Source organism: Schistocerca gregaria, chromosome X (assembly GCF_023897955.1).
Source record: "Schistocerca gregaria isolate iqSchGreg1 chromosome X, iqSchGreg1.2, whole genome shotgun sequence".
Lineage (NCBI taxonomy): Eukaryota > Metazoa > Arthropoda > Insecta > Orthoptera > Acrididae > Schistocerca > Schistocerca gregaria.
This window is the reverse complement of record NC_064931.1, coordinates 52,126,093-52,414,450: the sequence shown is the minus strand read 5'-3', so window position 1 is coordinate 52,414,450 and position 288,358 is coordinate 52,126,093. Positions and strand designations below refer to the sequence as shown.

Sequence of the window (288,358 nt, the reverse complement as noted above, 5' to 3'; positions counted from 1 at the left end):
GCAGACGGCAAGACTAAGTTTTAAATTTCGCTTTTAAGAAGTAGTTCATGCAGTAGAATCGAACAAACATACCGTAGTATGAAACTTCCTGGCAGATTAAAACTGTGTGCCGGGCCGAGACTCGAACTCGGGACCTTTGCCTTTCGCGGGCAAGTGCTCTACCAACTGAGCTACCCAAGCACGACTCACGCCCCCTCCTCACAGCTTTACTTCCGCCAGTACCTCGCCTGCTACCTTCCAAACTTAACACAAGCTCTCCTGCGAACCTTTAATAGGAGAATTTTAGGAACGTGCTGTTCATTTCTAAAGAGACCACTAGTGCCACAAATTCTTGAGTAGTGCTCGAGTGTTTTGGACGAACACCAGTTCGAATTAAAAGAAGACATCGAAGCAATGCAGAGGTGGGCTGCGAGATTTGTTTCTGGTAGCTTCGATAAACACACAAGTATTACGGAAACGCTTCGGGAACTCAAATGGAATCCCTGAATGCAAGACAACGGTCTTTTATAGAAAGACTACTGAGAAAATTTAAGAACCGGCCTGTAGAACGATTATACTGCGGCCAAAGTACATTTCGCGCAGGCCGGCCGCGGTGGTCTAGCGGTTCTAGGCGCTCAGTCCGGAACCGCGCGACTGCTACGGCCGCAGGTTCGAATCCTGCCTCGGGCATGGATGTGTGTGATGTCCTTAGGTTAGTTAGGTTTAAGTAGTTCTAAGTTCTAGGGGACTCATGACCACAGATGTTAAGTCCCATGGTGCTCAGAGCCATTTGAGAGCCATTTCGCGCAAGGACCACGAAAATGAAACAAGGGAAACTAGAGCTCGTACAGAGGTATATAGACAGTCGTTTTTCCTCGCTCTGTTTGCGACAGGAACAGGAAAAGAAATGATTAATAGTGTTACAAGGCACACTACGCCACGCACAATTAGGTGGCTTGCGGAGTATATTCGAGGGCGATTCAATAAGTAATCCAACATATTTTTTTCTCGGCCTATTTCGGTTGAAAAAAATGTGGAATTTGTTGTGGGGCACGGTGGAATATTCCCGTTTCAGCCCCTATAGTTTCACGAAGTTACGATAGGTACCGGCGCTATACCTATCCTTCAAAATGGTGTCTGTATTGGAAATGCGTTATAAGCGGAGAGCTGTCATTGAGTTCCTTTTGGCGGAAAACCAGGGCATCGCTGATGTCCATAGGTGCTTGCTGATTGTCTACGGAGACCTGGTAGTAAAAAAAGCGAGGTGAGTCGTTGGGTGAGGCGTCTGTCCTCATCGCAATAAGGTCGGAAAAACCTGTCCGATCTCCCTCGCACTAGCCGGCCACAAACAAACTTAGGGGACTGAAGAAACGACTTGAGCGTGCTTGTCGCCAAAAAATTAAAACGAACTTTTCCTTCATCATGACAACACAAGGCTTGCGCACGCAGAAGAGCTCGCTAAACTTGATTGGACAGTTCTTCTCATCTAGCCTACATCCCCGATCTTGAACCTTCCGACTTCCATCTGTTAAGCCCAACGAAGGGGAGCAGCATGTGCATATTGATGTACCAACACGTTGGCTACGACTAATATCACGTGGGTGCTCGAAAACTTCAAACTTAAACTGCTTAAGTAATTCCTTCGGGCGAACGTTTTGGTGAAGAAGCGTTACACCGCTGGTCAACAATCCACGCCATTTGTTTTGAACGGTGCATCGCGGCCTGTGAGGATACTGACAGTAGGTCTTCTCTTTTATGCTCTCTTCTCAAGGCTTGAAGTTAATGAGTAGGACGCTCTTGGATCTCAAACCAACTGTGGCCATAACCTTTATGATGCTCGTAATTTGTTTTGCTTTTTATTTGGTTTTGTCGAGGATAATGAATTATGCGATTCCATTGGCTGTGTAACTCCCATTCGTCGTTTCTTGTGATCATCTGCCAAAAGGCGAGGTCCGCAGCTCGTGGTCGTGCGGTAGCGTTCTCGCTCCCCACGCCCGGGTTCCCGGGTTCGATTCGCGGTGGGGTCAGGGATTTCCTCTGCCTCGTGATGACTGGGTGTTGTGTGCTGTCCTTAGGTTAGTTAGGTTTAAGTAGTTCTAAGTTCTAGGGGACTGATGACCATAGATGTTAAGTCCCATAGTGCTCACAGCCATTTGAACCAAAAGGCGAGAAACTAACCTGGAACACACTTTTCTATATTTGTTGAATAAATTTAGTGAAAAAGTCAATCGATCAAAACAGAAACGTCTACGCTGTGGAATCTTTACCGCAATCCTTGATTTCACTTCGCCAGTGACAACTGCATGTCGCTCTCATAGTTATTCATCTTGAATATTCCTTCGTCTGCCATGAAACATTATGCACCATTTTCGAACTAAAGCTTCAGACATGGCATTTCCATAAACTGCGGTTATCTGTCTGTCAATTTAGACACAGCGAAGTTCCTGACGTTCAGCAACCATATTACAGCAGGAACCTCACACTTGGGAGAGGGGAGATCGTTTATTTTGCCACACATTTTAAAATCGCGCAGATAAACAATAAACGATCATTCCTGCTCGCTGTTAACGTTATATTGGGGCCAACGATTCAGAGGGTCTATGACACGGTGATGGGGGTGACATGGTGGGGGGACAATAGCGTCACATCAAAACTTTCCTTTTTTTGGAATGACTCTCGTATTATCATGAGCTGTACGTGAAATATAAGTTTTGGCAGCAGAATGGTGGCACGTTCTTCCTCTAATACTGGTTCTTTAAATGCCCCCCCCCCCCCCCCCCACAAGGGTTCGCGAGGATTACGTCGTACTTCTTCCAAGGATTCCCATGAACGTTCTCCGAGCATTTGTGCTGAACTTTTATCTGTGCTATATCGACCTGTTACGACCCAAACAACTCGTCTGTGAATTTGTTAGCGCCGGCCGTCGTGGCCGAGCGCTCTAGGCGCTTCAGTCCGGAACCGCGCTGCTGCTATGGTCGCAGGTTCGAATCCTGCCTCGGGCATGGATGTGTGTGAGGTCCTTATGTTAGTTACGTTTAAGTAGCTGTACGTTCTAGGGGACTGATGACCTCAGATGTTAAGTCCCATAGTGCTCAGAGCCATTTCATTTCACTTCTTTAGATGTCTATTTTCGTGCCTGCTTGACAAAGACAACAAAAACTGGGAAAGTGCTCAAGAACTTGTCGCACTATCTTCTTCACAGATGCACTATACTCTCCTAGAACCCTTCCAAAAGAGTTACGCTTTCTTTTCATCTTTCCCACTACTGATGAGAGTTGGCAATACTCTCTAAGGATTTAAAGGTTGGCTACAGCGCGCTACACAAGCTCTGGAATCTAAGATAATGTTCTCGCGCTTCGCAGCGCACGGATTAATTAGTGGCAGTTTGGAAGCCAGTGTAGCAGCCCGCCTGCTGCGGTGCGCACGTGTGTTGGGCGACGGGTCGTCGCCGAGCTGCCGTACTGCTGTGCCTGCCAGCAGCGACACAGGATTTGATATTGAGTTGACATTTTTTATAATCTGCAATGTGCTTATTAATTTAAAGGAAAGGGTTTGTGTATGTGCGTACTAGCAGACGGTAATTTTGATAATGATAGGAGTTGAATTCTTAAGGGAAACCATTGTTAGGCGAATAGATTAAGTATTGACTTTTGTCATTGATTTATTTTGTAATTGCCAGGGAGTTGTTTCACTATGTATTTAATTGAGAAGCATTTCAGTCTGTCTCAAGAGTTTGATTAATATTGCTTTAATGCCACTGGAGGCAGATTTACATACGAAGCGATTGTTCAAAGAGCTTCTAGTGTTTTGTTAATTGAATGAGAAACAATCGCTTTCAGAATATAGTTTTTGGAAAAAAGGAATTACTTCTTTGGGTTATCATTTATCGAGTTTAGATTTGACCAAACCCTTTCTCTTGAATTATATGTAGTTGTAGTAAGCAGCAGCAGCCGCAGCAACAGCAGGAGCCGCCATACAGAACATGCTTTGCACTCAGCACGACTGATAGGTTTTTTTTTGTTTTTGTTAAATAATGGAGTGCAGCAGATAAAGCAGTGGCACTAGAAAGGCCAAGTAAGTTATTTGTTGTGCACAGGACCAATAAAAATAAATAAATAAAGTTTAGGCGATCTCTGTAATAGTAAAGTTAACAAGAGTACAAGCATGAGATTTTCAGTAGAAAAGATAAGAAGATAGAGCTTTCACCTGTCAACATGCCTGCCAGGATACCTTTTTTTTTTTAATGAGTCGTAGTTAGATATGCTTCGTCTTTCTACTGCCAACAGCAAGCTTACGCAACAGCAATCATTTGTGGCTGCACAGCATTTTGATCGCTTGCACACTGCTTTGTATTAACACAAAATTTTATTTCAGCAGTTTTGTCTTTGAATTTGTTGGTGCATTGTGTAATAGTTCATTGAACAGTGGTATTTTTAGATTAGCGGTGTATTTTAGTGACATGTTTTCGTTCGTATAGCGACAATGATGACGCGAGCACAAAAGAAAATGGAAAAGATTGCAGATGCTATAGCAAACGCGAACGTAGAAACGGTTCCGAACATGAATGTAGAATCGGTTTCAAACGCAGTTTCCGAAAATTCGGAACAGAGAGTAGAAAATTCTTTTGAGAATATTGAGATCCGGGAATTTTCGAACAATACTGCGGAGAATCGGAATGTAGGCGATCATTTGCCAACAGTGCTTGGTGAACAACTGTGTGCTACACGCAATTTAGGACATGACAATACAGTGACGCAAACCGAACTCATTACGAGAAATTCCAGCGTTGCTTCTGCCTCGAAAGTGCAGAGCAATTTTGTTTCCCCACTTTCGGTGGAAATTTAGGTCTCGTTGTCACTCCGATAGAGCGGAGTAATTTTGCCTTTCCTTCTGTTAGTGGAAATGCAGGTACTGGTTCTGCTTTAACAGAGAAGAGTAACGTTGTACTCCCTGCCCCCAGTAATGATGTCTTACAATTGTTGCTGAGTAAACTCACTGGATTTAATGACAGACAGGAGAGTAAACTCACTGAATTTAATGACAGACAAGAGAGTAAACTCACTGAATTTAATCACAGGCAAGAGAGTAAACTCACTGAATTTAATGACAGACAAGAGAGTAAACTCACTGAATTTAATGACAGACAAGAGAGTAAACTCACTGAATTTAATGACAGACAAGAGAGTAAACTCACTGAATTTAACAACAATAATGCAAAGAATTTCAAATCGCTTCAGAACGAAATTAACGAGGTGAAGAGAATGACAATTAAATCGTAAATTTGAAGAAATGATCACTCAGTTGAAAAGTCGGGTACGTGAAGAATTCAAATCAGGTATTAATAATCTTGTATCCTGACTTGATCACGTACAAAATGTTGATATTGTTGAAGTGAAACGACAGACGTCACAACAAGAACTGCAAGTAGAGGAATTAGTGAAAACTGTCGAGTCATTGCAATTACAGACCACCAATGAAGTTTCAAAGATAGAAACTCAATTAATGACAGTAGCTAACAGGTAGATGAATTATCCATGAAAATGACGGAACTGAGTAGCGGGTTAGAAACGAGGTCAGATAACACTCAGCCGGTACCGATCGCGGATACCGAAGAATTTCAGTCTCTCCTACGTTTCAAACAAGGGCAGATGACAATTAATTGGCAAAACAAACGTGACGTGAAAAATATACAGGAACAGCTTGCCAGAATCGAAGAAAAGATCGATCGCAGCAATGACACTGGCAGATCCGATAATTACCAAATTGGTAACGACAATGAGCGCGTTAATTATGGAAATGCTGACCACTGTTCTCGCGAATATGACACGTTTGCGGGACTTAATGAAGGAAACGTGAATCATTCTGTAAAAGAAAACTCATCCGCTAAGAAAAATGACGAGTCTGACTATAAGCATTTTCTCACAGTTAGGAAATTTAAAATTTTTCGGAATGTTAGTAACGGAATCCACCCTCGAGAGTGGTTACAACAATTTGACTATTCTTTACCACCAACACGGCCAATTGGCCACAAACTGGAATTCATTTGCAGTTATCTTGAAGGAGAACCTGCAACAAGAATGCGCTCAATAGTACGTGAATGTCACACATATGGTGATTTTTATCACGCGTTCTTATCTGCTTACTGGTCAGAGACTACACAAGATCGTGTAAAATATTACAGCATTATGATGCAAAGCCCCCCCCCCCCCCCCCATGAACTATGGACCTTGTCGTTGGTGGGGTGGCTTGCGTGCCTCAGCGATACAGATGGCCGTACCGTACGTGCAACCGCAACGGAGGGGTATCTGTTGAGAGGCCAGACAAACGTGTGGTTCCTGAAGAGAGGCAGCAGCCTTTTCAGTAGTTGCAGGGGCAACAGTCTGGATGATTGACTGATCTGGCCTTGTAACATTAACCAAAACGGCCTTGCTGTGCTGGTACTGCGAACGTCTGAAAGCATGCAGCTTTACTGTATGATTAAATGATGATGTCGTCCTCTAGGGGAAAATATTCCGGAGGTAAAATATTCCCCCATTCGGATCTCCGGGCGGGGACTACTCAAGAGGACGTCGTTATCAGGAGAAAGAAAACTGGCGTTCTACGGATCGGAGCGTGGAATGTCAGATCCCTTTATCGGGCAGGTAGGTTAGAAAATTTAAAAAGGGAAATGGATAGGTTAAAATTACACATAGTGGGCACTAGTGAAGTTCGGTGGCAGGAGGAACAAGACTTCTGGTAAGGTGACTAAAAGGTTATAAATACAAAATCAAATAGGGGTAATGCAGGAGTAGGTTTAATAATGAATAGGAAAATAGGAATGCGGGTAAGCTACTACAAACAGCATAGTGAACGCATTATTGTGACCAAGATAGACACAAAGCCCACGCCTACTACAGTAGTACAAGTTTATATGCCAACTAGGTCTGCAGATGATGAAGAAATTGAGGAAATGTATGATGAGATAAAAGAAATTATTCAGGTAGTGAAGGGAGACGAAAATTTAATAGTCATGGGTGACTGGAATTCGTCAGTATGAAAAGGGAGAGAAGGAAACATAGTAGGTGAATATGGATTGGGGGGAAGAAATGAAAGAGGAACCCGTCTGGTAGAATTTTGCACAGAGCATAACTTAATCATAGGTAATACTTGGTTCAAGAATCATAAAAGAAGGTTGTATACATGGAAGAATCCTGGAGATACTTAAAGGTATCAGATAGATTATATAATGGTAAGACAGAGATTTAGGAATCAGCTTTTAAATAGTAAGACATTTCTTGGGGCAGATGTGGACTCTGACCACAATCTATTGGTTATTAACTGTAGATTAAAACTGAAGAAACTACAAAAAGGTGCTAATTTAAGGAGATGGGACCTGGATAAACTGAAAGAATCAGAGGTTGTAGAGAGTTTCAGGGAGAGCATAAGGGAACAATTGACAGCAATGGAGGAAAGAAATACAGTAGAAGAAGAATGGGTAGCTCTGAGGGATGAAGTAGTGAAGGCAGCAGAAGATCAAGTAGGTAAAAAGACGAGGGCTAATAGAAATCCGTGGGTAACAGAAGAAATATTGAATTTAATTGATGAAAGGAGAAAATATAAAAATTCAGTAAATGAAGCAGGCAAAACGTAATACAAACGTCTCAAAAATGAGATCGACAGGAGGTGCAAAATGGGTAAGCAGGGATGGCTAGAGGACAAGTGTAAGGATGCAGAGGCTTATCTCACTAGGGGTAAGATAGATACTGCCTACAGGAACGTTAAAGAGACCTTTGGAGAAAAGTGAGTCACTTGTATGAATATCAAGAGCTCAGATGGAAACCCAGTTCTAAGCAAAGAAGGGAAAGAAGGGAAAGGTGGAAGGAGTATATAGAGGGTTTATACAAGGGAGATGTGCTTGAGGACAATGTTATGGAAATGGAAAAGGATGAAGATGAAATGGGAGATACGATACTGCGGGAAGAGTTTGACAGAGCACTGAAAGACCTGAGTCGAAACAAGGCCCCCGGAGTAGACAACATTCCATTAGAACTACTGACGGCCTTGGGAGAGCCAGTCATGACAAAACTCTACCATCTGGTGAGCAAGATGTATGAGGCAGGCGAAATACCATCAGACTTCAAGAAGAATAAAATAATTCCAATCCCAAAGAAAGTAGGTGTTGACAGATGTGAAAATTACCGAACTATCAGTCTAATAAGTCACAGCTGCAAAATACTAACGCGAATTATTTACAGACAAATGGAAAAACTGGTAGAAGCGGACCTCGGGGAAGATCAGTTTGGATTCTGCAGAAATGTTGGAACACGTGAGGCAATACTGACCTTACGACATTTCTCAGAAGGAAGATTAAGGAAAGACAAACCTACGTTTCTAGCATTTGTAGACTTAGAGAAAGCTTTTGACAATGTTGACTGGAATACTCTCTTTCAAATTCTAAAGGTGGCAGGGGTAAAATACAGGGAGCGAAAGGCTATTTACAATTTGTACAGAAACCAGATGGCAGTTATAAGAGTCGAGGGTCATGAAAGGGAAGCAGTGGTTGGGAAGGGAGTGAGACAGGGTTGTAGCCTCTCTCCGATGTTATTTAATCTGTATATTGAGTAAGCAGTAAAGGAAGCAAAAGAAAAATTTGGAGTAGGTATTAAAATTCATGGAGAAGAAATAAAAACTTTGAGGTTCGCCGATGACATTGTAATTCTGTCAGAGACAGCAAAGGACTTGGAAGAGCAGTTGAACGGAATGGACAGGGTCTTGAAAGGAGGATATAAGATGAACATCAACTAAAGAAAACGAGGATAATGGAATGTAGTCAAATAAAATCGAGTGATGCTGAGGGAATCAGATAAGGAAATGAGACACTTAAAGTACTAAAGGAGTTTTGATATTTGGGGAGTAAAATAACTGATGATGGTCGAAGTAAGTAGGACATAAAATGTAGACTGGAAATGGCAAGGAAAGCGTTTCAGAAGAAGAGAAATTTGTTAACATCGAGTATAGATTTAAGTGTCAGGAAGTCGTTTCTGAAAGTATTTGTATGGAGTGTAGCCATGTATGGAAGTGAAACATGGATGATAAATAGCTTGGACAAGAAGAGAATAGAAGCTTTCGAAATGTGGTGCTACAGAAGAATGCTGAAGATTAGATGGGTAGATCACATTACTAATGAGGAGGTATTGAATAGAATTGGGGAGAAGAGGAGTTTGTGGCACACCTTGACAAAAAGAAGGGACCGGTTGGTAGGACATGTTTTGAGGCATCAAGGTATCACAAATTTAGCATCGGAGGGCAGCGTGGAGGGTAAAAATCGTAGAGGGAGACCAAGAGATGAATACACTAAGCAGATTCAGAAGGATGTAGGTTGCAATAAGTACTGGGAGACGAAGCAGCTTGCACAGGATAGAGTAGCATGGAGAGCTGCATCAAACCAGTCTCAGGACTGAAGACCACAACAACAACAACAATGATGCAAAGTTATGAGCAGTCGAAATTTTCAACTCCAGTGCAATATTTTTAAAACATGATGCGCATGAACAGATATTTAACGAATCCGTACAGTCAGTCGGAATTAATTCGTATCTGTTTGACCAAACTGCCGAACAGATTTACGCCACATAATTTTGGCAGGTGGGTGCAAAGATGACTTGGAGGCATTCCAAGCTCTTTTGTAAGAATTATAATTTGACAACTATCAAAACACACAAGAGTTAATAGTAATCAGTATTCGGAAAATAATAATCCGCGGCGTGACCGTAAACGCGTATGGAACTCGGACGAACCTCACGAGTACAGGGCGGTAGAAGATAGGCGCGATATACGGCATCAACCGTATAAAACAGATCATAGACGCCAGAGAAATGAATTTTATGATCATAGGAAATCTCAGTACAGTAACAGAGATCGCGGATCGCGAGAGCAAAGGCGTTATGGAAATAAAAATTATATTAGAAGGAATGGTCGCGGTAGAGACAACCGAAATTGGCGCGGACACGCAAATTACAATTCGGAACGCGGTGCTCATGTAGAATACAGAGCATGCAGCCCACGTGATAATTATGGTCATAAAAATTATGAGAACCAAATCAGTTATGATGAGGGGACAAATCGAAATTGGCAGGATCACAGAAATTCCATTTTAGAGCGTGGCGGCAATGTAGAAATCAGACCACCAAACCCAAGCAATAATTCGCGGCAACACGAGCCGGCACAACAATGACTAGCAACAAGGACTACAAACGAACCGTTTGTAGCGGCGGAGAGCCGACACACAAATTATGTTAACTTTGTTGGACTGGAGGACATTAGAGACACATTATTACAAGAAAATGACAACAGCGAAATTATGTATACTCATCCAATTATAAAAATCTCGGTAGGAAATATTCTACTTTCAGCTGTACTTGATTCTGGCAGCCCTGTGAATGTAATTAGCGAGACAATGTTTAAGAAGTGTGAACAGGCATCTGTTTGTCGAACCTTGCCATTATTAAAGACCAAATCAAAGGGAGTCATTCAAGGAAAGAATGTAGACGTACGTAATCAGACTTCTTTAGTTTTCAGGTGTCATGGACATGAGTTTTCTGCAAATTTCGTAGTAGTCCCTCTTTAATCAACAGAAATGATTTTAGATGTGGAATTCCTACGTGAATATAGAGGAACGTTATACTTTTGTAATGCTGAAGTCATTTACGAGTGAATCAAATGCTAGTCACACTTAAATTTCGAGGATGGTTAACAAAGGAGGATGAGGAAGTGAATTATCTGCATTTTCTCTTTCCACTTGAGGCACAACAGTCACTGAATTAGCCTAGTAGTTGCACAGATAACATCAGTACGTTTTACTGTGAAACAGAACAACCCATTAGTGCAGAACGATTAACTAAATGGAAAGTTTACCGAGACGAAGTAGATTCTAATCCAGGCACTGATGAGTTATTTGAAATATTACAAACAAATTGTGAAGTTTTTTCTCACAAGACAGGAACAATACATAACTTTCTTTATGAATTCAAGGTCAAGGAACATAATATATTTTTTGTACCTCCATACGTCATCCCATTAACATACAGAGACAAAGTCAAACAGGAAATACAATCCATGTTAGAGCAGAGAATCATCGACTTTGCTGTGAGTTCATATAACAGTCCATTACATGTGGTTAAGAAAAGGGATAATTCCATTAGACTGGTTCTTGATTCCAGACAAATTAACACAGTAATCCAACCTGAAACCGATAGACCACAGACACTAGATGAACTATAGCAAAAAATTCCGTGGGGTGAAGGTGATGTCATCTTTGGACTTACAAAGTAGTTTTTGGCAAATAGAATTAAATCCGAGGTGTAGGAAATACACAGCTTTCCTTTGTTTTGGAAACTGTTACCAATTTCAAAAATTGCCATTTGGTCTCAACGTTTCGTCATCTGCATTTATCTGTGGTTTGAATACAATATTACCGACACACTTAAAAGACAGGATCACCACTTATGTTGACGACATTTTGATCACAGAAAATTCATGGATAAAACACAACCAAGTATTAAGTGAATTATTACAAACATTTCGGGAACATGGCATTACAGTCAATTTTAAAAAAATCGGACTTTGGTAGAACACAAATCATATTTCTTGGCCACATTGTTACAACAAAAGGCATTCTACCCGATCCAGAAAAATTAAACGCAATCAAAGAAATGCCCTACCAACAAACAAGCGACAATTAAGAGGATTTTTGGAACTAATAAATTTTTATCGTCGTTTTATTAGCCTACAAAGCTTGTCAATACCTAGATTATGTCAACTAACAGGTAATAACACAGTTTGGGACTGGGATCATGTTGCTCAAACAGAGTACCACGATTTGAAAACTGCCCTACTGAATGCACCTATATTGTCACATCCTCATGTATCTCTTGATTTTTGCCTTTAGATGGCTCAAGATCTGGGCTTTGTGTCCATTTCTTCCAAGAAGTTGTTGAAAATGGAATTCTTACTCAGAAAAGTATAGCTTTTTCCAGTCGAGTATTAACAAAATCAGAGCGCAACTATTTAGTCACGGAGCTGGAAGCATTAGCCATAGCATGGGCGTTCGATAAATTTCGCTACTATTTGCAAGGCAAGCACACCAAACTATACACCGACCATCGGGCGTTACAATTCCTCGTCAGCCAAATTAAATCACGACCGTTTAAAACGTTGGGCTTTGTTTCTTCAGGAATTTAACTTCGCTGTTATATATATTCCAGGTTCACAAAACATCATTGCTGATGCGCTTTAACGAGCACCTCTTGGTTTAGCTCAAAGTAACGAGGAATATTGACTAGAAGGTAATTACAGCTTACTCTACATGCAGAAGGTTGCTTTTGAAAACTTCATTTCATCCTCATTAAGTGACATTGCTCGTGAACAAAAAAAGGATTCGATTTGGAAGGCTATAAAAAGGAAGTGGGAGAATAAGTCACATGCTGCTATAAGACAGTTTTATTTCATACGTGATAACATCTTATTCAGACGCAGACGTCCTGACAGTCCTTGGGTTTTATGCATACCAGACGACCTTGTAAATAAACTCATTTGGTACACAAATCTTAGTTATGTCCACTTTGTTGCGAAGAAATGTTTTAAACAATTACGAGACTCATGTTATTTTTACAATATGGGAAAGAGAATCCGTAAAGTCCTGGCAATATGCAAGTTATGTCAGAAAGCAAAATCACCAACAGTGACACACAGAACACCACTATTTCCAATCATCCCAGTCAAATTAAAAGAGATGGCTGCCGTGGATATCTTCAGGCCAGTAATCAGATCTAGACAAGGCCATTCATATGTTTTCATAGCTGTTGAGCCTACTTCGAAATTTGTCTCATTCACATCTTTACGAAAAGCTACAGCAAAATCAGTTTCTACAGCATTCGTCAAGAATCTCTTGAAGGAAGTAGGGCACGCTGACAAGGTAATTTCTGACAATGGCCCACAATTCCGTTCCAACAGTTGGTTGAAAACCTTGCGCCGCAGAAAAATTAAACCTGTATTTATATCACGTTTTATGCCATCATGTAACCCATCAGAACGTATCATGAAGGAATTAGGTAAACTTTGCAGATTGTACTGCCGTTGCCAACATAGAAACTGGGACGTACATTTATCCGATTTCCAAAACATTATTAATGAACTACCTGATGATTCCACTATCCTGCCTCCACTACTCGTGAGGAAAAATAAACAACAACCAGATAGGATAAAACAATTAGTAGCCTTCCCTGTACAGCGAGGTTTAAGACACCATGAAGTGGTAAGTATAGCATTACAGAACGTCAAGAAAGCTGCAGACAGAAGAAAGAAGCTACATAATCGACGAGGCAACGTCAAGAATTTACAGGTAGGTCAAAAATTATTGCTTGGATCACATCGACTATCTCATAAGGGAAAATATTTGAGTAGGAAGTTTTTCTTGGTGTATGAAGGACCCTTCCGTATACGACGCATTAAACACACAAACGCTGTGGAACTTGAGACAATACGAACACATAAATCGCAAGGTCTTCATCACTTATCACACATTAAAATTTTCAAGGAATAAGGCCCTAGGGGATTTACTGATCTTTATTAAATATATGTGTGGCGAGCATAGGTGCCCCAGCTGTTACAGTATATTCTTCCGATTTTAATTTTCAGTACTGTTTCATAACCTTTGACTAACCTGTTTACCTATTACTCTTTTACTATCAATCTATCCTGTATGAAAGAACAAGAATGAATGATTATGAATGATTTGTATTGTTTGAGAGAATGAGAACTTTGTAAAGGGACGTTTCTGACAAGAGGATTATACCAGTTGTTGACATCTTGCGATTGTTCACTGAAGCAATGAAATTTTCGTGACTTATTTGAAGGAAAATGCAAGAAATAACTATGTACGTTTTTTAGGGAGAAATAACAGAAACTGTTGACATTATCTTGAGGAGAAATATAGTGTATAAGTGGCTCTGAATTGAGAAGGTATATTTTATGGGCAATAGTATAATTATGAAACCTTCGAACTGACACTTGTTCTGATTTATGAGATAGTTTGAAGAGTGATGATTTATGAGGATTTTTCGTGTTTATTAGTTTGCCAGGTAAGACGTATTAAGATTTATGGACCACTCATGAATAGTGTGACACAATGAGGAAGCACTTTGCAGACATTTATACGACAAGAGAAGGTAAGAAAGATACACTTCTAAACGAAGAAACCTACACAGTAATGTTAAGGTAGAGTACACACTTACTTAAAATCTAAGTCACAGTAAAGTTAAGACATAGCTATGAGTCACAAAAGGAGTTCTGATGCAAATACACAGCAAAGTGTTGAATTACGTGAGGAATGAGTGCCAAGAATATTTTTTGCTCTGTGAAATTGTGGAATGGTAAGAATGATACTGTTGTTTCTCTTCTTATTGTTAAGGTTGACTTTATTGCATTTCTTACAGGAAACATGATCGCAACGGAAGTTTTCTCCATTGCAGAAACGAAAGCACTTAACGTGACGTAATTTTGTGTAGTAGACGATGTTTTCAGATCGGAGCGTAGCACGCTTGCCGTTAAGGGTCGCGAGAAGAAAGACGTTCCAGAAACAGTCGGCCGTGACAAAAGAAAAAAAAACCACTGAGCTATGACCTAGATAATTATGTGGTGCATTAAACGATTTCTTTTCTCTTTCCAGAGTGTAATGAGTCTCACGCCAAGAGGCTATAGTATCTGCCATATTTTATGAATGTGTAAATAGCAGTGCAAAATAAGTCAATTTAATATTTATCTTGTGTTTTTCTATTTCATGATTGTCATTTAGTGATGCAGTGCCGGTTCCAGTACGAGGTTATTTGGAAGGTAATGATTTTTCTCTTGTCATGTCATAAATTAATTTTTTGTCACCTTGATGAGTAAACCATTTCTTTCAGTTTCTACTGTACGGATGGAGGGGTTTCGTGTGTTGTATTTCGTGAATAATCTTTTTTTTAATGTAATTTGTAAGTTGTTTCTTTTTCTTGTTGTTTGTGACCATCCAAGGTATGACCACACAGATTGATACGAAGACTAAGGGAGACCTCCAAACACAGACAATGAGGACTCCATATAAAAACGATTGAGGCGCTATACCACAGACATTGACGTCTGACATCAGAAATATTGACAGTCATTGCAGACGGATAATTGTAAATTTGGTATAACTTAGTAATTAGAGTGTAAAAATTGTGACTCAGAGTCACGTAATTATTCACTAAAATTTGTAAATATTCATGAATTGATTTGGCAAGCCGTTGGCTAGACTTTTTCTAAATGATTCTGTAACTTTTATTACATAAAATAGCATCACTAGGGAATTACTTTTCTATTTGTAGGATTATTTAAATATTTTATAACCAAAATGTACATAACAATTATTGTAACAAATATTGTAACATTCTTTTTCAGTATCACTAGTAATGTAAAAATAGTAGGTAATTAGAGTTCAACGGCACAGGATTTATGCCTTGAAATTAAAATAATTTTTTTTGTGTAGTGCCACATTTGTAATGGTTCGTGGTCACAATCAAAACTTTGCAACTGTTACTGGCCAAACTAATCGTAAGAAAATTAACTTGCCACCGTGTGGTGAGCCTCATATTATGGTTCAAATGGCTCTGAGCACTATGGGACTTAACATCTGTGGTCATGAGTCCCCTAGAACTTAGAACTACTTAAACCTAACTAACCTAAGGACATCACACACATCCATGCCCGAGGCAGGATTAGAACCTGCGACCGTAGCAGTCGCGCGGTTCCGGACTGAAGCGCCTCATATTATGACTGAATTGAAAAATACATGCCACAAATATGTGATTACTGTGGCGAGAAATTTAAAGAAAATTGACTTTACCACAGTGTGGTGAGTCTCACATTATTCATGACTTAAGATATATGCCACAAATCTGTAACTGTGGCAGAGTTAAAGAAAACATTTAAATGAGCTCAGAGCTCACATGCCTGTTTATATGATATAATATTATTCCTTGCTTAATTTCTGTAATTAGGTTAGAGATATCGTATTTTAAAGGGAGAATCTACTTTCTATAAAATATGACTTTTCCAGTATACAGAAATACTCGACTGAGACTTGTACTACATAAGTTTGAGGAGGTACTTATGCAATAACGCAGTGACGGGCGGTTGTCAGTGGACACGAGGTCCCTGAGTCTGCCAACACTGTCAAACTGCGTCATATTGGGAGAATGGACGTTATGTATGGTTGTCAGTGGGCACAGGGTCCCTGAGTCTGCCTACGTTATTAAACTGTCTCACCAGGGGAAAATATGACTTAAGGTGTGGTTGTCAGTGGATACGAAGTCCCTGAGTCTGCTTACGCCGTAAATTAACTGATGTTGGAATATTAGTGTGGTTGTCAGTGGATATGCAGTCCCTGAGTCTACCGCACTTAAAACATGTAGACCTGGTTCTTTTGACCAGAGGGAACTGCGAGCATAAAAACATAAAATATCATGTACTCAGACCACGACTGATTAAAGTCATGGAAACATAAGTGCCAAAATTCACAAAATAAAATATTATTTTTTACTGGTTATTAGGTTTTGTTAGCTTATTGAAGACTATTCAATGCTCAAGTAGTTATTGTTACACATCTGTTAAAACTTGTATGAGCTTTTTTATCTACTTGTGTAAGAAACTTGTTATATTTCCTTTGATATTTTCTTATTACATACATGCTAGGCTAGCAACATTTTCATATTATTTTTGTAAAAGGAGCCATGTTTTCTCCTTTTCAATCAATTAGGCAAGCAACGTTTCTGCCATTTTTGTATAAAATTTAACATTTTTCTCTTTCCTATATGCCATGCAAGAAAATTTTAGTCGTTTTGTAAAAAATTTTTACTTAGATGCTAAGCAAGAAATACTTTTAGTCATTGGATATAAATTGTAACATTTTTCTCTTTGCCTAATTTTTTCGTCGTTTTGTAAAAAACTGCTGTGCCCGCCAGCAGCGACACAGGATTTGATATTGAGTTGATATTTTTTATAATTTGCAATGTGCTTATTAATTTAAAGGAAAGGGTTTGTGTATGTGCGTACTAGCAGACGGTAATTTTGATAATGATAGGAGTTGAATTCTTAAGGGAAACCATTGTTAGGCGAATAGATTAAGTATTGACTTTTGTCATTGATTTATTTTGTAATTGCCAGGGAGTTGTTTCACTATGTATTTAATTGAGAAGCATTTCAGTCTGTCTCAAGAGTTTGATTAATATTGCTTTAATGCCACTGGAGGCAGATTTACATACGAAGCGATTGTTCAAAGAGCTTCTAGTGTTTTGTTAATTGAATGAGAAACAATCGCTTTCAGAATATAGTTTTTGGAAAAAAGGAATTACTTCTTTGGGTTATCATTTATCGAGTTTAGATTTGACCAAACCCTTTCTCTTGAATTATATGTAGTTGTAGTAAGCAGCAGCAGCCGCAGCAACAGCAGGAGCCGCCATACAGAACATGCATTGCACTCAGCACGACTAGTAGGTTTTTTTTTTTTTTTTTTTTGTTAAATAATGGAGTGCAGCAGATAAAGCAGTGGCAGCAGAAAGGCCAAGTAAGTTATTTGTTGTGCACAGGACCAATAAAAATAAATAAATAAAGTTTAGGCGATCTCTGTAATAGTAAAGTTAACAAGAGTACAAGCAAGAGATTTTCAGTAGAAAACACGAGATAAGAAGATATAGCTCGCGACTTTTACTGATTTCATGTGATCGTCCCTTTTCATATCGCTCCTTAGTATTACCTTTAAGTATTTACACGATGTTACCACTAACCTTGTAATAGTTCTTTCTTTTTGTTATATATATTCGTGTGACTCAGTGCCACATTGTAGATCGTTCACGAAGATCCGAGCACACAGAATGGGTTCAGGTGTGTGAATGGTTCGAAAACTTTTTAAATAACGAAACCCAATACGTTGTACTGTGTGACGGGTGTTGATCAAAGACAAAGGTATGTTTAGGAGTGTTCCAGGAACGTGGCATAGGACCGCTCTTGTTCTCGATGTGCATAAACAAACTGACTGGTAGCACGAACAGCCGTCTGCAAGTATTTACGATCACGCCGTAGTTTTAGGGAAAGAATCGTCGTCGAATGACTGTAAGGGGATGCAGGATGACTTGGACAAAATTTCTATTTGGTGTGATGTATGGCACTTGCTCTAAATGTTATTGCACATGAGTAGTCATGTAATGTCCTAATACAGTACTAGCGGCGTGCTGCTTGTCGCAGTCACGACGACTATATATGCGTAACGTCGAAAAGCGACATGACATGGAAGCAGCACGTAAGGTCGATTGTAGGGAAGACAACTAGTCGACTGCGGTTTATCAGGACTATTCTAGCTAGATATAGCTCACCGATAAAGGAGATCTCGTGCAAAGCACTAGTACGGCCTCTTTCTGAGTGCTACTCGAGTGTTGTCCGATTAATATGAGGCAACGAAGGCGTGCTGCTGGAGTCACACATAGGTTCGACCAGCAAGCGAATATTACAGAAATGCTCCGTGAACTCCAGTAGGAGTACGCAGAGGAAGGAAAACTTTCTTTTCGCGAAACATTATCGAGAAAGATGGAGAATCGGTAGGTTAGGACAGCACGGGCAAAATGCGCTCTTGTGTTATCTTGTTGAGAGATACACGGAAGCCTCTAAAATAGGATAGAACCACCAGTCTAAACACGTGACACATGTGAAGTATGCTGTCTAAATTCGAACCAGAGATAAGTATGTTGCGTACCCAATGGAACCTCACAGCACCGCGCCGGGTTCTGAGCCCGTATGACAATGCTTAATGATGTCTGCCAGTGTTCGTTCTCCTAGGAGTTTCAACACACGGGTACGTCTATCAGTATGCTGTTCCTAGAACTGGTACTCGCCTGAAAAGACGACGTGGTGTCACCCTCGTGTCCAGTGTTATCGTGGGGCGTACCATTTACGCAGCGGCTCAAATTCTCATTAAGTTCTGAGGGCTAATTCTATGTGTATTGCAACAGTTATGGTTCAAACTACTTCAAATGGCTCTGAGCACTATGGAAGTCAACATCTGAGGTCATCAGTCCCCTAGAACGTGGAACTACTTAAACCCAACTAACCTAAGGACATCAAACACACGTCCATGCCCGAGGCAGGTTTCGAACCTGCGATCGTAGCGGTCGTGCGGTTCCAGACTGAAGCGCCTAGAACCGCTCGGTCAGCAAAAGTTAAGGAAAAGATCCACAAATTACATGGTGCATATTAGAACTTTTCGGTCTCGTAGACTGACAAAGGGCCGGGAGAGCGGTGTGCTGACCACATCTCTCTCCATATTCACATCCAGTGACGCCTTTGGTCTGAGGATGACACGGCGGCCGGTCGGTGCCGTCGAGCCTTCGTGGCCTGTTCAGCGGACTTTTCCATACAAGAACTTTTATTACAGTAATGTTAAGATATCATTCTGTTCCTTAAAACGCTAGTCGAATTGTCTACCTCCGTAACCACGACACACCGTATGCTGACGCAATTTGATCTGTCTCGCCGAATGGAGTTTCGTAATCCAAACTCTTCATCCAAAGAACTTCGTGTCATCGTATGTGGAGCTCGAGTTGACCACGGGAGGGATTATTACGGTCGATCCGACGTTTCCTGCCCATGAAGCTGGCACCAGAATCCGTATACATATTTCCGGCATTCAGTCACGTTGAAATCATAAAAAGCTACCAATTACCGAAGGCGCTTCCTGCAGGAAAACGTTCAAGTAATATTTTTCAGACGTCTCCGATCACTTTGTCTCTGCCAACGACAGAACTAAGTGAATAGAAGCTGCACACTAAACATTTATTAAATCAAAACACACAAAAAGTCTCTAACCAGCCTTTGCAAGTTTGTATGTAAAGTTAATTTCCACCCTGCACATAAACCTTTTACTTGAAATTTGGGGTAACAGACACTAAAATGATGGTGCAAGATGAAAATTTTGACGTTGTCACTATAATTGATGGCATTATAGTATGTTACGACACTTACTCAGCATTGTACATACGCCTATATGAATGTACCAAAATTTGTTTTGGGGAATTACGATTACTGCCCATATCCATGATAGGTAAGCACCACGAAAACAGGTAAAACAGCAATACACTGAACAGAGATACGATTAACCATGAAGATCAGTCATCCACGTTCTCTATTTCAAACACCACGTTCCTCCCTTTCACGATCGAGGTTGAAATGAAATGTTCGCGATCAGCCTCTGAAATGAGTCAGAAACGGTAACAGATTATGAGTATTAATCGGAGCAATTCGAGGTGTAAAGAGGATATACACTGAGGTGACCAGAGTCATTGGATAGCGATATGCGCATATACAGATGGCGGCAGTATCGAGCACACAAGGTACAAAAGAGCAGTGCATTGGCAGTGCTGTCATTTGTATTCAGGTGATTGATGTGGAAAGGTTTCCGACTTGATTATGGGCGCACGAAGGAAGTTAACAGACTCTGAACGCATAATGGGAGTTGGAGATAGACGCATAGAACATTCCATTCGGAAAATCGTTAGGGAATTCAATATCCACAGTATCAAGAGAATGCTGAGGATACCAAATTTTAGGCACTATCTCTCACCACAGACAACGCACTGGCCGACGGCCTTCACTTAACGACCGAGAGCAGCGGCATTTCCGTATATTTGTCAGTACTACAAGACAAGCAACACTGTGTGAATCCACCGAAGAAATCAATGTGGAACGCGCGACGAATGTATCCGTTAGGGCAGTGCGGCGAAATCTGGCGTTAATGGGCTACGGGAGTAGGCGACCAACTCGAATGCCTTTGCTAATAGCACACGACAGACCCTTTAGCACGTCTCCTAGCCTCGTGACCACATCGCTTGGACACTTTTTTTTGTGCGATCCGCCACGAATTACGATCCTGTGCCAGCCTCTTCATCTAAGAGTAGCACTTGCAAGATAAGTCCTCAATTATTTACTGGAGGTATTCCAATCTCTGTCTTCCTCTATGGTTTTTGTCCTCTACAGTTTCCCCTAGCACCATCATGTCTTTAACAGATGTCCCGTCATGCTGTCTCTTCTGCTTGTCAGTGTTTTCCATATATGCCTTTCCTCTCCGATTCTGTGCAGAACCTGCTCACTCCTTACCTTATCAGTCCATCTAATTTTCTACATTCGTCCGTAGCACCACAGCTCAAATGTTTCGATTCTCTTCTGTTCCGGTTTTCCCACAGTCCATGTTTCACTGTGCTCAAAACGTACATTCTTAGAAATTTCTTCCTCAAATGAAGACCTATGTTCAATACTAGTAGACTTCTCTTCGTCAGGAATGCCCTTTTTGCCAGTGCCACTCTGCTTTTGATGCCCTCCTTGCTCCATCTATCATTGGTTATTATGCTGCCTAGGTAGTAGAATTCCTTAACTTCATCTGCTTTGTGAGCATCAATGCTAATGTTAAGTTTCTCGCTGTTCTCATTTCTCTACCTCTCATTACTGTAGCCTTTCTTCGATTTACTTGCAGTCAGTATTCTGTACTCATTACACTGTTCATTCCATTCAGCAGATCATGTAATTCTTTTTCACTTTCACTCAGGATAGCAATGTTGTCCGTGAATCCTATCACTGATATCCTTTCAGCTTTAACTTTAATTCCATTTCTGAACCTTTCTTTTATTTCTATCATTTCTTCTTCGATGCACAGATTGAACAGTAGGGGAGAAAGACTACATCCCTGTCTTACACTCTTTTTAATCTCAGCACTTCGTTCTTGGCCGTCTAATTTTATTATTCCCTCTTGGCTCTCGTACCTGTGGTGTATTACCCGCCTCTTCCTGTAGCTTACCCCTATTTTCCTCAGAATTTCGAACATCTTGCGCCATTTTACATTGTCGAACGCTTTTTCCAGGTCGACAAATCCTATAAACGTGTCTTGGTTTTTCTTTAGTCTTGCTGCCATCATCAACCGCAACGTCAGAACAGCCTCTCTGGCGCCTTTACCTTTCCTAAAGCCAAACTGATCGTCATCTCACACATCATTTTATTTTCCATTCTTCTGTACATTATTCTTGTCAGCAACTTGAATGCCTGAGCTGTTAAAATAATTGTGCGGTAATTCTCGCACTCGTCACCTCTTGCAGTCTTCGCAATTATGTGGATGATATTTTTTCGAAAGTCAGATGGTATGTCGCCAGACTCACACATTCTACACACCAACGTGAATAGTCATTTTGTTGCCATTTTCCCCAATGATTTTAGAAATTCTGATGGAATGATACCTATCCCCTATGCCTTATTTGATCTTTAGTCCTCCAAATTCTGATTCTAATACTGGATACCCTATCTCTTCTAAATCGACTCCTGTTTCCTCTTCTATCACACCAGACATATCTTCCCCCTCATATAGGCCTTCAATGTACTCTTTCCATTTATCCGCTCTCTTCTCTGCATTTAACAGTGCAATTTACTTTGCACTCTTTAAGTTACCACCCTTGGTTTTAATTTCACTGAAGGTTGTTTTGACCTTCCTATATGCTCAGCCAGTCCATCCGACAATCATTTCTTTTTCGATTTTTTCATATTTTTCATGCAGCTATTTCGTGTAAGCTTCTCTACACTTCCCATTTATATCATTCCTCAGTGACTTGTATTTCTGTATTTCTGAATTTCCCTAAACATTTTTGTACTTTCTTCTTTCATCGATCAACTTAAGTATTTCTTCTGTTGCCCATGATTTCTTCGCAGTTACCTTCTTTGTAGCTATGTTTTTCTATGCAACTTCTGTGATTGCCCTTTTTAGAGAGTTCATTCCTCTACAACAGTTCTGCCTATTGAGCTATTCCTTATTGCTGCATCTACAGCTCTAGAGAACTACAATCGTATCTAATCATTCCTTGGTACTTTCGTATCCCGCCTCTTTGCGTATTGATTCTCCCTGACTTATCTCTTAAACTTCAGCCTATTCTTCATCACTACTACTGAGTCTATATTTGCTCCTGGGTACGCCTTGCAATCCAGTATCTCATGTCGGAATCTCTGCCTGACCACGATGTAATCTAACTGAAATCTTCTCTCGTATTACTTGGCCTTTCCCTTCTCTTCTTGTCATTCCTGAACACAGTATTCGCTATTCCTAGCTGAATCTTTCGACAATGGTGAGATCATCATGACACATTTCCAGTTATAGGCCACATGTCGTGTGGATACACGATATGTGTCTTTAATGACTGGTTTCCATTGCCTTGTGCATCCTCATGCTGTTGATAATTGCTGATTCTTCCGCCGCTAGAGGTAGTTTCCCAACCCAAGAGACTCCTCTGGACCTCTGCCCGCTACTTCGCCATCTTTGACAAGGCCGTTGACAGAATGAGCGTGACTTCTTATGCCGGAAGTCTTCGGACCCTAGGCGACTGGAAAACCGTGGCTTGGTTGGATGAGTCCCGATTTCAGCTGATAAGAGCTGATGACAGGATTTGTGGAGTAGACCTTGCAAAGTCACGGACCCAAACTGTAAACAAGGCGCTGTGCAATCTGGTATGGGCTGTGTTTACATGGGATGGACTGGGCCACAATTCGCCACGAATTGTTTGAAGAATTTTCTGTAACTCTGGCCCTTAGCTGAAGCAACATGGACTTGTGTACCATTATCTGCCATCCAAGATAAGTTCTATTCGACGCGCAGTCGACTGTATGGAATCAGCGCAGTAAGAGGGGTCGACGTAGAGACGAGACAGAATGGTTGAAAAGACGTATCGTATTTGGACGTTCCCATGACCAAACCATGAATCAAGATGTTGGTCTCATCGTGGACTGCGCAGTGTGTCTATGTGGTGTACGGTCAGTTGTCAAAATAATATTCTAACCGACAGAGACCGGAGACAAATGTCAGGTTTTATTAATGAAAATAGGTTCAAAGACCGACAGGAATTGCAGTTATCAGTGAATGCAGGTCTAGAGAGAACACTGCGAACGGAGTAGCATCCTGTGATCATTCGCCGTCGGGTTCCTCGCACGTGACCATTACTAATAGCAGAACATAAAGCTCCACGTCTTCAGTGGGTCAAACAACATAGAAATTGGGCAGTGACTGTTTGGAGACGCGTAGTGTCGTCTGACAACTCTATTTTGCCGCTTTTCAAGTGATCCGAGGTGACGAGTGCGATGAGACATTTTGCCCGTTCTGTGTGGAGCGTGTAGTTGAGACCAAAGGTGATTCTTTGATGTTTTGTGGGTATATCTCGTACCGTCGCTTGAGCCCACGTATTCAGGTACCGTGGACACGAACCAGTATGTTTAAATTAACCTTCATGTTGAGTATCCTGTGGATAGGCGCGTGTTTCAAGATAACAGCCCCGCTCACAAGGCCCCTGGTTTTCCGAACACTCAGGCACCGTAACGCACATCGACTGGCCCGAAGTCACACGATCCTAATCCCATAAAAATGTCTACAATAATTTAGAACAGCGGGTGAAACGTAGCAGTCGACATCACCACATTTTTGTAGTTCTGCGGTATCTAACCAGCTGTGGCTTCAGCTGTACATGGCACAGATGAAAAAACTTGGGGGCACACTGCCTCCCCGAATTGAGACCGTTATCAAGACCAGAGACAATGTTCCCCGGTATTAGCGTCTCCTGGGAAGTGAGTAGTTTGTTGTCCAGCGTGCTTATGAAGATCTCATCGATTTCATATCAGGAGACACAGCTAGGCACAGAATGGTCTAGCACGACCGGTATGTCGCTACTCACACTGTACATCAAGACAATCCCTAACATCGCGTTCAAAATGATCCGGTGCCCAGGATCTCTTAAAACACCTAAATCTACGAATTATCGACTGCACTTCACAGGAAGTGTGAGAGTACAGTACATGTACAACATTTTGCAGACGTCTGCAAACAAGCTTAAGCTTGACTAGACAGCAGCGAACAAGGGTTCCTTTATTATGATCACATTAAAACTAAGAGATCGTTAGAGATAGTCTTCATTATTTCCCGAGGACACCATGCTAGAGAGGTGTTACGCAGTACGGATAATCTCACTATACAGGGTAATTCCGTGATGACGTTAAAAACTTTCGGCGATGAAGGAATAGTGTAAATGTATCAAAAAGTCTAGTAAACATGGACTCTAAAAGGTATACCTTAAAAGCTATGAGGACTTCTACTGGAATACCTTTGTTTTCCATATTTTCGGAGGAGGCAGTATGGATCAAAACTTGAAAAGAAGTATTATAAACGTGGGATCTAAAAAGGGTGTCTTAAGAGCTATGAGCACTTCATCGGTAGGAGAGACGTGTATGACAGTAGTGAAGACGAACAAGCTCTCTTATGTCATGTTTACTGGACATTTTTTCTTGTTTTGGTCCATACTAAAACCTCTCAAATTATACAAGTCAAAGAGCTTGCAGTGGAAGAGATTTATTTCACAGCATCGAAGCAGTGCGTAGCTCGTAATGTATGCACTGTACAGCTCACGTTTACTAGACTTTTTGATAGATTTACTCTTACCCATTGTTCTTGAAAGTTTGTAACATCATCTTGGACTCATTCTGTATATGCGTTTTGCGAGAAAGTAGTGTTATTTATTACAAAATGTATCTTTCAGCAGGATTACGACGACAAAATTGAGGGAAATTTGTTGTGGTCTAGCGACTGCCTCTTGAATGTCTGACAGAAATACAATCGTCCTCGAACTGTGATAGTTTTACCTACAGAGGGACACCGACAATAGTTTTTCCAGAGTTAGAACCGAGAATGGTGAAATCCCACTGGCTTACCATTTACTCTCCGCTGCGCACAGTACGCTCACTTGCGAAACACAGATGTGAATTTATTTTCAGTTCTGCCCACATAAATACTCGTAAGTGATAATCCAGGTGGGAAGAAGCCCACCAACAGTAGATCCCTTGAAAACAATTACAGAGTATAAGCACATTAGACTACGCACATCTACATCATACACTCGCAAGTCACAGTGCTGTTAATGGATGAGGATCAATGGTGTAAAAACTATCATCCCTCTCCCTTTTCCTACTCGATTCGCATACCGTGTGTCGGAACAAACGATTGGAGGTAACTTTCTATACCGGTTGTCTCTCCCATGGGTCGTCAGACACATTACCTCTAGTTTTTGGAAGATATATGCAGTTGCGTTTTTGCAACGTCAGCCCAAATAAGAGCTGCTCATCACGTACTTCGTACGATGCCCGTTGTCGACGGAAAGTGTTCGTTTGTTTCTCATCACAAACAAAGTTATTTTTAAATGGGAATTTTACGTGCCCATTCGAAAGAGCGGTCCCAAGTCAATCTACAGCGTTAATTGTTTTATCGATATGTATGAAAGTGAAAAATACACTGAAGCGCCAAAGAAACTGGTATAGGCATGCGTATTCAAATACAGATATATGTAAACAGGCAGAAGACGGCTCTGCGGTCGGCAACGCCTATATAAGACATCAGGTGTCTGGCGCAGTTGTTAGATCGATTAGTGAAGCTACACTGGCAGTTTATCAAGATTTAAGTGAGTTTGAACGTGGTGTTGCAGTTGGCGCACGATCGATGGGACACACCATCTCTGAGGTAGCGATGATGTGGTAATTTTCCCGTACGACCATTTCACGAGTATACCGTGAATATCAGGAATCCGGTAAAACATCAAATCTCCGACATCACTGTGGCTGGAAAAATATCCTGCAAGAACTGGAATAACGACGACTGAAGAGAATCGTTCAACGTGACAGAAGTGCAACCCTTCCGCAAATTGCTGTAGATTTCAGTGCTGGGCCATCAACAAGTGTCAGCGTGCAAACCATTCAACGAAACATTATCGATATGGGCTTTCGGGGCCGAAGGCCCACTCGTGTGCCCTTGGTGACTGCACGACACAAAGCTTTACACTTCGTCTGGGCCCGTCAACACCCACAGGGACTGTTGATGACTGGAAACATGTTGCCTGCTCGGACGAGTCTCGCTTCAAATTGCATCGAGCGGATGGACATGTATGGGTATGGAGACAACCTCATGAATCCATAGACCCTGCATATCAGCAGATGACTGTTCAAGCTGGTGGAGGCTCTGTAATGGTTAGGAGCGTGTGCAGTTGGAGTGATATGGGACCCCTGATACGTCTCGATACGACTCTGACGGTACGTAAGTATCCTGTCTGTTCACCTGTAACTATTCATGTCCATTGTGCATTCCGACGGACTTGGGAAATTCCAGCAGGACAATGCAACACCCAACACGATCAGAATTACTACAGTGTGGCTCCAGGAACACTCTTCTTTGTTTAAACACTTCCACTGGCCATCAGACTCCACAGACATGAACATTAAGGCGGTAGCAGTGAGCGCGGGTCAGGGCTTTCCTGACGCTTCTGGAGTACTTGTTAGTCTTCGTGTTTTAATGTCTCTGTTAATACACGTCGTTAAAACGAAAATCGCGCTAGACCAGTTTGGGACTGCTCTGTCGAATGGGTACGTAAAATTCCACTCGAAACAAATTTTTGTTTGTAACGGGAAACAAACCTACTTTTTTCTATCTGCTCTGGGCGTCGCATGAAAGATGTGATGAGCAGTATTTGCTTGGGCTGCCTCAAGCTACATGTTGAGAAAATGAAATTGCAAATATCTGCTGAAACATGAGAGAAAGTGCGCCTGACTACTCTTAGAAGGGACCCTGTATACAGGGTGATGGAAAAAGTTTAAAAAGCTTGTAAGGGCATTGCAGGGTAAGTTGTGCTGAGAAAGACTGTTGAGATAAAAATTGTATACATTGCGCCGTTCTCGATTTAATTAGCATTGAGGTTAGCCAATCAGATCGTTGATTCAAGCACTTCCACGCGCTAAAATGCTGTAATGCACAAACATCTGTGGGACTCTGAATTATCACTTGTTGAAATGGTCATTATCAGTGCCTTTCCAGAACTGATAAATTTAATCTAGGTGAGCAAAAGCTACGTTTGTCCGGCTTGACGAAACGAAACGAAACGAAAAACAAGTTTGGCGATAGTGTCTCTGGCAAGCTGCTTGAATTTGCACGCGCAACGGCCAGACTAGCTCACTTCAGTGCTAATCACATCGAAACCTTCGCAATGTATCGAATTTTTTTCTTAACAATTATTTCTCAGTGCAACCTACGCTGCACCGTCGTTAAGAGTTTTTCAGACTCTTTCTGATCACCCTGTATAACGGATTTTTTTATTATTTTGTATTCGTTTCCATTACTCGTGATGTATCTTAAGGAAGCCATTTTTCTTTAAGTTATATTGTGATGTGGAAACTCAGAGTTTTGAGAGTAAGGTTCTATGCGACGTTCAGCGACGGATTTGGAATTTCACAGTTTCGCATTGAATCTCATCTGTCCCTATGCGGATATCTCAGTCCAATCCGACGGGCGACCAATAGTAATAAATATATGGAACGATGCAATCTCAAGTGAATTCCTTTACTGGTGAATAGCAGCTGCTCAGGATTCTATCAATAAATCATTCGACCTCTTCCTTCCACACGATTTGACTGACGTAGTTTCTGGCAGATTCAAAATGGTTCAAATGGCTCTGAGCACTATGGGACTCAACTGCTGTGGTCATCAGTCCCCTAGAACTTAGAACAACTTGAACCTAACTAACCTAAGGACATCACACACATCCATGCCAGAGGCAGGATTCGAACCTACGGCCGGAGCGGTCGCGCGTTTCCAGACTGTAGCGCCTAGAACTGCCCGGCCATTCCGGCCGGCTTCTGGTAGATTCATTGGACATTTCTCGAGCATCTGTCCTTATACTTGTTCTGACTTTCTTCGGGTTTTTTTGGTCGGTTCTGTTTATTTATATTACTAAACGGCTAAAACGGTCAATCAGTGTAATTTGCAGATTGACTCTGTAACGGTTGCCATGGGAAACAAACATTTGATTTTCAGTACTTCATATAATTATTTATCGAATATAAAAATTTCAGTGCTGTCATAGTGTTCTCATTAAGGGGTATAATCCTACGTGCAAGCGCATATTACCCAGGCTATATTCATGTAGTATTTGAGAATGAAAGCACTTAACGACTTCCAACACACTTTACAAGCAAATTCAAAACTTTCAGAAACTTTTCCCCACCACCCTTACCCCTCACCCACCCACAAAGTAATGAAAGTAGAAAAGTTTATCGCTTACTACATTTAAAGTTCAGCGACGGACATATCTTTTTATTTATAACATCTTTACTATTAATTCTATTTGCGCCACATTTTGTAAACAATATCCACATACACCAATGAATGTTATTGGCTATAGGTTCCTCCTGTTACGCAGAATCCCACCGTTGGAGTTTCGGGTCCTCTCTCGGGCAAGGTTGTGTATGTTGTCCATAGCGTAAGTTAGTTTATGTTAGATTAAGTAGTTTGTAAGCCGATGGACCGATGATCTCAGCATTTTGGTCCCATAAGAACTTGCCACCACCACTTTATGCAGAACATTGTTTTTCCTTGTTACCCAAATTTGTTTCGGCACCATAAAAAGTGAACATATTTTAGGTTGTAACTGATCTAACGAAGTGAGGCACAAAAAAAATTTTGTTCGCTTTTGTTCTTACCGTGATTTTACATTAGATGGTTTTGCAGGGCCATCTGCAAATGAAATTCATGTTTACATCGTTTGGTTTGCAGTGACAAGCTATCACTGCAGGACATCCTACAGATGATCCTGCAAAACCAAATAATGTAAAAACCACAGTAAGAACAAAAACCAACAAATCTTTCTTTAGGGATCACTTTGTTAGATCAGCTACAATATAAAATATGTTCACTTTTTGCAGTTTTCAATAAACAAAACCTACTGGTGATGGCTCAGAGGTGCCCAAACTTGTTTGGGAAACAAGAAAAAAAACAGCGTTTTGCATAACAGGTGGAACCGACATCCAATAATTTAACTGCAAAAACGGAAAGACAGACAAGAGCTGCAGATTCAAAAGATGAGCTGCAAAATTACATAAATTTACGATACATAGTTTAGGAGATATGACGCTATATACATAGAGATGTTTGACATACTAGCCTTTATTAAAACGTTGACATACTAGCTGCTGTTATTAATATGTAGCGCAACTTACACAGACTACAAGCATCCAGTGTTTGACACTGAGAGCACTGCTTTTTAATGTGATTTCGATTCTTTAAACAATTGGGGTGGGGTTTCTGGTATTTGGTAAGTTCTGTGTGCTTCTCGCGGTAACATCTTTCCTACCTTCAACTTTTCATGGAACACAAATGATCAATGATGCTGTTATTACCGCCGCGCCCTCAATCTATGTTCACTGCATCCAAAATTCCTGATAGTTTTTGGCTAGCAAATTCAAAGCGTTATCTGTAACGAATGGGTTGGATTGCTAGATGCTTAAGATACTTTTTGGAAAATGCGTTTAGTACAAAGTTGTAAAAATGTTTGACCCTGTTTCCTATTTTAAATGTGCGTGTCTCTCAGTCTACACCTGGCTGTTAGAAAACTATTCTTATCATTACAGCGTAATCTGGGAATTTAATACTAGGTTTCTCTTAAGATAAACATTTCGTACTTACATGACATAAAAATGTAAACTGTGCGAAAATTCTCGGGAAATCCATTGTTGTTCGTTCAAATGTTCAAATGGCTCTGAGCACTATGGGACTTAACTTCTGAGGTCATCAGTCCCCTAGAACTTAGAACTACTTAAAGCTAACTAACCTAAAGACATCACACACATCCATACCCGAGGCAGGATTCCAACCTGCGACCGTAGCGGTCGCGCGGTTCCAGACTGTAGCGCTTAGAACCGCTCGGACATCCCGGCCAGCTTCTCTTCGTTCTCAGATGTTATCCACGTAATTAACTAGAATGAAAAGTGTTCTTATCGCAGCGCAAAAAAGGCGAATATATTCTGGGCAGAGTTATGGATGTAGAAGAAGCGCACTAGCTTTTCGACTTTGGTTGCTTCAAAGACATTTAAATCAAAACATCTTGACATATTTGCGCTTTTTTACTTGTTAGTCATGTTATATAATACATAATGTCAAGTACAGTAACATGATACATGATATCATGTCGTATAACATGACACATGGCATCATGTCATCCAAAATGGCGTTTGCCATGTCGTGCAATATAACACAACGTGTCATTAAATTTTAAGATGCATGCAACCTCTCTGTTATAGATATCTATACTATATCTATATTCTTCGGATACTTGCATCCTGCGATTTAGAAGCTCATAGTTTTGATTTAAATGTCGTTGAAGCTGTCAAATAAGTCTAAAAATTAGTTCCCTTTTTTACGTAAGTAAAATCCGAACTAGGGCGACTATTCTTGCACGAAAGGCGCACGTACGATTAGCAGAGTTTTAATTTCAGCACAATCAGAATATTTTGCAGAAGGAATTAATCGATTCGCACAATTTGCCTCAGCTACAGGACGACAGATTTTCGAATGGCTATAGAAATGGTCCCTGGCCCGGGCTAAACCAAAAACTTTTTAATCCATGTCCCTAGCCCAAATAGGAAGCGACAACCAAGAAGCCCTCCCCCCCCCCTCCTAAACCGAGAAATCATGGTTCTGCTCGTGGCCGTTTCAGATAGATTTGTTACAGCACTTCCGCACTAAAACGATAAGAGCTTAGAACCACATTTTGCTACTTTTACAGCAGTTAATTTACAGGGAATTATTTCCACTAAGTTCTGATACATCGAAGGTAGGTTTTCTTTCCATTCGTGATGACCTTTGGGGAATAACTGTTACTGAGTTTTAGACGAATGGTTCAACCTCTCAAAACACTGAAAGAAAGAAAGCCCCAGGCCGCTACATAGTATCCATTGTGTTTCACTCTCGTCACAACTTTCATGTAAACATCTACATACATACTCCGCAAGCCACCCTGTGGTGCGTGGCGGAGCATACCTGGTAACACTGCTCGTCATTTCCTTTCCTGATCCACTCGAAAAGATTGCGAAGGAAAAATGACTATCCATATGCCTCCCTCGTGCGATCCCTAATTTCTCTTATCTTAACCTCGTGGTCCTTACGTGAAATGTACGTTGGCGGCAGTAGAATCATTCTGCACTTAGCTTCAAATTCCGGTTTTCTAAAATTTTGTCAGTAGCGTTCCTCGAAAAGAACTTGACCTTCTCTCCAGAGATTTCCATTTGTGTTCCCCAACCATCCCCGTAATACTTCTGTGTTGAACGAAACTATCGGCAACAAAAAATATCAGCTCGCCTCTGGATTGCTTCGATGTCTTACTTTAATCCGACCTGGTGGGGATTCCAAACATTCGAATAGTACTCAAGAATGGGTCGGACTATTGTTCTATACGAGTCTTCTTTACAAATGAACCACACTTTCCTAAAATTCCACCCAAAAAACCAGTTCCACTATTCACCTTTCCTACTCAATCCTCACGTGCTCGTTCCACTTCATATCGCTTTGCAACGTTACGCCCAGATATTCAATCGACGTGACTGTGTCATACAGCACACCACTAATGCTGTATTCGAACATTATGGGGTTACTTTTCCTACGCATCCGCATTAACTTTTCCAAGTTTAGAGCAAGCAGCCACTCATCAGATTAGCTAGAATTTTTGTCTAAGTTATCTTGCACCCTCATACAGTCACTCAACGACTACACATGTCCGTACACCACAGCATCATCAGCAAACAGCTGCAGACTACTGTTCACCCTGGTCATTTGTGTATATACGGAATAAAAGCTGTCCTATCACATTTCCCTGGGCACTGCTGACGACACCCTTGTCTCTGACGAGCACCCGCCGTCCAGGACAACGTACTAGCTTCTATTACTTAAGAAGTCTTCGAGCCACTCACATACCTGGGAAGCTATTCCGTATGATCGTACCTTCATTAACATCGTTCGTCACCCATCCTACTGGTTTCGACAGGCTCATTAGAATTTCACATGCACCATGACTAGTCACTCCGTCAAACCTCATTCTGCTGCCCTTCAGAAAAATAGTGCCACCAGCGTTTGCCAAATAAGAATGGTCGAACATGTTGTCCTTAAGCGTGAATTTGAAATGTGATTCTTTCATTTTGAAGTCAGGTATTGCATTGGGTTCTGCTCGTGATCCCACCTGATATGAAGAGAGATAACCCTTATCACTTACTATTATTGCTTCTGGAAGTAGAATTTCTTCCACATTTATCTGATGTGGTACTCCATGGCAACAAAATCTGTTCCCCGAGGAAGTATGGTACTCTACAGACCTCCACTTCACCGCAGCAGCATGCTTAAGTTCGCGTCCTCCAGTTCTTAAGACCAGAAATCTACAAAATTAGCACGTGAGTGATAAATTACAAAGCACAGCAAAATATTCTTCCTTCATCACTTACCTGGTGGATGACATCGGAAGTTCACTGAGGCTTTTTGTAGATGATGCTGTGGTGTATAGAGAGGTTGCAACAATGAAAAATTGTACTGAAATGCAGGAGGATCTGCAGCGAATTGACGCATGGAGCAGGAAATGGCAATTGAATCTCAATGTAGACATGTGTAATGTGCTGCGAATACATAGAAAGATAGATCCCTTATTATTTAGCTACAAAATAGCAGGTCAGCAACTGGAAGCAGTTAATTCCATAAATTATCTGGGAGTACGCATTAGGAGTGATTTAAAATGGAATGATCTTATAAAGTTGATCGTCGGTGAAGCAGATGCCAGACTGAGATTCCTTGGAAGAATCCTAAGGAAATGCAATCCGAAAACAAAGGAAGTAGGTTACAGTACGCTTGTTCGCCCACTGCTTGAATACTGCTCAACAGTGTGGGATCCGTACCAGATACAGTTGATAGAAGAGATAGAGAAGATCCAACGGAGAGCAGCGCGCTTCGTTACAGGATCATTTAGTAATCGCGAAAGCGTTACGCAGATGATAGATAAACTCCAGTGGAAGACTCTGTAGGAGAGATGCTCAGTAGCTCGGTACGGGCTTTTCTTAAAGTTTCGAGAACATACCTTCACCGAAGAGTCAAGCAGTATATTGCTCCCTCCTACGTATATCTCGCGAAGAGACCATGAGGACAAAATCAGAGAGATTAGAGCCCACAGAGAAGCATACCGACAATCCTTCTTTCCACGAACAATACGAGACTGGAATAGAAGGGAGAACCCATAGAGGTACTCAGGGTACCCTCCGCCACACACCGTCAGGTGGCTTGCGGAGTATGGATGTAGATGTAGATGTACGCAACGAAATTCCAGGTGCGAAAAATTAGAAAAAACTGCTGAACGTCATACCACTGACATCACAAAATGTAAGTTAAGCTTAATATTGTAAGAAATTGTGTAATGTGTATAATCGTTCGACGATGAAATGAGGCTCTAAGCACCTAGCGATATTTTTTCCCAGTATTAAAATGTACGCAGTGTAAAACAATGCTTGTTTTGCGACTGATATCATTATTGCAGAAATTTAATTTCCAGTGGACAGCCATGAGCGCTCTACCGCCCACAACAGCAGCTGATTTATTTTTTAATTTTTTGAAATCGTCACTTCTTCACTCGTTTCTCCCTACAAAGGGCTGTATAAGATAGTTTTCACTTAGGACGGAGCTAAGTACATACCATCTCTAATAGGACAATGCACTGTGGTATTCTGACCAACCTTCAGGTTTTTAATCGCCTGACTTAACAAAAAATATGGCGAGATCCGACCATGTACCTGAGTTCTATTTCACGTGTCCGCTTGACGAGTGTTCTGTACAGGTGCAGAGGGAGGCCTAGTTAGGTCGGCGAGGATGTGGGCATCTGACGGGATTAGTTAACAAATTAATAAACTCCCTATGTTCAGTAAATGGCATACAAATGGGAGTGCCCGGGTCGATCTATGAGGCCTTCAGACGCTCATGGCGATATTAAGAAGGCGTTCTAGTCCGAGAAGCAGGTATAGGAGAGGATTCACGGGGCCGAAGAGAGCGCGCAGCTTCGAACCTACGCTCCAGGCAACGGCTAGCAGTTAACGTAAGATTTCTCTCCTACGCTCCTTATTGGCTACGTTCAGAGAGTGCATAGTGGTCATGGTGTCAGCAGATCACGTTGCACAGGAACAACCATTGCTAAAGCGATGATCCTTCGCGACACGTAGGCCACAATGAATTTCATTTCAATATTACAGAAAATTGTTAAAATGTACATTTAAAAATTAAATAAAAAAATTAAATTCCGGCCAGTCTAACTAGGCAACCTGCAAGGTTATATTAGTTTTTAAGCTCTGCACAACATTTCGACCCCTGTCAAAAACAGTTGAAGGGAGTTTGTTATAGAAAGTAACCAGCCATATATACACTCCTGGAAATTGAAATAAGAACACCGTTAATTCATTGTTCCAGGAAGGGGAAACTTTATTGACACATTCCTGGGGTCAGATACATCACATGATCACACTGACAGAACCACAGGCACATAGACACAGGCAACAGGGCATGCACAATGTCGGCACTAGTACAGTGTATATCCACCTTTCGCAGCAATGCAGGCTGCTATTCTCCCATGGAGACGATCGTAGAGATGCTGGATGTAGTCCTATGGAACGGCTTGCCATGCCATTTCCACCTGGCGCCTCAGTTGGACCAGCGTTCGTGCTGGACGTGCAGACCGCGTGAGACGACGCTTTATCCACTCCCAAACATGCTCAATGGGGGACAGATCCGGAGATCTTGCTGGCCAGGGTAGTTGACTTACACCTTCTAGAGCACGGTGGGTGGCACGGGATACATGCGGACGTGCATTGTCCTGTTGGAACAGCAAGTTCCCTTGCCGGTCTAGGAATGGTAGAACGATGGGTTCGATGACGGTTTGGATGTACCGTGCACTATTCAGTGTCCCCTCGACGATCACCAGAGGTGTACGGCCAGTGTAGGAGATCGCTCCCCACACCATGATGCCGGGTGTTGGCCCTGTGTGCCTCGGTCGTATGCAGTCCTGATTGTGGCGCTCACCTGCACGGCGCCAAACACGCATACCACCATCATTGGCACCAAGGCAGAAGCGACTCTCATCGCTGAAGACGACACGTCTCCATTCGTCCCTCCTTTCACGCCTGTCGCGACACCACTGGAGGCGGGCTGCACGATGTTGGGGCGTGAGCGGAAGACGGCCTAACGGTGTGTGGGACCGTAGCCCAGCTTCATGGAGACGGTTGCGAATGGTCCTCGCCAATACCCCGGGAGCAACAGTGTCCCTAATTTGCTGGGAAGTGGCGGTGCGGTCCCCTACGGCACTGCGTAGGATCCTACGGTCTTGGCGTGCATCCGTGCATCGCTGCGGTCCGGTCCCAGGTCGACGGGCACGTGCACCTTCCGCCGACCACTGGCGACAACATCGATGTACTGTGGAGACCTCACGCCCCACGTGTTGAGCAATTCGGCGGTACGTCCACCCGGCCTCCCGCATGCCCACTATACGCCCTCGCTCTAAGTCCGTCAACTGCACATACGGTTCACGTCCACGCTGTCGCGCCATGCTACCAGTGTGAAAGACTGCGATGGAGCTCCGTATGCCACGGCAAACTGGCTGACACTGACGGCGGCGGTGCACAAATGCTGCGCAGCTAGCGCCATTCGACGGCCAACACAGCGGTTCCTGGTGCGTCCGCTGTGCCGTGCGTATGATCATTGCTTGTACAGCCCTCTCGCAGTGTCCGGAGCAAGTATGGTGGGTCTGACACACCGGTGTCAATGTGTTCTTTTTTCCATTTCCAGGAGTGTATATCCGAAAGCTATCCCAATGCTTGCTCATTTGTGTTTGTAAATGTCATCATAAGTTTGGAAAGAAGGACAGAGCTACTAAAGGAAGTAAAGCTGTGAGGCTGGGTTGTGAGTCGTGCGTGGATAGCTTAGTCGATAAGAACATTGTTTGTGAAAGGCAAGGTTTCTGGTCTGAGTCTCGGTCTAGCACACAATTTTAATTCTTCCAGAAAGTTTAAAATGTGCTTATTCCACCTCTTTAAACATTTTTTCATTGTCTTAACGGTACTTGCCTGCGATTATTTTATGCACAGACAATCCTCTGAAATCCTATATTTTTAATTACTAGAGAGAGATATATATATATATATAGAGAGAGAGAGAGAGAGAGAGAGAGAGAGAGAGAGAGAGAGCATCCCAAGCCTAGTGACGAAAAGTATGTATGTTTTTCAGCTCAAAACTGCACTTTTGCGGTGTTTTATCGATAACTGGTTTTCGTACCAGAATTGAGTTTCTGAAATGTCTAAAATGTTTATTTACGGCTGTCATAATTTCTACCCCCTTCTGTACCCCGGATTCCAACCGCGCGCCTATGCTGTGGCATTCGACTCGGAGATAAGCCAATTCGAATTCTGGTGGCGGGTAACTTTCACTTCCAATATTTGACCACCAAAGCGAAAGAAGAGATGGTGGAGTAAAGTCGCTGATCACCAATCTCTGCGCTAAAAAAAAAAAAAGGATGAAATAGGCATATGGCATTGTCGGCCGGGAGTCCCTATCCGGGGAAGTTCGGCAGCCAAGTGCAAGTCTTATTTCAGTCGACGCCACATTGGGCGACTTGCGTGCCGATGATGAGGATGGAATGATGATGAGGACAACACAACACCCAGTCCACGAGCGGGGAAAATCTCCAACTCGGCCGGGAATCGAACCCGAGCACGTTACCACCCAGCTAAGCAGGCATACTTTTGCGCCAATATCCTGGATTAAATTCCAAACCTCTCCACAATATCTCGTGAAGTCAGGGCGCGTGACGTGTTGATGGTAACCTATCCGTTAAGATCGACGGCTCTCTCGGTGCTATTCGAAAGGATTAGGCTATGTGACGTCACCAGGTTTCACCTTCTCCCTTCCCTTCATGCATAACAACACAAACACAACACTGTACTGTACACACAGCCATCACACTCATCCACATAGCAAAGATACACGTACAAACCAATTATTCTAGAACTCTGACTAGGATCTCGATGCAGGATTCCTGCACCTGGTCCCCAATTCTCATTTATGGAGTGTGGAAGTACTTTCACTTTGCCCCCTGGGGGGGCTCGCCGCTCTTTGGCGGGTTCGTGCTTGGCTAACACGGGGCCCCAGCCTTTGTAGCATCGTTTTCCTTACGTCCTGCATGTCTGTCCTCTTGCTTTGCTTTTTCCCCTCCCGTGTAGAACATGTCTAGGATGTTTTGGAAATGTGTTTTGCATATTCAGTAGACGTATCAGAACAGTCTCTCCACTGTTATTAGTTCCTTTTTCTTTCTTCGTTCCCCTTCTCCTATCCTTCCTTTTTTTCTTCCTCCTGTGAGCTCGTGAAGGCCAGACCATGCGTCTGGTGCGTAACAAGTTGACTGGCTAAGGCGTAATACCCAGCCCCGGGTTGACAGGTAGGGTTCGCACGTACCCCTGGTACAGGCCAGGCCCTGAGAGGGGTGATTGCCTGAGCTGCTACCTAGCCAAATTGCAGATTGGTCCCTCTGTCAAGTGTTCAAGAGGTGTGACCGGAGGTGTCAACAGCCACTTAAGGTGGGTGTGCCCTCTTCTCACGGTGGTCCTCAGTTGTAAGGAGCACGCCATCGGAGACACTGGCAATTGTGGGGGATTTTCTCGCAATGAGCCAATAGTCTGCTTCACAGTGAATGCCTACCAAACGTAAACGGAGAGAGGCGAAGGTTTCAAAGACCCTTCCAGCTGTACCACAATTTCTCACGATTTCACATACTGAAGGCACTCAGTCCTTTGCTATGGAATTTCCGTTTATTGTTTAGAAAGGTGTTGATGCAATTGCTGGCCCTGTGAAACCCTGCTCTCATTTACGAAACGGCACTCCTGATCATTCAGCACAACAACTGCTTGCAGCTTCGCTCTTCCACAGCTATCCTGTTTGTGTCGAGGCCCATCAAACGCTGATGGTCTCACCAACGCAGAAATCCAAACATACCTCTCTGATCAGGGTGTCACTGCAGTCCATCAGGTGATGAGAAAGGTAGATGCATCCTTAATGCCCACGCACATTCTTTTTCTCACTTTTGATAGAGTGGTGAAGTTCTCACAGTCCGACTGTACATTCCAAACCCGATGTGATGCTGCCAGTGACACCTTTACAATCGCACTCAAATGTCCTGTCCACACCTGGAAAAATGTGTAACCTATGGTAGGGATGCTCACGAGAGCCTCCTTCTCCCCGCTGTATCAACTGCAATGGCGACCATGCCGCCTCCTCCTGAGATTTTCCAAAATATCTCGATGAGAGGGCTGTCAAGGACCCAGTCGCTCGCAAGTGATTAGCTACTCAGAAACCCTACATTCTACCATCCGGCACTTACAGTACTGTTCTTGCTTCATCTCGCTATATGAAGGACATAGTCATGCAGACATGTGACGTCAAATTCAGCACTGCGGTTGTAAAATCGCCCATTGTCATGGTAGCATCCCTGTCTCCTCCTCCATCTGTGCAACAAGCCACAAAACTTTCACCTCACGGGGCGAAGTCACCTACTACACAACCGGCAGGCCGGAAAGGACATAAGGAATACTCCCGCGAAAACTTCCAATGTCCCTCCAGCCAGCAAACATCTCAGTCTTCCACTGCCAACCGGAAAGGCGCCAAGAAGTCAAACAAAGGCATTCCTTTGCTGACTCAGAGATCCTCTTCGACGGTGTTGCCATTTGATACCCTCGGCCAGCTAACCTCTGTGGAGCCAATGCCCAACACCATCTGTTGTTCTGCCCTGGACTCCACAGATTGACAGAGGGAAACAGCTGATGCCTCTGTAGATCTCACGGATCAGGATCCTCCAGCCTCTGCGCCCTGTAGCAGTGAGTCTTCGAAGGCTGCAGCTGCTGAGGTGACATCCCTTCCTTTTTTCCTTCCTCCCCTTTCGCCATTATGATTCTTCTCGAGTGGAACGTTTGTGGCCTTCGATCCCACAGAGAGGACTTATGTCTGCTTTTAGAATCGCAGAGCCCACTTGTCCTCTGCCTCCAGGAAACAAAATTGTGTCCTCACAACTTCTTTGACTCTCCCATTTCTTACTGCCCCGCCCAGGTTCCCGGGTTCGATTTCCGGCGGGGTCAGGGATTTTCTCTGCCTCATGATGAATGGGTGTTGTGTGATGTCATTAGGTTTAAGTAGTTCTAAGTTCTAGGGGACTGATGACCATAAATGTTAAGTCCCATAGTGCTCAGAGCCATTTTAACCATTTTACTGGCCCGCTTTGACCATCCCCCCCTAACATGGCATCCCATCTCGTGTGGGAGTCATGCTACTCATCGGGGATGATGTTCATAGTCAACCCATCTCCTTGTCTACCCAGCTTCGAGCTGTTGCAGTCTGCATTTTCCTTCCTAACTTTACCTTTTCCCTTTGTACCCTCCATCATTCAGTGTCACATGGTCAGACTTCCTCCAGTTTATTGGGCAACTCCCTCGCCCTTTCTGCTGCCCAGTAGATTTAATTTGCACAATCTCTTTAAGGGCACGCCTAGAACCTGTCACAGAGGTGGCTTCTTGGCTCACCATCTTAATCACCTTAACCTCACTTGCCTCAACATGGGAGCACCCATGTTCCTTTCAGACTCCACTCACACCTATTCCCATTTCGACCTCTCCTCCCACACTGCCCAGCTTGCCCAGCATCTCGAGTCGTCCGTTCTCTCTGAAATATACTAGAGCGACAATTTCCTGTGTGCTATTCAACTGCTGACTCCTACCCCACCTAAGGCCAACTGGAGGCTTTACTCCTCCCTGACAACCTTCGACGAGCAATATTTTCCCAGCTGTGATGTCCAGGTAAAATACCTTACAAACTTTATCCTTACCCTCCATTTCTTGCACTTCCCCTTTGCTGCGCTGTATCACGGTTACATGGTGGATTGAGGCATGCCTCGACGCAATTCGTGCGTGGAGACGTGCTCATCCTACGATTGCCAGCTGCATTCGTTACAACCAGTTGCATGCATAGTGTCCTCACGTTCTTCGGGATAGCACAAAAGTTAGCTGGGTTTCCTTTACAAGTTCTTTTAACGATTCCACACCATCTTCCTTAGTGACCGCCAACCTCCGACTGCTGTCTGGGCCCAAGGTCCATCCCCCAATTTGCAGCCAGACGGTAGCAGATGATGTCATTATAGGCCCTACTACTATCCCCAACACCTTGGACCACTATTTTGCGGAGATTTCAAGCTCCACCCACTATCGCCCTGCCTTCCTCCATCGGAAACGAGTGGAGGAGACTCAGACGATAGCCTTCTCTTCTCACGTGAGTGCTACAATGCCGCATTTACTATGAGGGAGCTAGGTCACGCTCTCACTCCACCTCGATCCTCCACCGCAGGGTAGGGCGATGTTCATATTCAGATGTTGCAGAACCTTTCTCTTGTGGGCAAGCCCTTTCTCCTTCACATGAACAATCGCATCTGGGCAGAGGGCACGTTTCCCAGACGCTGGCGTGAAGTCACTGTGATACCCATACCCAACCCCGGCAAGAAAAAACACCTTCCTTCTAGTTATCGTCCCATTTCTCTCGCCAGCTGTGTTTGCAAGGTTCCGGAATGTATGATTCATGCCCGGCTGGTATGGTGACTAAAGTCTCGCAATTTACTAACAGGCCGGCAAGAAAATAGAGCTTCAAGGTCATCTCGCCATCTTACAGTATTGCCAGTTTTTTATAGTGATGATTTCGTATGTTCGTAAAAATTTAGAAAACGAAATATTGGGCAACTCTGTTTTTAGTCTAGAATATGATGGAGTACTTTCCAAAAGATAATTCTCACTAGCTGCTTGGAAAAAAATTAAAACTGACGTTACAAGAAATTTTGCCATTAGTTGGAGTAATTATCTGAGAAGCTGGCGCACTGCAACCAGACCTGTTGACGCGGCGGTGTGGGCTGAAAGTGTATTTTAGCGTTATTGGAACGGCGATCGCGGGTAGGTGTCGGCGGAACGCATTCTGGTGATTGGGAAGGCGGCTAAGGTGACGGCGCCGGGAGATGCGGCCTGGCGATTACGCGGCCAGCGCACAAAGCGGGGCCCATTCACTTATTTGCATGGCCCGCTTTGTAGCCGGCGATGCTATCGCCACCTCTCTCGCTGATTAGTCAGGAAAATTCGGGGCGCGCGCGCCGCTCTTCTACACGTACTCCCCCGCTATCTGCTATCTTCACGCCTGAAATTTCATCTCACTCCTCGATGCCGCTCTTCGATGCATTTACTGCGTATCTGCGCTTTTCCCTCTTAGCTATCCTAAGGCCGTACGTGCCAACAGAAGGCAATAACCTGACGTGTTTTTTTTTTTCATTAATCTTCCCATTCATAAGTGCTAGAGTTCTGTAAACAGAGTGCTACTTTCTTGGTACATCTACGCATCTTCGGCATATCACACTGTTAACTGTATAATGTTGACCGTTATATCCAACATTTGTTTCTGGAGTGAGCAGATTCGTGTTTATAATTTTATATCTGCTGTTTCATGAAGAAGAATGATGTTTCGCTGCACGCAAACTACGCAAAATGGAGCAAATTATACTGCCGTAGAGATATTCGTTCACCTCCACTGTGCATCAAATGCGGTGCTAAACGATAAAAACATTATTTTAGAAGCAAACTGAAAAAAAACGTTTTGCATTTCCTTCCCCTTCTTGCAGGAATACTTAAACATATAATATGTGCTCGCTTCCGAGTGTGTTTAATCATGTTATCTAAACAGAAGCTGAGTATCGTGTAATAAAAAACCGAAACAGTCAGCACGCGCCCAAATATGCTCTGGAATAACGTGGTGTTTCTATGAACCAGTTGCAACGTAGTACATCGCAGGGAGGTACTGCCAACATGAGTCAAATATGGAAATAACTAACAACCAGCGTTAGAACTTCAAAGGATATCGAAGCTCCAAGAGCGGTGCTGCAGAGAAAACTACGCAACCATTCACGGAAAGCAGTTAGAGATGTCATTTCCAGACTAACTGTGTATCACATTTTTATAGCTGCCTTGCAGTAATGTGACAATTTTGCTTAATTTTAAGCTGATAACATAACACCAAAGAACAGTCTTCACTGAAAAGGCTGTGAATCAAAACGAACTGTTCTACAACGTTCCCCACATGAGGTATGTTCTCAGCAGAATATGTTGTTGAAATATTAATGTATTGTTCTTGGATTCAGAGATGTGGTAGGTTTTCAATAAAATATGTATTATGCTCCAGGAACTACAGTATTATATGGGGTCACCACAAATCATGAACTAAGACAGCAGTTTTTTCCTTGAACAAAGTCAACAGAGAACATTATCTTTACATATTTCTTAATAAATGTCTCAGGCCCTTCTTAAACGATTTAAAGTAAAACCAAGAGGTTCCCGCAGTGTGCACCAGCGAACACGCATATAATATTATAGAGAATTTATAAAAATAAATGGTTTAATGCAGCTATTTGCTCATTGTTTGGTTTTCAATGTGTTTTTAATCCGTGTGACTCTTTTCATTGGCGTTTACTACTTGATAATACTTTGTAAAATAAAAAGAGACAACTATTGTAATAGAAGCGCGTGTGCTGATCACTACAACTGGCAGTGAGATAACATTTTCCTAGTCGATTAATCAACGATACCGTTACACATATTCAAGCAGTTGTTCGATGTCATGGTTCTCAAACCAGACTTGTAATTCGGAACAGGAAAGTTACTCAAACGCCATGAATTTCTTCTGGAAATAATTTACTGTCAGTATAGACTGTCGATTTTGCGTCCACGCGTCCAAACTACAACACTGACCTGCTGCGCAAGGGAAAATATGCATTAAAGGCTTGCTCTTCCCGCATGTACTTGAGGGTACTACCCAACCTAAAAACATACAACTTTCAATAGCTATAATTATTAGTCTTCAAATGAGGTAAATACTGACTTAACGTTTTTCAGTCCACCGACCATAGTCGCCAATAGAAATATCTGCTCCTAAACCCATTACATCCTGGATATGAATGAAATGCAGCTATATCTGAGTGTCAGCAGAACATTGCTCCTGCCATCTGAGGCATGAATATTGACATTTCTTCGGTATCAAGCTGGGTAGCACATTTGAAACGCTAACAAGTCATAGGTGTTAATTACGCCACACTGACATTTGGTAAGCGATCATTTACGTGAAGCTTTTGTTTGTGCTCCTTGATAATTCTCTATTACTCCACCCAAAAATAGTAAAATATTTCGGCATGATCATACATGGACATCTAAATGGGACAGCCTAAATCCTCTGACTACCAGACGTCCTGAGCAGTCCGCAGAAAATCTCTTACTTTGTAGGGTACTGGAATGAACATCGGTTGGTAGAATGCAGCCATTGCATTAATTAGAGGGTGTAGTGTTGTAAATTGGTTATCCGCGTTTAACTAATGCCTGGTGTCGTGCACTAGGGCAAAGTAGATTATAGTTCTTTAGATTAATACCTAATTATTCCATTGCTTTCGTGCATGTTTATAATAAAAATATGTAAAAAATTTGAAGTATTCAACATATGTGTTACGAAGACTAGGACATGTTCTAATCAGTAGATTCTCCACTAGATTAGAGATTAAATGTAATGTTAGTTATGAAGTTAGGCTTGGATGTTAGCCGTCGTTTGTTGCAAATTCTTATCACTGACTTTACAAATTCTTCTAGATTCTTTGGTGTCGTTATTCCCTTGACAGTCTTACGATGAAATGATTTGAGTTACTAGGGTCATATTATTTCCATTTTCCAGCGCAGTTCAGCCCCTTAGCCACTAACAATCAAGAGACGGCATGACTAGGCAGAAAAAACTGGTTTTATATTTTCAAGTGAAAGACTACTCACAACGCATTTTTACTCCTCCTGATCTTAGAGTAAGAAACACCATTTTAAAATTTAGAGAATTAGTGATATTTCATGGCCTCATTTTCGATGATAAACTTAGTCGGTTGCTTCGTTTGATGGCCCCTCCTCATATTCGACAAACATTTAAAATTCGTTCCAGATCTCAGACAACCTGTAAACAACTTGACTTCTTAGCATTCGTGCAAAAGAACTACTTTTTAGATATAAAAAAAAGGTTCAAATGGCTCTGAGCACTATGGGACTTAACAGCTATGGTCATCAGTCCCCTAGAACTTAGAACTACTTAAACCTAACTAACCTAAGGACATCACACAACACCCAGTCATCACGAGGCAGAGAAAATCCCTGACCCCGCCGGGAATTTTATATATCGCTGTAGCAGACATTTATGTAGGCTGCTAAGGTAGGGTTAAAGCTTAAGGCGTCATTTTGGCTGCTTGCAAGGCACACAATTTAGATTTCACACCTTTTGAAAAATTTAGTTATAAACTAAACTTTTCAAAATTTTTAGACGAGTGACGTAGTGCAGAGAGACGTGCCTGAGTACGTTTCCCATTCGTTTTCACTTGTCGTGTCTTGAGAATGCGCTGCCAGGTGAACTTCCAGTTTGCAGCACGTAACTGTATGCTATCCTGAGGGTATTAGAGCAGATGAGGCAGCATCACGAGAGGTATCTCCTTATCTGCCCTGATTCATTCAACGCCGTCCATCTCATTTATGCAAATGACCCCAGAACATAAATTGATTCAAGATTCTCTTATCTTACAAAAGCAGGGAAATAAATATCGGAATTCAGGTTATTGAGAAATTTGAGAGCCAAGGAAACTTGTTGAGGAGACATTATAGTGTAATGAGCATTCCACCTGTGAGAGATCATGTCGCAGTTTTGTCTGAAAGTCATGCACCACTGGGAGGGGATGTGGCTAAGTACGACAACCAGCTACAATCGGTACAACTAACTATTCGAATGTCATATTCCTCCTCCACTCACAGAAATGATATGAAATGACAGTAGACCACCTACTTATAAGGAACTAGCTGAGTAGCAAGCGTTGCCTGGGTATGTATCTACTCCAGTCCTGTCAGCCCTTCTCCTCTTTCTCCCCCTCTCTGTCGAATTCCTCTGCGCTCCTCTTTGTCCATCTCGTCCTCCCCCTCCTCTGTACATCTTCTCCTCTTCCCTTTCTCTGTCCGTTTACCAGCCACCTCTCTCTGTCCAGCAACTCCTCCTCTTTCATACCTACGTCCACGTCCTTCTTCTCCCTCTCTGTCTGTCCATCTCTTCTACTCGCTTCGTTCTTCATGTTATCATCTCGACACCAACAAGAGGTTGTTGGTTCTTCCCCCACAGTATTTATTTCCAGATTTACGTGTACTGAGGTGATGAAAGTCATGGCATAGAGATATGCACATATAAATATGGTAATAGTATCGCATACACAAGGTATAAAAGAGCAGTGTTTGGTGGAGTTGTCATTTGTACTGAGATGATCCATGTGAAAAGGCGTCCGGCGTGATTACGACCGCACGGCTGCAGTTGGAGCTAGATGCATGGGACATTCCATTTCGGAAATCGTTACGGAATTCAATATTCCGAGATCCACAGTGTCAAGAGTGTGCCAAGAATACCAAATTTCAGGCATTACCTCTCACCACAGGCAACATAGTGATCGAAGGTCTTCACTTAACTACCGATAGCAGAGGTGTTTGCGTAGAGTTGTCAGTGCTAACACACAAGCAACGCTACGTGAAATAACCGCAGAAATCAATGCAATGTCAGACGTACGCCGAACCTGTCCGTTAGGATAGTGCGGCGAAATGAGGTGTTATTGGGTTATAACAGCAGACGACCGACGCGAGTGTCTTTGCTAACTGCACGACAGTGCCTGCAGTGCGAATGGAAAACCGTGAACTGATCAGATGAGCCTCGATTTCAGTTGGTAAGAGCTGATGGCAGGGTTGGTGTGTGACGCAGACCCCACAAAGCCACGGACCCAAGTTGCCAACGAGGTATTGTGCATGCTAGTGGTGGCTCTACAATGGCGTTGGACTGAGTCTACGTGAAGTGGACTGGGTCCTCTGGTCCAATTGAACCAATCGTTGACTGGAAATGGTTGTGTTCGGCTACATGAAGACCATTTTCAGCAGTTCACGGATTTCCTGTTCCCAAAAAACGGTGGAATTTTTGTGGGTAACAATGTGTCCTGTCACTGAGCCACAGTTGTTCGTGACTGGTCTGAAGAATATTCTGGACAATTCCAGAGAATGATCTAGCCACTCATCCAGCCCGACCGCCCGAAGAGGGACATAATCGAGAGATCAGTTAGTATACAAAATCTTGCACCAGCAACACCTTCGCAATTAGTGACAGCTATAGAGACAGCATGGCTCAGTATTTCTGAGGGGACTTGTGGAGTCCATGTCGCGTCGAGTTGCTGCACTACGCCAGGCAAATGGAGGTTCGACACGATATTAGGAGGATCCGATAACTTTGTCAGTTCAGCGTAATGTGGACACCAAATCTGTCCTGGAGTTTATCAGGAGCTTTTTACCCCGGAATTACCCGTATAAGCATAAGTCACATATATTTCACCTGTGTCTCTAGTGAAATTTCGCTCTGCAGTATTTTTTACACACAGTTCAATGTTTCTGAAGTCATATCCCCTGCACTTTGTGTCGTACGGTGATATATTTTTTGTAGGTACAGCGGAATCTGTGGATACTCTTCGGAAAATATTTTGCAAAGAGAGTATGAAGCAAAGAAATAATAAATTTGAACGTCATCCTTGTTGCGGCAGTTTTTCACGCATATCAGTGTTTATGACGTCGTATCTCCTGAACTATTTGCTGTACAATGATATAATTTTGCGGTACATCTTGTTGTTATGTTAATACTGTCTGCAAAATGTGTCGCGTATACGATTAGTAGTAAGGAAGTCATAAATTTAAATGTCATACCTGTTGCTGCAGTTTTACTGCGTGAACAGCGAAAATTTAGTAAGAACTAAACATTTTTCCTTCCACCATTTTGTGCAGGTTGTTAGGGAGAAAATGTTTCTTAAAGGTTTGAAATTATAGCTAAAGTTTGTTGCAAGGCACTAAGTGCTCTCATTCTCAACTGCTGGATGAATAAAGTGTGGGTACTGGCGCTTCGTGGGCTACACTACTTTCTCTCCGCCACCCGCACCACTTTGATAGGCAAGTGGGTTCTGAAGCCCACAGCGACTCTTTCTAGACAGTAAGTGACATTTATGCCAAGTTTGGTTGAAATCGGTACATTGGTTAAGCAGAAAATGTGGAACATACATACAAGTATCATTTTTATAATATCTATGGACCTTCCTCTTAATCGTGTCAACCCACTCTAGCGAGCGAACCTGCCTGTCTGTGACGTCTGTGGTTAACCTCTTCCAAAACGTTCCACTTTCACGGTATGCATGCGTGTACTCTAACAAGACTGCAGCAGTGGGGAACTGCTCTATATCCTGGCTGACGACAAGACAGATTTGTTACGAGTTTTAACATTTTGTGAACTGTCTGGGCGCCAGGAAACACTTTTAAGTTCGAAATTTCAGTGTGTTAAGGAGTGTTTTTTAGTTTGGTCAACAATGCATAATTAAGTGCTGTATTTGACTCTCTTCACTGCAGTCTTCTTATTTTAGTCGTATCTAAGAACTGGCGCAGTCCAAAGGTGTGTGTGTGGTTGTGATAAACTTTTAATAATCCCCGCGAAAAATTAAGTTACTTGCTGACATTTAGATTTTTGCATTTATATTTAATAATGCGCATCTTAAGTTACATGCCTGACAGAAAAGTAAGCCACCCAGAAAAGGAGAAGGACATGAAATGCGTCTCCACGGGTTGAGATGACGCTGTATCTCCTCCTGAGGCAAGCTGGTCTACAACTGTTGTAACTTCTCCTTGATATCTTGGGTACTGGCACTGGGATGGAGTTAACGTTGGAGCTAATCCCACATGTGTTCCAATTGAGTCACATCTTGGGATACTGCTGGCCTTTGGAATACCACAATTTCTCGCAGACAGTTCATAGAGTCAAGTGCCACATATGGATGGGCGTTGTCCTGTTGAAAAGTGGTGCTACGATAGTGCCGCACGAGAGGTAGCGTACGAGAACGCAGGATGTCCGTGATACAACGTTGCGCTATCAGAGTTTCCTCGATCACAACCAACGTGACCTGTGGTCGTACCTGCTGGCTCCCCACACCGTCACGCCTTCCGAAAGGTGGGTGGGACCTCTCACCGGTTCGCCGGCACACTCGCCGATGTTCATCTGGGTTACTGCAGAACTTGCAATTCATCAATGAACAGAGTGTGATGCGGGTCATCAGCACGGCTGCTGATAGTCTCTGATCAACGGTGTGAGATGACACAGAACGCTGAAGAGAGTCCATTACTTTTCCTCAGGTGGCAGGCACAGATGTGAAGGAATTATGATGTGCTCGGGCACAAGACAACTGTCCTCCTTAGTGGTAGTCAGAGATGGTCGACTGGAAGCTTCACGACGAGTATGGCTGCCCTCACGTTCTCATACAGCCCAACATCGGGCCTCTGTCACATCCCAATGTTCCACAAATCTAGATACTGCACGATTCTACTAGCCAGCCAAATGCAGCCCCATTCAGTTGATAACGCTGTCTTACACGGGTATGTGGCATCTCCGTGCCCTTCAGAGTGCTGACTCAATATCAGACGCTGTTATAACCTACCGAGCCTGGTAACAACACTATATACGAAAAAAACTAAAATACGCTGATGGACGTTCTACCGGTCACAGAGAACTGCAACTCTAGTCGTCTACATACCCGCCGATGGTTGTGCGTCTACCAAGTTAATATTGACATCCGACAAAATCTTCCATGTACCTCACTTTTTTGTCAGGAAGCATATGTCGTGCATTTTGCATGCGGAGCCGTTTGCGGCATAAAGGTACAGCTATGATCACTTTCGTCTGCAGAGGGGAGGGAGCTGGAAGGGGCACTTGCTCCCCCACTCCCCTGGAATCTTGATTTTAGAGCTTTTACTCGTTATTGATATACTTCTATAAGTGAGAGATAACTGAAAACCATCAGTTCTCCGGGATATAATAGGTTTTTTGTGTAACCTACAAAATTTAATTCTTGTGACATGATACTTTTCGAGACTGACCAACCCATTTATAGCAAATTGTCCTCTCCACCCCAACTGGAAAAATTTCTGCGCACACCGGTGGCTGCGATCTAAAATATCTTTCTGCGAAAACTGGTTTGAATCGCAGTTGTAAGGTGCTTACCCAAGGGATTCTTACATCCAACCAAAAGAATCTTTTGGTGAAAGTAAGTCATTATAAATATGGTAGAAGAACACTCCACATGAAGATAATTAAAAACCACAACATGGCTAACTGCGCAAGTACAGTATCAGCACAGGTTCAAGCAACTGCATCAGAAGTTTACTAATTCCTTATTACATTTTAAACAATGATGAATTTCACACCGACACTTACCAAAGGACATAATATTATTATTTACATTACTGTATGACTTGCCTACATACGACGGCTGTTCACAAAGTAAAGTGACTTTTCAAATTGCAGGGGCAGCGTACATTCGATTATCGATCTTTTTCGTTATGTTGGTACACATCTCCCGAATATATGCTCAAGTTTCAAGTGTACAACACACTTCGTTTGATTTTGACAGATGGAAAGGTTAGACGTGTTTTGGTATGCTCGGCGATTTTCCATTACTATAAAAAAATTAAGCAAAGAATTTGCATCACATTTTGTGTGAAAAATGGAATCAAGCTCTCTAATACACTTGAAATGTTGACAGTGGCATACGATGAGACTGCTCCAAGTAAAAAAAAAAATGCTTACAAGTGGTACAAGCTCTTCCAAGTTGGCCGAGAAAATGCCAATGACGAACCTCGCTCTGGACGCCCGAGCACAGTCGATAAAAGTCGAAGCTGTGAAGAAAATTGTTTTGGACAATCGTCTAATTACCATAAGACACGTTCCTGAGGATTTTGGTATATCGGTCGACTCGTGTCGTACAATTTTGTTGTTGTTTTGGGCATGAGACGTGTGTCAGCGAAGTTTATTCCAAAACTTCTCAATTTTGATCAGAAGAACCGTCGCACGAGCATCGCTCAGGAGCTCTTGAATGACGTCAATGATGATCCTGATTTGCTCAAAAGGGTCATAACTGGTGCAGAAACATGGGTTTACGGTTATGACGTCGAAACCAAAGCCCAATAGTCCCAACGGGAGCATCCCGGAGAGTCAAGACCGAAAAAAGTACGCCAAGTTCGATCAAATATCAAAGTTTTGCTCAATGTTTGTTTTCAATTACCGTGGCGTAGTGCATCATGAATGTTTGCTTCAAGGTCGTACGGTCAATAAGAAGTATTGCCTTGACGTCATGCGCCGTTTGCGAGAGGCAATACGCAAGAAACGTCCGGAATTGTGGAAAAACAACTCATGGCTTTTGCATCACGACAATGCACCTGCTCATTCATCGTTTCTTGTGAAAGATTTTTTAGCCAAAAACAACACGACAATAATTCCTCAGCCACCATATGCATCGGATTTGACCCCCTGCGACTTTTTCCTGTTCCCAAGACTGAAGAGACCTATGAAAGGACGAGGTTTTTCGACGATCGAGGAAAAAAGGACTACATCGCTGGAAGTAATCGAAACTAAAAAGTGCATATGAGAAGTGCTTCCAGGATTGGAAGAAGCGTTAACACAAGCGTTGTGTATCTGAGAGGGATTACTTTGAAGGGGACAACATAAATATTGATGAACAAATAATTTTTTTTATAAGAATATAAAGTCGCCTTACTTTTTGAATACGCCTCTTGTATTACTGATGTGGTAACGTATGACAAATTTAGACGTTTATTCTTATGTCAATCATGGATGTCATACATTGTCAGTTTAATTTATATGTTGACGGAGCAAGGGATATCGAGCGAATCACTACTGACAGTACGGGAAGTGCCTATCACAAGCTGGCGAAATACACTACTGGCCATTAAAATTGCTACACTGCGAAGATGACGTGCTACAGACACGAAATTTAACGGACAGGAAGAAGATGCTGTGATATGCAAATGATTAGCTTTTCAGACCATTCACACAAGGTTGGCGCGTACAACGTGCTGACATGAAGAAAGTTCCCAACCGATTTCTCATACACAAACAGCAGTTGACCGGCGTTGCCTGGTGAAACGTTTGTGTGATGACTCGTGTAAGGAGGAGAAATACGTACCATCACGTTTCCGACTTTGATAAAGGTCGGATCGTAGCCTATCGCGATTGCGGTTTGTCGTATCGCGACATTTCTGCTCGCGTTGGTCGAGATCCAATGACTGTTAGCAAAATATGGAATCGGTGGGTTCAGGAGGCTAATACGAACGCCGTGCTGGATTCCAAGGGCCTCGTAACACTAGCAGTCGAGATGACAGGCATCTTATCAGCGTGGCTGTAACGGATCGTTTGCAAGACGTTTGCAAGACAACAACCATCTGCACTAACAGTTCGACGACGTTTGCAGCAGCATAGACTATCAGCTCGGAGATCATGGCTGCCGTTACCCTTGATTGCGTCACTGTCAGAAGCGCCTGCGGTGGTGTGCTCAACGACGAACCTGGTTGTACGAATGGCAAAACGTCATTTTTTTCGGATGAATCCAAGTTCTGTTTACAGCATCATGATGGTCGCATCCGCGTTTGGCGACATCGTGGTGATCACCCGATTTAATTTGACTACATTCCATTATCCTAGTTTTGCTTTTGTTGATGTTCATCTTATATCCTCCTTTCAAGACCCTGTCCATTCCGTTCAACTGCTCTTCCAAGTCCTTTGCTGTCTCTGACAGAATTACAATGTCATCGGCGAACCTCAAAGTTTTTATTTCTTCTCCATGAATTTTAATACCTACTCCAAATTTTTCTTTTGCTTCCTTTACTGCTTACTCACTATACAGATTAAATAACATCGGAGAGAGGCTACAACCCTGTCTCACTCCCTTCCCAACCACTGCTTCCCTTTCATGACCCTCGACTCTTATAACTGCCATCTGGTTTCTGTACAAATTGTAAATAGCCTTTCGCTCCCTGTATTTTACCCCTGCCACCTTTAGAATTTGAAAGAGAGTATTCCAGTCAACATTGTCAAAAGCTTTCTCTAAGTCTTCAAATGCTAGAAACGTAGGTTTGCCTTTCCTTAATCTTCCTTCTGAGAAATGTCGTAAGGTCAGTATTGCCTCACGTGTTCCAACATTTCTACGGAATCCTAACTGATCTTTCCCGAGGTAGGCTTCTACCAGTTTTTCCATTCGTCTGTAAATAATCCGCGTTAGTATTCTGCAGCTGTGACTTATTAAACTGATAGTTCGGTAATTTTCGCATCTGTCAACACCTGCTTTCTTTGGGATTGGAATTATTTTATTCTTCTTGAAGTCTGAGGGTATTTCGCTTGTCTCGTACATCTTGCTCACCAGATGGTAGAGTTTTGTCAGGACTAACTCTCCCAAGGCCGTCAGTAGTTCTAATGGAATGTTGTCACTCCCGGGGCCTTGTTTCGACTCAGGTCTTTCAGTGCTCTGTCAAACTCTTCACGCAGTATCCTATCTCCCATTTCATCTTCATCTACATCCTCTTCCATTTCCATAATATTGTCCGCAAATACGTCTTCTATATACTCCTTCCACCTTTCTGCTTTCCACTCTTTGCTTAGAACTGCGTTTCCATCTGAGCCCTTGATATTCATACAAGTGGCTCTCTTTTCTCCAAAGGTCTCTTTAATTTTCCTGTACGCTGTATCTATCTTACCCCTAGTGAGATAAGCCTCTACATCCTTACATTTGTCCTCTAGCCGTGCCTGCTTAGCCATTTTGCACTTCCTGTCGATCTCATTTTTGAGACGTTTGTATTTCTTTTTGTCTGCTTCATTTACTGCATTTTTACATTTTCTCCTTTCATCAATTAAATTCAATATTTCTTCTGTTACCCAAGGATTTCTACTAGCCCTCGTCTTTTTACCTACTTGATCCTCTGCTACCTTCACTACTTCATCCCTCAGAGCTACCCATTCTTCTTCTACTGTATTTCTTTCCCCCATTCCTGTCAATTGTTCCCTTATGCTCTCCCTGAAACTCTGTACAACCTCTGGTTTAGTCATTTTCTCCAGGTCCCATCTCCTTAATTTCCCACATTTTTGCAGTTTCTTCAGTTTTAATCTACAGTTCATAACCAATAGATTGTGGTCAGACTCCACATCTGCCCCTGGAAATGTCCTACAATTTAAAACCTGGTTCCTAAATGTATGTCTTACCATTATATAATCTATCTGATACCTTTAAGTATCTCCAGGATTCTTCCATGTATAGAACCTTCTTTTATGATTCTTGAACCAATTGTTAGCTATGATTAAGTTATGCTCTGTGCAAAATTCTACCAGACGGCTTCCTCTTTCATTTCTTAGCCCCAATCCATATTCACCTACTATGTTTCCTTCTCTCCCTTTTCCTACTGTCGAATTCCAGTCACCCATGACTATTAAATTTTCGTTTCCCTTCACTACCTGAACAATTTCTTTTATCTCATCATACATTTCTTCAATTTCTTCGTCATCTGCAGAGCTAGTTAGGATATAAACTTGTACTACTGTAGTAGGCATGGGCTTCGTGTCTATCTTGGCCACTATAATACGTTCACTATGCTGTTTGTAGTAGCTTACCCGCACTCCTATTTTTTATTCATTATTACACCTACTCCTGCATTACCCCTATTTGATTTTGTATTTATAACCCTGTATTCACCTGACCATAAGTCTTGTTCCTCCTGCCACCGAACTTCACTAATTCCCACTATTTCCATATTTATAATATAAACCAATAACGCGGTTTTAATGTTTTGTGTTTTGACACTATTAGACACAGAATCTGACTGTCACATAACTTCTGTACATTAGCTTATAAAATTTCAAAACTACTCTCTGAAGTAGAAAACGCACACACCAAAAATTTACAGTAAAATTTTAAATAATATCCATAAGGTAACTACAATGCATCACTGTCGACACAGTCTTCTTTTTTATATTAACTAATGCCCATTCTTTCAAACTTTTTCTTGTGATTTTTAATACATTCTAATTTTGTGGAATTCACACAGTATGTGTACCTTTAACTCCATTGTGTTGTCGGATCCTAATTTGTTAAGGACGTAATTAGCAAAATTTCCCAGCAACCAGTACCCAGCGTTATTTTTTGCCTCTGGGAAATAGTCTGCTTCAGATCTGTGTATTAATGACGGCCATATATACTCAGGGGATTTCCTAGTAATCAGAGCTATTTGCTCTCGGATCCACTTATAACTATTCATGTGACCCCTGCAAGTATACCTATGAATTATTGTATCAAATAGATGGCATTGTTGACATAAATTTGAGTCACAGAGTCTGATTTCTTACAGTCTGTCATCGGTGCTAACTATGTTGTTAACTGTTTTGTACCATGACGTTATTATATAAGACGTGAGCACATTGGAACTAATGTTTGGAAACTGTCGTCCTATTTTGTTCCTTCCTTCGCTTTTCTTTCGTTCCCGCATTATGGCTCTTGATGTAAAGTGTCGTGACTGCCCGAGTTCGATACTTACATAACTGAACTCAACATGGAAAACCCTCAGATGCTGTAAACGACTGTTGATATCCTGCACATCAATCGGGGGAAGCAGGCTTCGAGGTTTAATGATCTCGAAAAGTTGGGTGGTTATGCTTCCTAGCGAGTCTCTTATTAAATTAACTTGCCTTTTGATAAAAAGTGCAGAGGCTTTATCCGTTATATCAGTTAATCCTAGTCCACCATTTTAGGATCTAATGTGGCTACTTTAGCAGGTACTCTAAAGACTTCACCTCTTCACAAAAAGTTTGTGATTTTGGACATTATTCTCCTCGCTATCATTCTCGGTATTGGAAACAACTGGACAGTATAATAAGCTTTAGCAAGGACGCATGAGTTGACATACTTTGTTCTTTGACCTTGGTTCATATATCGAGTTAAATTCTCTATAATGGCTCCTTGCACTGTATCTGCTGCTACTTTCTAATTTAAAGCCTTCATTTTCATGGGGCATGCTGTCAGGCTGATCCCAAGTGTTTTATATTGTCGGACTAATTTTGCACACTGGACGTTGATATTATCAAAACCTCTGAGTTTTAACATCTTACTATTTTCGTTTGCATTGGCTCCAGATGCTCTACCCTACGAATCAATCACTGTTGCTAGCGTGGTTACCTCGTCATTATGCCTTATAATGACCCTTATATCGTCAGCATAGGCTCTTATAACTGTTTGATTTCCTGATAATGTTAAGCCTTTTAATCTAGCATGGACATGTCGGAGGAAAAGTTCCAGAGAAATGGCGAGGAGCAACATGGACAGAGGACTTCCTTGAGGAACACCTCTTTGTATTTCTATCGGCCTGGATTGTTGAAAATTCACCGCTATTTTAGCATTTATTCCAGTTGCTGTGTTCTTTATCAACTGCATAACCCTATCGTTGAAACCTGTTTTCTTCAAAGTCAGTAGAGGATATTCATGATTTGCTACATCGAACGCTTTATAAAAATCTAAAAAAACATAAAGCAACTTTATGTTTGTTACAGGAGTTATTGCAATGATATCCCTGAATTATGCTAGATTTTGAAAAATGGTTCTGCCTTGTGCGCAGTTCTGATGTTGACTAATAATTTTATCTGTAATGCAAGAAATTCTGTTGTTTACTATTCTAACTATTAATTTATAATCAAAATTGAGCAGTGAAATTGGACGAACATTATTTAAATCTTTGTTTCCATTATTTTTTTGGCACCAGAACAATTTCACTCTCCTTAAACTCAGCTGGAATCATTTTACCCTGAATAACCTCATTTAAATGTCTGCGATTTTTGCACTTACTATTGGTCAGTAACGGATGTAAAACTCTGCTGGCAGTCCATGCGGTCCTGGGGATTTTTTTGGTGGTGAGGCGCACAGAGTCTCATACATGACCTCTTCACTGACTACGTCGAGACAACTTTCGTTGTCATCTTCTGTTAGCTGTGGGGCTATGGTGTCAAGGTATTCGTCCAAGGAAGCGTCACTACTTCTATTTACAGAATACAGCTCGCAATAATAGCGATAAATCTTGTCCATGATATCCTTTTGGGTTCTGAGAATCCTACCGTGTTTTGTTCGAATTTCATCAATAAAAGTCCTTCTCCCATTTTTCGTATGCTTCACCTAATAATACAGGGAAGTAGTTTCATCTTCTGACACCGAAATTGCCTTCGATTTTATTTTCAACCCTTCCATTTGACTTCTCTTGATATTAAGTAACTTGACTTTGACTTTTCTTATGTCTGCCATCCGAAGTGAGGAACCTGCTGAGAGCTGATCATATAGATCTCCTAAAACGGAATAGTAATATTCTATAGTGTACTTCATTTCTCTTGAGCTCTGGGCACTGTGTTGAAGAAGAACCTTCCTTAACTTTGGGTTCGCCATTTTAACCCACCAGTCGATAGCAGTGGCATATCTACTACGAGCACGCAGGCATATTGCCCATGCTACTTTAATCAGTTCTTCTAAATCATAATTTACTAAAAAGGAAGTGTTCAAATTCCACTGATTCTTGAATCGGCGAACTGGCTGTGTTGATAGATTTATGCAAGCTAAGACACTTGAATGGTCGGAAAAGTACGTAGGAATGGTTTCTACTTTTGTCACGGTAGTTTCAAGATTTTTATAAATATATAATCTATCAATCCTGCTGCGAGATGTTGCCGTGACTTGAATGAACTCAACAATGGAGGTGTATTTGATTTCCCACATATCCTTTAATTCTAAACCAGTAACTAGTAGTTTTAGTCCACTTGAGAAATTAAAATTAGGTAACTGAACTTTTCAATTTAATACACATTTAAAAATCACCTCCAAGTAACAACTGGCTTGGAGTTTTCCTTAACAACTACATCAGGTCATCTTTGAAGAAACGTGCCCTGTCAGTTCGGTGAGAACTTCCTGAAGGTGCATACAAGTTGATGATAGTCACATCACAGATATTTAGTTCTGTTCCCCTTCCGAATTCCAGTCGTTCCACCTCACTTACTGTAATCCCTTCCCTCACCAAAACAGCTGTTCCAACGCTTGTTTGCCTGCCGCGGTGGTTTTAGGCGCTTCAGTCCGGAACCGTGCGACTGCTACGGTCGCAGGTTCCAATCCTGCCTCAGGCATGGATGCGTGTGATGTCCTTAGGTTAGATGGTCTGGTATAGCGACCATGGCTAGAAACCGCGAAAAGTGATCAATTATAGTTAAAACGTAACTATTCCCTGCCGGTGTTTTTTTATATGGCGCGCAGATATCTAGCCCGATAAACTCGAAAGGTTTCGAAGCCTCTGGTAACCGTTGCAGTGGAATTCTTGCACACGTCACATCCACTCGCTGCAAACACGGTTCACAATTTGCTACGTATTGTTCCACATCCCTTCTCCGAGTGCGCCAGCAAAATGGTTACTCATCTTTCCGTTGCTCGACGACCCCCATGCCCTGAAAGCACATGATCATGGGCCTGCTTTAAGACTTCCTCTCTCAAACTCTTTGGTACCACTACCCGTGGTCCACACTTGGTAAGTGGCCGAGCGGTTCTAGCCGCTTCAGTCTGGAACCACGCGACCGCTACGGTCGCAGGTTCAAATCATGCCTCGGGCATGGATGTGAGTGATGTCCTTAGGTTAGTTAGGTTTAAGTAGTCCTAAGTTCTAGGGGACTAATGACCTCAGAAGTTAAGTCCCTAGTGCTCAGAGCCATTTGAACCACACCTCGTAACTCTCCACAGCAAATTTCCCTCCACAATGAAATGTGGTTGAGTTCTAAAACCCTGGCACTCCTCATCCGCTTGTGCCCTTTGCAATTCCGCGACACTCTTACCCATTACTTCTAATGCGTCTAACTTGCAACTTAATGCATCTGCATTCCCGTGTTTCTTCCCTGGCTTATGAATTACTTCAATCAAACTCGCTTAATTTTAGAGCCCACCGTGTTAAGCGACTAGAAGGATCCTTGACACCCAGTAATCATCTCAATGCTACATGATCTGTCACGACCTTAAACTTCCTACCATAAAGATAACAACGAAAATACGCTAGTAGCTGTTACATATGACGTGCTACCCTACATGGTTTCCTAAACACTGGTGTATTATCCTCCGTTGGTATGTGATGCTTCGTAATCGGTGTTGCCGGTAACCTACCCTCCGTTCCGAATAAATCGCTAAATGTCAATAACTGTTCCTCCAACACAACCCTGTCGTCTCCCTGCAAATGCTGTAATTTTCCCCTCAATTCCGCTGCATCGACGTTTTGTTTACAGCTCGCCTATCGAGGTCATCTTCATCAAAACCTCCCAATGTGGCCAATAACAACCCTTTCGACAAGCTAAAATCCGCTCTGGCGAAGTTATCTTTACTTACAGGAACCTTATAATCTCCTTCCACATAACTTGCTTGAGCTAAACTCCGGCCGGCCGTGGTGGTCTAGAGGTTCTAGGCGCTCAGTCCGGAACTGCGCGAGTGCTACGGTCGCAGGTTCGAATCCTGCCTCGGGCATGGATGTGTGTGATGTCCTTAGGTTAGTTAGGTTTAAGTAGTTCTAAGTTCTAGGGGAGTGATGACCACAGATGTTTAGTTCCATAGTGCTGAGAGCCATTTGAACCATTTTTGAAGCTAAACTCCTCCACACAAAACAGTGCGCATTATCCAACTCGTCATTACTCGAGCGTGGCTCCACCATGTGCAACGTCTCCTTTGGTAAGTCCGTATTTATCGAAGCCTAGACTACCTTCTCTGTACCTGCCGGTATGTTATCATGCTGATCGATCTTTAATGAACCCGTTCGCAGTTTAGCTGGCGTCACCTTCGCGTTTAAAGTACGCCATGCGACATTCGTCCATTTGCAACCGTTTCACCCATGCAAAACAATGTTCCACTAAGTTCCACTGTTTGTTGCCGTAGATCTACCTTCACACAATGTTTGTCAAGGAAGTGCAGTCCAAGAATCACCGAATACACCTCACCCACACACGGCAACACCTCTATCTGCTCACTAAACGTAGTTCCTGCGATCACAAATTGAAGTACCTTCGTACCCAATGACTCCACTTTATTATCTCCCACCCACGTAACCTATAACGTGGCGGCTCAAGCCTTTTCCTGCTAAACAGGTCTTGACTAATAACAGACACATGTGCCCCCATGTCAACCAGAAACCTCTGTTCCCTTCCGTTCACCAAGCCTAATAAGCAGCATTCCATCTGTGCACCTACAAGCGTATTACCTAATTTCACTGGGATCGCCCTCCGACGGTTGAAGTAGTCCCGTTCTCGTTTAACGGCTGCTGTCGCTCAGGTTCCACCCTACTTTTACTCCTGCAGTTCACTGCCCAATGACCCAGTTTCCCAAATGAGTAACACCGCAACCAATGCTGACACTGCCTCCAAATATGCACAACCTGGCCACATCCAAAACACTTAATTTCCGCTGCCAGAACTTTATGCTCCACCCCTTGCTTCGTCGCATAATCTACCTCATCTAAGTACGTGGCAATCCTTAGAGCCGCTGCAAGATCACTGGGATTCTCCATTCTCACCTGACGTGACATCTCGAGCGGTACTCCGTGCAAAAACACATGTAACGCCTTGTTCGCGGCCTCCTGTAACAGCACTCTATTCGTCTCCCCATATGGTGACAGTTGGAACGTTTGTGCATTCAGCTTTCGAATCCTGTTTGAGAAAACCTCCACAGTCTCATTTCTTCTCATAACTAACACACTTAATTGTTCCCGAAAAAACCTGGTAATATTCTGTTTTCGGTACCTCTGGCATAGCCCAGCCTCAACCTCTGCAAACGTCCCCATATTGTTCAACGTTTCATGGTACAGTACGTACGACTTGGCATCCCCTATCAGGCATAACTTTGCCACTTTCAACATTATAACATCCGACCACCCATTGGCTTCAGCCATTGTGATAATCTCATTAAGGAATACCGACACATCCTCCGTTGTTTCACCTGAAAAGGGATTAATGAATGCCGCGATTGGGCGGGTCAAATGGTCTATGACACTCCCCGACCTGCAATTTACTTTAACCCGACGTCCCTTCCCCTACTTGCAATGCCTCAAATCTCCCCGTTATTTCTTCACATTTTTCTTTGTCCATTATCCTTGCCTCTGACAATGCCCGAATTTGCTCGTTAGAGTGGCTACAGCTTCTGCTGTAGTCACTGCCGCATCTTTCGCTGCTTGCCGTGTTTCCACCATATTATAGCTCTACTGTTAGTATTAATTCCACTCTGCTACTCCTAAAACTTAGTTCTTGCGGCGAATCATCGCCCATCTACATTCTGAAGAATTGCGCTCCAAATGTCCAAATCTGTTACAAATAAAACAACCATTTGGCACCCACTTTGTACACAGTAATCCCTGACCTGACAGGCTACAAAAATTACATCGCTTAGGCGCTATGTCGTCATGTACCCCATTTCCCCTGAATTAAGATAAATCTACAGGCTCCTCTGGCCTTACAAAAGACACCTTCAAAAAGTCCATCCCAACTGACACTTAACCCCTTAAAACACAAAATAATGACCATCCCCAACGTGCTCGTGCGCACGTGACAGTCCTGCTTTCCTCCCTGTAGTAGTATGGGCGAACACTCCCCGAACGACAAGACGTAACAAGAAGTGTACGACCACCCGTCACGAACGCAACCAAACATATCAACTACCTCTCTACACAGGCACACCTCAACGCTGCTTGCTGGACATTAAGATGTGGGAGTGGAAATCCTGAACCAGCGTTGTAACCGGCACCAATTCTGACACCACTGTTGCGGACCGTCAGTGGCCGTACCCGGGAGTCCAGATGGCCGACGTGAAGCTGCCCCCCCCCCCCCCCCCACACACCGTATTTCGGAGGCCGAGCAGGTTCAATAGTTTCAAGGGGCAGTGCAGAGTGATACAGCGGTATTTGGAAGTATTCCTTTATTCAGCTAGTTTACAGAAGCGTAATGTCGGCGCGCCACCCACGCACTGTTCTTCGAGTCCAGACGTCTCAGCACACCTGGACTACCGCCACCGCTACTGTGGTCATCGAGGCCGCCCGACGATGGAAGTCAGCCACGCTCTCCCGGTCGCCGCCCACCGAGGAATCGCGTCTTGCGCTGCATAGCTGCCCGCGACTCCGGAGACTGCTACAGTCCCTGGTCCTCACCGCCCTCCGCCCTGTTTGGCCGACCACGGTACGAAGGCGGTTGTACTGGTCGCCCGTGACCCTCGGCCGCTGATGTTCCCAACGCAGGACCGGAATAGAACCCGCGCCCTCCTGGACGCCATGCTGTAACTTGCTGTTAGTGGTGCTTGCCGGATGGCAACACCCGCCGCCGTCTCTGGCGCTGCTGCAGCGCTGCCACGCCGCCCGCAGCATACACCTCGCCCGGATCCCGGTACACCAGGTGGGAAGCGAACGTGGCCCGTCCTGGACACCGCTGCCACTGCCCTCCTGCAGGCAGACCGTGCAATCTCCAAGTACCCGGCTGCCGTTCCGTCCCACCCCGGTGTTGTGTCCCCGGAGGCGAAATACAGCCCGAACAAGTACATAGAGACAAAGTACAGGTTTACACAGAATATTTACAACATCGCTGCCAGACTGAGGCGTAAACCACCACAGGCCCGACCCGAATATCGACTTACCTGGCACACCCCTCAAGATAAAAGTGCCTGACTGTTTATACTGCCTTCCCCCTCGCTTATGACGTAGTGTCAGAGAGAGACAGAAAGTGTGGCAGGGGTAAATTCCCGTAGTCAGCCACTTACACATCGCCACTCCCGGCTCTGGACTACTGCCTCTCCTCCTGCACCGCAATACTTAAAGCAACGCTGCAGTTCCCTGCCTCGCTGTTGCTCCACACCAAACAAATCGTACGTGCAATACGCCGCTGCAGCTAGGCGCCGTGTTTACCCTGTCTGGTCTACTGGCTGCCGACTATTGCCACACACTACCAGCGGTCCCAGACTACATCGCCCAACCGCGCCTTCACTGAATTTTTCACAAAATTCCCCTTTCCTACGACTAAGACTAATACTAGCGCAGCACACAGTATTTTCTCTGATACAGCTGCCAGTTACGGACGGTTTAAGAATTGAGACCAATTACCTGCATAATCCAGTGATCTATTTCCAGGAATTTCGGCTGAACAGGACGGCATTCCGTGTCAAAAGCGATTACCAGGGTATTCTTCCTGAGTTTTGTAGCCATGGACAATCCAGCGACGAAATTTCGGTTAAACAGCCGAAATTCCAATTAGCAGTATCACGACCAGTAGGAGCGATCAGATCACAAGCACTTTCAACGAACACGGAGATTAACGGACGGACAGCACTCGGCGAAGCACAAGTACAACGATGTAAACACGGAAGAGCAGAGCAGCAGTTAACAGCGTCCATTCGCTAGCGCGGCTGTAATGGAACTGAACATTTTACAGTTCAGGTGAGTTTTGAACTCACGACCCTTCATGCAACAGTCTAGTATCGTAACCACTACACCACGGTGACTGTGCTACTCGTCTCCATAAGGCTGTACTGAATTAGCGATATCTTTAACGGGTTAGTTTGAGAATTTTCTGTCTTAAATTCAGACTTATTCATTTGTGGTTAGAACTAGCCGTGGCCACTGCACTTATGGTTGATGGCCAATTAAATCCATGAAAGATGGGATATCTGGTGAGAGAAACTGCTTATGTCTTTCAGCAGAACAGAAAGGATCAATTGTTATTAGGTCACCAAACTTTATCAATGAACTGTAAGCCCCATTTAGTTCCGAAGATTTATACTACCTTAAGTCAGAATAAATTAATGAGTACCTTGCACAATATCTAAGTAAGTTATTGCTAACAACGACGAGGACAAGCACATACGGTAAGAAATGGATATGTGTCCGGAAGGACGAGCTGTAGTAACACATTGCTAATTAAATACCGTTCACAAATTTTTTCAAATAGTTCTGATACTGAAGTAATCTGGAAACAACAGTTATCAAAATCGCAGTTTTAGTTCATGTATTTATGGCATGAGGGAAAATTCTGAAAGCGGACCATATTACTCTGAAAGTGTTCCCTGAAACTCTGCACGCTCTCACATCATAATGAAATGTTCGTGTTCTTGCATCTTCCAACATTTGCTTTTCGTAGTGTGGTTTCGTGACATGTTTGTTCAGCTGAAAGGTTTCATCACCTACTATCACATGTGGTAGCAAGATATTGACCCTGTGGAATGTTTTTTGGAAGGAACCATAGTTTCATTTTGCACCAAAGTTCCATTTTCAACTTTAAATATTACAGGATCACCTTCCCTACCATACAAATCAACATCAAGAACCAAAAATTTGTAACTGGCATCAATCTTAGCAAAAACCACAATCGAAAACTATCTTTTTAGTTGAAGAAAAAACTTCCCAAAACTTTTTACTTTTTCTTTCACAGGCTGTTTGGTCATGGAGTGATAGAAATACCGGCACAAGCGTTTTTCGAGAGCTGTCAGTACTTGTGGCACAAACGTGAGTGTAGTTGGGGGAAAGATGCGGTAGGCAAACACCAATGACCGATACGATTATCTTATGGCAAGGAACCTGAAACGAAATTTATTTGCATTAGTTATCTTTTGTATAAATACTTCGTGGAAAGAGTATTTTATCACATATAGATGCCATAAGAGAAGATCAAAACTTAACATTTAGTAATGCTTCTATAGGTTTATTATTTATTAGCTTTAATATAGTTCTCTACATTAAAAACCATATAGGTATCTTTCCAAGGCATATTTTTTTCTTCTGAATAAGTCGTATTTATTTATCCCACTACTTACTCAATGATTTGTTTATACAAACTACTAATCTCATGTACAATTTTATTATCTAGCAAGTAAAGCGACTGTACGTACATTTCATATTAGAGCCAATGACTTCACTATGTGATGATAAAATATAAAAATCATATTTTATGTAATTAGAAATGTCATCTTATCAGTTATAAATTTAATATGTTATTTACAGTATTAACTTTTGTTTTGGAAGAGTATCCGTGATCACTACTGAAGGCAGAGAAAAGAAAAACTAGGTATCACAGGGTTTGCTGCAGAAATTAACCAGCTACTGGGAAAAGCTGAGGTTTCTAAAATTTGTGGGGGATAAAAGGAATACTTTTTCAGACACCGCGCACTAAAAACATGGAAAATTAACGTATCAGCGCAAACCACTAATCGCCTGTACAGGTACACCGACGGTAGCTGTGCAGAAACAACTGAATACGTACCACTTTCCCGGAATCTCAGCACACGTCGGACACCACCTTTAGCCACATGCCAAAGTCCTCCGACCAAAAGACGAAGGAAAATGATGCTCTCCTCTAATATTTAAATGAGAAGAAGGAAGACAGACCCCACTTTAAAAACTGTCTGGAAGAGCTGCCGAGATCACCACCACAAAGGATGAAAGAGGCATGTTCTTCGAAACCATGGTTATGACTGAAAAGATTTTGCACCAATCTCGCTACGCAGACCCAGATTGGAGTTTTCCGAAACGTCGCAAAGATGGAAGTGTTAGACCAACAGCGTCAAGGCGGTTGCCGTTCGTAGCTGTCGATTGTAATAGAAGTCATTCGTCCTCGCAGCACTCCTCAGCACTGACACGTCCACATAACTTCTTAGTAGAGTCACTCAAACAAGTGACATTTTCTCTCAAGAACTCGGCTTTTCACTAAACGACGTTACTAATGGCAGTACTAATACAGCAAATAACATCACAATAGAATGTTTTGTACAAGGTGCCATACTTTATTTGCTTTACAAAACTCGCGGTAATATATGAAAATTGTTTGGTGGTTGTATGTAGCCGAGGTTTTTTGTGTGTTAGAGTCTTGTGAAGCGTTTTATTTTTTTCTTTATACACTCCTGACGTTGTCAGTCTAGAGACGGTCTGCAGTGTATGGTAACTGAAGAAAGCTTCACAAGCCAAGATCGCTAAAAAAGCATGTTATTGGATGATCGGTTTCAATAGAGCTATGCTGTCATTATCGTACCTTGTGCTTCGAAATTTTTACAACATATTGCCCAACAACATTGCAAGTTGCTTCGTACTGCATGTGCACTTCACAGTCCTATGAATATCACTACACATCGGCATATCATATATAAAAGTATTATGTACAAAAATAAACGTAAGTACCGCATGTTGCGCCGATTACAGGAGGCCATGTTCACGACTAGATGGCAGAGCTGCTTGTGAAGTTTTCTTCAGTTACCGGTGTCATAGTGGAGTAAAACAAGGAAAAATTAAACTTTTACAGGACTGTGACACACAACAAAAGTTTGGCTACATACAACCACCAAACAGTTTTCATATATTCCTGTAAGCTTCATGAAATGTAAAGTGAGATTAATAGTACGGAAAACCAATTTTGTACTTGTAAGATATTTAAAAGATTTTGACATAGAGATTTACGTTAGGCACAGATAACAACGTAATATTAACATCAAAGAACAACTAGTAAGCGATACTTGTCTATATTCCATCTTATGTACTGCAGTTTTGAGCCGATTATGTACATCACACATCTAAAAGTGTGAGAGTAAAAGTCTAAAACAATCGAGAAAATGTTTATTTCTGAGGTTTGTTTGTTCGTTGAGTACGTATTCTAGTTGTTCTTTGAAGGCGCTACAAATTTCAATTTCTTCTAGAACTTCCATTAATCTGTCTTTCTCTGCCCTACGTAGTACCTTTAAAGATTCCTCGATGCAGTCGGTTTTATGACTGTAATTTCGTAGATGTGCACTAAATGAGGATTTGCAGTTCTCGCTTATGTCTGTTTTATTTCTGAATCTAGTAGAGAAACATCAACATGTATTCTAATGTATTCTAAGTGAAAACTTTTAGATGTCTGATATATACAATCCACTCAAAATGCAGTACGGCACATATACTATGTGGTCAAAAGTACCAGGACACCTGGCTGAAAATAACTTGCTAGTTCGTGGCGCCCTCAATCGGTAATTCTGGAATTCAATATGGTGTTTTCCCACCCTTAGCCTTGATGACAGCTTCCACTCTCTCAGGCATACGTTCAATCAGATGCTGGAAGGTTTCTTGGGGAATGGCAGCTCATTCTACACGGAGTGCTTCACTGAGGAGAGGTATTGATGTCGGTCGGTGAGGCCTGGCACGCAGTCGACGTTCCAAAACATCCCAAATGTGTTCCATAGGATTCAGGTCAAGACACTGTGCAGGCCAGTCCATTACACGGATGTTATTGTCGTGTAACACTCCGCCACAGGCCGTGCTTTCTGAACAAGTGCTCGATCGCGTTTAAAGATAGAATCGCCATCCCCGAACTGCTCTTCCACAGTGAAAAGCATGGTGCTTAAAACATCAATGTAGGTCTGTGCTCTGATAGTGTCACGCGAAACAACAAGGGGTGCAAGTCCCCACCATGAAAAACACGACCACACCATAACACCACAGCCTACAAATTTTACTATTGGCGCTACACACGCTGGCAGATGACGTTCACCGGGCATTCGCCGTACGCTCAAATGGTTCAAATGGCTCCAAGCACTGTGGGACTTAACATCTGAGGTCATCATCCACTAGACTGAGAACTACTTAAACCTAACTAAACTAAGGACATCACACACATCCATTCCCGAGGGAGGATTCAAACCTGCAACCGTAGCAGCAGCGCGGTTCCGCAGTGAAGCGCCTATAATCGCTCGGCCACGGCGGCCGGCTCGCCGTACCCTCACCCTGCCATCGGATCGCCACATGGGTACCGTGATTCGTCACTCCATACAACGTTTTTCCACTGTTCAGTCGTTCAACGTTTACGCTCCTTACAGCAAGCGAGGCGTCATTTGGAATTCACCGGCGTGATGTGTGGCTTATGAGCAGCCGCTCGATCATGAAATCCAAGTTTTCTCATCTCCCGCCTGTCATAGTGCTTGCAGTGGATCCTGATGCAGTTTGGAATTGCTGTGTCCCATAGTGCTCAGAGCCATTTGAACCTCTTCAGCTGTTGGCGGTCTCTGTCACTCAACACACAAGGTCGGCCTGTACGTTTTTGTGCTGTACGTGTCCCTTCAGGTTTCCACTTCACTATCACATCGGAGACAGTGAACCTAGGGATGTTTAGGAGTGTGAAAATCTCGCGTACAGAAGTATGACACAAGTGACACCCAGTCACCTGAGCACATTCGAAGTCCATGAGTTCCGCAGAGCGCCCCATTCTGCTCTCTCACGATGTCTAATGACTACTGAGGTCGCTGATATGGAGTACTGGCAGTAGGTGGCAGCATAATTTCACCTAATATGAAAAACGCATGTTTTTGAAAGTGTCTGCATACTTCTGATCGCATACGGTAGTGTAAAATTTAATATTGAGTAGTATCGCTGACTACCCGTTTTCTGATGTGTACATTACGTAGATATCACTGCCTAATATAAAACTATACGTCAAAATCTTGTAACTGCACTCTAAGACATGAAAATAGCACACCAAGAAGTAGTTATGCAAAATGGTCACAAACTGATATACATATAGGCATCCACGGAATACGCAAAACTGTGTGACAGAGCAGTGCAATTTCACTGTGCAGCCGGCAAGGTACTAAACAAACACCCAGACAAACAAAAACACAAAGAGAAGTCGTAAGCTCCCATTTTGTCTCTTACACTTACATTTATGTTACTTTGCCTACCAGGTCTACGAATAGTAACGGCAATTCTACCATTTAATATATCATTTATGTAGTGCACCAAAACTTCCGAACTGTAGTTTTGGCATTGCGCAACTCTAGTTTGGCATAAAGTCTTTACGAATTTCATTCCGTGACCTCAGCTGAACAGTAACTATGCCTCACAGATAGGTACATAAACTATACACGCAGATGTCAGCATTTGAGAGAAGACATGTAGTTCGGCTCAAAGAAGCTAGTTGGATAACTCAGAGAATCTCTCGACATTCGAATAGCAGACATGCCACTATTCGACAGTGTTGGCAGGAATGGGTGAACCATGGCTGAACACAGCATCAAGAAGGAAACGGTCAGCCTAAAGAGACGACAGATCACAGGAACCGAGCAATCGGCAGACACACACTCACTGCCCTGGATTCATCATTATCAGCAATCCAACGTGCAATTGGTGCTTCAGTGACCGCTAGGACCATGAATAGGTAGCTCACAGCAAGAGGGCTTAGCTTACAGGGCCACTTGCACTGACAACCATTGACCTCTGTACACCAACAAGCCTGTTTGCAGTGATGTCGAGCACCTTCCACGTGGAATCTCATTGACTGGAGTAGAATTGCCTTCAGTGATGAGTCCCTCTTTGAACTGAGCCCCGATGACCAGCGAAGATGTGTCTGAAGACGCCGCAGACAGCCACCACATGGCCCGACAACCGGGAGTGACGGCCTCAGCTGCTATTTCATTTCATAGCAGGATCTTCTTGGTTGTCATCCGCAGCATACATACACCAAAACAGCATATATTCGATATTCTACATCTCGTATTGTTGTCCTTCATGTTAAGCTATCCTGGGCTTACATTTCAGCAGGATAGTGCCTGCCTGTACACGGCGGGGGTTTCTGTTGTTGGTCTTGGTGTTTGCCAAAACCTGGTTTGGCTAGCAACGTCGCTGGATGTCTCCTCAGCGTTTTTAGCAGTGCGGGCAGGGCCCTCCAACTAGCTTGGGATTTTGACGATCTAATGCGACAGTTGGACAGAATTTGGCACTGTATCTCAGGAGGACATCCAACAAATCAATCAATGCCAAGCCGAGTAACTGCTCATATAAGGGTCAGAAGTGTACCAACGCATTTTGACTTACTCAATTTGTGAAGCTCTTGCTCTTCGATAAACCATTTAATTTTTCTGAAATTGTAATCATTTCTGTGTCTGTGAAGTGATAAGCCAAAACATTATGACAACTGCCCACCACGTCACTGGATGCCACCTGATGGGTTTGCAGGCTTATGACACAGTAACAAAAGTATGTAACAGGAGCAGACCCTGACAGGGGATCACCCTAGAGAAGATATGGGCTGCAAATTGGGAAATGCATTGAGATAATCGACTCTGACAAAGTGCAAATTATTATTACACAGAGCCTGTGAACGAGTATCTGCAAAACGGCGAAGCTGGTCAAATGTTCACATGCTACTGGCGTGAGCATCTATGGATAGAGGAAGAAGGGGAGTGAAACTTCCATTAGCCGCTGAATGGTTGGACCCACAACTTTTCAGAGAACGTGGGTTTTGTAAGCTTGTCTGTTCTGTAAAGTGGGATAGACACTGACCTGTGGCACCTCTGCCGAAAGAGCACTGTAGCGGCACCACCATTTAGGAGAGGGAAAGTTAGTTTTGTGCGATATTCGGAGCACGAGTTACATCCAGGTGTAGGCCGGATTGCATACCAGCCGTTGCGAAGGCAAATAAAGGCCACAGGGACGTAGAACTGCCGGAGAGGGCGCACATAGCAGTTTCCGTGGCACAAGTCACAGGCAGAAGAAGCCCGCTGGCCAGCCTAGCGTATTATGTATACATGACGAGAAGTGGCGTGCTTAGCAAAACAGAGACGCACAGCCAAATACGTATAAATATGAGCCATTTTCTAACGATATTCCTTCAAGTGTGGCAGCTCTCCTGGACTGGGAGGTGTGTCACACAATTGGGCTACATGCAGCAACAGATGGGGCGACAGCATCCCACTTCCACGGCAGGTCATTGGTTCGACCCCCTGAGGCCGATGCGGGGTCTGCAGCCAGCAAGTGGCGGGCCACTCTTCGGCTCGCTACCACAGGCAGTCGTCTCGGCTCCCGACACACGTCAGAGACTTCCGAGGGGAGGGCCGTAGATTCGGATGCCGGATCGCGGGTGGTCGTTGCCGCCAAATTCTCAGCTGCGCCAGCAAGGAAGAAGCAGCAGTGGGGCTGGCCTACAGCTGGCGGCGGAGCAGCGCGGAATCAACGGAGATGGTGACCACTGAGCCGGCTGCTGGCGCGCCATCCTAACATCATGCCAAAGCTGGCATCACACAGCATTGCGTTGCACAGGCGGCTGGGGTGCATTGCGGGGCCCTGTGATGCAGACTGAGGTGAACGGAGCACTGTAGTGGAAAAAAAAGTCATTTGGAAAGTTCTCACTGAGTTTTAATACGGCACCTCCTGGCACCCACCCATTACATTTGGTGTCTTCCTGCTACATTTGGTCATCGCGATACATTCGGTGACAGAAGCTGCCACAACATTTGGTGTCACAATAGCAGACGTCGTCTGTACAGTATGTCCAGTATGACGTTTGAACCCACCGCCTGCATTACGATCACAAGATGCAAGTGCTGACAAAATTGTTCTTTTTAAGTGTTGGACATTTTCAGAATGAGATTTTCACTCTGCAGCGGAGTGTGCGCTGATATGAAACTTCCTGGCAGATTAAAACTGTGTGCCCGACCGAGACTCGAACTCGGGACCTTTGCCTTTCGCGGGCAAGTGCTCTACCAACTGAGCTACCGAAGCACGACTCACGTCCGGTACTCACAGCTTTACTTCTGCCAGTATCCGTCTCCTACCTTCCAAACTTTACAGAAGCTCTTCTGCGAACCTTGCAGAACTAGCACTCCTGAAAGAAAGGATACTGCGGAGACATGGCTTACCCACAGCCTGGGGGATGTTTCCAGAATGAGATTTTCACTCTGCAGAGGAGTGTGCGCTGATATGAAACTTCCTGGCAGATTAAAACTGTGTGCCCGACCGAGACTCGAACTCGGGACCTTTGCCTTTCGCGGGCAAGTGCTCTACCAACTGAGCTACCGAAGCACGACTCACGTCCGGTACTCACAGCTTTACTTCTGCCAGTATCCGTCTCCTACCTTCCAAACTTTACAGAAGCTCTTCTGCGAACCTTGCAGAACTAGCACTCCTGAAAGAAAGGATACTGCGGAGACATGGCTTAGCCACAGCCTGGGGGATGTTTCCAGAATGAGATTTTCACTCTGCAGCGGAGTGTGCGCTGATATGAAACTTCCTGGCAGATTAAAACTGTGTGCCCGACCGAGACTCGAACTCGGGACCTTTGCCTTTCGCGGGCAAGTGCTCTACCAACTGAGCTACCGAAGCACGACTCAGTGAGTCGTGCTTCGGTAGCTCAGTTGGTAGAGCACTTGCCCGCGAAAGGCAAAGGTCCCGAGTTCGAGTCTCGGTCGGGCACACAGTTTTAATCTGCCAGGAAGTTTCGTTGGACATTTTCTTTCTTTTTTGTTTGTGTTTTGAGTATGCAGTGTGAAAAGCCACATTGTAGATGTTTTGCATGGGCATAGTATTTTTTGTTGTCAGAGTAAGTGTTAGTGTGTTTGAGGCAATAAGATTTATTGTTTTTTTGTGGCATTTAATTACTTTTGTATTGGTTTATGATGATACTCAGTATCATGATACGGAGCTGTAGGAAGTCAGGTTGTTCTTGAACTTAAATGTTTTGTTTCAGGACTAACTGGGAACGAAAGCAACACAATGGCAGAGTCAAGGACGCAAAGTGTGTTGGAACCAGAAGTGGTGCGGACTTTGGTGGAAAAGGTAGCACAATTGATAGCAGACAATATGCAGTTGAGAAGTGAATTACCATCTAGAAGTGATCGGGAAACTGCGTCTGATCAGTCATTGTTGCCTAGGGTACAGTAGATTGATCAAACTGCTGCGAGTCTGATTATTCTGTTTTTTGGCAAGGCGTCTGAGGATGTGCGTTCAAATGTGGAGGAATTGGAGACTTCAGCGGTGATGAATGGTTGACCTGATAAGCAGTTGTTACATATAGCCAAGATTAGATTAACAGGTGAAGCAAAAACATATGTAAGGTGTTCTGAGGCCTTAAGGAAGGCAGGACAGTTTAAGCAGTTAAGGAAGGGCTTTTAAGAAGGTACAAGAAACAGAATAGCGCTCGGTACTTTAGAGAGAGGTTAAGTACAATGAAGAAGAGACAGGGGGAGACAGTAGAGAAATTTGCAGACAGAATAAGAGTAATTAATGAGTATACTTATGAGTTGGGTAAGAGCGATTAAGCGAATAGTGTTTTGTTGCAGGAGGCCGAGCAAAGGGCACTTGATGTATTTTTGAGAGGGTTACCGGCGCATATGTCATGGAAAGTGCGTGAAGGGAATCCGAAAGATTTGTATTCTGCCATTCAGCTGGCAATTCAATGTGAGGAAATAGACGTGGCAACAAGGGCACGCGAGAGACAAACAGTGTTTACAGTGGATATAAAATGTTATAAGTGTGGTCGTACGGGACACGTGCAGAGGCAATATACCCAGTCACCAAGGAATAGAGGAATGGGTGGAAATCACCAGCGAGGAGGATGGAGAAGTGGAGATAGGAGAGGTGGACAAGCGTTAAATGGCAGAGTGGGCGCAAGATCCACCTAAGGGAGCTCCCGTTTAATTTCAATGCTACGAATACGTATGCAGAGGTGGAATGTTAAGTGGTAGGAAACGTAGGAACTAAGAAATTTAAGATTTTGTTGGACACAGGGGCGCAAGTGTCAGTGGCTACTAAGAATATAATGGGACGAAGAAAGTTAGACCCACCACGTTATAGGTTGCGTGGAGTGGGGGATAAGGAGGTCACACCTTTGGGGTCAGTAGCAGTTGACTTCAGAATAGAGAAAGTCCGATTTAATGCATGCATGGAGGTGGCACCATGGATAAGCGAGGGCTACGACATGATCCTAGGAGTAGAGTTCTTGCATCAACATCATGCCAAAACTGACCTCGGACAACGAACTGTGGAACTTGGTGAAATGTTACTTGCGCTAGGGGAAACTGTTGTCAATGCAGAGCTGTCGCGAGGGGTGTTCAACGTAATGAACAAACCAATTGAACAGCATACATTAGCATTAAGGGTTAATTCGCATGAGCGTGTGTCTAGTGGCACCGGGAAGTCGTTTTGGGCAAGTGTGGAGTCGAATCTACCTGTGGGTACAGTATGTGTTATTGAACCACTGGAGAATAATGAAGTTTTAGGTTCACTGGGTTATTTTGTGAAACGTAGTGTTGTACGCATACAGTAGGGGAATGACGGACGAGTAGTTCCCGTGAACGTGGATAATTTTAGCGCTGTAGACGCGAATTTGAGGAAAGGAGTTTTAGTAGCACATTTGGATGTGCCAGATGACGAAGACTGGTGTTCGAGAGGTAGTCGAAGCGACCAAACACTGACTGCCAATAGAACTGCATTGCTTGACAAAATTAAGTATTTGAAAGGAGGCGAAAGAGAGTGTATGGAAGAATTGTTGTGGGAATATAAGAATTTGTTTTTTCCACAAGGGTCGTTACCAGCAACTCCATTAGTTCAACATAGGATACCAACAGGGAATGAAGCACCTGTTGACCGGAAACCAGAATACCGAGGTATTTCCAGCCGATTGTGGAGGATTTCATTGATCAGCAGCTTGCGGACGGTATTATAGAGCATAGTAATAGTTGCTGGGGAGCGGGCATTGTTGTTGTAGCTAAAAAAAATCTACAGATGGAACTAAGAAATACAAGTTCTGTTGTGACTACTTATACTTCAATAACAAGACAGTAACGGGCGCATACCTCATTCCAAACATATCGGAGACTTTGGATCACTTAGGACAGTGCCACTACTTTTCTACGATGGATTTGACAAGTGGTTATCATCAGTTAGAGGTGGCTCCAGAGGATCGTCCAAAAACTGCTTTCTCTGCACCTAGAGGGCATTACCAGTACATTCGAATGCCATTCGGATTGAAAAACGCTGCGGCAACGTTTCAGAGGTTGCTAGACGGTGTCTTGAGGGGTTTGAAGCCACGGCAGTGTCTTGTCTATTTGGATGACATTATAGTGTTTTCAAGTAGTATGGAGCAACATAGACAGCGGTTAAGTGAAGTCTCTGTGAGGTTAAGAGCAGCTCGTTTGACGTTGAGTCTATAGAAGTCTCATTTCGCATTAGAAGAAGTAAAATATTTGGGTCATATTATCAGTAAGGACGGAGTGTGAACAGATCCGAGGTTGGTACAGGCTGTAAGGGATTTTCGGGAACCGAAAACAGTTAAGGAAGTGCAGTCATTCATCGGAATTTGCAATTTTTATCGAATGTTCGTGACGGGTTTTGCAGATTTAGCACAACCGTTGACACGATTGTTACGGAAGGGTGTGAAATTTGAGTGGACAGGAGAGTGTCAGAAAGCGTTTAACGAACTGAAAGAAGTGTTAACATCAAGTCCGGTTCTTGGGTTTCCAGATTTTGAAAAGGAGTTTACACTAGCATGCGATGCATCGAATCAAGCATTAGGGTGTGTTCTTAGTCAGGAAATTGATGGGAAAGAACATCCTGTAGCCTATGCGTCTAGGCAGTTGAATGTAGCAGAGAAGAATTACTCAACAACAGAGAGGGAAATGCTAAGCGTAATCTATGGAATCACATATTTTAAATGTTATTTATAATGCAGAAGATTTCGGGTAGTGATGGATCATGCTGCGTTGAAGTGGTTGTTGGAGTTGAAGGATCCGTCTACTAGACTCGCTCGATGGGCTGTGTGGCTTAGTAAATTCGACTACGAGGTGGTGCATAAGCCTGGAAGGAAGCACGGTAATGTGGATGCATTAAGTAGGAAAGTGGAAAAGTGAAAGTCATTGGTTATGACCTAGCAGTACGGCAAAAATTACAGGACGCGGATAACGATTGTAAATTGTATCGGGCACAACCACAGTTTAATGTGTACGACGGTCTTCTGTGCAGGGAAACGAAGTTAGGGCCAAGGGTAGTAGTGCCAGCGAAGTTGAGGGATGAGGTTTTAAAGGAAGCACATTATCACGTGTTACCCAATAATGGAGGGTGTAGAGAGACGAATAGGAGAGTGGTGGAGAGGTATTGGTGGAGAGTTAGGAAAGATGTAGATCAGTATGTCACGAATTATATACCATGTGCGCAGAGAGCAGATTTGAGTCGGAAACAGATACAACTACAACGATTACCGGAAGTGACATGTCCATTCTCTGTGCTGGGGATCGATGTCTTAGGACCTTTCAAGTGAACACCAAAGGGGAACCTACTCTTTCTGAAAATAATAAACCATTTTTTGAGGTACGTGGAGATCGTGGCTATGCGAAATCAACAGGCAACAATGGTCGCGCAAGCGTTAGTAAACAACTCGATTTTTGAAGTTTGGTGTACCGGAGACAATAATTACTGATCAAGGGACCAACTTCATGTCGGATTTAATGAAGGAACTGTATGAATTGTTGAACATAAGGAAGTTGAAGACGAGCGCAATGCATCCACAGGTGACCGGAAGGACAGAATGGGTACACAGAACAATCGGGAAGATGATGAGTTTTTATGTGGATTCTCATAACCATCAGTGGGACGAGTATCTGAAGCATATTGTATGCCTATACAATGCAAAAGTCCATGCAAATACCGGTTTGTCTCCATATGAGGTAGCGTACGGGCGAAAAATGCCGTCACCGTTTGATTTAGTGAAGCTACAGAAAGGAAGAACTGGTGAATCTGTACGTCAATTCTCAAGGACAATTCGGGATGGTTGGAAACGGGTACAAGAGGCGAATACAAAGGCTTTGGAAAGGCAGGAAGACGCAGTAAAGCGGAAATGAAGTTTGCGCAGTATAAAGAGGGGCAATGGGTAATGCTGTCCAGCCCCTATACGCAAAAAGGGAAAACGAAGAAGTTCCTCACGACGTATCAAGGGCCATACCAAGTTGTTGAAACCACATCTCCTGTTAATGTTAAACTTCAGCTGCCAACCAGAACGACGATAGTACACATTGGGCGGTTAGAGCCATTTAAGGGTTGCCCGGATGTCATTCCAGGCGTGTCACAGAAAGGAAAGAGGAAGAAAAAAATAGTGAAGAGAGGTGCTAAGCGCAGAGAAAACCAGGAAGTACCGTATGCTTTGCGATCTAGAAAGTAGCAGAGTGTTTGCAGTTTCTTTTTTTTTTCGTGTCATGTATCATTGGGCAGGCATAGAGTAATTGGCCAGTGTATTTTATATGTGTTTGAGTATTGTGAGTCTGCTATGGGTAGCAGTCTTTTTGAAGAGGGAGGCAGAATGATGGTGATCCCTGTGCTCAGGTCACTGTAAAGGGAAGTGTAGCGTCTGATGTATGTGGAGTGTTCTTGGAGGAGAAATGAAACGCAGTTCTGGAGAAATAAATGCGTCGGATTAAATTTTGCGGAAAAGTCGTAATAAATATGTGTTGAACGATGTCAGAGTCGTACGATTTCCTGTTTAAATTTTTTGTTATCTACATCTACATCTACATCCATACTCCGCAAGCCACCTGACGGTGTGTGGCGGAGGGTACCCTGAGTACCTCTATCGGTTCTCCCTTCTATTCCAGTCTCGTATTGTTCGTGGAAAGAAGGACTGTCGGTATGCTTCTGTGTGGGCTCTAATCTCTCTGATTTTATCCTCATGGTCGCTTCGCGAGATATACGTAGGAGGGAGCAATATACTGCTTGACTCTTCGGCGAAGGTATGTTCTCGAAACTTTAACAAAAGCCCGTACCGAGCTACTGAGCATCTCTCCTACAGAGTCTTCCACTGGAGTTTATCTATCATCTCCGTAACGCTTTCGCGATTACTAAATGATCCTGTAACGAAGCGCGCTGCTCTCCGTTGGATCTTCTCTATCTCTTCTATCAACCCTATCTGGTACGGATCCCACACTGTTGAGCAGTATTCAAGCAGTGGGCGAACAAGCGTACTGTAACCTACTTCCTTTGTTTTCGGATTGCATTTCCTTAGGATTCTTCCAAGGAATCTCAGTCTGGCATCTGCTTCACCGACGATCAACTTTATAAGATCATTCCATTTTAAATCACTCCTAATGCGTACTCCCAGATAATTTATGGAATTAACTGCTTCCAGTTGCTGACCTGCTATTTTGTAGCTAAATAATAAGGGATCTATCTTTCTATGTATTCGCAGCACATTACACATGTCTACATTGAGATTCAATTGTCATTTCCTGCTCCATGCGTCAATTCGCTGCAGATCCTCCTGCATTTCAGTACAATTTTTCATTGTTGCAACCTCTCGATACACCACAGCATCATCTGCAAAAAGCCTCAGTGAACTTCCGATGTCATCCACCAGGTCATTTATGTATATTGTGAATAGCAACAGTCCTATGACACTCCCCAGCGGCACACCTGAAATCACTCTTACTTCGGAAGTCTTCTCTCCAATGAGAATGACATGCTGCGTTCTGTTATCTAGGAACTCCTCAATCCAATCACACAATTGGTCTGATAGTCCGTATGCTCTTACTTTGTTCATTAAGCGACTGTGGGGAACTGTGCCAAACGCCTTGCGGAAGTCAAGAAACACGGCCTCTACCTGTGAACCCGTGTCTATGGCCCTCTGAGCCCCGTGGACGAATAGCGCGAGCTGGGTTTCACACGACCGTCTTTTTCGAAACCCATGCTGATTCCTACAGAGTAGATTTCTAGTCTCCAGAAAAGTCATAATACTAGAACATAATACGTGTTCCAAAATTCTACAACTGATCGACGTTAGAGATATAGGTCTATAGTTTTGCACATCTGTTCGACGTCCCTTCTTGAAAACGGGGATGACCTGTGGACTTTTCCAATCCTTAGTAACGCTTCGCTCTTCTAGAGACCTACGGTACACTGCTGCAAGAAGGGGGGCAAGTTCCTTCGCGTACTCTGTGTAAAATCGACCTGGTATCCCATCAGGTCCAGCGGCCTTTCCTCTTTTGAGCGATTTTAATTGTTTCTCTATCCCTCCGTCGTCTATTTCGACATCTACCATTTTGTCATCTGTGCGGCAATCTAGAGAAGGAACTACAGTGCAGTCTTCCTCTGTGAAACAGCTTTGGAAGAAGGCATTTAGTATTTCGGCCTATAGTCTGTCATCCTCTGTTTCAGCACCATTTTGGTCACAGAGTGTCTGAACATTTTGTTTTGATCCACCTACCGCTTTGACATAAGACCAAAATTTCTTAGGATTTTCTGCCAAGTCAGTACATAGAACTTTACTTTCGAATTTATTGAACGCCTCTCGCATAGCCCTCCTCACACTACATTTCGCTTCGCGTAATTTTTGTTTGTCTGCAAGGCTTTGGCTATGTTTATGTTTGCTGTGAAGTTCCCTTTGCTTCCGCAGCAGTTTTCTAACTCGGTTGTTGTACCATGGTGGCTCTTTTCCATCTCTTACAATCTTGCTTGGCACATAATCATCTAACGCATATTGTACGATGGTTTTGAACTTTGTCCACTGATCCTCAACACTATCTGTACTTGATACAAAATTTTTGTGTTGAGCCATCAAGTACTCTGAAATCTGCTTTTTGTCACTATTGCTAAACAGAAAAATCTTCCTACCTTCTTTAATATTTCTATTTACGGCTGAAATCATCGATGCAGTAACCGCTTTATGATCGCTGATTCCCTGTTCTGCATTAACTGTTTCAAATTGTTCGGATCTGTTTGTCACCAGAAGGTCTAATATGTTATCGCCAGGAGTCGGTTCTCTGTTTAACTGCTCAAGGTAGTTTTCAGATAAAGCACTTAATAAAATTTCACTGGATTCTTTGTCCCTGCCACCCGTTATGAACGTTTGAGTCTCCCAGTCTATATCCGGCAAATTAAAATCTCCACCCAGAACAATAACATGTTGGAGAAACCTACTCGAAATATTTTCCAAATTATTCTTCAGGTGCTCAGCCACAACAGCTGCTGAGGCCGGGGGCCTATAGAGACATCCAATTACCATGTCTGAGCCTGCTTTAACCGTGACCTTCACCCAAATCATTTCACAATTCGGATCTCCGTGAATTTCCTTCGATACTACTACACTTCTTATCGCTATAAACACGCCTCCCCCTTCACTGTCCAGCCTGTCTCTGCGGTATACATTCCAATCTGAGTTTAGGATTTCATTACTGTTTACGTCTGGTTTCAGCCAACTTTCTGTCCCTCGTACTATATGGGCGTTGTGACCGTTTATTAATGAGAGCAGTTCTGGGACCTTTCTATAGGCGCTCCTGCAGTTTACTATTAGCACATTAATATTGTTATTCCCTGTTGCATTTTGCCTACTCCTACCTTGCCGCGTCTCAGGAGGCGTCTTGTCGGGCCTAGGGAAGGAATTCTCTAACCTAAAAAACCCCCATGTGCACTCGACAGTGTTGGGTCAGGACAGTCGTGTTTATTGCACCACTTCATATAATGTAAATTTAAGGATGAAAGTAGTCACGCATTTGGTGTTGAGTTTGGATCAAAAATAGTGAATGTTGGAGGGAAATCTGTGAAACTACAAATATGGGACACGTGCACAGTGCAGTTATTTTTAGCCAGGGAGAAAGGAATAGACTGTCCAAGAGACATCGTGGAGCCAAAATTGAACTTGCAACGGGTCGGGATGCATTGGATCTTCTCCACCTATGAGAATTTGGTAGTAGTAGCAAGTAGTTTTGAGCAAGGAGTGTTTACGGAAGCGAAACGTATAGAGCTCGAGGGGAGCGGAATTTTAATCAATGGAACTAAGTGCAACCTTCCATCTGCCAGTGTCAATTTCAGGATTAACGCAATTGAATGTTACGCAGTCACAGCTTTACTGGCCAGAACCCACTCTAGAGTTTTTGCCAAGGTAGAATCTGACCTTGTTAAATCAAATTCTGGAGCCAGGTCTGTTGGGATCCGTAAAACAGTTCATTTTAGAGCAAGAGGGACGCATATCAGCCGAACAGCTTGTTCAACATGTCGCTCAGTATAGGGAAAGGCAACGGCATATAACGATAATTTTGAGCACCTCTGTGCCAAGTGTCATCATAGCCTTAACTTTGTTACGTGTTGTTTTCTTTCTGATCAGGCGGAGAGCCAATTCCCAGAGGGATCCCAGAGTAGTCCAAGTCCCAGCAGATTGGATACCAAGGGCGTAGGTAAGGGGTTGAATGAGCGTTCAGCAGAGTAGTCATCCATTAAGAATTTTTTTATGTTTTTTCTCCTCATGTAATGTCCTTATGAGCACTAGTCCACGTCTAAGTTTTCTAATAGTAAGTAAGTATGTCATAAGTGCCAATCCAAATAAGTTTAAGAGTTAGTTAAAGGACGACCTGGGGACCAGGTCTTTCCGAAGAGGGGAATAATGTACCGGCACCGCCATTTAGGATAGGGAGAGTTAGTTTTGTGCAATATTCTGAGCACGAGTTACAGCCAGATGTGGGCCAGATTGCAGTAAGTTACGCATACTAGCAACTGCAAAGGCAAATAGAGGCCACAGGGGCGTGGAACTGCCAGAGAGGACTTACACAGCAGTTTCCATAGCGCAAGTCACAGGCAGAAGAGGCCCACTGGCCAACCTAGCGTGTTATCAATACACGACGCAAAGCGGCGCACTTGGCAAAGCAGAGATGCACAGCCAAGTATAAATATGTGCCGTTTTCTAATGATATTCATTCAAGTGTGGCAACTCTCCTGGACGGCGAAACGTGTCACATCATTGGGCTACACGCAGCAACAGATGGGGCAACAGCATTCCAGTCCACAGCAGGTCATTGGTTCGACCCTCTTAGGCTGACACGGGGTCCGCAGCCTGCCAGCGGCAGGCCACTCTTCAGCTCGCTACCGTGGTCAGTTGTCTCGGCTCCCAACTCACGCCAGAGACTTCCGAGGCGAGGGTCGCAGATTCGGATGCCGGATCGCGGGTGGTCGTTGAAGGCGCGTTCTCAGCTACGCCAGCAAGGAAAAAGCAGCAGCAGAGCCGGCCTACAGCTCCCAGCGGAGTAGCGTGGAGTCAACAGGGATGGTGACTGCTGAGTCGGCTGCTGGCGCACCATCCTAACATCATCGGAACTCAGCGGGCCGGCCAAAGCCGGCACACCACAGCGTTACATTGCACAGGTGGCTGGGGTGCCTCTCAGCATTGTGGGGCCCTGAGACTCAGACCGAGGTGAACAGCGCACTGTAGTGAAAACAAATAAATCATTTGGAAAGTTCCCACTGAGTTTTAATACGACACCTCCTGGCACCCACCCACTACATTTGATGTCTTCCCGCTACATTTGGTCATCCTGCTACATTCTGTTGCAGAAGCCACCACAACGGCACAATGTTGGTGCACACACAAGTGTTTTGGACCATACCATTCATTGAATATTGTTGAACATGGAGCTCCACAATAGACCACTCCTATGTGTTCAAATGTTGACCCATCTAGGACCTATTTCGCTTCCAAAGAACACTAATCTACCTTCAGTCATTCGCTCGAGATTTCTGGAGCTTCATACTGAGTTTGAGAAGAACACCTTCATTTACAGCAACAGCTCCAATTGCCTTTTGGAGCACTGTCTGATTTTTACTGCAGAGCTGTTTTCCTTCTATCAGACCACCTTGTACATCCAGTGATATGGAAAATCTAAATCTCTTTTATTGTTCTGATTTCCTCAGCGCTCTACAGAGCCTCTGTGCAATGCACATATACTACTCATTAGTACAATGGGTCCATGAACGCCTTCACTAGCTCACTAATATTGGCTTGGGGTATGAGGCTGCTGGTATTTCATAAAACCTGCAAATCTACTGTCTCCCCGGACAAACACAATAGATCTCTCTGTGGCAACAAGCACAGGGTGTGCTTGCTCCTCCTCCCCCCCCCCCCCTTTTGATATGGGTGACTTCCTCACACCCATCTCCTCGTAAGGAGATAATTTCAATTACATTACAGACTGGACACTGTGTTTTCAGCTATCGTCAGCTATCTGTTAGGCAGCAATTCTGCACCACATTGCTCTCATCGTAAGGAACCATGGATACTGCACCACTTTCTAACACAATGTTATTTTTTTAATCCCTTATGCGTTAATGTTCATTTGTCATCTCAGCTATCTGAGGTTCAGAAGATACAGCGCAGACTGTTAGTGTGTGTTCTACCCTTTCCTCGCCGTAGCAGAATAGCAAAGGATATTTAAATCTAGACCACGGACATCAGTTGTCATAGAAATCCTTACCAAATAGCCTCTCAGGACAAACAGTGTCATTGGAACCGGTTATTTCATCATTCTATTTCGTTTCCAGCCTTTTAACAAGTGCTCCAAATTCACTGCCATTATTCATTACTATTTTATACGCCAAAAATGTCATAAATAGCTCCTTTTAAGTCATGATCTTGACGCTTATGACCTCAGCTTTTTGTGACACAAAGTCCAAAAAAGTCTTGCATAATACTGTATCATAGTTAATTCTTCATGGAAAATGTACAATTATCTTTCCTTTAATACGTCCATTACATCCACTATTTCATACACCTTTAATATTTTAACATGCATGACCATGTGCACACATTATCAATATGTACATCTGTGGTTGCACTTTTTGGATGGCCTTTATATGGACCACTTTATACAGAAGCAGGTTTTCATTCTAGTGATTTTCTCCTGCTGCAACAAGCTTCAGAAATGAATTCTGTGACGCTTTAGGGTTAAAGGTTTATTAATTTGCATTAAAAGTACACAATAAGACTATTGTGATAACTTGCATGATATTGAGGCATGCGCTGGGTGCGAAAAATGTGGAAAATCTTGCAACATGAAGCCCTCATTGGACGCTAAAATGTGCTGAATGGTAATTTTTGGTGGGAATAGAGGGAAAAATTGATTCCTTATTTTCTGAGCTGCAGGCTTGATCATAATTAACAAAACCAAAAGTCATTTCTTCACTGTACGTGTGTAATACAACTGAATGGCTGAGGAGTCACCACAGATATGATAGCAGAACAATTTATAAAATCAACAAGAAAACAAACTCATTAAACATAGGGTCTCAGGGCGCTTGGACTTGTCAAACACGGTATAAATGGGTTCTCTGAGGAGCTACCTTGGCAGTTAGATCTCTCCAAAGTCTTAAATCAGCTGTTGGAGTACCGCGTGTGTGTTCATCTCTGCAAGGAGGCAGGGTCTGGTGGATGACTGACAGCTGTTAGTGGTTAAATGGATCGTTCCTCGTGTGCACACACAGAGGATTAGTACCGCATTCCACTGGCAAGAACTATACCACTGGCGTATTCTCATGTGGTCAGTCTACTGACCGAAGTGAAGTTTTGTGTGCATCCAGATTACAGGCGTGACATCCAAGAAATCGAAGTTGAACTAGATGACAGTGTTCATGAGACTGACTCATGAGCAGCAGAGTCAATACTTGGATCAGTGTTGAAATCAAACTACAAAAGCAGAATCAAGAGAGGAATGGAGGGCGCTTAAGAAAGAAAAACAGCCGAGTGATTGTGAGAATAAGAACTGGAATGCAAGGCAATCGAGAGAAGACTGAAATGGTGATCATAACAACATGGAGTAGATTATATGTACATCTTCAGTCATACTTCGTACACCACCGTATGGTGCGTGGTGAAGGGTCCCTTGTATAACTACTAGTCACTTATTTTCCTGTTTCACTCGTACTAGGGAAAAACGACCATCTATGTGCCTTCATATGAGCCCCAAATTCTCAATCTTAATCTTGTGGTTCTTACGTGAAATGTACGCTGAAAGAACTAGAATTGCGCTGTAGTCAGCTTCAAATGTAGGTTCTCTGAATGTTCTCAGTATGGTCCTCGATAAGAACGTCGCCTCACCTTAATGGATTCCCATTTAAGTTCTCAAACCATCTCTGTAACACTTGCATGTCAGTAAAAACTATCGGTAGCAAATCTATCAGACCGCCTCTGGTTTGCTTAAATGACTTCCTTTAACCTGACCTCTTAAGCACTCCAATAGCACACAATAATGGATTACTCTAGTTTTCTATACACAGTCACTTTTACAAATGAATCACATTTTCCTAAAATTCTCCCATGTATGTCCTCTGCTACAACCCTTGCGTGCTTATTACATTTCACACCACTTTTAGACGTCATGCCTAGATACACTGTAAGACAAAGAAAAGGCGCACCATGAAGGAATTTCCACATGGGACGGAAATCTGTAGGTATGATGTACATCATCAGACAAACAAATGATTACAATTTCTGAAAAAAAATTGTCATTTGTTTAAGAGAAAGAGCCTCATAAATTGAGCAAATCAATAACGCATTGGTCCACCTTTGGCCCTAATGCAAGTAGTTATTCGGCTTGGCATTGATAGAGTTCTGGATGTCCTCCTGAGGGATATCGTGCCAAATTCTGTCCAACTGGCACGTTGAATCATCAAATTCCGATGCTGATTGTAGGGCGCTGCCCATAATGCTACAATTTTTTTTTCAATGGGAGAGAAATCCAATGACCTTGCTAGCCAAAGCAGAGTGTGACAAGCACGAACAATAGCAGTAGGAACTCTCGCCGTATGTGGGAGGGCATTATTTTGCTGTAATGTAAGTCCAGAGTGGGTTGCTACCAAGGGCAGCAAAACAGGCCATAGAATATCGTCAAAGTACTGCTGTGTTACCAATGCAAATGGGCTTGTTGGTGTATAGAGGTCAACGATAGTCGGTGCAAGGGGCGACGCGAGCTCAGCCCACGTTATATGAGTCGCCTATTAATTGTCCTTGTGGTCACTGATGCACAATATGCACGTTGGATCGACGACGACGACGACGATTATGATGATGATGATGATGATGATGATGATAATGATAATGATGATGAATCCAGGGCTCTGGGTGCTTCTCTGACAATTATTCGGTCCTCTCGTTCTACCATCTCACTAGATCGACCGCTTCCTTCTTGACACTGTGTTCAGCCATGTTTCAGTTTGTCATCGCCCTTTCCTGCTAACATCATAGAATAGTGACATCGCTCCTATTCAAATGTCGAGCGATTCGCGGATTACTCCAATTGCCATTTATCACACCGACTAATAATTTTATATAAGTCAACATGTATCCTCCAACGATCACTCGATGATGACACCTCCCGTATGCCATAGTATTATCAATGAATAGCTGCAGATTGCTGCTGTCCATCTGATCATTTCTGTACACTGAGGTGACAAAAGTCATGAGATACCTTCTAACATTGTGTGGGACCTCCTTTTGCGTAGCGTAGTCCAGCAACTTACCATGACAGGGAACCAAAAAGGCACGGAAGTTACCTGCAGAAATACTGAGCCATGCTGCCTCTATAGCCGTCCACAATTACGAAAGTGTTGACGATGAACGATTTTGTGCATGATCTGACTTCTCGGTTATATCCCATATATGTTCGATGAATTTCATACTGAGCGATCTGGGTGGCCAAATCATTCACTCCAATTGCCCAGAATTTTCTTCAAACCAATTGTGAATAGTTGTGGTCCGGTGACACGGCACATTATCATTCATAAAAATTCCGTCGTTGAATGGGTGCAAATGGTCTCCATGTAGCCGAACATAACCATTTCCAGTCAATGAACAGTTCATTTGACCCAGAAAACCCTGTCTTTTCCTTGTAAAAACAGCACACATCATTGTGGAGCCACCACCAGCTTGCGCAGAGCCCTGTTGACTACCTTGGCCCTTGGTTTTGTGGGGTGAGCGCTACACTCCAACCCTACCATCAGCTCTTACCAACTGGAATCAAGACTCATCTGACTTGGTGACGTTTGTCCACTCGTCTAGGGTCCAAAGAATATGGTCATGAGCATAAGAGGGGTGCTGTGGGCGATGTTGTGTTGTTAGCAAAGGTTTTCACATCGGTCATCTGCTGCCATAGCCCAATAACGCCAAATTTCGCTGCACTGTCCTAACGGATACGTTTGTTGTACACACCTGGAAATTGAAATAAGAACACCGTGAATTCATTGTCCCAGGAAGGGAAAACTTTATTGACACATTCCTGGGGTCAGATACATCACATGATCACACTGACAGAACCACAGGCACATAGACACAGGCAACAGAGCATGCACAATGTCGGCACTAGTACAGGTTATATCCACCCTTCGCAGCAATGCAGGCTGCTATTCTCCCATGGAGACGATCGTAGAGATGCTGGATGTAGTCCTGTGGAACGGCTTGCCATGCCATTTCCACCTGGCGCCTCAGTTGGACCAGCGTTCGTGCTGGACGTGCAGACCGCGTGAGACGACGCTTCATCCAGTCCCAAACATGCTCAATGGGGGACAGATCCGGAGATCTTGCTGGCCAGGGTAGTTGACTTACACCTAGAGCACGTTGGGTGGCACGGGATACATGCGGATGTGCATTGTCCTGTTGGAACAGCAAGTTCCCTTGCCGGTCTAGGAATGGTAGAACGATGGGTTCGATGACGGTTTGGATGTACCGTGCACTATTCAGTGTCCCCTCGACGATCACCAGAGGTGTACGGCCAGTGTAGGAGATCGCTCCCCACACCATGATGCTGGGTGTTGGCCCTGTGTGCCTCGGTCGTATGCAGTCCTGATTGTGGCGCTCACCTGCACGGCGCCAAAAACGCATACGACCATCATTGGCACCAAGGCAGAAGCGACTCTCATCGCTGAAGACGACACGTCTCCATTCGTCCCTCCATTCACGCCTGTCGCGACACCACTGGAGGCGGGCTGCACGATGTTGGGGCGTGAGCGGAAGACGGCCTAACGGTGTGCGGGACCGTAGCCCAGCTTCATGGAGACGGTTGCGAATGGTTCTCGCCGATACCCCAGGAGCAACAGTGTCGATGTACTGTGGAGACCTCACGCCCCACGTGTTGAGCAATTCGGCGGTACGTCCACCCGGCCTCCCGCATGCCCACTAGACGCCCTCGCTCAAAGTCCGTCAACTGCACATACGGTTCACGTCCACGCTGTCGCGGTATGCTACCAGTGTTAAAGACTGCGATGGAGCTCCGTATGCCACGGCAAACTGGCTGACACTTACGGCGGCGGTGCACAAATGCTGCGCAGCTAGCGCCATTCGACGGCCAACACCGCGGTTCCTGTTGTGTCCGCTGTGCCGTGCGTGTGATCATTGGTTGTACAGCCCTCTCGCAGTGTCCGGAGCAAGTATGGTGGGTCTGACACACCGGTGTCAATCTGTTCTTTTTTCCATTTCCAGGAGTGTATATTCTGCATTGATTTCAGTGGTTATTTCACGCAGTGTTGCCTGTCTGTTAGCACTGAAAATTCTACGTAAACGCCACTGCTCTCGGTCGTTAAGTGAAGGCCATTTACCACTGTATTGCCTGGGGTGGGTGCTAATGACCAAAATTTGCTATTCTCGGCACACTCTTGACACGGTGTATCTCGGAATATTCAATTCCCTAACGACTTTCGAAATGAAATGTCTCCTTCAGAGTCTCTTGCTCTCCGTCATGCAGCCATAATCACATCAGCAACCTTTTCACACGAATCACTCACAATATTTCTGCCCTTTTATACCCTGTGTAGGTGATACTACAACCATCCTATGACTTTCGTCATCTCAGTGTATATAGGGAGTAATAGCACTCCTTACGACATTTCCCTGGGTCACTCCTGTTGATACCCTTGTCCCCTGATGAACACTCATCACCTAGAGCAATATACTGAGTTTTTGACTTAAGAAGTCTTGAAGCCACTTACATATCTGGGAACTTACTCCATAAGATCACATTCCTATTATGTCTGCAGTGGGGCATCATGTTAAATGCATTTTGAATATCTACAAATGTTGAATCTGCCCATTGCCCTTCAAGCATGGTTTGCAGGAAATCGTGTGAAGAAAAGGCAAGCTGAGTTTCGTAGGAGCCATGCTTTCTAAAACCATACTGATCTATGGACAGAAGCTTTTCCATCTCAAGGAAATATACTGGATTTGAACTGAAAATATGTTCAAGGATTTTACAGATGGTTTAGATAGCTCTGAGCACTATGGGACTTAACTGCTGAGGTCATCAGTCCCCTAGACCTTAGAACTACTTAAACCTAAGTAACCTAAGGACATCACGCACATCCATGCCCGAGGCAGGATTCGAACCTGCGACCGTAGCGGTCTCGCGGTTCCAGACTGTAGCGTCTACAACCACACGGGCACTCCGGCCGGCAAGGATTGTACAGCTAACCATTGTCAAGGATAACGGTCTGTAGTCCTCATAACAAGAGTAACATGCTCTTTTTTCCAATTGCTTGGGACTTTGTCCTGGGCAAGAGATTCGCGATAAATGCAAGCCAAGTAAGGGGACAATGCCCAGGAGTGTTCTTTGTCAAACCGAACTGGGATTCCATCTGAACCTGGCGACTTACTTGTTTTCAACACTTTCAGTTGCTTCTCTAAGCCATGGATGCCTATTACTATGTCATCCATACCCAAGTGTGTTTGATGGTCAACGGTGATATGTTCCTACAATCTCCATGTGTGAAGGATTTCGTAAAAATTTGAAACTTCAGCTTAGCTTTTTATATATTCTATTCCCACACCAGACTGAGCAACGACTGAGTGGATAGAAGTCTTCAACCAGTTTACCGATTTTACGTAGGACCAGTATTTTTTCGGGTTCTCGGCAAGATCTGTTACAAAAGTGTGACGGTGGTAGTTGTATGCTTCAGGCATCGAATTTTTTACAGGCACACGAATTTCTACTTACTTTACCTGTCGTTATTTGCGCGTTCGTTGTTGAACCGATAGTGTACAGTCCCTGCTTTTCGGGCAATTTTTGAATTTTATTATTAAATTACTGTGCGGCTTTCCCGTCCTCAGTTCACTCCCTCGGCATATACTTCCCCAGCACGCGATTCGCAATCCATCATTCCTCTACACCCTTCATACTGGAACTAGATGACGTCAATTTATTGTCTAGGACGCTAACAAGAGCTTGTCTGCTCCCCCAGTATAAATACTCTTTTAGCCTTTTTGTTTATTAACTGTAGTAACCATGGTCGCTATGATGACTCATCATCACTAAAATGTTTCAAATGGTTCTGAGCACTATGGGACTTAACATCTAAGGTCATCAGTCCCTAGAACTGAGAACTACTTAAACCTAACTAACCTACGGACATCACACACATCCATGCCCGAGGCAGGATTCAAACCTGCGACCGTAGCAGTCGCGCGGTTCCGGACTGAAGCGCTTACAACCACTCCGCCACCGCGGCCGGCCATCATCACTAAATCCGTGTGTCTATTCTGGCAGCGTCGTACGGTCACGCCTGTTTGTAGTTATAAGGTCTAAAATATTTCCGTTGCGTATGGACTCTCAAACTAGCAGCTAAAGATAGGTTTCGAAAATATGTTCAAAAATACTTCACAATTCTGCCTGTCCATACCATCTGCAATGAATCCATAGACGTCCCAATGTAAACTCGGTAAGTTAAAGTCGCCTCCAAATAATACTGCATGATCTGGGTATTTCTGCGTTACTGAGTGCAGCCTTTCTTCGATTAATTCTAAAATTCTCATGGCATGGGTGGGCTGTACAAAATCCAGCAATAACTGTACCTCAGTTTCACCTACATCTGAAATAGATGTCCAGGCAAGTTCATTAGCGCACTGTCATTCGACCTCAATACAGACAACATTTTTGTCCATTCCAATTATCACTTGACCTCCTATGGCGTCTAACCGTCTTTCTGATATACATTCTCGCTTAATATTACAGAGGTTTTCACTTTGGGTGTCAGCCATCTCTCTATCCTGATAATTTGAGTGTGACAAATTTCCTTGAAAACAGGAAAATCCAGGTACTTTTTTACAAATATATTGACAATTTACTGACAAAATTTTGACAGTCGACATATCTTTACTCTGATTGTAGTCTGAGTGGTGAGTGGTGAGTGTTCATCAAAGCACTTCACACAACCGACTAGCCCAAAAATCCCGATGTCCACTCCAAAAGTATTCTGCTACCTGAGAAGTTGCTTTCCTTCTGTAGTGCACCTCTGACGCTGACGTATGAAGGGGAGTCCTAAAAATCTACACACAATAATTCAGATAGAGAAATCTGCATATAAGACTGTTACAGAATCGATAAAGCCTTTGGTTGAGACCCTCCACTCGGCTCCAAATCCAAGGGCCGCAATCCACTCTTGGAACAATGCTGCAAGTTGCGAACTCTGCTTGCACCTCTGTGCGAGTCCATTAGTCTTCACCACTTCTGCCAGTTGCCTGTATGAAGTGAGGATGGCCTCAGAACCCAGTCGACAGGCATCACACAATTTGGTCACAACTGCACTCTGCATGGTCAATAGCTGCAAGCAAAGCCTCCTCATCTCGGATGAGGCCCTCTGGTAGACTTACATTGGCTTTCTTTCCAGCCCTTATGGCTATTTCCCCAAGGGGGCTCCATAATGAACCTAACATTGGAGCTCCGGATAACTAGCAAACCCCTTTTCCCATGTGCATGCTCAGACCCTGCCGAAGGACCAGCAACTGTCCACTCACAGGGTGAACGGCCATCTGGTGTCACCCACACTGACCTTCCACCTCAAATGACAAGAATACATTACTATCCGCCACTCACCCTACAGTGAGAGCAAATCCACCACATCAGGTACTCCACAAGGTGCCTTAACAGCAGAGTCTGAGGCAGAACCAGCAACGCCTGAGATGTCCCATGTTTTGTTTTGTTTTTGGGGTGCAAAAAAAACCAGTATCATACGCGCCCATATCAGAAATATAGAACATGAAGAGGGAAAAAAAAGGAGTGAAAAACGACTACTCATTAAGCCCAATTGCCTGAAGGAAAGACAGCTAAAAATAGGGACTTTGAGAAAGGACCATAAAATACACCATAGAGAAACTGAGGTCCTGAGCTAAAGATTAAATGTGCTTCCCCATATTGCTATGACAGATAAAAAGTAAAACACAGTCGGCAGCCCATGCGTCGTTTGCTAAAACGGTGTGGCAACTCAGCAGAGGGCTGAGCCTTGGCAGCAGCGTCAGCGACCTAATTTCCCAACAACCTGATGTGACCAGGAACCCATATAAACATCACAGTGGGTCTATCAAGAATGAGCAAGTGACAGCTTTCCTGTACCCAATGCACTAAGGTTTAGATGGTGTACAGCACACTGATACTCAAGGGCACAGAGAGTCGGAGCAGGTGACACAATTGAAGAGCCTGTGTCGTCAGATGTACTGTGCAGCCTGATACAGGTCGAAGAGCTCTGCTGTAGATACTGAGCAGTGTTCCAGAATCCAATACCGAATAACGTCGGTGTCAATGATGGAGGCACACCCATCATAGTCAGTCCAAGAGTCATCAGTGTACACAAAGGTACTATCACAAAATTCCGTGTGAAGGTCGTGAAACTTACGGCGACAAGACGAGGCTGTTGTAGTGTCTTTAGGAAGTGAATGAAGGCCAAGATGAACAAAGGACGCCGCACAAAGCCGAGATGGTGAAGGGTTCACACAGATCGGGGAAGTGGCAGGTAGTGTAAAGTTAAGCTGGCAGGACAACAGCCGAATGCAAATTCCAGGAAGTAACAGAGAAGAGGGATGTGCCACATACTGGCAATCAAAGGAGTCATCAAAGAAGGAGGTTTAAGATGGGTGGCCAGGCATGGCAGACAAATGGCATGTGTATCTGCCAAGGAGAAAGTCAGGGCGGTATGACAGTGGTGGCTCAGCTGTTTCGACATACAGATCTCTCAACCGGGCTAATGTAAAAGACGCCAATGGCCAAAAGAATGCCACGACGGCAGATAGTATATTGAGATGGCGTAAGAGGAATGGACATGCAGCCACATAAACAAAGCATATATTCTAGTTTCGAGTGGACAAGGGACTGATAAAAAGGAGGAAGGTGGCCCAATCTGTGGAGAAGTAGGACATCGAGAGAGCGCATACAGTGTGCGGCCAGGTAACACACGTGGGAGGACCAGGAAACTTTCCTATTCGGCATGATCTCCAGGAATTTCGCAGTTTCAACGAATGGAAAAGTAACAGGCCCAAGATGTAAAGACGGTGGAAGAAACCAATTGCACTGCCAGAAATTCATACAAACGGTCTTGTCAGCGGAAAAGCAAAACCCCTGTGAGTGTGCTGTACCACACTCTGTACCACGTGAAGTCTGCAGCCTTCTGCGTTTCCTGCAGTGATGTATTCAGGTGGCTGTGCAGCACTACCCCGGTATTCTGGTATTCACTATAGTTCATGTATGCACCTTGGTCGTACTGCATTCCAGTTCCTTGTGCTGAGATACATACTGTCGTTGTTTGGAGTGTTCCTGCATTGTTGTTGTCTCGCCGTTTATCACTTCAGTTCTTACCTGCTTGCCTCATGTTGTGTCTTGGTCGGTCACCGAGCGAGGTGGCGCAGTGGCTAGCACACTGGACTCGCATTCGGGAGGACGACGGTTCAATCCCGCGTCTGGCCATCCTGATTTAGGTTTTCTGTGATTTCCCTACATCGCTCCAGGCAAATGCCATGATGGTTCCTTCGAAAGGGCACGGCCGACTTCCTTCCCCGTACTTCCCTAATCCGATGAGACCAATGACCTCACTGTCTGGTATCCTTCCCCAAACAACACAACCCCAACCTGGTCGGTCATAGTGTCTGTCATCCCTTACTTGTTTGCTTGTCCTGTCTGTTCGTCGTTAGTGATACCTCCAGAGGCTCCCCCACCTACTGGCTTCGCATCTCCATTCTCTGCAACGCACCGCTCACTGCTCGCTCGTGGTTATAACAATTAGCATCATTCAGTTTACATTTGGTAGACAATGACTGGGGAGATGGTGAATGGCCCATTGTGAGAAAATCCCCCAAAACTGCCAGCATCTCTGATGGGGCACTCCTTCCAATTGGGGACCCCTCTCAGATGGGGGGCACAGCCACCTTAGGTGACTGTTCACACCTCCAGTCACACCTCCTGAACACCTGACAGAAGGACCAATTGGCACTTGGGGAAGGTAGCAGCTCAGGCAGTCACCCCTCCCTGGGCCTAGCCGCTACCTGCAGATACATGCAAACCCTACCTGTCAACCTGTGGCTGGGAATTACGTGTTACCCAGTTACCTGTTATGCATCAAATGCATGAGCCAGCCTTCAGGAGTGCACAGGAAGGAAGAAGAAAAAGAGGAACCTCAAACGCCAAAGCAGAGGAAGGATAGGAGAAGGGGAACGAAGCAAAAAAAAAGGAACGAAAAACAGTGTAGAGACTGTTCTGATATCAGCTACTGAATATCCGGAACACATTTCCAAAACATCCCAGACATGTTACCCAAGGGAGGGGAAAAAGAATAGCAAGAGGATAGACATGCAGCACAAATGGGAAAGGCTGGGGCCCCATGGTAACCAAGCACCAACCCACCAAAGAGCAGTTAGCACGTCGGGAAGGGGGGGGAGGGGGGAGGTCCCATGTGACACGCCACATTTACCACCACTGTTACAACCCAAGGCAGCAACCTACGTGAAAGACAGCTGACCATAGCCATATGCTCCTTCAGCTGTTCACTAAGTGTGGCCAGCTCCTCCTGCATCTGCAGTCAGCACACACGTCCTACCCACCCGGTCACAACTACCTTATGAAGTAAACTATAAAAGCACACAGAAATACTGAAATACTGAATTATGCACCTTGCTACCCTCCTGGCATGTCACCAATGGAGTCTGATGCCTTACTGGGCTGGGTAGCTGCCTGTTCAAGGGAAATGACAAATGTGCTACAGCCAGCTTGAATCTACATTTCACCTCTTAAATAGAAAAACACATATGGAATTTGAGAATTGAACTGTGAAGGAAACAGAGAAAACTCTCATTATATAACTTGCAGTTCTGCAGGGATGTAACAGGCGAGAGCTGGATTAAAGCCATCATGCAATTAAATCAGCACCAAGCACAAGTGAGGCCCATGCCCTAACAAGCAAGTCATGGGTTTAAGTCCCAACATGAAGTCTCTCAAAAGAATCATCGTGAACTCTCATCAATCAGTCTACCAAAGATTAATAGCCCCTCCACTCTCCAGTTTGTCAGTTTTGATCTCGGTATTTTCTCTCTTGTGCTACCATAGTGCTTAAATTTTGTTGTCACATCTTATCATTGGCTGACGACGCATCAGTGTCAACGAGTACACTGCTCCTCAGAAGCAGTTCTCCTCCCCTTGATTCCTTCTTACAGTTTACTAACTTCCTGCTGAGCTCGTCCTAATGTTTCTAAAATATTTCATTTGTGGCCAATTGTTGTGTATGGATTTTCACATACACACATCAAGCAACCCTTTTCATGGTTTTTTCCGCGGAATGATGGCTTGCAGAGTTTCGCAAGGAAGCTTACCCTCTCAAGGGTCTTCCAGTGGATTCAGGGTGGTCACTCACATGCCAGAAGGTTGGCTTCTCCATTATGTTTCTCACGGAAGCTCAGATTTAGCAAAAGAGTGTGTTTTCCTTGTGCAGAAAACTTGCTGATGGAGAGTCCCTGTTTATCATAGACATTTCAGTAAGATCTTTCTAGTGGGAAACAGTGATCTCTTTGGCACATCCACATTGTCCATCGTTCCCATTTCAAGGAAGAATTTCCACAGACCACCAACAAGCACTTGGCAGTTCCTTTTCGAGTACAATCTCATACTATCTATTATCATTGGCATTCATTGCAATACTTTAAAAAAACTATAAAACAAGCTTACTGTAGCGTGTTTCTCGAACTGACAGAACGTTGAGAAAATGCTTGAAAGACAAAATAAAGCCATTAAGATAATTATAAATTATTTAAAATGCTGTTAACTAAAATAATTAATTATAATCAATTTTAATAACTGAACTGGGCATATGTTCCTATCAATATTTATGTGTAGAGTAAAATACCTTTAAAACTTCTTTCTTTGAGATGGCATTTAATTTCACAGTCAGTTTTACAGAATGGAAACGCTTTTATATTTTATTCACCAATTCCAGCTCTTTTTCAACAGACAATATAATAATCATCTCTTTCAGCTGACACATACATGCTTATTATGGTAATAGCGTATTCCAGAATTTGGATACGAATGTGAAATGAATGAAAAGTTGTATCCACTTTTCTTTACAATTTGTATTGTTCATATTTTCAAGGTTATCTGAACAAGTAGCTTTTGCAATCACTACTGCGTAAGAATCCCCATACAATAGTTTGCGGAGGGGGAGGGCAATATGAGGCAGACCTGAGGGTATAGTGTATTTTTTATTTTATAAGAAAACTGCCGTCTTGTAAGTAGCCATAATAAAGTTCCAGTTCCAACCCTCTTAAAAACAAGTACAATGATGACTTTTAAATCACTTTCTAGAAAGAGAAACACCTGACTACACTGCATTTTTTCTCTTATCCTGAGAGCTAGGAGCGAGGTGGCGCAAACCACCGCCCTTGCCCCTAGGTATGGGCGCCCTTGCTATTGCATCAAACTGTTGCCCCACACGTACGGTATAATTTGCTACAGTTGCATTAATTATTTCAAATGAAGTTTCAGTTTCAGACCACGTTTATCGTAGTCAGAGAGACTGCTCCACAATTTTTTTTCTTACAATTCATTGCAAGAAAGACATCTGAAGTGAAATGGAGTCATTTTCATCATCACAGGCATTTACTCATTGACAAGTATGAAAATGTCTTTTGGTAGCATTATCACTGGATTCTTTGGTGGCTAAATAGCCCTATTATGGAGCAACAGATTCTCCCACAGTAAAGACATATCCAGTTGGTGTTGACTAAATGATGTAACAGGTTTGTTTCCCTCAAGAGCTCTTGTTCTCTTCTGCGATCTCTCTTCCTATTGCCCTGCAAGTGTCCCTGATTCTAAAAATTACATGTTCCTTGGTGAACAATTTGTCGTCATATGGATCTATCCAGGGCGGCAGTTTCTACATCATTTGTGTTTATTTGACGTTTTGTCATGGTTGACGTGACATCTTTATTTCATTTTGTTTGACCTTCCTGATATCGTTAGCCATTCTTCAATTGGAAGAACATGATTTGCTTAGGGAGACGGGAGTTTGGCATGTACATTGTATGACAAACCCAGTGAAGTTGGTGTAACAATTTTTACTTCAATGCTGGTGGAGTTGGTTTCTTCCTAAATGCTGTTTTTTCACCGATCCTGTTGTGCCCGCTACCGGAACGCTCGCGGGGTGGCCGAAAAAGCACGGCGGGACCAAACGGACAGTGGCCCATGCACAAACAAACGAACGGAAAGGACGGACACGAAACAACGACGAACGATGGAGAAAGACCTTACGACGACAACACGCAAGACGCAACGGAGTAATGGAGACATCGAAACGAATCCAAGACGTCCACGATTAACGAGATCAAAGTATGATAAACACGCTATCTTTTCGAGGCGATGTGTCGAGATTCATAACGATTAGACTCGCTGGCAGAGCAAGAGGCCGGCTCTTAAATACTCTATCGGGGAAGCTTCTACTGGCTGCTGGAACCACATGTTCCACTGTGGTGCCCTCACACTACATGTAGGCCAGTACGTGCGCGCTGCCACGGCTTATGGTGCGATGATGCAGAGACCTCTATGGGTCTTCGACGTCCATGATGTCTGGCAGGGATTCAAATTCCGTGGCGGGCGGTTACAGATCCCTCCCTCCTGAAACTTGCGCGTTGGGGCGGAAACGGCCCAGATGGTGCTGAGTTGGGCAGCAGTGGGGAGAGGAGCCGGGCTCATCAACCACGAGTAGCGGGGAGGAAGGGATGTCCAAGGTATCCATGGCAGCCGATCCAGAGTCCAGGGTGAGGGAGGGAGCCGTCGATCCACCTGGGAGCGGAGAGAGCCGGCGTCAGGCCGCAGAGAGACGGCATCTGGGCACAGAGATGGTGACTCGAGGATCATGTGCGCACCTGAAGGAGGTAGAGCAAGAATCGGCGGCGCGAGTCACGCGGGGGCATGCAGGCAGAGCTGATTATGGTGGCGGCACTCCAACCCTGTCGAGGTCTGTACTGATGTCACATGCCGCCCATGGACCGCGACGACTGTTGTGGGTGTCCAACCTGCCTACTCATGGACCCACACAGCCGTGCTAGGGGCATACCGCCGTGAGGGCCAGGAGAGGGTGTGGGAGGAGGATGGTGTCAGCAAATGGAGCAGGGTCCATGGCTGGCGCCCATGAAGAAGCTCTGCTGGACTGCATCCGCTGATTGTCTTAGTACGATAGGTGCTCAAAAACAGGGTGAGGACCAACGTGGTTGGAGATGTCTCGACTGCCTTTGTCAACTGCTGTTTAAAATTTCGGACAAGCTGCTCCGCCGGGCCATTGGACGAAGGGTGGAAAGGGGAGGTATGGATATGTTTGATACCGTTGGCCTGACCGAAGTCATGGAAGGAGGATGCCGTGAATTGGGGACCATTATCGGAGACCAATGTGTGTGGCAGGCCCTCAATGGCGAGAACCTGCACGAGGGCCGTGAGTGTAGCCTCCGTGGTGGTGGACGCCATGTGGACAACATATGGGTATTTGGAATAAGCATCAACGATGAGCAACCACATGGACCCTAAAACGGCCTGCAAAGTCGACATGGATGTGATCCCAGGGCCGGCAAGGTACAGGCCAGGGTGCCAGGGTGTAAATGACTGAGGGGGGTTGGGGGCTGGCCTGGTGCTGTGCACAGACAGTGTACCCACGGACTAGGCGCTCAATATCGCCATCGATGCCGGGCCAATACACGTGCCGGCGAGCCAAAACTTTCATACGGGACATACCCCAGTACCCGAGGTGTAACAAACCAAACACCCGAAGCCCCCAATTCTGGAGGGATGACCACCAGATGGGCATCTGACTCTGTGACCAACAGAAGAACACCATCGACCATGGAGAGCCTGTGGGACAGGTAGCGCCAGGGGCTGGAATCGGATTGCATCCAATGACTAACATATGAGGGCCACCTGTGGACCACGTAGTTGAGAACCTGCCACAAGACAGGGTTGTGGCGGGTAGCCACAGCAATGTGAGCAGCCATAATAGGCAGAATGTCCAGCACATCTTGGTGGGTGGAATCAATGTGAAAACAGAGAACATCCTGTTGGTCAAAGGCAGGATCAGGGCCTCCTGGGAGACGTGACAAAGCATCTGCGTTAACTTGGTGGGCGGTGCGCTTATATCGGATGGTGTAAGCGTAATTATGTAAAAACAATGCTAAGCGCTGGAGATGTTGAGCCGTCCACTCTGGAGGGTGAGGTTGGAGTCCGGAAAATGTAACCAAGGGTTTATGGTCCGTCAGGAGGGTGAACTTTGCCACAAAGAGATAGGTGTGAAATTTTTGGACAGCAAACACGATCGCCAGGGCCTCCTTTTCAAGCTGGGAGTAGTTCTGTTCTGCTGGGGTCAACATCTTAGAGGCATAAGCGATGGGCTGTTTGGAGCCATCAGCATCCCGGTGCACAAGGACGGCCCCAATGCCGTATGCCGATGCATCAGCCACCACAACCAAGGGCAGTCTGGAGAAAAGCCTCGTCACAGGCAGGAGTCCAATCAAAAGGTGCCCCTTTGCGACACAAGTGATTGAGGGGCTGAGCAACGGCCTCATAAGCCCTTGGGACGAGGAAGGGCCTCAATGGCCACGACATTATGACCCGATGGGCGAAAGCGATCTTTGCTAAGCCAGTAGCCTAAGTATTCCACTTCCGGTTGAAAAAAACACTTGCCTAGCCAACAGCGTAAACCAGCTGACTGCAGAGTGTGAGATAGGGTGCTGAGGTTTTGCAAATGTTCCTGGCGGAAGCACCCGGTGACCAAGATGTCATCCAGATAATTCACACAGGCAGGGATAGGCTGTGTAAGCTGCCCCAGGAACCGCTGAAAAATGGCTGGCACCGAAGAGACACCAAAGGGAAGGAGCTAGTACCTGTACAGTCTACAAGGTGTTTTGACAACCATGATGTTCTAAGAGTCGGCATCCAAGAGAAACTGGTGGTATGCTTCAGCCAGGTTGATCTTTGAAAAATACTCTCCCCCAGCAAGCTTGGCGAGAAGGTCTTCCTGTCGGGTAATGGGGTAAGTGTCGACAAGGGACTGAGCATTGACTGTAGCGCTGAAGTTCCCACACAGCCAAAGGGAACCCTTGGGTTTCCATATGACCACCAGCAGCTTCGCCCAGGCACTGTATGTTACAGGCTCCAGAACGCCTGTGGCCTGGAGCCGATCCAGTTCCTGCTTGACAGCCAGCCATAAGGCCACCGGAAGGGGCCAGGCCTGGAAAAGCGAGGCTGCGTATCTGGCCTTAGGGTGATGTGCGCCTGAAAGCCAGAAGTACATCCGAGATCCGTTGCAAACAGTGACGCAAAAGCGGAGCAGAGATCGTCCAAGTCCTGAAAAAGAACAGCCGTAGAAACGACCTTTACTTCGTCGGAAATAGAAAAACCAAACAGTTGAAACGCATCCAGGCCAAAAATATTTTAAGCCAAAGATGGTCGACGACAAAGAAGGTAAGAACCAGGGAACCTGCTTGTACATCGCCTGGACGACGAACTGCCCACAAAGAGAAATGGAACTGTCTCTGTAGGCGAGAGGGAGATGACAACTCAGAAGAGCCCAGCTGGATATATGTCGCCATATTAATCAGGGAGACAGTGGCCCCTGTGTCAACCTGAAAACTGACCTCCACAGTGAAAATGCAGAGCGTGAGAAAAAGATTCTGTTCTGACGGGTCATCCTGTGGGATGACCAATTGCAGAGCATGGACTGTATTTTGAGGCCGAAGAGGGGCAGGACTGGAGCGACTACGACAAACTGATCGAATGTAGTCCTCCTTGTTACACAGCGTGCACGTTTTCCATCGGTGGGGACAATCAGCCCGCGAATGCACAGTAAAGCACTGTGGGCAAGATGGAAGTGGCCACGCGACCGGCGACAAGGGGTGACAGAAGGCGCCGATGCGATAGAGACATTGGACAACGATGAGTCCTGACGGTGCTGGCCTCTGTCGGCCAGGCCAAGTCAACGTCACGAAGGCGGAACCCACCGTGACGCCGCCACATGCGGTCGCGCCATAAGACGCTCATTAGCCGCTTGAGCAATTTCAAGGGAGTGGGCAATGCAGAGAATCTCTTCCAAGGAGGGGTTGTCGAGTTTCAGCGCCGCAGTACGGACCTCAGGATCAGGAGCCAGCTGAACCACCACATCCCACATCCGCATATGAAGCCTTACACTGCTGACTGGTGCACCTAAAATCGCATCGACGGCTGAGACCCTGCAAGTCCGTGACCCAGGAACGATACGAATGACCAGGTTGTTTATGGTACTGGTGGAACTCCAGCCGAAAGGCGACCACATGGTAGCATTGAGAATAATAGTTTGTCAGCAAAAGGCATACCTCCTGGAAAGAGAGCCACAGGATCGGACAATGGTGCCAACTTGCTGAGAAGAAAGAACGTGTCAGGGGAGGCCAAAGACAAAAACAACAACCTCTGCATGGAGTCGTTCGTGACTTGAAAAGCCGTGAAATGTTGTTTCATCTCATGTAAGTAGTTTACTCAGTCCTCTTTAAAGTCATTAAAGGGTGGAAACGATGGCAGACGTGGGAAAGCATCGGACACCCGAGGACTCGGAAACTGTTGTGGTAATGCGTCCCGAGCATCGACTTTGTCCATTAGCAACTGCAGCGACTTTTGTAAGATGTCTAACTGGAGCTGCTGCTGCTGCATGAGCTGCTGCTGTCCAGAAGACAGACTAACTTTGCCTCCATGCTAGTAACTACCACCATTCATCTGATCACCAATAATGATGTAACTTGTTGTGACCGGGACCGGAACGGTCGCGGGGTGGCCGAGAAAGTGCAGCGGGACCAAACGGAGAGCGGCCCGTGCACAAACAAACGAACGGAAAGGACTGACACGAAACAACGACGGACGATGGAGAAAGAACTTACGACGACAACACGCAAGACACAACGGAGTGACAGAGACAACCAAACGAATCCAAGACGCCCACGATTAACGAGATCAAAGTACGATAAACACACTGTCTTGTCGAGGCGATGTGTCGAGATTCATAACGATTAGACTCGCTGGCAGAGCAAGAGGCCGGCTCTTAAATACTCTGTCGGGGGCGCCGCTATTGGCTGCTGCAACCACGTGTTTCACTGTGGCGCCCTCACACTACATGCAGGCCAGTACGCGCGCGCCGCCACAGCTTACGGCAAAATGATGCAGAGACCTCTATGGGTCTTCGACGTCCATGACGTCTGGCGGGGATTCAAATTCCGCGGCGTGTGGTACCAAAGATCTTGCCACTTTACTTTCAATTTTCTCCTTAGGCAGCATTAGTGGTATTTTTCTAAGGACTGTTGTAAGTGATACCTGTAGGTGGTCCAGGTTTCACATTCATAACGAAGTGTACACATGATAATCGCATTGTACACTGTAAACTTAGTTTTAACACTCAAATCATGGTTATCAAACACTTTTCAAAAGATGACCATACGCAGTACCTGTACACTTTAGTTGGTGTCCAATTTCTGCATCTAGAATTTGCAGAAAGATGGTTTCCTCCATATGTAAAATACCCTACAGTCTCCAGAGGTGTTCCAAGTGTGTTTCTTGCATTTGCCTTGCACTGAAAATCATATCCACCATGCCTCGATTAGTCTACAGCCACACCGAGTGTCAGGCAGGGTTTTTTCAGCCACAGGAAGCTGTTGGTTGAAGAGAATCCTAGAGAGGATATTTCCAGCTGTTATGCACAGTGATCTTCCTTAGCAGTTTCCACAATGGGTCATATTGCCTTTTTTAATATAATAATAACAGCTGGTATTGTCTCAGTGTTCCATACCTTGATAATAAGCATGTGAAAGTTCTTGATTAATTTGGTGCTGCCATTTTTAAATAGTTCAGTTGGGATTTCACTCAGTCCAGGGGCTTCGTCATTCCTCTCTTGGTGGATAGCTTTTTCAACCTCTTGAAGGTAAGGGGCATCACTCATACAGTCCTAAAACGGTTTTTGTGGTATTTTTGTAAAAACATCCACATGCACATCTGAATCTCTGTTCAGAAGTTCTTCAAATTGCTCCTTCCATGACGAGTTGATAGATGCTGAATCTTTAAACAGTTGTGTACCATATTTCAATCGAAGGGAGTTTAGGCCTTTTTTGGAGGGGACACAGATAGATTTTGCGGCAGTGAAGACGGCTCTGGAGTTGTTGGTTGCTGCAAAATATTTCATTTCAGTTGATTTTGTAGTCCACCATTGTTTTTTGAGAGCTGTTTTTCCTTTGATCATCAGCTTTGGCATGGAGATAAGCTTGTTTTTTGTTGACTGATTTTGGATCATTTTGAAAGCGTTGTAGGCCTTTCTTTTTTATCTAACATGCTTTGAATTTCATCATCGTTTATGTCAAATCAGTCTTGATATTTCTTTCGATGAATCCAGTTGATTCTTGGCAAGCTGAAAGCTTTCAGTATTGACTAGTGTTCTTTAACATTGTCAGGATACTCGGTAGGCAACTTTTGCTTCACAATGTTCTGGAAATTCTTTTAGACCTCTTTATCTTTTAGTCGCTCAATGTTTAGCAGATGTTCTACTTGTTTTCTTTTGCTTCTACCGTTTGGTTGGTACTTTCTTCTTCTTTTTTTTTTTTTTTTTTTTTTTTTTTTGGTCATCAGTCTACTACTGACTGGTTTGATGCAGCACGCCACGAATTCCTTTCCTGTGCTAACCTCTTCATCTCAGAGTAGCACTTGCAACCTACGTCCTCAATTATTTGCTTGACGTATTCCAATCTCTGTCTTCCTCTACAGTTTTTGCCCTCTACAGCTCCCTCTAGTACCATGGAAGTCATTCCCTCATGTCTTAGCAGATGTCCTATCATCCTGACCCTTCTCCTTATCAGTGTTTTCCACATATTCCTTTCCTCTCCGATTCTGCGTACAACCTCCTCATGCCTTACTTTATCAGTCCACCTAATTTTCAACATTCGTCTATAGCACCACATCTCAAATGCTTCGATTCTCTTGTGTTCCGGTTTTCCCACAGTCCATGTTTCACTACCATACAATGCTGTACTCCAGACGTACATCCTCAGAAATTTCTTCCTCAAATTAAGGCCGGTATTTGATATTAGTAGACTTCTCTTGGCCAGAAATGCCTTTTTGCCATAGCTTTTGATGTCCTCCTTGCTCTGTCCGTCATTGGTTATTTTACTGCCTAGGTAGCACAATTCCTTAACTTCATTGACTTCGTGACCATCAATCCTGATGTTAAGTTTCTCGCTGTTCTCATTTCTACTACTTCTCATTACCTTCATCTTTCTCCGATTTACTCTCAAACCATACTGTGTACTCATTAGACTGTTCATTCCGTTCAGCAGATCATTTAATTCTTCTTCACTTTCACTCAGTATAGCAATGTCATCAGCGAATCGTATCATTGATATACTTTCACCTTGTATTTTAATTCCACTTCTGAACCTTTCTTTTATTTCCATCATTGCTTCCTCGATGTACAGATTGAAGAGTAAGGGCGAAAGGCTACAGCCTTGTCTTACACCCTCCTTAATATGAGCACTTCGTTCTTGATCGCCCACTCTTATTATTCCCTCTTGGTTGTTGTACATATTGTATATGACCCATCTCTCCCTATAGCTTACCCCTACTTTTTTCAGAATCTCGAACAACTTGCACCATTTTATATTGTCGAATGCCGTTTCCAGGTCGACAAATCCTATGAACGTGTCTTGATTTTTCTTTAGCCTTGCTTCCATTATTAGCCGTAACGTCAGAATTGCCTCTCTCGTGCCTTTACTTTTCCTAAAGCCAAATTGATCGTCACCTAGCGCATTATCAGTTTTCTTTTCCATTCTTCTGTATATTATTCTTGTAAGCAGCTTCGATGCATGAGCTGTTAAGCTGATTGTGCGATAATTCTCGCACTTGTCAGCTCTTGCCGTCTTCGGAATTGTGTGGATGATGCTTTTCCGAAAGTCAGATGGTATGTCGCCAGACTCATATATTCTACACACCAACGTGAATAGTCGTTTTGTTGCCACTTCCCCTAATGATTTTAGAAATTCTGATGGAATCTTTTCTATCCCTTCTGCCTTATTTGACCGTAAGTCCTCCAAAGCTCTTTTAAATTCCGATTCTAATACTGGATCCCCAATCTCTTCTAAATCGACTCCTGTTTCTTCTTCTATCACATCAGACAAATCTTCACCCTCATAGAGGCTTTCAATGTATTATTTCCACCTATCTGCTCTCTCTTCTCCATTTATCAGTGGAATTCCCGTTGCACTCTTGATGCTACCACCGTTGCTTTTAATGTCACCAAAGGTTGTTTTGACTTTCCTGTATGCTGAGTCTGTCCTTCCGACAATCATATCTTCTTCGATGTCTTCACATTTTTCCTGCAGCCATTTCGTCTTAGCTTCCCTGCACTTCCTATTTATTTCAATCCTCAGCGACTTGTATTTCTGTATTCCTGATTTTCCCATAACATGTTTGTACTTCCTCCTTTCATCAATCAACTGAAGTATTTCTTCTGTTACCCATGGTTTCTTCGCAGCTACCTTCTTTGTACCTATGTTTTCCTTCCCAACTTCTGTGATGGCTCTTTTTAGAGATGTCCATTCCTCTTCAACTGTGCTGCCTACTGCGCTATTCCTTATTGCTGTATCTATAGCGTTAGACAACTTCAAACATATCTCGTCATTCCTTAGAACTTCCGTATCCCACTTCTTTGCGTATTGATTCTTCCTGACTAATGTCTTGAACTTCATCCTACTCTTCATCACTACTGCTCCTGGGTACGCCTTACAATCCAGTATCTGATTTCGGAATCTCTGTCTGACCATGATGTAATCTAATTGAAATCTTCCTGTATCTCCCGGCCTTTTCCAAGTATACCTCCTCCTCTTGTGATTCTTGAACAGAGTATTCGCTATTACTAGCTGAAACTTGCTACAGAACTCAATTAGTCTTTCTCCTCTTTCATTCCTTGTACCAAGCCCATATTCTCCTGTAACGTTTTCTTCTACTATTTCCCCTACAACTGCATTCCAGTCGCCCATGACTATTAGATTTTCGTCCCCCTTTACATACTGCATTACCCTTTCAATATCCTCATACACTTTCTCTATCTGTTCATCTTCAGCTTGCGACGTCGGCATGTATACGTGAACTATCGTTGCCGGTGTTGGTCTGCTGTCGATTCTGATTAGAACAACCCGGTCACTGAACTGTTCACAGTAACACACCCTCTGCCCTACCTTCCTATTCATAACGAATCCTACACCTGTTATACAATTTTCTGCTGCTGTTGATATTACCCGATACTCATCTGACCAGAAATCCTTGTCTTCCTTCCACTTCACTTCACTGACCCCTACTATATCTAGATTGAGCCTTTGCATTTCCCTTTTCAGATTTTCTAGTTTCCCTACCACGTTCAAGCTTCTGACATTCCATGCCCCGACTCGTAGAACATTATCCTTTCGTTGATTATTCAATCTTTTTCTCATGGTAACCTCCCCCTTGGCAGTCCCCTCCCGGAGATCCGAATGTGGGACTATTCCGGAATCTTTTGCCAATGGAGAGATAATCATGACACTTCTTCAACTACACATGTCCTGTGGATACACGATACGTGTCTTTAATGCAGTGGTTTCCATTGCCTTCTGCATCCTCATGTCGTTGATCATTGCTGATTCTTCCGCCTTTAGGGGCAATTTCTCACCCCTAGGGCAAGAGAGTGCCCTGAACCTCTATCCGCTCCTCCGCCCTCTTTGACAAGGCCGTTGGCAGAATGAGGCTGACTTCTTCTGCCGGAAGTCTTCGGCCGCGAATGCTGATTATTTATCAAAATTTAGGCAGTGGCGGGGATCGAACCCGGGACCGAAGACGTTTTGATTATGAATTAGAGACGCTACCCCTAGACCACGGGTACATGTACTGAATGGACTATTCGATGCTCTGTCCAGCAGTCATCAGCTTGAACTACAGTTCTTGTGATCCTAAAATCATGTCGATCTCTATATCGCACAAACACATAATCTGAGATGCCAGTGTTTTGATATAGGGTGTTGCCATGTGGTTTTAAACTTATTTTTCTGTCGAAAGAGAGTGTTTGTAATGATGAGATTGCATTCTGGCTGTTTCGTCAGAAGCAGGGTTCCACTGGAGTTGCCATTGCCTATACACCCCTTACCAATGATACCTTTCCACAGGGCATAGTCTCTGCCAACCCGTGCATCGAAATCATTTAGTAGAATAATTTTATCTGACTGAGGCATTCTAGTTGGCTAGTCGTTCTAGTTGGCTGTAGAGCGCTTCCTTTTTATCATCCTCCGAGTCTACGGTTGGTGTGTATACACTAACTATAGTACCTGTTTGGCTATTCATGAGTTTAAGACAGACGGTCTTAAATCTTTCATTTATTTCAGAGGGTAGTTCATCTAGATCATCGACAAGTTAATTCCTCACAACAAACCCTACCGCATGGATACGAGGCTCATTTTCATGTTTCCCTTTCCAGTTGAAAGTGTAGCCTCCACCTATTCTTCTAGTTGACTCTCATCCGCAAGTCTTTTTTCACTGAGGGCAGCAATATTGATGTTATATTTTTTTTAGTACACGTGCCGCAATAGCTGTTCTTCACTGTGTTCCGTTTTGTCTGACTCAATTAGAGTTCGAACATTCCAGGTATCAATATTTAAGTTTTGTTTCGACCACATGTGGCGTATTTTCTGTACGTGACTCGACAGGTAGTTTGTTGGTTAAGCTGACTATGTTTAGGGCACCTTTTCCAGCCCCCTCCCCACGCGGGGTGAGCAGCGTGGATCCTGAATAGGCCTGCTCAGTCACAGGTGCAGCATCCGAGTTATTCTACAGCCTCCTCGAGTAAAACGGCGATCACACACTTGCCGCCTACATGCCTGTTTGTCACTAAGAGCTTCCAGATTACACAGTCCTTCTCCCTCCGCAGCTTGCCAATTGCCACAGGGGTTTCCTGTATTGGACTGATGGTATTGTCCTCCAAAAGACGCCTCTGCATGTATTTTTTTTAACATGTAAATGTTCCTGCACAACAACAGTCACACGGTCCCTGACAGCTTTGTAATCTTGACCCAGTGGCATAGTGACTACGACAACTGGAGACACAAAAACTGCTGAGGCTTTTCAGACCCCTGATAAATTTATCGTAATGCTTTTCCTCAAAATTTATTTTAAATCTTTCAAGTTCACAGTCAGTATCAGCTACATTCACCAATCATACTGAAAACAGATTTACTATACAATCAGAACTGCTTTAGCAATACCATTAATATATTTCACCACCATCATTATCAGACTCTGTCATCACCATATAATGTTTTTTAAAAATAGAACAACTGTCAATCCTCCATTAATTTCACGTGTTTGTTCAATAGATTGGAGTATGGAAAGATGAAGAGTTGTCCTGTGGAAGAAACTTTTTATATTCTACCACATATTCACAGATTCCTCTAGAAATTCTATTAACAGTTCTCTCCAATTGTTTCTTGACCCTTGACAATTATTGCATAACTAATACTGACAGGGTCAAAATGTCCAACATTTTTAAATTGTAAAAACAGTATTACATTGCAGATTAGCAAATCATATAACAGATTATGTTGCATGACAAGTACAAAAATTGTTGTATAAACTTCGAATAATAGTCTTTATGAACTTCTTGGGGATACTGCAAGACTGGTGGATAAGTAAAACACACAGGATGTATAATGTATGAAAAATACAAGGTGTACAACTTTATTCCCGTCGTTTGCCGATAGGTGGCTACAACGGTAAGCAGTGGTCGAAAGAAACAGCTTGGACCTCGGTCAACATAACATCATTCAAACATTAGTCGATTTGTGTCTGCACCATAAAGGTGTTCTTGATTGAAAATGTCGTTCTTGATTGAAAATGTCAGTTTACGAGCATAATTCTCGTCATTTCCGGGAAGAGTTACTGTTTTGTTTTAATATAAAGAAAACGGCGACTGAGTCTCATAGAATGATATCAAGTACATATGGTAAGAATGCTAGTGAAAGAACGTGCCGTGAGTAGTTTCAGCGCTTCAAGAACGGTGATTTTAACGTCGTAGACCGGCATAGTGGTGGAAGAGAGAATGTTTTCGAAGATGCAGAATTGGAGACACTGCTGAGTGAAGACCCGCATCAAACTCAAGAATAACTGGCACGATAAGTGTGAGTGACACACCAAGCCATTTCAAAACGTCCCACGACTATGGGCATGATTCAAAAAGACGGAACTTAGGTCCCGTGTGAGCTTAAACCAAGAGACGATAAAGGGCGTTTGTGTGTTTGTGAACAGTTCCTTCCGAGGCAAAAACAGAAGGGATTTCTGTATCGCATTGTGACCGGGGACGAAAAATGAGTTCATTACGATAACCCTAAACGCGAAAAATCATGCGGATATCCCGGCCATGCTTCCACGTCGACGGCCAAACCGAATATTCATGGCTCCAAGATCATGCTCTGCATTTGGTGGGACCAGCTCAGCGTCGTGTACTATGAGGTGTTAAAACCAAGTGAAACTATCACAGGTGTTCGTTATCGAACGCAATTAATGCGTTTGAACAGAGTATTAAAAGACAAACGGTCGCAATACAGCTAGAGGCACGATAAAGTGATTTTGCAGCACGACAACGCTACACCCCACGTTGCAAATGAGGTCAAAACATACTTGGAAACGTTAAAATGGGAAGTCCTGCCCCACCCGCCGTATTCTCCAGACATTGCTCCCTCCGATTATCACCTGTTTACATCATTGGCGCATGGCCTGGCTGACCAACACCTTCTGATCTCATGAAGAAGTCACAAATTGGATCGATTTGTGGATCGCTTCAAAAGATGAAAATTTTTTTCGATGCTGGATTCGTACACTGCCCGAAATATGGGAGAAAGTAGTGGCCAGTAATGTAAAATACTTTGAATGATGCATGTGTAATCAATTTGTTTCATTAAAGCCTCAAATGTTGGGGGAAAAACGGCGGAAGCAAAGTCGTACACCTTGTATATGAGGTCCAACCTCAGTTTATGTGATCGCTCTAAGGTTGTTAATACAAGTGCCTAACAATTTTAATTGTATCCTACAGCACTGAGGATTGTCACTAAGTGCCCGAAAATCGATTTTGCGGATAATAAAACAAAACAAAAAATACGACCAATGCTGTTTCTCCTTCCATTTTTAGTACTCTGTTGGAAATGCCATCAGTTCCATGTGAGCGAGCTTTTACTTTTGAGTGAATTTATTATTTTTTCTAATTTCAGTAGGAGAGGTGGGTTGAATTTCAATTTTATCAAATTGCATAGGTACTGCGCTTCTTCCATATGCTGCCTTGGATTTTATAATGAATAGCTGGATCCTATTTTGTCTACAACACTAAAAAATTGATTATTAAAAATGTTTTCTACTCCTGACTTCTTGGTGACAAACTCTTTATTGTGTCTGATAGAAATACAGTCTTCCTGCACTCTCGGTTGCCCTGTATCCCTTTTCACAAAATTCCACATTGTTTTCAATTTTATTGTCAGATGTGCTAATCTCAGACATAATGCACATATTTCTGGACTTTTTCATAACCTTTTTTTTTTATTACAGAGCAGTAGTTTTCATAATGTTTCACTGTTTCGGGATCATTACTCCTCCTAGCTATAAAATACATTTTCCTTTACTGTTTACAAGAATTTTTATCCCTTTAGTAAGCCATGGCTTTTTACATGGTTTCTTACAATTATATTTCACTGTTTTCTGAGGGAAACTGTTTTCAAATATACTCAAAAAGGTATTATGAAATAGGTTAAATTTTAAATTAGCATCATGTTCCGTGTACACCTCACCAGAGTCCAACTGTTGCAAGGTTTCCCTATAATTTTGAATTGTTAAATTGTTAATGGAACGCACTATTTTGCAGGACTGTTTTGCATTACTGTATAGAGCTATATCATATCCTGTAACTAGCTGTGCATCATGATCAGACCATTCTTAACAGGAAATGTTTTTATTTGATTAAATTTGTCTTGGTCTATCAAAATGTTATCTATCAGTACGCTGCTTTCCTGTTCCACCCGAGTAGGAAAATCAATAACTGATGTCAAATTGAAAGAACCAAGTGATACTTCAAGGTCAAGCATTCTAACGGACTCTTTCAGAAAATCTATGTTGAAATCCCTACAATTATTTGCTTTCCTTTGTCTGACAGGTAGCACAACAAAAAAAAACACATTTTTCAAAAATAGTTGAAAATTTCCCCATTGGGACCTATACACAGCTATAATTATAAAAGTGCCATTATTTAGTTTAAGCTCACATGCACGTTTGTATGTGTTGCTCTATGCAAAATGCTTTAGTTTCCAAATTTTTCACACTATGACTGATTTTAACATATATGGCATCTCATCCTCTCTCCATAGTGTCTCTACTTGCATGTGCTGAAAGCTTATATCCACCTACATTCACTATTCCCATACCTGTGACTATATGATGTTCAGACAGGCAAAGTACATCTATTCCACCCTCAGTTTCTAAATCTTCTAAACAAACAAGAAGCTCGTCTACTTTGTTTTTTAATCCACTGATATTCTGATGCAATATATAAACATTAATTTTCACTCTGCTTTTATGTGAATCTTGTGTCATACTAACATTATTTTCCACTGTACTGTTGTGAGAATCTTGTGATATTTTCATATCTCTAGTACCTGCCTGACAGAACTTCTCATTAAACTTAATTTCAATCATTGTAGGATGACTGGACACTGATCTTAGCCTAAAAAAGTACTCCCATGGGTTTCCATGCCGCCCCCCCCCCCCCCCCACCCCTAAAAATTTTGCTATCATCCCAGCCAGTTTACACTTCCCTTTCCTATTGAGATGCAGGCCATTTTCTTGTGAAGTCCCACCTACCAATACCATCAACAGCAACTGAACCTATGCCTGACAAAGTAGCTGCCTGAAGCAGCTGATCTAGCTCCATATTGACCCTCCTGACAGAGCTGTTCAATTTGGGGTGCTCTTACTGCAAGAAAGCAGGAACCAAGCCAACATTTTTATGGTTCGTTGCAGATGCTATTTTTACCAGGTCACACTCAATATTGTAGCCCTGATCCCTCCCTATCAATACTGTTTCCCTCTCCACCCACTACCACAACATGATCCTGCTTTGTAAAACCCTTGCACAATGATCCTACATCCTCTATCACTTGGCTAAGACATGCACTGGGCTTGAAAATACTTGTGACCTGGTACCTGTCACCTAATTTTTCCTCCAATATCTGGCCCACACGTCTTCCATGGCTACTACCTAACAACAGAACTTCCTCCTACTTTCCACTTTTTTTGCAACTATTGGTTTCCTAGTGAAAGTCTGTTGAGTGCTGACAACACTTACATCTATTTGAGCCTCTTCCTTAGCTGACTGGGGTAGCAAAGCAAATCTATCGTTTGTGCCAATGATGAAACTGTCAGATACTGTTTTCTTTCTGTAGCCCTGTTCCTTGCTACCACTTCCCACCTGTCTTCACCCTCCCCCCCCTTAACCTCATCAGTGCCTTCCAAGCACCATCCAGTTCGGCCTGAAGTGCTCTAATCTTTCCTTCCTGTTCCACTATTGTCCTATCCTTAGAACATAATCTGCAATACCATGGAGGAGACCCATTTATGTCCCTGATTCCCATGACACTACAGTCACCCCAATATCACCATCTGCCACAACAGCTGTACAGAACCCCAGAACTGACTTTCCTGTAGCAGCTCAAACACTTCTGGCTCATGGTTGTTTACAATATTTTTTACAAAATTTATATAGGCAAGAACAGTAATATTCTATTAACTACAGGTCACAAAAGTCACAAAAGTTATGTGGAACACTAATATACGTGTATACTATTAATATAGTAACGTACTGCAGTTAACATTAAAAATCAAAACTTGTATACCCGAAAATCTAGGCCTAAGATCGTGTATGCGTGATACGTTCTTGACGCGTTTCGAAAGGAAATAAAAGATAGAACTTACAACCTTTAATTCCCCGAGTAGATACGGCACTACTAAATATATATGTGTGTGTGTGTGTGTGTGTGTGTGTGTGTGTGTGTGTGTGTGTGTGTGTAAACCTACGTCTAAAGTACGCGGAAACCGGCCCTTATGTCACGTTTTTGTTTTTATCGAGAAATCCTTTGAAAAAGAGTGAAACCTTCAATAGATAATGTAAAACAGACTAACTTCGTTATGGTGTAATATTAACTTAATTGACTTATTATAGAATTAAATTACTTATCTTAATTTTCAAGCCTGTGCAATCTGCGCCAGTGCTACCAACCAACTTTCTGTGTATGTATAAAAATCGATAATTTCAGGTTTGCCCGAGTTGGGCATTCTCAAAATCAGAACAACACTCTTGTTCTTTTTGAAATAGGAGATGACAAGGTAATTTGTTAACTTTACACAGTGTTGAATTTACTTCTCTTGATCTCTGAGGAAGAAACCGAACAGGTATTTCTGGTATTTCACGTTTGTCCTTGTCAGGTATTAATGTGGTTCACGCCTCTTTTCAGTAGACCTTCCACCAAAGCTACTGAAGTGGACTAGTTGTCACTGTAGTGTTCCTATTTGACTTATAGACAGGTTTTATAAGACTCAAAACAGCTTGAGTTGTGGCTTTGATAGTTTCAGCATATCGACACTCAATGCTCTCCTAGTATTATCTTTCCCTGTAGATATAACCATGAGGGAAGTAGCCAGGTTTCACATCCGCCAGAATCAATACTTTTAGTCCATATTTTATGGGTTTGTTCGGTATATACACTTTTGAAAGAGCTTCTGTCCCTGAACCAACCCAACATTTCATCAGTGCAGAAATATGGGCAGAGTATCTGGAGCCTGGCTGTTTCCACTAGTTTATTGAGTATGTATGAAACAGCAACAAGAGGGTTTTCATTTTTCCTCTCATGGTCATCTAAGACAGGTGAGTAGAAACAGCAGGCTCTTGAGAGCATCAAAATATAGCACCAGTTCTATCAGAGGCAAAGACAGAATTTAGATCTGTGTGTCTTGATTTGAATGCACTACCAAAATACAGCAGACTTAAAAACGTTTTCATTTCAATTATGACTCCTTCAGGAACTATATTGCTGCTGTTCTCTGAATAGTTCACCTTTGCAAAATTAATTTTCTGATTTGTATGTTTTATCAGTTCATTCACCTTACTATCAGAGAAAAAAAGCAGAACCAAAATTCAATGTCATTTGCACGACTGTCCATATTACTGGCAACACCCAGCAGGCCTGGAAATTTCCCCACCAAATTGTGTGTTTGTGTTCTCACATTGCACACTCAACACTGTGATGACCATCTGAAAAAATTTCCTTTGCCAAAGGAATGAGCACTGTTATATGTTTCTGGCTACTCATCCACACTAGCAGACGATTAAGAGAGTAACTCACATTCACTCTCTTCATGTGTTGTCTCGTCAGATTCACTTTCTTCTTCACTACTGAAATTGTTTTGTTCATGCTCAGGCATTTTTTGTTATTATAAAAACAACCTGGATAAACGGCTTTGCCACTGCTGAACTTTTATTGCACTTCTGATAATGAAAGAAATCATTCAGCAATTCTTAAGTCACGTTGTTATGGGTCATGATGAACAATCAGGTCTTATCCCCCCCCTTTTTATTTCAGCAATTGAACCATTGTTATTGTTGACTTGTAAAGCTGAGAGATTTTTCGAAGGTACTATAATCATGAGATTTAGATCATAAAACATAAAAGAGCTTTTTAAAGTACAGCAGAAGTGGCATTTTGACCCATACAATACCAGTGACGGGTTAAATCTACTATCAACTTTGTTCCCCCCCCCCCCCCCCCCCCCCCCCCGCCCCCCCTACGACAACTCGAATATAACTATTGCTATTGTTTTCTCCTGCATTGCATGTTTTTATAACAGATTAAGAGGAACTTATTGTCAATGAAGATGCAATTTTGGGGTGGTTGCTGTTGAATGATATGACAGGATAAAATTTAAAATGAAAACGTACATAAGAACATGAGCCTGAACACTGCTGTAGTGGATAAAATTGAAGAAAAATGATTGAGATGGTGTGTGCATGTATGTCATTTGGATGAGAATATATGGCCTATGATGATGGCATGGATTCAGACTAATACAAGAAGAAGAAGAAGAAGAAGAAGAAGAAGATGCTGGTAAACATAGGAAAGTGGGGGGGGGGGGGGTGTCAGAAGAGCTGTCAGAGTAGGATTTGCATGCACAAGACTGGAAAGATAGATTTTCGAAACTAGGATGCAAGAAATGACTGTAACGTTGTATCAATTTTTTTTTTTTTAAAAAATTGTTTGTCAAGTATGCCTGCAGCTTCACCAGGAAATGACTAGAAGAATAACCTCCACCCCACAACCTGTCACAACAATTGATAGTTTGAGTTTCTATCCCATTAGAAGACTCTGCCAACATCACACATTTTCTTTATTTGAATCTTCATTATCTTCCAATGTGCCTGAGAAAGAAATCTTAGTATGTATCACCAATTCTGATTTAAGGCAGAGATAACGACTTTAAATGCAAAAATTATGCAAACTTTACGGTTGCTCAGTCAGAAATTGGGTATTACTAAAACATAGAAAAACAGACAAATGGGTCAGGGAACAAACTGGAATGGAAGACATAATTCTAGCCACAATGAAAATTAAATGGATACCGCAGGCCATCAAGCCAGGCAAACGGACGGCAGAGACACCATCGAAGTTCTTTTCTGGACTCCAACAGATAATCTACAATGTCTGAATGGGAAGTAGTAGTTGAAAATAAAAGCTATTAAAAAGACAGTGACTGTCATATTTTTTTCTGGCTGCTCTAAATTTTGTTTCTAAGGGCAATGAAACATATTTTTGAGAAAAGTCATGTTGCACACATTTTAGTTGTTATTGGTACCTGAACACCCCCAGAGCTACTAAAAATTTTGAATCTGTTAATATGACCTCAGACTTAAGTAACAGGTCACTACTGTTCAATTCTTCAGTGAATACACAGTTCCTTTTCAGCATTTCGAGATTACATTAATTAGATGTACAATAAAAAGTAATTGCAAATAGTAGTAGTAGCAGCAGCAGCAGCAGCAGCTGTTCATTCATCCATCCTGAATCATTGTACAATGATATAGGATCTTTCAATTAATAGAAGCAACTGAAAGTCATACATAAGAATATATCTACAGACATGAGTGTTTAATGAGGAGAAAGGTTGCTGGCCATGGTCATACTTTTGTTCAACACTTTCACCAACTCTCTATAAACAAGTCAGAATGTTCTATCAATCATTCTATTCCCCAGTGACAGAAATCCACTCCTTGGTCAGGGGGTCATATGAGGATAGCTGCATGAACATCCTTGTTGGAAAACCTGTGATTGCTGCAGATCAGTTCATCAATTGCCTGGACCCTCTTGTCACTTGCCTCCTATTCTGTTCAGTGTCACCCACGTCTGTGCAGCAATGGTCAAATTGTAGGTGCCACTTCACTACAGCTGGATGCAACATTGTAGTTGGTCCATACACCACAAGAATTCCACGGTGAATTTGTGTGCAATTTAGATGTTTCATCCAAAGGGACTGTACTGCCCCATGTACTTCAATTTTGGAGTAAGTTTCCAGTTGCTGCACCATTTCACTCCCGCACTGTGATGCACATGTTATCAGTATTAAATAAATAAATAAATAAAACAGTCTCGGCAGAAAACCCAGAATATGTACTCTCTTCTCTCAATTCAATTGTATTACTGTATGGCAATATGTGTATCTTACCTTTTCAAGTTCCCTCACATAAGCTATTGATATTTATATTTTGAAAACAGAAAATCATTGTAAAGAAGCACAGAAAAGAGTGAGTTACATCAATCCTCTGGACTCAGATCCATTATTTCCTATCAATATTAAGTATTTCTCTCTAGATACAAATTTGAAATGCAGTGCCATAGGGTTAGAATACATAAAAAAAAGGAAGAAACATTATAAGAAAAGGTAAGTCATTTTCAGTAATAAGTATTACAGTCAGTCACCAGGGAGAAGGAACAAAATCATATTACAGTTAATCTCTTCTGCTGAATGTCTCTTCAACCTTGTGGATAACTGCCATGAACGACACCTACAGCAGTACCATACAATTGTATACCGATCCAATGGGACATCCCATGGCTTTAAATGCTGCCAAGAGCCCTTTTTAAACTTACCTGATTAACACACACACACACACACACACACACACACACACACACACACACACAGACAGAGAGAGAGAGAGAGAGAGAGAGAGAGAGAGAGAGAGAGAGAGAGAGAGAGAGAGAGAGAGAGAGAGACCTTTCAACAAATCACTGAGGACACTTTATAACAGTGTCCTGGTACTACATGCACACTACATAGCATCGAATACTACACTTTCTCAAAACTGTTTAAAATGTACCCTCCTGGTCACCAGATAATTAGCCTCCATCAAGTGTTAACATGTGTGGATATTTACCTGTCCACAGATTTATTTTCCAGTTACTATTATTAGACTGAACTAGCCATCAAAAATTCCTGTTGCTGGAGAGAATGCACAGTCTCTCCTAGTCAGTGTCATGGCATGTGAAAGATGCTGTTACTACACTAGAGATCTATCAATTTCTAATTAACTTGGTGCAAAATTCTTTTGAAATTTTAAAAACAAGAAAAGAATTAATTCCTTTTGTAAGTCAATATCCATATTACTTCAATGCAAATGGAAATCTTCAGATCTCAATACTATTATTTACAAGAAAAACACTAACTTCAGTTATGACCACATTCTCTCAACCATAACAGATAACTGTCTGTCAAGATTCTCTTGTTAAAAACAAATCATTCATATGTGAAGTAGTATAGTTTTGTATGGGCTGATTATGTGCAAATTCTGCCCATTTGTGAGATTCTTTTAGTGGAAACAACCCAAAACATTCTACATATTTTCAGTCCACTTCCAGTAAGAAATTAAAAGCAAAAACCTGAAGCTTTCTGTGGTTACACCCATCATCTTCACCAAAGGGGACTAACTGTCATTCCTTTAGCTGTGGTGGTCTCTTATATGCAATGGCAGTCCTGTAATTGGTCAATCTACCCCACTGTGACCTCGCAATGCCAGAAATAATGTAATATCGGCAATAGAAGGAGGCTGCTGAAACCTTGTTGGGTAGTATACAACTGGCCAAATCTCTCTGAAATTTCAATGTCAAGAGTCTGCTTCCATGAACTATCAAAATCATAACTGCTGTCCTACTAAAAGTAACTGTTGCACATTCTCATTTCTTCAGCCCAAGATATGAAATGGAACAGACACCAAACATAACATAAAATTATGTCAGCTACCACTGATTTTTCAAGATCTAAATTCTTTAATGTGCCTGTGTCATTCTGTACAATACAAAACTACAAGAATGGACAGACCAATGCAGTTGCTTCCACACACTGATGGAATGGTGTTAACTTTAGGGACCCTGAAGCCTATATTGCCCTTAACCAGGCATGTTTTCTTATTTTTATCCAGTTTATTACTGAGACAATAGTAATTTGTTTACACCCGTAAACAGTATATGGCTTTAGAACAACATTCAAGAAATTCATTAAAATATACCCTTTGAAAAGCATACGTATAAAAATTTAACATGAACAGGGTGGCACAAATAAAAGTGGCATGGAGAACAAAGTTCCAGGGCACAATGTAACACAGCAGAGGAAACGAAATACAGTACTAGCCTCACTATAGCAGATGTTGAAAGTGGCCACCACTCATGTCTTGGCAGTATTAGGCCCTGATCAGAAAGTTGCTGAAGGCAGCTAAACGCTAGGCTGCTGGAACTTCTGCAGTCTCATCCGAAATGTTCTGCTGTAGTTCCTGAAGACTATGAGGGTTGTTGCAACACACAAACTTAGTGCACACTGGCAGATCAGGTGACGTGGGTGGCCTGCTAGGGAAACTAGACTGATCTCTGCTAACAACTCTGTTAGGCATGGAGATGGTGAAAATGTACTCCAAGGTTCAGCCAGCTGTATGCGCAGTTGCTCCAACCTGTTGGAAATAACTACGTCTTTTCCTCCTTTGCTAATGCTACCACAAATGGTTTCCAAATAGTGGCAATGTAATGTGCTGAAGTCAACATCTGATGAAAGAAGATGAGACCAATAATGTAGTGGGCAGACACCGCACACCAAACCCCAACCTCCTGATCATACAATGGTGTTTCACAGAAGTTGTGCAGATTCTCCACCACCCAGAACACAAGATTCTGCAAGTTAATAATAACCACTCAGGTGAAACCAGGCTTCATCGGGCATAAAGAACAGATCCAAGTCCAAGCCATTCACTGTTATCTCAGCAAACGGCCACTCACAAAACTGCAGGTACTGAGGAGCATCCTCTAGTTTTAATGCAAGAGCAACAGACAGTGCAGATCCAGGTGGAGTATTTGTCCACATGATCAACATGATATGTTGGGTCTCTTGCGACAGGCATCAGGTTGATTTGATAGGACTCTGAAGCATTTTCTGGTGAACTGCAGCCTCATTTTCTAGTGTGCAGGCACATTTCATATTTGTTTAAAACAGATCCTGCCCGACACTATTTTCGGCACTCTTTGCTGGCACTTTGACAACATTAAACTTCTCAGCAAACAACTGGCGATGCTGTTTCCATGACTGTTGTCGTGTAGCTGTACACAACAAACATCCACTGCTCTATTATGAGTACCACTGTCTGCTTTGCACTGCTCCACTCACATGGACACAGCCTGCACTATGTACTGGTGTGGATCACGTGGTGCGCACATCACAGGGTGTGGGTATATGCAAACATTCACGTCTAATTGTATCCACTTGGTGGGCCACTTACCTAGTCCACCCTGTACACATGTTACGCAATTAATTTAATTGAAATGACTCTCACAACTTTGATAAATCATAATTTACACACTATAAAATTAAAGTGTTCACTTACCATTAGTCTTATTTCACTAAATACTGTGATTCAGAATACATGTGTCTGACTATGACTGATTAGGGTAGGTAAATGAGAAGGATGCTATTTATTGCAGTTGTTTCTGCCTACATTTGGCAAGTGTGAATTTTTTACTTCTTAGTGGACTATCTTTCCCTTTGTCTTCCCTTACCAAACTTCCTGTGATTTGAGAGTTGTAGCTGTGGACACACAAACTGTGTTGCATTTGTTGACAGCCAGTGCCATCAGCCAGTGACTGTGCACCTTTGCTGGAATGTTACCTGTCTCACTGACAGCCCATCCACATGGGCGAGTTATTACACAAGTATCTAGTGTTAAATATACCTTAAGTTTTAGAATTCCCGGCCATTTGAGACAGTTTTTTTGCTGCTTTTTGACTGAAAGTTAGCTATGGAATTTGGAAATTGATATACAGTACATAAAAATATTGATGCACCCACGACATTTTTTTGGGAGTAGTCATGAACCCTGGGATTCCACAACCCCACCCCCTCTTGTTGATTTAATATGTGATATGTAAAAGTTCTTCTGCACTATGTAACAACTCCAGAAAACATTGTTTTCGTGCCAACAACCTCATTATCTTAGCCATCATTTTAATAATTTATTTGTCCAACAGCGACTTCTTCACGTTATTTCACCTGTCAAAGGTAGGGGGCCAAGGAGAGGTTGCTACTTCACTGGAAATTTGGGATAAGTGTGAAATAAACTGTCAACAGCACGGTGGTGATAGCTGTGATGTATTTTTAATTTTGTGTCCGTGAAAGGTCTCTACAAATACAGAACAACATGCTGACATTTCAAAATAATCTGAGCATTATCAGAACAAAACATAATATTTACAAAATGCTTCAATAAATGAACTAAACAATAACAGAAATACACATAAATCACAAAAAATTGACTTTTGTTTCCTTATACACTATTGTCAATATACATTTGTTGCAAAAGTAAGTACGCTACAGTACAAGAGGATAAAAGGTGGGGAAGGAAAGTAAAGAGTCGTTTGTTTATGGTAAACAAATCAGCATTACTGCATGACTGAACTTTGCATACTTTTGTGAAGCACAGCAAGTACAATTGTATGCAGCATTTGAAACTTGTGTGAAGGTTATAAGAGTGTGTGTGTGTGTGTGTGTGTGTGTGTGTGTGTGTGTGTGTGTGTGTGTGTGTGTGTGTGTGTATGTGTATGTGTATGTGTGTATGTGGTTTTTTTTTTCTAGTTCACTGCTGATTTCTGTTCACGGCTTTCTAAGTATTCACTCAAAAGCATTTTCGGAATGGTATACCCATCATTGTCATTCCATACATGCACATGTCTTGTGTGAGAGGATTCATCTGTTCTACCTGTAAATTACAACACACTTTTCAGTGTACACTAACATGAGAATCTATAAGGAACAACCAGAAACCAATGCACATTAATTCTCTTTTGTTTTTGAAACAACTTCCAGTTACAATAAAACATTTTCCTGCAGCTCTATAAAATATATCTCTCACCAATACAGTGTCATTTCATTATGAAATTACTGCCATAAGACTTCATTTTTTTAAAATAGTTTTTTTCTTTCCTAAGACTGGTAATTATGCTATTAATATTTGTTTGGAGGCTACAACAAGTCTTAAATATGAATGACAGCAGTTTTAATTTAGATTTCTTTTTTCCAGTCTTGCAGTCTGTCCTTGATTATAGCTTCCAAGATATTTATTTAGGAATGTCTAAGCTGTCTGTGGCACAAACATAATGGACATAAAAAATCAACTTGGGGTGTGGGTCTCTCAGTGTGTGCCAAACAATGTGAATAGTTATTTCTGTAACATGAAAACTTTCCACAAAGACTCAAGATCCACACTGCTTTTTTTGTTCAATATTGTGAAAGCTTATCTATGAGATAATGTTCGTCTGTGGTCACTTGACATCCATGGACATAAAGATGCAACACACAGATGGCAACGCGTTCTGTAGGAACATCTTTCATTCTAAAAAGGAAGTGAAAGTCACATTGGTTTCTGGCTGACCTTAGTATTATAATTTAAGAATAAACTTGAGAATCAGAAATACAAACAAAATGTTTCACAAATGCTTCCAGTGGTAAGAAAAGACACTTCTAATCTGCTGGATCTTTTCTAATTAGGTATGAAGATACTAAGCAATGTACTCATGGATTCATGTTAGTTTTAGTGAAATTGTTATTAGATAGTATAACAACAACAACAACAACAATCTGTTACACAACAAATCACACAACACAAACTACCCAAGGTAGCACTGAAAATAACTTAACAACACTTTAAAAAAGGAAGAAAGTTCACAAAACTGCATGTTCAATCAGAAGGTGTAATTGAACTTCTGTTCAGTTCAAGAATAGAACCAAATCTGATATTGATTTTCGGAAGAAACAACATTCTAAATTGATATATTCAAGAAAATAAGGAGTATCATAATGCTTTGTTACTCTTATAAAAATGGTTTCGAATACGCAGGTGTTCATTACATAACTGTTCTTTAAAAATATCTACACACAGAATAACATCAAGCAACAGAATCAAGTTGAAATTATCTAACAACAAAATCACTGGATTATCAGAGCCAATAGAAAATATTATTAAATAATTAGCATCACAACTGCAATTAATGGGTTACATTATGTATAAAGTGACTTATTTAGCCATAACATAAAACATGACCCATTTATTGTTTTGTAACTCCCTATGCCCCTGAAACAGATGAAATCACTAGAAATTCAGACCAGCTCTTCCACCATACATCCAGCATTAATCTCAATATTATAATAATTATTAAGCTCATTTTAAAGTAACATCTATTAAATGTGACTTGTCTCTTTAAATATTGTGGAAAAATGAGTGCATAAAAACATGATGGAGGAAGGAAACATTGCTCTGAACAAATCAGATCCTTCAGTTGGTCACAAGATCATAAAACTTAGCAACTGTGCTTTAGCACCAGAGATGACAATATCCCAGTAACATGCACTGGAGAAAGTTCACAGTCATGTTGGACTTTATAGTGACAGAAATGAAACTAAAACAGCAGAACAAAATATATATTTACATGTTGGCACTGTACATTTGTGTGAATATAGTGTATTGGACATACATGCAAGCAATTCTGTTAGTCATTAAATCTATTGCAGAATATCATAGTAATGCATATGTATGTAACAGATAATAGTGATACGTTAGTTCTGATGGTGATACCTCAGTTGGTAGCATCAATAATTCTAGAGCATAACGTGATGAGTTTCAGGTAGAATATCTTTTAAGTTATTTTCTTTGACTTTAATCTATTTTAGATTATTCAACAATTTTTTTTATCTGTGGATCACCATTAAATGCATGTCTAACACACAGTTCAGCAAAAGATGATGTCTGACAAGACACATGAAGAGTCAAATGGAGGGGCTCACAACTACAGGGTGGTTGTAATTAAAGTTACAGTTAAAAAATGAACCACTGCTCTAAAAGATGTCAAATTTGAACAGGATATTATCGAAGGAGGGGGAAACATAATGGGAAAAAATTACCTCTAGATAGCACTGTAAACACCACAATATTCAAAATAAAAGATGCAGGGTACATGGCTGTTCCTCAGCTTGCATCTGATGTGCTCGGCATGACTGCTTCAATGCACAATCACAAGTTGCTGGTATAGCTCTTTTGCAAGAATGTTACTTTGTACCAGCAGCTCTGCAGAAGTTGTCAACACTCGGAAGTACTGAAAAAGGTGTTGGTCCATTACCTGCCAAGGGCCTGGCGTAAATGAATATGAAATTTAAAAAGGCAGGTTCTTTTGAAGTACAATGTGACAAAGGGAGAAAAATGGTTGATCTGATGGTGTGGGCCACAGCAGGGTCGAGCGATGATGTGCAAACATGAATCATCCTGCATTGCCATCCCTTCAAAATTACAGATGTTAAGGAGATGCTTCATGACCTGCTGGTAAGAAACATTTGCTCTAGAATTTCTTTCTCACATGGGAGTGGACAATGAATGGCCATGGAACATTCTGTGGACAGATGAAGCCCACTTCCATCCCCAAGGATTCTTAATACACATAATTGCTGAATATGGGCAACAGAAAATTCACTCGCACATCAACTGGTACCACCTCATTCTGCAAAGGTAACTGTGTGGTGCGGGCATATATATATATATATATATATATATTGTATACACTTGAGTGGTATGTTAAAATATTATGGAGTGAGCACAGCCTCCTGCTCACGTTCCCAACATCAAACCAGGCTAATCACATGATTTTTGGCTGCCACTGCTAGTCTACGATTTTTGGTATTAGTGAAACTTTAATATATTTGCCTTGTTTTGTACACGTTTCTACACATCTGACTTTTAGGGCCAGCTATGGTGCAGCATCGTCATTGCTGCAGATCAAAAGAGAAGTGTATGAAAGGAGGACCAGTTACTTTTCACAGGTATGTACAAAAAATGTATAATTGTAATTGTCATGTTGAAAAACATAGAGAGACAGTACTATAAAGTCTTGTACTCTAGAGATAATTTCTGTGATTGTGCGTGTTTACGAGACTGCCAGTCACTGTATACACTTGAGTGGTATGTTAAAATTTCTAAGTGACAGTCTCGTTAATTTCCTCCAATTTATGAACATTCTCAAACCCTTGTGTTTATCTAATTATTTCTGCATGAGACCGTTCTCTATGCAGCAACATTGTAGTTTAATTAATTACAACAGATATTCAACAACATGAGTAAGTGCAACAGAAAATATAAAAAAATATAGTTGACTGTCACTTCTTATCCCATTACCGAAATATTGTAAATAAAGTGGAATCCGAGCTATGATACTGTGGCTAAAAGCACAATACCACTGCTCTTCACATCTTTAAACCATCTACATCCACATGTATACTCTGCAAACCACCTTCAGGTGCATGGCAGAGGGTACATCCTATTGTACCAGTTATTGTGGTTTCTTCCTGTTCCATTCACATATACTGTGTGGGAAGAATGACTGACTGAATGCCTCTGTGTGTGCACTAATTATTGTTATCTTATCCTCACGACCCCTATGTGAGTGATATTCAGGGTGTTTTACTACATTCCTAGGGTAATCATTTAAAGCCAGTTCTTGAAACTTTATTAATATACTTTCACAGGATAGTTTTGTCCGCCTTCAAGAGTCTGCCGCTTCAGTTCCTTCAGTATCTCTGTAACACTATTCCATGTATTAAACAAACCTGTGACCATTCATGTTGTCCTCCTATGTATGCATTCACAGTCTCCTGTTAGTCCTACCTGGTATAGGTCCCACACACTTGAGCAACATTCGAGGACAGGTGGCGCAAGTGATTTGTAAGCAATCTCTTTTGTAGACTATTTACCCTTCCCCAGTAGTCCACCACCTGCTTCACCCATGACAGAACCTATGTGATCATTCCACTTCACCTACCTACAATGTTACACCCAGGTACTTGTATAAGCTGACTCACTGATATTATAGTTGTAGGACAATTTTTTTTTTTTTTAGTGCAAAATTTTACATTTCTGAACATTTAGAGCAAGTTGCCAATCTCTGCACCATGCTGAAATCTTATCAAGATCTGACTTAATATTTATGTAGCTTCTCTCAGATACCACTTCATTACAGATAACTGTATCTTCTGCAAAAAGGCTGAGTTTACTATTATATTGTCTGCTGGGTCATTACTATACAACATGAACAGCAAGGATCCCAACACAATTTCCTGGGGCACACCCGAAGTTACTTTACATCTAAAGATGACTCTACATCCAAGATAATAAGCTGTGTCCTCTCTACCAAAAAGTCCTCAATCCAGTCACAAATTTCACTTGATACCCCCTTACTGTCGTACTTTAGACAATGAGCATAGATGCGGTACTGAGTCACATGCTTTTCGAAAATCAAGAAATACTGCACCTAACTGTTTCCCTTAATTAAAAGCTTTTAGTATGTCATGTGGAAAAAGTGAGAGTTGGGTTTCACATAATCAATGTTTTCAAAACCATGCTGGCTGGCATTGAGGAGGTAATTCTGTTTGTGATACTTCATTATGCTTCAGCTCAAAATAAAGTCTAATATTCTACAACAAATCTATGTCAAGGACATTCGATGATAGTTTTGTCACCTGTACCTTTTTCAAGAACTGGGCACAGTTTTTTGTTTGAGGGACCTATGGTAGATTATAGTGAGAAGAAGGCCAACTCAGCTGAAAATTCAGTATAGAGTCTGACAGGGATTTCACCGGGACCTAGAGTTTTGGTCAACTTTAATGATTTCAGCCGTTTCTCAACATCGCTAATCCTAATGCTTATTAATCTTTTCAGTGGTACAAGGATTAAATTGGAGGATTATTTGATAATGGAGTTAAGGATTTCAGCTTTTTCTTTGCTACCTTCAGTTTCAGTTACTGTGTCATTTGCTAGGAACTGGACACTAACTCTGCTGCCACTAACAGCTTTTACATACGACCAGAATTTCTTTGGATTTTGTGAAATATCATTTGACAATATTTTGCTACAGCAGTCACTGAAGGCATCATGCATTGCTCTCTCGACTGCCAATTTGTGACATTCAGCATCTCTCTATTTATAGACCTCTGCTTTGTATTACACCTATTATGCAGTAATCTCCGTTTCTTTACAGTGACTGTATAACACGGAGATTCCCTCGCATTATGAACTGTTCTACTGAGTACACATCTATCCAGTGTGTGGTCAACCATTCTTTTAAACTTGAGCCAGAATTCCTTTGCATGCTCCTGATCTGTGCTGAATGTTTTAAGTGCCTCACTGAGATACTGAAATTCTGATTTTTTTTTGTCTAGTTTACTGAACATATATATCTTTCTGCTTGTTTTAGTTGTCCTTTGTACTTTGGTAATCATTGATGGCACAGCTGTGTCATGGTCGCTGACACCAATTTTGATGCAGACATCCCCAACGAGGTCAGGTCTATTTGTTGCCATCAGATTCCATACACTTACATCATGAGTAGGATTCCTAACTATCTGTTCTAGGTAGTTTTCTGAGAAGGCATTTAGTAGTGTTTCACAGGATGTGTTACCACACTTACCACTAGGTGACACCCACCACTAACAAAAGTGTAATTTTCCCAATTATCTATTGGATGACTAAAGTCTCCACTGATGATTACAGTTTGACTGGGGAACGTACATACAAGTGAACTAAGGTTATCTCTGAAGTTTTCTGTTACAACAGGAGATGAGTCTTATGGGCAATAGAAGGATCTAATTATCATTTTATGCCCACCGAGTCTTGCCCAAACAATTTCACATGTATCTTCAATTTCTATCTCGGTGGATTAGTGTTTTTTTGTCTACTGTGACAAATACACCACCTCCATTTTCCATTCGCCTATCCTTTCGATATACACTTAAATTTTCCCAAAAATCTCATTGCTATCACTTTTAGGTTTCATCCAGCTTTCTGTACCTTGTATTATGTGAGCTTCAATGCTTTACATGAGCACTTAAAACTCTGGCACTTTGTTGCAAATGCTTCTGCAGTTTACTGCCAGGATTTTAATACTCTTCAGCTCTTCAGCTGTCATTATCTGGATTGGATGGACAGTCGCCTATTTAAAAAAAAAAAAAAAAAAAAAAAAAAAAAAAAAAAAAAAAACTGTTTCTATCCTACGCACTGTCAACTACCTGAGTAGCAGGCTCTAATGTGTAGGGCACATCTGACCTATTTATGGGGACCCTACAGTTCTCAACCCTGTAGCGTAAGTCTAGGAAGTCATAGCCCAGTTTTTCACAGAACTTTCAAAGTATCTGATTCAGCCCTTCCATTCGGCTCAGAACGAAAGGGCCATGGCCATTTCTGGGGACAACGCTGCAAATTGTAAGCTTCGTTGAGACTCGCTCCATGAAGCTGGTCTTCTCAACTTTCTCTGCCAGTCACTGGAATGATCCAAGTAAGATGTCGACAACACAATCTGCAGTTGGTTGCAACCTGTTTCCTGAATGGCTGCTGGAATAGGTTTCCTCAATGGCTGCTGGAATAGCCCCTTCAACATGTTTAATGAGACACCCAGGCATACACACTCAGTGCACACTGTGGCCTTTCTTGTCCCTTGCTGCCATTTCCCTACGGGGTACCATCATTCGTCTTACATTTCAAGTGCCAATGATTTATAGACCCCTACCATTTTGAGTTTGCCTCCTCCTGACACTGGACAAAACAGGTTTCCACACAACAGTTGAAGCAAGACCCACTGTGTCAGTTTCAGTGAAAGACAGCATCTCAAACTTATTGGTTAGAGGGATCAGTACAACACCCTGAATCCTCCCTGGTCCCCGTCCGCCCTGTACAGGATGCCTACTGACATACCACTTGCAGTCAAGTGGATAGGTAATGATAGATCCTGTACTTTCTGCAGAGAAGACAGGATAAACTAGAGAAAATAGTACTTGAGGTACGTCTGGTACACGTATCAGAAGTACAAGACTCTTGGGAGCTCTTCCAACACACCTATTCTCAGTAGGTGTCAATTGTTTGACAGTAGTCAGGCTCATTTCCAGCTGCTTACGTCAACTAACTCATCCTGTGTTTAAGAACCGCAGTCACATTGGGGCTGTGTTTTGGCTGATGATGTATTATAAGGCAGTGAACAGAGGACTTTAATTTAAACCTGCTGATTATCTTTTAATTTGTAGAGGTAGAAAGTTTCTAATTCCCTATGAGAATTGAAGCAGATACACAAAATAGGATTTCCATTAGAGCTACAAAAAAACTGTGGTAAAAATTACTACTTTCTTAAAAGTTCTGATGTTAATTATAGTTGTTAACAAACTCAAAAACAGAGTTGATTTATGATATATGCAGATAATAATTAGGGCTACTCCTCTTAACAAAATTTTTGTCAGAAAATCTGCTACAGTAACTAAATCACAAACCTCGATCTGTTACAAATTGCTCATAGATTATACAAAGGACGATGGTAGGTTCCGAAAATTCTCAAAAACACATTTATTTGTTTTGATACACAATGAAATTCAGCGGAGATGTATACTTTAGCTGAACTGTGAACCACAAACACTGATTTGCTACAAAGTAAATTATGTATCCACAACACTCATATCTGTCATACAACACTCAACTGTCAAAAATATAGTTTTGGAAACATCCGAAAACTCTGAAACTAACCTATGTCTCATGGAACTGTACAATGAAATCAGAGAAAGATTGTTTTGAATGACAATAAGCCTACTGCCTTAAAAATTTTAAAACAGCACAATTTAGTTCAAGCCTACAATTAACAGTAACAATACTAGTTTATCACAGCACTCGCAAATGTTTGAAATTTCACAATACGAACAAGTACTGATACAATGAAAGATTACACAGAGGAAATGATGCAAACAGTAAAATATGTTAATATAGAACTTTAAATCAACACACGATCTTGTACAAGCAGTCTCACATGAGGGAAAATTACTAAGTCAGCTTTTATATATAGATTAACATGCATATTGCACAGGTTTTTCCTTAGCTGATTCTGTCCACACTTTTACACTGGCGTGCTGAAGGACACTGCTACACAAGTTTATCTCGACCACAACTGCTAAAATGTGCGGCACCAACAAAGCAAGTCTTCTGCCTGTTGCAGTTAACAATGCAACTTCAGTGCTTGGTATCAAATTGTTACACTGTCTGTAAAATGCATATATGCAACTTTCACAGTACTTCTGAAGGGAATCTATCTGTAGCAGCAAAATAACAACATTCAAAATGCACTAAGTCCTATACAGGTTAAAATGCGCCATTCCAAAATCATGTGACTAACTGCAGGAGATGTTACAGACAGAATTCTTATTCTGTGCATGCAAATTCTCACTCCATAGATATTTATACTAAACGATCATAGGGCCATATTTTTCCAAGGAGATAGGTCCTGCAGGTTCTGTTACCTTTACCATTTCTGGTAAATTCTAAGAGAATCTTTTGTGCACCAACATCATTGCAAACCTTCAACAGGTGCAAGATGGCACTCCTCCACATATTGCATAGCCAATGAAGCAGCTGGTGTGCAGGCATCTTGGAAATACTAGAATTATCAGCTATCATTTTCTTACAGCCTAACCTTCCAGATCACCTTATCTTAGCCTGTGTCACTTTTGGCTGTGGCCTTATTTGACTGATGATGTGTTGAAGTGCTCCAATTACAAATCTAGTTGAGCTGAATGCATGCATTGTGCAGCACATTCTAAATGTGACATCTAAGACACAGTTATTTGTTGTTGAACATGCTGTTTCTCAATTTCAACTTGATACAGAAAACTGGACAGCATACTGAATGTATCTTGTGCCAGTATCACAACAATTAAAAACCAATTTCATTGTTGCTTTCTATGCAAGCCTTACAATAATGGAAAACAGATTTTTCCCATCTGATGTGGTACAACCTTGTCATGATGAATGGACTTAACTTACTAACAGTGCCACAACTGTTTAATGTCAAATTTATGCAGTCATGCACAATGCACAGTACAGTGAGTTTAATGTGCAACTCTCACTATAACCATTGTATTGCAATTCATCTGTCATTTGTAGATGAATCCATTACTTAATGAAGCTTACAGTGCTATGAAGCATAAAAATTGTTGTTAAAATTTTGTTTTGTTTCCATAATGTTTACCTCGTCTTCGATTGATATCATTCAGAGCACACTGTTCTACTATCACCAGTGGAGAATAGCCAGTGTAGGATATGGCTTCCCACACCACAATTCTGGGTGTTGATCCTGTGTGCCTCTGTCGTACACACTCCAGATTTTTGTGCTCCCCTGCACGATGCCACATATGCATTTGCCCATCATTGGCAACAAGGCACAAGCGACTCATCACTGAAGATGACATCTCCATTCGTCCTTCCATAAACGCCTATCGTGACACCACTGGAGGTGGGCTGAGTGATGTTGGGGTGTGAATGGAAGACGCCCTAACGGAATGCGGGATCATAGCCCTGCTTCACGGAGACTGTTGCGATTGGTTGTCAGTGATTACCCCGAAGCAACAGTGTCCCTAATTTGTTGTCAAGTGACTGTGTGGTCCTGCACGGCACTTCGTGAAGCGCAACGGTCTTGGCGTGCATCTGTGCGTCACTGCTGTCCGGGCCCAGGTTGCGGGCATATGCACCTTCTGCTGACCACTGGCGACAACATCAATGCACTGTGGAGACCTCTTGCCCCATGTGTTGCACAATTTTGCGGTATGTCCATCCAGCCTCCTGCAAGCCTACCATACGCTCTTGCTCAAAGTCCGTCAGTTGCACAAACGGTTCACATACACGCTGTCGCGGCATGCTGACAATGCTGAAGACGCACAAGGAGCTCCGTACACCACGTCAGAACTGGCTGCCACTGGCTCTGGCGGTGAACTACTGCTGAGCACATTGTGACGCGTTTGATCATCGCATGCACTGCCCTCTCACAGTGTCCCATGCAAGTATACCAGGTCTTATTCACTTGAGCCAATGTGTTCTTTTTTCATTTTCTAGGAGTGTATTAAGAATCAATATAGGAGCAGAATTTTGTGTTTGAAGGGGCACCAGAAAACTGCACCATACAGCTCACAATAAAATCTAACCGCTGAATAAAAAAACAGTATTGTTAGATTGGTCAGGATTTCTGTACCTGAAAGTGCATTTCCATTTAGAATGTGGGCAAAGCTTTGACTTACACAGCATTCACACTCAACTAGACTAAGACAAGTTGAGAAAAAAGAGTAAGATATTGCTAAGGAAGAAATCACACTCAGAAATTTTTTTGAAGAAATTTACTTTCATGTTCTAAATCTAAGTAGTCACAAATAGGACATAAAAGAAAAAAAAAGATTAATTTGGGTTCCAGAGCAGTGACTAGTAACAAGACACTGACATGTTCTCTTATAGAAAGAGTGTTTAAGGATGATACTAGTGCAGAGGAAACATCAAAGTAGTGAGTTTTGTTCTGACCGCAAGTAAGTTATCCATAGCAGACGACAGCCTACGAGACGTTCCTGCAGCACAAGGGGAGCGGGGGGGGGGGGGGGGGGGGGGGGGGGCAGTATCAGGTAAGGGGCTGTAAACCAGTAATAATTCTGAAAAAGACTTTTACTCTACTGTCAACTCTTTGATGTAATTTATGCTGTGCTGATTTTTTCCCTGTTCACACTGAGTTTTTGAAGACTCAGTGTAACTCATTTTGTTCCAGACATTGTGTGATTTGTAATAGCAAAAATTGAAGTCCACCATGTCTGATATTATTTTATTACAAATAAATCATTTTTTTCAACATGTTATGCAGCTTTTCAGCACACTTCAGGAACACTGTGTGTTACAAGGTTATCTTACTGGTGCTACAGAGAGTTCTCAGTTTCACACACTCTTGAGTTTTGTAGAATATTTGGTGTGTGAACAGTCAATATCTTTGTACCTCACTTCTGTATCTCTTGTTGTGTGACCCATAACAGCAAAAATCAAAGTTTATTGTGTATGGACTATTTGTCAACCCACAACACATTATTTCAACAGGTTATAGGCCCATGAATGGAAGACAATTAATGGTTGGTTGGTTTAAAAGAGCGGGGTGCAGGGACCAAACTTCGAGGTCATCAGTCCCTTGTTTCCAGTAAAATAATTACACAAAGGAAAGAAGACAAGAAAGGAGATGTACAGCACAATAACAAGAGAAAAGAAGAACCATAAGAACGACAGAATGACAACCAATAATACTATGGACAAAAACAATGAGAAAGCCAGCCACTCTGCAACACATTAAAACATCCACCCTGAAGCATTAGAGTGAAGAACACTAAGGGACAAAGGACATGTGCTAAGACTTGCACAGAATTATAGAACCCACCATCATGTATAAAATATAAAACTAAATTAACCAATGAGGCACTGTCAGCTAAAATTAATGGCAACGAGTCCGGTAACTGAAGAGTCTGCCGCAGGGCAGCCAAAGAAGGACAGCTCACCAAAGATATGCACCACTGTCAGCTGGACGCCGCACCACCACTGAGGTGGGTCATCACAGTGCAGGAGGTAGTCATGTCACCCGAGCGTGGCAAATGCAGAGGCGGCAGAGAACCACAGAGACCCTGCGAGAAGCCCCCATGGAGGACTGCCACACATCTGTAGTCTCCTTAATGGCACGCAGTTTGTTGTGCATGCTGAGGTTATGCCATTTCGCCTCCCAAAGCTGCAAATTCTTGCGGCGTAGTACTGAAAGCAGGTCAGTTGCAGAGAAGCTGACCTCCATGAGCTGTTTCCGCATAGCCTGTTTGGCCAGCCTGTCAGCAAGTTCGTTGCCAGGGATTCCGACGTGACCTGGGGTCCAGACAAACACCACTGCACAACTGGACCGTTCCAGGGCATAGATAGACTCTTCGATGGTCGCTATCAAAGGATGACGAGGGTCAAGAGGTTGGAGGCAGCTCAAGGAGTAAGTACACAGAAGAAACACCTCCCTAGGGCTTAAATGGATTTGCTCAAAAACACGAGATACAGCCACCAGCTCGGCCATGAAAACACTGCAGCAATCAGTCAAGGAATGCTATTCAATATGTCCTACGTGGACAGTCGTGAAGCCGACGGGAGCATCAGCCGTCGAGCCATAGGTGTAAACAACCTCGTGGCCTCAGTACTTCAAGAATTGAGAGGAAGTGGCAGAGGGAGCCGCGGGGTTAACTGAGTCCTTAGGGCCATGTGAAAGATCCAGGCAAAGCTGCGGCCTAGTTTAACACCATGGAGGTGTATGTGATTGGACCTCAAATATAGGTGGTAAAGGCAAGACTTCAGTTCAGAAAGACGGGATTGGACATGAACTGCAATTGGAAGCCCTGACCTGGCCCACTGATGCGGGAGATGAACAGCCGTGGATGGGGAAAGGAGACCGTGATTCGGATGCGCACCGGATCTATGAACGTGTGCTACGTTAACTGACCAACAGTTGCGCACGCCTAAGCTGCAATGGAGGCGCTATAGCTTCCACAAGGACACTGGTCACCGGACTCATCCTGAAAGCTCCTGTCACTTGGCGCACGTCACAGTAGTGCACCGGGTTAAGTAAACGAAACTCTGAGGGTGTTGCCGAACCATAAACCAGACTCCCACAGTCAAAACAGGATTGAACAAGGGCTCTGTAGAGCTGCAGTTGCATAGAGCGATCTACACCCCAGTTGGTGTTGCTCAGGCAGAGGAAGGTATTGAGGTGATACCAACACTTCTGCTTAAGCTGGCGAAGGTGAGGAAGCCAAGTCAATAAGGCATCGAAAACCAATCCTAAGGACCGATATGTCTCCATTACAGTGAGTGGATCATCATTAAGGTAAAGTTCTGCTTCTGGATGAACGATACGACACCGACAGAAGTGCATAACACACGACCTTGGGGCCGAAAACTGGAAACCATGAGCTACAGCCCAACACTGCGCCTTGTGGATGGCTCCCTGTAGGCACCGTTCAGCAACACTAGTACTGGTGGAACAGTATGAAATACAGAAGTTGTCTACATATAGAGAAAGCAAGACGGACGGCCCTACAGCTGCTGCTAGACCATTAATGGCCACTAAAAATAGAGTGACACTGAATACAGAGCCTTGTGGGACCCCATTCTCCTGAATATGGGGGGAGGGGGGGGGGGGGGGGACTATGGGAGGCACCAACTTGGACTGGGAAGTACAAAGCAACATGAAATTATGGATAAAAATCTGGAGTGGGCCGTAGAGACCCCAATCTTATAATGTAGCAAGGATATGAGGTCGTCAGGTCACGTCATACGCTTTTCGCAAATCAAAAAAGACGGCAACCAACTGTTGGCGTCTGGAATAGGCTGTTCGGGTGGCAGACTCGAGCGACAAGATTATCAATGGTAGAGCGACCCTGGTGGAAGCAGCCAACACACCATACGTTCCAGCAGTTTACAAAGAACATTGGTGAGGCTGATGGGCCGACAGCTATACACATCAAGTGGGTTTATACCAGGTTTGAGCACTGGAATGATGGTGCTCTCCTGCCATTGCGATATAAAGACACCATTGCACCAGATCCGGTTGAAGATGACAAGGAGACATCACTTTTAGTCAGATGAGAGAGGTTTTATCACCTGACTATGGATCGGATCTGGTCCAGGAGCTGTGTCAGGGCAATATGCAAGGGCACTGAGGAGCTCCCACTCTGTAAATGGAGCATCATAGGATTAACTGTGGCGTGTAGTAAATGAGAGGGCTTTCCCTTCCAGTCGCTTTTTGAGAGTGCGAAAGGCTGGGGGGTAATTCTCCGATGCAGATGCCTGAGCAAAGTGCTCGGTAATCACGTTTCCATCGGTACATAACACACCATTTATGTTAACACTGTGAACATCTGTTAGGGTCTGGTAACTGAAGAGACATTTGATCTTTGCCCAGACTTAGGAAGGTGACATATGGCACCCAATTGTCGAGACATCTCTCCCAACACTCCTGCTTCCGTTGTTTGATAAGTTGGTCAATGCAAGCATGGAGCCGCTTAAAGGCTATGAGGTGCTCCAGGGAAGAGTGCTCGCCAACGGTCTGTAACTGCTTCAGCGATGTCTGGTGACCACCAAGAAACTTCCTTTCACTGGGACACCCTAAAGAGCGAGAGATTGTGTTTTCTGCCACAGAAACGATTGTTGTAGTCACCTGCTCAACCATCACATCAATTTTTCTATGTAGGGAAGAATCAACAGTGACCACAGAGGTTAAAGTTTCCCAGTCTGCCTTCTTTAAAGCCCATCTGGGCAGGCGTCCGTGGGCTTGATGCTGGGGCAGTGACTGGCAGATGAGGAAGTGGTCACTACTACACAGGTCGCCGTGTTCTCTCCAGCTGATAGATGGGAGAAGTCCTGGGCTGCAAATTGATAAATCAATGGCCGAGTAAGTACCTCAAGCCACACTTTAATGTGTGGTGGCCCCAGTATTTAAGATGCAGAGGTTGAAGTGAGACAGTGAAGTTTTGACATCCCTGCCTCAGCCAGTAAGCACGGTGCAACCCCACAAGGGGTTATGGGCATTAAAAACTCCCAAAAATAGGAAAGGTTTAGGGAGTTGATCAATCAGTGCAGTTAATAGATTCCAGGATATTACACCATCTGGAGGAAGATATACATTGCAGACAGTTATTTCCTGCGTCATCCTTATTCTGACAACCACAGCTTCACTATAGACTGAGTTTAGGACATAAATGCAAACTCCACCTGACACTATTACAGTCATTATGGTTCCTGTGGTATCCCTTATAGCCGCAGAGGGCATGGGTCAGCATTGCTGGGAACCACACTTCCTGGTAGGCAATGCAGAAAACAGGTGTAAAGCTTAACAGTTGCTGAGGCTCAGCCAGGCGGTGGAAAAAACTGCCACAATTCCACTGGAGGAAGACGTCATCTTGAGATGGGGAAGGCGTGGAACATTCAACTAGGCAGTTTACGCCTCAGTGTCACCTGCTGCCACCGATTTTTTTTCCCGAGCAATCTATATCCATTTTGTCTGACAATCCAGTAAGATCTAGGTCCTCAGACAGATCTAGGTCCGCAGACACAGAGCTTGTAGATAGCAGTGGTGTGGGTGCCACTGCAATTCACTTGGTTTTGGGAACCTTCTTTTTGGATTTCTCTCACTGTTCCTTGGGGTTCCTTGGCTGAGAGGACTTCACTGATTCAGTCTCCGAGACTGAGGATGAGCCTGAAGCCCTGCGACTAGCTGCTTTTGGGGTCTTCAGGCACTGGCAGGTGTCACTCTTCCCACTAGCAAAAGCCTGGGAAGGGAGTGACCCAAGGGACTCCTTCCTAGCGAGAGCAGCCGAAGAAGTTTTACACTTCTCCAACTTAGAAGTGGGGATGTATGTCCCTGATGGTGGTGGGCAGGGGGGGGGGGGGGGGTAGGGGGGATGCTGCTCCTCTAGGTGGTGCAGGAGCAAAAGGGAGGGAAGTGCCCCTCATGGGCACAGGATGTAGGCGCTCAAATTTCCTCTTAGCCTCACTATACGTCAATTGGTCCAGGGTCTTTTACTCCACAATTTTCCTTTCTTTCTAGAGAATCCTGCAGTCTGGTGAGCAAGGTGAATGGTGCTCTCCACAGTTGACACAGATGGGAGGTGGGACACATTGAGTATTGGGATGTGATTGGTGTCTACAATCTCGACATGTGACACTGGAAGTACAGCAGGAAGACATAATCAAACTTCCAACATTTAAAGCACCACATTAGGGGAGGGATATAGGGTTTCGTATCACAGTGGTAGACCATCACCTTGACCTTCTTGGGTAATTTATCACCCTCGAAGCCTAAGATGAAGGCACCGGTGGAAACCTGATTATCCCTCGGACCCTTGTGGATACGCCAAATGAAATCTACTCCTCACCGTTCTAAATTGGTGTGCAGCTCATCATCAGACTGCAAAAGAAGGTTTCTGTGAAATATGACACCCTGGACCATATTTAAGCTCTTACGGGGTGTGATGGTTACAGAAACATCCCCAGCTTGTCACAAGTGAGTAACGCCCGTGACTGGGCAGAGGATGCTGTTTCAATCAAGACTGACCAAGATCTCATTTTGAACAAGCCCTCCATCTCCCCAAACTTGTCCTCTAAATGCTCAACAAAAACTGAGGCTTCATTGCGTGTCATCCACCCTGATGCCACCCACTCCGCCCTCACCATGGGCGCCACCCAGCTGCACGCAGCAAAAGCCACTTTGCAGGATGGTCATTGCCGGAGGTCCCGATGCCACAGGGGGATGGGCATCTTCCCCTTTGGCATATGTGAGAAGGTGTAGGTATCAGTAGAGTGATCCCTGTGTGGTCAGGGGCTACAACCAACAGGGTACATGGTGGCCCCACCACAACAGACTGGCTACCATGCTGGATATCAGGTGCAACCAAGCAAACAAGTCTATTATCAATGTCAGTGTAGAAAACGATACTGCACCGTAGTTGGAAAAATACGCACCCAGGAGGGTGACCTCGCCCAACAGTTGGAGAATGAGCAGAAGTGCAGATCCAAGTCAATGAAGGATGCGATTGGTCTCGGCACACGATGGACACGATGCATCATGTAAGGCGCCCTTCCCCAATTGGCTCGCTCTTCAGGAACATTTTGAAAAATGGAGGTAAAACCCTACAGGGGACCATCACAAAGGCCGAAACATGCGATACTCCTTTTAGACGCCTCTTACGACAGGCAGGAATACCTTGGACCTATTCTAACCCCCGGACCCGCAGGGGAGACAAATAATATTTTGTGGTAAATTAACATCAGAGACATGATAAATATTTTATATACAATAGTGACAAGTAAGAACAGTTTCCCATCCGTGGGCAAAGAAAAAACTTAACCTCATGATACAAAGTGAGATTTTCACATAAACTAGTTCAAAGGTATTGGAAATTGACCTTCTTGTAAGTTTCAAGTTTGCATACTGCCAAAACCACACGATGCATACAATGCACAGACATTCCTGAAGTATGCTCATAAGTTACATCGTGTGCTGATCAAGATGTATGTCAAGAAATAGTATTAGAGGCAGTGGACTTGGATTATTGCTATTATGGATGTGTGTGTGTGTGTGTGTGTGTGTGTGTGTGTGTGTGTGTGAGAGAGAGAGAGAGAGAGAGAGAGAGAGAGAGAGAGGGGGGGGGGGGGGGTGCATTAAACTGCAAAGAAATAATACCCATATTATCTAAGCAGCAGCAGCTGCTTGGCAAGTAACAGAGTAATGAAACAAACAAACAAACTTGGAGAACACCCTCTCAGAGTTTAGCTGTACACAACTCTTCCACATCTTAGATCAACCTTGCATGAACTTCTGCTGCGAATTAAGAGATTGGAACACTGGACATGAAAAAAAATTGAATTGTCATCCAGAAAATCCATCTGCATGTATTTTTATCATTCAAATAATTTTACATCAGTTAAGCCTCATATAAATGGTACCATTTTAAATTTAAACAACTCAGATTTCTGTGTGTTTTGTGACAAATTAAAATGGCATTTATACATTAATGAGATAAGAGTCACTTGACAGGAAGCACTTAAAATCCTAAAATAACTTAGCAAACAAACACGAGGACCCAACAGAGGTCTCACCCTCTGCAGTTTTACAAAAGGTTTCTTTGATACAGACTTCAATAAGCAGATATATAAAAGCTGTTGGACATTGTCGCATTGAGGGATTTTAGTAATGACCAGCCCCAAAAATAGCCCATGTTATAAGGTTGGAAAACAATGATTTAACCATGAGCTGTCTCAAATATTGGCCCGACCAAGAGAACTTTCAATTGATACAAATTTAGAAATGAAACCAATCATTGTAACTTTGTGTCACAGTTTGAGATAAAGGGGTTATGGGTTATGAGATAGTAATCCTGATCTAATGCACAGCATGTGCAAATAATAAGGTGGGGGGGGAGGGGGAGGGGGAGGGGGCATGTGAGTACTCCTGCCATCCAAGCACGAGAAGATAAAATAATTATGTTTTTAAATGTTAGAAAACTACACAGTAATGTAGTCCTAGGAAAGTATTACTATAGTTCAGATCCATGAAGTACATGAATCTGGAATTGAATTCAACATACAATAGTCTGCTGCCACATACCGTTTGAAAATATGAAGGCTACCAATACTAAGCAAGACAATACCAAAATTCTGTGACACCCTTACACAACTTCCCACACTACTACAGTTTCAAATCAACTATACAAATTTCTCACAACACAAAACCAACAATTAAAAAATATAAATGTGTGATTGTTTTCATGGTACTAAGTATGGACTCTAGCTACCATAATATTTACCATATTTACCAGATTATAAGATGAGGGTTTTTCCCAAATTTGTCATTCAAAAAATACGACATCTTATATTCGCAAATTAAACTATTGCTTTGGTCATTAATATTTTTACATTGTTTAATAGATTAATATAAAGATTGTCTTCTATTTGTAGGCCATGCTTCGGCTATAGCTGTTTCATGCATATTTATTTTGAACAATCTCACATTCAAATAAGCTCAAGACTTCCAGGTACGCAGAAAATCTTGATAAGCGTTGACCTTGCTTGAACACCCACACATTTGACTTGTGGCTCCAGTGCAATGGAGATGCCAGAAACTATGAACTAGCCACTACAACAACATAATGCTCTACTTAAAAAGTGACAATTCTGTGGAACACAGGAGGAAATAAAATTAAATTCTATCAACTTATCAAACTTGTTGTATCTGAACAAGTTTGCAGTAGAAGTTCTCGTACATGTATGGATACTGTATACAAACATTTCTGCTGCTTTTTAAGTAAAGGTAACGTTCAAAGGTTAAAATCTCTTCCTTCAAAAACAATAACTATATTCTGAATCCAAGTCAATATTTTACTGATTATGAGAAACTGTAATGATTCGCAAAATGGGTCGCAAATGAAAAATTTAGTTGCTGTTCACGTATTAGAACACCAGGGAATTATGTTACCAGCTTCTAATCAGCTTTAGAACAAGATGGGGACACAATCAGATGAAAGAAGAAAGAAAATTAATCCAAAATTAAATGTGTAACGAAAAGATATAACACATTAAATTACATTAGATTAATAGTTTAATAAGGAAATTTGGAAGATGCTGAGAAAGTAGAGGCTGCTGCACTCTTGTTTCAAAAGAGAATGCGCAAATGATAACAAGCAAAGATTAGTAGAGATTCATGCGTCTGTGGAACGATCTGCACATGAAGCATACAGTAACAACCACCCTCACACCTTAGCAGAAGATCTGACAAAGAACCTGAAAAAATTCTGGTGCAACGTAAAATCGCTCAGAGAGTCTGAGGCTTCCACTCAGGCCCTTGTTGACCATTCCAGTGTGGCACTTGATGATAATAAAATGAAAGCAAAGTTTTAAATTTTCTATTCAAGAAATTGTTCTCACAGGTGAATTGCACACAAACATACCATCATTTGACCATCAGACAGAATCCCTTATAGACGACATAGTAATACACACTTCTGGCATAGAGAAACAACTGAAAGATTTGAAAGCAAATAAATCACTAGGTCTGGATTGAATCCCAATTTGGTTTTACAAATGGACCTGAAAAATTACAGAGCAATATTCGTAACTTTGGTTTGCTGCAAAATCCTTGAACATATAATATGTTCAAATATAATAAACTTTCTAGAGACAGAGAAGCACTTGTCCACGAATCAGTATGGTTTTAGGAAGCATCGCTTGTGTGAAACTCAGCTTGCCCTATACTCACACCATTTACTGTGAACTATAGATGAAGGTCAAAGGTCAACAGGTAGATTCCATTTTTCTACATTTCTGGAAAGCATTTGACATGGTGCCCCATTGCAGGCTGTTAATGTTGGTACAAGCATATGGAACATATTCACAGAGACGGGAGTGGCTTGAAGACTTCTAAAGTAATAGAACCCAGTATGTTGTACTCATGTTTGATGTCCATCAGAGACGAGGGTATCATCAGGATTGCCCCAGTGAAGTATTATAGGACAACTGTTTTTCTCTATATACATCAACAATTTGGCAGATAGGGTGGGCACCAATCTGCAGTTGTTTGCTGATGATGCTATTGTGTACAGTAAGCCATCAAAGTTGAGTGACTTAAGGAAGATACAAGATGACTTGGACAAAATTTGGAGACAGATCACTCTAAATATGGAAAAATATAAATTAATGTGGATAAGTAGGAAGAACAAACCTGTGAAGTTCAGTTACAATATTTGTCAAGTCATTTAAATATCTAGGCGTAACGTTGTAAAGCAATGTGAAATGGAACAAACATGTGAAAACTGTGGTAGGAAAAGTGAATAGTCGACTTTGGTTTATTGGGAGAATCTTATGAAAGAGTGGTTCACCTGCAAAGGAGGATGCATATAGAATGCTGGTGGCAACCTATTCTTGAGTACTGTTCAAGTGTTTGGGATCTGTACCAGGTCAGATTGAAGGGAGACATTGAAGCAATTCAGAGGTGGGCTGCTACATTTGTTACCCACTGATTCAAACAACACGTGTGTTACGGAGATGCTTCAGAAACGTAAATGGGAATCTCTGGAGTGAAGGCGATGTTCTTTTCAAGACACATGTTGAGAAAATTTAGAGGACTGGCATTTAAAGTTGACTGCCAAACGATTCTACTGCCACCAACACTCACTGCGTTTAAGGACAATGAAGGTAAGATTCGAGAAATTATGGCTCATACAGAGGCACATAGATAGTCATTTTTCCCTTGGTCTGTTTTTGAGTTGAACAGGAAAGGAAATGGCTAATAGTGGTACAGGGTACCCTCTGCCAAGCACCGTACAGTGGCTTGTGGAGTATCTACGTAGATGTAAACCGAGTACAACTGTTATTATAAGAATAAATTGCAGTGGAATGGCCTGCTGTGGAGATCAAACCAACGGATGTCACTAACTTTTGTTCTTTGGGGTACACAGTGCAAAACATGTCTTTCAATGACATGATTATTACAGATATCAGCCAGCTACACAGCTCTGCAAATGGTTTTTATTTTGTATCATTCATGATAAGCCCATTTCAGCATATTGCCATCATCAGGTGCTGGTCTTAATATAATGATCTGTATGATCAGCAAAGTTGTAATACATTGTTAGGTGTTTTTACCTTACATGTAACATCATTGCTGTAGTGTCTTTTTTAAGAATCATTACTTTCTCTTACGTGTACACTGGAGACGTATATCTGATTTCAGTTGGTTTGAATGTGTGCTATTTCTCTGACAGCTTGCATGACAGTGGATTAGTGACATTACATGTTTACATAGTTACCATTACAAATAAGTGATATGTGGGAACTCAGTTGTTGTTTATTATTATTATTATTATTATTATTATTATTATTATTATTATTATTATTATTATTATTATTATTATTATTGGTTTGGTTCAAATATTATGTTTTTGCCTGGAGTTTGGTTTAGTTATATTTGAGATTTTTATTTTACATTTTTAATCTTTTCTTAACGATTTTGTTATTGTCTTCGATTTATGTAGGTGTTACGGCTGTGTTACATTCTTCACGTTGTTATTGCTGTTACTATGGATATTTGTTATTTAGTGTCCCCGATTTATTACTTTACCAGTTTAAAGTTTTCTATGTACTTTTTGTATTTTAGGTTGGTTTGTTCGTCCAGTAAATTTTTAGGGTTATGTATGCATGCCAATATATCTATTTCCTCATGGATGTTCCCTCCTGCATAATATGGAGGATTTCCAGTGCTTTGTCTATAGGTTTTACATATTGTTTTTCTGTTTGTAAATGTTGAAAAAATGTGGATGGGTTGTTTTTACTATCTCTGGGGTGATCTTCATATTTAATTTTGAAGTTTCTACTGGTTTGTCCTATGTAGAATTTGTGGCACGTGTAACACATGCATACAGCAACCCTACAAATTTACTGAACGAATAAACCCACCTAAGCACAAAAAGCACATAGAAAACTTTATTCACATTACAAATCAAGAAAATGGGTAAAGTAATAAACCATAGCCGCTAAATAACACTATCCACAGTAACAGCAATAATGACATGAAAAGCATAAAACAAAGACACAACACTAACATTAATCATAGGCAATAACAAAATTATTATAAAAAAATTAAAAATGTAAAATAAAAATTTCAAATAAAACTAAAACAACTCCATGCAAAAACATGATTAGAAACAAACCACCACTTATTTATACTGGTGACTATGTTAACATGTAATATCGCTGATCCACTATCATCCAAGCTGTCTGAAATATAGTACACATGGAAACCAACTAAAATCAGATATACATATCCTGTGTACACCTAGGAGAAAGTAGCGATTCTTAAAAAGACACTACAGCAATGATGTTACATGTAAGGTAAAAACATCTGAAGACGTATTATAACTTTTCTGATCATAGTTACAGACCAATATATTAAGACCATCACTTAATTATGTATTTAGAGAGCACCTGATGATGGCAATGTGCTGAAATGGGCTCACTGTGAAAGACACAAAATAAAACAACTTACATACCACTGTAGCTGACATATTCATAATAAGATGTCACTGAACTGTGGGACAAGTGGAAGTTAGAGAACTGGACTGAATTGTAATTGTGACCTGCTGTTACTTATGACCTGCACGCTGCTCAAGCTCAGCACTATGGAACACTGGAGGAGGAACAGTGACAGCAGCTTGGCTGGGAACTACAATGAGTGCCAGGAGGAGTGTTGAGTGGGCAGAAAATTTTGTCATGCAGCCAACCACGAGCATGAATACTGTGTACTTTGACTTTTTATAAACACCTACCATGTCTAAATGGGAGTTTGTCTGAATCCATTTGCACATGCAATCAAACTGACTTTAAAATTGGATAAACACTCAACAACATCATACAATTATGCACAAGATGCTGAAAGTCTGGATTAGGGACAGTGGCATACTTACAAGTTTCATGCAGCAATGCTGTTGGTGCTAACCATGAGATATGACAGGTAGGATAAGGGTGTGTCAGCTGCTAGTTCTACACAGCCAATGAGAGGTGGATGATATGTTTGGAAGCAAGAAACATTTTAACATCTTCACATCAACATAGACGTGAAAGCCACTGTGTGTTCGGGGAGGGGCAGAGGGGGGGGGGGGGGGGAGAAAAAAAAAGAAAAAACAACAGCTGTGGTCTCAGCGAACTACTTGTGACAATAAAGATAAATGTTTCGCAGATGTCTTGTTACAATGGTGATTAAAAACTGTAGTACCACAGATGACAAGCTAAGTAAACAAAAATGGCAATGAAGTTAAAAATTAAACAATTTCTTTTTATTTCTCCTTGTATTAGTAAAAATTAAGACAGTAAATGGTATAAGTTATTGAACTGATATGTTAACTTTTCAGACTGATACCTTGCATCAATAAAAGTTTGTAATTTTGATTCGTCAGAATACATTAAAAAAATAAATTTCTCTCAAGAAGCCTCCTTTTTTTAAAAAAAATAAAAAAGGGGTGCTATCTTCTATTTAGGGTTGTCTTATACTCGGGTAAATATGGTACATAACATATAACTTTACAATAATAACTGATCACCATAGTATCAGCTACAGCCCATAGTTTTGTGCTTTATGATGTAAGCTTCAGTCAAATTGTGCTTTACTAAAGCAAAATAATATTCAACTAATCACAATCATCTTTTTTTCCTTTGTTCATGCACAATTATGATGCTAATATTCATATATTCAATTAACTGTGCTTATATCGTATCCTCTTTAACACCACCACCAACACCATTACTATTGGGAAACAGGTCAAACAACAAATGTTACTGTTAAGTAACCGAGTTTCCATACACAAGATGTCTTAGACCAAGCTAATCCCTTCATCACCTAATCAAAATAATTCCCGTTTTGATATACCTGAGGCAACATACCTATGTACATGTTGTCTCATTTCTGCTGCCACAGAACTCTGAAGATCAGTGCTCTGAAAAATGATGAATCTCACTAACAATTATCTTGCACTTTCATTTTCATGAATTTATTTCTTGTGCATCTGTAATAAACACATAGGTTCAATATAACCTTTCTCAATCTTCTTTACATCCATTACAGAACATGTACAGCTCTTCTCCTCATTATGACAGAAATAATCTACATTACAACACAAGTCATCGTGGCACAACTGTATTAAACACTTGGTGACATCCTCAACAATGTATTTAGTTTGCAAGCTTTGTATATAAGTTTTTTTTTTTTTTTAATGCGGACATTTTTAAGTTAGGCTTTACCATTACTGTTACTGACATTACAGTTTTTATTGTTTACAGTATGTAACAGTCTTTATATTAAGCAAGTTGACTTGACTGGTCTGAAACCTAACCAAATTCCCCACAGATTTTTCGGTTGTGTGTTTTAGTCAGATACTGTCCCTCACAGTAAATTTATTTTTCCTCCCTCCATCTTACTATACATTTCTTGAGAATTTAACATCACATCAGCAGTACAATCATCAATGGAACATCACTTAACATTTTTCCTGAGATTGAAAAATGCATCTGTTGAAGGAAATGCCCAGCATTTACCTAGATAAATTATAGCTACCTGAACTAAGGTGATATCAAATAAAAATATGTTCTGAATAACAATTCGGTTATTATGTCACAGTGCAACCAACACGGTTAGGTCCAATGTTCCACAAACATGAATATCATTTAGAGAAAACAAATTCTCTGCATTGCCCTAATACTCAAATTCTCCAATGTATTTCCGAACACGGCTAACATGAAACTTCCTGGCAGATTAAAACTGTGTGCCATACCAAGACTCAAACTCAGGACCTTTGCCCTTCGCAGACAAGTGCTCTATTGACAGAGCTACGTAAGCACAATTCACGACCCATCCTCAAATCTTTACTTCTGCCAGTACCTCATCTCTTACCTTTCAAGAGCACTTTCCCGTGAAAAGAAAATTTCCTGTGTCCGAGTCTCGGTCCAGCACACACTTAATTTCCAGGAATTTTCATATCAGCAGGTAGTCTGCTCCAGAGTGAAAATTTTGTCCTCTTAACTTATAGTTCACACAAAGTTCTTTCAATAGCAGGAGGACTTTTGCAGATGCTTAAAATCAACAACAATGCTGTTCTCGTATGTATACATCCAATTCATGAAGTGTTTCTTCACAGAACTACATTGTCCATTGCAGTCTTCTAAAAGGATTACATTTTCTGCCTGGCAGATTTTCAATGTATATAAGCTTTCATCCCCTGAGATAGATACTATGCAGTACCTGTTTAAACAAAATAGGAATACTTTCTCTCTGGTCCTTAAACATTTCATAGCAACACTAAATACAATCTTTCATTGAGCAATTTATAGCAAACATACTGCATCCCTAAGCATATACTGATAATGACATAAATCAATCCAAACAAATCTGTGCTATCAGACTTCCTCTAACTCTTTTCTACATTTACAACAAATAAGTTTCAGTATGATACACATCTAATGAGACATCAAAACTTCCGTAAATCTCATTCAGACATGCATAGTTCTCATTTGTTTTCATAAGTCACAAATTTATTTGTGTTTCATAAGTGCTAGTAACTCCTATAAAGACAATCTTACATGCCATTTAAATGAAGATTTATGGTTCTCTCACTAGCATCCTGTGTTTACACTGAACTGATAACTAAGGATATCATCTGAACCTGGCACCACTTTATTTTTTTCAGCTACCTTTTTCCAGTCATCTTTATTAGCATTTGATAAATTACCACTTGACTGAATCATGTCTATTTATTTGATAAATTCTTTTGAATGTATGGGCCCACAGCCATTGCGAATTTCATGAAGGAAACCATTTTTCCATGTAGGCCGTTTTATTTTGAAATTCTGAACTAAGCTCTTTCTTTCAAAATACACTGAAGAGCCAAAGAAACTGGTACATCTGCCTAATATCGTGTAGGACCCCCACAAGCACATAGAAGTGCCACAACACAGCGTTGCATCAACTTGACTAACATCTAAACTAGTGCTGCAGGGAACTGACACCATGAATCCTGCAGGGCTGTCCATAAATCTGTAAGAGTACGAGGGGGTGGAGATCTCTTCTGGACAGCACATTGCAAGGCATCCCAAATATGGTCAATAATGTTCATGTCTGGGGAGTTTGGTGGCCAGTGGAAGTGTTTAAACTCTGAAGAGTTTTTCTGGAGCCACCCTGTAGCAATTCTGGACATGTGGGGTGTCGCATTGTCCTGCTGGAATTTCTGAAGTCCGTCGGAATGCACAATGGACATGAATGGATGCATGTGATCAGACAGGATGCTTATGCAATTGTCATCTGTCACAGTCTTAACTAGGTGTATCAGAGGTCCCCATCACTCCACCTGCACATGCCCCACACCATTACAGAGCCTCCATCAGCATGAACAGTCCCCTGCTGACATGCACGGTCCATGGATTCACGAGATTGTCTCCACACACCTACATGTCCGTCTGCTCAATACAATTTGAAACGAGACATGTGCGACCAGGCAACATGTTTCCAGGCGTTAAAAGTCCACTGTCGGTGTTGGTGAGCCCAGGCGAGGTGTAAAGCTTTGTGTCGTGCAGTCATCAAGGGTACACGAGTGGGCCTTCGACTCCGAAAGCCTATATCAATGGTGTTTCATTTAATGGTATGCACAATGACACTATGGCCCAGCATGGAAATCTGCAGCAATTTGTGGAAGGATTGCACATCTGTCACGTTTAATGATTCTCTTCAGTTGTCATTGATCCCAGTCTTCAAGGATCTTTTTCCAGCTGCAGCGATGTCTAAGATTTGATGTTTTACCGGATTCTTGATATTCACGGTACACTCGTGAACTGTAATTTCCTGGCAGATTAAAACTGTGTGCTGGACCGACTGACTGATTGATGAATTCAGATAGTATGGGACCAAATGGCGAGGTCATCAGTCCCGCAATTCGAAAGTGAGTTACAGAAGAAAGAGGGTCTACTAAAAGTGGATGGATCCCATCAGAGCAGTCAAATTATAAAAGCATGAACCATAAAACACACACAGTAAAAGCATAGAAGGTGAGACTGTATGTAAAAACTGGAAAAAAATGGGAGACGGTCATCAGGTCACAGACTGAAGACTGCAAAAGGAGTCCCAACCACAACCATACCGCCCCCACTCCAAGACTAAAGGAGAACCTTGTATCTGGAAATAAAATCCACTTTGACGGAACAAACTGAAGACCAGGTCAACCATCCGTGGATTGGCTGCTAATATTAAATTTAAGGAAGCAGGAAGATTATACTTAGCATGAAGGGACGAAGAAGGGGACATGCCACCAATATGTGAGATTGTCAGCCTGGTGCCACAACCACATTGTGGAGGTGAGTTGTTATGTAGGAGGAAACAATGGGTGAGCCATGTATGGCCAATGCGTAACACAGTGGACTCCTTCCAACAGGGGAATAAATAAGTGCCCCAAACTGCAGTAGATTCCTTGATTGTGCGGAATTTATTACTAGGAGCAGTAGCGCTACAAATGGCATTCCACTGTTGGGCAAAGAGAGATACGATATAGATCCGCATATCTGCAGCTGTAATCATGAAAGGAAACGGGGTTAAGTATCTGCTTCTCTAGCCAAATGGTCTGCCAATTCATTCCCTGGGACTCCACACGACTTGGGACCCAGAGAAAGACGAGTTAACAGGTGGCAGGCTCAAAGGTGCCAGACCGAGACTCTGTTTCATATCAGCACACACTCCACTGCAGAGTGAAATTCTCATTCTACTCCTGAAATGGTTCAACAGGAAAATCCCCACTTCATTGCTACCTCTGAGATGCTGTGTCCCATCGCTCATGAGCAGACTATAACACCACTTTCAAACTCGCTTAAATCTCGATAACCTGTCATTGTAGTACCAGTAACGGATCTAACAACTGCGCGAGACACTTGCTGTCATATAGGCGTTTCTGACCACAGTGCTATATTCTGCCTGTTTACATACCTCTGTGTTTGAATATGCATGCCTATACCAGTTTCTTCGGTGCTTCACTGTAGAACAGCCTGCACAGGAAAACGATTTCCTTCACAATAGTCTGAAATTTTACAGCTTATACATATCGGTTAACCTGTTAGACACACTTATCATATAGCTTTCTACATGCTTTTAAAAGCTGCTAGTAACTGTTTTCTTTCTTTTACAGTACCCGTGAAACACCAAAAATCCCAAATTTCGTATCAGCGCACACTCCGAACAAAAATCTCATTCTGAAAATATCCCCTAGGCCGTGGCAAGCCATGTCCCCACAATATCCTTTCTTCCAGGACTGCTAGTTCTGAAAGGTTTGCAGAAGAGCTTCTGTGAGGTGTGGAAGGTAGTAGACAAGGTACTGGCAGAATTGAAGCAGTGAGGGCATGTCATGCTTGGGTAGCTCAGTCAGTAGAGCATTTGCCTGTGAAAGGCAAAGGTCCCAAGTTCGAGTCTTGTTCTGGCACACAGTTTTAATTTCCCAGGAAGTTTCAAATTTAACTGTGCGCTTCTCATGCAATTAAAGCTAATGAAAGTGTACAACACAGCACTGAATAAAAATTATAAAAATAAAGCTCCACGCAAATAATTTAGGTTACCTGGAATTGGTTACACAATGCACTAAGTTATTTTTATTGAAGGTATTAGTCCTCAAGGGAGTGTAGTTAAGCTTTCTCATTTTGTAAATTGAAATCGTCAACCAATTTATCAGTGTAAGATTGTAAATCATCATCATCATGGCAGAAGCAGAAGCAGCAGCAGCAGAAGCAGCTGCAACCACTTGATAACCAGTGCCGGACAATGGCTTTCTCTAGCCTTTTCTTAGTCATTACTTCAGTAAGTTATAAGCATGCATAATATCATTATTTGTCATGTGTATTTTCTTACTTTTTGGAACCAAATGAACTCATATGGTCCATCTACTATATTTATTTATGGCTGCGTGTCCTGTTCACTGCCATTTTATTTTAATTAGTCAATTATGTCTTCTGCCATTGTCTGAACATTTATGCATTATTTTCGCTATCTTACAACTGATTTTCAACCTCAAACTTACTGGAATAATTTGTTCTATTCATTGCTGAAACTTATCTGCATTAGAGGAAAACAGTAAAAGTCATCAGCCAAACAAAGGGAATTCAGATGTGTCCCACAAACACATATTCCTTTAATATTTTCACCTCTTTAATGATCAGAAATATTCTCCTAAGGCTACTGCGAATAGTTGGGGCGATACTGAATCATTTTCCCTGTCTCCACCTTCAGTCATGAATTTTCCTCTATTCTGATAAAGTATAATGAAAGCTTATAACAACAAAGTATACATTCTTCAGTATACAGTAACACAGGTTAGTTCAAAACTTTGTTTCACTAAAGCTACTGCTACAGATTTTGTTGAAACTGAGTCAAAATCATTCTCAAAATCAAAGAATCCCAAGACAATGCAGTAATTCAATTTCACTGGTATGTTCTGCAATTCTGTTTGTGACTTTCAAGTGGGCCATTGTGTGGACATCCACTTCCAAAGCCAGGATGGTCCTTTTCTCGATTAAAACACCATGCTTTTTCGATACAGAAAGTGAAAATTTTATGTAAATTACAGATATAACTATGATATGTCTATAATTGTGCCTTCAAGCCACTATTCTTGAAAATAAGAATGATTACAGCAATGTTCCAGTTATGGACAAATGCCTTCCTCTGCAGATACACTGCAAATACCTCTTGTATTACTTCAAATACAGACTTCTGATGAAACAAATTCGAACTGCATTTCTGAATCATCTGCTGAGCTATACAATCATTTGAAGAAACTTTAAATGCTTATACAATTTTCTCTTTGTTACTAAGTATTGTGCTACACTGACTCAAACTATAACACCTACCCTATATAAACCTATATTTTGCTTACTCACATTATTATTGCTTCCAACTGTTTTCTGTTATTGCAGTCTCATTATATCTTCCCACAACCTCCGGAAGACATTTATTGACAATTTTGTTGAGTACAGCAGGTTTCTGTTACTGTTTGCCTGGAATTTCCATCTCTTATTCAATGACTTCATTTTTCAACTTGAGATTTTCTTTATTTTTGCTTTTTTTTTTTACTGGAAAAATCTTTTATTGCTTGGGTAAGCACCTATCTTAAATAACTGCACATTTTGTCTATGTAAAATTTTTATTTTCTACGATAGTGAGCTTGTTGCTCAATCTCATATGATATCCCACCCCATTCTTAAATACATTCTCATTATCTACATTTAATTCCTATGCTCTTAGTTAATCTCTCTTTAATTCTGTCTCTATTAATGTTTCATGACTTGCAATTAAAAGTGGTTTAGGACTGTTACAGTCTGTATAATTTCTTTACAGCTTATAAACGAAATTTATTATATTTTGATCATTTTCATTGGTCATTGATAACATCTCCTGAAAGGAAGTATTTTTGTTCTTTTAAGTTCTACAAATGTATTCACTTCATGAATTCTGGTATTGGACCCAAAATTTTCCACCGGAGAATCATTTGAAAGTTTTTGTCCAACTTTTGGATCAAAGGTTCCCACATTATGCTGTGATTTATCAGCTCTATAGCTCTTTGCAGAGTTCATCTACCTCCCCACCACACTGTGAGCACCTTAATGCATAAACTTAAATAATTTTCATGAAATATCCTTTGTTTATGTTTAAAGGTAAAGTCTTACTGTTCCGAGAGCCATGCTTTCAATATCTGTAACATCCTTTTTAACTTCCTCGTTTACAATAAAGTCTACAAGTAAATCTGTTCACTGCATTGTTTTAAAACATTTGTCCCAATTTCAATAGAATGTGGTCTTTGTTTTCTTCTGCTATACTTCTGATAATCCTACTTCATTCCTTTTGGTATTATTTAATTTTTGTCTCAGCTCTGCTAACCTCTCCTTGGATTCAGCAGTTCAATTTGCTATCCAAAAAAGTAAGAATGGCTATAATGGCAGGTAGACCTCAGTGGAAGGGAGACCCTGGAGGTGTTGGGTTCACTCTCAGGTACAAAAGGGAATTTTTCCTCTTTCGAGTCCCTCCACAATGGCTTCAGCTCCACTCAGCCTGTTATCAAATTGAGTATCAAAGATATTTTCCAGAGGTGAAAGGTGGCCACAGCAATAGGCTTGTCACCTTTTCCTCTTAGTGCTGCAGCATATAAAAGGCTGTGTTACAGCTGCAGTAAGGCAAGACACTTGTTCATGGGTTGAGTGCCACAGACTTCATAAAGTAGCAGAAGTAGTTAGGTTTCTGAAGTCTATTTAGATTACCCTAGGGTTTCGAAGTGAACTATAGGCTGAAGTTCTTGCTTAAAGTCCCTCAATAACAACAAAAATGTAGGCAGACAGGCTGAAAGCCATACAGCAGGCCACTTGTGGCAATATGCTGACCTGGCATTGTGCCACAGCATTCACTGGGTGTCGCCATCTGCCTGCCAGTCAGTGCCTGGCCCATTACTGAAACCAGGAGACAATTCTGTATGCAATGCATGTGGCTAGCAGTTATAACAGCACAATAAATCCATTTTGGTGCAGATAATTGTATGCTGCTCAAGCAAGCAAGTCATCAGAGCATCAATGCCTTGAATTGGAACTCCACAGTCATCTTGATAGGACCACTTGCCATGCAGGTCTAACTGCCACTAGATGGATCTAGGATGGTTGGTTGGTTGGTTTGTGGGATGGAAGGAACCAGACTGCTACAGTCATCAGTCCCTTTTTCCAAAACTCGCAACACCTACACAGAATAAAAACAAACAATGGAACAGACAACAGACGACACGGTACAAGAAAGACTTTGAGACCAGACAAAAGGAATTAAAATCACACAGAGTGTGACAGTGGTTGGTCGACCATAGAGACAAAAAAGGAAAAGCCAACCACTGAGAAAAAACACTAAAAACTTAGTCTAAAATCGTAGGCCAAAGACTCAACACAAAAATGACAAACACTTAGATTAAGTGACAAAATCCCCCTGCCCAAATTAATCGCAAAACTAAACCTGCCATGGCAGTCTTATCTGTTAAAAGGGCAGGGAGCATATCAGGCAGCACAAATTTCAGCCTGAGCACACCTAAAAACAAAAATGTGGACCACCGTGTAAGCCGCCCCGCAGCAACATAGAGGCGGGTCCTCACGGCACAGTAAATAACTGTGCATCAGCCGGGAGTGGCCAATGCGGAGCTGACAACGGACGACTGAGTCCCTGCGACTGGCTTGCATGGACGACCGCCACACAGTCATCTCCTTGATAGGACAAAGTTTATTGGGTGTGGTCAGATTGCGCCATTCAGTGTCCCAAAGCGAGAAAACTTTGCGGCATAAGACTGCTCGCAAATCAGTCTCCAGGAGGCCAATGTCCAGAGTTGGTTTACTGGCAGCCTTTCTGTCCAAGCGGTCAACATCTTCATTGCCCGGGACGCCGACATGACCAGGGGTCCACACAAACACCACAGAGCGGCCGTAACAGGCAAGGGTATGGAGGGACTCCTGGATAGTCATCACCAGACGAGAGCGAGGAAACACTGGTCGATAGCTTGTAAACTGCTCAGGGAGTCGCTACAGATAACAAAGGACTCACCTGAGCAGGAGCGGATATTCTCTAGGGCACGAAAGATGGCAACCAGCTCAGCAGTGAAAACACTGCAGCCAGCCAGCCAGCCGCAATGAGTGTTGTTTGGAATGGTCCCCTAGAGTGAGAGTATAACCGAGACGATCAGCAACCGTCAGTGTAAACAATGTCAGAGCCCTGATACATGGCAAGGATGGATTGGAAGCCGCGGCGGAAGGCCTCAGGAAGGACAGAGTCCTTCAGGCCTCTGTGCCAATTCGAGCCGAAGGCAGGGGCGGGGCACACACCACAGGAGTGTACGCAGAGGGGCCCGGAAAGGAGGTGGAAGAGGGAAAACCCCAAGCCCGGAGAGTAGCTCTCCGACGTGGAGCGCGATTGTACACCCCGACCGGGGCCGACGTCGTAGGAGATGGACGACCGACTGAAGGAACAGGAGACTATAATTAGAATGTCTGGGCAAGCTACAAATGTGTGTAGCATAAGCGGTCAGTAAACGTTGGAGCCGTAACCACAGTGGAGGGACACCTGCCTCCACAAGTATGCTGTTCACAGGGCTGGTCCGGAACCCTCCAGTGGCAAGTCGGATCCCGCTGTGAAGGATGGGGTCCAGCACCTGCAACGCAGAAGGGGTGCTGAACCATAAGCCAGGCTCCCAAAACCCAGACGGGACTGAATTAATGCCTGGTAGAGCCGGAAGAGGGTAGATCGGTCGGCTCCCCAGCTGGTGTGGCTCAAGCATCACAGAGCATTAAGATGCCGCCAACCCATCTGTTTAAGCTGCGGAATGTGAAGGAGCCAAGTTAACTGGGCATCAAAAACCACACCCAAAAACCGATGTGTCTACACCACAACAAGAGGTTCTCCATCAAGATAAAGCTGTGGCTCAGGGTGAAGGAGCCAAGTCAACTGGGCATAAAAAACCACACCCAAAAACCGATGTGTCTACACCACAACAAGAGGTTCTCCATCAAGATAAAGCTGTGGCTCAGGGTGAACAGTGCATCGCTGGTAGAAATGCATAACGCAGGTCTTGGCAGTCGAAAAACTGGAAGCCATGCACTAAAGCCCAAGACTGCACCTTGCAGATAGCGCCCTGCAGCTGATGTTCAGCAGCTGCAATGCCAATGAAGCGGTAGTTGAGGCAGAAATTGTCAGCATAGAAGGAAGCTGAGACAGACATTCCCACCACTGCAGCAAGCCCATTAAATGCAATTAAAAACAGGCAAACACTTAGGATAGATGCCTGCAGTATCTCGTTCTCCTGAACTTGGTGGTAACTATGGGAGGCCGCCGCAACTTGCACGCGGGAGGTATGATGCGACGACAAATTTCATATGAAAATCTGCAGTGGGCACCGAACTCCCCAACCATGAAGTGTAGAGAGGATGTGATGTCGCCATGTCGTACTATATGCCTTTTGCATGTAAAAAAAAAAAAAAAAAAAAAAAAAAAAAGAGACAGCGACGAGGTGTTGAAGGAGGGCAAAGGTCGTACGGATGGCAGACTTAAGGCTCACCAGATTATCAGTGGCAGAGCGGCCGTTACGGAATCCTCCCTGAGACGGAGCCAGAAGGCCCCCGAGACTCGAGTACCCAACTCAACTGCCAGCTCACCATGCATTCGAGCAACTTGCAAAGAATGTTGGTGAGGCTAATGGCGCAGTAGCTTTCTACCTCCAGTGGGTTTTTGCCAGGTTTCATAACAGGGATTATGATGCTTTCCCACCACTGCGGCGGTAACTCACCCTTGACCCAGATACAGTTGTAAAGGTCGAGGAGGCGTCACTGGCAGTCCACTCAGAGGTGTTTCAGCATCTGACAGTGGACGCAATCGGGCCCGGGCACTTTGGAATTCCCACTCACTGAATGGAACATTGTAGGATTCAGGATGGCGCGTGTGAAATGAAAGGCTCCAACGTTCCAACTGCTCTTTAATGGAGCGGAAGGCCAGTGGGTAATTTGCAGAAGCGGAACTCAAAGCAAAATGCTCTGCCAGGCAGTTTGCAATTACGTCTGAGTCAGTACAAAGTGCTCCATTCAGTGAGAGTGCAGGGATGCTGATAGGGGTCCGATAGCCATAGAGGCGCCTGATCTTGGCACAAACCTGCGATGGAGAGATATGGAAGCCAATACCGTTCCCAACACTCCTGCTCGTGTTGGCAAATGATGCATTGGCCCGCGCATGGAGCTGTTTAAAGGCAATGAGGTTTTCTAATGAGGGATGCTGCTTGTGACACTGGAGCGCCCGCCTGCGATCTTTAATTGCCTCGGCAATCGCAGGCGACCACCAAGGCACAGTCCTCGACCGAGGGGAACCAGAGGAATGGGTAATGGCACATTCTGTGGCAGTAATAATGCCGGTGGTGACCAAGTGAACCACCGCATCAATGGCTTCATTAGAAAGAGGCTCAATAGCGGCAATGGAGGAGAACAAGTCCCAGTCAGCCTTATTCATAGCCCATCTGCAAGGGTGCCCAGAAGAGTGACACCGTGGCAGTGACAGAAAGATCGGAAAATGGTCACGACTACACAGATCGTCATGCACTCCATTGGACAGACGGTAAGAGGCAGGGGCTGCACATCGAAACGTCGATGGCTGAGTACGTGCCATGAGCCACACTGAAATGTGTGAAGGCACCATCATCTAAAATGGAAAGGTCGAGCTCAATGGTGCTGCCTCTGCCTGTTGCTACTGATCCACTCACAGAGGATTATGAGCATTGAAGTCACCCAGTAACAGGAAAGGTGGTGGTAATTGGGCTATCGGCACAGCCAGGACATGCTGCAGGCCATCACCTTCCGGTGGAAGATAGACTGCAGACAGTAACAGACTCGCTGTGAAACGAGTGAAGGACATAGATGCAGACACCACCAGATACCCTTTCATAAGCTGCCAGGTTTTTATAATAACCTCGATAGCCATGGAGGGTGAGGATTCACATTGCTGGAAACCAAGTTCCTTGAAGAGCAATCCAGAAGAAAGTGTGAAGGCTGAGAAGCTTTCGGAGCTCAGCAAGATGGTGGAAGAAACTTGCTGCAGTTCCACTGGAGGATGACATTGTCCACAGCTGAGAAAGGCGTGAAGGGACTGGGGAGGCAGATTACGCCACTAGGTCACTTGCTACCACCGATTCAGTACCCACATGAGTGACATCCATTGCGTCCGAGGGTCCGGCGAGATCCAGGTCCTCAGCAGACGCCAGAATCACGACCTCATCCTCAGATGCTGAGCTTGTAGAAAGCGGTGGGATGGGTGCCACCGATATGGCTGGATTCTTGGGAGCCTTTTCCTTTTTCAGCTTTTCGCGCTGCGCCTTTGGTGGTTCCGGCTGGGAAGGCTTCACCGGGCCAGCCTCAGGGACGGACAAGGACCGTTAAGCCCTATGACCAGTGACCTGTGGTTGCTTCAGCCACTGGTGGGTGTCCACTTTTCCACTGGTGTGAACTTGCGAAGGGAGGTCCCCAAGCGACCCCTTCCTCGTGAGAGGAGGCGAAGAAGTCTTACGCTTCTCCGGCTGGGAAGTGGGAATTGATGTCACCGATGGTTGGGGGGTAGGGGTTCCTGAAGTAGATGGAGCAGGAGTAACAGGGAGTGAAGTGTCCCCCCACAATCGAGGGGGCAGGTGGATTCTGACAGATCATAGAGCCAACCGTACGTGACGACATGGGAGATGGGAGAATCGTTGTTGCAGCAGCGGCGTAGGTTGACATCATTGGCACAGGATGTAGCCTCTCTTATTTCCGCTTAGCCTCAGTGTAGGTCAGGCAGTCCAGGCTCTTATATTCCATGATCTTCCGATCTTTCTGGAAAATCGGACAGTCCAACAAGCAGGGAGAATGGTGTTCTCCACAGTTAATACAGACGGGAGGTGGGGCACATGGAGTATTGGGATCCGAAGGACGTCCACAATCTCTACACGTGATGCCGGAAGTACATCGGGATGACATATGCCCAAACTTCCAGCATTAAAAACACCGCATCAGAGGAGGGATATATGGCTTCACATCACAGCTGTTAACCATCACCTTGATCTTCTCGGGTAAGACACCGGTGGCTACCTGATTATCCCTTCGACCCCGATGGACGCGCCAGACGAAGTGAACACCTCGTCATTCTATGTCGGTGCGTAGTTCATCATCTGACTGCAGAAGAAGATCACTGTGGAATTTAATATCCTGGACCGTGTTTAAACTCTTATGGGACATGATGGTAACTGAAACATCCCCCAACTTGTCACAAGCGAGCAACCTCTGCGACTGGGAAGAGGATGCTGTTTTGATTAGAACTGACCCAGAGCACATTTTGGACAAGCCCTCCACCTCCCCGAACTTGTCCTCTAAATGCTCCACAAAAAACTGAGGCTTTGTCGAGATAAATAATTTATCATCAACTCGCATACAGACAAGGTACCAAGATGAATAATCTGCACTGCCGTCTTTAGCCATATGTTGCTCTCATGTAGTGGCCAGGGAGGGAAATGACCTCTGATCATATTTCTTGCCATTGAGGTTAGACCTTGATCGCTTAGATACTGCTGGTGGAGGCCCACCAGAGAGAGATGATGTACCACGCTTCATTGCGGATCATCCGCCCTGATGTCACCCACTTCGACCAGGGGCTCTCAACATGGGCGCCACCCAGCCATTGCAAAGACCACCTGGCAGGATGGCCTTTGCCCGGATTCCTGATGCCCCAGAGGGATAGACATCTACTACTCGGCATACGTGTGGAGGTAGCAGCTCAGGCATCAGCACTGCGATCCCTGTGTAGTCAGGGGGCTACCACGAAGAGGGTACGTGACGACCCCACCACAATGGACTGGCTACCATGCTGGATGTCGGGTGTCAAATATCCATGTATATCACAAGGGTGAAGATGAAAGTGCACAATGGAGGGAATGTATGCTACCCGGAACACACCGCAGCTGATGTGGCCAGAAGCTCGGTTTAAGTCCAACCCCATGACAATATCGGATGTGCCAGATCTTAGGGCAAGATGAATTTAAGATGCTCCACGTAAGGCGTCCTTCCCCAAATGGTACACACTAATGGAAAATTTTGAAATGTAGTGGTCAAACCCCTTAGGGGACCATCACATTAAGGCCAAAACGTTTGAGACTCCTTTTAGTCACCTCTTACGAGAGGAAGGAATACCGCGGGCCTATTCTTACCCCCGGACCCACAGGGAGTCCGGATGGATCTAGGGTTGAACTGTAGTTCTCCTAACCACTGAGTATACTACCAGTCAGCCAGTCCTACTTTCAGCCCCTCACACTACCAGCTGGGCCAAGTAAACTCCCATCGGAATGCCATGCTAGCTTTAGTTGTTGGCTACTGATGCTACTCAGTGCCTTGACAGGATGCTGGGGACCCCACAGCATGTGCAACCTTCAAGGGTGCCACTTCTATGATACCAACATGAAGACGGTGTGGGTCAACACCAGGCTATGACACACAGCAAGAGTGCACACCTCTAGCTCCACTAAGCTTGTTTTGCTGCAGCCACTTCACTTTTCCAATGGACCCTTGCAGCCCTCATCATACAATCAATCCCACAACACCCAAGAGGGAGAGCCAAATGCCATCCTGACAACTAGAAGAACAGCTCTTCCAACTCCCCCCCCCCCCCCCCCCCCCCCAATACCACACTGCACACCACACTATTACACCTCATTTGTCTACTCTGATTATTATTTCATCTGGACTTCAAATCCACTGTGCCATGAATTTGTACATGGTAGTAAGATTTCTAACAAATCTATCCATGTTACACCAGCCTGCAGGTCACCAAGCATTTCGCAAGATATATGAACAGTACTATACTTGGACAAAATTATGCCCGCATTTGTCTCCAACCGGACCTGCACGTTTCTCGATCACAGAGTTTAGTATCAACAAGATCAATGTATTAGGTCAATCTTATCCATAATAAATTTAGCTGAGAGGGTAATATACTGTCTAATCAAGCTGCTTCCTGTGTTGATTGGCAAATGGCCCACCTACAATTGAGGCTTAAATTAATCCAGTGAAACTGCTTCCTTAGGGTTGCTAACAGCTGCATGAAATGACTGACTGGATGGGATACTGGGATCAACCCTAGCTGCTGTTCTCAATTCTCCAATAGACATATCACCTTCTGGCGGCTACAGCAAAGACACATTAGAGTCGATGGTGACAAAGTTCAATCCTTCGAGTCCTTATAGCAAATAAAGGTAATAACAGTGCTTTGTAGCCCTTGAGTAATTATTTTAAATCCCAACATGTAGCTAAACATAGCTGACAGAATTTATGAATAGCAGAAAGGGTTTTTTTTTTGGGGCGCAAAACTGCTATTGTCATTAGTGCCTGGTCTGCGACTTAGGAAATGGTAAAAAACGAAAATGGAAACCAGCAGCAATGGGAACGAAACTCAAAAAATTGGAGAAACTAAAACCAGAAGGAAAGCTTAAAAATCCACTACAGAAAGGGGTTGGTTGTGCCCAAAAAGAGCTTCAAATGACTGACATCATCTTACTGGCACTAATAAAATCGAGAACGCGATCAGCCGAGCGCGTGTCATCTGCTTGAGTGGACGGTATATCAGGCGACAGCTGTAGATGGGCGTGTAATGGAGTGAAATAGGGGCACTCAAAAGGTGTCTTACCGTCCACAGCTGACAGCAGTGGGGACAGAGTGGGGGAGGATGGCCACTTAAAAGATGTCGATGGCTAAAAAGACAGTGCCCTATCCGGAGTCTGGTTAAAATTACCTTCTCCCGAAAACGCGTTCAGAAGGAAGAGGTCCAAGCACAGGGAAGAGCTTTCATATCCCACAATTTATTATGGTGAAGTGTCGACCAATGCGCGTGCCATAAAAGAGTAACACGACGACATAAAACACTCCGTAGATCGGCGAGGGAATCTATCGAAAAGCTGGTCGAAGAAGAGAGACAACAGCCTTGGCCGCTATATCGGCCACCTCATTTCCACAGATACCAACATGTCCTGGGATCCAGAGGAACACCACCGAGACGCCCACCAAATGGAGCAAGTGCAGGCAGTCCTCAATCCGGTGGACCAGAGGGTGGACAGGACAGAGAGCTTGGAGACTAAGGAGAGAGCAGAGAGAATCTGAACAGATAACATACTGTATCCGCTGATGGCGGTGGATGTATTGGACAGCCTGGAGAACAGTGTAAAGCTCCGCAGTATAAACCGAACACTGGACAGGAAACCAAAATCGATTTGGAGTGTCGCCAACAATACAGGCACTCCCTACACCAAACGATGTTTTCGAGCCATCAGTATAAATAAATGTGGCTTCCTTCATTTGTGCACATAGAGCAGCAAATGCCCGACGATAAGTGAAGGGGTACCATCCTTGGGAAATTGACAAAGGTCATGGAGTAAGCAGATCCGGGGTGGAGCCAAAGCGGTGCTGTACCCCAAGTTGTCAAGAAGGTTTTAGGAGAGTGGAAGGAAAGAGAATGGAGCAGTTGACGGAAGCGGACTCCCGGTGGTAGTAGGTAGGAAGGATGGCCTGCATACCCTGCATCCAAGGAGGCGTCGAAAAAAATGTCATGGGCCGGATTAGCAGGCATGGAAGACAGATGGCTAGCATAACGACTCAGTAGGACTGCCCGCCGATTGGACAGCGAATGTTCAGCAGTCTCAGCATAAAGGCTTTCCACACGGCTGGTGTAAGAAGCTCCAGACCCTGAACGTAATCCACGGTGGTGGATAGAGTCGAGACACCGAAGAACAGACGGCCGAACAGACGGCCGAGCAGAGGAGTAAACTATGCTTCCGTAGTCCAATTTCGAGTGCACTAAGGTGTGATAGAGGCGGAGAAGGACCACTCGGTCAGGTCCCCAGGAGGTACCATTCAGGACACGAAGGGTGTTGAGGGATCGCAGACAGCGAGCTGAAAGACAGGAAACGTGGGAGGACCAGCACAGTTTTCTGTCAAACAGAAGACCAAAGAATTTGGCGACGTCCGAAAACGGAAGGTTGACAGGTCCTAGATGTAAGGAGGGTGGAAGAAACACCTTATGACACCAAAAATTAACACAAACGGTCTTACTGGGAGAAAAGCGGAAGCCTATTTCGAGGCTCCAAGAGTGGAGGCGATCGAGACAGCCTTGAAGACGTCGTTCAAGAAGGCTGGTCCGGGAGGGAGACAGTCCACAATTGGATTTATGGCAATGGCAAACAGTACAACACTCAGCACGGAGCCCTGGGGTACCCCGTTTCCTTGGGAGAAAGTATGGGAGAGAGTGGTGTTCACCCGCACTCTAAATGTGCGCTCTGCCATAAATTCGTGAAGAAAAAGGGGCAGCCGACCTCAAAAGCCCCCAGGAGAACAGTGTGCGGAGGATGCCTGTCCTCCAACAGGTATTGTATGCTCTCTCCAGATCAAAAAATATTGCTACTGTTTGGCGTTTCCAGAGAAAATTGTTCAAGATATAAGTGGAGAGAGCAACAAGATGGTCAACTGCAGAATGATGCTTTCGAAAACCGCATTGGGCAGGTGTTAAAAGACTGCGGGACTCCAACCACCAGGCTAAAAGGCAATTCACCATACGCCCCAAAACCTTACATACACTACTCGTGAGAGAAATGGGGCGATAGCTAGAGGGGAGATTTTTGTCCTTTCCAGGTTTCGGAACAGGGACGACGATAGCTTCCCGCCATCGTCTGGGAAAAGTACTGTCAGTCCAAATTCGAATATAAAGGCGAAGGAGGTAACGCAGACTATGGGTTGATAAATGCATCAACATTTGGTTGTGATTACCATCCGGTCCTGGGGCGGAGGAGCGAGAAGAAGAGAGTGCATGTAGGAGTTCCCGCACGGAGGAAACAGTATTATAGCTTTCGTGATTTTGAGAAGAGAAAGCAAGAGGTCGCACTTCCGCTGCACGTTTCTTCGGGAGAAATGCTGGCGGGTAATTTGAAGAGCTCGAAATCTCAGCAAAGTGTTGACCCAATGAGTTAGAAATTGTGACGGGGTCCAATAACGTATCATGCGCGACAGTGAGCCCAGAGACCGGGGAGAAACTAGGAGCGCCAGATAACCGTCGAATCCTACTCCAAACTTCCAAAGAGGGAGGGAAGATGTTAAATGAGCTAGTAAAGAATTTCCAGCTTGCCTTCTTGCTATCGCAGATGACGCGACGGCATCGCGCACGGGACTGCTTATAATGGATACAGTTGGCCGAAGTAGGATGGTGTCTGAAAACACGAAGAGCACGTCGCCGCTCACGTATTGTGTCATGGCATGCCTCGTTCTAGCAAGGAACTGGGGGGGGGGGGGGGGGGGGGGGGGCGCTGGGGCAATTCGGAGGTGCGTGGTATTGAACGTTCCACAGCTGTAAGAATAACGTCTGTAATATGAGTGACCTCATCGTCAACACTAGGAAAGTGAAGGTCATCGAATGTCGCTAGAGACGAAAAAAGTGTCCAATCGCCTTGGGAAAACTTCCAGTGTCTCGGGCGCATATATGGTAGTTGTGGCAGCAATCGAAGGACACATGGAAAGTGGTCACTCGAGTGTGTATCAGCAAGGGCGAACCATTCGAAGCGCCGAGCTAGTGGAACTGTACCGAGGGAAAGGTCCAAATGAGAGAAAGTTGTCGTGGAAGCAGACAAAAATGTAGGGTCCCCAGTGTTGAGGCAAACAAGATCCGCTTGATGGAAGACGTCTAGTAATAGTGAGCCACGCGGACATGTATGTGGAGATCCCCAAAGCGGGTGGTGGGCATTGAAGTCCCCAACCAGCAAATAGGGGGGTGGAAGCTGAGCAAGAAGATGAAGGAGATCAGCTCGCGCCATTGATGTGGAAGATGGAATGTATACAGTACAAAGAGAAAAGGTGTATCCAGAAAGGGAAAGACGGGCAGCGACTGCTTGGAATGAAGTGTTTACGGGGATTGGGTGATAATGGAGAGTATTATGGAGAAGAATCACGAGTCTTCCATGTGCTGGAGTGCCTTCAACAGAGGGGAGATCAAATCGGACTGACTGAAAATGGGGGAAGACAAAGTAGTCGTGGGGACGCAGTTTTGTTTCCTGAAGAAAGAAGATGACCGGCGAGTAGGATCGGAGGAGGGTCATCAATTCATTCCGCTTGGCTCTAATGCAGCGGATATTCCAATGGATAATGAACATAGGGTGGACAGAAAATGGAAGAATGTGGCCAAGATTGCCGTCAACTCAACGACTGCTCAGAGCTAGCGACCGACAGCGTGGAACGGCACTCAGCCGAAGGCAAAAGATCCTGACCCAAAGGAGGTTCAGGAGCAGCTCCTGCTACCAGCGATCGGCCGGTTGATCGGCCCCCAGCAGTGCGCCTCGGCGACACAGAAGACGGCCAAGGGCGGTTTCTGCCAGGTGGTGCTGTAGATGAAACAGGCCGTGGCGGAGAAGGAGAGGAACTGGGTTTCTTATTAGCTTTCTTGGAACCATGATGTTTAGGTGAAGGAGGAACCGATGGTTGTGAAGTTGTGGTACATAAAAATTCTTCACGAGTACGCTCTTTTTTGGAAGTCCAGGTGTCTGACTTTTTGGATCGAGATTTAGCAGAACCCGATGAAGGGTGAGCCATAGATGGAGCAGGCGAAAGTGGCGAGGTTGAACGGGCGATCTTTGCACTGGCCGATCTGACGACCGTGTCACTGAAGGTGAAATCACAAGTATGTGTGGCCGCCTTCTTTGTTGGCCGAGGAGAGGGAAGGACAGAGCTGTATTTTCCTGTCTGAGGCACAGTGGGCTTTAGACTTGCGAATAATTTTCCAGCAGCAAAGGTCGACACCTTTTCCTTCACTCTGATTTCCTGAATGAGCTTTTCGTCTTTAAAAATGGGGCAACCTTGAGAGGAAGCAGCGTGGTCACCCATACAGTTGATGCAACGAGGGGATGGAGCTGGACAAGCACCCTCATGGGCATCCTTGCCACACGACGCATTTGGCCGGGTTTGAACAGGACTTGCTGGTGTGATTGAACCGCTGGCACTGATAGCAACGCGTAGAGTTTGGGACATAGGGGCGAACGGAAATTATCTCATAGCCTGCTTTTATTTTCAATGGGAGTTGTACTCTGTCAAATGTCAAGAAGACAGTACGGGTTGGAATGATGTTCGTGTCAACCCTTTTCATAACTCTATGAGCAGCTCTTACGCCCTGGTCAGACAGGTAGTGCTGAATTTCCTCGTCAGACAATCCGTCAAGGGAGCGTGTATGAACGACTCCACATGAGGAATTTAAAGTGCGGTGCGCTTCGACCCGGACAGGGAAGGTGTGGAGAAGTGAAGTACGCAGCAATTTTTGTGCCTGGAGGGCACAGACTGTTTCTAACAACAAGGTGCCATTCCGTAATCGGGACCAAGACTTTACAGGACCTGCAATTGCGTCGACACCTTTCTGAATAATGAAACGGTTGACCGTGGATAAATCGTGACCTTCGTCAGACCGAGAAACAACAAGGAACTGTGGCAACAATGGAAGAACTGTCTGTGGCTGAGACTCAGTGAACTTACGCTTGTGAGAACACAAAGTGGAAGATGAGGAAACCATTGCGGAAGAATCCCCCATGATTACCGGCGTCTCCGATGGCGTGCTCCTCCCTTGTGGGGGGAGCCTCTCTGAGGGCACTCCCACCTTAGGTGATTGTTCACACCTCGGGTCACACCTCCTGAGAAATGGACGGAGGGAGCAATTGGCACTTTCGGAAGGTATCACCTCAGGTAATCACCCCTCCCTGGGCCTGGCCGTTACCAGGGAGTACGTACGTGTCCTACATATCTACCCGGGGCGGGGAATTATGCGTTACCCCGTCACCGGCTACGCACGAAAATGCGTGGGTTGGCCTTCAGACACGCACAGGGAGGAAGAAAGAGAAAGGGAAAAACAAAAAAGGAAAGGAAATAAGAGAGGTCTCAAATGCCGCACCGGCTGAAAGGGTAAAGAGAAGAGGTAAGGAAAAGAGAAGGACAAAGGAAGGATGAAGACATACAGGCAGAGAAGGCGAAGAATGCGTTACATTTACGAGCGTCCGTCTCCGTACATAGGCACAAACCATACTCCCAGAGGGGGAGAAAGGGGAGGAAAGAGTCAGAGGTGAGGGGAGTGGGGGCGAGGATGGGGGATAGGGAAGGATGCGGAAAAGGAAGGTATGCAGCCCGGAAAGGAAGGAGGGCCACATTAGCTCGAGGTCCCATGCTCGCTACGCATGTATCCACAACAAGAGTTGTGGACCCCCTGCGGGGTAGCAGAATGGTGAACAGTTAACTACCGTCAGCACTTGTAAGGAGCGAAATTTGCTAACAGCTCTCCACTACAGCCTATCTGGTAAATGATGCCTCAAGTTGACGTTTTTAGCTGCCGTCTTTCATTTTCAAAACACCAATTGTCATCATTTCTCCAAATATGCTGATGGTTCATTCAGACTCCAGTGTCACTTTTGGGTGTGGTAGTTTGTCCAGCACTACTGTGGTAAAACCGCACTCGCCTACAGTGCCTATTGCTTCATTTTTATAAACTGTTGCAGCTTTTGTGACCGGCTAATTTTGTGGAAACCAGTGAAAATTTTGTCAGAATTCATTTATGAACTATATTTACAGTAAAACAGCCACTTTCTAAATGTACTCACTGAAAGAACAGAGCTGGTGATACTGTGATATGGCATGCAGAAGTAATCTTTCAAAACTGGACAGAATTCCTGAAATGTACACACTCTGTGGGGATTTAGAAAAAAAGTTTACAACCTCGGTCTCAAGGTAGGTAAGCATTCCCTGAAAAAAATTGAAAACAAAACAACATTACAAATGTCATCAATGTAATGGAATGTTCATAATTTAGCAGCACAATGAGCACAAGCATACTGTGAACAGAACAAACTCTACAAATACTAAGCGTAAAAATGAAAATGGAACAAAAGCCTGGTGGATAAAATCATTTCATGCTGAATAATAAAAAGAGAAAAAGAATATCCAGTTGGAAGAAATTACTTTTACACTTTTATCAGTTTTGGCTTACTCAAAAAGTACACCCCCTGCTCTCTCCCTCCCCCCCCCCCCCCCCCCACACACACACACAGACAGACAGACAGACAGACAGACAGACAGACAGACAGAGTAGTAGTAGTAGTAGTAGTAGTAGTAGTAGTAGTAGTAGTATCTAAGGAAATTCACGGAGATCCAAAATGTGAAATGATTTCGACGAAGTTTACGGTTAAAACAGGCTCAGACATGGTAATTGGATGTGTGTATAGGCCCCCTGGCTCAGCAGCTGTTGTGGCTGAGCAGTTGAAGGACAATTTGGAAAATATTTTGAGTAGATTTCCCCAACATGTTATAGTTCTGGGTGGAGATTTTAATTTGCCAGACAGGCTGGGAGACTCAAATGTTCGTAACGGGTGGCAGGGAAAAAGAATCCAGTGAAATTTTTTTAAGTGTTTTATCTGAAAACCATCTTGAGCAGTTAAACAGAGAACCGACTCGTGGCGATAACATATTAGACCTTCTGGTGACAGACCTGAACATCTGAAACAGTTAACGCAGAACAGGGAATCAGCGATCATAAAGCAGTTACAGCATCGATGATTTCAGCCGTAAATAGAAATATTAAAAAAGGTAGGAAGATTTTTCTTTTCAGCAAAAGTGACAATAAGCAGATTACAGCAACACAAAAGTTTTGTCTCAAGTACAGATAGTGCTGAGGATCAGTGTACGAAGTTCAAAACCATTGTACAATATGCATTAGATGAGTATGTGCCAAGCAAGATCATAAGAGATGGAAAAGAGCCACCATGGTACAACAACCGAGTTAGAAAACTGCTGCGGAAGCAAAGGGAACTTCACAGCAAACAAACATAGCCAAAGCCTTGCAGACAATTAAAAATTACACGAAGCAAAATGTAGTGTGAGGAGGGCTATGCGAGAGACGTTCAATGAATTCGAAAGTAAAGTTCTATGTACTGACTTGGCAGAAAATCCTAAGAAATTTTGGTCTTATGTCAAAGCGGTAGGTGGATCAAAACAAAATGTCCAGACACTGTGACCAAAATGGTACTGAAACAGATGACGACAGACTACAGGCAAAAAACTAAATGTCTTTTTCCAAAGCTGTTTCACAGAGGAAGACTGCACTGTAGTTCCTTCTACAGATTGTCGCACAGATGACAAAATGGTAGATATTCAAATAGACAACAGAGGGATAGAGACACAATTAAAATCACTCAACAGAGGAAAGGCCACTGGATATGAAGGGATACCAGTTCGATTTTACACATAGTACACGAAGGAACTTTGCCCCCTTCTTGCAGCGGTGTACCGTAGGTCTCTAGAAGAGCGAAGCATTCCAAAAGGTTGGAAAAGGGCACAGGTCATCCCCGTTTTCAAGAAGGGACATCGAACAGATGTGCAGAACTATAGACCTATATCTCTAATGTCGATCAGTTGTAGAATTTTGGAACACGTATTATGTTCGAGTATAATGACTTTCCTGGAGACTAGAAATCTACTCTGTAGGAATCAGCATGGGTTTCAAAAAAGACGATCGTGTGAAACCCAGGTCGCGCTATTCGTCCATGAGACTCAGAGGGCCATAGTCACGGGTTCCCAGGTAGATGCCGTGTTTCTTGACTTCCGCAAGGCGTTTGACACAGTTCCCCACAGTCATTTAATGAACAAAGTAAGAGCGTATGGACTATCAGACCAATTGTGCGATTGGACTGAGGAGTTCCTAGATAACAGAACACAGCATGTCATTCTCAATGGAGAGAAGTCTTCCGAAGTAAGAGCGATTTCAGGTGTGCCGCAGGGGATTGTCATAGGACCGTTGCTACTCACAATATACATAAATGACCTGTGGATGACATTGGAAGTTCACTGAGGCTTTTTGCAGATGATGCTGTGGTGTATCGAGAGGTTGTAACAATGGAAAAGTGTTTTGAAATGCAGGAAGATCTGCAGCGAATTGACGCATGGTGCAGAGAATGGCAATTCAATCTCAATGTAGACAAGTGTAATGTGCTGCGAATACAGAGAAAGATAGATCCCTCATCATTTAGCTACAAAATAGCAGGTCAGCAACTGGAAGCAGTTAATTCTATACATTATCTGGGGGTACGCATTAGGAGTGATTTAAAATGGAATGATCAAAAAAGTTGACTGTCGGTAAAGCAGACGCCACACTGAGTTTCACTGGAAGAATCCTAAGGAAATGCAATCCGGAAACAGACGAAGTAGGCTACAATACGCTTGTTCGCCCACTGCTTGAATACTGCTCAGCAGTGTGGGATCCGTACCTTATACGGTTGATAGAAGAGGTAGAGAAGATCCAACAGAGAGCAGCGCACTTCGTTACAGGATCATTTAGTAATCACTAAAGCGTTACGGAGATGATAGATAAACTCCAGTGGAAGACTCTGCAGTAGAGATGCTCAGTAGCTCGATACGGGCTTTTGTTAAAGTTTCGAGAACATACCTTCACCGAAGATTCAAGCAGTATATTGCTCCCTCCTACGTATATCTTGCGAAGAGACCGTGAGGATAAAATCAGAGAGATTAAGCCCACACAGAAGCATACCGACAATCCTTCTTTCCACGAACAATCCGAGACTGGAATAGAGAGGAGAACCGATAGAGGTACTCAGGGTACCTTCCGCCACACACCCTCAGGTGCCTTGCTGAGTATGGTGTAGATGTAGATGTGGAGGGAGAGGGGGGGGGGGGGGGGGGGGGGGAGAGAGAGAGAGAGAGAGAGAGAGAGAGAGAGAGAGAGAGAGAGAGAGAGAGAGAGAGAGAGAATTACTCAAAATTGCTGCTGCTTGTAAATGAATGTTGTACAAGCTTTTTTCTCAACATTTTTTAAATAGATAGGAATAATTCTAAACTATCTAAAATTTATTTTACTCCTACTTCTTGACCATGGCTTTACCACTCCGGGATCCACAACTGGTCAACTGCAATACAAAAAACAGCCAAAAAAAAAGAAGTATCTATCACAGTTTGTGGAATGTTTAACATATTTTCAACTAACCACTGACGTCAGATTCTCCAACATTTTAATACTAAATGCTCATTCTTTTACTGCAAACTAGTATTATTAGGTAAAAGTTATAATTTAAGCAAACTTACTCAGAATATACTGTTTTCTTCCTACAATTAAAAAGTTAGGTAGGACGGAAGACTGAGAAAAATTATACAAATGTACAGAAATGTCAGAAAAATTGCTGACTGCAAGTGGTATGTCTCAGTGAAGGAATAAACATTAAACAAGTATTTCACAAGTATCTCTTTAGGTTGCCACTTTGATTTACTTTTAATACAATATTAGCAACTATCTCTGTTTACTGGTGCTGTTAAGTTAAAATACTTGTATAGGTTGACATTTGTCTTGCAATTTCTAGTACATAATTGTAGAGGCAAGGATTATCGACCACAATAATAATAATAATAATAATAAAACCAGCATGGCAACACAAACTAGAGATCAGAATAGAAAAACTGAGAAGAGACATTGGACAGCTAACAATTTATAAGACATCAAATGTCAGAAAAAAAACGAGAAAGGTTAGGTAAAATCTTACAACAAGAAGCGATAGAGAAATTAGATTAAAAGAAGCAGAAATTACAAGCATTGGCCAAACGACTTAGAAGATACAAAAAAAAGTGAAAATAGAAGGAAGAAAAACCAAACATTCAACACAAACCAAAAGAAATTTTACCAGACAATAGATAACACACACATTAAAATAGACAATCCACCAAACATAACAGACATGAAACACTTCTGAAGCAACATATGGTCAAACCCAGTACAACATAACAGGCATGCACGGTGGATACAAGCAGAAACAGACACATACAAGATGATACCACAAATGCCTGAAGTGATAATTTTGCAACATGAAGTCACCAAAGCTATAAATTCTACTCACAATTGGAAAGCCCCTGGAAAAGGTAAAATAGCAAATTTCTGGCTAAAGAAGTTCACCTCAACACATTCACATCTAACTAAATTATTTAACAGTTACATTGCAGAGCCATACACATTCCCTGATACACTTACACATGGAATAACTTATATGAAACCTGAAGATCAAGCAGACACAGCAAACCCTGCTAAATACCGCCCCATAACATGCCTACCAACAATATACAAAATATTAACTTCAGTCATTACACAGAAATTAATTACACACACAACACAGAACAAAATTACATATGAAGAACAAAAAGGCTGTTGCATAGGAGCACGAGGATGTAAAGAGCAACTGATAATAGATGCAGAGGTGACATATCAAGCTAAAACTAAACGAAGGTCGCTACACTACGCATACATTGATTACCGAAAAGCTTTTGATAGTGTAACCCCCCCCTCATGGTTACTACAAATATTGGAAATATACAAAGTAGATACTAAATTGATACTGTTCCTAAACATAGTAATGAAACATTGGAAAACCACACTTAATATCCAAACAAATTCAAATAATATCACATCACAGCCAATATAGATTAAGCGTGGAATATACCAAGGAGACTCATTAAGTCCTTTCTGGTTCTGCCTTGCTCTGAACCCACTATCCAACATGCTAAATAATACAAATTATGGATACAATATTACTGGAACATACCCACACAAAATCACACATTTGCTATACATGGATGATCTAAAACTACTGGCAGCAACAAATCAACAACTCAACCAATTACTAAAGATAACAGAAGTATTCAGCAATGATATAAATATGGCAGTTGGAACAAACAAATGTAAGAAAAATAGCATAGTCAAGGGAAAAAACACCAAACAAGAAGATTACATATTGGATAACCACAGCAACTGCATAGAAGCGATGGAAAAAACAGATGCCTATAAATATCTAGGATACAGACAAAAAATAGGAATAGATAATACAAATATTAAAGAAGAACTAAAAGAAAAATGTAGACAAAGACTAACAAAAATACTGTAAACAGAATTGACAGCAAGAAACAAAACAAAAGCTATAAATACTTATGCTATACCAATATTGACCTACTCATTTGGAGTAGTGAAATGGAGTAACACAGACCTCGAAGCATTCAATACACTTACACGATCACAATGCCACAAATATAGAATACATCACATACATTCAGCAACAGAAAGATTCACATTAAGCAGAAAGGAAGGAGGAAGGGGATTTATCGACATAAAAAACCTACATTATGGACAGGTAGACAATGTAAGAAAATTCTTTCTAGAACGAGCAGAAACTAGCAAAATACACAAAGCAATCACTCATATAAATACATCGGCTACACCACTGCAATTTCATAACCACTTCTACAACCCTTTAGATCACGTAACATCAACAGGTGCGAAGATAGTAAATTGGAAAAAGAAAACACTAAATGGCAAGCACCCGTATCATCTAACACAGCCACACATCAATCAAGACGCATCCAACACATGGCTAAGAAAAGATAATATATACATTGAGATGGAAGGATTCATGATTGCAATACAGGATCAAACAACAAACACCAGATATTACAGCAAGCATATTATTAAAGATCCCAATACCACAACAGATAAATGCAGACTTTGCGAACAACAAATAGAAACAGTAGATCACATCACAAGCGGATGTACAATACTAGCAAATACAGAATACCCCAGAAGACATGACAATGTAGCGAAAATAATACATCAACAGCTTGCCTTACAACATAAACTTATAAAACAACACGTTCCCATATACAAGTATGCACCACAAAATGTGCTGGAGAATGATGAATACAAATTATACTGGAACATAAACATTATAACAGATAAAACACCACCACATAACAAACCTGACATCATACTCACCAATAAAAAGATGAAATTAACACAACTAATCGAAATATCCATACCCAATACAACAAATATACAAAAGAAAACAGGAGAGAAAAATTGAAAAATACATCCAACTGGCTGAGGAAGTCTAGGATATGTGGCATCAGGATAAAGTTGACATTATACCAATTATACTATCAACTACAGGAGTCATACCATAGAATATCCACCAGTACATCAATGCAATACAGCTACATCTAATCTTATATATACAACTAGAGAAATCCGTTATTATTGATACATGTCCAATTACCCGTAAGTTCCTAAAAGCAATGTAACATATACCATACAGTTAAAAGGAAGTCACAATACTACTACTACTACTATGCCGACGATGAGAGATGCCGACGATGAGAGATGCCGACGATGAGAGATGCCGACGATGAGAGATGCCGACGATGAGAGATGCCGACGATGAGAGATGCCGACGATGAGAGATGCCGACGATGAGAGATGCCGACGATGAGAGATGCCGACGATGAGAGATGCCGACGATGAGAGATGCCGACGATGAGAGATGCCGACGATGAGAGATGCCGACGATGAGAGATGCTTCAAACACACTATTTACCTTACACAGCTGTAATACGCATTCTGTATTATGTTTTGAAATACCTGAGGTATGCAAATGCAGTCTATGTGTACCAGCACTGTCAGTATCTTTTACACAAACACACTGCAAGATGTGTACTGTTTGATCAATGAGAGCTAGAATTGCACTCTACCGGAACTACGGTACGGTGGTTTTGGTACACTACATAAATGACATAGTGAAGCGTAGGACTACTGGTACAACTGGTAGGGAAGAAACGTGAATGTGAAAGAGAGAAAATGGGATATAACTGCTTCTCTTAGATTTTTATTTATTTGGTTGGTTGTTCTGCACGTAATTAGACCTGCATGTCTTTTAATAAATAATAAAAATTTGTTGATTTCATAACTTCTCCACTTTTATGTATGCACAGAAATTAATTCTGATGCAAGTACAGTTTACATGCACAAACAAAAACATTTGTACAATTATCATCATTATTTTGTACTCAACAGAATGTTTTTCATCATGATCAAAGGCAAGAGTTGTTACCAATAAATGCAGAAGTTGTTTATGAACAACAGAAACATGTTTTACAGAAGTTTGTCAAAGTATTGAAGTGATGTTTGATATATTTTTGTTTCACTTTTTTTTTTACCCTTTTGTTTTTCAAACACTTTATCATAAATTTGCATCACTATTTTTACAACATCCCTGTATTTCATGTTACAAATCAACAATTTTTTATTAAAACCCGTATTAAACATTGATAATTCAGTTTTCTGTAAATACTGTTTATTCTCACGAAACTACAGGAAGAGGGTAAGTATGCAGAACAAAAATGTTCCGTAGGTTCCCTGGCCCTTTATATATCCTCACTCAGTTTCTAGATGTTTCACCACTTCTGGATTTTAGGGGAATATAGTAAGACACTCATTGCAAATGTAAAGAACGCCAAGGGATCATTATGAGATAACATCCAATAGTACACTACAGATCCAATATACAGGTAATGTGGGTATGACCTTAACTGAGCAAAGCTACCAGGTGAGCTACTGTACATTAAGCTTACTTTGGCAGTATATGGTAGTTTTATAACTCTAATCTGAGCCCATCTCATAAAGGATATTTCCGCAATTCTATTATCTTCAGTTATTAGATTGGTGAACCTAATGTCCTTCCTAGTCTTCCTTGAACTGAGGCTCCACAAAATAATAATACTGGATGACTCAGAATTCTGTAGCTGACATTTCAAGTATGTCTTCTTTCCTTATGAAGAGTGTAGCATTATGAAAACAATATAATTGTCTTTTGATTCCCTGTCAGTCTGTACAACTGAAACAATATCCTTACTCTTATCACGAGTGGTACTGGAAGAATAGGAAAGAACAAACATATCAGTTGGAAGCTTGAGCCAGCTGATATGGTTATTTTATAACTAAAATCAAATATCTAGTGTTAAGTCCAGTGACGAGCTTAAATGTAACATAATGGATCTAACATATTTGTTACACGTATTTTAAATTCTCCAATTAAGGTGTCAAAAATAAACTTACCACAGGTACATGAGATCTCTTCAGCATATTTCTGACACCACTTTTAATCCTCTGAAACTCCTTCCCAGCACTGTTCTGAGAGGAGTTAAAAGGGGATGAGCGTTTTTTTGGGCTTTGTTCAACGATTTTTTTCTGCACTTCTTCACTGCTCTCCATGAATTCATACCATTTCTGAAAAAATAAATACTAAATGGAAATTCATGAAAAATGTACATTTATATGAAATATAAACCAAAATACGTTTTTCAACTGTCATTAAATTAGAGAATTACTTCTGGTATTGTAAGCACAGTGTTTGGTAGTGCACTACCTGCAAAAATCAGATCCTGGCCCCTCACAGTTTTAACTTTTCACATATAATTATCATTAAATTATTTTACATACCATAATTCACAAGTTTAAGTTCTATGGATCAAAATTCAATGGATCCTGCAATGCATAAGGTGTACTGTCACATTGTAACCACAGTCAAGTCCCAATCCAAAAGCGGGTCATCAATGAAGTATGACAGTTGTCACCAAAAGTATTTTCATTACGAACAGCAATGTACAGACAGAACAAGTGTTTCTATTTATGCAAACATAAAATATTCCTGACTATGCAAACACAAACATAAAAAATTTAAAGAACAAAGAAATGGTAAATGCTAAATAACAAATAATTGCCACAACAGCCAGTGACTAACCACTACTCCACAGTGCATGCGGCGCATCTCGCAACATTTCTCCCGCTCCTGGGGATACAGTTACCTGCTGTTTTGTAAGTTCTCACTGGAGCTGTCCGCCCCTGGTAGCCGAGTGGTCCACGTGATGGAATGTCATACGTAACGGCCCATGTTTGATTCCCGGCTGGGTCGGAGATTTTCTCTGCTCAGGGACTGGGTGTTGTGTTGTCCTTATCGTCATTTTATCCCCATCAACTCTCAAGTCACCGAAGTGGCATTACCTCAAAAAAACTGCTCCAAGCTAACGGTCTGCTCGATGGGAGGCCCTAACTACACGGCATTCCCATTCCACTGCAGCTGACTATAGCATCTACATCATCTCTGTATAGCAGTTCTGGCAGATCCTCAGTTTCTGTTAATACTGTCACATCCTTTTCCCTATTATGATCACTGAAGGTAGCCCCTCCTGTCAGCAAGTGGTGTAAGACAGCACTTTAGTAACTTTTCCAGTAGCCCTAGTTTCTGCAGACATAAAAAATCCATACCAAGTCTCCAGGCCTGTATCTCACTGGTTGGTGCTTTGCTTCATTGCACTCTCAGTCCTCCTCCTTGGTGTCCAGAGCCTGTAGGCAAACCAGCTGTCATAGTTATTCAGTCCTTGTTATTCAGTCAGTGTTGTTTTTCACATAGCCATCCTGAGCACTGTTCAGTTCAAATTGGAACAGTGTATCCAATGCTGTTTTGGCCTCATGACCATGGAGCAGAGGCACAGTGTGAAGTATGTAGGGTCTTGCTTCATATGGCTGTATGTGAATATTATGGCAGGTAGTTTTGTACCCAAATCTCTGTTCACTATCAATGCACATAGAAAGTATATCTGCCAATGTCTTATTAAAGTGTTCTGTGAGGTCACTCATCTGTGGGTGGTTAGCAGTTATTGTGTGAGGGATGACATCAAATTACCTTTACTGGAAAATTTTCCCATGATCAGAGATCACAAAGTGTGCTCCATGCTTCAAAATGTAGTCTTCTACAAGGAACCTTGCAATTTCTAGATCTTCAGTAGTTGGCACAGCTTTGGTGACAGTTTAGAAGGTGGGGTAGTCAGTGTGGTGTATTGTCCATAAACTCCCATTTGTCAACTTCAGCAGCCTCCCAAGAAGTCATTCCCAATTCAGTGGAGTTGCACTGTGCAGGTGGAATTGGTACAAGATGTCCTGGTGGTAAATGCAGCATGTGCTTCCATCACTGGCATTCCTTACAGTCTCTCACATAGTGTGTAAAAGATTGGTAAAGACATGGCCAGTGATACCCGCATCTGATCCTGTTTAGAGTCTTCATGAATTCCAGATGAGCAGATGTTGAACCTCATGGAAAAACTTCAGGATAGCTGGCCATACACGAGTTGCCTCATTGAACCATAGTTCCTTTTATACACTGTTCCCTTTTATAAGTGGAATTCTCCTTTGGTTGGTTCATCCTCATTCAAGGTTTCTATTCTTTTCGTCAATGCTTCCCTCTGTTCAACAGCAACATCATTCAAGGCAGTGGTACCAGATTTTGTTCACCCTGCTGTGTTCTGCCAAAAGATTCCTTGAAAGGCAGTCAGTGTTCTCATGTTTGCAGCCACTTTTATATATCACTGGGATATCATACTGTTGAAGCCTAAACACCCATCTCAGCAGTCCACCTGATGGACCTTCATGCTGGTCAGCCAGCAGAGAGAGTGGTCATCTGTCACGACAATGAATGGTTTGCCAAATAAATATAAGAGCGACTAGTTGATGGTTCACAGAACTGCAAGGCAGTTGTAGAGTCCTTTACCTCATGTTACGAGAGTACTCTGGAAGCTTAAGCTATCACCTTTTGAGCACTTATCGAATATGTACCAGAACTGCCCCTAATCCCAGTCCTGCTAGCACTGGTGTAAAGTTCTCAACCAGTATTCTTGTCATACAATGACAGAGCTGGAAATGATGGTTGCACTTTCTTTATGGACAACGAAAGTACTTCCTTGCACCTTAATCCAGGAAAATTGTGTGTGTTTCTGAAGTAGTTTTGTAAGGGATGTATCTTGGTACAGATGTTCTTTATAAATTGCAATGGAGTATCTGATATCAGTCTTTACAAATAACTTCAGTAAAATGGAAATGACACACTCGTCTCTCAAATAAGTAGCATCCATCATAAAATCCTCAGATTTTATGAATTATTTTGGTTATGATAATGTAACAACAAAAGTAATCAAAGAGTGCTCATGCGAGTTTAGTTATACCTTAAGTTATTTGTGTACTCAATCTCTGATCAGCGGAACATTTCCAGACTTGCTAAATAACGCTAAAGGTGAGCCTCTTTACAAGGAGGGGGATAAAGAGATACCATCAAACTATCAACCAGTTTCTCTTTTGCTTGATTTTTCAAAAATATTTGAGAAGGTTGTGTTCAAGCGTCCCCTAAGCATCTGACTGCAAACATGTTGTCCAAGTCACAGTTTGGGTACTTTAAGGGTTCTGGTGCAGAGAAAGCTATTTACACATACAGTTTGAATTTATTTAATTCATTAGAAAACAAATTAGATGCTACTGGCATTTTCTGTGACCTGTCAAAAGCCTTTGACTGTGTTAATCACAGCATTCTCATAAGTAAATTAGAATATTATGGTGTCACTGGCAGTGCTGCAAAATGGTTTAAGTCTTACTAAACTAACAAGAAACAAAAGGTGTCAATGCGAAATACCTGTCCAGAAACTAGTCAGCCTTCAATTGATTGGGAATTAATTACATGTGGTGTTCCTCAAGGTTCCATCTTGGGTCAGTTGCTTTTTCTTGTGTACATTAATGATCTCCTGTGTTACACTGCTAGATGCTAAGTTTGTTTTGTTTGCAGATGATACAAACATTGCAAATAACTGGCAAGTCGAGTACAGATTTAGAAATGGCTGCTAATCAAATTTCCACTGGCATTAATAATTCACTGTAATTAAACTTAGAAAAGACTCACTAAACGCAGTTCAAAACCTGTAAGAAATTTCCTTCTGGCATGTGTGTAACATATGAAGACATGCAGACAGAAGATATTGACAGTGTTAAATTTCTGGCATGGCGACAACAAGAAGTTCAGTTGAGAAGTGCATGCCACAGAATTGCTGAAGTGCCTAAACAAGTCTGTACTTGCAGTGGGGATGACATCAGATGTAGGAGACAAATATAAAAAAACTTGCATACTTTGCTGATTTTCATTCTATCATATGATACAGGGTCACATTCTGGGGTAATTCATCAAACCGAGCAAAAGATTTTAGAGTGCAAAAGTGTATAACCAATCTCATTTGTTTGTGAATTCAAAAACATAATGTAGAAACCTGTTAAAGGAACTTTATATTCTAACCACTGCTTCTCAGTATATTTATTCCTCAACAAAATTTGTTGCAAGCAATATATCTCTGTTCCTAACCAACAGCTCAATACATAGTATCAATACTAGGAATAAGAACAATCTACATAGAGACATAAAATCACTTACCTTGATCCAAAAAGGGGTCCAATATTTAGGAACACACATCTTCAATAAATTGCCAGCAACCATTAAAAACTTGGTTTCAGGTAAAGCACGGTTTAAACAGAGTTTGAAAGACTTTTTGACAGACAACTACTACTACTCTATAGATGAATATCTTAATGGGCTGTTAGACCAGCTTAAGTAAAAAATGCGTGTTATATTTCAGTTTCGACAGCACTTGGTCACAACAGTCCAAATTAGGTATTTCGTGTATGATAAATTTATTAAAAGTGCATAACTATGTTTTATCCTGACACTTATTAATTCTGTAAATATTAGCAGTTCCAAAAATGGTTCAAATGGCTCTGAGCACTATGGGACTTAACTTCTGAGGTCATCCGTTCCCTAGAACTTTGATCTAGTTAAACCTAACCAACCTAAGGACATCACACACATCCATGCCTGAGGCAGGATTCGAACCTGCGACCGTAGCAGTCGTGCGGTTCCAGACTGAAGTGCCTAGAATCACTCAGCCACTACGGCTGGCTAGCAGTTCCAGTTTACTGTTATGTACTCACCTATTTTGACAATCTCCTGACAAATGATCAGGTTAGTGAGGATTATAATGAAATGCTTTACATTTTTTATGTTATACTTTCTGACTTGCTCCACGCCCTTGGGAATCATTTCATATTTGGGTGTATGGAACGAAAACTGAATAATCTAAAGTAGTACAAACACATCCTGGGAAAACTTTTCACATCACAAATGTGCTGAGGAGTCTGAAAATCTGTGACTGCTCTTATTTTCCTTGCATCAGGATAGACTCAAACAAAACTCACTAGGTGCCTCAAGATATTTATTTCTTGAACGACAAAGAGGCACCTTTTCAGATTTAGGCAGAGATCTGCAGTCTCAACACAGCTGTCAGCAAACTTAGATGTTCTTCAAATGTCTTTGAAAAACATCATCATCTAGGTACTAAAGACATTGTCCACTTAAGGCATCGAAGCAGGTTGTCTATCACACGTTTGAAGGTGGCTGGTGTGTTATATAGCGTAAACGGCAAAACTTTGAAACTACTGAGGCCACAACAGGGTATCAAAGCAATCTTTTCCTACCAAACTCTTCAACCTCGATTTGCCATTAGCCTCTCTGCTTGTTCATAGTTGAGTAGTTTTTGCTCTTTTCACTGCAGCATAAGGTGTTAACACACAGCAATTGCTGGACACGTTTGACAATCTTCGGTGTATGGAATTTTACAATGGACAATTTGGACTGTCTTTTCTCCACTGTGGATATGAAAGCATCTGAAAATTGGCAAAGAATGGCTAACACTCACTGATGATGTTCCCGAGTCAGGTCAGAATCTTTTGGCAGTTCGAGACAAGCTTCCTCCACTGTGTTGTCTGTAGTGGCAGTGCAACAATTCTTCTTCAATTGCACCGACCTATCCTTCCTGGATTGGTTCAGCTGTTTCTACACGGACCTTCAGAGCCATGTTATGGCTTCTAGGGAGAATTGGTGATACACTGTTTTCCTTGACCACCTGCAATGCTTCTGATAGTCACTGGCATTTGGATTCCTTTTGTGAGCACTAGTAGCTTTTTGCAATCAACACTGGAACTCAACTCATTCATGATGGCATAACAACAACATCTTCAAAAAACAAAGACCCTGAGAAATTTTTGTTATGTGCGCTTGTTGGAACAGCTTTGTCAATCTGCAGCTCTACTCTTCCACAATGTGTAACTGCTTGTCATGCCCGCAAAAAGTCCTATCCAAAAACAACATTATGACTACATGCTGTTACAATGACAAATTTGAAGAGCTCCTTGCTGTCACTGTTATTCTTGCAATATATGTTCCTGTCAGATGGACATATTTTCCATGTACAACCTTCAGGACAATCACTTTCATATCATGGAAGAAGATAGTCTCCTTTAGTTGCCAATGATACGCATTTGACATTACAGGAAGGGAAGCTAACACACAAACAAGTGGACCATCAATGACATCACCAATGAGATTTCCTGACTTTTGGTAACGGTCTTCCATGGAGGATTTTCAACTGTGATAGCTTTACCTTCATAGTTGTTTAACTCGCAAAGTTTTCCTGAATTCATCAGCTAGGCAAGCAGCAGACATCTTTGTATGGCTACAGGGAATCACTACAGTGTGTCAATGATCAATCTTGTCCAGAATATGAAAATGAGATTTGTCGCACAAGTCTACTATAGTTGTTTGCAGCTGACTCACGTGAACAGAATTGAATGAGATTTTCACTCTTCAGTGGAGTGTGCACTGTTATGAAACTTCCTGGCAGATTAAAACTGTGTGCCAGACCGAGACTCTAACTCGGGACCTTTGCCATTTGTGAGCAAGTGCTCTACCAACTGAGCTACCCAAGCAGGACTCACAACCCATCCTCACAGCTTTAATTCCGCAAGTACCTCCTGAGTTTGAGTCTCGGTCCTGCACACAGTTTTAATTTGTGAGTAGAACTGTTTTGGTGGTTGACATCTAGCAGCATAGTAATCATAATCAAAAACTTGTTTTCTTTCTTAGCAACAGCGTACGCGTCCTGGGCATTCACAGTGGAAACATACTGGCGTACTGTCTTCAGTTCTCCAAATATCTGTTCCTTTATGGGTCATTATATTTGGTGGAGAAGTTAGCTACAACTTGGTTGGGTGTTGACCGCTGCGGTATAAACTGAGTTGGCTAAGTCCATTAGCACTTTCAACTGGTAGTGGAGATTGGTGCTGAAGTTCAATACATCTCTTCAACACACACTATTATCTCCTGACATAACTGTTGCTTATTCTGTCCAACATTTCTGGCTACCATGAAATGCTGAATCTCTTCTATTAATATCTGGCATAGGAGAGGTGACTGACTATTTTCCCATCCATTTCCACAATGTGCTGGCACTACTTTAATTGCTTGTTTGTTATGAGACCCTTTACTAGAAGAGCTTAATACATGTCTTCTGTGATCACTTTCATCATATGTGAAATATTTTCAGCTTTTCTCATATTGTGATTCAGAATCTACGATTGGGCTGAAACAGTCTGCAAGACTGTGCCATTTCCCTATGATGTTAAGTCTCATTATTCAATTGCTCTTGCACTAAGTGGACTTGCTGCTGATTGTCACTAAATGTGTTCTTCAATTTGGCCTGAAATTTGTCCCAGCTATCAAGTTACTCTACATTTTTCTCAAATACTGCTGGGCAATGGCATCCAGGTAAAAGTACACATTTGGGAAACACATGTCATCGCACCTGTTGCAATTGGTGACTCAGTTGAATCCTTTGACCTATTTCGTCAAGTCTTGCCCAGCATCTCCTGAAAACACTGACGGTGGAGATGACTTACAGCTGTTCTGGAATTTCATTTGTTTCCTGAGCATACAGAGCTTGGGAACTATGTACTGATTGCATTCCAGTTCTTGTCCATGCAAGTGATGACTTATGTTATTAAATTGAAGACAAACTGATGTAGGTGTTGTTGAGAATACCTGGCATCTCCATCAGACAATGTCGTGTAATTATCAACCCCAAATGCAACAGCAGGGTCATTATCATTAAACTACAACACTTAGCACTGTCAGCATTTTTATTACCAACACCAACATATAGACAGAACCAAAATGCCTCCTGCACAGAGAATGCTTCCATTTGTACAAACATCAAATATTCCAGAATTGGCAAATACTACAAACAAAATTTCAACTACTTTCTAGAACTGGTAAATACTAAATAAAATATAATTGCTAGTGGTTATGTTTGAATAGGTGACTGCAGCACAGCAGCCAATAATACTAACAGCTATGCCAGATTGTATGCAGCACAGCTCATAGAAATATACAACACACTATATGAAAACAAGCCAAAGTAAACTGCAATCATAACTTCCTTGCAGTTTATTATCCAGTAGACTTAAATTCATTTTAATATGGAACCAGCGAAATTAATTCTTGGTTCTCATATGTTGTTCAATTCTCTCTCTACAAAACAGGAAGACTGCCTCTGGAGCCGAATGGTTAGGCTCACTACCTCAAGTGCGCAAGGACCTATGTTCAATTCCTGGAACCTCCACAATATTTTTTCTGAAATAGGAAGGTCTGGAATGGAATCCACTCAGTTTTGTGGGGTCAAAGAAGGAGCTGCTTGATTGAAATTCATCTACTGGCAGTAACAGCAGGCAACATGCTGATCACGTCTCACGATCATAGATTAGTCTTTGTACTGCCTTGTAGGCAGCAGTCACCCAGTCTGAATAGGTCTAACATATAATCCCCAAGCGGTGTTTATGACTGTTTTACGGAACAGTAAACTTAGGATGAAACATGCAGAATTTTAGAACAGTATTATGCATGGGTTGTTATTTTAATTGATTGTTCTTTATCTCTTCATTTCCAGTATCTCCTTAATAATTCCCATTACCCACCTCAACTACTTGCTGAGCTACCCCAAGTTTCTTCATTCAACGTCCGTATCTCCCTGCTACATTTCAAAATTGGTAACACACACTGTTTAATCTTCCTGTTCCAGACACAATGAAACATTCTTTTTGAAAGTTCTATTAAATTACCAAAAATATTACAGGCTGTACGGGGTGTATAATAATGAATGGCATAAATTCACACAGTTGAAAGTTCATGATATTAGAAGCAAAAAAGTCTGAAGTAAACACAGGTATGCAAATGAACCATTTGCAAGATAATTGTGCCTTTGTGGTTACCAGCCAGCACTGACTTGATTCTGTGTAAATGTTATTCCAGTTACGAAAAGGTAACAATACTGTACAACATTAAGAAAAGTTATTAAATATATTTTTGTATAAATGCAAGTTTATGACTGAACAGAACAGCAGTTACATGACTGTACTCATAGCTAAATCAGGTGTTCAAAGTGTCAGCCTTGTATCCAAGTGCAGCTCTGTACCCATTGCCTCAGTAAATTTCAAATCCTTTCAAACATGCCTGGATCATTTCAAAAATTCTTGACAGGCTCCAACAAATCTCTGCACCGATACTTCAAGCGTGTTAACTGCACTGATGTTCACTACACCTTTACAGTGGCCCCAAACACAGAAATCACTGGGGTTCACATCAGGTGATATTGGAAGCCACAGTAGAGGTCCTCCTCACCAAATCCATCTTTGGCCATACTGGTATGTTAAGTGTTATCTCACGATAGCAGCAAAATGTGCTGCTGCTCCATCATGCACGTTCCACACCCTCTGGTGTTGCTCCAAGTGAACCTCCTCAAACAATTCTGCAAGTTGGTGGCACAGAAACTGAAGGTAATTTTATCCACTGGGTTTCTTTGGAAACATGAACAGTCCAGTAATATGTTAAATAGTAACCCTAACTAAACATACAACGAGAAATTCCACTGGTGTGGAGACTCATTCACAGCATGTGGGTTGGTGCATAGAGAACTCCAAACACAAGAATTGTGATAATTAAAACACACCATCATGAGTGAACCCCACTTAATCTGTAAACAAAATTTTATTGTCAGCTGTAGGTTTGCCCACAGCTTGTTGCATCCACTGACAAAGTTAGTCTAGGACCAAAGTCAGTCTCAGTAATAGACGGAACTCACTCGAGGTGGTATGGGTACATTGCATTGCAATGCATTATTCTCGAAACGCTATTGTGATTCATTTCAGAAATGTTTGTGGCAAGTCTCCTTATTGAGATTCCTGAAGAGTGTTAGACTGTTTCCAGCACTACATATTCATGAACCGGTGTGTAACTCATGCAATCCTACCCACTTCCACAGCACGTGCAATGTTCCCAGTTCCCAGATGTGTCGAACCCTAGTAAATGTTCAACACCTGTGGCCCCTTAAGGTAGGGTATGCTTCTTGGTACAAGTGTGCAGCCTCCTGTGCATTGCCATTAGCCTTTCCATACATGAAATGCGTATATGCCTCCTACTCATTGCTGTAATGTTTCATGTTAGAACCAACACTTATAAGACACAACTGACACTCCACTAACAATTGACTGGCACTCTGTGTACTATACTGGTGTATCCATTCTTTTTACAACTCCATGTCTCAAAAATGCAAACAAAAACCACACTATAGACTGACATATGGTGTTTACATAAAATCATATCAGTAGTGGCTGGTAACCTCAAAGTTACAGTTATCTCACAGATGGTAAATTTGCAGATCTATGTTTACTGAGACCTTTTCCTTCTACTGTAATGTACTCAGCGTATACGTTTACACCATTGTCATACAACTCTTATACTTTTATTTTTCTTTCTTTTCTTGTCTATGCATTAGTTGTCATCAACTGTTGAAAAACAAACTGAACTGATCCTATAACTCCACTTTTAACTTCTACATTTTTCTTTTCAGTGTGTATTATTTTAGTCTTAATATTATTCATTTTGAATCCTGCTTTCAAATTTATGCCAATAAGTTGTTCTTGTCATCGTTTAGGCATATCTGTGTACAAGGTAAACAATATAAAACAAAGGGAATTCAGATATGTTCCATTGATACACATACATTCTGTTTCTCCCATTTTGAAGATATGAAATTTTCCTCTATGGCTATTTAGTATAGTTGGAGTAATACTGAACCACCTTTCCTGTCTCCTCAGTACCATAGCTGCAGTCGAACCAACTGTTTATTGTTGTCGCAAAGAGAGAAGCAGTTTTTTGTTGTCGTAAAGAGGGAAGAACTTCAAGATGCTCCCTGCAGGAGCCCTTTCCCTTGGATGTGTTGATTGATAAAGGTTGTGCTCACTCTGAGCAGAGTCAGACTGAGTGATGCAAAGTTTTGTATGAAAATGGGCAGGCAGTCACTAAAAGTCATTCATATAAGGTGTACAGTATGTGGTAATGCCATGTAGTATTGTCCACGTTTTGCATGTCAAATAACATGGTGATCTGGTGTAGGCAGAGTAAAAAAGCATGTCTTACTTGCGGGTCCTGGACCCAAAAAGGCCATAATTGGTGGACCAGGATTCTCAAACTGCACAGTGGAATCAATGTCTGCAGGATTCCACACATGACCAGTCATAACTATTCTTTGTGATGATTTGCATAAAACTGGCTATTAGGCAGTTTCATCCATAATTATCTACCATACACACTTTCACAGTTTTAAGACGGGTTCCATGATGCTCTCCCATTACTGGGAGGGAAATTCTCCTTCTACCATGTTTCGTTAAAAATTTGCAGGATACTCTTGACTGATATTGCTAAGGTGTAAGGTGTTGCAACATTTGATCAGGTATTTTCAGTCCCTGAGGACACAGCTTGACAAAGCTAAAGATACGCTGAGTAACTATTCCTTAAAAGAGACATTATAATTTTCTAGGTGTTTATTGTTGAACTATAAAACACTGTGTTCTGCAAGTGTGGATAATTTGTGAAAGTAGGATGTTAATTACTGTGTACACACATTTCTGTGAAGTGTGCTACTAGCAGTTTAGCAATATCTTCAAGGTCAGTGCTTATGTTTCCATTAGTAGATACTATGGATTCCAGTGGGTAGACGGTTACCACAAATGTGTTGTAGCATGGCTAGTACTTTGGGGAAGCAGTGCTGTTTGTACTCTTATAGATGAGATACACTGCCCCAAACATTCATTATTTTCATCTTTTAATTTTAAAAAAAATCATGATTTGGCTTTGACTATGATTAAACTGGTATTAAGGAAACAGCCTTTCAGAGGTGTAGGATTCTGAGTTACCTCGTCCGAGACAGCAGCAGAGCAGAAATTTGTTAGTCCTTTGGTTTGCTAGGGACAGTATTACTGGAAAGTGATCATCATCACAAAGTTCCCCTTGAACATTCCATTGTTTCTCATGGTACAGCTAGAGCTGCATATTGTGAGACCAACATCTACATCTGTATGATTAGTCTGCAATTTGAAATTAAGTGCCTGTCGGAGTTCATCAAATGTGCAGGAAAAATGAATGCTTACATCTTTCCATGCAAGCTCTGATTTCTCTTATGTTATTTTATGATTATTTCTCCCTACGCATCTGCGCACCGACAAAACATTTTCACACTCTGAGAAGAAAGCTGGTGACTAATTTCATGAGAAGATCCTACAGCAACAAAAAATGTCTTCGGTTTGATGAGTGCCAGCCCAATTCATATACCATATCCATGGCACTCTCTCCTCTATGTAGCGATAACACAAAAACTGCTCATTTGAACTGTTTTAATATCCTCCGTCAATTCTAGCTGATGTGGATCCCACACCGCTCAGCCTCTTGATTTGCACGATTTGTCATATAACCAAAATTTAGAGGATTCCTTTTGGTACTCATGTGGATGACTTCACACTTGTCATTATTTAGAGCAAACTGACACTATTCGCACCATGCGGATAATCTTATCTAAATCACTTTGCTATTCATATTGATCATCTGACGACTTTACAAGACACTAAATGTCAGTGTCCTCTGCAAACAATCTGAAAGGATGGGTCAAATCATTTACATAGCTCAGGAACAGCAGAGGGCCTATAACACTTTCCTTCACATTACTTTTGTTTTATTCGATGACTTTCCGTCAATTATTATGAACTGGGACTTTTCTGAAAGAATGAATTTGGTCAAACAATTGAGACAATATTCCATAAGCACACAATTTGATTGGAAATGTCAAAAGCCTTATGGAAATCTGAAAATATGGAATCAATTTTACATCTGCTGTCAATAGCACTCATTATCTCATGAGAATAAAGTGCTAGTTGTTTCCTGAATCTGTGTTGGCTGTTTGTCAATAAATTGTTTTCCTAAAGGCAATTTACAATGTTCAAACACAGTATACGTACCAAAATCCTACTGCAGACAGACATTAGTGACCTGGGTCTAAATTCAGCACGTTACTTCTGTTTCTATTCTTATGTAGTGGTGTGACTTGTGCAACTTTCCATTCTTTAGGTACAAATCTTCCAAAGAGCGAGAGACTGTATATTAATGGTACTGAATTTTACAGCCTATTAGATGTCCTTTTTCCTTTTTAAAAAAAAAAAAAAAAAAAAAAAAAAAAAAAAATTGCCTCCAAAATTCAGGTGCATCTTATATTCAAAATTTATATATAAAAGTCCAGTATGTGACTTAAAATTTCTGCCAGTCTTAAAAATGGTCATATATTCAATGCTGTGACAAACCTATCTCTATTTGGCAACAATGGATTCAATTGGTAACAGTAGTGCACTGATGCAACGAACACGAGTTGCAGGAATTCACCATCTCCCTCCCGCCCCGCTATCACAAACCCAGAACACTATCTAATCTATGATGTGTCACTGCAGTCTACAGTGCAGTGAACTTTAATTGAATTTGATTTGTATTATCAGTAACAGTAACATATTTTTTGTTAATAGCTAGTTTCATAATGGAAAAAAACGTTTTCATGTGATGCAGACTATAAATTGAAAGTAACAGCATATGCCAAAGAACACTAAAGCAGAGGAGCCAAGCGGAATTTCAGCCATCCACTAACATAAAAAACCATTCCCGATTGGTGGGCTAGTAAAGAAGAACTGAAAAAATGAAGAAAACTAAACGTGCACATAGAGGACTGAATGTAAAAATGGCCAAAACTAGAAGATGACACATTGCAATGGATTCAAGGGCACCGTCAAAACAGTAATGGAATTCATACAAAAAATGATTCAAATACATGCTTGTAAGCTAGCACTACAGTGGAACTCAACAGACTTTAAGGGTGGAGTTGGTTGGTGCTACAGGTTTATGAAGTGTTATGGACTAAGCATGTGCATACAAAAACAAAAATGCCCAAGAGTATGAAGAGAAAATATTATATTTCTGTCTTTATTACTCAACATCAAAATAAAACCAGTGTGGACCTAAGCCAAATAGCGAATATGGACAAAATTCCTTTGACGTTTTATTTGATGTGTGAAGTAACGGAACTATTGCCACAAAAGGCGCGAAAACTTAAGTATCAAAACAAGTGGGCATGAAAAAATGCACTACACTATTGTCCTTTCATGCTTTGCTGGCAGAACTAAACATATCTAATGATCATTTTCAAACATAAAACAATGCCAAAACCCTCTGAAATACTGCCAGGTAGTGGCGTTCATGTACATGGTTGGTTAAAAGAAGGGTGAAGGGACCAAACTATGAGGTCATCGGTCCCTTGTTCCCAGTAAAATAATTACACCATGGAAAGAAGAAAAGAAAGGAGATATATAGCAGAATAACAGGAGAAAGGAAGAAGCAGAACAACAACATAAGGACATCCAACACTAGTATGGACAAAACAGAAAAAGAAAACCAAAGAGAGAAGCAAGAAACAGGTAGAAGGGGTAAAAACAAAAGAGCAGATGAGTGGCTGGCCGACCATGAGAATACAAGGGAAAAGCCAGCCACACTGTGGCACATTAAAACATCCACCCTAAAATCATTAGAGTGCAGAACACAAAAGGGACAGATAAGTGCTAAAACTTGTATAGAATGATAAAACCCACCGTCACATACAAAACATAAAACTAAATTAGCCGATGAGGCGTTGTCAGCTAAAATTAATGGCAACAAGTCCAGTAACTGAAGAGTATGTCGCAGGGCAGCCAAAGAAGGACAGCTCACCAAGATATGGACCAATATCAGCCGGGCGCTGCACCGACATTGAGGTGGGTCATCACGGTGCAGGAGGTAGCCATGTGTCACCCACGCGTGGCCAATGCAGAGCAGGCAGAGAACCACAGAGACCCTGTGAGAAGCCCGCATGAAGGACTGCCACAAACTCTTAGTCTCCTTAATGGCACAAAATTTGTTGTGCGTGCTGAGGTTATACCATGTAGTCTCCCAAAGCTGCAAAATCTTGTGGCACAGTACTGAAAGCAGTTCAGTTGCAGAGAAACTGATAAGCGGTTCCCACATAGCGTGGTTGGCCACCCTGTTGGCAAGTTTGTTGCCTGGGATTCCAACGTGACCTGGGGTCCAGACGAACAACACTGAACGACTAGACCGTTCCAGGGCATAGATGGACTCCTGGATGGTCACTACCAAAGGATGATGAGGGTAGCACTGGTCGATAGCTTGTAGGCTGCTCAAGGAGTCACTACACAGAAGAAACTACTCCCCAGGGTATGAACGGACTTGCTCAAAAGTACGAGATATAGCTACCAGCTCGGCCATCAAACCACTGCAGCAATCGGGCAAGGAATGCTGTTCAATATGTCCTCCATGGACATAAGTGAATCTGACACAATCATCAGAAATAGAGCCGTCTGTATAAACCATTTTGTGGCCTCAGTACATGTCACGAATCAAGACAAAGTGCCAGCAGAGAGCCGCAGGGTTAACTGAGTCCTTAGGGCCATGTGAAAGGTCCAGGCGAAGCCACGGCCTAGGTGTACACCATGGACTTGTACGTGAATGGACCTCAAGTAGAGGTGGTAAAGGCAAGGACTCCTGTTCGGAAAGACGGGATCAGACACGAACTGCCATTTGAAGCCCTGACCTGGACCGCCGATGCAGGAGATGAACTGCCGTGGGTGGGAAGAGGAGATGGCAATTTGGATGCGCAGGAGAACTATGAACACGTGCGATGTAACTGGCAAACAGTTGTGCACGCCTAACCTGATGAAGGTGAGGAAGCCAAGTCAATCGGGTGCCGAAAACCAATGCTAAGGACTGACATGTCTCCACTACTGTGAGTGCATCGTCATTAAGGTAAAGTTCTGGTCTGGATGATCGGTACGACGCTGACAGAAGTGCGTAACACACGCCTTTGTGGCCGAAAACTGGGAACCATTGGCTACAGCTCATGACTGCGCTCAGAAACACCAGTACTGCAATGGAAAGATGCCATCGTGCCAGATCCACTTGAAGATGATGAACAGATGACACTTGTAGTCAGATGAGAGCTCTTTAATCATCTGACTGCTTATCTGATCTGGCCCAGGAGCTGTGTCGGGGCAATATGCAAGGGCACTGAGGACTTCCCACTCTGTAAATGGTGCATTATACAATTCACTTTAGTGTGTAGTAAAGGGCAGGACTTTCCATTCCAGCCACTGTTTGAGAGTGCGAAAGGCTGGGGGCAATTCTCCAATGCAGAGGCTCAAGCATAGTGCTCAGCAAAATGCTCAGCAATCGTGTTTGCATCGGTAGATAACATGCCATTTATGTAACACCGGGAATAGCTGTTGGGGGTCTGGTACCTGGAAACACGTTTGATCTTTGCCCAGACTTGGGAAGGTGACATATGGCACCCAAATAATTTTATTTAAAAAAGTGGATAAAGTGCCACTAGAAGCCTTCCTAAAAGACAATTCCCATTCCTTCCGAACTGACTATGTGAATGTAGACGAGATGTGGCTCAATTTCAAAGATATAGTACCAACAGCAATTGAGATATTCATACCTCATAAATTGGTAAGAGATGGAACGGATCCCCCATGGTACACAAAAAAGGTCCGAACGCTGTTGCAGAGGCAACGGAAAAAGCATGCGAAGTTCAGAAGAATGCGAAATCCCGAAGATGGGCTAAAATTTACAGACGCGCGAAATTTGGCACGTACTTCAATGCGAGATGCCTTTAATAGGTTCCACAACGAAACATTGTCTCGAAATTTGGTAGAAAATCCGAAGAAATTCTGGTCGTATGTAAAGTACACAAGCGGCAAGACGCAGTGCAATGCCGGTGGTACTGTTACCGACGACTGTGCCGCTAAAGCAGAGTTATTGAACGCAGTTTTCTGAAATTCCTTCACCAGGGAAGACGAATGGAATATTCCAGAATTTGAAACACGAACATCTGCTAGCACGAGTCTCTTAGAAGTAGATACCTTAGGGGTTGCGAAACAACTCAAATCGCTTAATACGGGCAAGTCTTCAGGTCCAGATTGTATACCGATTAGGTTCCTTTCACATTACGCTGATACTATAGCTCCCTACTTAGCACTCATATACAACCGCTCGCTCACCGATAGATCTGTACCTACAGATTGGAAAATTGCGCAGGTCACACCAGTGTTCAAGAAGGGTAGTAGGAGTAATCCATTTAACTACAGACCTATATCATTGACGTCGGTTTGCAGTAGGGTTTTGGAGCATATACTGTATTCAAACATTATGAATCACCTCGAAGGGAACGATCTATTGACACGTAATCAGCATGGCTTGAGAAAACATCGCTCTTGTGCAACGCAGCTAGCTCTTTATTCGCACGAAGTAATGGCCGCTATCGACAGGGGATCTCAAGTTGATTCCGTATTTCTAGATTTCCGGAAAGCTTTTGACACCGTTCCTCACAAGCGACTTCTAATCAAGCTGCGGAGCTATGGGGTATCGTCTCAGTTGTGCGACTGGATTAGTGATTTCCTGTCAGGAAGGTCGCAGTTCGTAGTAATAGACGGCAAATCATCGAGTAAAACTGAAGTGATATCAGGTGTTCCCCAGGGAAGCGTCTTGGGACCTCTACTGTTCCTGATCTATATAAATTACCTGGGTGACAATCTGAGCAGTTCTCTTAGACTGTTCGCAGATGATGCTGTAATTTACCGTCTAGTAAGGTCATCCGAAGACCAGTATCAGTTGCAAAGCGATTTAGAAAAGATTGCTGTATGGTGTGTCAGGTGGCAGTTGACGCTAAATAACGAAAAGTGTGAGATGATCCACATGAGTTCCAAAAGAAATCCGTTGGAATTCGATTACTCGATAAATAGTACAATTCTCAAGGCTGTCAATTCAACTAAGTACCTGGGTGTTAAAATTACGAACAACTTCAGTTGGAAGGACCACATAGATAATATTGTCGGGAAGGCGAGCCAAAGGTTGCGTTTCATTGGCAGGACACTTAGAAGATGCAACAAGTCCACTAAAGAGACAGCTTACACTACACTCGTTCGTCCTCTGTTAGAATATTGCTGCGCGGTGTGGGATCCTTACCAGGTGGGATTGACGGAGGACATCGAAAGGGTGCAAAAAAGGGCAGCTCGTTTTGTATTATCACGTTATAGGGGAGAGAGTGTGGCAGATATGATACATGAGTTGGGATGGAAGTCATTACAGCACAGACGTTTTTCGTCACGTCGAGACCTTTTTACGAAATTTCAGTCACCAACTTTCTCTTCCGAATGCGAAAATATTTTGTTGAGCCCAACCTACATAGGTAGGAATGATCATCAAAATAAAATAAGAGAAATCAGAGCTCGAACAGAAAGGTTTAGGTGTTCGTTTTTACCGCTCGCTGTTCGGGAGTGGAATAGTAGAGAGATTGTATGATTGTGGTTCGATGAACCCTCTGCCAAGCACTTAAATGTGAATTGCAGAGTAGTCATGTAGATGTAGATGTAGAATGGTCGAGGCATCTCTCCCAACACTCCTGCTTCAGTCATTTCATAAGTTGGCAAATGCAGGTAAGGAGCCGTTTAACCTTTTAAGTGGGCACGCTATCGCACAGTGGGTAGTACGGATATATCCGTCCACTGCATTCTGTGGCTAGTAGCTAGAGGGAATGACAAGTTATCGGCCTGCCGTTAACACTGTGGTATTAGTACAGCTTCATCCACTAGATGGCAGCTCTTGTCACGCAACACAGCATGTTCTAGGCTAGTCTTAACATTGTCCACCCGAGCGCGCGTCGAGAAAATGCGTCCTGTGAAGCAGCTGCAAAAGCGCACCTTTGTTGTCTGTGTTTACCTCAGCGTTTATGAGCGATCTTTAGCAATGGCGAAAAAAATTCGTTTGTCAGATTCAGAGATTGAGAAGCCGCTTTTAGAAAGTGACGATAATTTCAGTGACAGTTCTGAAAGTTTTCAAGATACAGATGTTGAGGCTAGTGAAAGTGACTGACTCAGAAACATCTGACGACGAGACACTACTGCAGCAGACGGTACCTAGTGAATTTGTGCGTGCTATTTCAGTTCGTATTCAATATTTGTTTAGTGGTAATAGTGATACAGTTGTGCCTCTAAAACAAAATGATGTGATGAGTTGTTTTGTGTGTTTTGTGGATGATGCTTTGTGGACAATGATAGCTGAACAGACGAACTTATATGCAGAACAGTTCATAGCTTCTCATCCCAATTTAGCAACACACTCCAGGGTTCACAGTTGGCAGAATACTACATGCAACAAGGTAAAAACACTTATTGGAATGCTCGCACTTCAAGGAATTCTTCACAAACCAGACCACAAAATTTACTTTTCAAAGAGCAAATCAGTTGACACACCCTTCTTCAGGAAAGTGGTGAGTGAAAAGCGGTTTCATCTTCTATTGAAATTCCTCCACTTTGCTGACAATACCTCATATGATCCACTAGGCACCATCAGCAGAAAACTATTCAAAATTCACGCCATTATGGAGCATCTGCAGCATTAATTCAGATCAGTGTACATGCCAGAAAGGATCATCACCGTTGACGAATCGTCGTTGCTCTGGAAAGGACGGCTTGGATGGAAGCAATATATTCCATCAAAGCATAGCAGATTTGGCATCAAATTGTACAAACTCTGTGAAAGCAGTTCTGTGTATGTATGGGACTTCACTGTTTACGCTGGTAAGCACACTGATTATGGTAACTACTATCCGGACAAAAAAATAACCTCTCTAATTGTTTTGGCGCTTGCACACGATCTACTTGGGAAAGGCCACTGTATTTACCTTGACAACTGGTACACCAGTACAGATTTGGTGGACGAACTAACCAGCAATAACACCGATGTTGTCAGCACAATGCGGCAAGACAGGAACGTGTTGCCTAACTTTGTAAAAAAGGAAAAACTGAGGAAAGGGGAATACATAACAGGGTACAAAGGCAAGCAGATGGTAATGAAATGGAAAGACAAAAGATACGTTGTTATGGTCAGTACCTTCCATGACAATACATTTGTAAAAGTAAACTCTAAGAAAGGAATGGTTCAAAAGCCACAAGTTGTCGTTTACTACAACAAGAATATGGGGGGGGGGGGGGGGGGGGGGGCGTGGATAGGTGCGATTCTCAGTTACAAAGCTACCAGGTGGTCAGAAGCAGGCTGAAAAAATACTATCAGAAGCTTTTCCACCACTTGTTGGACATTGCATGCAACAATGCATACGTTCTGTACAAGCAACGTCGTGGCGAACAAAGTAGAATGAGTTTCCCGATTAGTCTTGGTGAACGGTTGACCATATCTTCACCACATCAAGGGACATCAGTAGGATGCCCACCTCAAACACCAAAAGCAACACGCCTTACAGCCAGGCATTTTCCAGACCTTCTGCCACCCACAACAAAGAAAAGACCAACAAGGAGGTGTGTGGTGTGTACGAGAAAAGGCCTTCGCAGAGACTTCATACTGGTGCGCAAAATGTGAAGTTTCCTTGTGTGCAGCACCTTGTTTTAAAATGTTTCACACTGAAAATTATATGTAATTTTGTGAAAATACAGTTTTGTTAGCTTCTGCAATATATTTTGCTCATTTCCACCCAATATCAATTTAAATTCAACAATGAAAATGTGAAGGAAAATGTGAGAACAATGCGCAGCACCACCACCACGAACGGGTGCGCTGGCGTGTATTACCCACTGTGGAAGAGGCGCGGGCTCGAACTACCCACTTAACTGGTTAAAGGTTATGAGGTGTTCCGGGGAAGGGTGCCACTTATGCCACTTTAGAGCTCGCCGATGCTCCTTAATTGCTTCATCGATTTCTGGCACCCACCAAGGGACTGCCTTTCTCTGGGGGCAACCTAAAGAGCAAGGAATAGTGTTTTCTGCCACAGAAATGATTATAACAATGAAATGATAAGTCAATGGACACCCTAGCTGCAAACAGGCGTTGATGTACTTCATTAGGGACATGTTGAAAATGAGTGCCCCAAATGGGACTCCAACCTGGGATCTCCTGCTTACATGGCAGATGCTCTATCCATCTGAGCCACCGAGGGCACAGGGATAGCGCGACTGCAGGGACTTATCCCTTGCACGCTCCCCGTGAGATCCAACATTCCCAAAATGTCCACACCACTACATTCGTAGTGCGCCTAAGAGATGTTTGCCCACTACGAATGTAGTGATGTGGACATGTTGGGAATGTTGGGTCTCACAGGGAGCGTGCAAGGGATAAGTCCCTGCAGTCGTGCTATCCTCTGTGCCCTCGGTGGCTCAGATGGATAGAGCGTCTGCCATGTTAGCAGGAGATACCGGGTTCCAGTACAAGTCGGGGCACACATTTTCAACATGTCCCTAATGAAGTACATCAACGCCCGTTTGCACCTAGGGTGTCCACTGAATTATCATTTCATTTCTAGCAAAGCTGCATGGTCATCTATGGTACCTGTTCTTTCGGGAACAGATACTATCGTCATGTATGATTATAACAATCACCTGCTTAACCATCACATCAATGTTACTGTGTGGGGGAGATTCAATGTTGACACTAGAGGTGAAAGTTTCCCAGTTTGACATGTTTAAAGCCCATCTGGGCAGGTGTCCATGGGCCTGATGCCGGGGCAGTGACAGGAAGATAGGGGAGTGGTCACTACTACACAGGTCAGTGGATAGATGGGAGAAGTCCTGGGTTAAAAATAGATAAATCAATGGTCGAGTAGCAACCATGAGTCAAACTGAAATGTGTAGCAGCCCCAGTATTAAAGAGGCAGAGGTCGAACTGAGACAAAGGTTCAACATATCTGCCTTTGTCAGTAAGCACGGTGCCACCCCACAAGGAGTTATGGGAGTTAAGGTTTAGAGAGTTGATCAATCAGTGCAGTTAATACATTCAGTGACACTACACCATCTGCAGGAAGATATACACTGCAGACAGTTATTTCCTGTGTCATCATTATTCTAACAACCAAAGCTTCAAGAGGGGTTGGAAAGGGCACAGTTTCAGTACAGACTGAGTTTAGGACATAGACGCAAACTCCACCTGACACTCGATTATAGTACTACGGTTCCTGTAGTATTCCTTATAGCTGCAGAGGGCAGGAGACCGCATTGCCAGGAACCAGGTTTCCTGGAGGTCAATGCAGACAGCAGGTAAAGCTTAAAAGTTGCTGTATCTCAGGCAGGAGATGGAAAAAACTGCCGCAATTCCAATGGAGGATGATGTCATAGTGAGACTGAGAAGGCATGGAGCATTCAATGAGGCAATTTACACCTCAGGGTCTCCTACTCCCACTAATTTTTTGCCTGAGCAGTCTGTGTCTGAGGGTCTGGCAAGATCTAGGTCCTCAGCGGATGCCAGAATCTCCACCTCATCCGCAGACACAGAGCTTGTAGGTAAGAGTGGTGTGCGTGCCACCGCTATTTCCTTGGTCTCTGAGACCTTCTTTTTGGATTTCTCCCGATGCTTCTTGGGTTTCCATGGCTGGGAGGACTTCAATGATTCAGACTCCGGGACTGAGGATGAGCGTGTAGCCCTACGACCAGTTGTTTTTGGGCTCTTCAGCCACTGGCAGGTGTCATCTTTCCCACTAGCAGACACCTGGGAATTGAGTGACCCAAGGGACCCCTTCCTAGCAAGAGGAGCCGAAGATGACTTATGCTTCTCCGGCTCAAGATGTGGGGACTGATATCCCTGATGGTTGCAGGGCGGGGGGGGGGGGGGGGGGGGGGGTTTGCTACCAAAGTAGGTGGTGCGGACAGTGCCTCCCCACCATCAAGGGTGCAAGTGTAGTCTTCTGGTTCTGAGAGGTGACAGACATGCAAGAAACTGATGGGCCAAGAACTGTTCTCATAGCGGCAGCATAAGAGGTGGTCATAGCCACAGGATGTAGGTGCTCAAATTTCCTCTTAGCCTCAGTGTAGGTCCATTGGTCCAGTGTCTTATATTCCACGATTTTCCTCTCTTTCTGTAAAATCCTGCAGTCTAGCGAGCAAGGTAAATTACACCCTCCGCAGTGGACACAGATGGGAGGTGGAGCACATGGAGTATTCAGATGCGATGGATGTCCACAATCTCGACATATGACGCTGGAAATACAGCAGGAAGACTTAAGACCGAACTACCAGCAATTAACGCACCGTATCGGGGGAGGGATATATGGCTTGACGTCACAATGGTAGACTCATCACCTTGACCTTCTCAGGCAATGTGCCACCCTCAAATGCCAAGATGAAGGCACCGGTGGCAACATGATTATCCCTCAGACCCAGTGTGATGCGCCGGACGAAATGAACACCTCACCATTCTAAATTGGCATGCAGCTTGTTGTCAGACTGCAAAAGAAGGTCCCTGTGGAATATAATACCCTGGAACATGTTTAAGCTCTTATGGGGCGTGACAGTAACAGTAACATAACCCTAACTTGTCACAAGCGAGTAATGCCCGTGACTGGGCAGAGGATGCTGTTTTTATCACGACTGACCCAGAGCCCGTTTTAGACAAGCCCTCCACCTCTCAAACTTGTCCTCAAAATGCTCCACGAAACACTGAGGCTTCATGGACATGAAAGATTCTCCATCAACTCTCGTACATACGAGGTAGCGCAGTGAATACGCTTCACTGCCATCCTTAGCCTGGCGTTCCTCCCATGGTGTGGCCAGGGAGGGGAATGATTTGGGGCTGTTATTTCTTAGTACTGAAGTTAGACTTTGCCCGCTTAGAGACTGCTGGCGGCAGACCACCAGCAAGAGATGACATACTATGCTTCATGGCGTGTCATCCACCCTTATGCCACCCACTCTGACCAGGGCCCCTCACCACGGACACCACTCAGCCTCACCAAGGGCCACCTGGCGGGATGGCCATTGCCGCGAGTCCCAAAGCCCCAGTGAGATGGGCATCTACTCTATGACATACGTGTGGTGTTAATGGTGCAGGCATCAGCAGAGCGATCCCTGTGTTGTCAGGGGCTACAACCAACAGGGAACATGGCGGCCCCACCACATTGTACTGGCTACCGTGCTGGATATGAGGCGCAAAGAATTCCATGGTCCTCGTTAGCACAGAAAGAGACACTGCATAGTGGGTGGAAGAAAATGCACCAAGGTAGATGTCCTCACTCAAGAGATGGGAGGATGAGTGGGACTGCAATGCCACAACAAGAAAGTGGGCTGAAGATCTCAATGCATGATGGACACGATGCACCATGAAAGGCACCCTTCCCCAATTGGCTCGCTCTTCAGGAAAATTTTAAAAAATGGAGGTGAAACCCTACAGGGGACTATCACATAAAAGCCGAAAGGTGCGAGACTACTTTTAGTCGTCTCTTATGACAGGCAGGAATACCTCAAGCCTATTCTAAGCACTGGGCTCGCAGGGGGATTTCTTATACATGACATGGGTTGGATGGATGAGGTTGGTATGAAATTGTGGATTAACAGAGTGCAGGAGAGAAAGAAAGGTGCTTCACTGAAGAAGAGTTCTCTTCTTGTGCTATATCAGTTTAGTAGTCATTTGAAAAATTCCGTGAAAGAGAAACTGAGACAGGTGAATACAGAGCTTGCTGTTATTTCGGGAAGATGTATTGCACAATTACAACCTCCCGATGTCTCGATAAATAAACCATTTAAAGTGTATATGAGAGAGGAATGGAACAAATGGCTACAATTGAATAGCTTGTCAGTGGATCAAAGAGTCGTGATCTAGAGTAAGGGAAGATATTGCTGTTACATCTTTCAGGAAGTGTGGCAGAAATAATGCTCTCAATGGCAGTGAAGACAATCTTTTTAGATAAGATTAGATTATTTTTTCATTCCATAGATCCGTGTTGAGGGAATCCTCGCGGATGTGGAACATGTCAATTTTTTTAAGCTGAAATAACAATACTAATAGTATGAATATATACAATATATCATTTGTTTCTATTAAAAAATTCGTCAATGGAGTAGAAGGAGCTGGCCACTAGTAAGTCTTTTGGGCTCCTTTTAAAGTGATCTTATATCTGAGGAGGATAGCAATGGTGACAAAAAGGATGAAGAGGAGGAAGAGGAGGAAGAAGAAGAAGAAGAAGAAGAAGAAGAAAGCTCAGATGGAGATTTTCAGACATTTTAAAGGTCAGCTCAGTTTTATGAACTAAAAACTTTAGTCTGGCTTTCCAATCTAATAATAAAAATGATAAAAATTTATTTTTTAAAACTGCTTTAAATTATAGTGCGTCTGATAGTCGGTAGCATTTTATAGTCCATAAAATATGGTAAGCACAGAGCTATTGCATCAGCATACTCTGAAAGGAACATCACTTGTGCACGATCTGGACTGGAAGCCTTGCTTTATTAATGATTTAAGCTCTTTTTCTACAATGAGGGTATCTACTCCTTAGTTATGCATAGTAGTAGTAGTAGTAGTAGTAGTAGTAGTAGTAGTAGTAGTAGTCGTCGTCGTCGTCGTCGTCTTCAGCCCTGAGACTGGTTTGATGCAGCTCTGTTCTTAAATCGAATTCTGGAATATTTACTTCATCTTCTGAGTGAAGGGATTATGGTAAACTGCGTTTAGTAACCTCTGCTTTGGTGGCACTGTCATCAGCCACATCACCATTGTTATCATACAATGAAGGTATTGATTGTGTCTTGCCACTGGTGTGCTTTAAATACAATGAAAACATCTTTGGTTACTCAGCCAGATTTAGAGAAAGAGTTTCATTGTGGAAACTATTAAAATCATCTTGCATCGAAGTTCATGGTGAATTTGAGCGTCTGTAAAACTCCAACAATCTTGAGGGTTGTGTGTTCTAAATTTGGCATGCTTTTTCGTTGCTTCTGAAAAAGAGTTCTGGCCTGCTTTTGTACTGTGGATAATCAGTACCATCTCTTATTAATTTATTTGGTATGTATATATATCTCCCAAATGCCACCAATACTGTTTGCTTGAATTTAAACCACATATTGTCTACACTTGCATGGTCAGATTGCAAAGAGTGGAGACTGTCTCTTAGGAAAGTGTCAATTGTCATCTGTTTTTTTGATTAGATTAATTTTGCATATATTTTTGTTTAGTTTGGATGTTATGGCAATCAGTCTCACTACAACATCCTTGTAGTCACTAATCCCTGTACCTGTCATGATGATCCAATTGCTGATAGGTCATGTATATTTTTGCAATCATTTACACTTCGAGTAGGCTGCTGAACTAATTGTTCAAAATAATTTTCTGAGAAAGCATTCAGTAAGATTCTGCACATCTTATGCGTGCCACCAACTTGAAACACTTAAGTATAAGTAGGTAGCACTAAAATATGCTAGAGCCCCTGTGTCTGGTAAGCATAGTTCCAATTTAGAAAGCAGTCAGTCCAGTAATTGCCCACTACTGATGATCATAGTGCTCCACACAAGGGACTGTGAGCATGTTGAATTAATACAAAGGCTAAAGGTAACTGTTCCACATGGCCTGTTATCTTGTGGGAGGACAAAGGTAGATAGTACGTATTACTGTTCTAGCAGACATTTGGGCATGGGAATTCCTCACTAACAGTGCTGTGGTGGTCCACCAGGCATCCTCCTCCAGGTGCCCTCTTGGTATTGACTATGAATTTGTAGCAGACATGATAATTCCTAACATGAGGGATATGGTATTATATGAAACTCAGTTCCTATGTTGCAATGGGTACAGTAAGGTAAATAGTAATCAGTTCTGCAGGTGGCTGTTGTAACCGCTACAGTTCCACTGTAGTACCATTAAATAGGGGAAAGTGAAGGCAATTAAGATGAACCGTCATATAGTTCTTTTTTCTTTTTTTTTTTTGGTTAAAGCCCCTAAAGTGAAGTTGGTGTAATATCAAAATACACATGCCCTTCTGCAATAGATGAGGGGGCCAGGCAGCATACAGGGTGGGACAAATGAAAGTAATTCAAACAAAATAATGCCAGGGTACAGAGAAACATGGCAGAGGAAAGAACTAACGTGACTATAGCAGATATTTGACGTGACCACATTCATCTCTTAGCACTTTTCCACCCTGGTCAGCAATTTTCTGAAGGCAGCTTGAAGCTGGACTCCTGGAATTGCTGCAATCTCATCCGAAATATTATGCTGGAGTTCTTGAAGACTATGAGGGTTGTTGCAATATACGTTTATTTTGGAGAAGGAGACCAGACCGCGAGGACATCGGTCTCATTGGATTGGGGAAGGAAGTCGGCCGTGCCCTTGCAGAGGAACCATCCCGGCATTTGCCTGGAGTGATTTTAGGGAAATCACGGAAAACCTAAACCAGGATGGCTGGACGCGGGATTGAACTGTCATCCTCCCGAATGCGAGTCCAGTGTCTAACCACTGCGCCACCTCGCTCGGTGTTGCAATATACCTTAGACTTGAGGGTTCCCCAAACAAAATGATTGCACACTGACAGATCAGGTGACCTTCGTGGTCAGCTTGGGCCACAATCGGACTGACCTCTGCTAACAACTCTGTCAGGTGTGAAGATTATGTAAATGTGCTCCATGGTTCGGCTGGCTGTATGGGCAGTTGCTCCACCCTGTTGGAAGAAACTTTAGGTCTTTTGCTTCTTCGTTAATGCTGCCACTCCTCTGGGCCACTTTTATTGGCCCACTTTGTAAAACTGCAGGGCAAGGTTTTGGTTTAGGTTTCTTCTTGTTTTGCTCTTAGCTTTATGGAGTTAGGGTGCTTGTGGTAATTTTTTGGCTTTTGAGTTCTGTACGAGATGATGATCAAGCCAGGCTCTTTGGTCCACTGGCTAGTGTAAAGGCACTGATCTGCTTGATTCTGGTTGGTGTCTCAGCCTTTAGTAATTCCACAGAAAATCTAAGTGCTTTCCACTGAACCAGTGTGGAGGCCTCTGTTGAAGTTATACAAGATGTTACAAAAAGGTACGGCCAAACTTTCAGGAAACGTTCCTTACACACAAATAAAGAAAAGATGTTACGTGGACACGTGTCCCGAAATGCTTAATTTCCATGTTAGAGCTCATTTTAGTTTCGTCCACCTACGCTCAATGGAGCAAGTTATCACGATTTCATACGGGATACTAACTGTGCTGCTAGAACGTGTTCCTTTACAAGTACGACACAACATGTGGTTCATGCGCGATGGTGCTCCTGCACATTTCAGTCGAAGTGTTCATACGCTTCTCAACAACATATTCAGTGACTGATGGATTGGTAGAGGCGGACCAATTCCATGGCCTCCACGCTCTCCTGACCTCAACCTTCTTGACTTTAATTTATGGGGGCATTTGAAGGCTCTTGTCTACGCAACCCCGGTACCAAATGTAGAGACTCTTCGTGCTCGTATTGTGGACGGCTGTGATACAATACGCCATTCTCCAGGGCTGCATCAGCGCATCAGGAATTCCATGTGACGGAGGGTGGATGCATGTATCCTCGCTAACGGAGGACATTTTGAACATTTCCTGTAACAAAGTGTTTGAAGTCACGATGGTACGTTCTGTTGCTGTGTGTTTCCATTCCATGATTAATGTGATTTGAAGAGAAGTAATAAAATGAGCTCTAACATGGAAAGTAATCTTTTCCGGACACATGTCCGCATAACATATTTTCTTTCTTTGTGTGTGAAGAATGTTTCCTGAAAGTTTGGCCGTACCTTTTTGTAACACCCGGTAGATTTGGCTGCTGATGTAGTTTGAACACCCATCTGAGGGAGAGGCCACTAACTTAATTGAAGGGTTACAAAAGTAAAATGGAGGACATTGTGGAGCTGGTGCATCAGGTGGAACATGGGAGATACTATTAACAAATGGCTCTAAGCACTATGGGACTTAACTTCAGAGGCCATCAGTCCCTACTATTAACAAAATTGGTTACCGTGTTGACTGGATGTAGATATTCATACTCCTTCCTGGCCTCAAGGTAAAAAGATCAGTTAAGTGTTCTGTAATGTTGCATCTTTCCTTCTTTCTTCCTTGAACACAGGGGAGGTTGGTGATCATGTCCTGGATAATTTGTGTACAATGAAAGATAGAAGGAAGAGAGGGGGAAAAGGGAGGGATGGCGAGTTGTGTGTTTAATTTTCTGACATTTGCCTACTTTCATTTCCACAGACAGAAGTTTTGGAACATGTCCTTATGACTGTCATCAGTCTACCTCTTCCTATCCTGTTCCAACCTCTTCATCTCATAGCAGCAGTTACACTCAGTATCTTCAGTTATTTGTTGGATATGTTCCAATTGCTGTTTTCCCCTACCGTTTATGCCTTCTTTGGCCCCTGCTAATACTCTAACATCCTGTCTCTTCTTCTACTCACTGATTACCACACATTCCCTTCCCTGCTGATTCTGTGGAGAACCACTTCATTTCTTATGTTATGAGCAAACTTAATCTTCAGCATACATTGCAAATACTTTAATTTTCTAGCTTACTCTGCTGTATTGTAGACATACATTCTCAGAAATTTATTAGACAAATTTACCCCAATATTTGGTCAAAGTTAACTTCTTTTAACAATAAACTGCTTCTTGCATGTGCTAGTCTGCTTCTTACATTCCCCTTCCTTGAATCATTAAAAGTTATTGTGCTTCCAAGGCAGCAGAAAAGCTTCACTTAGTGAACTATGATCCCCAATTTTGATGTTAAGTTTACCATGTTAAGTTTATCACTAATCTCATTTCTGCTACGCCTCATTTCTTCTTTCATTGGTTCCCTCTTCGTTCATAATCTGTGATTACTGCACTGTTCAATTCATTCAACATGTCCTGTAATTTTTCATCACATTCACTGAGGATATAAATGTCATATGTAAATATTGTCATTCTTGTCTTTTCACCCTGAAACCTTCTTTATTTCCATCATTACAGGCTGAAAAGCAGAGGAGAAAGGTGACTTCCTTGCTGTCTCTTTTTAATTCTAGCACTTTTCTCTTGGTCTTCTGTTCTTATTACTCTGCCTTTGTTCTTTTGCTCTCTCTGCAGCCTACATTCATTTTTTCTGAAAATTAGAAACATCTTGCTCCATTTTATGTTGATCAGTGTTTTTCTAGGTTCACAGATCCTATGATGCTGTCTTGATTTTTCTTAAACCCTGCCTCCATGAGCAACTGCAATGCCAGAAATGCCTCTCTGGTGCCTTTACATTTCCAAAAGCCAACTATCCATCATTTTATGGATCCTTACTTTACTTTTCCATTCTCTTCTATAATATTCGTATCAGCAACTTTGATACAGGAACTGTTAAGCTGACTGTATGATAGTTTTTGCGTATCTGTCTTTCATATCTTTGGGATTTTATGAATGACGTTCTTCCAAATGTCTGGTCTGGTGGTATGTTTCCAGCCTCATAGATTCTACACACTACCCTGAATAATTGTTTGCTTGCCACCCCGTCCCCCAATGACTATAGAAATTTTGAAGGATTTTTACTTATCTCACAGCTCTGTCAATCCCAGACTAATATTACAGCCCCTGTCTTTCATATTAACATCCATTCCTGCTTCTATCATGTCAGTACACAGTTCCTTCCCCTCACAGTGGCGTTCAGTGTACTCTTTCCACATACCCATTCTCTCCTCCGAGTTTAATAGTTGAACTTCTAAAGCATTTGATGCCTTTGCTTTTAATTTCACTGAAAGTTACATCAGAATTTCTATAACCCACATTGACTGGTATTCAAAAATCAAAATTTCTTCCTCAAGCAAGATTTGCACTGGCTGCCACAAGATGTAAAAAAAATGAACCAGTAGCATGCCTTATGAAACTAAGCTACTACAACATATGCAGTAACAGAGGGAGGCCACAGCAATGTGTAGAGATCAGTCATGTGTTCTTTGTTCAATAACCTGTCATTTTTTTGAAGGGCGAGGCAAAATGTGTCGATTTAGATACAAACTATGACTATTTTATGCGACATTTGTGTGAAAGTTTCTTACTTTTATTCCACAAATGTGTAGCTTACAAATTCAATCTCTAGCTTTAAAACTAAACTTTATGGTTTTTTATTTTGAATCCTTACTATTAGTTACACAGAACTATGGGAAATAAAGCATCTGTTTGTGTGCATAATCTGCTTAGAAAGGCTGTGAAGACTTTTACAGGGCACACAAATGTTATGACTGCTCCCAACAAGTAGTTTAAGGGCCCCTCCAAAAGAAATGAGATGAAATCTAAAATTCTATATTTTTCACCCACTTAATGCTCATTCTTCATCCTGTAAAATCTTGCTATGCAACTTCACGTACGATTTCCTAAACATGCTATTAATTAGAATTACCTGTGGAGTTCAAAACCACACACCTTGCTGGCACTGGTTAGAGCATTATGAATATCATACTTAAAAAATACATTGTCAATGGCAAAATTTGATGCCACTGACATATGATAGAATGAGAGTAACAGTGATATTCATAAATACACTGCCTGGATAAAAGTGAAGCACCCAAGCAGGGAGGAGGCCATTAAATGAAACTTCACAGGTTGAGAGGGTATCTCCTGTTCAGCATGACTTTGCACCCCTTCTGGCCCAGATGCATGCACTGATTTGGTTGGGAAGGGTGTGTCATTACTGTTGTATCCTTTCCTGAGGCAAGCTGACCCACAAAATTAATGTTTTAAGTCATCCTTGATATCCTGGATAATGGCTCTATGACAGTTTACATCCGAGCTGATCCCACATGCTCTGTGCCACACACGTACGGGAATCTCGCAAGCCGTGGGAGTATCTCCGTACCACCCAGGCAGTTTAGGACAGATGTGCCATGTGTTTATGAGTGCTGTTCTGTTGAAAAAATTGAACCACGGTACTATAAAATTATCAGGAGAATGCAAGATGTCTGTGATGTACTATTGTGCCATGAGAGTTCCCTCAATCACTACCACTCATAGCCTGAAATTATACCTGATGGCTCCCCACACCATGACATGAGTAATATCACCAATATGCCTCTCATAAGAAACTGGAAGAGTGGGATCTCTCCCCAGGTCACTGCCCTGCTCACAAATGATGATCATCAGAGGTAGTGCAGAACTACCATTCGACACTGAACACAATGCTGTGCCATTTGTCAGCAGTCCGTACTTCCCATTCACAGCACCACTACAAAGGCAGCCATTTGTGTTGTCTTGTCAACAGCACCCTATTCAACAGAATGTGTGTCCCTAGTCCTGCTGCTGCTGCTAGTCTCCAACCAACAGTACAGGATGACAATGTTGCACAATATTCATTATGTGTTCTTGGATAGCAAGTGCAGACGTGAAAGGGTTACAATGTGCTTGGTGCCCAATACAACAATGCTCCCTTGTGGTGGTCCAACATGGTCGACTGAAACCTTGACAACAAGTATACTTGCCCACGGGTTCCCGTGCAGTACAACACTGGGCCACTATCATGTCTGAATGCCCTGAAAATCTGAACGTTTCAAGATTCAATCATCCAGCCAAATGGAGGCCCATTTCAAACTCTGTCAGGTGCTGACAATGCTTTCTCACATGACTATGTGGCAGCTCCATGTCCTACAGAGTGATCACACAATATCTGATACTTTCACACCCCATTATATTTCATACCATGCCTGGTAACAACAATAAACACAAACACCACTAATGTACTCTGGTGGAATTCAACTGTTACAAAGAATTGAAACACTAATAACATGCGTACCCACCAGTGGGGCATGCATGTGTAAAGTTATAGTGATTTCCAATCATGCCTTCTGGGTACTTCACTAAGTTTGTCAGGCAGTGTACAATATAGGAAAGAGTTAAGATATCCTTATCATCTAATGAATGTTTCCAATAAGACTGAATTACAGGGACATTTAACCCTCCTATAAAATACCTGGCAAATAATAATTGTTTCTGAAAGTTGGTTACACCTGCTACTTCTTAAACTGCTATTGTACTTTATACTAGTTCTTGAATAGAAGCACATAAACAAACAAAGGAAGAAATGTCGAGTTCAACATCCATGATTAGTTACATGACCTTTGATCTGAAAGTAGAAACCGTCTGTTTAAGGAATCATCTCAAAGCTAACATGAAACCCACACATATTAAATGGAGGTCCATTGTTTTAGCCTTTGTGTAACATTCCTCTTATTTCAAGCCCCATCTATTTCATTTTTTTCACATTATTTTGAAACACTATGGCTAAGATGGCTAAATTTCTATTGTGAGCAGTAATACTGAGAGCTACTGCAATGTATTGGGAGGCAATTCTCACAGTCAGTGGGCAGATCATACTGTATGTCACTGTAATTACGCTGGTAGTGTGAGAAACTAAACAAGGCAAGAGATCATCTCTACTGTAGCAATCTGACATCGTGGACCACCTGACATTATGGCATGAAACAACTACTATTCATGTATCAAACATTAATTATTACAACTCACTTTTAATGTAATGAATGCATGGGGCAGACTAACAGTCATTAAAGTTTCTTTACTAGTACTACACTATGCAGTAAACTAATTGCAGGAAGTAACAAATAATGGTGAATATGCTGCTGACAAGGGACAGAGCCCTCTTGCATCATACAAAATTGCTGGTGATTGTTGTTGGGCACCATGTAAGTCAGATGGAGCTACGATGTGCTCCTGGTCTGAACTCTGTGTCAACCATGGCTCTTCGTTTTCAGCATATTACAAATTTAAGTGTATCAAAGTTAATAATTGTGCAGTATTTTATAAGGTTAACAATAAAAGCACTGTAATAGCACCCCTAACTATTATTTAAACTATATTTGCTACCCGGACATCCCTACACAGATTTATGCATCAGATCTTTTGATCTTTTGCAGCTCAGAATATTTCCAGTACACTGGAGTATCTGCTGCAAGGGACGACATCAAGGAGAATACTGTGCAGAACAAGTAGGAGAAAGTTCTATGTCAATTTGCAAAAGTAATTCAAGAAAGGTTTATCTTTTCCTTCGATTCTGAAGTACAACATCAAACGTCAAGCTCAGTTGATCTGTATGGCTCCTATGTCACCTCTTACGGACTCAGTAAGACTTTCGGAGGTTTAGTTCACAAGGGAATCTTGCAACCTCATCTATACACAGGGTGACTACAATTAAATTTAAACTTTCAAACTGCAGTAGAAACAACAACACTGGTCAGAATGATGTCAAATTGCAACGGAATATTATCAGAGAAGGGGGAAAATGTACAGCGGGGCAGGAGGGGAGGGGGGAGGGGGAGAGAGGAAAAAGAAGAAGTTATGAAGTGTTGCAATAGATGGCGCTGTAAGCATCATAATGTAATAATGGTTGACTACAAACGACAAAGGAATCATACAACAATGCCTAAGGTGTACGTTTGACATTAAACAAACTGTACTAATCAGTGTGCATGGGTGTACAGGTGTGATACTGTTGGGTACATAAGCTCATCCACCACAGCAAGGTCTTATCACATTGGATGGGGAAAAAAATCAGGTTTTAATTGCCCTGAGGTCAAGAACCACATAAAAAGCATCAATCAAAATCAAATCCGATTATTAATTTCCATGTGACTGGCACAAAACATATTCAATATGCTGTCCACCATTTTCTGCAACAAGTTGAAATCAAAGAACAGCATGTTCCACAACTGATGGAAGTGTGTCTGGGGTCAAGTTCTGAATGTGTTGCACAATGCGTGCCTTCAATGTAGCTAAGTTTGCAGTTGGAACACCAAACACAACATCTTTCAGATAGCCAAACAGCCAGAAGTCACATGAATGAAGATCAGGTGATTGGGACAGCCAAGCTGTAGGGAAATTGCAGCTGATAATTCTAGCATTTCCAAAATGGCACTTCAGCAGCTGCTTAACTGGATCTCTCTCTCTCTCTCTCTCTCTCTCTCTCTCTCTCTCTCTCTCTCTCTCTCTCTCTCTCTCTCTCTCTCACACACACACACACACACACACACACACACACACACACACACACACACACACACACACACACACACACACACACACACACACACACACAAGCGGAGAGCTGGAATGATGTGGTTGCACACAAGACACCCATAGCGCTTACCAGTGACTGTACAGGTAACAGAACCACAGAACCAGAAGCACCTGACTCTTCGGAAAAAAAATGCAGCCCTACGACAAATAATGGTTAAGCCTGCACCACACAGAGACCTTTTCAGAATGAAGTGGTACTGGTTGATTTACGTGTGGATTTTCCACTGCCCATATTCGACAATTCTGTATATTCACATATCCTGTCAGATGGAAGTGGGCTTTGTCTGTCCACAAAATCTTCCACAGCCAGTCATTGTCCACTTCCATGTGAGGAAAAAATTCTAAAGCAAAGGTCTCTGTTGCTGGCAGATCAACAGGAAGCAACTCGTGCACATGGGTAATTTTGAATGAATAGCAAAGAAGGATGTTTCGTAGCATTTTACGCACTGTGCTCACTGGTATGTCCCGTGTTCAGGGAACTCTCTGTGCACTACACATTTGCACACCACCACTCATCTCCTGCACTGCTTCCAACATTGTCAAATCAATTAGTTTTCTCCCTCTACCAGGTAGCACACCAAAAGAACCTGTGTTTTCGAATTTATGAATCTTTTATCCAGACCCACGGCAGTCATCGGACCGACACCTTATTTCAACCCCTTCAGTGTCACTGCACAGTCATCATTCTTGTAATACAGCTATACAAGCAAAGCACAATCCTGAGATCCTGCATTGAGACAGTCATGGCGGTCGTCACAGACGTGAAAGAAGGAAAAGTCCTGAACCTGGCAGGTTTATACCAACTTCAATGGGTCATGCGCACGACAGGTGTTTTCGTTTACGAATTCTGACACATTCAGCGCCACTATTGATCAATTTTCACACTATTTTTTCTTCTGCCATATTTTTTCCCCTTCCCTGATAATATTCCATTGCAATTTGACATCATTCTGACCAGTGGTGTTATTTCTACAGCATTTTGAAAGTTTAACTTTAATTGTACTCACCTTGTATATCTCCATAAAAGTCAGCATGAAATCATGAACTATGTCTAACAGTCATACCAACAACATTATTAACATGGAAACATTCACTGTTAATTTTACTCACATGATACAACCTGTCTGTTTCAGATAGCCAATGTAAAGGTAACTTTAGGTAACTATGAAAGGGGAAGAATGAGATGATGTATTTTGAGTGCCAAAATTTAAACCTTTTATATTTCCATGGTTACTTAGTGTCATGGGAGGTTGCCTTTAGTTGTCACAGTCACAGCTTCCAAATTTTTTGTCCTACTTTTTTTTTTTTAATGAAGTTTGTTGTGGCAGACTGATTTGTAGCACAACCTAAGATATATGTTAGGTTGGAAGGAAGTCGTTTCATTACAGTTAGGCACAGCTAACAAATGTTACGTGAAAAATGTATAGCTACAGTTAATGAACAGTTCAATAATTGATTTTAGCAGTATATCAGGAGTAACATTTGTTTTCAGTGTTATCGCAAATATTGGGAGAACTTGCGGGTTGCAACCACAGGTTTACTGAATACACAGCACATTCCCAGTCCCTATTCACACCAATATTTGGCACAATTACTTTAACTGATCATCAATAATCTTGTCATCTGTTGGCTCCTATCTCACTGGATACTTATAACCAGATGTTAACACATCACCTTTTGTTTCCATCACACCCCACAGCACGCACTGTCAACACTGCTTCACAAAACATGAAAGTAACAACAGTGTTCCTGGTCTGGATGAAGACTTAATGATTACCTACTGCAGTTACAGTCACAAGGTAATTCAAATGAATTACACTTCTTATTTTCCCCTCTAAAAGGCTGTCTTAAGGTGACCCATAAAGACTAAAATAAATTATTTTCACTGAATCATTCTGTGCGTGTAACAAAAAAAATTCAAGAATACAGTGTTTTGATCTAGTTCTATTGACTTAAACTGTGTTAGCTTGAATTCTAAATATGTTCTCAATCTGTAATATATTTGCATTACTGAGAACTATACCATGTATGTAAACTATTCTGATAATCATTTAAGGTACTGACCTCCATATTGTCATCTTCAAAGAGCCTTGAGAAACCAGGACTTGGATTCTGCATTAAATCTTGAAGCGTGATTTCCTGGATTTCAGATTCTTCTACTAATGTTTCAAGCAGCATAGCTAGAAGTGTAAAAACAAAGATTTAATAATACTGCATATAGTTTACAACACAGATACACATAACACTAAGCACACAAAACAAAATGTAAATAAAAATATATTCTGCTGTACATTAACAACTGTCAGCAAACACGACGAAGAAACACTTACCTCATTTATACCAAAAAATAAATAAAACATGAAATGAAGGGAAAATTATGGAAGTATTAAAGGTAACCACTCATCATACAGTTGAGGCATTGAGCTTTCGGTGGACACAGGCGAAATTTAAATAATTTATAAGCTCTCAATGTCCTTCCTTTAAGCAGACAGACTAATGCAATACACAAGCCTGTCTCAATTATCCCAGTTGGCTACACGTTCTAGCACTGTAACACATCTGAGCCCAGTCTGGCTGCAGTACCAGGACAACATAGCCATGCATGTTTAAGGGTGTGAGCAAGGCTAGCTGAAGGGGAGAGGGGGTTTGTCCTGCCACCCCACAGGACAGTAGGTTTTCTTGGGCAGAAAAATCTTAACTTTTAACACAGTTTCGAAAGGACGAAAAAACAAGACAATGAAAGTTTGTATAAATGAATGAAGTAGTGTGAGAATAAGTTGGAAATTCAAATTATCATAAAATCTAATGTCTAACTGGAAACACTATATTATTGTGGAATAGTTGACAAAGGAAGCGACTGAGTTGCTCACCTTAGTCACTTCTTTCAAAATAGCAAATGTTGCTACTGGCACTATTGGCAAGTCTATTCCTACTGTGCACCTACACAATGCTTGAAATGTACCTGCATCAACCTGAAATCCCCTAAAGAAGTGGTAAACTTTATTATAAAGAAATAAGAAAAATTTCAGCATATGATGGCCTAAAAATTCCATAAATACCATAGGAGTATCACTAAGAAAAAGATTTTGAAATACAGGAAAAATAAGTAAAATATGCACTTCCTGTCACATGCCATTGTCTTTTGAATCCAAACATTGTGATTAATAAGCATTAACAAGTGGAAAGATGTGTGCCATCCTTCCCCCCACCACACCCTATCCTTTGTATCTGCCATTAATACCATTTACATTGCTCTTCTTCTTCTCCTCACAATCCTCTGAAGTAAATTTGTTGCTTTGTCTGTAACTTCTTTTAAGATTTCCCCCATCCCTTTTTTTCCTCGGCGTTGAAGTCATAATCAATAGATATTAATATTAAAGATATTATGGAAAAACCTGTTAAATTTTAATTTGGAGCTGACAAAAGTAACATGCATTCTACAAACTGATTACCCAGTTTCCCCCTATTTCACACTTTTCACATTCCAGAAAACTTCATTTAGCATATAATTGTTACTTCTTGCTACAATAAATGAAAGTTCTTGCATAACTGCTTGTCTTGAGCCATAAATCATGGTCACGGCATGTCGGGAAGCACACCAGCTCAATATTTGACCATAGACATTTTTCCTTTATATACTATGAACACACTAAATAGGCATTACAAAAAATTAAATGTTTATATGTAAAGTCATTCATTGTCCTATAACCTTCCACTTGGTACAACAGAAGTAACAATGATACTATCAACAATGTAGAAATCTGATGTGGTGCTTACTGAAGGTCTCTCACCGCACTCTCCCTTCTGTTCAGCGAATGAGAAAAAGATGGCAGATTTTAGTTGTATAGTCAGCAAGCGACATAACTGAATATTGGTTCCATAATTAATTTTGAAGTAATAATAGAAAATGCAATGTATGTTTCACTGACTAGTACCTCATTCTGGTTATGGTCTTAAACATGTATTCAAGTTGAAAAGCTGGATGTGTTCACATCTAAAAGCTGGAAGTATTCGTGTCAAAAAGCTGACACATTCACATTAAAAAGATTTACAAGTGTGATATGCAAAAATATGATGTCAATGCAAGGTGGTGTCAGCCCGGGACAGGACGGGACATGGAAGGAGGGCCAGGGAGGGGGGGGGGGGGGGGGGGTTGCCAGCCCTTTCAAATTCCACACAGAGCCATAAAATCTCTGTAGCCAGCCCCGAGTGGGATTTGTTAGTTTGTTAACTCCAGGAAGGGACACTAAAAATTAAGAGATAATTTCAACTCTTATATACCATATTGCGTGTGGTTACCATGTGCGACTTTTCAGTATCTCATTACCCATACAGTAGCATTTCTGTCTGTGTGCAGTTTAGTAACAAGTTTTGCTAAAATACTGAGGAGGGCTACTTGGCAATGAGATAAAAGGCAAAAAGAATTCAGAAATGTCAAACATTTCTGTTTTAATCAACAAAGCCAAATATTTGTAAAATAATCTTTTACTGATCACTAAGCTCTATTACTGCCTTTACAATCACCTTTCAAACTTAGAAAGTATAATGCAAGATCAGTATGTCCACAACCACAAAACATACACTGATCAAGCAGAACACTATGAAGTGGCAACACATCATGGCACGGAAGCAATGAAGCCTTGTTAGGTTGATGACATTGCTATCGCCTGGACAAATTTATATCGATAACAGGTCAATTGTCATAATGATGTGGCTGCTTAGTGTATACATAATATCCACTGAGTGAGCCATGGCAGCTTAGTCTACACATACGTACATTGAGAGTCGGTGGTCCACTCTTGACAGCCCTCCCTTCCCCCGCACTTACCCCCCACCCCCAATCAGATTGTCAGACACGTTAACTTTCATTTAATTTTCTATTTCATTTTATATATCTGTCTGAATGGCCACTAGGTGAATATAATGGGAACTTAAATCAATGACTTCTTTTTTCTCCTTGCACAATCAACATTTACTACACATTATTTTCATATTATTCATATCTTAACTCCGCTCTGGAGAGACAAATACAAGATTGTGTTCCACAGGCAAGGGTCCTGGGAAGTTCTTGTGTGCTCACTGCTCTGCCAATGAGTGCAGCATTTGTCTCTCTCTCTCTCTCTCTATCTCTCTCTCTCTCTCTAAAACACACACACACACACACACACACACACACACACACACACACACACACAAAACCTGGCTTTTCGTGAGGTCACTAGAGGACATCCATATTTCTCATGTCCCTCATGGAAATTCTGCTTTTATAGGAATTTTACATTATTTTTTTAATTGAATTTATTGGTCTTTAGCTTACACCATACAGCCAGCTCATACTTGCATAAAATATACACATATAAATAGAAAATTAATGTTTGCATGTATGTGTGTTTGCATGCACACACATGTTGTAGATCAATATTGTGTAATCAGTGAAAAATCAAATGTTGTAACAACACTTTCGTGCAGACCACTGTTAGTGATAGGTTAGTCTCAGATGTGGATAACTGCAGCAACAGTAAATTTGCACGTCACACAGAAAAGTCTATGATCCTTTGTTGTTAACACACGCTGGCAATGGATGACAGTTTCACAACTTCTTGTACAAGGACTGTAGTGCTTCTATGTTGTGGGGCACCAAAAATAAAGTGATCTGTGTCATCCTCTTCTCCACAAGAGCAGAAAGGTGTGTCTACAACATGCAGTCTATGAAGATGTTTATGGAAACATCATTGCTTAAATTTTGACCTGGCCATTAGGTGAGGTGAAGTGAGATGCCTTTGCAACGAATTTGTATGAAATTTCATGAGACAGGTAACTGATAGCTGAATTATTGTGTACTTCTTGCCTTTGTGTCTTGTTCCTTTCCATTCCTGTTGCCAGACTCCTATCAAGTTTCTCTTAATTTTGAAGAATCTCTCAGATATTATAAGAATTTCAAATACATGTGCATTATCTTACATCTGTAGCACTCTTCACTAAACAATTGCTGTGTGTTGTTCATATTGAGGTCTAACCATAAAAAATGGGTAGTTTTAGGGTTTTATCTTCATGTTAATACTTCACCTTTTATTGCACAAATGTTATACACGTAACAACGGAATCACCTAGAAATGAAAGAATAACACTATGCAAAAAGCAAGATAACATAATGCACATAAAGCAAGGAATATGCAATGGATTGATAAAAACAATGAAGGTGTTCAACAAAACAAACATATTGGCTTCAAACACTACCTAAGAAATGAGGAAGCAGTTTCTGTTGCTGTACATACAGAACAGATTATATGGAACTAAAATATGGAAAATGAAAAACCAGCCAAGAAGAAACAGATATTTCACTAGTGTTGTTACAGAAGAATGCAAGACAACATCACAATGAAAAATGAAACGAAGATGTATTAGAGACAGAATAGGTAAGGAAGTACACCAATGGAAAACTCCTAGAAAAAGAAGGGAAATGAGGGATGCATGTGTTAAGGCATCTTGATATAATTAATGTGGCAATGAGGGAGACAGCACAGGCAAAATTCCAGGGATGACAAATGTTGGGATACATACTGCAGATAATTAAGAAGGTTGGGTGTAGCCAGCAAGAGTGAAACCGATGATGACATCAAGCAAATCAAAGACGTAGACCTCATTTCAGAAGTTTACAATTTTCCAAATACATTAGTGGAAGAAGAAAAATGAGTATTTATTAAACAGGAAAATAGAGTGGTCTATAGTTTCATACACTGTATTTGGTTTGTACGTACTGAGGCCATGAGAAGATGTTGAAATTAGCTGAAATTCTATGAAGCTGTATATTCGGCTTGTGTGAGGCTGGATCTTATCAAGAACTACCGAGCACAATGGACATGAGATGTCAGCTGTTTATCAATGTTGATACAATTTGTACATGCTTGTCATTTTAGTGACAGTCTTTAGGCTCTAAATCAATGAGGGTCACTTGTGATCACAAGTATGTATGTAGTGTGGTGCAATGAGCCATGGTTTTGCATTTTTCAATTAGGTGTTTGACCTTCAGTGTGTGAAGGGTGTAGTTCAGGCAAAAGTGGTTCTGTGGTGCTTTGGGTGTTTTTCCGACCATGACTTGGGGCTCCCTCACTGAAGTTACAGAGGACATGAACCAATATGTTTATTTCAACATTCTCAGTGATCAAAGACTGCCCTTTCTTCTGCATCTTTATGATAAGTGTTGTAACTGAGTGGGACAGTCGCAGGGTTGAAATGACGGAAAGTGCGGAGGGACCCGTGGATAGGCCCACGAACAACAACACAACAGGAGAGGACGGACACGACCAGCGAAGAACGGAACGAACGAACAACAAGATCTAACAACAGAGTCACAGGAAACCAAACACGTCCACTCATACACATAACTAGTAAGTAAGCTGTCTAATGCGAGGCAATGTGTCCACAGACTTACGTGGGATTAGACAGACTGGCTGAGCAAGAGGCTGGCGCTTAAGTACTCTATCAGGTGTGCCGTTATTGGCCACTGGAACCACGTGCTCCACTGTGGCGCCCTCACACTAAAAGCGGGCCAGGAGGCGTGCGCCGCCACAGCCAGAAACCTCTAGGGGTCTTCGACATCCATGACGTCTGGTGCGGATTCAAATTCTGTGGCGCACTGTACCAGAATAAGTATGCTGTGAACACTCCTGCCTTCCTATGTTCACAGAAATGCACGTATAACTTCCCTGTTTGATGAACCTCAAGCACCCTATCGCATCTTTGTTAGCCACTAAATCACCCATGTTAATCCCACAGAAAATGCCCTGTGCTATTTACAACAATGTGTGAAACACAGCAATCAGAAGTCACTGCAATTTGGTAGCTCTAAGGAATCTAGCCATCAATGAGTGGCTTCAGATGGATATAGCATACTTCACGAAACTTTAGGACACTTCCTCACCAAATCGATGTCATTATCATGAAGTATTAGTGTGATGTGTCCTGGCATGACAAATTTTTTTTCTGGTGTGCTTATATTTAGTTCCCATACATACTGATGTACTCCTCTTCTGTTGTTTCTAATCAGCATGTCGTAAACTCCTTGTAGCCTAACATTATCTTCAGAACAATATCTTTATCAACAACAAGTTTTATATTGATCTCCATGTTTCTTTTTATCATTGAGAATATTTATGTTCACATCCTAATAACCCTGAGGAGAACCAATTTAGCTATCTCCATTACACGTAAACACATCATAAACTAACTTCAGTAGATTCTCTTTATAAGAAAGAGATAGGTAGGTACTCACTGCAAGGCATTGACTGGCTGACGAAACTAACTCAAATTGGTGATCTGATGTGGAGAAGTAAGTGCAGATTTGATATGCAAGAAGGAAAGTAAATCTAGATTAACATCAGATTTTGAAAGGACAAAAGCACAGAAAAACTGAAAAAAGAAAGGAAGGATTTTGGGTTCTAATGCATTAGGAGTACCTTCATAAAATGTATTTAAGATGTGTTGATACAAGTTATCAAGGGATTGGTGTATGACTAAATAAGGTGTTTGATATCACATTACTGTACTGCTACCTCAGTCATATCAAGAACAAACAATATGCTTCAATGTATTCCTACGAAGGACCTCAATCAGTACTTATGCTCAAAATTTGCAAGTGCAGCTGTTTTCAAGCTTTTCTTTCATTTCACTCTGACAGTCTTGTAGTGATAAATCTCTTCCACTTTTATTTCAATTTTACTATTGTGGAGATAAACCATCTTCTAAAAATGTTTGCAAGTCCTCCTTTCAGTGCTTCTGAGAAGTGGGACGAACACTAATATGGAAATCTCTAAGTAACAGAGATTATGTGACAAAGTGAACAGTTAAAGGTGTGATTTCATATCTGCAGAGACAATGGTCCATAACACACGCTGCATACAGCTATATTTTGTTTTCTTTCACAATATGCTGTTATTCACTATGTTCCATCACACAAAATGAGAAAAATGACAAGAATTTATAACAGCAACTGAAATGCACTATGTGCCTCTGACTTTGGCAACACTGGAAATCTATGAATGGAACATACAAACAAAAGAGACTTCCAATACACATAGAATTACATTTGCAGGAAATAAACAGATGAGCCAAACTCAACAGTTTCTTACGGCTTTGAAAGTAGTGAGTGTTTCCTGAACTACATATTCCTAATTGGTCTATGTTTTTAATATAATAAATAGTTTATTCGAGATTTGTGAACACAATGACCCATCCACTTTTAAGTTATTACGTACTGAGTTGGACACTATGAACCGGCAGTATACCCATGGACTGTTTGAGCAACAATATCCCACATTAGCTAGCTGCCCGCAATTAACATACAAAACCCCTTTCAAACAAGCCCTAGTACCTCTGCTTACAACACTATGCTGACATTAACTAGTACAGCACCTAAATTTAAATTATGCCTAAACTATGTCTTGTAGTAAATGCGAAATCTTTCAAATTATTTTGCAAATGTGCAATTAAAAATTCTAAATGGAAAAATGTTGACTTTCAAAAGTTACGAAAGATATATCATTACCATTGTCATGACGCCTAGATTGCTTCTTGCCCATTCTTCTCCGTGTGTTATGGAAAGACATCGGTTTTGGGTAGTTCCTTTGTTGTGGTACTGGATGAGGTATGTTTGCACTAACATCAGTGCTAACACTGGCAATTGACAGCTCATCATCACTTTGTGCAATCCTGCAAAAGTTAACCATGTCACATAATTAACCAATTGTACAATTGTTACAGAAGTGAAGTTTTCATAAGCAATAACGTCTTCCTGACAAGATGTACTGATCAGTGTTAAAGTGTTCTTTAATATAGGTTCACATCAGTTTGTAAATTTTCAACATAAAATAATCTAAGGTATTAATTAAATGCACTGCAATTAAAAAAAGAAGAGGGAATGCGATCAATGAAAATCTAATTACATGAAACAATATACGTGTAAATCATTCAGACATGAGAGACCAACAATGTGATGAATATGTTGTGACAACTGAAAATTTGTGCCACATTGGGTCTCAAACCCATTTTTACCGTTTACTGGGATCAGTAACCTTAAGCATTCACACTTTCATCATCACTGATGTTTACACCATTTTATTCTCAATGGTAGAACCTCTGATGGTAGCGTTCATGAGTCAAAGGAGGAAACATCAGTGAAAGTTTCAAAAATGTGATGTATTCTAGAAAAGCAACCCACCCAAGCAACAATAATACCCTCAGTAACTCGCAGTTCGGATTTCAGAAGAGTTGCTCCGCCAAGAATACCATTTGCACATTCACAGACCACATTTTAGAAGCATTAACTAACAAAATAGCACCAGTTGATATTGCGCATTTTGACTACTGCTTCTGAGTACATTTATTCCAACATGAAGTTTATTGTAAATAAAACACTGCAGTTCAAAAGAAACACTGAAAAAGTTGTCAACATTCCTCCTATTCCACTGAATTTCTATTATTGTAATGTGTAAAACAGAGACACTATTATTGTAATGTGTACAACCCTCCCCCCCCCCCCCCCCCAAATGAAACATAGACCTTGCCATCGGTGGGGAGGCTTACATGCCTCAGCAATACAGATAGCCTTACCACAAGTGCAACCACAAAGGAGGGGTATCTGTTGAGGGGCCAGACAAACATGTGGTTCCTGAAGAGTGGCAGCAGGCTTTTCAGTAGTTGCAGAGGCAATGGTCTGGATAATTGACTGATTTGGCCTTGCAACATCAACCAAAATTGCCTTGCTGTGCTGGTACTGCAAACAGCTGAAAGCAAGGGGACACTACAGCTGTAATTTTTCCCGAGGGCATGCAGCTTTACTGTAAGCTGAAATGATGGTGACATCCTCTTGGGTAAAATATTCCGGAGGTAAAATTGTCCCCCATTTGGATCTCCAGGTGGGGCTACTCAGGAGGATGTTGTTATGAGGAGAAACAAGACTGGTGTTCTGCGGATCGGAGCGTGGAATGTCAGATTGGGCAGGTAGGTTAGAAAACTTAAAAAGGGAAATGGATAGGTTGATGTTAGATATAGTGGGGATTAGTGAAGTTCGCTGGCGGGAGGAACAAGACTTCTGCTCAGGTGAATACAGGGTTATAAATACAAAATCATGTGTGTAATGCAAGAATAGGTTTAATAATGAATAAAGAAAATAGGAACATGGATAAGCTACTACAAACAGCATACTGAACACATTACTGTAGCCAAGATAGACACTAAGCCCGTGTCTACCACAGTAATATAAGTATATATGCCAACTAGTTCCACAGATTAAGAGATTGCAGAAATGTATGCTGTGTTAAAAGAAATTATTCAAATAGTGAAGGGAGACGAAAATTTAATAGTCACAGGGGAGTGGAATTCAATATTAGTAAAATGGAGAGAAGGAAAACTAGTATGTGAATATGGACTGGGGATAAGTAATGAAAGAGAAAGGCGCCTGGCAGAATTTTGCACAGAGCACAACTTAATCATAGTTAAAACTTGGTCATGAAAGAAGGTTGTAAACATGGAGGAGACCTGGAGACACTGGAAGGTTTCAGATAGATCACACAATGGTAAACAGAGATTTAGGAACAAGGTTTTAAATTTTAAGAGATTTCCAGGGGCAGAGGTGGACTCTGACCACAATTTATTGGTTATGAACTGTAGATAAAAACTGAAGAAATTCTGTAAGGTAGGAATTTAAGAAGATGGGACCTGCATAAACTGAAAGAACTCGAGGTTGTACAGTTTCAGAGAAAGCATCTCTCTGAGAGATGAAATAGTGAAGGCAGCCGAGAATCAAGTAGGTAAAGTGGCGATGGCTAGTAGAAATTCTAGGGTAACACAAGAGATATTGAAGTTAACTGATGAAAGGAGAAAATATAAAGATGTAGTAAATGTAGCAGGCGAAAATGATTACCAATTTCTCAAAAATGTGGTCAACAGGAAGTGAAAAATGGCTATGCAGGGATGGTGGCTATAGGATAAATGTAAGGATGTAGAAACATATCACTAGGGTATGATAGATACTGCCTACAGGAAAATTAAGGAGATCTCTAGATAAAAGAGAACCACCTGTATGAATATCAAGAGCTCAGATGGAAACCCAGTCCTAAGCAAAGAAGGGAAAGCAGAAAGGTGGAAGGAGTATACAGAGGGTCTATACAAGGGCAACGTACTTGAGGGCACTATTATGTAAACAGAAGAGGACGTGGAAGAAGATGAAATGGGAGATATGATACTGCGTGAAGAATTTGACAGAGCACTGAAAGACCTAAGTCGAAATAAGGCCCCCAGGAGTAGACAACATTCTGTTAGAACAACTGATAACCTTGGGTGAACCAACCATGACGTAACTCTTCCATTTGGTGAACAAGATGTATGAGATAGGCGAAATACCCTCAGACTTCAATAAGAATAGAATAATTCCAATCCCACAGAAAGCAGGCGTTGACAGGTTTGAAAACTACTGAACTATCAGTTTCTTAAGTCATGGTTGCAAAATATTACCACAAATTCTTTACAGACCAAAGAAAAAGGGGTAGAAGCCGGCCCTGGGAAAGAACAGTTTGGATTACATAGAAATGTTTCAACACTTGAAACAATACTGACTGTACGACTTATCTTAGACGATAGTTTAAGGATAGACCAACCAACATTTCTAGCATTTGTAGACTTAGAGAAAGCTTTTGACAATGTTGACCGGAATAGTATCTTTCAGATTCTGAAGGTGGCTGGGGTAAAACATAGGGAGCAAAAGGCTCTTTACAATTTGTAAATGGCAGTTTTAAGAGTCGTGGGGTAAGAAAGGGAAGCAGTGGTTGGGAAGGGAGTGAGACAGGGTTGTAGCCTATCCCCAATGTTATTCAATCTGTATATTGAGCAAGCAATAAAGGAAACAGAAGAAAAGTTCAGAGTAGGTATTAAAATCCATGGAGAAGAAATAAAAACTTTGAGGTTTGCTGACAACATTGTAATTCTGTCAGAGCCAGCAAAGGACCTGGAAGAGCAGTTTAACTGAATGGACAGTGTCTTGAAAGGAAGATATAAGATGAACATCAACAGAAGCAAAACAAGGATAATGGAATGCAGTCTAATAACATCAGGTGATGCTGAGGGAATTAGATTAGGAAATGAGACAAAGTAGTAGATGTGTTTTGCTATTTGGGAAGCAAAATAACTGATGATGGTTAAAGTAGGAAGGGCATAAAATGTAGACTGACAATGGCACGAAAAGCATTTCTGAAGAAGAGAAATTTTGAGTATAGATTTAAGTGTCAAGTCCTTTCTGAAAGTATTTTTATGGAGTGAAGCCAAGTATGGAGGTGAAACATGGACAATGGTAAGTTAGGCAATAAGAGAATAGAAGCTTTCAAAATGTGGTGCTACAGAAGAATGCTGAAGATTAGATGGGTAGATCACATAACTAATGAGGAGATATTTAACAGAATTGGGGAGAAGAGGAGTTTGTGGCACAACTTGACTAGAAGAAGGGATCAGTTGGTAGAAAACATTCTGAGGCATCAAGGGATCACCAATTTAGTATTGGAGGGAAGCAGAGAGAGTAAAAATCGTAGAGGGCGACCATGAGATGAATACACAAAGCAGATTCAGAACCAGGTAGGTTGCAGTAGTTACTCAGAGATGAAAAGACTTGCACAGGATAGAGTGGCATGGAGAGCTGCATGAAACCAGTCTTTGGGGTGAAGACCACCACCACCACCACCACCACCACCACCACCACCACGTGATTGGTGGTGGGTAGGAATTACTAACCCACCTTTTTCATTTTTTTTTTTAATCAACCTTTCAAATGATCAGCTTGTAACCATATTTACAAATTAATTTGTTATTTGAATGTAAAATGACTGATTCCAAATCATTATGATTTATCATGCAGATGATAGATGGTTCAAAATGGCTCTGAGCACTATGGGACTTAACATCTGTGGTCATCAGTCCCCTAGAACTTATAACTACTTAAACCTAACTAACCTAAGGACATCAAACAAATCCATGCCCGAGGCAGGATTCGAAACTGCGACCGTAGCAGTCATGCGGTTCCGGACTCAGATGATCGATGGAACATAAAACTAACTTAACAATGAAAGGGAGTCAGAACTAGAACTGTAGTTAGTGTCATTAGCTTCATGCATCATTTATATGATTAATTGTAAAGACACAGGCCAAGTCATTCATTTGCAGCACACATTTATTTATACATACAGCTACACACTGAGTATTTACAAGTCTCTTTTTAATATAAATGTGAGTAATTTCTATCTATGCCTTTTACAAATTACAAAAATAGCAATACTTTCTACAGAATAGAACGTTTTCAAGAAGAAACTGTTCCTTTTTGTTTCCAGATTCGACTTTGCTGTCTGTCACTCATTTGGTGCAGTCAGATAGCCTAATGGTTACAATTATTGCTTATGATAAATGGGATATCTGGGTTCCAGTTCTGGTCTGGAACAATTTTCAATTGCTGCTACCACACATTCATTGAATAATGTAGCTTTTCTAAGAAATTTTATTGTTCTTGTGTGGGGAAAAAAGGTTGAGTGACAAATGGTGGAAAAAAACTAGAGAAGTGGTGGATGCCCCTAAACCGCTATGCCATCTATGGAGAGACTGCCATGAAGGAATGAAACAAAGTAATGATTCGTCATTAGAAAGGGGGTCATCGTGCACGATTCACCAGACTATCAGGACCTCATGAAGGTCTGGCGAACACTTCAATTAGTAAACACACCTATCCAAAAACTAGCAGATGGCACGATTTTTGACTAGACGATCATCATGCAACATTTGATTTTCACATAAAAGATTAGTAAGTTTCGTTTATGTACTGAATATTTCAAGTTAAAAGCACAAAGAAAGCATGTGCTGATTCAATTTACCAGTGCTGTCTTAGACCCTACAGACATCCTACTGAGATGCATCACAAGTATGAATCACATTCAGGATCTTGTCTACTAGCTCACTGCTTGCACCTGTAGGAAAAGAAGTCTGTACTGTCACTGTGACTGAAATGTGGAAACTTATCCAATTTACTTACTTTCACTCTATTATTTCCAACAATGTAATATTTTGTGGCAAATCTGCATTATGAATGGTCATTAGCCCAGGAAAGGATGGCCAGTTGTTCAAGCACCTTGGAATTCTGACTGCCCTCCCTGTACATGTATCCCCACATGAGATTTGTGGTTAATAATGTACATAATCACAAGGAACTGCAGCATTCACTTAATAAACACTCCAGAAGAAAATTATCTGCACTTAGATTACACTTCGTAATGGTCAGCTGAACCTACGAATACCGGATGTCGGTTTTGTCCCGTACCGTGATAATGATGTGGCATGTGAGCCATTTTAATATGTTATTCATCTTTACATACTGTTACAAGTCTTCAATTTTCGTGATTTTTTGTCATCATTCTGTGTAGTATGTAGGGACTCCATCCGTGACCGAGTTGTTTTGGCTCACACAATCTCTTGGAACATGTGAAAAATAAATAAATCAATCAAATCTGTGGCAACAGATGAGTACTTCATGCCACAGCAGTGTACAGGATTCACAGGAAATCTGCTCACCACAATTCTAAAACAAAAACAAAATTTACTGATCAACACAGCTGGAAGTAACAACTGCTACCTTCAGTGAGATCAGTTTCGTTTCTACAATGATTGCTAAACTAAATGTGACCCTATGGCATAAACTAAAAATTGTGCAGCTACGAACATTGTAAAGCTGCTACTGCCAAGGCTTTTGAGACCTAAATGAATGAGAACAAGAGGCTTTAGCAAGAAGCACAGTATCTGGCCTACCAAGCAATGGGAAAAAATGCAGTTTCTCAATGATCCTGCTTTTACCCATATACCTAAAGCACGATGTGTTAACAGACAAGGAGTATTGAGGGATGTGTACAACAGAGTCAATCTTCTTCCAATTGCGAGGAATGGTGGAGGGTCTGCAATGGTATGTGTGCTCATTGTCTTTGTTTCCAGCGAGTCTTATGGCCACAGTGGAAGGAAAGACACTTAACACTTGCTTGCATTCAATGCCACAGACATTACCCCAGGAGTGACTGCATCTTCAAATTTGAGCTCTTTAAGGTGCCAAATGTGACTACTTCATATTATATGGGTACTTACATTCTTTTGTCCAATTGTAGTTTTAAATAGTACTTCATTCGAGTAATTTGTTGTATTAGAGCCGAAGCAAGAGTACGTGGAATGTGGACTTTTCTTAAAATTCCTGACATGAAATTCATGACTGATACCAAAGTTCCTATTTTTTTTATTGTGTTATCAATAGTTATTGCAATGCAGTTTTAAGGATATATAGATACATAATTGTTTTCTTCAAGAGGTTTGGGGTGTACATGTGCACAACACGAAGTATTTACTATCCAGTTTTTATGCGGACCTTTTATGTAGTGTAGAATTAATATGATGTTTGTGCCATTAAGATTTGCATCCAGTTTTTGTCATCTATATATTTAGGATTAAGTATGTTCAACTTTAAGTGCACTTCAGTAACTGCCAATATGGAGCCTCCTATCTGCCTCTGCAGTCGAGACTAAGTGATACATAACAGTGACTCACAGTCCATTGTTAGCAGGCTCATTTAACTATGGCAGAAGGATTTCTACTCCAACCCTCCATCAACTAAGAAGTGTACCTGCATCAATCTTAAATAGGTTCATTTTTCAAAGAAATGTTGTTATGTTTAGAGAGAACTCATTACTCTCACCAAATCTTTATGTTTTTACAGCAGTACACAAATGCTGAAATTTTATTTCTGCACAAATGTTGTTTTTTGCAGATTAGTATAGAAGAGAAACCAAGGTGAACAGTCTGTGCATATACACTAGTTACTGAATAGTTTTATTGACTCTCTGATGTTCCACAGACCTAAGCTGAAGCTACTCAGACACGGAATGTGTCATTACATACGATTCAGTCTCTGTCAAATGAATTGGCAGTCCCCACTTGACCATTTCGAAATATCATGAAATTTTATCAAAAAGTTCCACAATGTCCAAGGATGGACACACAAAAGTTTTGGCTCAATATCTCCATCGGTTCAATCTCTACAGACTCTCATAGGTAGGGGGCCCCAAGTTCCAACACCTTTATGTATGCCAATAGTGCAAAATTTGGATAACATCTATGACAGGTAATCTTAATTTACAAGCCTCCTCTTTTGTAAACTTAAATAAACTTTTTGTGGTAAATAAGAATATATGAAGGATCAGATTTTTAAATATAACTGGTGACAGATTAAATTCTTCAAATTCATTGTGTGACTTTGAGAGCCAATCTTTAACCAGCAGTAACAATTTTATGGACGGATTCAGCCAGGATTTGGTAATATGTCACACAACCATTCTGTCATCTTGTTCTTTGTGTATAATAGCCTCTGTCCTCCCTCAAAATATATGCACCTGCAAATTTCATTAAAATGTATTGGCAGCCCAACTGTGGGTAGCTTTGGGGCCCATATCTCATTCTTACTCTGTCTTTTAATCCTTTTTATTTCACTATATCCTGTAAGAGAATTCTGTAAGCTTCAGTAGCTATATATTTTAATTTTTGGCCCATGCGTGATTATGGTTGAAAATAAATGCTCGAAGTGATTACTTTTCATACACAGTGTGCATGTTCTAATGTGACAATGAGTGAAGAAGTAAAACCAGTGGAACAGAAAGTAAAGTAAAACCAGTGAAACAAAGTAAAGCCGGTGAAAACTGCATTTATCTGAATAAAAACAAGTGTAGTTATGAACAAGCAAGCAGCAACAAATAAATGAAAATCCATGCCTACTTTAAAAATTGATCCCTGAATAAAATTCATACAACTTCTCTTAAGACATAGAAAACATTGTCGAGCATCTTCAGAAATTACAGTACACAGCTAAATTTTAGACCCATGCCTACTTATGGAGGAAATTGTCCCAAAAAGTATTGTAAATTAATTATTGCATTTTTAACACAATTATTAAATTCTTGAAAACAATGGAAAACATTGCCAAAAGATTTTTACCTGACTGTTGAAGGAATACATATTTTCTTTCAACTGTCAGTTCTTCGCTAGTGTTGCTCTTCGAAAAGTTTGTGACTGAACTAATTTGTTTCCCACACAAATGACGACCCAAGAAGTGTCTGATGCTTCCTCCTCCCACCCCCCCCTTTTTTTTAAAAAATGAGATGGCACTGTAGTAAGCCTTCAACATTTTACTGTGGTGAGCTGGAGCCAGTGAATGAACTATCACTGTTGGACAAAGAGCTTTTAAAACTTGTAGCTGAACTTGACGCTACAGAAGGTGCCCAAATTTGTTCACACTATAACGCCCTGCTGGTGACAGAATTTCAATTTCTGCAAAATATGTGCTGTAATGCATTTGGGGAAAACAAATATAAAGTTGAGAAGGGTTTGTATCAATTGGCGACTCTTATGATAAAAAGTTGAACTTTTTGACTTATACAGTTTTCGAGCCTGGCCACAAGCTTTGTCCAAGATGTAGACAAGAATCTGCTCATAAGCAACTACAGCATCTGGATGAGCAAGAATTAATGTCTACTGATTATATGGAATAAGTTAAAGCTTGTTGCACAGTGAACACCTCACAAGTGTGTCTCCGAGATTTGCCTTTAAGGCTTCAACGAATTGGCAAATGGGATTCAATGGGTTACATAAGGCACAAAGTTCAGGATGTACAAGGTATCATCACCAAGCCTGTTGCAGTACCTGCTGGTGTGAGCTTGACTGATGCTGTGGAAACACGATTAGTGAAGCACTGCCAGAGGATATGGACATTTTAATTAATGAACTAAAAATTAAGTGCATCATTCAAGTCAAATTTTAACCCTGGCTCCAAGCAGCTGGAGTACAGAACACACAGAAAAACAATTTAGTGATTCTGTGAGAATGGTGAAGCAGGTAGAGGAACTAAAGATGGAGGCTTGCATCTTGGCAGTACCTAAAAATTAAGAGAGGGAAAAGTTTCACATGTAAGATCAGACACAAAAGTCCTCAGGTTCTTTGAAGGTGATAAATTTTCTGGTCTGTGCCCAGGGAAAAGTTATTACATAGCAATAAGGTTGAATGCTGACGAAGTTCGTAAGCAGAAACAGCTCCTACTTTGTAACTTGAAATAAATGTTTACAGCATATAGTAAAGAAAATATCAATGAATTGAGCTTCTCAAAATTTTGTGATTCCAGGCTGAAGTAGCATTTTAGAGATCATGTAGCTGGTACAGGCTCAGTTTGAGTACATGTAATACATCACACTATCAAACTGACATTGGCTGCAACACCTATCAAGAATGATAACTACAAGAAATTATTCAAGAAAACTGTGTGCTGCTTGGAGTCAATAAACAATGTCCTGGAAAACCTGAGCTAGAAGCTTATTTGGTAGATGTTTTCAAATAATATGATCCAGAATAAATTATACAACACACACTGTGGGTTCATACGGAGGGGGATACACTAGAGTTGCAGCAGGCAGCTGTAGAAGAGTGAGGAACTGGTTCCAAAAACACATGGTCTGAAAAGTCACCATTTCACTTAAAAACAAACCGAAGTCCATGTGTGAGCACCTAGGAGGAACAGACCACAAAACTGCTGAATCACCTAAATGAATCTCTATTTCCTATGCAAATATTGTCAGACATACATGATATAAAAATAAAAAAATTGGCATGGTATCTTACTTTCATACCATAATGTCATACAGGATTATTTTCTGAGGTAACTCATCAAGCCAAGCAAGTTTTCCGAGCCCAAAAATGTGCAATATTAATTATTTGTTGTGCGAACTTAAGAACATCCTGCTAAGGGCTGTTAAGGAACTGTGGATACTAACTAGTGCTTCCCAATATGTTTGTATTCCTTACAGAAAACTGTCATTATAAATACATCTTTTTTTCAGACCGACAGCTCAGTTCATGGAAGCAATACTGGACTTAAGACTAATGAAACAATGGAAAATCCTGGATGTAATTTAACAATACCACGAGAAGGAAAGTTGCTACTCACCATATAGCGGAGATGCTGAGCCGTGTGTGCGAGTTGCGTTAGTTCGCGGGCACTCGTGTATGTGTGTGTGTGTGTGTGTGTGTGTGTGTGTGTGTGTGTGTGTGTGTGTAGTTGACAAAGGCTTTAATGGCCAAAAGCTATAACTGTGAGTGTCTTTTGAAAGTAAGAATAACTGTCACGAAGATTTAAGGTTACTTTGGTTCAGAAATATGTCCACTATTCAGCAATACACATTTTCAGTAACATGCCAGCACCCATAGAAAGTTTAACTAGTAGTAAAGTTCAGTTTGAGAACAGAGTAAAGGATTTATTGGTGTGTAACTCCTACCCCACTGATGAACTATCTTAGCAGCACCAACCGATGCGCATACGTTAATAATACCACAAAATGTAAATATTGTGCACAATCTGACTTCTGCACAAATTTGGTGCAATGATGATCACATCATTGCAAATAAGTTCTGTAAAAAGTTTCTTAATTGATGATGCATTGTTACAACACCTTACAAGTTATCTTATGCACCTGAGTGTATTGAACATTTTTAGAAAATGCAGTTAATATACCAACACTATAAGATTTTACATTTTGATAATAAGTAACTGAACAATAAGAAACCAAACCCAAACCATCTCATCCTAACAAAATTCTAATCAAATTAGGACTAATCATTAAAAAACCTATAGAAAGGATAAATATTGGTGACAAGTTTAAAGTCTCTTAAATGTAAATATGATTTTCAACATCATTTGGGATCTGCGGAAGGTACATTAGCATATCTGTTCTTTTGTTAATATTTGTGTATTTTTGTCTTTTGACATGTTCCACAGCCCAAAGGATCTCAGTACGGGAAAACTGGAACAAAAAGTACATCTAATCTAACCTACCTGAAAGAAAATACTGCAGATGGTGATTATTTTGATGGCTTTTGCTGAGAACTGCTCTTTTGTCATTCAACATGCTGTCCAAGAGTTTCACAGTGAGAAAAACCACACTACATAACACCACTTTGCACTTTACTTTGGTAGTAAAGAACTACAAGATTAAGTGTTTGTGTAACCAGTGACTACCTTCACCATGCATTCTAATGAGGCTGATTAAATATTTGAGGATAACAATGCATGAAATCATGCACATTCAATACTTCAGTGATTGATCTGCTGCCCAACATAAACATTACAAGAATTTTATCAGTTTATGTCTGTATGAAAAGGAGTTTGGTATACATGTTGAGTAGGATTTCTTTAAAACCAGTGATGAAAAACCACATTGCGTTGTTGTTGTTGTTGTTGTTGGAGAAACAGCTAAAAGATGGTAGCTCATGCTATTATGCAGAGGCCTTTGGATAATAAAATATTGATGACTTTCGATCTGTTTATGCTCTGCAATGACAACATTTCAGGCATCATTTTTTGATGGGCTTTTGTGTACCATGTTTGCATGATCTAACAAGCATGTCTGGGCAGCATGTATACGGACATGGCCTTTTGCACAAGGTGCTTTATGTTATCAAATATTTCAGCAATGATAAACCTTTTATAATGTGCTGAGTTTTACCCACTTGACATCTTGTGCATGAGGTCAAGCATAAAATGAACCTGTTTCACAACAAAGACTTTCAAAGCCATAAGATACAGCAAACATCCATTGAAACCAGTTGTCTTAAATTAAAAAATACTTGGCTGTTGAATTATTTTTACAACTAAAGCAAGGCTAAAGTCCATAAAAAATAGCATGTGTCACAGAGGTTACTCACATGACCATTAAGTTTAGAAAATAGAAGTCAAAGTGAATGAAAGGAAATAAAAATGACTAACACCACATGAAAAATCATTTCTAAAGTATGCTCCTCAGACGGTGCTAGAATGTCTTACTTTGGTTACCTGCAGTCCCTCGCAGCTTATGGAATAGTTTTTTGGGGTGAAACTAATAGTCACTTAACGAAATTTCAACACAATGTAAAATGGTTACTTCAATCTTGTCATGCAGATCTTCTAGGGCTCACTGCAAGCCCCTTTATAAAAAACTATGTGGACTTTAAGTATCCTATGTATACATATACAAAACTGTGTTCGAGATGTGAGCTAATCTTGGAGTCCTACAAACTAATGATTACCATAGTTTTAGCACTGGCGACAGTAAGTTCCTCCATGTAGAGCGAGCAAAAGCAACTCTCACCCAAAGACATGTAAACCACTTTTGAGTCATTCTTTATAACACACGGTGAATGCACGTAAAGTGGCTGGAGAAGAACAACACTTACAGCAGAGTTAAAAACATTTATTTTCATAAGTGCTTCTACAGTGAACACATTGGCTTACGAAATACTAGGCCCTAATCTGTTAACAGACGTACCATATATGCTCTATGTGTGTTTGAAAAACAATGTTTCTGTTGCTGGTTTCTGGTGTCCTGTCTCAGATTCACTGCAGTACACCTCTTCATGGAAGGGAAGCTGCTGTAAGACTAGTTTTGATGGACATCATATTACCAGTTGTTCTATTATGTATTCTTTTGCTTTCGGTTTTTCAGAAGTGTAATAGAGCAAAGTTTCAAGTTTTAGTTATTTCACTGATTGTACTTCCTGTGCATGATGTTAGCTCATTGTATACTAGGTAAATGTGGTTTCCTTTCCAGTGTTAACACACTGGACTCGCATTTGGGAGGAGAGAAGTTTGTGTCCTGTTCAGCCAGCCTGACTTGGGTTCTCCACAGTTCTCACAAACTGCTAAGGCGAATGCTGGGATGGTTCCTTTGAGAATGCCACATGCGCTTATATTATTTCTCTTATGTGTGACATGTACAATATCACCACATGAAATGGTCAAAGGACAAATGAATGAATAAATAAATACATAAAATGATTGCAACTTCTCACTACTGCACTGTGGTAAATTTTGTTTCTGTTTACATTACATTAATATTTGTTCCGTAGATGATGAATACTACTTTTCATAGTGATGTGCAGCATGTCAGTGTGCGTACACACACACACACACACACACACACACACACACACACACACACACACACACACACACACACACACACACACACACTAGTTTGGAAAATGACCAAAGATTTTTTTGGTGGCAGCATAATTCACACCTTTCTGTGCCAAAGTCAGATTTAAACCAGAATAGTTCTGACGATCATCCTTTCTTCTAGTGTTGTAGCTATACACTTCACTATTACTTTTGAACTGGGGTGGGTTATTAATTTCTTAACTGAGTATATGTATTGCCAAGGTACTAGGAATACCCTGAGTTCCTTAAATAATTGTCTGCAAGGTGATCTTGGGTGGAATTCAGCTGTTATTCTGATTAAACGCTCTTGTGCAATGAATAATTTTTGACTTATTGAGGAATTACCCCAAAATTTGATATCTTACGACAGCAGTGAACAAAAATAGACATAATACGCTAACTTACTGATATGTTTATCACCTACATCTGCAATAATCCTAATAGCGTAAGAAGCTGAACCTAACTGTTCCAGCAGATCAGCAATGTGTTTCTTCAAATTCAATTTCTCATCAATGTAAATACCCAGAAATTTTGAATATTCTGCCTTAGCAACAATGTTCAAGACCTATATTTATGAATGGTGTTATACTCTTTACTGTACATAATTATATATACTGTGTGTTCTCAAAATTTAGTGACAGTTCATTTGCAGAGAATGACTTAAAAATTGTTTGAAATTTCCTCAGCTAATTCTTGTTTGTTCACTAGGCTTACTATAGTTGTACAGTCAAAAGCCTGTGAGAGGTTGCAAAATATCCCAGTGGGATATGTTCAAGTATCCAGAGCATTTAATACCTGATCAATGAAAGTATAGCTAGCATTTTCTGTTAAAAAGCCTTTCTGAAAAACCAACATTTTGTTTGTATTTCATGTTTACAAATATGTGAAGCTACTCTGGAACACGTCACTTTCTGAAGAATTTTGGATAAAGCTGAGATTGGGCAGTGGTGGCACCAGACCTGCCCCCGTTTTTATGCAATGCTTTAACAGTGGCATACTCCAGTATATCTTGAAAAATGCCCTGTTTCAGTCAGCTACTACGTATGTGGCTGAGAATAGGCCTACTACTTATCTGTTGGGAACAAGCTTTAAGTACTCTGTAGGAAATGCCATAAATTCCACGCAAACTTTCAGTTTTGAGTGAATTTATTTTTTTCATAATTTCAGTATGAGAGGTGGGCTGGATCCCATTTTCTCTACAACTCTTAAAACGGTTATTAAAATATTTTCTACTTCTGACTTTTCATAAACTTTTCATTGAGTGTGATAGAAATATGGCCTTCCTGTGCTCTCAGTTGTCATTTCCCTTTTAACAATATTCCAAACTGTTTTAATTTTATTATAAGAGGTACAAATGTCAGACATAAAAGCACATACTTCTGGATTTTTAAGTTTTCTTAATACAATGCAGCAGTTTTTAAAACGTTTGACTCTTTATGGATTATTACTCCTTCCAGCTATAAGATACTTTTCCCTGTTCTGTTTACAAGATTTTTTTATCCGTTTAGTAAGCCTTGACTTTTTAAAAGGTTACTTACAACCATGTTTCACTGTTTTCTTAGGGAAACGGATTTCAAATATACTCACTAAGTTATCATTTTTACACACACACACACACACACACACACACACACACACACACACACACAGCCTAACCTTTTTCTTTTAAAGAAAAAGAACCCACTGTGTCATCTTTTATAGTACAGAACGAAAGCTGTGTAGGTACTTCAAAGATTTTTTTTATAAGTGTACGGGAAAAAATGAGCAACAATATTTGTATTGGCCCGAGAGGCCTCCAGTTGACACTGAGTATGATAATAATCAACTGAGCTCCAAGAAATTGTTTCAATGGAAATTTAAATGAGAATGAAAAACAGACTGAACGCTCAAGTTCTACAACGATCCTGGAAGTGAAAAAAAGGTAAATACTGCATTACAACTTCGAAACTGAACTCCAGTGGCTTCTATGACGACCTCTACCTCTATAACACCAAACTATCCTTTAAAATAATTTTATGAACATTCTACTTACTGCAACGAATCATCCGATGTTGGTGAAAATATGCTGACTTTACTATCGTTCTTTTTAATTACACCCATTTCCTTCCACTACACACCAATTGTATTTGTCGTTCCTGTTCCTAGCAGAACGGAGAGTCTCCAAGTTACTGCAACCTGTTTATCAACATCGGTGTCATTGAGCAGTTGACACCAAAGATTCATGTCGTTTCATATATAATTAACATTGTTCAGTTTTCGGGAAATAAAAATGCATGTCTTAGTTCATGAACAGCGGATGTTGAATAAAAAGCGTTTATATTTTTGAGAGTTTTTAATCTTCGTTCATGACCATAAATATCTTGGTTCCTGCAGACAAAGTTGAATACAGAAGTGTGAGAGCCGGTTGCTTCAGTTGGAAAAGTAGAGGTATATATATATATATATATATATATATATATATATATATATATATATATATATTTGATCATACTACAAAATGGTATTGGGTACGACAAGCTATAGAAACACATGTAAGCATATTACAAACGTCAGTACAAGATGACTACAATACTGTAGTTTTCAATTTACACACAAAACCGCAACAGGTATATAAAACGGAAGAAAGATTGGGTTTTAACGTCCCGTCGACATCGAGGTCATTAGCGACGAAGTACAAGCTCGGATTGTGTCAAGGCTGGGGAAGGATATCGGCCATGACCGATTTAGGGAAATCACGGAAAAAATAAATCTGAGATCGCTAGACGCAGGTTTGAACCGTCGTCCTCCCGAAGACGAGTACAATGTGCAAACCACAGTGCCACCTAGCGCTCTAACAAGTATATATGTACAGCATTTCCTCGTATCACTTCTTTATTTATTTATTTATATCCCAGAAATCCAATACTGAGAGACATTCGCATGGGTCTCTGATTCCTCTTCTTCCATTACAAGCCTTGCGCACTCTGGTTTCCCTTCAAATCGAAAAAACAAGCCTTGCTTCAGTAGTGTGTTGTGCAGTTGAATGTGAAGTGCAATCTTGAGGGAAATGAACAACAGAAACATTCAGACAAGATGTATTCATTTTGTTTATAAATGTAGCCCATATTATTAGACGAAAAAATTCTTGTTGACAAAAAGTTCCACTCTAATTTATTGTTTGCATTTTTCATTATTCTACACACATAGGGTATTCTTAATTTCTTTCTACACTCCTGGAAATTGAAATAAGAACACCGTGAATTCGTTGTCCCAGGAAGGGGAAACTTTATTGACACATTCCTGGGGTCAGATACATCACATGATCACACTGACAGAACCACAGGCACATAGACACAGGCAACAGAGCATGCACAATGTCGGCACTAGTACAGTGTATATCCACATTTCGCAGCAATGCAGGCTGCTATTCTCCCATGGAGACGATCGTAGAGATGCTGAATGTAGTCCTGTGGAACGGCTTGCCATGCCATTTCCACCTGGCGCCTCAGTTGGACCAGCGTTCGTGCTGGACGTGCAGACCGCGTGAGACGACGCTTCATCCAGTCCCAAACATGCTCAATGGGGGACAGATCCGGAGATCTTGCTGGCCAGGGTAGTTGACATACACCTTCTAGAGCACGTTGGGTGGCACGGGATACATGCGGATGTGCATTGTCCTGTTGGAAGAGCAAGTTCCCTTGCCGGTCTAGGAATGGTAGAACGATGGGTTCGATGACGGTTTGGATGTACCGTGCACTATTCAGTGTCCCCTCGACGATCACCAGAGGTGTACGGCCAGTGTAGGAGATCGCTCCCCACACCATGATGCCGGGTGTTGGCCCTGTGTGCCTCGGTCGTATGCAGTCCTGATTGTGGCGCTCACCTGCTCGGCGCCAAACACGCATACGACCATCATTGGCACCAAGGCAGAAGCGACTCTCATCGCTGAAGACGACACGTCTCCATTCGTCCCTCCATTCACTTCTGTCGCGACACCACTGGAGGCGGGCTGCACGATGTTGGGGCGTGAGCGGAAGACGGCCTACCGGCGTGTGGGACCGTAGCGCAGCTTCATGGAGACGGTTGCGAATGGTCCTCGCCGATACCCCAGGAGCAACAGTGTCCCTAATTTGCTGGGAAGTGGCGGTGCGGTCCCCTACGGCACTGCGTAGGATCCTACGTTCTTGGCGTGCATCCGTGCGTCGCTGCGGTCCGGTCCCAGGTCGACGGGCACGTGCACCTTCCGCCGACCACTGGCGACAACATCGATGTACTGTGGAGACCTCACGCCCCACGTGTTGAGCAATTCGGCGGTACGTCCACCCGGCCTCCCGCATGCCCACTATACGCCCTCGCTCAAAGTCCGTCAACTGCACATACGGTTCACGTCCACGCTGTCGCGGGATGCTACCAGTGTTAAAGACTGCGATGGAGCTCCGTATGCCACGGCAAACTGGCTGACACTGACGGTGGCGGTGCACAAATGCTGCGCAGCTAGCGCCATTCGACGGCCAACACCGCGGTTCCTGGTGTGTTCGCTGTGCCGTGCGTGTGATCATTGCTTGTACAGCCCTCTCGCAGTGTCCGGAGCAAGTATGGTGGGTCTGACACACCGGTGTCAATGTGTTCTTTTTTCCGTTTCCAGGAGTGTATATTTTGACTGATTGATTGATTCATTTATCCATAGAACAATATACATTCTATGGATGACGTCAATTGTTTGTACAATTACTGCTGTTCAATTACTAGTTTACTTGGTTCTACTTTTCTAGTCATATCACACAATTTTTACATAGTGCAATGTTTATAAAATTAAGTTACAATCTATAATTTTTTAAAATATTCATTTACAGTGTAGAAGCTAAAGGTGTGGAGATCATGTGCATCTTTTCTTTCTTGTGGCAGTCTGTTGTACAGTTTTATTCGATAGTTAATACACTATACTGAGTTGTTGGCAGGTTACTTCTGTTTGGATGTAAACACTATCATGTATTGTACTGTTTGTGGTGTAAGATTAAGATTTTTTTCTTATATACATGGTGTTTTAATAGATGTATTCTCAAGGAACTGTCAGAATTTCTAGCTTTTTGAATAAATGTTTACAGTGTGCCCCATTAAGCTACTATTGCCCATTACAGTTACTATTGATGATCGTGAAGTCCCATACTCCTTGGCAGAGCATAGGGGATGATGCAGGAGACACGCACGTCCTTACTAGGCAAGGTCCTAGCCGAGGTGGTTTGCCATTGCCTTCCTCCAACCGTAATGGAGATGAATGATGATAATGAAGACGACACAACAACACCCAGTCATCTCGAGGCAGGTGAAAATCTCTGACCCTGCTGGGAATCGAACCTGGAACCTCATGCTCAGGAAGCAAGAATGCTACAGCGAGACCACGAGCTGTGGATATTTGTTACTATTCATACAGCTCTTTTGTGTATGTTGAAATCAGTCTGTATGTTCCAGCACTTATTACCCTAAATATTATCCTATAATTGAGGACTGAATTAATATATCCAAACTAGGCTACTTAGAAGCGTGAAGTGCACACATGTGCACGGATTCGCAGGGCATAAGATGCCACGGATAGCTTCTTTGCCAAAATTTTCACGCATGTGTATACCGTTTGTCTTTCTCAAATTTAAACTTACCCTATTCCTTAATGACCAGTTATGAACGTCTCTGAGAGCTTCATTGGCTTTTTCTGGAAACCGAGTTAAATTTTTGTCTGTAATCACCACATTGCTGTCATCAGCAAATAGCATCTTTCCTCCATATCTGACACTCTGCGGAAAATCATTTATACATATAAGGAAGAGCATTGGGCGCAATACACTTCTCTGGGCAACGGCTATATTAATATATTTAGGATCTGATAAGTGATTTACCGCTAGTCTTACCGAAATATGTAAAGCCCGGTCCACACGCAACGATCTGTCTGCGCAGACATTAGCGCAGATGTCTGTACATGCAAAAGATCGCTGCAAATGTAGTGTGTTCACACGACACAAGCCCCAGTCTACTACTCGCCCGCCATCTGTCGGTGTAGAAAAGAAATATCAAAGACAAGCGACTACGCTCCCCGTAAACGTCAAAAACTTAATTCAGTTATTTTGAAATACAGAAATGGAGGAAGTTCTGTTGTGGTCTGTGTTCACAACTTGTGTTGCAAAAAACATTCAGACCAACCGCAGGAAACAGAGAAGGCGGTCAAAATGGTGCAGACAGTGGCTGCTAAAGCGAAAGCAGTTTTCTCACGTACATTTACTGTGAGAGTTGCAGGGCGAACCTGTTTTGTTTTACATTACCTCATGTTCCATTTCCTGGCACATTGACACTCCAATTTCATCTTCCGTTGTACTCCTGCTTGGTCTCGGCGTTTCTTGATCACTAAGAAAGCCAAGCAGATCAAAATAGCATAACGTTGGCTGGTATACTTGATCAACTCTTACACCAGATCTTCTAGATTTCTGAACTTTGGATAACTCGTTTCGGTAAACAGTTCGCTGACAGACTTAATTTACTTGACTTGCCTTCATGAACTCATCGTCCAGGACAGCGTAAATAGCTTCACATGTGCTGGATATTATTTTACTCAATGCTTGTTTCGATATTGCAGTTGATAATTCCAAATCCTTGTAGCTCCTTCCTGCTGCTAGGAATCTTAATGTTACGCCAGCCGTTTACGAGGAGAAATTGCCTTTCTCATACAAGTATTTTTTCTTATAACATGAGGGGTTACACGCTTTAAGAGATATTATAAGTTTCGACATCCATCTGCAAATAATTTCGCCAGTTCGCAACGAATTTTTTTAATTATGTTATTACTGTTTCTCTGTTTGCCGAGGCATCAACCGCCCGCAATTTTTCAATTAGAGCATTGTATGCTGCTGTCTTTTTGTCTCGGGTCACCATATTCTTTACTTTTAATCTTCCTCAAACATGGGTGGTTTCTATGTACAGTATTTCAATGAATTCACTTACAAACTCTCGAGAACACTGACGAGTATCAGTCATTTTAATGTCCTATGCGCACAAATACAAACACTAGACTGAGCAAACAGCTGTTTCGCGCCAGATTTGTGGCGATCTCCTGTCCACACGCTCCAACTTGTATGCGCAGATGTGGTTTGAAGCCACAGATTTGAGAGGTTTCGCTCAAACCTCCAACTTCCAGATTTGCACATACCTCAGGTTGGTGCAAGTCTTCTGTCCACACGCAACGATCTGTCTGTGCAGATGTGATGTGCGCAGACATTTGCTCAGACAGATCGTTGCATGTGGACGGGCCTTAAGACTTCAACTCTTTGCACATGGGTTTCCAAATATGACTTAAACCAATTTTGTGCCATACTCCTTATTCCTAATATTTGATGTAAAATTCTGTGCTCAGCTGTGTGGAATGCCTTTGATAGATCCAAGAAAATGCCCTTTGCATTCTTGCCCTTGTCTGATGCTTCAAGTACAACTGTAGTAAACTGTGCTATAGCTGGCTGTGTACTTCTTGTGAGCTTGAAACCGAATTGTTCGTTGCATAGGAGGTTGTATTTATATACATACTTCATTAGTCAATTTTTCATCATGGTTTCTGTTGTTCTGGAAATGTGAGATAATAAAGAAATTGTTTTCTGGATCACCATTTCTTATTATTGGTATTGCTTTTGCTTTTTTCAGCTATTCAGGGAAACAACGGATCTGAAAGATACATTAATTACTGTTTTTAAGGTTTTTTTGTGTTGTTTATACGTTTCTTAAAGCCGCTGACTGGGCTCTCATCTAACGCTGTAAATGTTTTATTGTTTAATTGGTGTATTACCAGTGCCACCTCTTTCTCTGTTGGTGGAAGGAGTGCCACTGAGTGTGGTAGCTGGTCCTGGTGGTGTAGAACACATGTGTCTGAAAATTTCTCTTGCAGTTTCTTAGCGATGCCGCTGAAGTATTCATTCACGAATTTTGCTAGCTCCTTTGAGTTGCTGATTTGCACATCTTTGTTTTTAATCTGTGTTTCCAGGTATGTTGGTCCAACATTTGCTGTCTCCCGTTTGATTATGTTCTAGATTTCTTTGCTTTTGTCATTTGCCTTCATTAATGTTTTACTGTTTGCAAGTTTTTTTGTAATTACCACTAACTTTCTATAATTTCTGTTGTAATTATTGTAAAATTCTGAAGAGGCTGGGTCAGTCTGGTTATTTTCGATGGATGTAAGATACCTTAGAGTTTCAGACGATTTTTTGATACCTCCGGTCAACCATATACTTTTTTCATGCTCCAATGGAATGCAATGTTTTGGAGAATGCTTTCTCAAGTTTTAGTTTAAATCTTGTCGTGAACTTATTAAACATTTTGTTTACATTTGTTTCTGCATACACTTCCAGTTTTCATGTTGTAGCTGGAATGAGAGCAGACATAGGTTTGGTTCTGAGAAGACACTTCTGTATGCATTCAGTTTGGCACACTTTTCTATATAAATATTTGTTTTTAATATCTGACAGAGATGATCTGATAGGCCTAGATCTTGAACAAGTAACCTGCAGTGCTTTCTTTCTGTGCCTGTTGCCACATTATCTGTTATTGAGGAGGACTGTTTAGTCACTCTAGCTCGACAGTTCATAAGTGATGTTATACCATAGCTGCAGAGAATATTCAAGTATGTACTACTAATATCATCTGATTCCATGTGTTGATATTTAAGTCCCCACATATGAAATGTTAATTTTGGGACTAGCTATTCCTTGTCCAAGCTCTGATTGAGTTTTGAGAAAAAAATGCCTGTATTACCATTAGGGGATCTACACAAACAAAATACAATTAATTTTTTTGACATGCTCTTTTTTGATATTTCAACTCCTGATAATTCAGAATGTATGCCTTCAATCACTGCTACAAGGTCTTTTCTGATTTTAAATGTAATACTTTTTTCACCCCCCCCCCCCCCCCCATGAACCATGGACCTTGCCGTTGGTGGGGAGGCTTGAGTGCCTTAGCGATACAGATAGCCGTACCGTAGGAGCAACCACAACGGAGGGGTATCTGTTGAGAGGCCAGACAAACATGCGGTTCCTGAAGAGGGGCAGCAGCCTTTTCAGTAGTTGCAGGGGCAACAGTCTGGATGATTGACTGATCTGGCCTTGTAACACTAACCAAAATGGCCTTGCTGTGCTGGTACTGTGAATGGCTGAAAGCAAGGGGAAACTACGGGCGTAATTTTTCCAGAGGGCATGCAGCTTTACTGTGTGGTTAAATGATGATGGCGTCCTCTTGGGTAAAATATTCCGGAAGTAAAATAGTCACCCATTTGGATCTCCGGGCGGGGACTACTCAGGAGGACGTTGTTATCAGGAGAAAGAAAACTGGCGTTCTGCGGATCGCAGCGTGGAATGTCAGATCCCTTAATTGGGCAGGTAGGTTAGAAAATTTAAAAAGGGAAATGGGTAGGTTAAAGTTAGATATAGTGGGATTAGTGAAGTTCAGTGGCAGGAGGAACAAGACTTTTGGTCAGGCGAATACAGGTTATAAATACAAAATCAAATAGGGGTAATGCAGGAGTAGGTTTAATAATGAATAAAAAATAGGAGTGTGGGTAAGCTACTATGAACAACATAGTGAACGCATTATTGTGGCCAAGATAGACATGAAGCCCACGCCTTCCACAGTAGTACAAGTTTATATGCCAACTAGCTCTGCAGATGATGAAGAAATTGAAGAAATGTATGATGAAATAAAAGAAATTATTCAGATAGTGAAGGGAGACGAAAATTTAATAGTCATGGGTGACTGGAATTCGGTAGTAGGTAAAGGGAGAGAAGGAAACGTAGAAGGTGAATATGGGTTGGGGGGAAGAAATGAAAGAGGAAGCCGCTTGGTAGAATTTTGCACAGAGCACAACTTAATCATAGCTAACACTTGGCTCAAGAATCATAAAAGAAGGTTGTATACATCGAAGAACCCTGGAGATACTAAAAGGTATTAGATAGATTATATAATGGTAAGATAGAGATTTAGGAACCAGGTTTTAAATTGTAAGACATTTGCAGGGGCAGATGTGAACTTGGACCACAATCTATTGGTTATGAACTGTAGATTAAAACTGAAGAAACTGCAAAAAGGTGGGAATTTAAGGTGATGGGACATGGATAAACTGAAAGAACCAGAGGTTGTACAGAGTTTCAGGGAGATCATAATCGAACAATTGTCAGGAATGGGGGAAAGAAATACATTAGAAGAAGAATGGGTAGCTCTGAGGGATGAAGTAGTGAAGGCAGCAGAAGATCAAGTAGGTAAAAAGACGAGGGCTAACAGAAATCCGTGGGTAACAGAAGAAATATTGAATTTAATTGATGAAAGGAGAAAATATAAAAAATGCAGTAAATGAAGCAGGCAAAAAGGAATACAAGCTTCTCAAAAATGAGATCGGCAGGAAGTGCAAAATGGCTAAGCAGGGATGGCTAGAGGACAAATGTCAAGATTTAGAGGCTTATCTCACCAGGGGTAAGATGGATACTGCCTACAGGAAAATTAAAGAGACCTTTGGAGATATGAGAACCACCTGTATGAATATCAAGAGCTCAGATGGAAACCAGTTCTAAGCAAAGAAGGGAAAGCAGAAAGGTGGAAGGAGCATATAGAGGGTAAATACAAGGGCGATGTACTTGAGGACAATATTATGAAAATGGAAGAGGATGTAGATGAAGATGAAATGGGAGATATGATACTGCGTGAAGAGTTTGACAGAGCACTGAAAGACCTGAGTCGAAACAAGGCCCCGGGAGTAGACAACATTCCATTGCAACTACTGATGGCCTTGGGAGAGCCAGTCCTGACAAAACTCTACCATCTGGTGAGCAAGATGTATGAGACAGGCGAAATACCCTCAGACTTCAAGAAAAATAGAATAATTCCAATCCCAAAGAAAGCAGGTGTAGACAGATGTGAAAATTACTAAACTATCAGTTTAATAAGTCACGGCTGCAAAATACTAATGCGAATCCTTTATAGACGAATGGGAAAACTAGTTGAAGCCGACCTCAGGGAAGATCAGTTTGGATTCCGTAGAAATATTGGAACAAGCGTGGCAATACTGACCCTACGACTTATCTTAAAAGCTAGATTAAGGAAACGCAAACCTACGTTTCTAGCATTTGTAGACTTAGAGAAAGCTTTTGACTATGTTGACTGGAATACTCTCTTTCAAATTCTGAAGGTGGCAGGGGTAAAATACAGGGAGCGAAAGGCTATTTACAATTTGTACAGAAAGCAGGTGGCAGTTATAAGAGTCGAGGGACACAAAAGGGAAGCAGAGGTTGGGAAGGGAGTGAGACAGGGTTGTAGCCTCTCCCCAATGTTATTGAATCTTTATATTGAGCAAGCAGTGAAGGAAACAAAAGAAAAATTCGGAGTAGGTATTAAAATCCATGGATAAGAAATAAAAGCTTTGAGGTTTGCTGATAACATTGTAATTCTGTCAGAGACAGCAAAGGACTTGGAAGAGCAGTTGAACGGAATGGATAGTGTCTTGAAATTAGGATGTAAGATGAACATCAACAAAAGCAAAACGAGGATAATGGAATGTTGTCGAGTTAACTCGGGTGATGCTGAGGGAATTAGATTAGGAAATGAGACACTTAAAGTAGTAAAGGAGTTTTGCTATTTGGGGAGCAAAATAACTGATGATGGTCGAAGTACAGAGGACATAAAATGTAGACTGACAATGCCAAGGAAAGCGTTTCTGAAGAAGAGAAATTTGTTAACATGGAGTATAGGTTTAAGTGTCAGGAAGTGTTTCTGAAAGTATTTGTATGGAGTGTAGTCATGTATGGAAGTGAAACATGGACGATAAAAAGTTTGGGCAAGAAGAGAATAGAAGCTTTTGAAATGTGGTGCTACAGAAGAGGGCAGTATTGGAGGGCAGCGTGGAGGGTAAAAATCGTAGAGGGAGACCAAGAGATGAATACATCAAGCAGATTCAGAAGGATGTAGGTTGCAGTAGTTACTGGGAGATGAAGAAGCTCGCACAGGATAGAGTAGTATGGAGAGCTGCATCAAACCAGTCTCAGGACTGAAGACCACAATAACAACAACAACTTCTTTCACATTTCTATTATAGGAACAGGCCATATCATATGATGATAATACAAAATATAGAATTTCATCTTCCTACCACCAATGTTCGGTTTTACATATTCTAGTTACTGAACTTTATTCTTGAAGGATTGTATATTTTGATGAAATACTGTTTAAGATTTAGTTCTACTTAATGTGGTGGTTTCCTCCTCCTTGGGCCTGACATTAAAAAATCCTTCAGATGGGATGGTGGCACTATTTTTCACCTGCTTGTTACACTACACATTTCACATGCAGTTGTTTCCTCTTCTTGTGTTGGTGGTGCTTCAGTGTGCTCTATTTCTATTATTGTTGTAGGTGCAGATGTTTCTGTCTCTTCTACTGTTTTTGTTGCTGTGAGTGCAGATCGACTTACAGTTGTTCCCTCTTCATCTGCTGGTGGTGTTTCAGTGTGATCTATTCCTATTGTTGTTGTGAGTGCAGACGGATATACAGTGACAGCTTCCTTGTCCTCTGGATCAGCTGGTAAAGAAGGATGCTGCAGATCTATGATGTCCTTGATTGTGTATGATGTTTGCATGCCTCTTTTCCTGGTGGCAATGGAACAGTGTCAGAGTTGTCATTTCTATGATGAATACTTTCCAGGAACCCTTTAATTCTCTGACTAAGTAATTATTTGCCTCATTTATTCAGATGCATGCCATATGCTGTAAAGTGTTTTCTTTCCAGGTCATCTATGCTGAGGAAAGAAGCACTTGCATTGGACTGGCAAATCTGTCTGTAAGTCATGTTGACCTTTTGAATCTCTTTGTTTATAAGAGGAGATGTCATAAGGTCATGCCCATGTGGTATGCCTATCACAATCCCGTTTTGATCGTCTATTTTACTCAGTGTGTGTCTTATAACTCTGGTTGCAATTTTGAGTTCGTTTTTGTACACATCATTTGCGCCACCTAGAATCACGAGACACTGATTTTGTAATACACTGTTTTTGTTGTTGTAGTTCTTCAGAATCCTCTGCCATCCAGCCCCAGGTTTCACAATGCTGGTACCCTAATATTTACGTTTTGCTGGTATCTAAGCATGCCTGTAATTCCTCAGCCCTAACTGTCAGCAAGCAGAGCTGTATTAGTATTATTTTTTGTCATTTGAGTGCTGTTGTTAAATGGTTTGTTTACCTTTCCTTTACGACAGTCGGGTTCTACTAATGTACTGTGACCTAGCTGGTGCCTAAAGCATCCCGTTTGAAGCATTTTACCTGATTCGCAAGCCTCAGCAGTATTAGGTTCGTCGACTAAATGTAAATTTAGGGTTCTATTTCCTGAAGGAAGTTTAAATACTTCTGAAATAGATTTAGATTTTGTATGTTTTGGGTCACTGTAAATCTGGATATTTCTTCGACCTTGATGTGGTGGTCTGCATAAGTATTTTATCGTCTTACAATTCTTCTAGCACTTGAAGTTCACGGTGCACACTGCACATTTCAATCGCGGCTTCACGACCGTTGCACTTCGTACCACACGCGCACGAAATAACTTGTTGGTCTATTTTCGCGAATCAATGTGAATGATACCATTTCTGCATAACTGAGGACATTATGACGCCACTTGACACGATTTTATTGATAACATGCACTTTAGTTATGCTAAGTAATCTTGATTTGCAGGGCGATTAACTACAATTTCTATACGCTCCGCCATCTTGCCGTTCTTGTCTTGTATATACTTTCTAGTCTGTATGATAGTTTGTTGTACAAAATTCATGCATCATTTATGCGATCTTTTCCAGATAATTTAAGACATTTTATATCAAGATGGCAATCACCTCTCTTTCATGTTTTGTCAGTGCATATGTTTTTGTGTAACGAAACTGTACTGTATATAATAGTTACAAACTGTAGACTGGGGATACACCAGCTACTTCAAAATTCTCTATTGCTCTTACAAAAAATTTATACTGAGATATTTCCACTTATCTTTCATGTAATAACTCTTGCTGTGCACTAGTCATCACTATGTAGGGTTAATGCTTGTTTGTTAAAAAGTTACCCAGCAAATGAGTATACTTGAGCCACTCATTTAAAATAAGCATAGGATTCAAGTGATACTTCATCCCTGAGATTCTAAAAAGTAATTAAATGTATTTAATTGCTTTTATTGACTGTTCGGTTGGTTTTTGGTAGAATATTTTATACATTGTGAATGGAAACATACACAACGCTGGCATAATGTTCTATAATATTTATTATTTATTTCGCAAGCCGTTTTTTGGGTGTTTTACATCATGAGGTACAAAGATAAGTATGTGTTATCTGATGATAGCATGACAGCCGAAAAGCAGTTTGAGAAACAAATAATAAAAACTGTAGAATATTAAACCAGTATTATGTGTGTGTTTCCTTCATAAAAATATTTAATATTAAATTGCAAATGTATTGTTCTATTTATGACGTTTAAAATTTTTGCGAAATTTTTTTCATGAGCATAATCTTATTTTATTTATAGCAAACACAAATGTGGTGTACAGAAAAAATGCAGATGTCGAAGCTCATAACACTTGCACTACATATTTCTTTTTGAAGCTCCACTCCCTATCAATGAAAAAAAACGTTCTTTCACATTTGGCATTTTTTCTCATTAACTTACGGAAATAATTATCTTCGTTCGCAGTTAAGTTCATTCACCATCTGTTTCGATGGAGCCAAGAACCGTATTAGCCCAAAAATCAAGGCTTCTACTTCTAAATCTTTAGCATTATTAGTAGGTTAAACATTTATACTACCATCAAAACTTCGAGGCACTCTATTTTCTGACGCTGAATCACAATTTTTTCTTGCCTGGAACACAGTTTTTGAACATGGGACAGAGGAGCAGAATGTGTCCATTCAGACTCTGGCGCCAAGGAAGCATCTGGAGAGTTTTTCGGATGTGCGGCGACTCCCACAGGCGACTGCGATTAGCCAGATCGATGTAATGTCAGCAGAGCTTCTCCCGCACTCACAGCCGATCACGAGTAGCGCTCATTGGTGAAAAATTTGTTGAAATCTTACGATTTTACAGCCACAGCAGCGGAGCAGTACGCCACACTAGATTTTGGTAGAGATGACACACTTGCCTTTCAGTGTCCATCCGATAAGGATGCAGTACTCTGTACTGGGCGATACGGAGTAATTGCGGAGGAGCTGTATACCTTATCTAGAACTCCAGGTAATTTCGCGGAATCGTGTCGTTAATGCGCGCTGCTGTAGTTGCACCAACATCACACCTGATCGATGTAATAGCATGACGACAACAGCTGGCTGGGGACCCTGTCATGGAGTAGGAGAGCAAAATAGGTAATATACACAGCTCTGGTCATAGCCCTATCAGCCTTGCAGTTCACACAAGTTGAATGAGTGACCATTGACGCATTGAGCATCGCAGCACATTCTCGCATTATTTCTGTGATTATATACTGATGGAAAGAACGTGAGCTAGAATATTGAGCACTTGTTCATTTAAGGGGAAGTGCCAATCCGCATTGCTAGTTTTTAAAGTTATAGATTTGTGTTACATGTTCCTGCGCTGGCGCGCCGGCCAGGAACACGGCTGTGGAGAAGACGGAGCCGATTGTATGGGGACTGATCCCTCTCTTGGTGACAACGTGACGGCAGTGCCCTCTACGCAAGGAGAACATAAGTGCTGCACCCGACTGGTCGTGGCCAGTTGTGTGAGTTCTACGAGAAGCATCAAACCAGCGACCTGTGGGAAGCATCAGCTGTGTTACCACACTTGTAATAGGAATTGTATGGACTGAAGAGATTCCTTCTTTGCATATCTCCTTTTGCTTGTGACACTTCTGTATTATTATCAAAGCTAAGTATCGTCATTGATTCATTGTATAATAAAACTCTTTAATACTGTTTGAGCAATCTGAGAAAGCACGTTTCCTAGGCACCCCATATTTGACAAGTAGGCAGGATGCAACATTGGTGACGAGTTATCAAAAGGACCAAGAGCTGACAGCCTCCACAGACTCACTGTTTTCATTTCATGGGTTTTTGTGTTTTGCTGGTGCCTTAATTGTACATTGTCGTTTCCTCACAGAAGAGTATTTACTTGCTTTAATAGTGTCTCTTACAGTGTTTTTGGTAATCAGTGTTTTCAGGTGCGCATTACGGAATTGTTTTTGCTTTTGTAGTTATTTTTATTGCTTGCCCTGTCTGTTTATTGCATTTATCTCTTCCAAAACAAGCAACCCACCTCTCCCACCCCCTGCTCGGGCATCTCAGCTGCAAGCGATAGATGCAACTTATCTAATGCCGATGTTTCAGTTTCAGACCCAGCAAATATCAACACTGCTAAACATGGTACAGCAGCTTCTGACGACGTGAGCAACCAATACAGAACAACAATCACTACCTGCAGCTCAGAGTGCCGTACCGCCTTTTCGCTAGTTTAATGAGAGAAGAAGAGTGGCTCAAGTGGTTGCAACAGTTTGAAGCCCACGCAACTGCTCACTATGTACCAGGTACTGTGAAACTGTACTACTTTTTGGCCACAGTAGGAAATGCACCCAGAAATTGCTTCCTACCATCAACCCGTATATTTGCAATGGAACAAATGTACGCATACTGCCCACCCATAAAAATCTAGTCACAAGGCCCATGCAATAAATGCTGTGTATTTAAAGCCTGCTGCAAGCATTTGCAAAACTAGCAAGCCAACAGTTTCGTCAGTGCTACGGTCGTCGAACAAACGTTTTGTTCATTTGTATCGCAGTGGAAAACATACGAAATTTCATTTGGACACAGGTGCCTGTGTTACATTGCTGAATCGTAACCCATATGAACTATTAGGCTCCCCATGCCTGTCTAAAACTAGCATGCACCTGACGGCTTATAATGGACACGACATTACCATTATTGGAAAATGTACTTTGCCTGCCATGTATCGCTCTCATATGCGAACTTTGACTTTCGCTGTGCTACAATCACACGATTGTGAGAACATATTTAGCCTTGATGCGTTTGATTTGTTTGGCTTTAAAATTCAGGACAATGTTTTTAGCACTGAATGCACTCACCGACAACACAGTGTACCTAGCTCGCTGAAATAATTCCCTGAACACTTTTCCGAAGATTTAGGCAAGGCTAATAATTTTTTTGCACATATTACTACAAAAGACAATGCTCAGCCTAAGTTTTGCCGGGCCAGAACTGTTCCCATTGCATTACGGGACAAAGTGGCTGCTGAACTTAACGAATCGCAAGATAACGGAGTTATTGCGCCCATATCAGCTAGTTGATGGGCAATTACACTAGTTTTGCTCCCCAAACCTTCAGGTCGCATTCGGCTCTGTGTTCACTTTAAGTCTACAGTCAACCCAAAAACTCTCATGGTACTTATCCATTGCCACGCCCAGAGGAGCTCATGGACAAATTAGGCGCTAGACGCTATTTTTCAAAAACTGATTTGTGCCATGTGATCTTCAAACACCACTCGATGAAGAATTTCAAAATGTGTGTGTAGTCAATACTCATTTCGGCTTGTTTAAATATTTGCGTTTGCCTTTTGGCAGTGCTTCCACACCCACGATTTTTCAACGGTATTTGGAACACCTGACTGCTCAAGTACCAAACTGTTCAAACTATTTGGACAACATTGTCGTAGCAGGTCATATACCTGAAGAACACATTGCAAATTTGTGTGCTTTGTTTCATCTGTTATCTGATGCAGGACTAAAGTGTAGACTGGACAAGTGTGATTTATTAAACCTGAGTTGCCGTATCTTGGCCATTTCATAAACAGTCAAGGTGTACGCCCTATCCAGTCACATTTGTTAGCCATACGTGACCTGCCAGTTCCTTGCAGTATCACAGAATTGCAGTCAGTTTTATGCTAAATGAACTATTATATTCGGTCATACCGAATGCTGCACTAAAGGCGGCTCCATTGCATCACATGAATACCCCCTTTGTTTGGACAGATGAGTTGGAAGAAGGTTGTAAAAAAACTTAAAGATGCATCGCTCAGTGATCGATGCTTGATTCATTTTGATGCTGACAAACCAGTTGCATTTGCAAGCCGATACTTCCTCTTACGGAATTGGTGCAGTGCTTTCGCACTTTAGTGACAGACAGGCCTATTGCTTTCGCATCAGAAGTGTTGTTCAAAGCTCAGTATAACTATTCACAAATAGAGAAAGAGGCATTGGCTATTGCGTGTGGTGTCACCAAATTCCACCACTCTTTGTATGAAAGAAAATTCTGCTTAGTAACGGATCACAAGCCATTGCAGTCCTTGTTTTATTCGACCAATCCGGTTCCTGTACGAACTGCCCAAAAATTGTTGTTGTCTCAGTACCAGTACGAGATTGTGTATCATCCGACAGCTCAACATGGTAATGCGGACGCAGGCTGCCTCTGTTGCTCAATCCCTCAATCTGTTGTGTCGCAAGGGATGCCTTTTGATTGGACCCCTGCCTGTGATCAGGCTTTTCTCTGTTTAAAGGCGATGCTGAAGTCCGCCCCTTGCCTTGCTCTCTTCTCTCTGGACCACCCCTTGGTTGTGGCAGCTGATGCGTTGGCATATAGCATTGGGGCTGTCCTCGCGCATCAGAATGCTGATGGCTCAGAACATTCCATCGCTTATGCATCTAAGACTTTGACCCCAGCCCAACGGAACTACTCCCAGATTGCAAAGGAGGCCCTGGTGATCGTGTTCGCCGTCTAAAAATTTCACACCTATCTCTTTGGGGCAACTTTCCCCCTTCTGATGGACCATAAAAGCTTAGTTACGCTTTTCCGACCCCACTCTCACCATCCAGAGCGGACCATCCAGTATAAGCCCATCGCCCGCCATGCTAACGTGGACGATTTTTCACGTCTCCCAGCAGGCCCTGATCCTGCGTTTAACCAACAGGAGTCCTCTGCTTTCACAGTGATTCTGCCCGCCAGGATGCGCTGGATGTTCTGCCTCTTACGCCTGCTCACATAGCCATGGCTACACGCCGAGACCCTATCTTGCAGCAGGTTCTCCACTACATGGTCCACAGGTGGCCTTCCCACATTACTCGTCGGATGCGGACCGATTTCAGCCCCTGTCACTACCTGTCCCACAGGCTCTCTGTGGTTGATGATGTCCTTCTGTTGGCCACAGAGTTGGATGCTCATCTGGTGGTCATTCCTCCAGATTTGAGACGTCAAGTGTTCAATTTTTTACACCGCAGGCACTGGGGTATGTTCCAATTGAGTTTTGGCTCGCTGGCACATGTATTGGTCCGGTACCGATGGCGATATTGGCCACCTGGTCCACAGGTGCACTGTGTGTGTGCATCACCAGGCAAGCCCCCCTCAGTCGTCTGCACTCTGGTCTGTGCCTCGCTGGCCCTGGGATTGCATCCATGTCGATTTTGCAGGCCTGTTTTTGGGGTCCATGTGGTTACTTATCGTTGATGCCTACTCCGCATCACACATTGGTCACTGATAATGACCCCCAATTCACGGTATCCTCCTTCCACGACTTCTGTTAGGCCAATGGTATCAAACATATCCATAGCCCACCCTTCCATCCTTCCTCCGATGGCATGGTGAAGAGGCTTGTCCTCACATTTAAACAACAGTTGACAACAGTAGTCGACATATCTCCAACCATGTTGGCTCTTACCCTGTTTTTGAGCACCTATCGCACCATGCCAAATGACGGACGTAGTCCTGTGGAGCTCCTACGTGGGCGACAGCCGCAGACCCTGTTCCATTTGCCCCTCCTGCTCCCACTCCCAGCCCTCCCAGCGTTACGTCCCTGGCGCAGCTGTGTGGGCTCGTGTGTCCAGGAGCAAGGCAGATTGGATGCCCTCCACAGTCGTCGCGGCCTATGGGTGGCGTGTGACGTCGGTGCAGAGGTCTTAAGTGTTGGAGCGCCGCCATCATAACCAGCTTCTTCCGTGTGCCCCCCCCCCCCCCCCCCCCTGGGACTCCAGCCACTGCCTTCTCCTCTGCTGCCTCCTTCAGTTACAGATGTGATCCTCGAGTCGCCGCCACTGCCACTGGTTGCTGCCTCCCCGTGGGCCTGCCGCCAGCTCTCCCCACCCCCAGGTGGATCGGCGGCTCCCTCCGCCACCCTGGCCTCTGGGTCAGCCATCATGGACACCTCGGACATCCCTTCCTCTCCACCCACGGCGGTTAACGAGCATGGGTCTTCTCCCATCTACCGACCACCTCTGTACTGTCCAGGGCATTTCCGATCCTATGCGTAAGTTTCTAGGGGGAAGGATCTGGTACCAAGCGCTGCGGGTTTCGAATCCGCACCAGATGGCATCGACCTCGATTACCAGAAGAGATCTCTGCAGCTGTCGCGCCGTAAGCCGTGGCTACGCGCGTTCCTTGCCTGCGTATAACGTGAGGGCTCCACGGTGGAGCACATGGCCCCATGCAACCAATAGCAACGTACCCTATCCTGTATTTACGCGCCTGCCTCTAGCTCAGCGAGGCAGTCTGATATTCGCGTGAGTCTATCGACATCTCGCCTACAGACAGTGTATTTACTTTACTTTGTTTCCGGGTACGAGTGGAAGTTGTGGATTCGTGAGGTTGTCGCTTGTGACCCTGTTGCTTCTTGCGAGTTGTTGTTCGTAAGGTCTTGCTCAGTCATCCGTTGTTGTCCACGTCTGTCCTTTCCTGTTCGTTTGTTTGTTCCTGGGCCACTCCTGTTTGGTCCCACCGCGCTTCATTCTCAGCAACCCCGCGACCGTTCCGGCCGTGGTTACAACAATAACTAAATTACAACAAAGTGGACTGGTCGTTCACTACTAATTAATAGAAAAAATTGCATTTACTTCCTACTACTTCCCAGATCGCAATGCATATGGCACGTAATGCTGTTGCCCAATCATATCTTTCTATTTCTGATGCGTGGGGTAGCCGCGTAGTCTGAGGCGCCTTGCCAAGGTTCATGCGGCTCCCCCAGTTGGACGTCAGAGCCCTCCCTCGGGCTTGGGCGTGTGTGTTGTCCTTAGCGTAAGTTAGTTTAAGTTAGATTAAGTAGTGTGTAAGCCTAGCGGCCGATGACCTCAGCAGTTTGGTCCCATAGGAACTTACCACAAATTTCCTTTCTATTTCTCGCTTTATCTTCTTCCCTTTTTCCCCTTGTGAAAAAGCCAGAATTATATCTAGACAGCCCATTAATGGCCACAGACGTCCAGTGTGCACAGTTGTCGATCTGGCGAGGAACTGAAGTTTAATATTGACAGGTGAGGTGGTTTCTACTACCTGATATGGCCCTTGATACCTGGTGATGAATTTCTTGGTCTTCTCTTTCGGCGCGTAGGGGCTGGACAGCAACACCCATTGCCCCACTCTGTACTGTGTCAAACTCGTCATTCATCTCACTGCCTCCTCCTGCTTTTCCAAAGCTCTTGTAGTTGCCTTGTGTACTCATTTCCACATCTCCCATATCGTTCTTGTGAACTGTCACACTTATTCGTTGTTTCTTCCCTTTCCTACCTTTATCAGGTCAAATGGAGACGGCATTTTCCGTCTGTATACTATCTCATATGGAGACAACCCAGTATTCGTGTGGACCTTTGAGTTGTAAGTGCAAACAACTTACCCCAGATATTCGTCCCAGTCCTGATGATGTAAGTTTACATAGTAACCCAGCATCTTACCAATCGTTCTGTGCACACGTTCCATCGTCCTATTTGCCTCCAGATACAGCGCACTCGTCCTGAACGTCTTTACATCCAGAAACCGACAAAGTTCTTTCAATAGATCTGACATAAAATTGGCGCCCTGGTCCGTAATAATCGTTTCAGTTATTTCACACTTCAGAATCTAGTTGTTCGCCAAAACCTGTACGACCATTGTCACCTGCTGATTTGACATGGCTACCATATCTACAAACCTAGCAAAATGGCCTATTATCGTCGTAACTAATCTCTTCCCTGCTGGAATTTGACTGAATGGTCCTAACACATAAAATGGATTTGACGCTTCTTGCAGTCTCTGCTGTTGTACCTGCTTACGACTTATATCGACCCTTTGCACACACTGCACACAGTTCTTCACATACTGGTCTATGCTATTCCTTCTTCACTTCCATCAGCACCTTTCCGCTACTTTCCTATTTGTCGACTCACTTTCACCATGACCAGACAATAGTCATCATGTGCTTCTCTTAGTACTTCCTCGTTCAACTTTCCTGGCACCACTAATTGTGGTCCTAACCTTGTTTCTCTGCACAGACGTCGATCATACGTGTTAAACTGCAACTGTGTCTGGTATTGCTTACAATCGTCATCAGTGTTCTGCATTTTCTACCATATCGCAAGATTGTGACCCAGGATTTTCAATATTGCCACTTTTCTACTTAGTGCATCCATATTACCGTGCTTCCTCCTTGGCTTGTGTTTGACTTCACAGTCGAACTCACTAAGTCTTAGAGTCCACCTTGCGAGCCTGTTAGGTGGAATTTTTAGTCTCAGTAACTATTTCAAAGTGCGTGGTCTATTACCACAAGAAAATTTTTCCAGTACAAATAACACCTAAAAATGTAACCCTATAAACCACACTAAGCAGTTCCCTCTCTGTCATCAAGTAATGTCTTTCCGCTGCATTCAATTGTCTTGATGTATAGGTCACAGGATGCTCCTTCCCATCAGTTTCCTGGCTAAAAACACACCCGAGTGCCTGATTAGGTGCATCGCATGTCAGAATAAATCCCCTCTCAAATACTAGGAAAATAAGAACCGGACTCGATGTCAACACTTCCTTTAATTTGGAAAATGCTTCCTGGCACTCCCCCATATACTCAAATTTTACACCTTTTCGCAACAACCATGTTAACAGCCATGCCATGTCAGCAAATCCCTTCATAAATTTTCTATGAAATTCGAGATCCTGGGAAAGAACTGAACTCCTTTAATTGATTTAGGTTCTGAAAAATGCAGCACTGCCTGTACCAACCTCAGATCCATCTGCACTCCATCGTTATTAATAATATGTCCCAAATATCTTACCTCTTCCAATGCAAAATGACACTTCCCCAGGCACAATGTCAAACATGCCACTCGTTACCTCTTAAACGCTTCCCTTACACGCTGCCTGTACTGTTCCATGCTAATCTAAAATACTATAATAACGTCTAGGTATACAAGACACTGCCATGATTACAAACCACGCAATTCACCATCAAACAATCTCTCAAACATTGTGAGAGCATTCTTTAAACTGAATGGCATCCTTCTGTTATGGTAGTGACCTCCATGTGAGGAGAATGCAGTTTTTGGACGTTCCTCTGGAGCCACTTCTAAATGATGATAACTGCTCATCAGACCCATGGTCGCAAAGCACTGGCAGTGTCTCAAGTGACTCAAAGCCTCAGATGTATTTAGAATGGGGTACATTTCAGTTACTGTCTTAGATACACTCCAGGAAACTGAAATAAGAACACCGTGAATTCATTGTCCCAGGAAGGGGAAACTTTATTGACACATTCCTGGGGTCAGATACATCACATGATCACACTGACAGAACCACAGGCACATAGACACAGGCAACAGAGCATGCACAATGTCGGCACTAGTACAGTGTATATCCACCTTTCGCAGCAATGCAGGCTGCTATTCTCCCATGGAGACGATCGTAGAGATGCTGAATGTAGTCCTGTGGAACGGCTTGCCATGCCATTTCCACCTGGCGCCTCAGTTGGACCAGCGTTCGTGCTGGACGTGCAGACCGCGTGAGACGACGCTTCATCCAGTCCCAAACATGCTCAATGGGGGACAGATCCGGAGATCTTGCTGGCCAGGGTAGTTGACATACACCTTCTAGAGCACGTTGGGTGGCACGGGATACATGCGGATGTGCATTGTCCTGTTGGAAGAGCAAGTTCCCTTGCCGGTCTAGGAATGGTAGAACGATGGGTTCGATGACGGTTTGGATGTACCGTGCACTATTCAGTGTCCCCTCGACGATCACCAGAGGTGTACGGCCAGTGTAGGAGATCGCTCCCCACACCATGATGCCGGGTGTTGGCCCTGTGTGCCTCGGTCGTATGCAGTCCTGATTGTGGCGCTCACCTGCTCGGCGCCAAACACGCATACGACCATCATTGGCACCAAGGCAGAAGCGACTCTCATCGCTGAAGACGACACGTCTCCATTCGTCCCTCCATTCACGCCTGTCGCGACACCACTGGAGGCGGGCTGCACGATGTTGGGGCGTGAGCGGAAGACGGCCTAACGGTGTGCGGGACCGTAGCCCAGCCTCATGGAGACGGTTGCGAATGGTCCTCGCCGATACCCCAGGAGCAACAGTGTCCCTAATTTGCTAGGAAGTGGCGGTGCGGTCCCCTACGGCACTGCGTAGGATCCTACGGTCTTGGCGTGCATCCGTGCGTCGCTGCGGTCCGGTCCCAGGTCGACGGGCACGTGCACCTTCCGCCGACCACTGGCGACAACATCGATGTACTGTGGAGACCTCACGCCCCACGTGTTGAGCAATTCGGCGGTACGTCCACCCGGCCTCCCGCATGCCCACTATACGCCCTCGCTCAAAGTCCGTCAACTGCACATACGGTTCACGTCCACGCTGTCGCGGGATGCTACCAGTGTTAAAGACTGCGATGGAGCTCCGCATGCCACGGCAAACTGGCTGACACTGACGGCGGCGGTGCACAAATGCTGCGCAGCTAGCGCCATTCGACGGCCAACACCGCGGTTCCTGGTGTGTCCGCTGTGTCGTGCGTGTGATCATTGCTTGTACAGCCCTCTCGCAGTGTCCGGAGCAAGTATGGTGGGTCTGACACACCGGTGTCAATGTGTTCTTTTTTCCATTTCCAGGAGTGTATATTTAGAATGGGGTGCATATCCGTCATTGTCTTGCAGCATAACCTGTATTTCCTTGTCCCATCCATAGAGTTTTTTGGCACAACCATGATCCCATCTCCCCAAGCACTATTACTGTCTTCCATTATACTATCAGCTAGCTGCTGGGTAATAAGATCCTCGACAATCAGTTGCAAATAGCTTGGTATACCATAGGGTTTATGGTAAAATGGTGCTTCGTTCCCCTTTGATGTTCTGTGTTGAAGTTAATGGGAATGGCCCTTGTGGAAAAAAACACAATTCCTCAAATGCCCATAACAAATCTTCCATCTGCTCCTTCTCCACGCCTTTCATATGCTTAATTTTCTTATGTATTGCAGTTCTATCAGTGACTCATGGTTGTTTGCTATGGGCATCCCTTGTGCACCAATGTTGTTCATCCATAACATCTTAATTCACTATCAACATCCCTTTCCTCAGATTCACTTCAATGCCACTATACGTATCCACATTCATGGATACTACTCGTACATCATTCTCGTCTTGTACGTGTACAATACTATATTTCACAAAACAACCTACTGGACCCAAAGCGTCACTTTCTTCTAATGATTCAAGAATACACACAAACCCACAGGTAGACCTGACTCCACATTCACCCAAAGTGACTTTCCAGTGCCACTAGACACACAGTTATGCGAATTGAGCGTTAGTGCTAATGTACGTGGTTCAGTTGGTTTGTTCATTACACTGAACACTGCTCTCGACCAATCTGCATTGACAACGGTTTCCCCTATCTAAAATAACATTCCACTAAGCTCCACAGTCCACTGCCCAGGTTCAACTTTGAGATGACACTGAAACAAGAGCTCTGCCCCTAGGATCATGTCACATCCTTCGGTTACAAGCAGTTCAACTTCCATGCACATATAAAATTGAATCTCCCCTATTCGAAAATCTATGTGCACTGGCTCCAGTGGTGTGACCTCCCCATCCCCTACTCCACACAACCTGTAATGTGGTGGGTTCAACTTCCTTTGACCTACTATGATCTTACTAGCCATGGACACATGCACCCCTGTGTCCAACAAAATCTTAAATATCCTGTTCCTATAAATCCTGCCACTGAGCATTCCACCTCTGCACTGAAATTAAGTGAGAACTCCTTTAGGTGAGCTCTCTCTGTCACTTAATTACTGCTTAACATTACCATGTTCCCCCCTCCATCCTCCACACTACTGATTACCACCTCTACCCCTATTCCCTTGGGGCTGGCGACATTGCGTCTGCACATTTCCCGTATAACCACACTTATGACACCTTGTGCTAGTCGAAAACACTGGCCACTTACCACGTACCCTGTACTGAATCGCCAACTGAATAGCAAAGTGCAAATCCTTCGGTGACCCTTCACGCACCTTTCTAGACACATCCACCAGCAACCCCTCAAAAAGATACCACGTGCCACCAGTAGCCATTCCCTCCCCCATTCCATTCGCAAAGAGAGCTAGGGAAAAACGATTGTCTACATTCCTGCGTATGGGCCCTAATTTCTCGTGTCGTTTCTGCGTGGTCCTTACGCGCAATGTATGTTGGCGCTAGTAGAATCGTTCGGCAGACAGCTTCTGATGCCGGTTCTCTAAAGTTTCTCATTAGTGTTCCTCGAAACGACTGTCACCTTCACTCTACGGATTCTCGTTTGAGTTCCCGAAGCATCTACGTAACATTTACATGCTGTTCGAAACTGCCGGTAACAAATCTAGAAGTCTGCCTCTGAATTGCTTCGATGTCGTCCTTCAATCCCAAACACTCAAGCAGTACTCAAGAGTAGATCGCATCAGCGTTCTATATGGGGTCTCCTTTACATCTGAACCACACTTTGCTAAAATTCTCCCAATTAACCGAAGTTCACCACTCGCCTTCCCTACCAGAGTTTTCACATGTTCGCTCCATTCCATATCGCTTTGCAACGTTGCGCCCAGGACTCTACTAGCACTGTATCCGAACATTACAGGTTTGTTCTTCTTACCCATCCGCATTACTTTACATTTTTCCTCATTTAAATCTTGTTGATATTCATCACAACAACTAGAAATTTGGCCTAAGTCGTCTTGTATCTTCCTACAGTCACTCAACTTAGACACTTTAGACACATCATCATCAAACAACGGCAGATTGCTGCCCACCCTATCTGCCAAATCATTTATGTACGTAGAGAACATCAGCGGTTCTACCACACTTGCCTAAGGCACTGCTGACGATACCCTTGTCTTTGATGAACATTCGCCGTCGAGGATAGCATACTGAGTTCTATTACTGAAGAAGCCCTCAAGCCTCTCACTTACCTGTGAAGTTGTTACATATGCTCGTACCTTCGTTAACACCCAGCAGTGGGGTACTGTGGCAAATGCTTTCCGGAAATCTAGAGGTACGGAAGCTGCCTGGTGCCCTTCATCCGGAGTTCGCAATATACCATGTGAGAAAAGGGCAAGCTGAGTTTCGCACTAGCGATGCTTTCTGAAACCGTGCTCATTCGTGGACATTAACTTCTGTCTCAAGAAAGTTTATGATATTCGGACGGAGAATATATTCAAGGATTCTGCAGCAAACAGAAGTTAGAGATATTGGTCTGTAATTTTGCTTACTCCAGTAAAGCGCTCAAATACAGCATAGAACAAAATAGGCATAATTCCTATGTCTTACCACTTAAGACTCAAAAAACTGATTCGCGTTATGTCCGAAACGACGACAAATATAACACTTTACTGGCGCATACTCAGTACAAGGCGCTGAATGGCCCACAAATCTTACAGATACCACAGAATGAGGATTTGTACCCCTGTGAGACTGTGAAACAACAGGTTGCTCATACTACAAATCTCACGACGGTTATTACAAAACTTCTCGCTCCCCATGACGGCGTTGGTGAGTGTCCTCTGCAGCAGCCACGATGTGACCCCCTGCCCCGAGGCACGAGTCGACTGTGCTGCTGGAAGGTCGCTGCTAATTGGCTCTGAGTCCCCTGCAAAGTCGGAGGCTCAAATCGTGGATCTGCCACAGACTGGAACTGGAAGCTTTCTGCAGACAGCATGTACATCACTGAGTCTATTAAGGTTTACATGTTATGTCGTACACTCCAACTTTAAAGAAAAGATCGTCAATATTTAGCGCTGATTGGTTTCTTCCAACACATCTAAGCAAGAGAGAATGAAGTATTACATTGACTGTCCTACACACATACAGTAGCATTCTAATATCACTGAGGCGAACTGTAATCTAAATATAGGAAATAGTAAACTTGTGGCAATATCTCAGGCTCATACGATATTCACGACTGAAATGTATTTATAAAATGATATTTGAAATGATTTGAGATACGTGCAAAAATAGGTTTGAAACGGAAATAAAAACGGTAAAACAGACAACATACTTTAGCCAGGAAGATAGGTAACTGTAATAATCTGAGCAAATGCAGAGAAAGGGTTGCCCTACGATGCCGGTGCTGCTAATAACGCTCACAGTAAATGTCCAGCATGTGACATGCAGAAGGATGCCATTGTCCCTTTTTCTGCGGTACAGGGCGAGGGTTGTGCTTCCACCAACATGAACTCTGCACGCCGATCAGCTGTCAAGATGTGCAGCGCATTCACTCTTCCCCATCTCTGGCCAAACTCTTCGATCCATACACATCTGGGTCCCATAAATAAATCCTTTATATCCTGGCTGTACTGTGCAGCCTGCTCTGTTCTTCCTACCTAAGAGGACATGCTCGCCAACTGCTGAACAAGTACACTCAACCACCAAATAGCACTGTTCCTTCTTGCACAAAAATCTCACCAAGAAATCACCTTGTGTTAATATCCCAGTGACTTTTTGATTCACCCGTCTTTTTCAAGAAGCTACTGCTTCTACTTCGTCTTCGTGACGTCACAAACATTTTTACGAATCATGTTTTCACTCCAAGGAACTAGCCGTACATTAGAGCTCCTTTGAAAGTAAAAAACTGTCCCCTAGGCTAGGGTCTTATTTCGTGCATGCCTTGTTTCTTTGGGAAAGCGTAAAGTCGTTATCTGCTGAAGGCACACTTCAGAACATAGGAAAGCGCGAGTCTCCCACTAATGAAGTTCCTTCCCCGCCCCCTGCTCAGCCATAGGGTAGGGAGCAGTTTGCAAATGCAAAATAGCTCTGACCCCCAGGAGCTCGCCCCGCTAGGCTATTCTTGAAGCTGTCTATCTTTGCGGATCTCACAACCCGCTTTTTTCCTTACATCAGACACTGCTGTATCTGTCTCACATCCAGCGTCCTGCCCTGTTACCACGCACTCTCAAAAGCAAAAAGAAAAGAAGATCCAACCATTTTAAATGTAGTTAAGATTTGAAGTTAGCTGGAAGTTAGTAGCAACAATCACAGCACTCCAGTTTCCTTTTATAAACATTATCATCATGTTCTGCCTCCTCTTTATCCTTTAAGTAGAGTGTTTTTCTCATATTAATGGAAAAGAGAGCTGCCAGTTGGCTTGCCGGTCTTCAGCCTAGTTACTGACACGATGTAAACCTTATCTTCCTTCTCTTCCCTTCGTAGTCACCACTACGATTTATTCAGATTTTTCTTGTAAATTTCTGCTTTTAGTAGAGAGTTTTGAATCAACTCAGAGACGAAGACCTATCCCACCTGCTCTGCAGAAATATTCAATCAGAAGATGACATCCCCAGGGGATTATTTTAAGTGCACCTAACCTTGTTAACTTTAGTGATAAACAGTATATCATCCACATTCAAACATGCTGTGCAGCACTCCCCGTTGGTAGACAACTTTTCAATTTGCTGTTAATCGCCTAGTCTTACATCTATAGGCCACCAAGAGCAGTTGCCACTTAAGAGAATCTGAAAATGAGTAAGAAAATTTGTTTTACATTTTTAGAAGAAGAGAAATCTCTATTCACTTTAATCTTTGTCTTTCCATTTTAAAATTCATCAGTTGTAGCTGAAGAAAACTATTTTGAATTTTTAAGGACTTGGAAGATCTGTGGGTCTTGAATGTGATAAAATGCGTCGTGGCTTCCTCTGCTGAAGGACCTAAAGTTAAAATGTCTTGTGGACTTGAGTAGTAGTTTCAATCAGTCCCAGTTGGTTTATGTCTTCTGGGTGAACCAGTGCGATCGAAACATACTGGACGTAGTGTACATGGAAATGACTTAATGTCTGTCTGCCAATGACACTATTAGAAACAGAGCACAATTAAGCAAGGTCGGATGAGTGGTATGATGCAGAACATAAACAGCTCTAGAGCAATTTCTACATGTTGAAATATTTTAGGTGTCGTTATTTTGTTTTCATCCACATGAACTGCAACACTGTCTTCATTAAACGTAGGAATCCCGTGGTTGCTTCCCTCTTGGTTGTAAAAAACTCCTTTACTGCTCCTTTTTGTACGACTAGTTTTCATATTAATTCTCGCTCCCAAGTGAAACACTTGAACAGAAGCTTTGACAGCTGAAACAGACCCATCGAATATTTCCTGTGTGAAGTCAAAACAGTTGTGGAACCAAAAAATGAATAAATCATGTTCTGAAAAGAAAAAGGTTTGCAGTTTCTTATTGTATCAGTGTTAACTGTATATGTATATCAATATAAATCTTGTTTCTTGAACAGGCAGTTTGCAAATTGTTTTGTTGGTATTATCATGTTCGAAGAGAAGAATCGATATGTGAATCATTGTTCAATATATAATTATTACTTCGACGACATTACAATATTTAAGATAAAGTATGTTCTGTGGTGTATTAGACTTATTGCCTTTTCATGCTGGAAGTTGAAGATACCTAATAAGCAAATATATAATATAGCGTAATGCAAATATGTAATGTTGCAAAATTGTGATATTGGTACAAAAACAGAAATGAGATACTACTTGTTATTCTGTTTGTATAGCTGCAGTGAATAAAATGGTGTTTAATACAAAGAACATTTCTTTCCTGAACCAAGGGATTTCTGATGACCTACTTCACCACTGTAACCCAAAATTTAACACTGATTTCAATGCGAGGTGCTTTTGATAGTGTCCACAATGGAACTGTCTCTCGAAGGCTGGCTGAAAATCCGAAGAGATTCTGGCCATGTAAAGTACACCAGCAGCAAGACTCAATTTATACCTTCTCTGTGCGATAACCAGGGTAAAATTATCGATGACAGTGCCACTGAAGCAGAGTTACTAAATAAGATTTTCCGAAATTCCTCCTCGAAAGAAGACAAAGTAAATATTCCCGAATTAGAATCAAAGACTGCTGGCACCTTGAGTAACTTAGAAGTATAGATCCTTAGTGTAGAGAAACAGCTTAAATCACTTAATAAAGACAACTCCTCTGGTCCAGATTGTATACCATCTAGATTTCTGTCATTGTGTGCCGATACAGTAGCACGATGTTCAGCAATCATATACAACCGTTAGCTCGATGAAAGACAGGAAAGTTGCACAGGTCACACCAATACTCAAGCAAAAAAGTAGGAGTAATCCACTGAATTACATAACCATATCACTGACTCCGATTTTCAGTAGGACTTTGGAAGATGTACTATGTCTAAATAATATGAATCATGTCGAAGAAAACTGTCTATTGACACATAACCTGCAAAGGTTCACAAAATATCGTTCTTGTGAAACACACATATCTCTTTATTCTCGTGAAGTAATGAGTTCTATCAACTGTGCTCCTAATCTATATAAACGATTTAGGAAACAATCTGAGCAATCCTCTCCGATTGTTTGAAGATTATCTTGTCGTTTACCATCTAGTAAAGTCATCAGAGGACCGAAACCAGTTACAAAATGATTTAAACAAAATATCTGTATGGTGTGAAAAGTAGTAATTACCTCTAAATAATAAAAAGTGTGAGGTCATCCATATCAAGTCATATAAATACTTAAAGATTTCAATTATGAAAAACTTAAACTGGAACAATATCATAGTTAATGTTGTAGGGAAAGCCAACCAAAGACTGTGCATTATGGGCCGAACACTTAGAGACTGGTTACAGTACGGTACTCTTGTCCATCGCCTTCTGGAGTACTGCTCTATGAAAAGGGGCCCATACTAAATAGGACTGACTGAGGACATCGAAAAAGTCTAAAGAAGGTCTGTTCATTTTGTATTATCTCAAAATACGGGAATGGTTGTTACAGATATGACACGCGAGTTGTGGTGGCAACCATTAAAACAAAGGCGTTTTTCGTTGAGGTGAGATCTTCTCACGCATTTTCCGCCGTTAGTTTTCTCCCGGGAATGCAAAAATATTTGTTGGGCACCCACCGACATAGGGAGAAATGATCATCGTAATAAAACAGAGGAAATCAAAGTTCCCACTGGAAGATCTCAGTGTTAGTTTTTCCTGCACTCTGTTCGAGAGTGGAATGGAAGAGAAATAGTGTGCTAGGCATTTAAATGTGAACTTTGGAATAGTCTTGTAGATGCAGATAGCTCGAAGCTGTAGCCGTTAAATGAATCAAGTTTGAGAAAGTGTGTGTTAATATTATTAGTAAGCAATTTGAATAATGTGCTGAGTGTACAGGATAAGACTGCAAAGAGCAGATAGAAAGAGATAGTTGGTAAACTTGAAACCAGTGTGTAAGTTCCAAACAATTGGATATTGCCTCTCAAACCAAACCATCATTATTTGCATTTAACACAGAAAAGGCTGCATCTGTATCCACTACATCAGCAGCCGAAGTGGGCGAACTATCAAGGAGTCACAGAATACTGTCATTCAGTTTTGATTCTGTATTCGCATTTTACACACAATTTGTTAGCATCTCTATTACGTGGTATTTCATCAACAAGCCTCCCTAGAGAGGTTTCTAAAGTCATATGGAGTCTGTTGTGCAATTCTCACCAATTTTGAACACATGATTGTAGGAATTCTTTGTTACTGGAGTTCTGACAATGTGCAGATGCTGAGGTAGGTTGATGAAGTGATGTAATGCCTGTTTGATTCTGTCTTGGGACCTCCAGCTTACATGTGTTTAACGATTTTTCTGACATTTCTTTAACACAAGTAGCTTGCACTGTCCAAGTTTCATTCTATATTGCTGATGTGACTTTCAGACAGGAAGACAGTCTTACTATTGTTAAAAAGGTAAAACTCATCTGTTCCAAATATGGTAATTATTCCATATTGGAGTACAATTTATTTGTGTCTAGAGTAACAATACTAGTAGAAAAAATCGCCATAGTTTGGTTAAAAAAGCTTTTCATTGATGTATCTGTCATTAATACTACTAAAATAAAAGACAACACTTCGTTCAGAGGGTACTTTGTAGCAGTTTGTCTTGGGAAAAGAAAAACAGAACTACAATATGTTCTTAAATACTGAAAATATATGACTGCAAGTCAGAACATCAAATTATTGATGAACTTGAGACTTCTTAACCCATAATTCATTTCCCTACCACACTGTGGCACTACTGTTCAATCTGAAACCCAACAATGGTTTCAGTTACAACACTCCATATCACTGAGCAAAATACCCTAAGAAATGCTGCTATATATGGTGATTCAGACTGTCATACTTTTAATCATTGAGTTCCATTGGAGGATTCATGAAGCGTTTTAACATCATACTGGCTTGAGTCAGTAGAAACAAAGGCAATAAATAGAAATAATTAATACACTCCCACTAGGTTCATCATGTTAACATTTTGTCATAATATAAACTCAAATGATACTGCAATTCAAGCAATTAATCCAACCAAGTAATGAGAATGTTATATATGAGGTGAACCTAAACGCAACGAAAAAGTGTTATTAGTTTGTTCTTGGATATTTTTTGAATATTTTAGTATTAGGGAACATTGTCTCCAGTTAGAAGTTACAGAGTAATTTCATTTCATTTTATATCTTACTAAATTTATCTTTCTATCTGTAGTGCACTGACAATACCTGCTTAACAGTGCAGCGCAAACGACGAGCACAGTGCATTGTGTGATTTGTTTGGAAGCAGTTTTGTTCCATTCACACAAGGTAGTTTCTGTTGACAACAGCAATGACAACGGTATGCTGTCCCCTCAGGGTCCCATTCATTAATGTTCAGTTAACTCTTGGTTTTGTTATTCTGGCATTGTTAGCTGCATATAGACAGTGATACATGTACATCCATGTTACTACTCTGCAATTCACATTTAAGTGCTTGGCGGAGGGTTCATCGAACCACCTCCAAGCTAATTCTCTTCTGTTTCTGTCTCGAACAGCATATGGGAAAACGATGACTTAAATATTTCCGTCCGAGCTCTGATTTCTCTCTTTATGTAGTGATGGTCGTTTCTCCCTATGTAGGTGGGTGTCAGCATTTCGAGGAGAAATTTAGTGATTGAAATTTCGTGAATTGATCTTGCCGCAACGATAAACGCCTTTGTTTTATTGATTGTCATCCCAACTCGCCTTATCAATTCCGTGACAAACTCTCACCCCTATTTCGCGAAAATACAAAACAAACTGCCCTTCTCTGACCTTTTCCTATGTCCTCTCTCAATCCTATCTGGTAGGCATCCCATAACGCGCAGCAATACTCCAGAAGCGAGCGCACAAGTGTAATGTAGACGTCTCTTTAGTAGATCTGTTGCACCTCGTAAGTGTTCTGCCGCTGTTAGAAGCCATATGGGTACAAATGTTGATTTTGACCATTATATTGTAATAGCAATAATCACAATTCGAATACCTAATGCAACGAACGTAACTGTGTCTCATGCAAGAAAATTTCATATTGCTCACCCAAGGAGTCCGAGATTTTTTGAAGATTTCCTGATGTACTCAGGAAAGACTTGGCACACTTCCCCATCAGTGAGAGTATCAAGGAAATATGGAATCCTACCAAAACGTACTGACAAATGTCTAGGAAGAGTATATTGGACCATACATACAAGTGCATCCGCTAACACATGGAAACTGTGCAGATGCGAGAGAAAAAGATTAGGTTAGTGTACTTTATTTATTTTGGTTGGGAAACTGAAGCAAATTTCGATCATAATTATGTAATTAACTCCAATGATCGCTTCTAATTACACAACTATATGCATAGCGCTGCACAAGGACAGCATAAGTAGTTCTAAGTTCTAGGGGACTGATGACCTGAGAAGTTAGGTCCCATAGTGCTCAGAGCCATTTGAACCAATGCAGCACAGGTATTGGGGAAAATCGTCGTCCTAAAAGACTGGTGGTAATTGAACGTGCATTCTCCTCGATCTACAATCACAAACTGGCGAAAATCCCGGCCCTCTCCTCACTCTGCACCTACAGGGTGGATGGACGGAGGGAGGGAGCTACTCAGCCCGCGGCCTGGTGGCACATTCTGTCTGCTGTCTGCATTGAGACGATGGTCCTTCACCGACACAAATGCATGTATAGTTAACTAAACAATAGTAGATAAAAGAACGGCTGTCTCGAATGCAGCTTGTTCGTCTAAAGTATAGTGACACAGCTGGGAGCCCACCTGCTGCAACGACCTGACACAGACTAGGAAGGTCCCCAATACCTCCAATAGGCCTCTAGTTCTGTGATGGAAAATAATTTTATTTAACGTCAACAACTCTTTCTTCCAATCTGTTAAAAGTATTTCTCAGAATGACCGGAGCCCTTTTGAACAACAACGAAATCTCAGAGAACTGTCCAGCTGGCCACCCGGTCTCAGCTTTCCACCGTCTGCCCGCCACCTAAAGGCGACGCCGCTATGCCTGAACAAAAGTGTGTATAGTCAGCTAAACAATAGGAGATAAAAGGATGGCCGCCATTCTGCGTTGGATTATTTCACGTCAGCCCGACTCCTATAACAAAGCAACTATTTAAAAAAGGAAAAAAAAATATTCGTGACGATAATAAATGTCCTCTTTCTACGAAAATAGACAAAGTCCATTTTTATTTTGTTTTATGAGTAAAATCAGTATAGGTTTTATGTTCGACTGCAGTTGCATCTCATTATTCTGTGATGTCCAGCGAAGTGTACCGCCACCGATCACAAGTGATCACCAGAGACACCCCCACCCTGTGTTAAATCAGAAAAAACCCTCTCCCCTAATATCCACCATCTTCTACAAGATGAGTCCCTTACAACAGAGTATACCACGGTGGTGCATGTGTGTTTGATGCTTTAGAAATACGCAATGTGTTGCCTCTACAGCTGCTAATTTCATTGTAGCACGCACCGCGAATAAATGATACACTAGGACTGTTACGGCCAAAGACGCAAATGCAGAGATAGAATGTGTTGTACTTAAGCTGTCAATGGCCTTCGATATTTGTATGTCTACCGCACAGTCTTGTTCAATCTATTTCAGTTATGTCCAGCCTTGTACCCCACGATATATCCTGAATTTACACTATAACTGATGCCACTAGATGATCTCCATGACAGCCGCAGTATCTCCCTCCCTGTAATACTATGTACTTGGGGTGTCAAGAGTCTCTTCACCAACTGATGGCTGTTGTAATCAGAGAGAGAATTTAACTGAATATTTACTCTCTCGAAGTAGCCAAAAGTATAGGACCTGTTGCATTCCACTTTGGCAACTCATCTGTCATTCAGTTTGATTTCGTTTGGCTCCCACACAGCTCAAGTGATGACACCATATTTAGGTTGAATAAGTTCGCTCCTCCTATTTAACTAGGAGTGCAGTGTCACACTGATGTAGTGAAGTGAGTCAGGCCGGTTCAAATGGTTCAAATGGCTCTAAGCACTATGGGACTTAACAGCTGAGGTCATCAGTCTCGTAGACTTATAACTACTTAAATCTAACTAACCTAAGGACATCACACACATCCATGCCCTAGGCAGGATTCGAACCTGCGACCGTAGCAGCAGCGCGGTTCCGGACTGAAGCTCCTAGAACCGCTCGGCCACAGCGGCCGGCAGTCAGGCCAGTATAGCACATAATCTTGCTCGTTCCAGTCGAAGTTAGTAAATAATGCTTAAGCGCTTTTCAATAAATTTTATATATCTATCAACCGACACACATTAATCATTAATCATGTAATTGAGTTTCGTTTGATGAACCATCGAATTCGTCTGATCTGAATGCCTGTTATACTTGTCTGGTTGGGGGCTGCTGTCTGTGCGATGGTACTTGCAGCACCTGACTGGAAATATTTCGGTGTCCATAGTAGTGTCAGACTGCTGCACAACAGTAGTTTGAGTGGTTCTTGGTGTAACAACAGATAACAACTACCCCGTCGCTGTGGAATTAATTGTATAGGTCATAACTGCATATGAAGGAGCAGTACAGGAACCCTCTCGTGTGACCGACAATCTGTTGGATATGATCCTCCTACAGTACAGGTGACGAACCTTTACACTGGTCTGTGGAAGTGACTTCGATCTCTAACCACCTGTGCCGATGAATCAATACCTCTTTATTTAATAGGATCGCCACATATGTTTGGGTGATAGACATGAATGTACCCTGAGAGATACAGATCTCCTTCAGACTACCTGTATTATTTTTCCCCAATACGAAACATCACCATAACTGCTCGTACTATCTCTCCCACTACCTCGTGTTGCAGGGGAAAGCTTCGTTCGGCGCTGGTCTTACACACTGCACACAGTTGGCGGAGATATGACATTGTGGTCCCATTTCTACTGAGTGGTCAACACGCGCCTCAGTCGCATTAACTCAGCTCGTCCTGTTTCCAAACACGATGCAGAAGGTCTTAGATATAGCACTCTCCAATTTCCGAAGGCCAGATTTACATTGCAGCGATCACATACACTAAGCTGCATCTATGGCTGGGCACAGACTTAGGTGCAGTTACAAGATGCAGAGGGACTTTCAAAAACACAGCGCTGGACTTTCTGCCGCCTGGGAGCCTTAGCCGATAGGTTCAAAAAAGGTGATTCGTTTCGAGAGATGAGTGTGCCTCAATATGATTCACCAGGGGCTGTAATCATTAAAGGATGTCTTTACAGGATCCTACACACGTAAGTGGTGTAATGGATAGACTTGATTCCAAATCGCAGACGGCATTTCTACCAGAAAGCGTTATAGTATCAGCAGCTCGTGGGTGTACCTGTACACTCAGGACCGCTTTTTATGCAGGGTAACAGTAACGTACCGACGACGATCATGTTTTTAATAGCACGGTCCTTATGCGAAGTGTATGTCGTGGGCTGTAGAATCACTTCAGATGTTATTTCTCAATAGTGTTACTGGAAAAGAACATGGTGTTCCCTCCATGGATTCCCATTTGACCTACCTGGTGAGTGTAATCCGACTACATAAACAAAAAACAAAAACAAAAATTACTCGCCATGCAAAGTGACTCTCATGATCAATATAATTTCGAAATAACGAGGACATGATGCAGTGATCGTTAGTTTTTGCATCAAAATAGTCGAAGTGTTTTTTCCTGATTTTATGCAGTGTGGTTATGTCTCTGCTGATCATTTTGATCGGTGGCGGTACACTTCGCTGGACATCACAAAATAATGAGATGCAGCTGCAGTCGAACGTAAGAACTATACCGATTTTGCTCATAAAAAGAAATAAAAAGGGTCTTTCTCTATTTATTATCGTCACCAGTTATTATAGGAGTCAAGTTGATGTGAAATAGTCCCACTCAGAATGGCGTGCGATTTACCTACGGGGCCGTGGCTCTCCCTTGGTCGGGATAGCGGTCATTAGTCACGGTTCTGAGTGACGCCGGAGCCGCGTTCTGTACTGAAGGCACTGTTGGAGGAGCTTTCTGTTTTGCAAACAGCCGACTTCTGGAATATCCATTGGAGCGCCATGTGGATAGGCGTGGTTATGCTATTTAATTTCCCTTTTGTGTTGTGTAGGACCGCTGCCTGAAGGCATGGCGCATATCGCTAGTGCCACAGAGGGCCTGCAGCTGTATGAGGGTCGGCAGAAAAACAGTAAAGGGCGCCGGACACAACTGCTCTCTGTGTAGGAGGGGTGGTGCGTGGGGGCTCTGTCGCTATCTATATTTTAGATGAACAAGTTTCATTTGGGGAGGCGACCATCCTTTTAAATCCAGTTGTTTAGCTGACTATACACACTTTTGTTCAGGTATAGGGGCGTCGCCTTAAGGTGGTGGGCAGATGGTGGAAAGCCGAGTGCGGGCGGCCATCTTGACCGTTCTCTGGAATTTCGTTGTTGTTTGAAAGGGCTCCAGTCATTCCGAGAAATACTTTTAACAGATTGGAAGAAAGAGTTGTTGACGTTAAATAAAATAGTTTTCCATCGCAGAACGAGAGGTCTATTGGAGGTGTTGAGGACCTGCCTAGTCTGTGTCAGGTCCTAACTGCAGGTGGGCCCCCTAACCATTAGGGGCAGCTGTGTTACTATACAAGGCTGCATTCGGAACAGCCGTTCTTTTATCTCCCAATGTTTAGTTAACTACACCTGCTTTTGTATCAGTGAAGGACCATCGACTCAATGCGGACAGTAGCCACGAGGCTGCTGGTGGAGTAGCTCTCTCCCCCCTTTCATCCACCCTGTACGTGGAATGAGGGGAGAGGACCTCGATTTTCGGCAGTCTGTGATTGTACATCAAGGAGAATGCACATTCAACTACCAGCCCCTTTGCAGTCTTTTAGGACGATGATTTTCTCCAGTAAATGTGCCGCACATTATGAGCTGTTCATTATGAGTGCTGGTTTTGCCGTTACAATTTCGAAGTGTAATTAGAACTGTAACGTATTTTTTCCTTCAGCTGTGATAGCGTGTATTAGTTTTGGTTAGCTAGTCTGTTGGATATATTTTAGTAGGCGTCTATAGCGAACTCTGACATCAAACAGGGATAGATACTGTATGCTTACAGGTATACACTAAAAAGTCCTCTCAGTTCAATACCAGCATCTCGTCAGTTGAACACATTTCCCACCAAAAAGAATGAAGATAGTACCTTACACCCCAGCCTTTTTTCCGCCGGCTTGTAGGTGTAGGGCAGAGTTTGAGTGTTTTTGTCGTTGCTTTCGAGTGGTATTGCGAAATTTGTTCCTGGAAGGATAACACCAGTTGTATGGTATCATCGGTTTTTGCGGCGCATTGTAATTTTATGCTGTCCTTGTGCAGCGCTATGCACATAGTTGTGTAATTAGGAGCGATCATTGTGATACATTACATAATTAGGTTCGATATTTGCTTCATGTTCCCAACTAAAATAAATAAATTATACTAACCCAATCTTCCTCTCCCACATCTGGGCAGTTTCCATGTGTTAGTGGGTGCACTTGGACTTTGCATACAGGTGCACTAGGGTTCGAGTCTTGGGAAGGGCACCACTATTTTTAATTTTCCATGAAATTAAAGTACCTGTGATGGTTTAATTGTGTTGGGGGGGGGGTGTATGTGGGCTTTCCGCCCAGGAGGACCAGAGTTTGAGTCCTGGAAAGGGTACTGCCAATTTTAATTTCCCAACAATTCCCGGGTGGGGGTGGAGGGGTGGGGTAGGCACATCAGCACAACCCTGGGGCAAATAAATTTCGCCAAGAATTCGATATTCCCACCAAATTTCGAAATTTCGTCCAAAATTCCAAATTTCGGCAAAAATTACAACCTTGGGCCAAAATTACAACTTTCGCCCAAAATAACAACTTTCGGCCAAAATTCCAAATTTCCGCCAAAATTCCAAATTTCCGCCAATGGGTTAGGTTGGGGTGGGGGAGGGGGAGGGGGAGGAGGGGGCTGTGCCACACATGCAGCTGACAAAACACTTGACATCATATTTGGGTGTGGGTGGGCTTTGTCAGGGGTGGGGGTGATTAATTGATCAATTTAATTAATTTGGACATCAATTTGATATCAAAATAGCACCAGAACCGACAGTTGCCTACTACTCTTGTCAAGATGGTACATGTGTAGGTTTTGCTGTGTATATCTGGGACTATGAGAAACTTCAAGCAGTTTGCTGTTAAGTCGCACCACTAAAGGTTCTCTGTAAACATGTGAGGGGTATTGTGAATAATCATCTTGTAGGATGTGTAATGCTGCCAGCTACATTTACTGGAGTAAATTAGTTACAGTTACTGTAGACTAAATTTCTGGAACTGCAGGCCAGATTACTGCTTGCTGTGCTCAGAGGTCTCTGGTTCCAGTACCCTTCATTGTTGATGTGCGTGCACAGCTAACTGTTGATTTGGGGAATGTTGGATAGGATGAGGAAGACCCTTTGGGTTTCAAATGGATTAAATGGCTCTAAGCAATATGGGACTGAAAATCTGAAGTCATCAGTCCCGTAGACTTAGAACTACTTAAACGTAACTAACCTAAGGACATCACACACATCCATGCCCGAGGCAAGATTTAAACCTGCGACCATAGCAGCCGCATGGTTTTGGACTAAAGTGCTTAGAACAGCTCTACCACAGTGGCCAGCTTTTGGGTTTCCTGTGCATTCAATTGACTTGGACCTTCCTTGATGAATTTGTTTGGGGTCTTGTCATGAGAATGGTTTACATTACTCAAATCGCCACTGGAGCTGAACTGATGGCCCAAGTCACTGATTCATTCCACCAACTTCAACAGAATCTTGACTTTCTCACCAGAGTTGGACAGGCATTAATAAGAAGGTCTGCAATGAGTATTGAGGCACAGGGTGGATTGTTTGAACCATTCATGTGAAGTATCGCCAGAGCATGCCTAATAACAATAAACAGTGATTTTTGTTGAACTGTAGTTATTCATTATTATAATCCGACAGGCTCGTTTAATACTATATATTCTTTAATAAAAAAATTGTCATCTTTGTGTAACAATCATTCCTCAAAGTTTGTTGGTGAGATCCTGAAAAATCCTGTATAATTCAAGTGTAATTACGTTGGTGAAAGTCTTAGTGCTGGGTTAAATAAGATAAAAGTCCCTGAAAAGTTCCTACTTCTCCTCGCACTACTGGAAAATAAGTGAATAGGGGCGCTACATCAACTGCACAGGAAGAAATTACAGTCGGTGTTGTGTAGGGTTGGATCGTGGACCCATTAGCTTTTTATTCTTTATCAAAGTTCTTAAATTTATTTGAACCAGGAAGAAGAATGTGTCGTGAAGCTGAGCAAACATACATCAACAAGGACAACAATACATGTCTTTTTATGAAACTTATTAACTGGTTTCACATGAATGGAACAGCTTTAAACTAAAAAAATCCATCAATTGTCCAATTTTGTACTGTCGAATCTATTGATGTAGTGCATCATTATAGAATAACAAACAGGAAAGGAAATATTTAATTCACAGGCGTGCATATTGATTTAAACATACATCCGATAAATTATATAGTAAACATGCTAAAACGGCCAGGTTCAGCTACTTTTCCCATATGAATAACTGGGAACTTTAGCGGTGTAGAAATCAGCAAGTTATAATATTTTGCATGTTTTCATTCACTGATTTCCTATGGGCTAATATTCTGCAGTAACTCCTTACTTATAAAGAAAGAAGTAATTGGACAAAGAAAGAAATTAGAATTGTGTGAGGGGTCATACTATATTACATAGGCATCAGTGTAAGCATTTGGAAATATTGTCCACATCCTCACTGTATATTTATTAACTGGTGAAATTCGTTGACAAATATACAATACGGTTTCTAAATGATAGGAATATCCACAAATACCCAATCTTATCAAAAGTATCCGGACACCTATTAGTGGATATCTATATGGAGGGAGGGGAGGGGGGTGTAGAGTCTCGTATCGCAAGGAAGAAAGGGAGAGGATGTCATTACGGGTGGCCGGCATCCCCTTTCTACAACAAAAACGCACACGTGGATTACTACGGTTCTTTGTTTCCACGAACTAGACACTTAACTTGAGTAGAGTCCTTATTCTGTGGTACGAGCTCATCAGCAGTCGTGCTCTCGCTGACCAATGTAAGGTACAATTCTGCTACAGTATCTAATCTGGTCACCGTGTACTGTCGTAGCCTAGGATGTGAACTGAGCCCGCTCTGCGAAGATACTGACAGGCGCGAAACTATAAGAGTGAGTCAGTGAGGCCTTCCGGTCAGCGGCGGCGCTGTAGAGAGGGCGTTGGCGGTCTGTTGCTTGTGGTGTATCTCTGGACTCTATTAAGATAGGCGCACTTGAACCAGCGCCTACTATTGATCTTCGCGCTTCATCTTTGCCGACCAGTGTGCTGGCGACAGTTTGTCACCCATTCGCTTTTATAATAGCGTGCACTTTTCTGGGAATACTTTCAATGAGGTGTCTCAAACTCTGTGGAGGAAAGTGAGGCGATTCTTCCTTAAGAGTCGAAGTCAGAGAAGGTTTTCATGTTGGACGCTGGAGTCTGGAGCGAAGCCGACGTCCTAAACTATCCCAGAGGTGTTCTGTTGGGTTCAGGTCGAGACTCAAGGCAGTCTAGTCCATTTCAGGAATGTTATTGTACAAAAACATTGCCTAACAGATGCTGCCTTATAACAAATTGCGTGGTCAAGCACACAACAGTGTAAAACGTGTTCCTCTCCGTCAGAATAAGACAATAAGAGATCCACACACTAACTATGAGAAACACTTCTGTAGAGTAACACCACCTCTTCGGTGCTTCAGTGATGGCACTGGTATTTATGGTAGACAACATTCTCCAGCCATCCGCTAAATACAAACCTTTTCGTCGGATTTGTACAGGATATAGCGTGACTGGTCATTCCAATGCACTCGTTTCCAGTCATCTTCGCTCTTTATAATACCTCAGCCGGCGCTTAGCATTGACGACAGAAATGTGTGGCTTATGAATAGCTGCTCGACCAATGTACCCCATTCTTTTTAACTCCCTGCGCACAGTCAGTGTGCTAGCTGGACTGCAGGTAGCACTTAACACTCACGAATGATTCCTTCCGCTGATTTTATGTGATTTTTACGACCACATTTAGTAATGCTCGATGGTCCCTGTTCGGCAGTACACGATATCTGCCTGATCTTGGTTTAGATGTAGTTGTTCATTCGCGTCTCCACTTTAGAATCACATGAGCAACAGTTAACTTGGACAGCTTTAGAAGGGTTGAAATGTCTGATGGTTTTGTTTCTCAGGTGACATCCAGTGACTGTCATTCCTGACCGGCACATTTTACTGTTATTGTTTCTTTACTGACAACACAGTACATTCTCCCTCCTTTTATACTGGCGCGTCTGCTTCTCTTGTGGTCAATTCAGCATAACATAAGGGTGTCCGCTTACTTTTGATCAGATAGTGTACAATATCAGAACGCAAAATTATCTGTTCTTCCATGTATTGAATAAAGCTTTGATAATGAAAGAGTTTTGTAGCCATGGTTTCCCTTCTTTCTGTGTCAATGGAAAACAATTGGAAATTTGTGGTAAGGTCTTATGGGACCAAACTGCTGAGGTCATCGGTCCCTAAGCTTACACACTACTTAATCTAACTTAAAGTGACTTACGCTAAGGGCGACACACACACACCCAAGCCCGAGGAAGGACTCGAACATCCGACGGGGGGAGCCGCGCGGACCGTGACATGACGTCAGAGACCGCGCGGCTACCCCGCGCGGATGTGTCAATGCAATTGAATTGTCTTATAGACAAAAAGGTGTTTCTCCTTAACAAATATTTCTATACCATAGAGGAATTTTTGAATAGAGTAAAAGGCAATCAGTTATAAATACAATACTGGCGAGCCCGTAGCCGTACCAATTAAGTATGGTTACTTTTTAATTGCCTCTGCATTCTTTAGTTCAGTTGACACACTCATCATCATAAAATTTATCGTGAATATGGTCTATGGAACTAACATACTTTAAAACTACGCAGAAGCACTTTTGTGTAGTTCACTGGACTATCAGTTCTGAGAGAGAGGAGATATGTCTTTGCCACAGCCTGGGAGTGCTAGTCCAGAACGATGCATAGGATAGCTTCTCGAGAAATAGGAAAATTGAAGCTGATAGTCGGTGACAACATTGCCCAGGAAAGACAAAGATCTTCATTCCTAGTACTGGCGGGGAACACACCTTTGATCTGTTTGACACGTTCATTGTGAAAGATTAAATCAGTAAATAATAGCTTCAAAATAAAATTTGTTTGACTCAGCCTCTGTTGCAAAGGAGAGTTTTGACTGGGCCTTTATTAGAGCATACAACAACAGACATTTTTATGCATATCAGTTCATGGCACTCAATCACCATTTATCTAACTTCAAACAATTTTGAAATAAGAATGATTTATACTTTGGACCTCTAAAGCGTTTCTGCCATTTAACTCTGCTTGAACACACGTCACTTGTCGGCTGAGCACTGTAGATTTAGGCTGACGTAAACGAGGATTTTTCCGAAAGAAAGGCTTATCACTGTTCCACATGGCGCGGGTGGAAATGTCAGGGTACAACGAAGAATGCCACGAGTAAGTTGTTTGCTTCCAAGCGATACAATAGCTGATTTCAAGAACATTCGTGACGCATTCATTTATCTGTGATTATCGGTAACTGATAATATAACAGCAATCTCGAATAGCTGTCGACTTTGGAAGAAACTGAGGCCAATGTGTGTCACTATTGCACACTACTGTATTTGGATATGCGAGACCGAATGTACACACACCTCATTTGGAAAAGTAAGGGGGCTATGGTGTCGCACAGTGAAACAGAAACATCTTTCCTGAACCATGCGCTAAGCGTTCATTGTTCATACAACTTTTGTGATACTAACGTACTTCCATACCAATAACAGAATTTTTGTAATTTTTGAGAAGGAAATTTGCCAAAGTACGTAAACTATTAGTTATGATGTGACAAACATATTCACGTTTACAGCTATGGCAACACCAAAACATACCATTAGAAGTTTTAACGCTCGCGTCATACAAAACTAGTGGAGAAACAACTGCAGACGTTTACTGAAACAAGGAAAACACTCGAAAGAATGTTAGTAACATGATTTGGAGCACCTTTATCCTGTTTGGCCAACGGCCTTGCCGCAACGGTAACACCGGTTCCCATCAGATAACCGAAGTCGAGCGCTGTCGAGCTGAGTTAGCACTTGCATGGGTGACCATCCAGTCTGTCGAGCGTTATCGGCAAGCTGGGTGCACTCAGCCCTTGTGAGGCAAACTGAGGAGCTACTTGATTGACAATTAGCGGCTCCGGTTTCGTAAACTGACATACGGCCGGGACAGCGGTGTACTGACCACACGCCCCTCCGTATCCGCATCTAGTGACGCCTGTGGGCTCTGAGGATGACACGGCTGGCGGTCTGTTCCCTTGGGCCTTCCAAGGCCCGTTCGGTGGGAGGAGGAGTTTTTATCCTGTTTCCCATTTCACCATCGTAGCTCAGTAGCTGTTTTCAGAGGAATGACAATGTAATCTACGCCTATTTCCATTATCAATAATGATTAGGAAGCCAAATCCGTGGCTGTACTCTTAAACAGACGACATGCGCTCGATACTGATAAAAACGGGTAACTCGGCGGTGTTGTGTTGTAAAGGTTAATCCGAACGTTAATCGAACCATACCTCAACAAAGCTAGCCGTGTAAATTAAGACACGAAAACGTGATAGACAGCATCTCTGTTAGAGCACAAATAACATCTGTACCATGGCATGCACTTGTTCGTCTGAAATGTTGACATCATCCATGGATGAAATTCATCTTAGGATGACATAACGCCGATATGTGAACCACCTTCACAACGCACCTTGTTAAGCACAATACAGAAAAACGCATACTGATTTGGATATTTGTGGTACTTAAGTCATATTAACCAATGAAGCTAAGGGAAGTATTCAACCAAATTACTTCCTTCTAGTCATTGTTGAACGGTCTCTTCGTTAATTACGTCACAGTGATAAATCTTTGCTAGTGACTGAAGCTTTTCATCATGAACGCAATCTTCAATTTGTGCAGCTCAAGCAGAATTAAAATTACGCAGACCGGTTCTTCAAGATGATGATTGACTTCCGGCAACACTTGCTCCATATTAGCACTGCATTTCTGTAAAGCCGTCGGCATACGGATCGTGCATCCGAACGTTGAGCGTGACGACTTTCTGACGTCATAGAGCGGAATAGCACGTTGAGGAGTCTTTCCGAACGTGCACAGCAATATGTAGCATGCCAGATATTCTAAACGTGCGTTTGAAGGTTGATCAATGCGATGGCAGAACGCCACTAAGTCCCCCTTCGGTGCAGAGTTGTGAGGCGCCATATTGGCTTTCAGTTGAAGCTCGTATGCGTATATGCCGTTATTGAGTACCAGCAAACTGAAGAACCCTCGAAAACCCGCCGTTAATTGTATGGTTCAGTATAATGGGTTGTTTGGGGAGGAGACCAGGCAGCGAGGTCGTCGGTCTCATCGGACTAGGGATGGACGGGGAAGGAAGTCGGCCGGGCCCATTCAAAGGAACCATCCCGGCATTTGCCTGGAGCGATTTAGGGAAATCACGGAAAACATAAATCAGGATGATCAGACGCGGGATTGAACCGCCGTCCTCCCGAATGCGGGTCCAGTGTATCAGTATAATGAAATGACAAGAAACTTAATATTCGTCGTAAAGGAATCACTGTAACTTGAGTATTATCGCAATATGAGAATATGCCATTAGAAGGCAATAGCATGTTGAGGATAGATTAAAAACGCATTGTTCTTGGTACAGTTTGTTATAATTCAATTTCAGTTTGTAATATAGCTACGACTGAAGCTTTTAGAACAGTAATACGCTAGGTACGGTCATACAACTTCCATTGTCACTCTACAAGTTCCGCTACCAGCGCCGGGCGGGAAGGTTCTTGTTTATTTCACTTGCCACAGCGTCGTTTGAGTGGTTTCCTCGTTAGTGTTGTTCTGCTTGCCGAGCGAGTCGTAGCGCCTCCGCACCACTTTACTGTTTGGTGTTCACCTACTTGCAACGAGATCGGCCGCTCCGCTATGGCTACCATGGTTTCCACGTGTATTCCACGAAAAGGTACTGTGAGTTTACTTACGATAGAACCGCTCGGCACGTGGTACAAATGGCTCTGAGCACTATGGGACTTAACATCTGAGGTCATCAGTCACCTAGAACTTAGAACTACTTAAACTTAACTAACCTAAGGACACCACACACACCCATGCCCGAGTCAGGATTTGAACCTACGACCGTAGCGGTCGCACGGTTCCAGACTGAAGCACATAGAACCGCTCGGTCACAACGGCCGGCTTGCAGCCCGGGTCTCTAGAAATCCACGATTGGCTTGTCGATAAATTTCACGTGAACTCTGATCAGGTCCACACCGCTCATTTTGATGCAGACGAGTATGTACACTCCTGGAAATTGAAATAAGAACACCGTGAATTCATTGTCCCAGGAAGGGGAAACTTTATTGACACATTCCTGGGGTCAGATACATCATCTACATCTACATCTACATCTACATCCATACTCCGCAAGCCACCTGACGGTGTGTGGCGGAGGGTACCCTGAGTACCCCTATCGGTTCTCCCTTCTATTCCAGTCTCGTATTGTACGTGGAAAGAAGGATTGTCGGTATGCTTCTGTGTGGGCTCTAATCTCTCTGATTTTATCCTCATGGTCTCTTCGCGAGATATACGTAGGAGGGAGCAATATACTCCTTGACTCTTCGGTGAAGGTATGTTCTCGAAACTTTAACAAAAGCCCGTACCGAGCTACTGAGCGTCTCTCCTGCAGAGTCTTCCACTGGAGTTTATCTATCATCTCCGTAACGCTTTCGCAATTACTAAATGATCCTGTAACGAAGCCGCTGCTCTCCGTTGGATCTTCTCTATCTCTTCTATCAACCCTACCTGGTGCGGATCCCACACTGCTGAGCAGTATTCAAGCATTGGGCGAACAAGCGTACTGTAACCTACTTCCTTTGTTGTCGGATTGCATTTCCTTAGGATTCTTCCAATGAATCTCAGTCTGGCATCTGCTTTACCGACGATCAACTCGTTTTGTATTATCGCGTTATAGGGGAGAGAGTGTGGCAGATATGATACACGAGTTGGGATGGAAGTCATTACAGCATAGACGTTTTTCGTCGCGGCGAGACCTTTTTACGAAATTTCAGTCACCAACTTTCTCTTCCGAATGCGAAAATATTTTGTTGAGCCCAACCTACATAGGTAGGAATGATCATCAAAATAAAATAAGAGAAATCAGAGCTCGAACAGAAAGGTTTAGGTGTTCGTTTTTCCTGCTCGCTGTTCGGGAGTGGAATAGTAGAGAGATAGTATGATTGTAGTTCGATGAACCCTCTGCCAAGCACTTAAATGTGAATTGCAGAGTAGTAATGTAGATGAAGATGTCATGTAGATGTACATGATCACACTGACAGAACCACAGGCACATAGACACAGGCAACAGAGCATGCACAATGTCGGCACTAGTACAGTGTATATCCACCTTTCGCAACAATGCAGGCTGCTATTCTCCCATGGAGACGATCGTAGAGATGCTGGATGTAGTCCTGTGGAACGGCTTGCCATGCCATTTCCACCTGGCGCCTCAGTTGGACCAGCGTTCGTGCTAGACGTGGAGACCGCGTGAGACGACGCTTCATCCAGTCCCAAACATGCTCAATGGGGGACAGATCCGGAGATCTTGCTGGCCATGGTAGTTGACTTACACCTTCTAGAGCACGCTGGGTGGCACGGGATACGTGCATTGTCCTGTTGGAAGAGCAAGTTCCCTTGCCGGTCTAGGAATGGTAGAACGATGGGTTCGATGACGGTTTGGATGTACCGTGCACTATTCAGTGTCCCCTCGACGATCACCAGAGGTGTACGGCCAGAGTAGGAGATCGCTCCCCACACCATGATGCCGGGTGTTGGCCCTGTGTGCCTCGGTCGTATGCAGTCCTGATTGTGGCGCTCACCTGCTCGGCGCCAAACACGCATACGACCATCATTGGCACCAAGGCAGAAGCGACTCTCATCGCTGAAGACGACACGTCTCCATTCGTCCCTCCATTCACGCCTGTCGCGACACCACTGGAGGCGGGCTGCACGATGTTGGGGCGTGAGCGGAAGACGGCCTAACGGTGTGCGGGACCGTAGCCCAGCCTCATGGAGACGGTTGCGAATGGTCCTCGCCGATACCCCAGGAGCAACAGTGTCCCTAATTTGCTAGGAAGTGGCGGTGCGGTCCCCTACGGCACTGCGTAGGATCCTACGGTCTTGGCGTGCATCCGTGCGTCGCTGCGGTCCGGTCCCAGGTCGACGGGCACGTGCACCTTCCGCCGACCACTGGCGACAACATCGATGTACTGTGGAGACCTCACGCCCCACGTGTTGAGCAATTCGGCGGTACGTCCACCCGGCCTCCCGCATGCCCACTATACGCCCTCGCTCAAAGTCCGTCAACTGCACATACGGTTCACGTCCACGCTGTCGCGGGATGCTACCAGTGTTAAAGACTGCCATGGAGCTCCGTATGCCACGGCAAACTGGCTGACACTGACGGCGGCGGTGCACAAATGCTGCGCAGCTAGCGCCATTCGACGGCCAACACCGCGGTTCCTGGTGTGTCCGCTGTGCCGTGCGTGTGATCATTGCTTGTACAGCCCTGTCGCAGTGTCCGGAGCAAGTATGGTGGGTCTGACACTCCGGTGTCAATGTGTTCTTTTTTTTCATTTCCAGGAGTGTATTTCACGTGAAATTTATGGATCCCCTTCACGTTGAAAGATTACTGTCGAGACATGGTTCTCAAGTTCCGTCGAAGCAACGCGATAATTTCGGTAGTATGGTGTCACTCGCAGATGCTAAAATTGACTATACCAATGTTTGAGTGTTCAAACTCCTGCCGGAAGTTGATGATAACTTTCTAAAGGGTATATCGATTCCTTACGGTAACGTGAAAAACGTCCGTGGTGAACGCTGGTCTACTCAACACAGATTACAGTGTTATAGTGGAATTCGTTCCGTGGAAATGCATGCCAAACGCAATATTACATCACATTTACAAGTGTGTGGTTACAGCGTTCGTGTCATGTATATTGGTCTAGAGGTAACCTGCTTCCTATCTAATGAAAGTGGACAGGTTTGCTCTAATTGCCCGTGGAGGGTTTTTGTGTTGAAGCCGTCATTAGTGCAGTGTCGCAAATTGACTGTTGCTGATCTTGTTCCTTTCACTTCCGCCGTCGGACCTACTTCTGCTTTGGATCATAATAAACAAAAAGTAAGTTCTGATAATCGTGTCAATGAATTTCCGCCTTTACATCCGCAACAGGTTCAGAATCCTATTGCCCCCAGGATAGAACCAGTAACAGCTGGTGATGGTATGGATTTCGCTGTGCCTTCTGCTCCAACCACCTCAGCATCGACTGTGTCCCCTGCTCCTCTCGATGCTACGATACCTCCCATCCGTGATGTGGTGAGTGATGAAGAAAGTATCTCCAGCATCCCTCTTACTCTCAAAGTGGCTCCTTCTCAGCTGCCTGAGTGTGGAGAGGGAGCCGAGTCCCCCCTCCCCCTTCATGTTTGTGTCTTCCGTTACAGTCTGAGACGATGGAATGTCCTCCTGCTCCTTCGTCTTCAGCCGCCGAAGGTTTCCTGAATTTGTCGACTACAGCAACTCTCAAGGAAAATACCATCAGCGACCAGGTATCGCTTGTTGCATTGCCAGTTCCACAGAATGCTTCCCCCGTAATGACTGTAACTGTATTAAATGACTCTTGTTCTGAGGGGCAGGAAACTGTACCTATGACCTCACCCACACCTCCATCTGCAGAGGCCGCCATGCCATGTAGCCGACAGAAACAGCGTGTACAACCGACAGTGAGGTGGCACACAAGAAACCTAATGTTGTGGCCACATGTAGTAAGCGTTGCTTCACACAGTGGAGAATGGCAAAACAAAGGCACGCCGGCAACCGAGGCATTGCGAAGTAGGCAGGCACAGATAGCCTTGCTGACAGCACCAGTCTACATCTACATCTACATTCATACTCCGCAAGCCACCCAACGGTGTGTGGCGGAGGGCACTTTACGTGCCACTGTCATTACCTCCCTTTTCTGTTCCAGTCGCGTATGGTTTGCGGGAAGAACGACTGTCTGAAAGCCTCCGTGCGCGCTCGAATCTCTCTAATTTTACATTCGTGATCTTTACGGGAGGTATAAGTAGGGGGAAGCAGTATATTCGATATCTCATCCAGAAACGCACCCTCTCGAAACCTGGCGAGCAAGCTACACCGCGATGCAGAGTCTGCCACTTGAGTTTGCTAAACATCTCCGTAATGCTCTCACGGTTACCAAATAACCCTGCGACGAAACGCGCCGCTCTTCTTTGGATCTTCTCTATCTCCTCCGTCAACCCGATCTGGTACGGATCCCACACTGATGAGCAATACTCTAGTATAGGTCGAACGAGTGTTTTGTATGCCACCTCCTTTGTTGATGGACTACATTTTCTAAGGACTCTCCCAATGAATCTCAACCTGGTACCCGCCTTACCAACAATTAATTTTATATGATCATTCCATTTCAAATCGTTCCGCACGCATACTCCCAGATATTAAACAGAAGTAACTGCTACCAGTGTTTGTTCCGCTATCATATAATCATACAATAAAGGATCCTTCTTTCTATGTATTCGCAATACATTACATTTGTCTATGTTAAGGATCAGTTGCCACACCCTGCACCAAGTGCCTATCCGCTGCAGATCTTCCTGCATTTCGCTACAATTTTGTAATGCCGCATGGAACTTCCGACACTATCTACTAGGTCATTTATATATATTGTGAAAAGCAATGGTCCCAGAACACTCCCCTGTGGCACGCCAGATGTTACTTTAACGTCTGTAGACGTCTCTCCATTGATAACAACATGCTGTGTTCTGTTTGCTAAAAACTCTTCAATCCAGCCACACAGCTGGTCTGATATTCCGTAGGCTCTTACTTTGTTTATCAGGCGACAGTGCGGAACTGTATCGAACGCCTTCCGGAAGTCTAGGAAAATAGCATCTACCTGGGAGCCTGTATCTAATAATTTCTGGGTCTCATGAACAAATAAAGCGAGTTGGGTCTCACACGATCGCTGTTTCCGGAATCCATGTTGATTTCTACAGAGTAGATTCTGGGTTTCCAAAAACGACATGATACTCGAGCAAAAAACATGTTCTAAAATTCTACAACAGATCGACGTCAGAGATATAGGTCCATAGTTTTGCGCATCTGCTCGACGACCCTTTTTGAAGGCATGGACTACCTGTGCTCTTTTCCAATCATCTGGAACCTTCCGTTCCTCTAGAGACTTGCGGTACACGGCTGTTAGAATGGGGGCAAGTTCTTTCACGTAGTCTGTGTAGAATCGAATTGGTATTCCGTCAGGTCCAGTGGACTTTCCTCTGTTGAGTGATTTCAGTTGCACCGTATGTCGGTGACGTGTCTTTTAAGATGGGCAGAATTTTCAAGAAGTACCGGATTAAATGTGTTTTCCGGCCTCCAGCGCGAGTGCAATCAATGCTGGGCTCTGTTAAAGACAACCTCGGCCTGAGAAGACCAGGAATATATAAAATCCCGTGCCAATGCGGGAAGTCTTATATTGGCCAGACGTGTCGTACGATCAAAGACAGATGCGGCGAACATAAACGTCACACGAGGTTGGGTCAGCCAGAGAAATCTGCGGTTGCTGAACACTGCCTTGACACGGGACACGGCATGAATTACGAAGAAACCAAGATCCTCTTGCATGCTTCCACATACTGGGACTCCATCATCAAAGAGGCGGTCGAAATACGTATAAACAGTGACCTAATAAACAGAGACACGGGGTTTCACCTGAGCAAAGCCTGGGAGCCAGCCTTGGCGGCACTAAGGAATCGTCAGCCGCAGAGTGGCAACCGCACCGAATTAACGCAGATGGGAGGCCTTAGCGCAGATGCTTAAATCGCGCGCCAACACCTCGCGTGCGCGAACGGAGTCCGTCGCTCCCGGCCGCATTTTCCCGCGCCGCGGCGCGCTTTCGCAGACTCTTGTACTCGTCGCTGTCTACGATTGGTCTTCGATGACGTTATGCCTCGCTGGCGCCTGGGCTGCTGTAGAAAGCCAGCATATAAATTGGAGAGCTTCTCAGCGACGCGATAGTAGCACCTGAAGATGGCGGGCAGTTGTCTCGCTGAAATATTGTGCAGTTTCTACAATATTATCCGGTGTCATTCTCGTGAACCTATCAAGCAAAGTAAATCATTTTAGAGGAATTGATCGTTTGGGTATGGAAGCATTATTACTAAAGTATAAAGCATTGTTTGAAGCACAGGGTACGTTACCTGCTACAACGATAACACAGCATCATATTCCGACAGGGAATCACGCTCCGGTGTATTGTAAGCCATACAGGCTACCGAAACAATTACAACCAGTAGTAGAGCAATTAATAGAGCAACAACTGGAAGATGGGATAATCCAGCACAGTAATAGTCCTTGGTCTAGTAGTGTGGTCCTAGTTCCGAAGAAGACACCGGACGGGTCGAAAAGTTTCGCTTTTGTTGCGATTACAGGCATTTGGATGAACGGACAGTGGCGGACGTATATCCGATTCCGAATATCACAGAAACGTTAGACAACCTAGGGCAGCGTAAATTTTCCTCCACTATGGATTTGCGAAGCGGTTATCACCAGATTGATGAATGTCCAGAGAACAGGCCAAAAACAGCATTTACGACACATTGTGGTCACTTTGAGTATAAAAAAAATGCCGTTTGGACTAAAAAACACTGCAGCAACATTTCAGAGGTTGAAACCGAAAAAATGCATGTGTATCTGGATGATATAGTTTTTTCAAGAGTTATAGAGGAGCATGTGGAACAGTTAGATGATGTGTTTAAAAGATTAGAGGCAGCACGGCTAACATTAAGTTTGGACAAATGCCATTCTGCACAAGCACAAGTAAATTATCTTGGGCATGTTATCAGTCAGGACGGGGTACGGACAGATCCTCGTCTCACTTCTGCAGTACGAGATTTTTCGGTTCCGCAAACGGTTAAACAACTGCAATCGTATATTGGTCTTGTGAGCTATTATCGGAAATTCGTACAGGTGTTCACATAAATAGCGAGGCCACTTACTAAGTTGCGAAGAAAAGGTGTTACCTTCCAGTGGACGTCAGAATGCGAGAAAGCATTTCAAGAGTTGAAATGGATACTGACATCAGATCCAGTTTTGAAGTTTCCGGACTTTTCGAAGGAATTTATACTACAATGTGACACGTCCAATCATGCTCTTGGGCTTGTACTTGGGCAAGAAATTGATAGCAAAGAACATCCGATTGCGTTCACGTCTCGTCAACTTAACAAGGTGGAACAAAATTACTCCACGACGGAGAAGGAACTGTTAGCGGTAATATGCAGGATTTCGTACTTTCGATGTTATCTGTACGGTAGAAGGTTTAAGGCTGTGACGGATCATTCAGCTCTGAAATGGTTATTAGGTCTGAAAGACCCAGCAAGTTGGCTAGTGAGATGGGGTCTGAAACTCAATGAGTTCGTTTTTTAGGTGATACACAAGCCAGGTGTGAAACATGCCAATGCTAACGCATTGGGCAGGAAAGTGGCAGTATTACAAGTAACAGGGGTGACTGAAGATGAGTGGAAAAGGGCACAAGCCGTGGATAGTGATTGCCAATTGTTCAGTTCCTAC

At 42.4% G+C, this 288,358-nt stretch overlaps 1 protein-coding gene and 2 non-coding genes across 6 annotated transcripts; 1 reads left to right on the top strand and 2 right to left on the bottom strand.

The window, feature by feature from the left end:
* Positions 1-106: 106 nt before the first annotated feature.
* On the bottom strand, positions 107-181 carry Trnas-cga (transfer RNA serine (anticodon CGA)). The gene has a single exon. It is a non-coding gene; the product is annotated as a tRNA-Ser (tRNA).
* A 71,961-nt stretch (positions 182-72,142) lies between these two features.
* Trnas-cga (transfer RNA serine (anticodon CGA)) lies at positions 72,143-72,217 on the top strand. Its single transcript has one exon. It is a non-coding gene; the product is annotated as a tRNA-Ser (tRNA).
* Positions 72,218-120,588: 48,371 nt separating this feature from the next.
* Positions 120,589-235,176, bottom strand: LOC126298624 (R3H domain-containing protein 4-like). 4 transcript variants are annotated; one of them, XR_007552632.1, is made up of 7 exons: positions 234,990-235,176; positions 219,428-219,591; positions 211,948-212,063; positions 174,965-175,135; positions 166,638-166,779; positions 145,324-145,445; positions 121,072-121,212 (listed from the first exon to the last, which is right to left on the bottom strand). XR_007552632.1 is itself a non-coding variant. In XM_049990030.1 (7 exons), the coding sequence occupies exons 1-6, from the start codon at positions 235,055-235,057 to the stop codon at positions 145,369-145,371; spliced, it is 669 nt and encodes a 222-aa protein (XP_049845987.1). In that variant the 5' UTR covers positions 235,058-235,153; the 3' UTR covers positions 121,072-121,212; positions 145,324-145,368. The 4 variants fall into 4 exon arrangements, 3 of the variants coding, with proteins under 3 accessions (XP_049845986.1, XP_049845988.1, XP_049845987.1); XM_049990030.1 differs by having other exon boundaries at positions 145,324-145,376; positions 234,990-235,153; XM_049990029.1 differs by lacking the exon at positions 145,324-145,445 and having other exon boundaries at positions 120,589-121,212; positions 234,990-235,153.
* Between the last annotated feature and the right edge of the window lie 53,182 nt (positions 235,177-288,358).

Coding starts and splice junctions, on each gene's coding strand:
- LOC126298624 (XM_049990029.1), bottom strand. CDS start 235,057: ATGGGTGTAATTAAAAAGAACGATAGTAAAGTCAGCATATTTTCACCA. Junction 175,136..211,947: donor TTGAAGATGACAATATGGAG/GTCAGTACCTTA, acceptor TTATTTTTTCAG/AAATGGTATGAATTCATGGA. Junction 121,213..166,637: donor TCACCAGCTCTGTTCTTTCA/GTGAGTACATTT, acceptor TGTAATTTACAG/GTAGAACAGATGAATCCTCT.